The following is a 288,358-nucleotide window of genomic DNA, read 5'->3' on the forward strand; positions in this document are numbered from 1 at the left end:
CTTTTATAAAAGGCTTTTATAAATATTATAACCATTTATGGTAGGTAGTGAAGTTGGCTAATAAATCTGGCTATTTTTTTGGAGTGGTTTAGGTTTATCTGCTCCACTTTTATTTTTAATTGATAGTTATATGTATTTATGGGAACAATACAATATTTCTGTGTGCATGTTGTATAATGATCCAATCGGGGTAGTCTGCCTGTCCCCTTAAACATCTTGTTCTTGTGGTAAGATCATTGAAAATCCTTTCTTCTAGCTGTTGTAGCTTGTCACTTCGTTAATCTTAGCAACAATCCTACTACTGCACAGCAGAACCACAGAAACCACTCCCCTATGTGACTTTGGCACTGTTTTCCTATCTTTCCCACCTTCCCAGCCTTATATGCCCATGTAGAAATGAGATGATACTACCTTTGTGTTCCTGTGCCTGGCTTATTTCACTTAACAGAAGTCTTCTGGACTCATCTGTGTTGTCATAACTCCACACTCCTCTATATCAATAATACCCCACTTAAAGTCCCTCTTTTGCAAACATCTAAGTGCTTTCCATTTTTCTGATAGACTCAGATGGATACAAGAACCTTAATAAGCCAAGACAATAGGTGACAAGAAATGACCTCTTCTGCCCAGCAGTGATTGTACATGCCTTGTCTCCCAGCACTGGAGAGACAGAGGCAAGTAGTTCTCTGAGTTTGAGGCCAGCTTGGTCTACAGAGCAAGTCACAGGATAGCCAGGGTTACACAGAGAAACCCTGTCTCAAGAAACAAAACAAAAAGGAAGGCAGGAAGGCAGGCAGGCAGGCAGGCAGGCAGGCAGGCAGGCAGGAAGGAAGGAAGGAAGGTCCTCTTATAATAGGGAAAGCCTAGTCTGAAGGGTAGCAATCTCCCCTCAACCTGAAAAAGGGTTCCTGTCTTTAATGAGAGAAAATGCAGTGACTTTCCAATGGATCCCAGAGCAGGATATCTGGATTAGAAAGCTGGCCTGAGTGATCCCATGTATGTTCTTAATCTCTGTGTCTTGTGTCCTGGTGCAGCAAACGAAGTTAGTAACACCCCTTTATGGAATTGAGAGCATTAAATGACTTAGGATGGTACATGTATAATGCTTTAGCAAGTAGCCAGTGGATTCAGAGTGATACAGAATTGCTAGCTAGCTATTGTTATTTGTCTAAGGACTCCAGGCTGAAGCACAGAAGGTTGATGCCTCCCTGGGTCTCAGACATCAATAATCATCCCCATATTCGAATGATGGATTTCTCCTGACATTTCTTCTTTAAGGATCACAGCTTTAGAAGTTAGAGGAAGCATGGCCTGATTGACAGGGATGCTGCAAAGAGAAATAATATTCCAGGGGCCAGTGATGGTTACCATGGTTTCCAACTGGCAGAAACTCCAAGGTCAATTTCTGAAAATATTTCACTGCTGATAGGATCAGGGTGATTCCTCCACCTTTCTCATCTCTGGCCCTCACGGGGGTCGATTGTTATAATGCTAACCCCTGTTTGCAGACAGCAGATAAAAATGAAAATAAGAAAGAACCAGAGAACACAACCGTCTGGCTGACCACTGACCAGGGAGGCAAATAAGACTGATTTCCCAAGGGGACAGAAGAGCGATGCACCACTTAAGAAATGAAAATGCGATCATCTGGAAGGGAACAAAACGTTTTAATGTGAGACCTGGGTCTGCATTGATAAAGAGCACCGTGGACACGTTTACGCGACTTGAAATTTTAGCTTCGCTCTGAGGGATTCATTTTTACTTCCCTGAAAAGCAAGTCCCATTGGGAGTAATCAGAGTACCCGGAGCTTCGGGAGAACCACAGCCACAGCCTGCCAACAGTACAGCCAGCCTTCGAACCCCCACCAGTCTCAACTGTCCAGCCTTCAGAATTAAAGTCCTCCGACATCCTGAATGCAGTGTCGATAAAACAGTCTCCCCTGTTGAATGACTCAAGCAGTTTCCCGAAAGCCTTTTCTACAGGAAAGGGCATTACCCTCAAAAGCCTCCTCAGGGATATGGCCTTGCGTTCAGCAAGCCTGTGCCACCCCATTAGCCAGGCTCAAAGCCAGTGTTTTCATCCCAGACAGGCTGGGCAGTCATTTTGTAGAACCAGAATTTTACGAGTGTCTCTACTGTAGAAGACTGCCTAGCTACCTATGTGTCCTCTCCCAAATCACATGCCAGAATTCTAACCCACAACAGTAGTAGGCTAAAAGCATCTAGGTCAACTGTGAAGTATTTGGGATTAGAGACTTCAAGTCTGTGGGACCTCATGGTAGCATTAGTGGCTTTATAAGTAGAGGAAGAGAAACCTGGGTGGCTCCCAAATACGATGTCCTCCACCAATGCCAAGCAAATGCCTCCTCTCTGCTCTGACACTTCTCCTTCAGGACCACGACTCAAATAAACTTGTCTTTATACCAACTTGTGTTTCACCAACAGGAAGAGAACTAAGATGCCAGTAAAATACCCACCCCCCAAATGTAAACAAAAGAAAAAAATGCCTACAAGTTAATAACAATTCACCACTACAAAGTAGTCAAATACATCCATTTGGAAAGGATGTCTTCAGCAGGTGCTCAACTTTAATGCAGTGACTACGCCCAAAGTGTGGGATCTGCTTCCTGAGACTGAGGAAGGAATGGCACCTGGGACAGGTGCCTGAATAATGAATTGACTGGGTGTTACAAAAAGATGGACCTGGCATAGCGGTGCAGGCAGGCCTTTGATCCCAGGAGGCAGAGGCAGGCAGATCTCTGTGAATTTGAGGCTGGAGTGATCTACAGAGTGAGTTCCAGGACAGCCAGGGCTGCATAAAGAAACCCTGTCTCAGAAAAAAAAAAAAAAAAAATGGGTGGAGAGTTCCAGTTCAAGCAGTTTTGCAAATGCCCTATGGCAGAAGGAAGCAATTATGTGGTCGCTGTGTAAGAAGTTTATAAGAAAGCTGGGGTGGCCTGAGTAAGTCTTACAAAGTAAGGCACAAAAAGTTGGTATGGCTAGACAGTGTGAAGCCTTGTGAGTACACATGACTTTTGTCTCTAACTCAAGATATGGAGTAGATGCAGGGAAGAGAATAATTTATTATCCTGTTCATTTACGTACTTTCCTGTCATTTGAAAATAAGTATGCCTTGATTTGGGAGGGGGGCCAATAATTCTTTTCTCTGTTATTTTGATCATAGGACACAAATTTAAAATAGAATTTTAAAGTATGACTGTGTAGATGTCATAGTCATTATGACTTCACTTTTACTAACATTTTTTTTCCTCTTGAAAGGCCTCCTTGGTCCAAATGAAGGTGTTCTTGGGGGCATGTTTTTGTTTGGGGTTTTTTGTTTTAGTTTGGACTTTGGTTCTGGGGATCAAATCAGGGGTTTTTGCACATGCTAAATGAGTTTTCTAACATTTGAAAATAGCCTTTTCCTATGGAAGCCTAGAGAACCCAAACACATGTACTTTTCTACTTAGTTTTTTCACATTTGATGTAGGCACAACCCTGTCTGCATGTGTGTGGAGGCCAGAGGCTATCAAACTGCTGTCTCGCTCTATTGCTCTTCAATGTATGAAGTGGACAGAGTTTCTCTGTGAACCTTAATTCAGCTAGCCTAGCCAGCTACCTTTGCCCCAGGGACTCCAAAACTTGGCTTCCCAAGCACTGGGATTATAGTCAGTGCCACCCATTTTTTTTCAGTGGCTGTTGGAGACCAGAGCTCCATTCCTCATGTTTACACGGCAAGCACTTATCTCCCGAGCCCTCACCCTAGCTCTTGGTTTTCTACTTCTGCAGCAAATGCTATGTTCTCTAGTGAAGCTAAAGCTTACACACTTACAAAGCCACACTAGAAACTAGAATGAAAGTAGTTATTATGGTTGGCTTTGAGGCACTTCTTTAATGACTTCACACTCTTTGCTGCTGACCCTCTGGAGAGACAACATCTGTTTCTCTTGCTCAGGAACCAGGGGTGGGCTTGAGGATTCCTTTGGTGATGCGGTTATTTTGAAATGCATTTATGGGCCTTCTTTACATTGGCTTGGAGAGACCTAGAGTTCCTGCTGTCACTCTCCTGGAATATCTGCCCCACGTGAATGGGGACCTGGTCTGCTGGGAAGCCAGTGTGGGAGACAGCCGTACACCCCAGAAGACACCTGACAACAGCTAGTAATAGGCAGTTTGTGAGGCCACCTTAAGTCACCCAGGTCCTGTCAAACTACAATAGGATGCAGACATGAGGATGACCCAGGCTAATGCAAGAACTATAGACTTGAGCCTTGGAGAACCATGAACAAATTTGGCAGGCTATTTTGAAGCGCTAACTTTTGGAAAAGTTTGTTATACACCAATAGGTAACTTTGCTATCGCCAGATTCACTCATAGTTTAGTGTCTGATTTATCTGTGAAATCAAGAAAATGACATTTTCATAAAATGTACGCCTATATGCAGTACTAAATGGACTCACCTAGCAGTATTCATATATTGATACAATGTATGCATGTAACAATAAGTTTAAAAAAGAGAAAAGAGGGATGGGGAGGTGGGATAGACCTGAGAAGAGCTAGGGGAGGAATAGGGCAGGGGTGAATATAAAAATACATTGTGCAGAGCTGTGGTGGCGCACTCCTTTAGTTCCAGCACTCGGGAGGCAGAGGCAGGCAGATCTCTGTGAGTTCGAGACCAGCCTGGTCTACAAGAGCTAGTTCCAGGACAGCCTCCAAAGCCACAGAGAAACCCTGTCTCGAAAAAAAAAAAAAATACATTGTGCAGAGCTGTGGTGGCGCACTCCTTTAGTTCCAGCACTCGGGAGGCAGAGGCAGGCAGATCTCTGTGAGTTCGAGACCAGCCTGGTCTACAAGAGCTAGTTCCAGGACAGCCTCCAAAGCCACAGAGAAACCCTGTCTTAAAAAACCAAAAGATAAATAAATAAATAAAATACATTTTATGAAATTCTGGAAGAACTAGTAAAAATATTACATTAGAGAAGAATCATGTTTAATTTTTTTAAATGTCAGTCTGTGAAGTATTTGCTTACCAAATTTTATTGTGCTCATCTGAAATATCTACTTTTATTTTTGGCCTATCAGGCTTTTCTATGAAAATATCTGCAAAGGCAAGTTTGGTAGTGTGGACTGGCTATAATCCCAGCACACTGGAGGCTGGGGCATGCAGGGGCACTGTGAGTTCTAGACCAGCTTAGGCCACAGAGAAAGATGTCATTTCAAATGAAGAAAGCTGAGAAATGGTGAATTCCTTATGTCCCTAAAAGGGTAGATTCACCCATTCTTGGCTCAATCTAATGATCTGAGCAGAGGTACATATCTAAATTGTTTCCTCCTGCATTACAAAGCATTTATCTATTCCAAATAGAGGTGCTATGAATAGCCTCTAAGACTGGTATCTCAGACCTGAAAAAGAGGGGCTTTGTGTACCCTGGAATCTTAGGTCAACCACATACTATCAGTGTGGTCTAAGATCAGGGCGTTGGATGTGAACTAGGCAGGGACATTAGGACATGAACTCGGGGTGTTCAAAGGGCTGAAAACTGAGCAGTCAGCTCTGTGATGCAACAGGCAGGCGAGGGCTAGCCTGCTTTCTTTGTGGTCTGGGCTCTGTGCTTGTTATCATGCATAGCACCCAGGGAGTATTCCCCCCTCATTCCATGAGGAAGGATGCTATTAGGGCCACTTTCCTTAACTCTGATTAATACATGCTCTTACTACAGCCACATGACCACAGAGTGAGACTTGGTGTCAAAACACTGGAAAACAAACCATGACCGCATGTCAGTAAGAAACAGGCTGTTGTCACTGAGCCTTTCTGCTCAGGTATCTGAACCTAGGGTGGTGGGGAAGCTTGGAACTTGATAGCTTGATAACTGATGTCAGAGTGAGATATTTTACATGGCTTGTTGCCCTTCTTTTGCAATTAATTTTTATACCTTCCTTCTGTGTGGCAATTTAAATGGCTTCCCAGAAATCTGCCCTGACTAGTGTACTTCTTGAGAAAACAGGGCCAAAGTGGGAAGAGGATGAGACTTCCTTCTATCCTAAATGGTAGATAACATTTTTAAGCTATTTTTTTTTTTAGAGACTTCTAAGTCAGCTTTAACACACTGCATCCCTATGGTTCCGCAAAAGATCAATAAACTGACATGTGAACAGCCCCAGAGCCCAAGGTACATAGCTCAAAGAGGACCAAAGTCAAGGTTCAACCTCTTTATGGTCTGAACACTTCTAGTTCTTGAGGAGACACACAGGACTTCTCTCTACATCGTTATCCTGAGGGGAGGACTCCTCCCAGCCAGGCTCTGTGAGAGTGGCCCCCATTAGATTCACACTGGAAGCCTGAGGAGATGTGGCACAGCTGTAAAGAGAAGTGAGTAATTCAAACAGAAGCATCCCACAAATGTGAGTAACTGAAATGTGAATTGTGACGCCATAGGGGAGCTCTGTTTTAAATGTTCTCATAGCAGTTTCAATAAACAAACCCAGATTTCCCGTCCACCCACCCCACCCACCCCATCTTTCCCAACTCCACCTCATCCAACTCCACCCACCCCATCCCATCCTACCCAACCTACCTCACCCTACCTACCACACCCCATCCCAGCTCACCCACCCCACCCACCGTGGCCTGGAAGAAATCTCGGTACAAAGAGAACTGAGTCCCTGTGAGAGGCTGACTTTTAAAGATGGCAGTTGTGAAGCTGCCCCATGTCTGCTTTCTGATGCTGCCTGGTCCCTGCCTTTGCTCTGTTCTTTTGTGAGGAAGGAATATGAGCTTTGTGCTTGAGCACAGCAGTCACTCTGCGATCCAGAGCGAGATCCAGAATACGCTGTCTCTTGGCACTCACACATACATGCAGTGTAATAACCAAATGTCACAAAAGGCCTCTGAATCCTCAAAAGAGGTGGCTGTAATGCTAGGTGCCAGGAAGAATGAGTGTGCTGTTTGCCCAAACGATACTTGTCAAATGGAAGTCAAAATTAGAAGTAATTTTAGGGAGACATGTTAGGAAGCTGAAATCCATTTATTTCAGCATTAAGTAAACACCTTTTATATCCCAAACATTCAGCTGAATGCTCTGCAGAAATGTAACAAGTAGAGCAGATAGTCCCTCCTTAACATTTAGCGTTTAATTAAATCACATACTTGACTAAGTGGATGAAAGAAAGATAATTCGTGGATCTTGCTTTTCCAGTAGCTTGTGTTTTGGGGGCGGAAACGAAAGGTATGCGCTTGAGATATTTAAGACATAACGGAAGGCAGGAGGCACAAGTGCCAGAGTGGTTGGCACAGAGTCGAGACAATGTCCAGGCTGGTCTGCGGTGTATCCACTGAGCAGGAAGGACTTACCTGAAGAATCTGTTCACAGATCAGTTTCTGAGGAAACATGTCTCTTGTGAACCCACAAAGAAACTCAAGCAGTTTCAGCAATGATGTAAGATCAGTTAAGTGATTCTGGAAACATGTGATGTACCTGTGGTAGTTTGAATGTAATTGACCCCGTAATCTCATAGGAGTGGTGCTGTGAGGAGCTGTGGGTTTGCTGGAGTGGGTATACCCTTGTTGGAGGAAGTGTGTCGCTGTGGGGGTGGTGGGCTTTGAGGTCTCCTTTGCTCAGGATACCACCCAGTGTCTCCATCAACTTCCTGTTGCCAGAAAGATGTAGGACTCTCCGCTCCAGCACCACTTGGGCCTGCCCTCCACTGTTCTCCACATCATAATAGATTGGAGCTCTGAAACTGTAAGTGAGCCACCCAGTTAAATGGTTTCTTTATAAGAGTTGCTGTGGTCATGGTGTCTCTTCACAACGATGAAAACCCTAACTAAGAAAGTATCCATAAGCATATTAAAACTTAGAAGGCAGGGATGGTGGTACATGGCTGTAATCCCAACACTAGGGAAGTAGAGGCAGGAGGAGCTGAAGTTCAAGGTCTTCCTCAGCAATGTAGTTAGTTCAAGGCCAGTTTGTGACACATAAGATGCATAAGACCCTGTCTGGAGAAAAAAAAATATCTTTGAACAGGGTTACCATATGACCCAAAGATTCTGTTCATAGATCTTCAACCCTCCTAATGCATTCCTATGTCTGGATGAAAACTTGTCCATAAACACCCAGAGAGGTGTTACTCACAGGTGTTACCCAAAATAGAATCAAGCCAAGTTTCTTTGAGCTGATGAATGGATAAACAAGTTTATCCATTTATGTATTTGTATGATGGAGCTGTAGTTGGCAATAATAAAAAAAGAAAGGCACTGACTGCACTATGGCCCAATGGTGGAGCAAAGGGCTGGCGTGTGCAAAACTGTAGATTTGATCTTCATAGCAAAAAAAAAAAAAAAATGAGGTAGCCACAACTTATAATTGGGCTGAACCTTGAAAACATTATGCCCAGTGGGAAAAGACATATCATGTGAGTTTGATTACATAAACACAGAACTAGCCAGTCTTCTAACAGAAAGCAGATCAGTGTTCTCCTGGGACTGAGGGGGGAGGGAATAGGATGTGGCTTCTGAGATTCAGACAGAATATGGTGGGAGCAGTGGGAAAATGTTCTGAAGTTACCTAATCAGGATGGCTGCCCAACCTGGGGCAGGCGAATTGTATAGCATATAATTGTATCTGAACAAAACTGTTGTTATTAGCACTAGCAAAAAGGACAAGTCAAAAAAGGAATGCTCCCAAATTAAAAAAAACAAAACAAAACAAAACAACAACAACAACAAAAAAAAACAAAAAACAGAAAACACTAGATCCTGTCAGTGAAATTATAAAATAGATACCTCCGGAAAGATGACTAGTCATAAAAAAAATATAGAAAGATGATCCTCTCTAGAGCTTCTTGATCGAATTCTGTCTCTCTGGTTTTTTTGTTTGTTTGTTTTTTTCGAGACAGGGCTTCTCTGTGTAGCTTTGGAGCCTATCCTGGCACTTGCTCTAGAGACCAGGCTGGCTCGAACTCACAGAGATTCACCTGCCTCTGCCTCCCGAATGCTAGGATTAAAAGCGTGCACCACCACCGCCCGGCTTGTTTTTTCTTTTTTATGTTGTGTGTTTGCTTGTTTGTATACACTATGTAAACATGTGTGAATACAGGTGTATGCATGCCACAGTGCACATGTGGGAGCCAGAGGACAACCTCAGGCATCATCAGTCCTTACATTCCACCTTGTTTGGACAGGGTCTCTCAGTGTTCGCCGTGGCATGCACTAATCTAGCTTGCTCATGAGTTTTCAGGGACTCTCCTGTCTTCTTCCTATCTCTCAGCAGTGGGGAACTCTGGGATTACAGACACAGGTTCACACTTCCCGCCTGACTGGGGATCTAAACTCAGGTCTTCATGCTTACCAGGCAAGCATTTTACCCATGAGCTATCTCCTAGCCTGAACTTTGCCTTGCTTACAGGTGATTTGGAAGATAGCCAAAATGCCTGAATTAATTTCTCATCATTTCACATTGGTAACTGGTATGATTGCAGTTTTTCCCCTGTGACTAAAAGGCAATTCATGGTTACAAAAATAAAGACTTGTCAAAACTTCCCTCTCAATAGCAATTGCTTTAGGTACTTGAAGTCTGGCATGGTGGCAGGCACCTTTAATTCCAGCACTTGGTAGGTAGCAGCAGGTGGATCTCTTCGAGTATGAGACCAGCCTGTTCTATGTAGTGAATTCCAAGTCAGACCTGGTTTAAAAAAAAAAAAAAAAAAGGCAAATAAATACTGAGTACTCCTATTGGTCAGCCCAGGCTAGTATAACAAAATACTACAGGCTAGGTAATCTTATTTGCAAATGTTAACTTCTTGACAATCTAGAGATTCAACATCCAAGACAAAGATGTTGGCAAGGTCAATTTCTCCCAAGGTGTACAGATGGCCTCCTTCTGGCTGCATCCTTATATGGCCTTTTCTCTGTGTTTATTTTCTATATCTTTTCCTGTTTTAAGGACTTGGGTTTATCAGATAATTCTTCAACCTTATGAACCTATTTCAATTTAATTTCTTCCTTAAGGACTCTATTTCCCTATACAGTCACATCAGAGAGTGTGGTGGAGGGGAAGAAAAGATTCTGCCCTTGCACACACATTTATTTGCTATTAGTGCATGAAATGAATTCCCATTTTCCTTTCCAAGGGCTCAAATTTTGTTACTATTTTTAATTGTTTGGGAATTTATGCCATCTCAGTTCCAGCCAGCTCCCTCCAACCCAGGAAAACCTTCTGTCCTCAGGAAAAAAAAAAAAAAAACCCTTCGTGTTTTTTGAGCACTTCCTTGCACTCATTAACAATAAGACACTCCAGATTCTAATTAAATGTTATATATCACATTTGGATCTCCACAAATTCAATCAACTCTGAGTCTAAGATATTCAGAAAAAGTTGAATGTGTACTGAATATCATAGACTTTTTTCTTGTCACTCACAAAGCAATACAGTGTAATAGCTACTTACATTGGCAATAATGTTTACACTTTGTTAGATCCGCTGTTCTTAACCTGTGGGTTGCAACCACTTTGGAGATCACATATAAGATATCCTGCATGTCAGCTATCCTGTATATCAGATATTTACAATATGATTATAACATTAGCAAAATTACAGTTATATGAAGTAGCAATGAAATAATTTTATGATTGGGGTCATCACAACATGAGGAACTATATTAAAGGGTCTCAGCATTAGGAAGGGTGAGAACCCCTGTTCTGAAGTACATGAATGTTTTAAAGTACATGGGAGGGTATGCATAGGTTAAATGCAGATACCATACTACTTTTTAGTGTTTGTTTACTTGGGGATTGGGAGGTAAGCATGTATGTGGCACAGTATACATATGTGGGAGTTAGTTCTCTTTTTAGTGTGTGACTTCCAAGGATTAGATTTAGTTTATCAGGTTGGGCAGCAAGCATCTTTACCTTGTTGACCTCCATACCATATATAGATCTTGAAATCCAGTGAGCCCTGAGACCAATCCATTTAGGATACATAGAGATGACTCTCTCTCTGTGTGTGTGTCTGTGTGTGTCAGAGATAGAGGGAAGTGAGGGAGGGAGCACACATACAACTATCCATTATTGTGACAAATATCTGAACAACTTACTGTTGCCAGGAAACCTAGGGTTTGCTTTTTGGTCCTTTGTCTTATTAATAAAAGAGTTTAAAATGGACTCATAATAAAGCTTGAGAACAATTTTTTTAGAGTTTAAGAGAAAAACAATAGTACAGGCAGGCTGACAATCTCACCAACTGTCAGGAGAAGGGAGATAGAGAAGAAAGAGGAAGAAAGAAAGCAGCTATGCCATTTGTTACCAGCCACGTGGTGGAAGCAGTTTCATGGCAGAACGGGAAAGAATTATTTTAGCTCACAGATTTCAACACATGGTCACTCACCCTGTTATTAGGAACTGCTCACTGCATGGTGGTAGGGAAGAAAAAGAGGAGGAGGAGGAGGAGGAGGAGGAAGAGGAAGAGGGAGAGAGAGAGAGAGAGAGAGAGAGAGAGAGAGAGAGAGAGAGAGAGAGAGAGCAGCCAGGATTCTAGCATCAGGGACAAGGGACATACCCCCAATGATCTAACTTCTTTCCAGTAGGCCCTGTCTACTAGTGATTCACTCACTCTACAAAGTCTGCATTTGAAACCTGGGTCTTTGCATGACATTTTAGATAAAGTCATAGCAATATGGGTAGGTATCCAGGGTATGTGATAGGAATGTTCTTCTGTATATATGTTTGTCTTATCAGTTGATGAATAAAACACTGATTGGCCAGGCAGGAGACAAGGAGGATTCTGGGAAATGTAGGCAGAGAGTAGTAGTCATCATGTGACCCCAGGAAGTGATGTAGCTGGACAAAAACTGCCACTAGCTAACCATAGAGGTCTGGAGGTCTGTACAGACCTCCAGAATTGACAAAGCTAGGCAGAATCAGTATATAAGCAGGGACAAACAAGAAATCTCTCTTCTCTTCTCTGCAGAGACATTGAGCAGTCTCGATGCAGCAGGCAAAGGAGTTGCAGGTCTGGTAAGCCAAGATCATGTGGAAGTACATAGATTAGTGGTTATGGGTTAAGAATAAGACGCCCAAGTCACCAGCCAACATATTTATACTAATATAGTGTCCGTGTGTTTCTTTGGGGCAGAGAAGGGCCGCAGGACCTGCCGGACCAGAAAATTCACATTACAGGTATGGTACACCGAATACAGAGAGATACTTTTTAGAAATCACAACTCCAATTATGTGCCATTCCTCTTATATCCTTGCCTTCACCTTTCTGCATTTACAAATGTGTCCCCTCACAGTGAGAGCGCTGCTCTCAACCATATCAATTCATTCACCCATGTTTCTAGTTTCATAAAATCTACAAAACAGTTTCACAGCAATTCTGTCTATGCTGCTCCAGAAACAAACAATTAAAAGAGGTGAGTATTAATTCTCTCCATTCTCTGCACTACTCAAGTCCTGTCACAGCATAGTCTAATTCTTTCTCATAAATCCCTTGGTTCATATACTTTTCCCCCTTTCAGTGTTGATTATTCATTTGAAATACAGGTAAGTGTATTTTTTTAGCTTGGTTTTGAGTTTTTCTCCCTATGTTTGTTGTTTTAATATTTACATATATGGAGAATCAACAAGCTTTTGAACATCATTTTTCACAAAGCTGTACCAAAGGTGTTATCACAAAGCTGTACCAAAGGTGTTATCACAAAGCTGTACCAAAGGTGTTATCCCTTTCATATGGCCCACTTCCCACCTAGTCTATAAAGATCCACTTCATTATTTCTCAATAGAATTCTCCTGTATCTTTTCTTTATGTATTTATTCTTTTTATATATTCTGCATACATGCATATAAATGTATATTCACATTTCCCCTTTATTTCACAAAGGGTAGCATGCTATATGTACTCTTTTGCACTTTGTAAAAAGGAAGATTACTTTGAGCCTTGGGAACCAGGGTTCTTAACAGTCTGCATTTATTTAACCTGTGTCTCTTCCAAAGAGCCTACTAAATGAACCCTTGCCTACAACATTCTAGGTTCACAGCACCCTTCATCTCAGGCCATCTCTTAGCAGGACACTGTCCCCTGTGCCTTGTCCACCTCTGTAGAGTATGCAGAATCCTGTCTAACAATGCCTTTGATGAAGCTCGAGGACCCTCACCTCTAACTAATACCACAAGCTGGACAATGTCCTGATGTGCCAGGTCCCCTTCTGGAGAAACTGGCCAGAAACAGTCTTTTTCTCACCCTGGTCAGAGCTTTACACACACACACACACACACACACAGCACACACACAGCACACACACACACACACACACACACACACACACACACACACACACACACACACACACACACCACACACACACACACAGCACACACACACACACACACACACACACACACACACACACACACACACACACACACACACACACACACACACAACACACACACACACACACACACACACACACACACACACACACACCACACACACACACACACACACACACACACACACACACACACACACACACACACGCATGCCTCACACCTAAGTTGTCTTGCCTCTTCTTTTCCCTTCCCCACCCTCACCCTTACTTTGAGAGGCTTGGAGGCAGGTATCCTTCAGGGACAGTGATTCTTAGAAGGGAAAGATGTTTGAAATTGCTGCTGGCTGAGCAATTCATTAGCATGAGATATCAAAGCACACTCCTAATAGGGGGATAAGCTTGAGTTATTCACTTCTACCCTCTGACATCCTATTGTCCCGCTCTAGATGCCGTTGACATGAGAACCACAGCTTCTATCTTACAGTGAATAAGAGATATTGATTCTAGAGTCATTATAAGTAACCATAGCCTGGGAGCACAGATTTAGGGTACCCCAAATTCCATGTTCCAATGTGGTAACAGATTCATGAGGTTTTAAAGAGCAAAGAAGGTCATCAGTCAAGGCAAGTTTAAAATGCATTAGTGGGCACATCAGAGAGGTAGGTACAGCAAGACAGGATGCTGCCCAGCAGCCCAAGATGCTATCTGATGGCAGTCCTAGCTTTGGGTTGGTGGAAATTGATGGTCTGCTAAGTTAATAGGTTCAAAGCTTTCTATCTATTAGTTACAAGATGTGAGTTCAGAAACAGAAGTGGGCAAGGAATGGCTATTCCAGAGGATTAGAACTAGCCCCCGATAAGGTGGTTAGCTTGTTGACCTGCAACATCCCAATCTCTCCATGGTACTGAGATTCTAATCAATTAGTCTCTGAAGACATGGCTTCTTTCCAGGAATTCCTATTCACCATGCCTAGAGAAGGCTGACTCTCATGATCAGTAACTAGAGACCAGGTATGGTCGGTGGTCCGCCACACTAAGTGGGGTCCAGCAAGGTAAACAGAGGCAGTATGGAGATTTGAAACAATAACCACAGAGGCCTAGATGCTTGGCCAGGTAAGCAGGCAGCAATGAGCTGTCCATGTTTTGCCTTCACCCTGGACCATTCCCTTTAAACCTTAGTAACAGGTGCTGGAGAGATGGCTCAGAGATGAAGAGCACTGGCTGCTTTTGCAGAGGACCTGGGTTTGAGTCCCAGAAACCACATGGCAGCCCACAAACACCTGTAACTGCAGTTGGAGGGAATCCAATGCCCCCTTCTGGTCTCCACACCCAAGGAGCACATATGTGGTGCACATACATACATGCAGGTGAAACACTCATTGGTATAAATAAATAAATAAATGTATAAAACTTCAGTAATATCCAACATTGTACATCCTGTGTTTTTTCAAACTAACCCTTAAAGGGGGAGATATGGTGGGTGGCATCCTGAAGATGCCCGTTGTAGCTATTGTATCCATAGGGAAGCAAGGAAAGGGCAAGTCTCATGCAAAAAGGGCCTCACAGGGTTAACACTGCAAAGCTTGCACAAAGGATGGAAGAGGGCAAAGCAAAAATGAGAAAGAGGTTGCCCAGAGTGGAGGAGGGGGAACCTTGCATGGTCTCCTTGCATCAGGAGATACATTTCCATTTCAGAGCAAACCCTGCTACAAATGGCATAGCAAGGAGCATGTCCCTACTTAGGCAGCGGATGAAAGACCCTCCCAATGCCTTTGATGCATATTCGAGTACGTTTGAAACGTGCCCAGCCTGGGAACCCCAGCAGAGCCGGGCGGATTGTGGTTGGAGAGAAATCCTTGCCCGGAACAGCCCAGGCCTGAATTGGGCCACGGAGACGGTAGGAGGCAAAATCTGGATTGGATTTGGGAAGCGAAGCGGACGCTGCGACCGGGCTCTGCAATTCTGCTACTGGGTGCCTCCCGGAGGCAAGGGCTCTTTGCCAAAAGGTCCATTATTTGAGCACATCCCAGCCCCAGGGCTAGTCACTGGTGGGAACCTGGGAGGGGCTGAACATGCTGTTCAGAATAATTTAGGAGGCAGAATATTCTTCCTGCTTGGTAGTGTGAAATCACTTATTTATGGCTCCCATTCAGACCACGGTTTGTAGATAATCCCCCTTTCTAAGCAGTTGAACTCATGAATGTTGATCTTGCAAATCAAGCGGACACTAGCAGCTTTTGTCCACCAGGGCATACATCGAGGCCTACCTTCTCCCCAGCACGTTTCTCCCTCATCAGCATGCCTGTCCCAGCCTCTTGGATTCCCAAAAGGCTTGCTCCGCCCCAAACTGACCTGGGGTCTCCAGCAACAATCAATGGGCTTGTCTGCCAAGTGCTTGGGCCAACTTGGAACGTTCAGCTCTGGGTCCCCAGAGAAGCTGCGGGACAAATGGCACTCCCCACCCAACACACACACAGAAGGAGGTCACCCATTGAAGGGCCCCCTGGGAGCTGGAGACCTTCACCTTGGGTGTAGACTTCCATCCTTAAACACGCACAGCATAGCAAGCCAGGACGAAACCCAAGATCTGGAGAAAGGAATAAAACAATCCCATTTATATGACGGCAGGACCAAAGACAGAAAACACGATGCGAGCCAGGATGCATAGATCCGAAATAATGAGATCAGATGTGGATGCCAAAGACAGCCCAGGAGCCATCAATAATAAGACTTTGCTGAAAGCAAAGTAGATGATTGGTGTCCGGAGTGAATACAGTAGTAACTCTGGATTGTGGTGTGGTAAGATGCCTTTTTATTAATGCTAATGGACTAATGTTTATTAATTACTCCCCTCTCCAGAAGATAGCTGCAACGTCACAATAAATATTTTTGGAGTCTTCTTCGATAAATGTGACCCCTGAACATCTTTAGGATCAGAGTGGTTCACTATCAAGGTGGCGCTGTGGGAAAGGGCGTGGCTGCAAATACTTTATATTTTTTATTTATTTTTTTTAGAATGTGTGTACTTACATACGCTTGTGCCTCTATGCCCGAGCAAGTCAAAACAAGGAAATCATTGTATCCCTGGAGCTGGAGTTAGTCTTGAGCTCCCTATATGGGAATTGAACTCCTGTCCTTTGCAAGAACTGTGCATGTTCTTAACAGTGGAGCCATCTCTCTAGCCTCCTTTGATACTACATTGACTTCCGTGTGCAGCACGATGAAGCTAACCTGTAAATGACAAACATGGCCTCTGCTTCATCACTCAGCAAGCCGGAACACTGATCCTCAGCATGTCTTCACCAAATCTCAGTTCCTTCCTGTTTCTTTCATTGCCATAGAACTCACCAGAGAAGAGACTGCAATGAAAGGTTGAAGTCAGATTTTATGGATGAAGAAGGGATCAGAGGGACCACTTTAAGGCTGTCACACCTTACTTGAATAGGAAGATAGGTTGAAAAGGACAGTTTGGTTAGAATCTTCACTCTATATTACTGTTGACCATTTTCACATCAATTATGTTTCTAGTCCTGTTGTCATGGGTGGGCAGGGTTTTGCCTGTGTTTCTCACCTGGGTATTTTCTTGGATCTTAGCATCTTCTCTTCCCTCTGTTGGTTTTGACGATGTCCAACAAGCTGAGTTATGTCTAGTGTCTAGCCTCAGTCCTCAGTCTTCACCCCCTGCTTCCTCCACCAGTCTTAGAAAAACAGTCTCTCTCTCTCTCTCTCTCTCTCTCTCTCTCTCTCTCTCTCTCTCTCTCTCTCTCTCTCTCTGTTTTTTGAGACAGGGTTTCTCTGTATTGTTTTGGAGCCTGTCCTGGAACTCACACTCACAGAGATCTACCTGCCTCTGCCTCCCGAGTGCTGGGATTAAAGGTGTGTGTCACCAACACCCAAAAGAACAGTCTCTTGTCAGTTCCCTACGGTTCTGATGGGACAGGACCAATGGATGATCAATGAGGCATAATATCAGCGCAATCATATTGTCTCTTTTCCAGAATCTAGAATCTTTATGCATGCAAAACCAAAAAGTAGCTATTGTTTTATTAAATTACTATGTTAATATACAAACCATAGACTATGAGAAATCAGGAAACTTTTTTATTGTGAATTTTAACAGGATCCAGGAGATTCCATAGAAACTTATATTTTATATAAATTTAACACTGTGAGTATGATTACTACCTAGGTCAGGAAACTTGTGGTCAGAGATAAAATCAAGCTAGATAAGAACAAAAACATTGTGCTTATTTTGAGATTAATAGTATTTCTAACTAGAAACACCCAATTCAAGCAGCCTTGAGAATGTGCTCAGTGCTTATTCTGTATGTGGGGCATTGTCTCACTGGTTCCTCTCCTCTCCAATGAAAAGTTTGCAGAAGAGACTGGACATGTACCATGTCTCTGGTCAGCTTAGGGAAATGGAGTTGGTTTTACAAACTGGTCCAAAGGTAAGTGAATTTCAGTCTCAAGGTTGTTTTTGACAGACACAAAGTCCTAGAATAGATGTTACATTGATTTTTTGCTGTTTTTCCTCCTTCAATATTATCAGTATGGATGGGCATTCTCCTTACCCACTGGTTGCCCCTTCTTAATGATAGCAACAGCCTTGATCTCTGCTAGTTGCTCTCTTGACATTGGTGGTAATTGCTTCTTGATTTTCCTCTATTGGTCCATCATGTAGGAATTCACCCCTATAGATTATTGTTAGTTTCATCTATTTTAAACACACACACACACACACACACACACACATATATATATATATATATATATATATATATATATATATATAAAAAGTGTTTTTGTAAAATCTTTTTATTTAGCAGTATATTTATGAAAGTTACCCATGTTTTATTTGAAGAATATCAATCTTGTTGCTGGACTGTAGTCAACTTGCTACTGTGTCACAGTTTCTTGTTTGTGTTACCCCATGAGGATCTGCACTGTTTCTGTTGGGATTGTGGCAAGTGGCCTCCCTGACCCACAGGAGTGCATTTCTAAAGATCTCACTAGGAATACAACTGCAGGGTATGAAATTTAGGTAACTTCACCTTTGCCAGACAAGCCAAACTATTTTTTCCAAAGTGGTTTAATTGAGATGGTGTCTATTTAGTTAACATTCTATTGCTGTGAAGAGACACTATAACCGAAGCAACTTACAAAAGAATGAATTTAATTGGGGGCTTGCTTGCAATTTTATAAGATGAGTTCATGACCATCATGGAGGGAAGCAAGGGGCCAGGCAGGCAGGCAAGCAAGCAGGCAGGCAGGCAGGCTTGTATAGAGCTGGAGTGTTAACTGAGAGCTTACATCTTATCCACAAGCCAGAGACAGAGACAGACAGACAGACAGATAGACAGACACAGAGACAGAGTGACAGAGACTGAGCCTAGTGAGGGTTTTTGAAAGCTTGAAGCCCAATTCCACTGTTACACCTCTTCCAACAAGGCCACACCTAATCCATCCCAAAACAGTTCTAGCAATTAGGGAATCAAGCATTCAAACACATAAGCCTAGTGGGCCCTAGTGAACCGTTACGATTAAAACCACCACAGCCTCTTATTCTAGATCCTCTCTGTTTGGTATTTCCATCTTTTCAAACTTTTGCCCACCTGATGCCTTTGATTTTATTATAATTTCCAGACAATTATTGACCTATGTACTTTTTCTTATCTGAATTAAGATTTTGTTTCCCAAACTACTATTTTACACACACACACAAAAAAAAAAAAAAAAAATAGGCTAGATCTATGTTATACCAAATTTGTTTCTAGTCAACCATCAACTTCAAAGAAAATTGTTTCTGAAGGTTCCTACAGAATATATTTATTTAATCTTTATTCACCTCAAGGGACATTGCTGTTTTTAAATTAGGTTAGCTAAATAACAGAAATTCCTATTTGTAGAATTCATTTGTTGACTTTTCACTTGAAGATAATCCAACCCAAAACTTGGCATTAAGTCCTGTTCTTACTTTGTGCCTACTTCATGGACATTGTAGCCTTAGAAGCCAGCACTAAACAGCTATCCTAAAAGAGGCCTACAGTGAAATGAAACAATCTGGGACTATTTCATGTTATCTCAAAGTGGAATTTTGTAATAAAAATGGAATACCAGTCAGGAATAACCAAGTACAACTGCCTCAACTATATTCAACATTCAGTAACTTCCCCTCATTCTCTCTCGCCATCAGTTTGTCTCCTATGTCTTTTTCTCCAGGGTCTTTAGAGGGTAATGACAAAATATAAAGCATGATGACATTTAATGAGATGGCTTTGGGGTTCTAGTTTAGCACAAGTCCATCTAGTCCATTCACGTTATATTCAGGCAAATAAACTCTCTATGCCCATATCATGAAATTTTAAGAGACTAAACTCAAAGTAATGATGAGATTTCAAGATAGAACACCATTAAGGTTGCCATGTGGTTGCTGCTCACTATGTTAAGCCAAGTTTCTTCTGAGAGTTGAGAATACAGAGTAGGGAAGAATAATATGGAGAATGTCTAGTTTGTCAAGGAAAAGTCATGAATGCATTTGAAAGTGCAGACAACTAAATGCAGGCAAAGTGGCTGTAATTGTTATAGGAATCATTAAACACTAGGGAAGGTGCCTTGAGGGAAGAGTCTACCCGATGAAGGCTCCAGGGAGCAAAAATGAGATCTTATTTGAAAATCTTTCATTTAGGAAGGGAGCATGTGGGGCTGGAAAGATGGCTCAGCAATAAAAAGGACTAGCTGTTCTTCTAGAGTATCCGGTTCAATTCCCAGCACCCACAGGCAGCTCACAACTGTCTGTAACTCCAAGATCTGATACCCCCACACAGACATACATGCAGGCAAAACACCAATGTACATAAAATAAAACTATTTAAAAAAAAGAAGGGAGCCTTGATGCTTCTCTGATCTTTAGCTTTTAACCCCAATCTCTGTCTCTGGGTTTTTATTATTAGTACCAACTGGAAATAGTGCTCCACAGCTGGGATTCTACCTTGATTTACTCACATCTGCCTTTCAGAGTTTGATTTTAAGGTGTCATTTAACTGCCTGAGTTAAATTTATCAGTGACTTCTGTCCATTTATATGTGTATGTGTGACTGAGTGCGTGACTGAGTGTGTGTGTGTGTGTGTGTGACAGAGAGAGACAGAGAGAGAGAGAGAGAGAGAGAGAGAGAGAGTATTGAAATCCATTTCAAGGTGTCCAAAATGTTTTGTTACCATCCCTCTGAATGAACTTTCAACCCCCTTTGTAATTATGAAGTCCTTCTTGCATCCTAATAGACCAAACACTCGTTTTTTGATGTTGCCTCGAAGCTCCCATAAGCTCTCTCATCTCCCTTATTTTGTTTCTTCTTCTGTGGCTGTGTATTTTCAAATAGCCTGTCTTCAGACTCACTAATTCTTGCTTCTGTTTGATCTGTGCTACCACTGCGGCCTTCTGTTGCATTTTTAATTTCACCACATGCTACTTTCAGTTCAAGACCGTGTTTGATTTCTTATTAATTGCTTCCATCTCTTTGTTAGGTGTCTGTTTTGGGGTACCCCCCAACTCACTGAATCTCTTCAAACAGCTGTTTTAAATTCTTTGCTAGTGCTCCCATGCCGAGGGCTGTCTGGTCAGCTGCTGACACTTTGAGTACTAGATACACTCATGCCTTCTGAAAGCTCTGGATGTTTGTCAGTGTGAGACATCACCTGGGCTCTGAAGGAGCCCTATTTATTCCTGTGTCATGGCTTAAATATGAAATGTGGAATATTTGGTCCTCAGCTGGTGGTACTATTAGAAGAGGCACTAGGAACTTTAGGAGAGAGCCCAGATGGAAGAGTGGGCCCTTGGGAAATTCCTTTGAAGGTTAGATCTGGTCCCCATACTATTCTCCCTCGTGTTTCCTGGGTGCCTTAAACATTCTATTCTATGCTCTCATCATACCTGTCCAAAGTCTCTGAAGTTGTGAGCTAAAATAAGTCTTTAACTTCTTTAATTGTTTCCAGCTGACTTTTGTATTGTTTTTTACAGTAACACAAAGTCCCAACACATTTTATTCTTCTTCAACTGGCATTCCGTGTTGTTTGAGGCAGAGTCTAACTTTGTTGCTAAGGCTGGATTGGAACTCACTGTGTAACTCAGGCTGACCTTGAACACACAATCCTCCTGCCTCATCCTCCCAAGTGCTGCGATTCCAGGCAGGGACCATCAAAGCCACTCTAAGTAGCCTCTTCATTTTCTCTGAACCTATTGTCACTTCCACTAGATCAGCACTAGGTGGTGCCCAGGTCCAGATTTGCCAGGAGTATGCTGTCACTCCCTTTGTACTGAAGGGCAATCCAAACCCAAGGTTGTCCCAAATAGTCTGTTAGTAAATTGTTTGGGAGGCAGGGGCAATATCTAAGGAAGGCAGCGTGTCCCCAGAAGCCCTCTCCCTGATCCGGGATAATCCCAGATGGCTCATCAATAATCACAGACTGGTGGTCAGACAAGCCAGGGTTTTGTCTAGTTCTGGGTGGTCATCAAAAAGAGACCACCTTTATCTTTTATGTCACATCTGTGCTCAGCAAGGTCATAAAGCTCTGATCCCACAGCCCACAAAGATCAGCACAATAATAACAATAGAACCAAAGTCCACACCTCTATGAGCTGTTTGCTGCTTGGATGGACCAGAGGGTCCAAGGCCATTGAGATGGGTCATCTGTGACGGTGGCTGGAAGAGATGTGGATGAGAATTCTGGGGTCACTTGTCTTCCCCTGGCATTAGAATTGCTCCAGAGGCTCCACAGGGACTGGACCTGAGATTAACTTTCCTAGTTCCAGCTCTAAATCCCAGCATATAGTCAGTCTATGACTTCTAACCTGTCCTTCTTCCTGAAACAGGTCTCTCACCACACCATGCTGTCTGCAGTTGAGCTAGTCCTGGTAAAGGCAGACCCTGGACCACCTGGGCTGATGTTAAACTTGGCCGTGCCTATATTTCTCAGCTGCAAAGATCTGCACTATCTCAGGAGTGCACCAAGTCTTGCGGCGCAGTCAGCAATGATGCAGACTCAAACGTGAGTCTGTCCCACTGAGGCACAGGTGTGAGCACTGGCCTGATGACACTGCTAGGGTTCAGGGGATGGATAGTAAAGAGAACCGATGGGCCACCAAGGCCAACAATAAACTGGGTGACAGCTGAGTCTCTCTGCCTTCGGAGTCCTGGGAAGAGGGCAAATGTTCTCCAAGCCCCTTCCAGCACCTGGGTTAGTCCCACACACATACATGTCTCTCCTGATGCCAGAGATGGTCAAGAAGCTCTGTCTGCAAATGGGCCCTTTAGTTACTATTGTGTGCTTGGTCTCGCTATAGAGAGTATGACCCTGAACTCTGAGACAAAACCCTGTGGTAGCTTATGTACCCAGTTCCCCAGTAGGTAAAGTCTTGCATCCTGAGGCTGAAGGAAGGGGAGGCAGCTATCTCTTTGCACATGGCCAAATGCACTTGCAGTGGCTCAGTCTATAGGTTAGCTGTAGGATAAGGCTTTGGTCAATACTACTTTTTACTTACTGGGTACTGAGTACTGGGTACTGGGTTTCAAGTCTAGGACCTGGGCTGAATTCTCACATTCATAAGTGGGATCAATTAATCTATCTATCTATCTATCTATCTATCTATCTATCTATCTATCTATCTTCCTCCCTCTCACTCCTTCCCTCCCCCTCCCTCCCCTCCTCTTTCCCACTCTCTCTCTCTTCTCTCTCTCTCTCTCTGGACAAGGTAGCTTGAAGTTGAGATAAAGGTATAACATTTTGCTATTTACTCTCTTCAGCGCATTTTTTATTTTGTTTATACTAAAGGCAGGCACCATGGAATCACCCGATTTCCTGAGTTCTGGGGTTGGTATTCTGGTGCATAAGCAACTGTAGAACTTCCTTGACAAGCATAGGTAGCTGGCAATGTTTCTTAAACCTGGCTTTATTAATGCCCCACAATTATTTCTCCCAGCTCCTTTAAATGTATTTTTACTGAATAGTCTTACCCCACATGAAATTTTAATACAGTGGATATTCTGCAGACAGCCCTCAAGATCTGTGGGTTCCATATGTCTAATATGACAAGAAATTAGAAATATTTGAGAAAAATGCATTTGCATTAGACATGTATAGGCTCTTCTTGTCATTACACCCTAAACAAGACAATATAAGAATCATTCCATTTATAATGTATTAGGTATTATAAGTAATAGGATGATTTAAAATATATATGAGGATGTATGTAGTTTCATTGTAAATGCTGTGCCCCTTTGTGGGAGGGACTTGAGTGTCTGCATAATTTGGTATTATTGAGGGGTCCTTCAACCAATTTTCTACACATACTAAGGGACCACTGTATCTGTAGTTATGACCAGTGTGTAGATCTAATACACACACACACACACACACACACACACACACACACACATAAAGTTTTTGTTACTCTTCTCCTGCCTTCAACCTATTTAGATCACTGGGGGGACAATACTAGCCATAATGAGGTTATATAATTGAGAGACTAAGAAACAGATTTTTGAGAATTATTCATTGTGGGGTTCATTGTGATTTTCAATCTGACTAATTGAGAAGCAGGTAGGAGGTTAGTGTGTATCTGGTCTATAAAGCTATTGCCAGAGAGGAGTGAGACAGGGCAAAGGAGAAATCAGGCATTCCCTTTCTTCTTCCTGACCTCTGTCGGGGGAGGCACTCTGCTCCACCAGGAGCCAAAAATAAGTCCTCTTCCAAAGGATTTCGTTTGCCAGTTACTTTCCCACCTTGATGAGAAGTCTAACTTACAAATTTGGCAGCAGTGAGGTGGGGCCATTGCTATAACTACCTGGCTGTACAGATGAGAATACCGGGGAACTGGTTTGTGGGAGGAGTCTATAAAAGCTTGGAAATATGTGCTAGAGAGAGCTAAGAAGACTCCAGGAGGAGCCTAAAGCATGATTCTATTGAAAGCTCAGAAGACCAGAATGCTGGGGGCAATGTCAGCAATAAAGACTGTAGTTGTGGAGTTCCAGATAGAGCCAAGGGTACAACTGAGAATTAAACCACAGGCCATTTGTGTTCTGTTGTGTCAAAGAGTTTGTCCACATCGTGTCTATGCTCTGAGACTTTGAAGCTGAGTTTAAAGAAGATGGATCAATTAATATTATGAAACCATCCAAGGCCACCTGGTACTTAGGCTGCAGCACAGTGGTTGCTAGACACCTTAAGACATTTTACAAGGAAAACTAAGAATAAAGAGTAGAACAGAAAAGTTATTCTGTTTTCACTTTTCCATAAAAAGAAGTGTATGTACAGCTGGGGCTGGGGGAAGCATGGCTGCTGAAGAGGCCAGGGACATTAAAAGGAAACAAAATATTTTTCATTGGGACAATAGCAAAGATGTCCTCATGGAATCTTGGATCCATCTCATTGTAGGCCTAAGGGTGTAAAGATTTTTAACTCATTTGGAAGACCTTGATTTGATAAGAGAGCTCTGAGGTACACTGACAGACCAAGGATGTCATAGGTAATTTCTTTTTTAGTTTAGCCATACCCAGAAGCCACTATAGACACGGGTCTAAAGGAAACCCAGCTACTGTTCAAGCTGGTTGCATATCTTGATGTTATCTGTGCATTACTTGGTTTGTCAGGCATGCAGAATGCAATAATTATAGGGTTATTATAAAAGCATTTACCCAAGTTTTGAAGAGAGCATAGGAGACCAGACAATGTTTAGCAGGGTCAGAATCGCCATAGGTAGCTCCTGAGAAGGAGATACATGAAACTTGAGGAAGAAATCTAAACTGCAGTGACCCTAGGGTATCATTGATATCAGGAATGTGGAACATCTGATGAGGAAGGCTAGTATGCCTGCAGTTAGCAGAGCCCATTTAAGTGAGAGACCATATAGCTACAATTGGCAAAATCCATAGGCAGTTTTTCCCAAGTTATTTGGAGCTCATCACCATATATCCAGGTTGCCAGGCATGATCACACAGGGTTTAGCATTTGGCCTGCTGGCTTTCAGTCTTACTCTGGCCTGTTGCCTCTTCTTTTCCTATTTTTTCTCTTTTGAAATGGGAATGCCATTGTATGATTTAATTATCTAACTTCCCTTTGGATTTTACAAGGACTCATGGGTAAGAATTTAACATGAGTCTTAGAGAAGACTTTAAACTTGGACTTTTGAACAGTTTTGGAGCTGTTGAGACTATGGAGACTCTTGGAGATGAACACAACACACTTTGCACTAGGAAATGGACATGAGCCTTTAGAGGACCAAGAGTAGAATGTTATGTTGAAGGGGATAGGTTTGGGTGTCAGGTCTGAGAGAGATGGGCTCAACCTAGAAAATCTTGTCAATGGGGTTAAATTAAGAAGCACACAAAAGATTAGTAAGGTGAATTTCTGGGTGTTTCCATGGAGGATCAACTCAGGAAAGAAAGAAGAAATCCATCATAGGCTTCCTTTCTTTTTGCTTCCTGGGTACCATGAGGTGATCTGTTATGCTCTACCATACCTCTCCACTAAAATGGGTTGGAATCTTTGAACTGTGAGCCAAAATAAATCCTATCTTCCTTAACAGTTATAACAGTTACTATGTCATAGCAACAGGACTCTAGTTACAGCGATGGAAGTATTAAGGGGTACCATTTGAGAGGAGACAATGCTAATACTTTGAAGCAAGAAAAATGAGACTGTGAGTCTTTAACAAGGTAGATACAAAATTGTGCAGTGTAGCTACTGATCCACTGGGTCATGCTGTTAATGGTGTGTAGAGATAACTAAAGTTAAGGAATAAAGTTAAGTGAACAGAACATTAGTTAGTTCGGAGAAGTGGAATGTTTCGTTTACTATATGGGAAAAATGCTTCCCAGGTAAATAATTCACAATTCTTATGCAGTCATTATTTCTCTTTTCCATTATCAACAAATTCATATTTTGAATTATTTTCTTTATATATTTTTGTACCTTTTGGCGGGGTCCAATCACTGTATTATTTCTCCCTAATTTAATAAGAGGTTTGTCTTGAGTTTGAACTTTGAGGAAGGCATTCACTCATCTATAATGTACACTGGTCTTTATTGTTAAGTGTTCACACTTTTACTTTACAACTGGAAAAAGAATAGATATTTTATAAGGCATTTTGAATAAATACAAACATGAAGCTTTTTAATTGAGTGAGGAGTGGCAGAGTTCAACCCTGGAAATTCTCACTATTTTCTTGCAAATCCTTAAGTGTCCCCTCCACCCAGCCACTAGCTCCTCTGATACTCCTGCATTCACTTGTCCCGCCCTTTGGGCAAGTCACTTAATTCATCCATCCTTTAGCTGTACCTACATTTTCAGAATTGAGAAAGCTGCTGTACCGATGGCTGCAGGAAGGATAAATGTGCAAAGCTGGTTTGGAAAAGCAAACAGTACTGCACAAATGAAGTAAATGGTGGCCTCGGGCCATCAATGAGCACTTATTAGTCACCTTTGTTCCCTTTCTGCACTTTAACACACAGAGCCCCAAAAGGAATGAGACACTCATTTTGCCCTCATGAGATCACTTGCAGCTTTCCTGCCAACATGCCTTCCTGGTGGTTTTCACTGCATGTGGATTCCTGTCTCCCAAAAGAGAAGTGATGGCCTGTCTAGATAGGAGCCTGGGAAGCAGGGTTCAGGCCTCCTGGGACCTGTGCTTAGTGGGGAAAGGTGTTGTGGCTTAGAACCGTATGTTTCTGTGTTGTTTTTGAATCACCATCACCTCCTTATGAGGTGACATCTGATCACCCAGCTGCCTCATGATCTCAGTGTGGTCACAGTGGGACTCTGCACATCTGGGCACTGACACCATTTGATCAGCACTGGAGTGCCGCGCCTTCGACAGCAGGTTCTTGGGGGCTCCATGATTTCCCCTGCTTGCAAGTTCCAAGATTCCTGATTTAAATTACAAGCTGACTGTCAGAAAGAAGAATTGATGGAGAGGCGCTGGAGACAGTGAGTCAGGCTCTGGACTCAGCAGAGTCAGTCCTAATGTCTTTGTCATCAGTTACCAGCTACATCATAAACCTCCTTTGAAATGACCGGTACTCATTTTTCCCTTGGCTTTGTCTCCCATAAAATCTCACCGATATCCAGTGGGGAGCAAGGCTGGCCCTTTCCTATGATCCCCAAGTTTCTCTACTCTCCTTCCATCACTGCTTTCTTCTCTCACAAGCCCCAGTGCAGCACCTTTTAGGACTCTCACTTAGCAACACACAGAAACTAAAAGCAAGTGTTTAAACTGAACCTGCTGCCAGGGCATGTGGGCCTGAGAGTGCTGGAGGCTTCCCCATCTGTTTAGCATGGTCCACTGAGCAGATCCCATTACCAATAGCCAGCTCGACTGCAGAAGGGAGAAAATCTGGTCACTGCCCACTGGGGTCCTGAAGTCACAGGCTTGCCAATACCTCCGGGAACCTGAGAAAGCAAAGCCAGAGCCAGGGAAGGGTCTGGCTGAGAGTGTGGCTTAATAAAGAGCCACATAGGCCACCTTAGCCTTGGGGTAAAAGAAGTATGCTGGAGGAAGCTCCCCTGGCAGGCTCCCCCTGAAGCCTGCCAGTCTTAAAAAAAAAATTGCTTTCCTCTCCAGGCAATTAAAAAGCCACATCCTCATCACATTTGTGTGTACTGCCCTCATAAAACTGCAAGTAATGCACTTCTGCAAATAGATGTGGCTAGTCCCCCAATCTCGTGTCCATCTGGGCTGAAGCTTTCAAGTCTTTTGCTAATGAAGATGTGACATGGGCCAGCTGGTTAGAAGTGGAGCCTGGAGGCAATGGAGGCTCAGGTTGCTGATGGCCTGAGAGAAATGGCTTTACTCTAATGGTGAGTACTTCACTCTGTGCAGCCAGTTTGCTCCACTCAAGGAGCCCTTCAAAGTTCAACAGCTCTTAACTGGTCAAGAAAAAACGGTGTGAAGCTGGCCGTGGCATTGTGACATGTTCTTGATTTGATTTCATGTTCTTGAAAGAATTCAACAAGTTATGTAAAATCTGAGAAAAATACGCTGACCTTGCCGTTTCACGAGGCCCATAGACATCAGACAAGAAGGGCAAGTGGCCCAAGAGGCCCCACATTTCATCTTTTGGAGATCCCCTTTGTATCTGGCACTGTTCTGAAAAGCACAGCCTTTCCAGTCATCATAACCACATGTTTATAATATAAATAAATATGGTATCATCTTCACCATACTTGAGATGGTTCTTTACCTAGAACACTCTGGTAACTTTTTAAAGAGCCAGCCACTTCCTGGTACGGTTGTGCATGCCTATGGCAGATTCAGAAATGGTGGTGGTGCCTTAGCCTAGTCCTGTTTACAGTACAGTTGTTCCCTCCCTACTCTTGACAAAGAGGAACCTGTCCCCATTCACTTGCCTCTACTCTGGAACTTCCATCTCTCTTCCCATGGAGAATCAGGATGTTCACACATGGTTTGTCCAGTTCCTAAACCTATCTTTAATCACAGAGAAAGGCAAGAGAAGATTAACTGGCTGGTTTCAAAACGTTTTATATCCTCTAGCTACAAAAAATAATGATGTACCAAATAATTGTTGCCAAATGAAACCTGATTCCTCAGCCCTCCTGTCTTGGCTGCTTCCTGAGCCAGCCACTCTATCCTGAGCAACCTGCTTATGATGAGAGCTTTTTCTAACATCCTCAGAATTGGTTCACCAACCCTGTGGGACTTCTCTGTGAACACCACCATACTGGAGCCTTGAGGGAGGAGGTGAGCTCTTGAGCAGTTTCCCATCATTCCGAAGCACCAGTAAATGTTAACAAGACCCATACAAAAAAATTTCCATGGCCCAAAGGGTTTAGGAACTATCAAATTCCAAATGTTCCTTTTGGAAGTATTCATTGAAAATTATCATAGTAAAAACTTTATGAAATCCCATAATAAAGCTTTTAACCCAGAACTTTCCAAAGGCATTTGACCCTAGAATGCCTTCCACCTAGACAACCTCAACAAACACTTTAGAGGGATGGGCCACCCCTGGTTAAGCTGTTAATAACTGAACATGGATTTAAACTTATTATTAAATGAGGCTCAGTTATGGATTATTCAGGGGCATCCTGGTCTAGAACTCAGTGGAGCATAGTTAGTTCTGATTAAGTCCCGGTAAGCCAAGCCCTGTACTAATCCACTCATGCCTCCTTCATGTCAATCAATGCTCACCTCAGCTTCATGAGCAGGACCCTGTATACATCCAATTTTGTAACCATGATTTTCTGCCTTGCCACAGTCCCAATGTGAGTAAATCACCTACGAAGGTCATGTGATCTTGGTGAGTAAATATGAGTGTGAGAGTCCAGGTTGGCCTGACACCAGTCTGTGTCCTTAATCAGAGAGCCCTCTGCCTCCTGGTTGATGTCAGTCTTCAGTGAGTGTGAACAAGGGCTGATGTGGATCAGGAGTGCAGAAGTTGCTAACAGGGGACTCTGGAATTGAGAATGTGGACGCTTTGCTACATTGCCTCTATCCAGGATAGTTGCTACTGCAGCCACCGGAGTGGTGGGACTGACACAGTATCTCCTGTGAAGGATCCTAAGTTGGGAAGTCAGAGCTGCCAGTCTCGGGGCCAGTCATGGGCTTATTTTGTCTTTCCCATTCTGAGAAACTCTGGGTTAAGCCTCAAAATGAAGATGTATAACTGCTGAAGGCATGACCACATGTCATGGAACTGAGATAGCATCTAGGTCAGTGTGGTCCCCAGATCAGCATCATCAGTATCAACTGGATACTTGACATCATTCCAGACCTACTGAGTCAGAATCCCTGGCAGTGGAGCCCAGCAAATTATCTGAGGAGCTAGCCATTCAGATAATTCTTAGTTACTCTAAAATGTGAGATGCCCTGCTCTAATTAGTCCAAATATCTCATTTGATAGATGATAAAACTGTGTCCCAGAGATCACGTGACTTATCCATCGCTCTGGGGTGCGCAATCGGTAGAACTACACAGGCGCATTAGAGCTTTCACTTATCCATACCCCTGGTTTTTCTTTTGGTAACAGCACCCAGATTTTCCTTGTTACTGCTTCTTTCTCATTTTGTTTATGTGCTTTGCATGGGACTAACTCAATGTTCCAAGATTTAAGGGTAGCTTCATGATTCAGTCTGGCCAAATAGCCTAATTTATCACAACTCTAATGCCAGCCTGGCCATGGACGTATAACTAAGCCAGGGCAATGAAACTGGCTTATGGAAATTTTTGGAATCCTAAGAAAGAGGAGTGCTCTTTTATGAGGCTGATAGCTATCAGGATGCTTTGCATAGCATGGAGCCCACCCACAAAGAAGTCCTGTCCAGTCAGAGCGGTGCTTCTCGCCTTGTTTGCCCTCCTGTGAGATTGAGGATTTTGATTTGTACCGTCAGCTCAATCGTCCTGCGTTCAGACACACGGTTTATACACCCAAGGGGACTGTCAACTCGTCTTGTCATGGCATGCTTCCTGATCATGCATTTCCTTGTTCAGACTTGCGATTTATATGGAATTTACTAAACATGGCAATGGTCACTGAACACTAAAAGCCAAAATGTGAACTGGCACCAGAGTCATTAAGTCTTTCTTAAAGGATGCTGTGGTTCCAATCTTGTATCTAAAAGCTTAAGGTACTGGGAGAGGTAGAGATATTTGACGGAAGGCCCTGGCTGGGGGATTAAGTCATCTGGAGCCTGAATACCCTTGAAGGACTCATTGAGACCCTGGGCTCTTCCTCTCTCTCTCTCTCATTTCCTGGCATCATAAAATAAATGGTTGTGTTCTGCCACATGCTCCCTGCCATATTTTACTGCCAGTCCCAAAGCGATGGCCCAACCTCTAACGCTGTGGACCAATAAAATTCTCCTCCTTATAAGCCTATTATCTCTGGCATTTTGCCATAGCAACAGAAAACTAAAGCAAGTGGTGGTGATCCTTAACTAATAAGGCCAGAGCATTAGTGCCACTCTGGCCCCTCCCACTAAAGAGAAGCATGGATGTCAGACATTCTAGGATGCTCTCCAACCCCTCCAGAGAGGAAGCAATAGCTCAAGGCTTTCATGATAGTCCTGCAGTGCTCACACTGCATAACTTATCAAAATACTTCCAAGTGTCAAAATATTATCACTTTGAAATTAAAATCTTCAGTTCCATTCCTCCCTGATCAGTTCATAGTCAGGGGGAAAAAGCAGTCCACTGAGAAAGCAACCTCCAACCCTTGGCATCCAAGTGGAAGAGCACATTTGGTGAACAGGGTTTTCCAGGTACTGTGATGAACTTCAGTAAGCCTCATCTCCTAATCCTGGCCCTGTGAGGTGCTGGCTATGTTAACTAGCATTCTGTACATGCCTGCTGCAAACCAGGTACTGTTTCCAGTACTCACAGATATATTTAAGCACGTTATGCCCTTCCTTGTTATGACAAGGGTTCCATAATTATGAACCATCAAGCAGACACTTCTAATCCTAACTGTCGAGCATAGAGACTGTTCACTTAGGCGGTGCTGCCACAGCAGACAAAACCCACAAGATAAAGATATGACCCTCCTGCCTCCTTTTAGTAGTCAGTAAACTAAACGTGTTCAAGGTTGGAACCTTCACCTGTGAAAGCGGGAACTGAAATCAGTGACATCTAAGGTTCTTTTGCTTTTGACTCTATTCCCAAAACACTGTAGCTGTTTTCACTACCCACAAAGTAATGAGACCTCCTGAACTTTCTACACAGCAGGGTTTCAGAAATGGAAGCCGGCTGGGGATATGAAATTAGGAAACCTGATAGTTGATTGTGTGAGCCACATGCGGTAGGAATTTGGGGTTTGTGCTTATTTAGAACAGACCACGGAAGCCAAGGGTTGAGAGACAAAAGGGCCATGCACTGGGTTCCCAGAAACTTCCCTAGTTGTTTACACGCCCCCCACACATACTTCTTTCAAGAGGGTAGGAGGAGGGGGCATCTGCTGCTGTTGGAGAGCCTGCTTTAGGTGTGGCCTGGAGTTGAGGGAGGGATTCTGCTCCTCCTTAGTTGTAGAGGTTATACAGCCCTCCAGAGAAGAAGCCCAGGGAAGGCCGACAGTGAGTGTATACGTAGTAAAATACTCATGCTTCAGCCCTGGATTCAATCAGCTCTCCAAAGGCCATCTTAGCTTGTAGTGAGGTTCTGTATTTTATCCAGTAAAAACCTTTCTGTGCGAACCAAACAGTACACAAGAATGGGGAGGTGCTGGAGGAGAGATGGCTCAGTGTTTTAAGAGTACTTAGTGCTCTTCCAGAGGACCTAGGTTTAGTTTCCGTATCCAGTGATTCACTACTGTCTATTCTAATTCTAGCTCCCTCTGGCTTCTGCATGGGGTGCATATAAACTCACTCAGGTACACACAGAAATAAAAAATGAATAAAGACTGGGAAGTGCACGAGTCACCTCCCTGATGAGCCATCTCTCCAACCCTAATACTATTCTAAATAGGATAAGAAAAGCAGTTTCTTTTTCTGTTTTTTTTTAAAGATTTATTTATTTATTTATTTATTTATTTATTTATTTATTTATTACATATACAGTGTTCTACCTACAGGCCAGAAGATGGCACCAATCTCATTATATATGGCTGTGAGCCAACATGTGGTTGCTGGGAATTAAATTCGGGACCTCTGGAAGAGCAGCTAGTGCTCTTAACCTCTGAGCCATCTCTCAAGCCCCACAAAAAGTAGCTTCTTAAGATTTACTCCTTAACTGACCAAATATATAATGATATGTATTTGTTACATGCATGCTGTTATATTTTTAAATATCATGGGACAGCTAAATCAAGTAACAACATCTATTTCCTCACCGACCTATTTATCTTCATTTATTGTGAAGATATTTAAAAATCTACCCTTACCACTGTTTTCAGTCAGATACTATTTTTTAAAATTTATTATTATGTGTATATTTAGGGGTCCAGATACACTTGGGTATGTATGGTGCATGAGTGGAGGTCACAGGACAACTTTCAGGAGTCAGGTCTCTCCTTCTATGGTGGGTGATTGAACTCAAGCCATGAGGTTTGCGTGGCAAGCACTTTTACTCTGGGAGCCATCTTGTCAATCAATCCCAGCCTGTCATTAATATAATCATCATGTTTTACAATAGATATAAATGTATTCCTTTAGTCTAACTGCAGTTTTGTATCTTTTGACCAATGACCTTCTGATCCCTCTCTATTATGCCCAGTCCCTGGTCACCACCATTCCATTCTATTTCTGCAAATTCAACTTTATTTTTCTTGCATATAATTGACATCTTGTGGTATTTGTTTTTGATTCCCGAAATCTTTCATATAACATAAGATCATTCAGGAATTTTATCATCAAATAGTATTCTATTGTGAAGACCTACTTTTTTTTTCTTTTTTAGCTGCTCATCCACTGATGGGTGCTTTGCTTGATTCCACATCCTGGCTCTTGTGAATAAGATGTCAGTGAGCATAGGGACCCACACGTGCCTTTGATATATTGGTTTCATTTCCTTTCGATGTCACCCAGTACTTATACTTGGTAGTTGAACCGCTTGGTCGGGTGGCAGTTCTAGTTTGAGTTCTTTTGAGGAATTTCATATTGGTTTCCATAGCAATTCTACCACCTTACATTCCCACCATCAATGGACGTTCCCACCACCAAGGGACAAGGTTCCCTTTAGTGTACATATTCACCAATGCTTGCCATCTCCTTTTCCAGTAAGTATATATCAGCTGCCCTAAGAGGTGTGAGGTGACAGCTCACTGTAGTTTTGATTTCACTTAGATTCTAACTAGCAAGGGTGAGCTTTCTTTCATATCTCTTTTTCATATCTCATTTGCACATCTTCCTTTAAGAAATATATTTTCATGTCCTTTACCCATTTGTGATTATCTTGAATCAAGTTCTTTATATAGTGTGACTATATAGTGAGAGATATGGATATATAACAGTATATTTAGGGTGGTGATTTATTTATTTTGTTATACATAGGCTATTTAGTTTGGTGAAATTCCCATGAGGTTGTCTTTGAAACTGTGAACTGTCCCAGGTACATGACAGACAGACAAACAAGAGAAGTACAGGAGTGGAAATTCAGCTATCATTAAGATGGATAGCATTTACAGAGTTCAGTACAGAAAATGTTGGTTTGAAGGGTCAAGCTACTGGCCATCAGTGGGTCTTGTGACTTTCATAGGCTTCTCTAAGATGCAAAATTTAACTTGCCATATGCCCAGTGAAAAAGTGGCAGAAGGAAGATTACAGCTGTCTGAAGACTCTGAGCTACTGATATTTCCTTCAGGGATAATGAAAAGCTAATATCATCCTTCACTCTTGCATAACCTTCTTGGGTCTAGTTTGTATGCATGTAAGTAATAGTCATTCTACAGAGTCAGGGTGAAGTAGAAGCCATGGAGAAACTGGAATCTCACCAATGAGCTACAAGATACCACTGAGTGATGTGACTGACCCCCACAAAATACTTTATGATTAATATAATATATTCTAAATCTTAATCTAGATTAGCTTCATACCAACCTTCTAATATAAATCTACTCCAGCTATTCCTTCCTCCATTTCTCTAGCTATGGTTCTTAGGGCTTCTCCTGATCTCACTATCCCCCCTCCCATACCCTTTCCCCCTTACATACATCCAGACAAATCCCTCATGCTCACCTCCATTAAATCCCAATCTTTCAAGCTCCATCACTTTCTTTGTTCTAGTGTCTGAGGATTGCTTTTGCAGCCTTTTCCTTGCTTGGGTACAGTCCATAGGAGCCTGATGATTTGGCGCCCTCCAGGGGCACTTTTGTCAGCCCCATCCTACTTGGTGGTAAAGGGGGAATGAATACTTGGCCCAGAACAAACGACAGGCTTCCTAATGTGACCTAGGATTTTATTTATTTATTATTCTTAATTTACTTTTCCCTTCCCTTTCCTCCCTCCATCTCCTCTGTACCCCTCCCCACTCTCAAGTTGTTAGCCTCTTCTCCTGTGGTAATTACTATTATATGCGTGCGTGCATGCACAAATATATTTAAAAACAACCTACAGAGTCTGTTTTTGTTGTTTGTGTATATATGATTTCAGAGCTGACCAAGCTTCACTGGACAATAAATAAGGGCATTCATCCCTGGGAGAGGCTAATTCTCCTTTGCTCAGTAGTCATTAGTTGCCTGTAGTTCTTTGTCTAGGCATGAACCCCATAAAATTTCCCCCTTACCATGTTAATACATTTATTGATATTGTCATTGTTCCAGTCTTGTTCTGGGAGAGACTGTTTCATAGCTGACTTCTTGGTATTCTGGCTCTTACAAACTTTCCACCCCCTCTTCTGTAATGTTCTCTGAGTCATAGATGTAGGAGCTGTGATGTAGATATATCCACTGGGGCTAAGTTCCCCACAGACTGTTTACCTTTTGCATTGTGGTTGTGGTTTTCTGTGATGGTCTCCATTGGCTGTAAAGAGAAGCTTCTTTGATGCGTGGTGATAGCTACACTGCTTTGTGCTGCTTTGTCATCAGAAAGAGTCAGAAGGAGGAAAGGTGAAGCTCCTGGTAGCTCTTGGTATAACTGACAATATGAGACTTGAAATGCTGAGATATGATTAAAACCTAATTCTGTCGTCCCTTAATCCTTTGATGTCAGAGGAGAGCCTTAGGTTGTTTTCACCTGTAAAATGTGGTTGATAATATATAATTTGAACATGTGGTATAGAATGAAATTGGATGATGATTTAGAGATTAGTGTCAAAATGGCCCAGAGATGCTCATATTCTTGGTCCCCAAGTCTTTGGGGGTAAGTCCTTGGTATTTGGGGAAGTGAGGAGAGTGAAGACGAAGGCATTCCTACTCCTAGGAAGTCATTTCTTATCTTGGAAGATGGAACAAATCCAGAAAGATTGGTACATCTCAGAATAGGGACACGGATGCCTGGGTCTGATGGTCTGTGTGTATGAAGCAAAGGGCCTCCATGATATACCAGTCCCCAGTTCATGATGCCGACTGCCCAGCTTCTTCTCTAGAGAGAAAGTCATTTTCTGTGGGCCTTGAGCGTGTATGGTCCAGTCAGATAAGGATGAGAAGCTCTTGTTTGAGTTTTCCCTGTGGCTTTAGTCATCACAAAGTCATTGCCTTGGCAAAAAACCATGAACTTTATCACTGTTTCTTCTCTGAAAATCAGGTCATGTTGTTTTCAAAGGAAGTTGTTTGCAAAGGGAAAACTCCAAAACTTGCCAGCATTCTCATAGCAATACTATCAATCTTCCATGTCAGAGCTCCTAGAGAATGGTTTGTCCGCCTCCCATTCCTGCTATTTGCAGTGTGTCTTATGGAAGAGGATGGGTGGGCTCAGATAGAATTGACCTGTGTAATGAAGAGCCCAAACAGAGCTTCAGAGCTGTTAAGCCTCCCTTGGTGGAGTTAAATCATCACTAGGATTGGAGCCATCTGCAGAAAGATGAGCTGAGCCGTCTGCTCCTAGGCGTTGGTGCCTTCCATCATAAACATTGCAGACTATTAGAGTTAAAAAGAAACATGGAGCTTTTTGTAACTCCAGCCCCTTCACATGACACATGTGAAAACTCAGTACCAGACAGGTGGTGAGTTTCCCATGGTCACTGGAAAGTGAAAATATTAAGGCTTGAACCTGTAACTTCTGACTCCCATGAAGAAAACTGTTGTCTCATTGGCTGGATGTGCTGAGCCTTGTGGGATGAAGACATAAGGATGGCCTCTCCCATAATTACATGCCCAGAGATGGGGAGGAAGTGGGGGAGGGGTGAATGGAGGCCCCTTTACAGTCCAGGGCAGATGTTTTGGTACAATAGACTGTATCCCCTCTGGAACTCTAAGCAAAGATACACCCACCCCCTTCTCCTCCCAGTTGCCTGTGGACCTGGTATTTTGTCTCAGTGTTAGAAGAGAAACAATACAGAGGTAAGTTCATCTCAAGGAGGAAGGAAGTTCTGAGTGGAGAGGGACCATGAAGAGTACCATGTGTGTGTGTGTGTGGGGTCATGGCACAAGTATACTTCAACAGGACCTTAGCAACTAAGAAACACAGTAGATAAGAAAAGGCAGTGGAAGTGGGCAGGACATACATCACATACATGTCCACCCTAAGAGTTTTGAAGTTGGCCCTGGGAATCATGGTTAGCCACTGCAATGCTTTTAGCAGGAAATGCAGTGGCCAGCCTTGCTTTCAAAATGATCTTTCTCACTCTGTCTGGGAGATGAATTTGGGTGGGGAATGTGAGGTGTAAATGGAGAAATGGAGAGAACTAGTAAGAGGCTGGTGGAGTATAGATTAGGGTATTGGTAGCTGAGAAGGTAAGGTGACCTCAAGGGGAGAAACTCAAGAAGTAAATGGTGACATCATTAGGAACTAGTGCAGGAGCACAAAAGAGAGGAATGACAGCCACCAAGAAAGACTCCCAGTGATCCGTTGGCAAGGATGACCTGGAGATGATGTGTAGCTGTTGAAATTGATGAGTGTCCCTGGCCTATTCTGCTGTAGTTCTTTTGTGTATCAATTACTTTTCTTGTTGATGTCACCAAATGCCTTAGAGAAACAACAACAACATCAGGGCAGGGATTATTTATGTTGGCTCCTGGTTTCAGAGGTGTCAGTCAGTCTTCAAGGGGAGACAAAGAAGAGAAGTCTTTCCCTGGCTAGAAAGTAGAAAAAGAGAACACAAGGAGAAGCCAGGGCAAGATATCACTTTCAAGGACACAGCCCAGTGATCTGCTTCTACTGCAGCTCCCCCCACCCCCACCAGTAATGCCAGAAGTCTACAAATCCATCGAGGGATTAAACATTTGACTAGGCAGAGTTCTCCCTCCAGCCAGGTTGTTAATCAAGACTAACTCCCATCCCACATGGTTCTTTGGATCTGGGAACATAGTTCCTACATTTATTTATCAACTCATCACAGTTCCTTTAGGGAATTGCTTTCATTCTGCATAATTCTATCAAACAGATCAACAGGTAGAAGGATACAAGGTTTCAAAGTGAACTGTGTTTCATTTCTTTTCTGTAGGATGCCCTTAGCTCCCACATTTATATCATAAGCAAAACACTGTAGCTAATGGAATCCTTGGAAAGAGAGGAGTATGTAGAGTGATTTCTTTTGAGCTTTCATGGGGAAAGTAATGTCCTAGCAAGGTAAAGCGGGGGGAACAGAGTGGGGCCACCAGCCTGTGGGGGTGTGGAGAAAGGACAGCGATGATGAGAAAGGATAAGTGGTATAGCCAGTGTAACCTAGATGTCCCCAATTTCTACAGCACTTGCGGATATTGCTTCCCTTTTCATGCCAATTGGAATGAATCTGGAACTCCATCTCACCCTCAATTTCATATCCAAAGTATTTCTGGAACTTTCCTATAATTCATATCCTGGTCACCTGTCATCTCCAAGCCTGGGCTCCCTTTCAGGATTAATGCTATAAGTTCACAACTGTGAGCTTAACAGATGCTATCCCTGCTCTGGTATGTGGGGACAATGGCCACTGCCAGAGTATGAGTAGTCCACAGCTATGTAGGCCCACACAGCCTCCCTTCCCCAGGCCTGGGTAATGGCTCATTCTGAGAATAGTAAATTACAATATTTAAGAAAATTTAGCGGAGGCTTTGAAATCACAAGTATAAAGAAATTAGATACAGGATGTACTGTGTCCCAGATCTCATCGCAGGATTGTCTAGAGCTTGACTAGAGCTTGACTAGAGCTTGGCACACTGCCAATCACGGAGGCCATCCCACTTCCTTTCAACAGTGGATCCATCCTTAGACCTCTTCCAACCAGGGTCCAAGCCTCTCAGTGCTGCAGAGATGAGTGCCAACAAGGAAAGGGATTTCTAGTTTCTCATCTGGCATGTAAGGGATTTGTAAGGTCCCACTCTGTCCTAACCACAACTACAAAGTTGAACAAATAAATAATTAATATCCCATCTTTGTTTTTGTTTTTGTTTTTGTTTTTGTTTTTGTTTTTTGGTTTTTTGAGAAGGGTTTCTCTGTGTAGCTTTGGAGCCTATCCTGGCACTCGCTCTGGAGACCAGGCTGGCCTCGAACTCACAGAGATCTGCCTGCCTCTGCCTCCCGAGTGCTGGGATTAAAGGCGTGCGCCACCAATGCCCGGCACTAATATCCCATCTTATGTCTGACTTAGATATGAGGTTATAGAGAGAATGGCTACCTTTAGAATTGGAAAGAAAAGCCAAAAGGAGTTTCGTGGTGGTGGTGGTGGTGGGGATCAGAGAATCGTAGAATCAGTGAACGGAGACCTTCATCAGAACCAGTGCTGAGATAAGAAAACCTAAATGAGAATCCCTAAGCATCAAGGGCTCAGGGCAGACAAAATTTTAAAAACCCCAGGGGCACCCAATCACAAGAACTGCACCAGTTTTGTGAGTTCTACCTCTAGATGTTCACTCATATTATCAGAAAAAAAAATTTAAAAACCCTAATGAATGATGACGAAAAACATTTTGAAATATCCTACAGCAATTAATTGATGGTTCTTCTGGCCAGGATCAAAATACAAAGGAGTTTTCTAAAGTGTAAAGTAATAAGGACATGTTAAAACTTATGAGACCCGAGAGGGAAAGAAAACACCCAATTCCAGCCAGTAACAGCAACCTCTTCACATCTCCAAAGAGAAAGGAGGCTGGAACACACTGCTGAAGTTCACAGGAAGTACAAGTTCTATTAAAGAATCAGGCCTGCTCATAGGACCAGCAATGCTACAAGATGGTCTCACTCCCACACTTTGCCACCACACCAATAACGGCCTGTTGGCCATGGTCCACTTTGTTTAATACATCACATATGAATGTCAGAAAAAATAAAAGCATATTAATAAGCAAAAGAAAAAGTTTTATGAGAGAGCATCAGAATTAGGAAGTGGTGATGTTGGGATTGTCAGCCTGGGGAGTGAAAACAACTGTGTTTAATACGGGAAGGAATCTAATGAGGAAAGGAGATGGTGGGTGGGAACAGATGAATATGTAAACAGATGGAAACTGCAAACCAAGAGGAAATGCTAGGAATAAAGAGTACCAACAGAGATGAAGAATGTCTTTGTGGGCAGGGCATGGCTGAAGACTTGCATCTTAAGGATAGTTCAATGGACACTGGCAAAGCTGAAAAATGAGGGAAAATGATGGTGAGAATATCTAGAATGAATAAGAATTGGGAAACAATTACAAGAAAACTTTCACTATTGGGAATATCAGAAGGAAAAATAGGAAGAGGACAGAAGCAGGAGATGAAGCCACAGCAACAGAGAATTCCTGCAAATCAACCACAGACACCAGATCTCTCCCCACAGGCATATGAGCTTCAAAAGGTACACATTAAAATTTTAAGACCTTGAAAGAAGCCAGAAGACAAAGAGGTCCTATAGATGAACAGAGATAAAAGCTATAGCCAGCTTCTCTTCAAATACCATGTAAGCAAGGAGGGGCAAGGTACCAATTTAGAATCCGAACAAGTTGTTATGGCTTACATATGGTTTGCTATGGGCTTCCATGGGTTCATGTGCTAGAGATGTGGTACTTCCTGTGGCAATGTTAAGAGATGATGGGAGGAAGTGTGATGTCCACAGGTCACTGGAGACACGACCTTTCAATGATTGAAATTGTTCTCAAGAAACTCCTGAGTTTTACCCTTGTGAAAGAGCAGGCCTAGACACCTCCCCAACCCCTCTCCCATCCCCTAACCCCCACCTCTCTGGCTTCCATGGTCACTCCCTGTCATGCACACTGTTGGCTGTGATACCATAGGCCATGAGATCCTTATCAGAGCCAAGACAATATTACAGCCATGCCCTTCAAAGTTCAAGAACTGTGAGCTAAATGAAACTCTTTAATTTGGAGTCAGTCTTGGGTATTTCATTATAAAACAAACTAACAAACAAAACAAAACAGGCTAATAGACATGTTAAATTAACCTACAAAAAAAAGTGACTTTCTCAAATGAACAAAAATCAAGAGTTTGTTGCTGATAAACCAATCTAACAAGAAATAGTGAATTTTTTTAAGTTCTTTGAGAAAAGAAAAATCAAATAGGCCAGACACTCAGGTTTACATTAACAGAGGAGCGTGCTGGGATTATAGGCATGTGCCTCTGTGACTTATTTTTTGTGTGCTGGGGATTGCACCTAGGACTTTACACACGTAGGCAAGTATTCTACCAATGAACCATATCCTCAGCCTTCTTATTTATTTTTATTGCTTTGATACACAACATTTTGTTCAAAATTACAACCTCAATGAGTTCTATTCTTTATGTTTATACTTGTGCAGATGTTTACATGTGGATATTTCTGTATGTACCCGCATAAACTCATGGTCATGGCACAGAAACCAAAGATAAATTTAGGGCATTTGATTCTTTTTTAAGTCTTATGTGTATTGGTGTTTTACCTCCATATATGCCTGTGGAGGGTATCTGATTCCTGGAACAGGAGTTATAGACAGATGTAAGTTGCCATGTGGGTGCTAGGACTCAAACCTGGGTCCTCTGGAAGAGCAGCCAGGGGTCTTAACCACTGAATCATCTCTCCAGCCTAGAGTATTTGATTCTTATAAGAGACACTACCCATGAAGTAGTAAAGTGTTATCTGAATGTGATACTGAATTTATTAATGATGTATATTGCTATCTCTAGGACAACAACTGTGTGTGTGTGTGTGTGTGTGTGTGTGTGTGTGTGTGTGTGTTATTAAAAGAAGAAAAAATAATACAGTAAGACAAGGGGAAACAGTTGTTCAAAATGCTCAGTTACAAATATCAAAAAGCAGAAGGGCGGAAGATAGGAATTACCAGAAAGGCAGTTGATAGAAAATATTAACAAATATATAGATAACCATCCAAGTATATCAGTAAAAATCTTCAGTGGCAATGGTCTAGTTATAATAATTAAAAGGAATTCTTTTATGGAATGGAAACTTAAGATCCATTTATAAAAGAAATCCACTTAAAGATGAAACTGCATATGGATCCAAAGCAAATGGGCTGAGACCAGTTTGCCATGCTAATTCTGATTTTTAAAAGCAAAGCAGACTTCAGAGCAGGAACAAAGGGACGTCAGGGACAAAGATGGACATCATGTCACGATCAAAATGTTCATTTTTCAAAACAAAGATCATCCATAGTGTCTACTATGTCTCTATTCACCAAGAGAGTCAAATTATGTGAAGCAGGAGCTGGGGGACAGATGCATCCACCCGTGCTGTTGGAAACGGCAACACCCTATATCAGCCAAGGATGCACCCAGAAGACAGAAAATCAGTAAGGCCAGAGTTGAGCTCAACAGCATCATCCATCAGCTATGGAAACACCTTATTCAACACAACAGAGAACACGTTCTTTTCAACCCAGTAAGGAGCAATCATCCAGATAGATCGCATACAGGCCATCAATCACATTTTTAACAAATTTGAAAGAATGCTAATTCTTCAGTGTTTCCTCTCAGACCTCAATGCAGTTAAGCCAGAGATCAATTAACAAAAAGAAAGGAAAAGAATATCATAACATTTGGATGCTAAACATACTTCTAAGTAATCTATAAATGAAAGACTACATTTCAAGATAAATTTTAAAATTTGAAATTAAAGGGAAATAAAAACACAGTTTACTCAAAATTGGCCCAATGCACTGAAAACAGTGTATTGTTTTGAGCGTGTTTATTAGAGGAGAGAGGTGGAATTAGTAGTTAACTTCTGCCACGTACAACAAGAAAAGATGATCAAATTCCATCTGAAATAAATGTGGGGAAAATAAGTAACACTTGGAACAAAAATTAAAAAAAAAAAAAAGAAAATAGGAAGCTAATAGAGAAAATCAGCAAAAGTTGGTTATTTGAAAAGATCAATGAAATCAGATTATATGTGGTGGTTGCTCTTGATTATCAAATTAATTGGATTGAGAGATACCCTGGTGGGGGGATGGGAAAGTTTACTTCTGGTTCTATCTATAAAGGAGTTTCTAGAAATTATTATATCTCTCTCTGCTTCCTGGCTACCATGATGTGAACTGCTTGGCTCTGACACATCCTCCTTGCTATGATGCACGAAACCCTCTGAAACCATGAGCCAAATTTATTACAACAATAAAAACAATCAGACAAAATACCACCTAAGCTATGCAGTGTGGATGGAGGTAATAAAACCATTAGTGTCAGAAGTGAAACAACTTGACTACAAATGTCACCACCTTTGAACGGATCATTGAGAAATATCCCGGACGTGTGATAAATTAAAAGGAATCAACTAATTCCTTAAAAGATGCAATCAGCCATCCCCCCCCAGGAAGTTATAAATGACTTGAATAGCTCTATTCTACTTGAGAAATTTAATTCAAAAAATGAGACCTTTCCAAACCAGAAAGAATTATGCCCATATGACTCACAGGTAATCTCTCCCACAGACTGAAGGAAAACTATTAATTCTATATAATTTCTTTCAAACAAGAGAAGGAAAGGCACGCTTCCTAATTCATTCCAGGAGACTCCATTATACACAATCCCCCAACTAGGGAGAAATACAGGTTGAACATCCCTGACCCAAAAATCTCAAATATTCTGAAATCAGTGACATGTCCTTCAAAACGTGTGAGATTGTGGAGCAGTCTGGATTTGGGGGTTCTGGTTAAGAATGCTTTAAATCCACATAAATGTTCTATAATCTTATAAGCTCTAAAGTCTAAAAATAAATACCTAGTTGTTCAAAGTATAAAGGATATTCAGTCTATATTGAAAAAGAAAGCTACACCAGAGATCCCTTTCTCAGGAACACATGCAAGTGGCTCTACAAGAGCGTACACTGTGACTGACAGGATATGCAAGTTTAACATTTAAACTCAACGTAAAAATCTACTGTATCGCCGGGCGTTGGTGGCGCACGCCTTTAATCCCAGCACTCGGGAGGCAGAAGCTGGAGGATCTCTGTGAGCTATTATTATTTTTAATAAACAAGCAGCATTTGAGAGTAAGAGAAAATACTATTTGCACTGATGTTCCTGAAAGTGTAATATCTAGGAGTAAATCTAGCAAAATGTGTACACAGTCTTACATGCAGAAAATTCAAAACACGGAGTATTAAAGATCAAAACAAATGGAGAGAAGAGAACTCAATGTTCATAGATAAGATCTGACATTAATTAAGGGTCAGCTCTCCACTTGTGATCCCAGCAAAGAAGAGCAAGCAAACTCTTGGGTGGTTATAAACAATAAATTCTATAATTTTATACAGAAAGAAAAAAGACTCAAGGGATCCAAGACAGGAGAACAAAGTTAGAAAACAGATGCTATCTAATGTCAAGACAGTGCATAGCTGAAGTAATGAAGGTAGTGTGGTACCGGGGAAGTAGAGACAAATTGATTGATGGAGCCCAGCAGAAAGGTCAGAAATGTGTCATATAGATACAATCTACTGCAAAGAAGCAAATGCAGTGCAATGCAGAATCATCCCAACAAAGACACTAGGACAACTGCACAGCTGACCCACAACACCACACACTGTTCACTTAGACGAAGCACACAAGCACACACAACAAACAGTGCACAGACACATCACACAGAGATAGACATGTACTCTAGCCACATATCATACACAGAGAGAGAGAGAACACACAGACATACCACACACTACGTGCAATCATACAAACACACATCACATACATAGGCATAATACACAAATACACACAACAAACAAAATACAAATATACCTCTAACACATGTTATACATAAACACATACATCACACACATAGATATGACATACAGAAACATAGCAAAAAATATACAGACACACCATACATAAACATACCCATATTCGTGCAACCACACACACATCACATGAAGACATAACACACACAACATACCCAACTACACAAGCACAAAAGGAACAATACAGACATACTACAGTTATACATAACACCTACACCACACACAAACACACAAAGACACACAGAGACATATATCACACACAAATACACACACACTCCAGAGGAACCTAGAAAAAAGATCCCTCGCCCTTCACAAATGTAAGTGAGATGGCTTATAGAGTGGAGTGTAAAATACAAACCTGTCCCCAAAGATAACATCTCAACAAACATAGGTAACTTTGGGTCTCGTAGTGATTTTCTAGATATAACCAAGGCACAATTCTGGAAAGAAATAACAATAAAGTGGTTTTGGTTAAAAAGGAAAATATCTGCCCTGTAAAAGACACTGTCGAATGAATGAGAAGATGTCTCCGACAGAGAAAATATTGCCAAGACATGCCTGACAAGGACTACTGCCTACAACACACAGACAAGTCTTACATCACAACAGTAAGAAAACAATCTAGTTTAAAAATGGATCAAAGACCTGACAGAGATTAATCAAAGACTGTGCACAGATGGCACATAAGAAAGATGCTCTCTACCTGCTATGACCAGAGAAATGTAAATTGAAACTGAGCTGCTGCTGCCTTGGCCCAGTCCAGAACACTGTCACCAACAGCTGGGTAGCTGTGAGGCAGCAGGAAGCCTCCTCCTTGGCTGCTAGAAAGACAGTGTGCAAACAAACACTGTACAGTCCAGCAAGAGGGTTGCTGGCTACTCACCAGGGATGCTGCAAACATGTAACCCAGGCATGGTGACACTTGCCGAACATGACAGAGCATCTTAGCTTGATTTAGCATATATTCCCATGTCATATCCCATCTCTGATGCAAGTCAGGGCAGGAACCCAGAGTTAGAAACTGAAGCAGAGACCATGGAGGAGTGCTGCTTCCCGGCTTGGTCTTCATGGCATGCTCAGCTATCTTTCTTATGTGGCCTAGGACCAGCTGTCCCGGGTGGCACTGCGACCATACAATGAGATGGGTGTTTTCACATCAATCAGGAATATGTCCCCATAGTCTTACCTACAGGCCAATCTGATGGAGGCATTATCTCAAACAAGGTTCCCTCTTCCCAGAGGAGTCTGGTTCGTGTCAAGTTGACAAAAAAAAATAAAATAAAATAAAACCAAACCAAACAAAAAACAACCAGCACATTAAGTTTGAGCCAGCCTGAACTATAAGAAAGAAAGTAAAAATGGAAGAGAGGGAGGGAAGGAGGAAGGGAGGGAGGAGAGATATACATATAGAAACCTGCATGTGGATATTTGCAGCAGCTTTCTTTATAACTTCCAAACTTTGAAGGAGCCAACAAAGATGTCCTTTTGTAAGGAAATAGAAAAACAATGCTACAGACAATGGAATATTACTCATTGCCAAAAAGGAACAATTGAGCTATGGTCAGACATGGAGGAAACCAAATGCATATTACTAAGGAAAAGAAGCTAGCTTGAAAAGGCTATAACCTGTCACTCACTGGACATTGAGGGAAGGTCGTAAGTGTGGCAGGAATACAAAGTCAGTCGAGGAGCTCTTTGAAGATCAGAGTTGTCTGGCATGTTCCTGTATATACTGGCTAGAACCTTAAGCTGTGCACCACCCACGATGAACCTGAATGCAAACTGTGGGTTTGGGCAATAATGAGATGGAATGCAGGCTAGTAATTTGGAAGGGATGTACCCTCTGGGAGGTGTTGACAAGGAGGCAATTCAGGTGTGCAGGCAGCAGGCACATCTCAGTGTCTCTGAGCCTTCCTTTCAATTTAGCAGCCAGCCTAAAATTTTCCATTTTTTAAAATGTGGCCATGGAAGTGTATTTCAGAGTCACAACTCTGCCCACAGACAGAATTTTCTATTGTGATATCAGAGAACAGCTATTCTTGCCAGGTTCATACTGTGCGCTAAGCGTTCTTGCCTTGTAAGACTGAAAGGCCCACACAATGTGCCCAGCCCCTTCCATTCTCCCTCCAAAGTCAGCACAGGCCCTCAGAGGCGAACCCCAAACAGCTTCCGGGAAGAAAAAAAGCATGCCTGAAATTTGAAAAGGTTGTTTCTCTCCCATATCTACCTCGGGCCTGTTAGAAAACTATCAGGGTATCAACTCAGTTAGGGTGCTTTCTTCCCCAGCATGTGACCAGAGGTTACCAGGATTGCCATTGGATGTACAAAGGGGCACTATGCCCCTGCCTCCATAATCCTCGCAGGCCCCTCTGTTCTTAGCTGTTCGGGGATACTTCCAGCAGTTGGTGATTTAACAGAACAGCAGCATTAACCGAGGAACGTTGGCTCAGTAGTTCTGAACTCAGCTAGACTTTTAAGCACTAGAGTTTCCACATCTTGATCATTGCTTTAATTCATGCCTGACTCTCCTAGAATGCTGAGAGGGTGTGGATTCAGTGACCTGTATACCCTTGGCATAATGAAGCTGGCAGGATCCAAAGAGTTCACAGCACACAGAAGAAAGGAGACACCATGTAACCAGAGGCAAGGTTTATTCACAAACTACCCACCTAGGTGCATTTGCCCAACACATCACCCAACACAACCTACTGCACTCCTCGGCCATTCTTAGTTCTCAGATGCCTGGGAATTCTATCTAAGTGAATGGAAAGGCTAATATAAATGCTACCAAAGGCTCCTGTTTTAGATTTATTTTCCATTTTCCTCCAGATTAGAAGGCTTGCATTTGTCATCACTCATACAGTCAACAAATGCATCATTTTGTTCTCAGTTCCAAAGTGTAGGCCAGTTGCTAGGACAGAGTGCCAGGCAGCATAAACAAGGGTTAGCAAGCTGAAAGCCTGGAGAAGGTAGCCCTGACTAATCAAACTTTGAAAGAGAGACTATTTCTTGTGTGAGGAATCTTTTGACCAAGGGAAGGCAGGGTGGGGGTATATTTCTTCTGGGATCACAGCATGGTAGAGTGTCTCAGATCCTGTTACTGTCTACAATAGAAAGAATAAGTCCACGGTTGGTGGAGATGGACTTTCAGATGGGGTAGTTCTTAGCCTTTGGATTGAGACCTAATTTTGAATTGTGTTGTTATCCTGTAACTTGTAACATCTGTCTCTTGGTTTAATTGTTGAGTTCACATGTTTCACATAGTAGTGTTGGCTGTAGAGTATATAAATCATCAGTTCTCTGGCTCTTATAGTCGGTTCCATTCTTCAGTAGAGGAAAACAAACTTTTTCCTCATTGACTTCAGTCCCCCTGGCTATTTTTTTATTGTAAACACAAAGAGACTTTGTTGAATGTCTGGTCATTTCTACCCAGTGTTGCCTTGTCATTAATTGTGTGCTCAGGAGATGGATGGACTGTGTCACTCTCCTAATTCATGACACATTGTCACTAGCCTATAAATAATTAACAAAAGGGGATTTTTCCAGAGAAGCAAACTGCCATGTCCATTAGATTTAAGTCCTCTTTCAAATCCCTTCATATAGCTTTTTATTGAAATTTTTACTATGTAGAGTCAACTTTTGGTAAGGCAATAAAATGACACTAATTCAGATAGTAGGCACTTAGGAGTGAGAGGGTTAGTTAGAATAAACGAAAAGTAATGATTATGGGAGGGAGATTTAGCCCTGTGAAGAACTACCATGAATCTAAAGTCTACTGCCAAAACCTTTTCGGTAAAGTTTCTCTACTAAGAGGCTGTTTGGCTACCAACAGGGACTCTCTCCAGCCTAAGCTGAGGGACATCAGAGGCTCTTGGCGGCCTGCCTGGGACACTTCAGCATTTACTGATATGTACATTCTAAGGGCTTCATGACAGAGACCCACCTGGGTGCTGCCCCTGTCATATGAAGTCTACATTGGACAGATGTGTAGAAAGCTAAGAGTCCTTGCATAGGAACTTTGCTGGCACTGGAAGATGGGAGTTAGTGCATCACCAGCCTGGTGGGACAACTCAGGTCACTTTCTCTATCATCTCTACAGGTTCCCAGTGAGATGATTCTCCAGCAACTGGCAGCCATAACATCCTATATTACATTAGTTTTCTTTCCTTCCTTGATTCAATTTCTAATGCTTCTTGGGACCATCTTCTGAACCCAATTGAACTGAAATCATCATCTCGGGTTTATCTCTAGGAAAACTCACTAAGACTATATGAAAAGTAATGGGAGACTCCAAGAGATGACCTTCCTGACCACCTAAATTAAACACAGCTAAGTTGGGAGGGGGTTCTTGCATATGAGAGGCTTCATAGCCTCAAATTGCAAAGCTCAGAGAGCTAAGACTCCAGGTAAATTAACAGCCATTAAAGCCACCCCAAGCCTGTGGCATCTGGGTCCTCTGTCTTGTGAACTTGGAGAATGGATTTTATAGACAATGGAAGGGTAAGTTTAGAACCCAGAGTTATTATAGGGAAGTGGGTGGGAGCGCAAGAGAAAAAAGACAGAGCTCCTATATGACAGAATCAGGTCCCCAGTAATGGCTCACCACTGAGCTGCTTGACCTAGGGCCTTTGATAGGACTCATGGTAGAAAATGGGATGAGGCATGAAGGCAGGGGCTAATAAGTCTTGACTAAATGCAAGATGTCCACATGCCTCTCAGTTCAAGTGTTGTCTCCACATAGAGCTTCCAGGAAGCAGGGTTTATTTAAGGTGTGTAAAGTATAAAAAAAAAAAAAAAAAGGAACAATGGGCCTTTTTTGTCACTTCTGGGTACTGTCCAGAACAAATCCAAGGATGTTTCAGTCCAAGGACAAGAATCCAGATCCCTGTCTCTAAACTGCCCAACCAGCTTCAATCCTCTGCTCTCATCCTAAGGACCAGTATCAAATATATGTAGGTAGATAACAAAGTTAAGACATCTGTGGTAAGATGGAATGCTACCTTGGTCATCAGTGAGAAAAGGAAAAAGTCTCAACATGCTGATAGGTCCTTGGTGTTTTATCTGTAAGTACTGGAATGTTGTCTAGATGACTCTTTTAAACTTGCCAACCCATTCTTGCAGGCCTGCCCTAACCCCTGAGTATGAAGTTCTTCCTCTGCCTGAGCATCCCCAGGACCACTGTCTCTGCCAGTCACTTGGCCATGTGAGGATGGTCCCTGTGTTCTCGGGGCAGTGCCTGTCACACTCATAACTAAGTGTTATTTTAGATCACAATTCTGAGTTCGTTGATTTCCCCAAGTTACATGGGAACGTGGATTAGAAGATTATGAACTCATGAGTGTCTCCAAAATCTCTTTTCCCATCCTTTAACCTTTTATTCTCTTTTCCCTTTTTTTCTCCCCAAGATTGGGTTTCTCTGTGTAACAATCTTCAGTGTCTTGGAACTCACTTTGTAGACCAGGCTGACCTCAAACTCACAGAGATCCGCCTGCTGCTGCCTACAGAGTGCTGGAATTAAAAGCATGAACCACCACTTCCTGGCTAGACCTTTTCAAGAGCCTCTATCTACTCATTCTCTTACCTAACAATGTCTGCTTTATTGCTTTTTCTTGCTGTTCTGCCATTTATCCAAACACACTAATATCTAAACATGTTCCTCATGAATTTAGCTACAAAGGGGAAAGAGAGTCATCTCATTTAAGCTTGTATGTTAATCAAATTGACTCTCAAGAAAGATGCTCACCATCCCAGTATGGGTTGGCAGGGGTGATGGTAAGGGCAGGTCCAAGTTGAGAGGGATGGGCTTAATATTTATATAAAAATCTATGTAACAAATATTGAAATCATAGTATTTATTAACCAGAATGTCTGTTCCTATGAGTATATGATAATTCTAAAGTGATTAAGGTTATTTGCAAAGTGTTGACTATTTTTTTAATGTAGCCCTGGCTCTCCTGGAACTAGCTCTGTAGACCAGGCTGGCCTTGAACTCACAGAGATCCACCTGCCTCTGCCTCCCAAATGCTGGGATATAAGGCGTGAGCCACCCAATGCCCTGCTGCAAAGTGTTGTCTTTAATAGAAGAACCTTCTTCAGTTGCTTCATTGGTAAATATGTCCTGAATTGGGCCAAAAATAATATCAAGTTAGTAACATTTAATTTTACTTCCTTTACCATATTACCTATAATGATTTTCAAACATCTCTCTGGTTTGGGGACAGTTGTGTTTCCTATTCATATTTATACCCTACATGTTGCTGAGAGTGAAACCTGAGACACATTACCAAAATCCGTTTATCCAAGCACAGAATGATTCATATGCGAGGCTTCCACATAAGCCACACTGAAGAGAATTCCGTCAAGCCTTACTCAAATGGCCTACAGAGTGAGTTCCAGGACAGGCTCCAAAGCTACACAGAGAAACCCTGTCTCGAAAAAGTAGATAAAAGGCCTAAAAAAAAAAAAATAAGATATCACTGTCTAGAAGGCACAGGTTATCTTATTTTATGTGCTTGTATATCTCAAGGAGGTAATTTTTAAACTTGTAGAGAAAACACAACCCAGGAGATACTCAGAGAACTCTGCCCAGGACTTTTAGAGGCCACAAATAGAAAAAGAAGATAGGAATGGCCTGATTGGCTGCAACTGTATTGTTTCCTAATTTGGGTATGGTTTGATGGGTTGGTTTCCTATAATTGGCTAATGTTCAATTGTTTGTGATTAGTTGAAATCAAGCTGTTTCACACACACACACACACACACACACACACACACACACACACACACACACACACACACCATACTGTTAAGTTTTGATTTGTTTATTTACTTAGTTAGGTTGCAGTTTGTTACATAGAACTTCAAATATACAGACAGCCTCAGGCTGGTGGCCTCCTGCCTATTCAAACAAATGTGACTCTAGCTTGCTGCTTTTCCTGAAGGTCAAGAGTAGAAAACTTAAGTATGAGAAACTAGTATGCACAAACTGTTCTTTCCACATGTGTGCACACTGTCTTGGAAGATCATTATAAAACATTTTAGTGAATAGGAAAAAAATATTGCTTGCCATGATAGCTGACCTCAAACTCACAGAGATCCGCCTGCTGCTGCCTACAGAGTGCTGTTCATCCCAGCACTCAGGAGGCAGAGGCAGGTAGATCTCTGTGGGTTTGAGATCAGCCTGGCTTACATAGCCAATTCTAGGCTAACTAGGGCTACATAGTGACATAGTGAGACCTTCCCTCAAAAGAAAAAAAAAGAAGTATCGTTCATAAGGTTTACCACTTATAGATTGGGGTGAGGCTATAACAGGAGAAAGCTAACACTCACAGAGTGCCATCCATATGCCAGGAGCCTCACTTACTTCATTCACTTGACTCAGCCCAGAGTTATGTGATTCCAAATGCATCACGGTGCTCTCAGTCCTAAATGAAATGAACCCCTTGCCCATCTTTGGCCAGTGACCTAATGGAAGAAGGCAGGACCATGGGTGTGAGTCCATCTTTAGCCATGGTGATACAGATGTGGTGACTCCTTTTCTGTATATTATTTTTCACCTGTTTGAGTTTATTTCTTTTTGAGACAGTATCTCACTGTGTAAACTAGGTTAACCTTGAACTCACGGAAATCTGCCTGCCTCTGCCTCCCAAGAGCTGGGATTACAGGTGTGAGTCACTAACACCAGACTAGGCAAGTACTCTATTACTGAGATGGACCACTAGAATGTTTTTTGTTTTAAGACTAGGCCTCACTAAATTGCCCAAGCCAGCACTGTACTTGGGGCATCTTCTTGCCTAAGCTTCTTGAGTAGTTGGGATGATAGGCCTCTTTTACCAGGCCTAGCTTCTTTCTTTTCTATGTAGATGAACTCACCAGTATTCAGCTTCAATGTACTCAAAACTTTCAGCATCCCGTCTCCCCTTACTCACAACCCCCAATCCATATCCCTGGCTTTTCTTGCTGCAGAGGCCTTTTGGTGGATTGAATGGTCCCCAAAGGCTCCAGTACTTGAATGGTTAGTCATCATCAGGGAATGGCACTACGTGAGAAGCATTAGGAAGTGTGGAATTTGTGGAGCAGGTGTGGCCTCCTTGGATGAAGTGTGTCACTGGGGGGTGGGCTTTGAGGTTTCAAAAGTTAAAGCCAGGCCCAGTGTCATTTTCTCTTCTTGCTGCCTATGGATCTTAGCTACTTCTTCAGCACCATATCTGCCGTGGTGCCACCATGTTTCCTGCCATGATGATAATGAACTAAACCTCTGAAACTCTAAGGAAGCCCCAATTAAATGCTTTCATTTATAAGAGTTACCATAGTCACGGTGTCTCCACAGCAGTAGAACACTGATTAAGACAGGCCTTACACTTTTAGCTGGAATCACTGAGAATGCTAAACCTATTGTAAAACAATAACCCATTGTCTGAGGCCGCATGAACAGGAGCTTGGTCCCAGGGTTTGCTCTGGACCTTATGCTTCCTTTTGTCTTTGACTTCTTGACATTCCAGGGAACCAGAAAGACTATATTTTACTATAGCATCTCACTCTTTGGGACTCCTTCTTTTGTTCTCAAATTTCAGTGAAACAAGGTGACTATTAATTATTAATTATTAATTATTAATTATACCAGATTAATTTGGGATTTCTTATACCTGTAGGCTTGCTGCTTGGAAAACTGTTTTCAGTCCTGGTCATGATTCTATCTTTGCCCATGAATGTCACTGTGTACTATCTACTCTCATTGCCAATATACCATTGATAAGTAGAGTTGTGTAAGGGTGTTTATGTGGGAGGATACCTCCTATCCCTCCTACACACTCCTGGCCTATTTCATTCCATTTGTTGGTGCATGGTTAACATGCAAATATCCTCATTGGTGCTGAGTAGGTGTGAAACAAACAAGGAAGTATGCAAATTATGGCCATGCTCATTACCAACAGCTTTCCCTGAAATTACATTAAATGCCATTTCTTAGGGTCTAATGCATTTGACAAAATTTATCAGCATGTTCTCCTTCCCCCAACCCTTGCCTGTTAGGGACTAATGAAATGCCATTTATTTAATGACACATGCATCCCCTCTTTCCACTGCATTTGGGAACTTACTCATGCAATCATCTTCCTTTAATTATCTGACTCCAAAGAATATTTCAAAGTCTTTCCAAGACCTTCTGAAGTTATTATTTCACTTTTGAATAAGATTTACTCTTCCCCTCTAGACACATAATCTCTAATCATTTCCCTCAGAATCAGGTTGACACTTCATTTGTCTCCTAAGCAATAAGACACGACTACCTCTGTGCATAATGAAGAACTCCAAAGCCTCAATTTATTGTGAAGCACATAGCAAAACTAATTGCATGAACCACAGACGTCTAATCAGTATAAAAATTAGAATATAGACACTCATTTGAATGATAATACCAGAAAAGACTCGGAGATCATTTGTTATCAGTTCAGCTTACAGATGAGGAGAGTCAGGTCTAGAAAAACTAAGACACCTCTGAAGGTCACGGCCCAGCCCCTGACAAAAACTGCCTCCCACATTCTGCTCAGGGACTTCACATATCACTCATTTTTCTTCAGCTGGGTTATTTTCTCAGACATTTCCCATTTCACACAAGGATTGACACGATATCTTTTTTAATGTACTTGAAAAGAATTTTTAATCACTTGGAGAGCACTCATATTTTAAATTTTGTTGTATGACTAGATCAGATGCCATCCAGGTCTACCAGAAAGGATTCATGTTTTCTCTGAATTCTTATGTGGCATCTTCTCCTGCCAAGATAGGTATGTCTTCCTATCTTATACTGCACTCACCTATGTCCATAGCGTCACTTAGGCCAATAAACTCCTGAGGGACTAGTGTGAGGTCCATGTCAATGTGAACATGGGAATCTCACTGTTTCTTCTCACCCTTCCTGCACACACTTTAAAACTTCTCATATCAGATTCTGACATTCTCTCAAATAGCATTGTGGGGATACAGCTGTCTATTGATTTAACAAATAAAATGATAGTCACAGATGATCTCCAGGAATGTGTATCTGGATAATGCCACGGTATGTTTCAAGCCCAAGTGTAATAAAGCTTGAGTTTCAGCATAAGCTAGTGGGGTATTTTAAATAATTAAGGAGTTAACATTTATTTCTCTTCCTAAATGGCAGTTTTAAGGGAAATTTAATTAAAATTTATATTTTTTATTATTGTTGCTTCTAAAATTAGGAATAAAATCTTAGATTCCATTGCAGTCACCTAGGGGGGAGGAAAGGCAAAGATTGGATAATATTATTTATTTCACTCTAGCTGTGTTATGTCTTTGTCCACTCATTTGGCCAGAAGATAATACTGTGGGATGTTATAGCTTTGATGGAGAAGCTCTGGGTCACTGTGGGAACATACAGAGAAATATTTACCCTCCTTTACAGGGACAGGATACCAAAATCATGGGAGAGAGTGGCATCTCTGCTGAAGGCAGAGGGACAAGTGAAAGCCAGGCTGCAGTAGTAGCACTGAAAAGACTATTCCAGATGATAGAAGTGCATATGCAGAGCCTAGAGCAAGAGAGAACTTGATGTAGCTACCAAGAGAGTTGCAGGAGGCCCAGGACATAGAACGGCAGCTGAGTTTCAATGAGAGCTCCATGTTATAGATAAATAAGTAGCTCTATTAGTCTGACCAAGAGACAGAAAACAGAAAGTTTAGTTTCTGCTGTGTACTCCCAGGCAGATACAGCCTCAGTTTTCCAATAGAAGTGTCAAGTCTGGATTTTTAGGAGAAATCTCCATTTCTAAGTGCTTGTAACAATGTGTAATGCAAGAAAATATTATGCTGGCCGAATGTCACTAAAGACTAGTTTGCCATCTCTAGTCAGGAGCAGTTGTCCTCAAGATGTGGCCAAGAGGCCAGCTGAAGGTCACTGTTGACATCTCAGAGATGGGAATTCTTAGGCCTGGCCCGATGCCTTAAACAACAAAAACTCTATGATGGATGGAGCTTGGGGATCTGATTTCACAAGCCCTTCAGGTAATTCTGATGCAGCCGATACTTGCTTCCTGGCAGACATTTCTCACTGATTACTTGAAACTTGAGTATGCTCATGCCATTTTGCCAGTGGCATTTGGAAAGGGTTTTTTTTTTTTCATGGTCCAACCAGACTAAGATGCTAACAACAGTTTCACTTGCCTTGGATCTTTCTTCAGCTTTAAACCATGCTTCACATCCTCTATTTAACATCCAAATTCCTCTTCCCCAACCCCAAAACCTCCCAGCCCCCCTCTATACCTATAGCACTTGGCTATCATCCTGTTCATACCCAAATCTTTTGTTACCAGCAACAATAGACACAGACTAGAAGCAACCAGAATATCCCTATGTATTGAACAGATTTGGTAACTTCCAATGATGGAATGAAATAGTCACCAAGTGGGAAGTATGGTGTGCTCTTCATTGGCTGATGGTATTTTTCTCCAGAATGTGTGTGCTGCTGTATATGTAATAGGCTTGAAGAAAAAATATTGGATGGACTCTACAGCACCATCATTAGTAACCAAGATACTATCTGATCGCCAGTTGAGATTATGGCATCATAGATTGAAGAACATTAGCTCTTTTAAAGATGTAAGAAAATCCTGAGGGTTTAGTATGTATTGAATGCATTTGAATAAATATATAAGTGTGGGGTATCTTGTTATTATCACTTTCCTTGCCCTGACCCAGTGTGCCTCTCACTCTTGACCACATAACTGTGGACACCACTGTCCCTATTAAGCATACATTGTTTGCACGGCTTGCTCGCTGGTTTGGAAATCAACAGAAGGGAAACAACTTTGAAGTAAAACCAGGCTGAAATTTTCATCCACTGCTGAACCCAAAATAGATACTGGTTTTAACCCTTCCTCTGCCTTATCAGGCAAACCATGAGCTTAGCACCAACTGGTTGACAAGGTATATGGCTAGAGTCTTAACCTGGGTGGCTGCCATATCAGATCATCCATTGGCAATGTTTCTTGATCCAGGATAAGGAAAAGAATAGTGCCGTGTGCATTAAAGGAGGTCTTCATAACTTCAGAGGACACATGCATGAGTGCTGGGACTTGGTCTTTGTTCAACACTGAGCATAGGACATATTGTAAGAAGCCCTCAATGTGTGCTTTAAAGGAAGACCTTCAAAGGAGACACAAACTGCAAAAACACTTTGAAAAGTGGGCAGAGCATTTGGAAGCAGTGGAAGCTGATTCTAAGGAATCTCTCCTTATCCTCATGGTTTATTAAGGACTTTGACTCCTGTACATGTTCTCAGAAAACGTGGAGAGCCACCAGGGCTGATTCAAATGCCATTGATGCAAAGTGTCAGGAAACTGGACACCCTGAGCATAGTGAGCCTTCGAGGACTATGTGGTCCCTTTCTGACACTGTTTTCAAGTATCATGTCTTATGACGTTTATTGTGGATAGACTTTTCTAGAAGTGGCATTTATGTGCATAGGGAAGCCATGCTTGAATCTGTGTAGTACTGGGTACCACCCTGTCTTGGAGTTCTATTTCTTCAATTAAACACACACCCCCAAAAACCAAAACAAACCAACAAAAACATGCATTTATTTATAAGTTAAGAAATCTCTAGAAGTCCTTAAATGTGAATAATTATTGTCATAGGCTTTCTTCTCTAGGAGGACATTCAACTGCAAACACTGCACATTTTAAGCCCACTAAAGGGACAAATAGTGGTATTTCTATCAAACCACAGCAAACAAAGTTTGAACCTCATCACAAATGAGCTGGTGTCTCCTTGAAGGATCAGACTCCCCAAGAGCTGCTACTTCAAGAAAGTTTCTTGATAAGAACAAGGGAAGAGAGAAGCCTGTGCTGAGTTCCACCAGCCCCAGGGACTCAAGAAACTACACAGTCCCTGCTATTCCCAGCCCTGCCTTCCTGGGAGACCTAGGTTGCAAAGGCTGTGGACTATTCACTATGAAACACTACTCAGCAATAAAAAAAAAAAAAGCACAAAGTAGTGCAACATGAACCTCAAAAACATTAATAGAAAAAAAAAAAAAAAACACGAGACTTCACAATGTGTATCTTCTGCCCACCAGTTTCCAAATAACCACTCAGAAGCTTAATATTAGTTAAATGCTTGGCTGATAGCTCAGGCTTGTTGCTAGCTAACTCTTAAATTTTAAGTTAACCCATATTCCTTATTCACACTCTGCCACGTGGCGGTACCTTTATTAGCAAGACACCTTCACCTCCTGCTCCCTCTGCATCTGGCTGGTGACTCCTGACTCCACCCATCTCCTTCCCATCATCCTTAGTTTGGTTGCCTCACCTATACTTCCTGCCTGACTCCTGGCCAATTAGTATTTTATTAAGCCAATTCTAGTGTAGAAGAGGATTATTCCACAGCAAAGCTGTGATTCTCTTTGTATGTGAAGCCAGAAGAGGCAAAACTAGGATGAGAAAAAGTAGGTGAGTAGTTGCCTGAGGCTGATGGTCAGAGGGGGGGGCTGATGACAAATGGCCCTGAGAAAGCCTCTGTGGGTGAGGAAAGTGCTCTGAAGAGCTTCTGTTGTTTTGCTTTTTGAGACAGGACTTCCAAGTGGGCCTCAAACTAAGTAGCAGAGACAGGCCTTGAACAACTGATCTTCATGCCTCCCCTGAAATTACAGGCATGTGTCCTCATGTCCTGCTTTAAGACCCTGATTATAGAGGTGTTCACACTATGGTATATGACTCCAAAACGTTCCTGTTATAATGAGCAAATTTGTTGCCTGTTATAAACTAGTAAATCTGGGAGGAAGGTACTTAAACAACAGTAGGTGGAAAGAAAACAAATTCGAATTTACATTACAATTTCCCTTTTTCTCAGCAGGTAGTAACCCTCTTTATTCTGACGGCTTTTCTCTGATATTAAATCAGTGCCGGCTGGGAAGTCATCCTCTCCTCTTGTGTATCTTCATGTTTAGAACAAGTTTCTTGTGCATGGCCTTGTTTCTTGGTCCACTCTGATAGTCTCTGCCGTTTCAAATGGTATGTTTAGACCATTGCCATTCAAAGTGAGGGTTGCCATAGTTGAATTAATAATTAATTAATATTCCTATTTTATAGCCTTTTCTTTTCTTTATTGTCTTCCACACTTCCTGCCTCTGATATGTTAACTGTTTTTCATTCCTTAGCATACCACTTACGCTTTGATCTTAGCATCCAGACTGTCCACTCCAAGGTCTTAAGCATGTTAAAGCAAGCATTCTGCCACTCAACTATGTCTATGTCCCTTATACTTCTGAAAACTTTTTTAGTAGTTACCCCAGAGATGACAATACGTAACTACAGCCTTGTGGGCAGGTCTACTTTGGGACAGTGCCATACCCTTAGAGTAAGGCCTTCCCAGCATGCTCCTTCCAGATCTTGTCACAGTTTATCCGAATTGCATTTGTCCACATGCTGTGATCATCAGGTATGTTGATTTTTCTCTTTTGCACAGTTGTCTTGGTAGGTTAATTAGGGATATGAGAAGTTAAATATTTCATCCCCCTTCACACCTGCTTCTCTGGGTTCTTTGAACTTTTTTTTTGACTGGCATATGACAATCCTGAATATTTAAGGTGTAAAATGTAATGTTTTCATATGCTTCTGCCTTGTAAACCTAGGAACTAGGATATTATGGCCACATCTTGGGTTTTTATTTTTTTATTTTATTTTTTTTGAGATAAGACCATTTTGAACCATCTGTTTGAGCCATCTACTCTTCACTGTTAACCACAGCTGCCCTGATTATGTAACAGAATTGATAGAACTTAGTACTCATAGTGAAATTCAATCCTCGGCCCCTTCTCTCCCCTCAACCTCATAGCTCCACCCCCAACCCATCTCTCCCCTCCCCACACACCCCACCCCCTCCCTCTCTACCCTCCGCTTCTGGTAACTACTACTTCACTCTCGATTGTTACCAAATTCTTTAGATTCCACATACAAAAATCACACTCTTCAGCGAATGTAATGCTCACCAAGCTTAACACTGTTATGCTGTATGGCTTTGTAGTATTCCTAGTGGGTAGATACAGAATGGGTGGACCATGCAATATGTTCTTTATCTATTCACCTTGAACATACAGGTAGATTAGGTCTGGATGTTCTTAACCAGTGTGGATGTCTCTTCTGCAAATTGGTTTTATTTCTTTTGGCTACATACATACACACATGAAAACCATACATACATACATACATACATACATACATACATACATACAGTAATGATTTGAACTTTTGGAAGACCCTTACACTGTTTTCCATAATGGCTGTACTGACTGGGCTCCTGGCAATATTGTGTGTGTCCCTTTCTCCATTTCTGACCAAGCCTGAGCAGTCTTTAAAACAACTGTCCTAACTGGTGAGAGGCAGCTCACCGAGGTTTTATGTCTTTCCCTATTACATAAGTGATGTTAGACACTTCTTCATAGGCTGATTGGAAGCTTTCTCATCTTCTGAGAGATGTCTGCATAACAGATGGAGGGGGGCATGCAAGTGAGTATATCATATATTTTGGATCATAATCCCTTTCAGACACGTTTTACAAACACAATTCTGTCCTCTAGGCTCCCTCTGCAGAAACCTCCCAGTTTGCAAGGAACAGTCCCATTTGTTTCCTTTGCTTTTGTTACCATAGTGTGAGCCTCAGACTTGCTTTTTGTTCATTTCAAGGTCATGAACTCTTCGTTGTCTTCCAGTAAGCAGTTCATAGTTCCAGCATTTACAATTAAGTTTTAATCCATTTTGAATTGATCTTTGTATATGTGAGAGAGAGGCCTATTCTGTTCTTTTGCGTGTGGACAGCAGCATTTCTTTCTTTCTTCATTACACATTTTAAATTAGCTTACAAATAATAGGCTTCCATATAGGATTTCCATCCATACTTCTTTTGGCCTGACTCTCCGGTCTCTCCCTTCTCTGTCTCATCTTTCCCCCAGAGATCCTCCTTCCATTTTGTTCTCCTGTCTTCTCAGCCCCACCCCCCTAGTCTCTTTCTTCGAGTTTCTTGACCTTTACCCCCTCTTCTCCTTCTTGGATACACACATTTAACAGAGGCTGACATCTGTGTATGAGAGAGAGCATCCGGTTTGAGCCTGGGTTACCTCACTAAATGTTTTCCAGATTCATGCATTTTCCTGCAATTGTCATTGTTTCTCTGTACAGATGAATAAAACCCCATTGTATATATTTGCCACATTTCCCTTATCTATTCTTCAACTGATAGATATGTAGGTTGGCCTCATTTCTTGCCACTGTGAAAAATCCAGTGAAAAAGGTCATAGGATGCGGCATTCATTCTTTGGGTATATGCCCAGGAGTGCCAACAGTTGTTATTAAAGAGACTTTCTCCCACTGCAAGTTTTTGGCACCTTTGTCACATATCTGTTGACACTAAGTATGGAGTTGTTTTTTTTTTTTTTTAAAGACTTTCTTTTCAGTGTGATAGAACATGTGTTGTTTTCATGCCAGTGCTATACTATTTTGTTTATTATAGCTTTTTAGTGTATTTTGCAGCTAGGAAATTCTGCCTCCAACTTTTTTTGTTTTGTTATTTTTTGTAACTTCATATGAATCTTAAGATTTATTTATCAATGTACTGTAAAAATGTATTCGGTGGGGACTGGATCCAAGATAGCTTTGAGAATCTTTCTTCATACAGCTCAGTCTCTGTCTTTTATTTTCCTTTTCCCTGAAGGAAAAAAAAGATGGTCCCACTCATGATAAGAAAGAAAATCCCTTGCTTCTTATGAGTAACTACAGAACCTGAGAAACTATTAATATAATTAGTATACTTTATTCTTCCCTCTCTCCCTTTTTGAGATGGGGTCCTCACTACATAGCCCAGGCTAGCCTGGAACTCACACTCCTTCTGTTTAGGCTTCCAAATGTTTCCTCACTTTTGGGGAACAGTTTTCTTAGGTTTAGAATATTATGTTGCTAGGGGCTCTGTTTGGGTGAAGTTGTCTTACAATGCAGCCGCAGCTTGTGGTGGTGTGTCTTCTGCCTCTACCTCTCCAGTGCCAAGCCTCACACACTATATGACTGTATACTCAAACAAGTAAAAACCCATACTTTATCTTGAAGCTGCTCTAGCAAATTTCAAAGAAACAGCTTGGTTCTTCCCTCTAAGGTATCTGTGTAGCAGGACTGACTGTTCATATGAAATTCTCTTGGGGAAAAGAGGCTATATCCATAAGCAGAGACTACTGGTACCTTTCTGTTAAGCAAACCGAAGATATTTCCCCCAGAATGAGGCTGAACTCAGACGCAAATGAAGACTGTTGCCTGTCACTCACACAACGGGAAAGCTAGGTGAGACAGCAGATCCTTCCGCCTTTTCCTTTGTTCTCATGCACACTGACTCTCTCTACCCTGATAGCGTGCTGGGTATTCACACCGGAAACAGCAACAGCAATCAAGACGAATGCGGCTGCACACTGCTCCCCGGGAATGAATTAACAGAAATTTGCCTGCAATCTGATAGATTTAGATTTGTGGTTTCACACGCCAGCAAATGTGTGTTGGATTCCAGGGTGCACCAGGAGTTTCTGCTTGAGTGGGTCTCGGATGAGCCTGAATCCATGTCCCCAGGTGATGCTGATTATGCGGGTCGAGAGAACTGCACTCTGTGAAACATTAATCCTGAAACCATCAATACTTGATGAGCCTTCACAAGAGAGGTTCTCAAGCTGTGGGTTGCAACCCCTTTGGGGGTCCTGTATCAGATATCCTACATGTCAGATATTTACATTATGAATCATAACCAGTAGCAAAATTACAGTTACGAAGTAGCAATGAAAACATTTTATGGCTGGGGGTCACCACAACATGAGGAACTGTATTAAAGCGTCACAGCATTAGGAAGTTTGAGAACCACTGATTTACAAAGTACCTCTTAGCTCTGTTAATCTCTCTGGTATTCTTTAATGACATTTATAAGTTTTTTTTTTCCCTAAATAGTGGAAACCTTTAATAACAACGCTGTATGTGAACTATAAGGCTAGACTTAGAGACAATTCACTCCACATTTTGCGGAGGATACTGAAACTCAAGTATGTCTGGGGCAAAGCCAGGAACAACCCACACATTTGATTCTAAGTCAGGGTTATGATCTCGGTTTCATAACTAAAAAAGAAAAGTAAAGAAGAGAAAAAGCAGTTTGCAAATAGGAGGTCTTAAAAATGTTCTTAGCCATGCCTGCTGCAATGCAGCCACACACAGTGTAGTCATTTTTTCCCACATTCAACAGTGGTCTCATAGAAGCACCTCACAATGTTGTTTCCACTTATTCTCATAAACATGATCTGTAATACTCACATAGCAAGAACATCACATGACACTGTTTCCCTCAAAGCCCTGGGCTGTTGAAGGATATGTGGCTGTAGGTGGCACACATCAGTCCACCAGAATATCCCATTCCAAAGGGCATCCTATGAAAATCACCTCATTTGGGACCACGCACAGCCCCATGCTCTGAACTCAAATCTTCCCTTAACTCAGGTTGAGACAGCCAAGTCGTGTGCCAAGCCAGGAGCACAGAGGAGACTGAAACCAACTCTGAGGGACTTGTGGCAAGGCTCTCAGGATCTCCCTGGAAGGGTGGCTCCTGTGTTTATAGGGGGTAGGCGGGAAATGCTTAGGAATGTTTTCTACACAATGTGCACCTGGAGAACTTGACTGAAGCTATGTGGTAGCCATCCTTTCCCATAGGGACACATCCTAAGACCCCCTGAAACTACTGTCAGTTCTGATCTCAATATAAAGGGTCCACTTTAATGTAGGCAACAGTGGGTAAATTGGGAAGTTTCTCAGGTCATTGGCAGTAGGTCTATCCCTAGTCCCTAGTGCATGGACTGGCCTTTTGGAGCCCATTTCCTATGGAGAGAGATACCTTGCTCAGCCTAGACACAGTGGGGAGGGCCTTGGTCAGGCCTCATTGTGGTGATGCCTCAGGCTTTGACAGACTTCATTGACTACCTATGGGAGGCCATACCCTCTCTGAGGAGTGGATGGGGATGGGGTGAGGGGAAGGTAGAGGGAGAGGGATGAGGGGAGGGAGAACTGGGATTGATATCAAAAATTAAAAAATAAAATAAAGGAAAAAATTTAGAAAGAAAAAAAGGGGTCCACTTTACAAATGCATCTAAAGTCCAACTTATAAAGTAGTAGGAGGCAGGCTTAGCAATTACTAGTAGAACATAGTACAGTTAGGACATTATTTTGATGTAGTTTGGATCTTGACTATTCTCAAAAGCTCCTGGCTTAAAGCTTTGCATTTCCCCAGGAGATGCTTTTAGGAGGAAGCCACAGCTTGAGCATCTGGGGCCTAGCATGAGGTCTTGAGGTCACTGGTGACATGATTATAAAGGAGACGGTAAGACCTCGGTTCCACTCTCTTGCTCTCAGAGGCATTGGCTTTACTGTGAATATGCAGCCTTGGCCACAGCAATACGGTGAACTGACTGTAGAGACTGGAAGCTCAGGAAGTGTGAGCTGGCATCCCTTTCTCATTGTGAGTTCAGTATGTCAAGCATTTGCTGCAGCAATGGAAAGGTAACTCAAAAAATTATATTAATGCGGGGTTCCTCTTAAACATACCATATTATAATCACCCTTTTAGTGTAACCATGAGATAATGCAGTGCCTACAAAAGAAGCTAAAGTGGTGAATGATGGAGTTAGGGTACTGTTGATCTGTTGTTAGCTGAATAAGCACAGCAGCACCACATGGACACACTGGACAAAGGGATGCTCCATGATGACTGGCGGGTGGGTAGTAAATACAGCATGGACACACTGGACAAAGGGACGCTTCATGTACTGGGCAGGGTGAGCATGATGGTTCAGGGAGAACAGTTCAGCAAATGCAGCAGCAGTGGGGATGGAGTACATCCTTCACACAGAGAAGGTTTGAACCCCAAAACACAATGTTTTGGAGAGCTTTACCAGCTCTGAAGCCAAGAAAAGCACAGAAAATACAGACATGAGAGCAGAGGGGGAGAGGCACTGTTTTCTCTGCACTGATACTAAATCGTCTCAGAAAGGAAACTTAATATGGTTTCTTCTTTGAAGGCTCCGTAAATCCTACAAGCAAACCAAGAAAAGAAATACAATCTTCTGGAATGCTCAGGGTAACCGAAAAATCCAACAAGAGCTGACAAGAAGATGAGGTTTCTTAAGACCATGCTCTGATACAGCACTGGACATCTCACCAAGCATAACCTCAGGGACCCTCAACTGCTCCTTAGAAAAAATGTCCACCCACTTGTTAGCGGTACAGGAAACTTCCATTTGTCCCTGCCAGCAGTTCCCAGGGAAAGGACTTGCCAATCTCTGGGATGGTTTTTTGAGGACTTTAGAAAGACATCAAGACAAATGATTGAAAAAACAAATTTATGACAACTGGGAAATAAGATGGCTACTAGTCCATTAACTATTGGGAAACAGACATTAATCCCTTCTGCTGTGACATCGAACTGTGATCTCCTGTTCTCAGATTTGTGCTATGTGTGTGACACTGTTACTTACATCCTCACAGCTTATTAAAAAAGAGGGTGCAGAGCGCAAAATATTGCTAAATCTCAGTGGGAACGGTATACAGAATATGGGTATTCACTGAGCCGGTCTCCACATAAAAATGCTACCTTTATAGATTTTCTGACTAATGAATGAAATTTACACCATGAGACAAAGCTGACAAAGACAGTGCGGCTTGACTGGCAGCAGCCCCTCTTTTAGTTAGGAGGGCAATGGTCTCCTTGGCCTTTAACAGCATATCTAGGTCATTTCTAGAGACATCCCCTCTGGCCATGTGATCTGTGTAACAATAACCTCCTCCTCTCTCTGCAGGAAGCTGCCATGTCAAGCCCAAAGGTTTCAGTGCCCAGGGACTCATAAAAGAAAAAGCGACAGTGTCAAGGTAAGTTATCGGTTTATTAGGAAAGTACCAACACCACATCCTTCGAAATTACTGGAATTTTATTTGCCTCAGGCTTATGACTTGCAACCAAAGACATTGTGCAAAGAAAGCAAAGATTAAGTACACTTTAGGGAGAAGGAGACCATACCCATTGGTAACACAGGAGCTCAGGTGGACAAAAGAAGCCATCGGGACACTCTAGACACTGTAATAGTCAATAGCGTCAATAAAACAAGAGCCAAAGGGAAAAAAAAATTCCGCAATGTTTACAGTAGACATAAATCTTATACAAGTCAAAAAGCTTTTTTTTTGTTTGTTCTTCAGATCATAGAGCATAAAATGGAAAAATGTATATGTAGGTGATTTCTAACTACTGTACATCTGTCACCTAGTAAAGTTGCTTATATGTACCACAGTGTAAAAAACAAACAAACAAGAAAACAATACCGAACAAATGAAAATTTTGAAAATTGCCTGATGAAAAATAAAATAACCAGTGGCTTTTAATGGCTTCTCCCGGTCATCAGCGCTGTAGAAGATAAAAATCTCCTCATCAGGATAGATGATGGAAGCAAGCACATCAAACGGCTACCAAATTTGACCCACCTGTAGAAATATACTATCCACCCACGTCTTTTCCATCAAAAGCTTTTGTTTGTTTTTAATCTTTGAATCTTTGAGGCCCATTTGGTCACAATATGTTACAAATATTCGTGTGTGTGTGTGTGTGTGTGTGTGTGTGTGTGTGTGTAGATGCATGTTTTGTTTTTTTTACACCATGATATCATATGTTTGTCTGGCACTATCCTAAAGCTAGCTCTAGATGACAATGAGGACGGAGGAATAACCCAGTGCCCAAAGGGCAAATGAACTCACTGGGGGTGAAGGGAGAAAGGGGGAGAAAGTGTTCAGTTCTGCCACAGTCAGATCAAGTCCACACTGCTCACTCATCATCAGTCCCACTTGCCTCTGACTGTTCCTAAAAGAAAAACAGGAAAGAGTGAATGCACCCACATCTCCTGCAGTGGGAAGACGAGACACTTCTTTGAAGCCTGGGCACTCTATGCCGAGAAGGGGAGTGCTGGACTAACAATCCCTAGGCGAAGCCTGCCAGCCGCGCTTGCCGTCTGCCACTTGGGTTGCTGAGGTTTACAGCTAACCATTTCTATTTTTATCGGAGCTTTGGAAAAAAAACTGTCCCATACCAAGAAAAACATCATGCATTGAATGTCTGCTCATTGGTAAGCCACCTCAAGAAAAGGTGGTGTTTTAAATGTCACCAGAATATAGTAATTCTGATTCTAGAACTTTCCAGTCAGGCCAGAGTAGCAAAGTGTTGAAGGAAAAAAAAATCAAATTCAGGTATCTACTAAAATGGAGAAGTGTCTTTCCTGAATGAGAACTGTGTAGGCGCTGGGTGGCAGGGAAGCAGAGAGTTAATGCAGGGGACTGGCCAAGTTTCTGTCTGTTGTTCTCGCAGACCAACAGGGACAACAGTGCTAGACTGAGTGCTACATTTAAGAAGCTCCTCGACTCTGAATTCAGCCACTGCCATTCACTCCCTAGGGATCCGCAGAGTACCGGGGACCCAAGTCCCATCATAATACAATCATTAATTATTCTTCAGATGGGAAGGTGCCTGGTTTGAGGAAATGCTCCTTAAAATTTTTATGATTAAAAAAAAAAAAGCCTTCAGGTATTTAATCTCAGGGCAGCACAGCCAAAAACTCTGACATCACAAAGCCTTTTCCCTTCACCCCCCCCCCAACCATTATTTCATCTGATCAGCTATATACTCACAGCAAGCTGGGTGAGAGAGATATGAAATATTAACCAGCCATGAAGAAAACTGTATTTGCATGTACGTGCATGAGAAGATTGAAAAGGGGGAATGGAAACCAATGGAGGAGCTTTTCCCTGCAGTGACACACACAGCTTTAGACTCTTTGTTCTAAATTTCACAGCTCTGTTCCCATCCTCAGTGTGACCAGCTCCTCTGAGTCTAAGCGCGGAGGAGTGTGTACCCCAAGACAGTTTGGGAGCTGGAGACCAGGCATGCACACTCACGTTCTCATCCTGTTCCTCGTCACTGTCAAAATCGCTCACAACAGGTTTGGCTTTGCCTCGGTTTGGCCTTTTCTTGCCTTTCCCTGTGTCCCGGCCTTTCTCTTCTTTTTTATTGAGTTTGATTTTCACCTTCACAGATTTGGCTAGAGTAGAAACAAAAGAGACCACGGTGAGAGTTTAAAATCAGTAAAGCTATTATCCCACCCGCAGATAACAAGGTAGACTTCCCAAGAGCCTCACTGGCATGCCAGTCCACCCTGTCTAGTTATTCCCTGTTCCTAGTGCAAGCATGGTTCTCTTTGGAATATAAGTGATGTAGTCACTGGGAGAAAGACCTCAGAGCAGGGTTTGGAACCTTTCCCTGGTTCTTGATGGCTCAACGGGGTAGTGACCAAATTAAAAAAAAAAAAAACACATTAACTATTAACAAATCTTACAAAGGTTAAAAAAGGATGATTCCACTGTGTAAATTGCTCTATTTAGCTTAAAAATTCTAGTAGTTTGAGTAGCATTTTTAATGTAGAAAGAGAACAAAATGGAAATAAAAAATGTCAACATGCTTCCTTTACCTAGCTTTGTGGCTCTCTAGCGATTATCTCCAGAAAAAAAAAAAAAAGCATACTTAATAACCATAAATAAATTCTGTAGGCTATCATACCAAGAATCCAAGTAAGTATAGGTGTGTGTGTGCACACACACAGAGACACATTTGAAGTTTTATTTTGTTATTACATGGCTCTTCAGGCACACCCATTGTCCATGCCTTGCTCTTTCTTTACTTACACACAGGAGTTAGCAATATGTGTTAGCTCACACATATAGCTTAATTCTTTTCAACATCGGAAATATTCCCATGCATGATTTATTCTATGACTGATTTAACCAGTCCCCCAGTGATGGGCACTGCAACAAGCAAAGCCACTGTCAAGCCATGTTGGTAGCAGCCACACAGCACATTCTAAGGCTGCCAAATGCACTTTCAAGAAGACTTCAGCCAGATCGGAGGTTTACAGGCTACAGTGCTAAGGAGTGACAGGTGGCATGCACACCAGGGTTATGCCAACATCCAAAGGCAACGAGGGCAGAGTATTCTCAATGAACCTAGGCAGTCCTGAGCTCTGTGGCTGATGTGCTCAATTTCAACAGCGGAGAAAACTGGGCATGAGCGGGGCAAGTGTTCATGCCTTTAGTACCTGTGGAAATAGCCCGATAGGTGGAAGGGGCCAGATGCAGGGTCTTACCCTCTGACTCAGACTCCTCTTCATCATCTTCCTCCTCCTCTTCATTGCTTTCTTCCTCACTCTCCTCTTCTTTGGCGATTTTCTGCCGAGCACTCTTAAATACTGACTGTAGGACAATGGAGTCTTCATAGATCTAAACGGTCAAAGTGTCAACTGTTAACTATACCCCAAGGCCCGCAGACCCGCAATTGTTGTATGCACCTCCTTAGACAACACACACATACCACACACATGTACCCATGATGTTACTATTGCTTTCTCCCCCTATGTATACAGTGTGTTTGTTCCTATGTGGGTGGCCATGCATGTGGACGTCAGGAATCTTCCTCAGTCACTCTTTAGATTAGTCATGGAGGCAGGATATCTATCTGCTAGAATTACAGGCTAGCCCCTAAACCTACCCACATTCTGGAAATCTAAACTGGTCCTCATACTTAGGCGGCAAATGCTTTAAACATTGAGCACACGCTCCCCCTCTCCCTACCCCCCCCCACCCCGGCATAAAACAGAAAATCTAAATACAGGCACAAAGATACTCCAAGGAAGACCAAACACACTGAGCCAAACTCAAAAGAATGTGTTGGGACCTATGGGTGCAGAAGGCAGTATCTTTGACAACAAAATCAATATTTTAAATCACGCTTATTTAAGCGGTTCTCTTAAATACTGTGGCAAAGGAACCCTTTACAGGGTTGTTCCCTGTTGCCGAGCTTCATTGCAGCCAAAAGTCACCTAATACACTGTGCACCCTCCCCTGCTGAGAGGAAACACCACTGAAAGAAACAGGAAGTCTACCTAAACATAGTCCTTTCCCTCAAAAAATTAAGATAAAACCACCATCGCTTCTGGATATATATACCCAAAATAAGTAGAAACAGAGTCTTGAGGAAATAAATCTCCTCCACATGCCCATGTTCCGGAGAGGCACCGTAGCCAAGAATTCAGAGGGAACTCAAAGATCTGTAGACAGATCAGTGACTAAAGAAAACATGGCAGATGCAGTGACTAGGACTCAGCTTTTGGGAGGAAGTACCTCCTGTTACTTTCTACAACACAAAGGAACCCTAGGAAGCCAGTCACCAAAAGATGGACACCAAGCAATCCCACTCATGTCAAACTCACACAAAGTAGGTGGTTATAGGAACCGGGGTAGGGGAGAACTGCTAAAGGCTTAGGCCTTCGTCATTTCTAAGAGATGAAATACTACCAGAGACCTGTTAAGCACCCATGAGAGCAGCCTTACCACTACTGAACTCCACCCTTAAAAAACAGTTAAGGTGCCAGGGAGTGGTGGCGCAAGCCTTTAATCCCAGCACTCGGGAGGCAGAGGCAGGCAGATCTCTGTTAATTTGAGGCCAGCTTGGTCTCCAGATGGAGTTCCAGGACAGGCTCCAAAGCTACACAGAGAAACCCTGTCTCAAAAAAGAGAAAAAAAAAATGTTAAGGTGGTAAAGTTTATGTTGTCTTCTGACCACCATTCAAGGGCGATGAATAAATAAATGGGCCTTTGCCCTCTGGGATTAAATTCTTTTGCCATGGAGATGACCCACATCGTCAAGGAAGTGGCAGGTCAGCCTGAGGGAAATGGTGATGACAAGCAGGGAACAAGAAGGATAACACTGTGGAATGGGGGAAAAAAATCTGCCAGAGATCTGAGCTGACAAGTTAGGGTGAGGACAAGCTGGCTGCGGGGAGACAAGCATGCACAGGAGAAAGGTGAGAGGCCAAGGTGGAGAGATGGGTGGAGACATCACTGTCAATCCCCAGCTGTGAAAGTGGACTCTGCTAGACAACATGCTACATGCAGGATCTCTGTGTAACTTGACCTGTCCTGCTCCTTCTCTTTTACTGGATATGGGAGCATCAGGCCAGAAAGATAGATAGGGAAAAAAAAAATCAGTTCCCACCAAAGGTAAGTAGAATTGAGTTGTAATTAAAGTGGAAATGTCCTCCTCCTTATGCTCATAAATTCACTGTTATGTACAATGACTTCCTGACTGTGGAGAAGGGAATGTCAAGAATTTTTTTTAAAGTAACAATTAGAGGCACCCCCTATTCTGTTTTAAATCATTGTACTTTGAACTCTTCGTGTAAAGTTAAAGTTAGAAAAATGAAGCTGTCACTGCATACAGTCTCTGTAAGTACACAGATGGTACCCAGCCTTCTAGCATTACCTTCAATGGCTTTCTTGAACTCTTCCTCTAATGGGAAGATGAGCCTTGAAGGAAGTGTGAGAAGAAGCCCACCCAGATATCGCACAAAAAAACCTCCCTTTATTCACACTGACAGTAGAGAACAAGGCCTTTCGGTTTTCAGTGCTCTGCTGGGGTGGAGGCAATGGTTCCAAAAGTAGAAACGAAACGGAAATGCTCCACTTCCGAGAACCTCAGCATGGGTCAGGTTAGACACTTCTCAGACAACTTGACACATACCTGGGATCCCTCCAAGTTGAATGTCTGTGCATTGTGACAGAGAAGCATGACATCTTTCTCCAGGTCACCCAGGCTCCGGTACTTGTGATTACGAATTCTTTCCTGATGGGAATTTTGAACAAAACAGAAGAGAAATATGTAACTGTCCTTATTGTTGAAGAAGGCCCCGATGTCCCTTTGTCTTCACAGCACTCAGCCTTGCTGAGTGCGTGGGACTGCGAGACCCTCCCACCAGTGTTCCGAGGGCTGGGGAGGAAGGTGCACACAAGGGAGAGGCGGGTTCTCAACAACATGCAATGTATATAATCTGAGCTTTCGGTGATCAAATAACATGCATGGAAAGGATCAAGGTCAGCCCATCCCCACCTTTCCTGGGGCAAGCACTTGTGTAGGTCAGTGGTTAGCAACCAGGAGGCCACGACCCCAGCCCCAGCTAGCGTCACTCCCGAGCATCCATGCATCTCCTTTGTTTACTCGAAGAATAACAGTGAACACAGTATCTACCTTTATCTTTTTGAAATCCACTGGCTTCCTAATTAATTCATAGTATTCTGGTAACTCTTTCCTGGAAGGTAACTGAATGAAGACTTCACTGAGCTGTCGCCCTGAACTGCAGGATGGGGGAGACAAACAGAAACAAAGCAGATAAAGCACTCCTCAGGGAAAGGGTCGTTTCAGAGACTGTCAACAAAGCAAAGGAGGTCCCACGGATACAGGCATGGGGGCTCTGCACATGGAGGAAACGCCCACCACTGCATTGGAGGCTGATGCCCATTGGGAGGGCTTCAAATCACATGAACGCTCAGTTAGGTCCCCATTTCTGTCACAGGCACACGATGTGGCAAGGACTCTGTGGACTCCCCTGTCAGGAGGTAATCTCTTTTCATCATGACAGAAATATTTAAAATAACTTATTGAGCCCCAAGTCCCATTTTAAATGAATAACAGAGTTGGTTAAAAGAAAGCACACAGACATGACTCCCACGTTCCTTTGTCTTCAAACTCACTGTGTATTTAGAAAATATGTTAAAATATACAGAGCAATGCAAATGTGAAGCTGTTGTATGCTCTCTCCAGCCCTTCCTGTCTCATTCCTTTTACAGTGTTCTACAAGTCATGAGTCCCTTCTATTATCCCTTGCCCGAGGAGCCCCTTCACGTCCCCTAAATGCACTTATGTGTGTGGAGCAATTTGGCAATTCAGGCGAGAGAGAGAGAGAGAGAGAGAGAGAGAGAGAGAGAGAGAGAGAGAGAGAGAGACAATTGCTAATGCGTGCACGCTGCATGTTTATAGAGTCTGTGCTGTACCCTCCCCCCAAAGAATGGTGGGTTTATTGAAAGCAGGTTTAGGAGAGAAATGCTTTAGCGTTCTGTCACTCGGAAGAGCAGGCTGCAGAGCAACACGGTTTTCACATCACTTAAGGCTGGGAGCAGGCACAGTTAAAGCCACAAAGAAGGATAATTGAGGTTCAAGACCCCAGTGCCTGATTTGGCCTCTCTAAATCAATAACAGCTTATGATAGATGGTCTAGTCATTTTCCACAAAAAATCTCGCTGCCCTTTTGATGGCATCTCTGGTTCCTTTGTGACGCCAGAAACATCAAAAGATAATCATAAACCCCTGGCATGTAAATTTTGGAAGGTGACTGCACCAGTGTTCGGGAACGCTCAGAGGCAGTGGCAAGGCATGAGTGACAATATGCTGTTTTAATCCACAGTCCCAGTTGTATAATTAAAAAATAATCATAATGACAGTTATCATAAAAGAGGCATGCGCAGTAACTCAAGCGGTTGCCTAGCAACCAGTGGGGGAAAAGCTGAAGTGCAAAGGGGCCTGCATAAATTAACCGCCGATAGTCAAAGGATGGGCAAGTTTTTCGGCCATAGAGGGTCACTGTTTTGTTTTATTTTTAATGCATGGAGGGGCCTCATGAATACAACATTGGGGACAAACACAAGAGGTTTAAAAACAAGACTACTGAAGGCTAGGAAATTAGATTCTTGGATTACTGCGGTGAGAACCAAGGTGTTCTCTACCCTTCCATTCCCAGCAGGCTATAGCACAGTTTCTTATGTACAATCAATTCCAACATAGGTCCATATTTTCCTGCTATTTTGGAATGTATAAACTCATAACTCACATTTAACCTGTTTTAAAAAGAATATCTGAATGGCACCAAAAAAAGCCCCGCCCCACCCCACCCGATCCCCCCCACCCCACCCCATCTCTCTGTCTCTCTCTCTAATTCTGAGTGTTTTCTTTAAAATTAACATTCTTCAAAATCTGGCATCAGTCCACACACCAGACCTTCCTGTAGTCCTGGCTTTAATACCTGACCCTCAGTGACATCTTCAATGTCATTTTCTACATCTCCAACAGATGGTATCATTTTTCTATTGACAAATTACAAGCACATCTTTGCTCTGCACGCTGGTGATGGACAGACTCCTGATTTCACCTGTGCGCCTGGGAAGTAAGAATTAAACACCATGGACTAGACCCCAGAATACACTATAACTCTGAGAGCACAAAGCCACAAAGGTCACCTGTGCCTGCCTCCTCTGTCCTGTCAAACCTGCAGGCCCTAGGTCCACTAGGGAGACAAGTCCAGAGTCAGCCATGCTCATAAGAGAACTGAATGTCTCCAGAGTTGGTGTCGGAACTATAAAATGAGAATAAATTTATCTTTTTTTTTTTTTTTACTTAAAAAGTAAAGCCCCTTTGGAGTAGACTCCCCTTCCTGCTTTTTCTGTCCCCCTGCCCCAAAGAGAGAATGAAGCACAAGGATGAAGGGGAAGCCATCCAAGGAAGTTGTCTTCCAGCCACCGAGAGGCTTCTACCTTCCTATACACACCTTTGTCTGGTGACCAAGCCCTCCAGGGTGTGGCCAAATGCCCCAGTTGTTTTACTAACAGCTTCTCTGTCCAGCAGAACAGTCTCTTTCTCTTTGGGAAAATCCCTGTGTGTGTGTGTGTGTGTGTGTGTGTGTGTGTGTGTGAGAGAGAGAGAGAGAGAGAGAGAGAGAGAGAGAGAGAGAGAGAGAGAGAGAGAGGAGAGAGAGAGAGAGAGAGAGAGAGAGAGAGAGAGAGAGAGAGAGAGAGAGAGAGAGAAGAGAGAGAGAGAGAGAAGAGAGAGAGAGAGAGAGAGACTGGTTTCTTGTATCTGGTGCTAGAGGCGGTGAGATAGAATCCACTCCAAAGCCCGAGGACACCCAAACCCATGGCAGTCCTTCTGCCTAGGATTACAGGTATTGCTAGTTCTGGTTGAAATCCATCCCCCTTCAAACAGTTTATAACCCTCCCACAATCAAGACCCATTCTCCATGAAAGTGGAGTCCTGTCACCTGAATATTACTTGTGTTTAACTTTCCGAACCACCCTTCTCAGAATCCTCTCTCCTTCCCACAGGATTCCAGCATGCTCTATTGTTCAATCTTGCCCTGTCTTCCCTTCCAGGGCAATGGCTTGGTGGCAGCCCAGGAACGTGAGATCTAGGCTTGGGCAGCTGGGGTTTTCATGTGACCTGGAGAATGTTTAACACTTGAAGACCTATAAAATGCACTGGGATAACAGAACAGTTTTGGAAGGACTGCAACAGTTAACGGACCCCTACCCCCCAAAAAAAGTATAGGTTTAAACAAACAAAAAATAAAGTCACCTGAAAAATGAACTAATTATAGAATGGTTTGGAGAAGGTGGCCTGTTTCTGTTGAAGCCTTTATCCTACCCTAGGTAGTTTTCATTATGTTAATTTATGCAAATTAATGCCTAAGTATACATTATTGAGTACACTACTTCCTGTGGCAAAAGTGACACTCCTTCCCTGAGTCCACAGACAGCTTTTTGCACCCATTCTGCACATCGATCTACCTCACACTAAGATGTATGACTCAACAAGGATACAGGGCTGGAGCTGGAAGAGAAAGATCCCCCTGAACTCGGGGCTTACAGGAGCTGGTGGCAAGCACTTTACTGTCTACCCAGGTAAATGGACACGGGGATATGCTGGCTATGTCATATGTATGGACAGAAGCACCGTGCTCCACCCAGAAACGGGACTTGGAAACCCTGCATGCAAGGTGCACATGGGCACATTGCTGAGATTTAGTTTGTTATGTGTCATCGGGAAATTTACCTGTTAGGTACCACAGGACATATGCTTTAGACCAACTTGCTTAGAAATACCTTCCTTTTAAAAGAATGGCTGGCTGTCATGTCTTCCAATGATTCCTTTGAAGTCCAAAGCATTAAGTCTGACACTGGATAAAGCTGGGCATTTTCCCCTGTTTTTATGACCCTCCTCCACCCCTTTTCTTGAGACAGCCTCATATGTAGACAAAACTGGCCCAGTTTATTATGGAGCTGAGGTTAACCTTGAACTTCTGATCCTCTGAAGAGCAAGGATTAAACCTATATCTGGTTGGTTCTCGGGGTGCTGGGGATCAAATCTGGGGCTATGAGCATGCAAGGCAAATACCCTACCAGCTGAGCTACATCCCTAGCCTGTATTTCCATCTGACAAAGCTGATCAGTTGACTTAAATAGTAGTGGAAAAGAGAGAACCACCTGAAGCCAAAATAAGTCTTGTTTACTTTAAGCAACAAAAGAAAAACTATGGCTTACTTCATAAGAAAAATGAAGTCCTGTTGGCATTGGTGGCGCACGCCTTTAATCCCAGCACTCAGGAGGCAGAGGCAGGCGGATCTCTGTGAGTTTGAGGCCAGCCTGGTCTCCAGAGAGAGTGCCAGGATAGGCTCCAAAGCTACACAGAAAAATCCTGTCTCAAAAAACAACAACAACAACAACAACAACAAAAAAAACAAAAAAAGAAAGAAAAGAAAAGAAAGAAAGAAAGAAAGAAAGAAAGAAAGAAAGAAAGAAGAAAAATGAAGTTATGATTTAGGACACCCACTTGGGGTTGGAGGGATGGCATAGGGAAATTATTGCAGTTCTGAGGGTATCCTACATAGGAAGTAATTTGGGAAGAAAGCCTAGAAACTAGAATGACAGACCTATCATGGCAGGAGGTGAGAAATGTTGCTTTCTCCCCAGCTTCCTGGGGGAGCTTCATATACACTACTGATAAACTTCTCAAGATCACAGCTGTTCCCGGATTGAAGGGACCCCAGAATTTGGGCCAGGTATTAATCAGGAGCCATGAGCATACCACAGTCACTAGTGAGCTCTCTTGTCTGGGCCTCTTACTGAGCCGTGACTGGTGCCATACAATCAGTATGAGATGTTCTTTTGTTTCTAGTAGCTGGGTAGGGAGCTGTTAAAACTACCCTACATATCAAGGGAGAATACAGATATCTATACCACCTTCCTCACAAATGAGGCTGCTGTGTGAGGAAGCCAGGCCCTTGCTCAGCATCACCACCTGACTTCATCCAGTCCAGGAACAGTGGCACTCTGATGCTGTTCTAGTTATTATTGCCTCCATGGGGCCAAGATGGCTCGGCAGTACCCACACATACCACCAAGCCAAATGATGTTAGTTCCACATCCAGATCCAAATAGTAGAAGGAGAGAGCCAATTCCCATAAGTTGTCCTGTGACTTCCACATTCGTGCCACAGCATGTACACACAAAATATATGTAAATGAACATGAACATAGGTAAATGTAAAACAGATTAAGATGTTCAAGATGGTCATGGTAGGATAACTTAAAATAATTTAAGTCAAACAGCCCAGGATGTTTAATCATCACCGAAAGGTCAGTGATGGGATGCTAAGGAATCTAAGGCTGTGTGGTTTAAAAGAACCAGGGAAGGGTTTTGGTTATGGAATTAAAAACAAAACAAAACAAAAAAACACCCAGAGGCTATAAACTTCTCAGTGTAGTCTGTCCTATAAGTTTTGAAATAAGCCTAGAAGAAAGAGCTCGGAGAAGATATGGGACAATTTTGCACTCAGAGAAACATATTCTGCAACAGGATTTATAATCCAATGCAACTCTGAAGCAGGACACCCACAAAGTGGGTCTCAATGCTTTGCTGGCGCTACCTTGTCCAAAAGTGTGCTGGAGATCAAGAATCACATTTTATTTTCCCTAACAAAGTGACACTGTCACATGGGCAGCTTTGATTTCTATGAAATGAACAGCATACTGACTCCTTTAAATTTGACCAATAAAAAATATGAATAAACAGAATAATTACATGACAACTTTACCTGAGATACTGCAACCATAAGAATGGATTGCACTTAAGTATCTACCACTACCAAGGACACTTGGAAAAGGACATACAGTTGCAAATATTTTCTTTATTTTATATTTTTGATGGCCTTCAACTCTCAATCCTCCTGCATCAGCCTCCTGGGTACCAGAATTACAGGCATGGACCACCATGTCCAGCTTTTGTATTTTCTTGACAGGCATCTTGAGACATTTCTACTAGATTTACCACCTATCACTTGACTTTTAGAAATACTGACAGAGGCCATCTAGTTCCCTACACATTTTTTTCTCACTTGACATTTCATAATAACAAGAAAAGGTATGAATTCTCACCTCCCTCTGTCTGGCCTGACAGCTAAGTGGCCTGCCACCTCCCTGGCCTGTCATATCCCTAGCCTGCCAGTTCCTGTTGCTTTCACCATTTCCTCCTGGAAATCTGAGATGCCATCCTTTCAAAATACAAGGATGACTGACTCTCTGCCTTCTCAGTATTCTGCCCTTTGATCCTGTATAATGTCTTTACTTTTGTATGGTAAACATGCTTTAAAACTTTTGGTTGATTTGTGACACAAACCTTCTAGAAACAAACAAAATCTAATGTTTGTCTACCTGAGAAGCCCAAGGCTCAGATACTACTTGGTTTAAATGGGTGGATAGTAGCACGAGTCTGAGGGCCATTTTGGTAAACTCTGGAATGAGACACATCCGTCCAATGAACACATTCATGTACATAAAATCCATTCAATATCTGCTATCTTCAATATCAATCCATTTTCTAATGAAAATGTTCACGGAATTGAGTTTGAAGACAGTGTCATTTCTGTAAAAGGACACATTGTGCTATTTCCAATGGGGGTTCCTTCCTCTTCCTGAGGGGTCATTCATGTCGGTGTTGGCCTGGAGCCTTCTAGGAAGAAAAGGCCGGTAGGGCCAGAGTAATGATGGAAGCTGGGGGGGGCCTCTGTCTTCAATTTGCTTTCTGTTGCTGTGCTAGAACACCATGGCCAAAAGCAAGTTGGGAAGCAAAGGGTTTATTTCATCTTACACACACCTCTCAGGTTGCATTTCATCACTGAGGGCAGTTACTGAAACAGAGGTCATGGGGAAATACTTCTTACTAGCTTATTCAGCCTGATCCCCCCATCTCTCCCTGTTTTTTTTTTTTTTTTTTTTTTTTTTTTATTGAGACAGGGTTTCTCTGTGTCCTGGCTGTCCTAGAACTCACTCTATAGTCCAGGCTGGCCTCAAACTCAGAGATCTGCCTGTCTCTGGCTCCTGAGAGCTGGGATTAGAGGAGTATGCCACCATTGTCCAGATAATCCTGCTTTCTTATACACTCCAGGACTACCTGCCCAGGGGTGGCACAAGCCCCAGCAAGCTGGACACTCCCATGTTAATCATCAATCAAGAAAATGTCTCACAGGCTTACCTATATGCCAATTTTGTTTTGTTTTGTTGAGACTGGATTTCTCTGTGTAGTTTTGCAGCCTCTCCTGGCACTTGATCTGTAGACCAGGCTGGCCTCGAACTCACAGAGATCCGCCTCCGTGTCCCAATCAAAGGCATGTGCTACCACAGCCCGCTTGAAAGCCTATTTTATGGAGGCATTTTCTCAATCAAGGTACCCTCTTTTCAGACGACCCTAGCTTGTACCATGTTTACAAATAACAAAACAAAGCACAACCAGGAAACTTCTATACCTCCATAGAAAGCAAATAGAGCAAATGAGCTGTCTTCTGTATGTGGGTATAACTAGGTGAGCACTGTTAGGTATCACATCACCAGGAGTCACAGCAGCGTGCGCCAGCAACACTTGCGTCAGCGGTATTTGTGATGAGGGTGAAGAGAGACACCAGAACCCACATTTATCTGCACACCTTCTAAATGAAGTATCAGAGCTCTAACTCAGTATTGCTCAGAGTGTGCTGGAGCACACCAACTTATAGGGCCATTAACAGTGATTCCTAGAAGGAGAGTTCACTGAACACATGAGTCTGGGAAACACTGGGCTAAAGAGAATTAGACTGTTGACTTCACAGGTCACAGCGATACCTCCCACCCCAGTTCTGTAGCTGGACTGGGTATCTCTAAGAGAGCTGGGAGATGAGAGTTGGAAGTCCTGCTCTAGGAGACATTTTCACAGACTAAACATCAAGCTATGACCTCACTAGCCAGTCCCTGAGACAACTGGCAGCACTGTGTGGGGGCCAAAGGAGCTGGCAGGGAATGAGGAACTTCTCAGCACCTAGAACTTGAATTTTGCCTAAATGCATCCACCTAGTCATGGTGCTATTTCATGGTAATTCTTCTGGAATCTGACTGGAGCCTCTAAAAGCAAGGATGTCTGGGCACGGCAGCCATTCTAGCAGCCTTCCTCCTCCTCCATTTAAAGAAATGCAGAACGCCTAATGCCAAGGCTGCTAAAAATAGGTTTTGTCTAAAAGAATTTGTTGGCTGGTTCTGAAAGAGCAGTCAATACTAATGTTATAATCATGACATTAAGGGCTGTTAACAGCCATGGAGAGGACTTAAGTGTCCTGTTGTGGAGTCTGTGGGTCTGGGTTGCTACACACACACACACACACACACACACACACACACGTATGCAGAAGTGTGTATACATACTGCCACATGTATACCCCACTTTCCTTTCACCTACATTCCTAGAATCTTCATTCACCATGCAGGAAGCAGAACCAAGCGCTCCGAGGATCCCACCTCAGAGCACGTCTGCTGAAGTCTATCAGGCATTCTGAGAGTGTATTCTGCCATCGTCCTCCCCAGTACCACGCCTTATCAGAATGGTGTTCCCCCTTCACCTAGCAACACCCCTGTAACTCATTCTAACTTGACACCCCCTCCAACATGCCTCATTCACTCCACATCTCAGCATGATATCAGACTGCTGGCCCTAGCCCAGCATGAACATGCAACGTGGCCTATGATCCTCTCTTGACTCTCCTTTGTGTTACAGCATAGCCAGGTCCCTCTGTGGACAGCACCCATCCCTCCACCCACAGCACACACTGACCACTGCACCCTCTTTAGCAGGAGCCCAGCTGGCCCCATCTGGGTCCTCAACATGGGACACCCGACAATCAACTGCAATGATACAGACGCTGCCTTGGAGCTCTTCAGGACCACACTCAAGTCCTTCACTTTGGAGTTCACACATAGCCTTCCGGGTCTGTTCTGCTGCTTCCTACAGGGAAGTCTAGCTGCACAGGGACACATGGTCTCTAGAAGCAGTCTGCTTACCCACACCTCCTTCCCACAGCTGCTCATGCCCACACTACTGAGTACTTTGGTTTGTACACTGTAACCCCTCAGGCTCATTCCAACCCAATCCCAGTGCCACACACAAGCCAAGTGGAGGTATTCCTAGTCTCACTGTCCCTCCCCTCGTCACACTAGGAGTCTGTACGACTTGTTGGCATACCTGCTTCTAACAGTGCTGTAAGGCAATCTAGTTTACTCCCCCCCACACTTGCCCATTTTCAATACTTACACAAAGACTAACACGGAAAACCTTGGGCTTTTGAACGGAAAGGATTTTTGAGCAACTGCTCTAAAGAAGGGTTAGTTTATCACAGCACAACTCCAAATGCCACACAATTAGCTCAGGCTTAGGGGACAAGGACGCACAGGGGACAGTATGGGAGGACACCAACTCCAAAGATTCCCCCAACGGAAGCAAGCCAGCCAAGCCTCTTCTAACCTCTGGAAACGGCCATTTCAATGTGTAGTTACTGAAAATAGATTTATCTAGGTTCCCACTGCATAAGGTTATATTCTCTACCCTCAGAAAGCCCAGGCATGACATCAGGGGTTTGCAGTAGCCTTTAAAGTCATTAATCCACTTTTTCATGGTCATGTGACTGCTTTGATGAAGGAGAGGGGTAGGAGCAAAGGGAAAAGGAACTCAGACAGTTAACCCCCACTTTGCCCTTTCTAGGTACACTCAAGTAACCTTATTATGAAAACAGCCCACTCTTAGGGACACAGTGTGGGTTCAAGGCCTCCTGAGTCCTTCTTTTCTCCTGATGCTAGAAACAGAGCATAACTGGCGGTGCTCGCCAGGCACTGTGGCATGTGTGCTTTCTAGGATTGGACACTGCTTGCTGAGAACCAACAATTTGGCCCCAGGTTCGTCTCTACAGACACGTGTTTAAGTCCTTATTTTAAAAGGCCACAGATCAGGATCTGTTCATTCTGAAATACAGCAAAAGCACTACAGCAATAATCTGAACAAGTCAGCTTGACTGGAAGGAAGGAACATATCACACTAAATGTACTGATAACTCTTAACTGTGCATCACACCCATCCATCTCCCATCAACCAGCACCATCATACGCTAGCGTCTTTAGGGAAAGAGCACTTCCTATTTCCAGCCAGCTGAAGCAGAGGCACATGAAGTTAGAGAGACTGGCCGAGGAAGCTTAGGACTCACCATGAGGGGAGGCTCAAAGGTCACACTCTGAAATCCAGCCCAGCACACACTCAGGAGTAAATGCAAGAAGCACCTGCCCCTCCAACCCCCATGCCCACTGCAATCAAGTCCAGGATGCAGAGCGGTATGAACATGCACTCAACTTCATGCCACACACATCAGGTCTCCTCGAGTGCTTGGAGTGCTTGGCGTTAAGCTGCCACACCTAGGCAGCACAGAGTTACATGGTGCATCGGACACACACCAGGATGAGGGGCCGAAGGGGGGCAGAGGAGGCAGAGACCTACCTCTGAGGTGCTGCAGGCTGGGCAGGCTTCCAGATGATTCCTGCCACCTTTGTAAGACATGCATGTGCAGGTGGGCTCTTGCAGGGTGAGCACACCGCACTGCAACCTCAAAAGCATGGCAGGTGTTTAAGAGTATGTGTGCCTGCATCCTAGATCAATTTGTTTCCAAAGACCAAGTCTACGCATCCACTTGCTTTGTGTACCAAAGGATACCTGTGTTTAGAGACATGGGGATACAAGGCAGGTCCTGACCTGTTTCCTTCTATTTCCAACTGAGAATTACAGGGCACCTTCTCCACGTTACACCTGTGGCAGAGTAAAAAGAACACTAGAGTCAGAAGACCTGGGTCCTCCTCCCAGCCCAGCTCCTTCCTCTCGGGCTGGGCGACCTGGAGCAATTGATTTCACTGGGAGTCAGCCTGGTTGAGTAGACCACACAAGGTATCATGCTCCAATGACACACATTTCTCCAATGTGATGGGGGTTGGAGCATAGCTTCCTAACATTTTAGGGCCCTTTCTGCGTCTCCCTGCTCCCCTGTTCCATTTCCATCCACACACGGTGTCCCGTTCGTAGTTCCAAAAGCAGTGGAGAATGAGAAGCCATGCTCCGGGTGTGTTAGTCTTGTTTGGCCTCACATTTGTACAATAGGGATCATACTTACCAAGACAGCGCCTGACTATGAACTGGATAAGGTGGTTTTGGTCACAGCACCCACCACATGAATGGATTCCACGCAGCAGCCTGTATTCTGGTCACAACCTAGGCGCTTGTTTCCCGATCTCTTGTTTTCAACAGATCACTGAACAAGTGCTCTTGACAGCCAATGAAGTTGGGCCACTATCTGAGGGTTATCTGAGAATTTTGGACACTGACACATAGGCGACCTTCTGTGTGGTGGCGAAGGAGGAAGGGTAAACAGGTGGGTAACACCGGGGGAAGCCCTCCATCCCATCAGATTAGTCTCTAGATCAAACCAGCCGCCTCCTGTGGCAAACCCACGCTATCCCACTGCAGCATGGACACTGACTGCTTGCTTCACCCAGAGTAGGAGGTAACTGGACAGGGTCAGCATATACCACACAGTGGGGTATGAAAGTGCATGCAGAACTCCAAATACACATCATTAACTAGAATGACTAAAGTCCAAGTGAGAACAGAAAGGGCCACGCTAGAAAACAAAACAGAAAGGTTGCTAGGTTCAGAACATGGAAACCTACTTTCCCAAGGCCAGAAGTCTGGAAGCTCTTAGAGAACAGGAAGATGTGATTAGCTATATGCCTCAGGAAGAAGGCAAGACAGTAAGACACAAGAGGCTGACCTCCCACACAAAAGGCAGCTGTTCCAGACCAGGGGGTTCAGGGGCTCATGGAGACAGTGTGTGAAGAGGCAGGAGGACGCTTGCCTTGGAGACACTGTGTTTGGGAGAGAACTTTGTATCTGAGTGTTAGAACTGAGGTATGGAAGGGGAGACTTCTATTGTTTCATATTTGGGGCTTAGGGCTGATGATGTTGACACAGTGTAGGTAGTGATTAAACAAAGACAATTGTGATTGGGTTTAGAACATGCCATATCCTTTCAAAAGTGTTATGATGATGTAAAGAAATACTGCCTGGTGTTTCCTTTGTTTGTTTTCAGAAAATTGTCATTGTGATTACTGTTTTCCTCAAAAAAAAAAAAAAAAGAAAGAAAGAAAAAAAACCAAACCTCAGCGCACTCTGGTATAGTGGGACTCTCCTGACCCTGCCTTCTCTACTTTGCATCAGCAGCAAACACGGTCTTCCCTGCATGGGAAGGAGGCCAGAGAGGGACCTGGAATGAGGACCCTGTGGCTAGACTGAGCAGTCCATCCCTGGAACTGAAAACAGCCCAAGGAACATTTCCAGGATGGGTAGATGATTTCCCCGATGCCAAAAGCACTAAATTCAGATCAAGTGGAGCCTTGTACCATCAATCAATTTATCACTAAGGGCTTATTAAAACTGGAACGGTGAGGGGAACGCATGTCCGGGGAGGTAGGAGATACATAGCTGCCATTTCCTGCCTTGCCTCCTGAACTGTATGGTAGCACCATAGCCTCGGATCAGACTAGCCAAGCAGAACCTCCCACCTTTACCACTGCTTCATGCCACCTTCTGAGTTGGACTTGAGGTCCACACCCTATGCAGATGTCAGGTCTCATGGAATGTACCTTCAAGACATTCATCTTCAAATCACATATACAGTGAACAAGAAAGGCTTTTTTAAAAAGAATCAATGTATAAATGCACATTCTGCTTCTAGATTCTTAGAATTTTTTGGGGGGAGGGGTTTGCCCTTTAGTCACCATTATTGTTAGTTTTGTTTGTTTGAGAAAGGGTCTCATTATGTTGCCCAGCCTGGTCTCAAAGTGGATATCCTTGTGCCTCAGCCTCGCAGTTCTGGTTAACATGTGTGCACACCATACACCGTTGTTTCCAAATTCTTCAGGGATGAGAACACCGATTTGAAAAGCAAGGTGTAGTAAAAACAGCAAAAGCTTCTGATAGGAGAGTTGATTTTTTTTTTTCAAAGAACATATCAAGGTGCTTCAAAAGAGTTCAAGTGACCAGCTGCAAACTAATTACATCCTGAAAGAGTGTAGAATGCTTCTGCTAACAATACATAGGAAATCACAGACAGTGGGAATGGAGGCAGAGGTTGGAGAGCAGCAAATATCCCTGTTTTGAAATGAGAAATGAAACCCGAGACTGTAAGGCTTCACGTTGACCCTTGTTGAGAACCTACACTGAATTACTCAGAGGCCAGGGGGCTATTTAGCAAAGATAAATAACATCACTAAGTACTAGCAGGGGGTGTCTTTGAAAAAGCCATGGCAGGCAGGCTAACCTCATTTCACTTTTTCAGCAGGGTTTCTAGGTTGATAGATGGGAAAGGCTACCAACATGGTGTATTCGGTTTTAGTCTTTCTTGATAACCTTGAGAAGGGACAGATGAATGTGGGTGACATGAAAGCTCAGCCACATGAGTTCAACGGCACTTGACCAGCTTCAAAGATTACTGGTCAATATATTCACATCAACCTGCACTGCTGGCAAGGGCATGTCACAGAGCCCTGTCCTGGTTCCTTTACAAACATTTCAGCAATAGTTTATGTCATATCTATTTAAAAAACAACAACAACAACAACAACAACCCAACAAATAAAAATCCTCAGGAAGACAAGAAAATACTTGTTCAAAAAATTTAAAAAAGTAACATTAATGATGAGAACAAACACTTCAAGATGGAGATGCACTCAGTATATTATGGTTGGACTGTAACCCTTACTTAGCTCAAGGCTAACCTTAGCAGTTTTAGAGAAAAGACATGTATGGTGTGAGTGTCACCTGTCCCATATCAACTGGCTCTGTGATAAGAATGCTGAAAAAAAAAAAAAAATGTCACTCTGGAGTCACGTGTACAGAACGCTGGTGTCCAGAATAAGCAAGCAAGCTACCCCATCCTCTCAGAGCACAGCGGGAACTCTTGGGTGCATGTTTCAAACGTGTCTAAGGAGGGGTCTAAGTGTCACTCAGGAAATAAATGGGGGGTGTTTCTACCTGAAGGATGCAGACCTGGGGGGGGGGTAGGCCAGTTTATAACCACTCTAAAAGAACATCTCTTGAAAGGAGACCGGGTTCATCTCTGAAGACTTTGTAGAATAAATAACCAAAACTCAGTGGACAGGATTTTAACATGGGCAAGGAGCACCGTATTTAAGGCAGTTCTGCAGGGAGCGTCAAGAAGCTCCCCCACTCCAAACTGTGTCCCGTGTGTGATGTGTATCTGCAGGCTGGAGGACTTTCTATCACCAGTGCTGCTGCATCTGAGTCACTGGAAACCAGACCGGGCAGAGCCAAAGCCCAGAACGCCAAGGCTCATCCCTACGAACCTCTAACTGAAGGCTGTTTCCTGAGACTGGAAGAGCTCTACTAGATCAGTCATCACCTTATTCTCCATGGCATCTCTTGGTGCTGTTAAAAGGTACAGGTGCAATGGAGGAGGAATCCTTTCAGAAGAAACAGAGTGTTTTGGGTTAAATATTACAGAGGGTGAGATGGGAATTACAGGGCTCCAAAACAAGCAGAAGACAGAGTATGCTCACCAAGTCAAAACAAAGCCTTCAGTGCGACTTGAGAGAAAGGTTTTCTATTTGGGAGACATAACACGATAGGAACTATTAGCCACAGCCTTGCACTACCAAACAGTCATCCATTTGTGAACTGCACAAAGCTGATGGCTCTTCTGGGTCACATTTTCAAACTGTCATGCTTTAGAATACAAAGCAGTAAATAGACACCTAAATTATCTTAAGTCTTTACGGAAATATCAAGCTACATCTGTCCCAGAATCATGCAAGGACTTTTACACAATTGCTCTTGAGACCTAATTTATTCTTCTTCAGTATCTCTTAAATAGAGATGGAGGTCTCACTCAATTTCCTACCCAGCTACATGGCCATCGGAACCCTAACCCTGGATGGGGGCGTTAGACGGAGTTTAGTACAGGTGGCATTTCTCCTTGAGATGGGCTGAGTTACTTACTGTATTAGTAACTGACTCTAATGCTAGAGAAACCTCACCACAGTAAGGATGTACATTTTTTTTTCTTCCCAGTAGCGTTTTTTCTAAAAGGAACCAAAAATACGACACTGTATCTAATTAGGGCCCTCCTAATTTGAGCGCCTCCTACTTGAGAACCCAGTTTGGTAAGAGAAATACAAAATATAAATAGTGTCAGTTGCTTTTTCTAGAGGATCGCTAACATGAAATATACATGGGTCATGCAGCGGTGGGAAATGCAGCATGTGATCTACAGAAAGTACCTAAAAATGCAGGAGCTAGCACAATGAATCTTACCAGGGCACTTTTGAAGGAGAACCCAATAAGCAAATACATAAATTGAGCCAGGAAAAGAGGAAGGACCACAGAATATCCACATGCCTAAAAACATTTAGATACCCTTTGCCTACAGTACAGCTAAAGACATGCTCAATAGTCAGTTCCGGTGAAACTGCATTTTCTGTTTCTGGAACTAAAAACCATGGAAACCGCTATCAGCAAGGACACTTTCTTCACAGTGCTCGGAGGTCCCTTCACCTGCCTGATGAACTGAACACAGTCTGAAAGTTTGATTATTAATCGCTAAACTATTCAAGGAATCTGGGGTTATATTAACCTCCCAGGACAGCAATGCTACAGGCTGGGGAAGGAGGAATTGCTCTACTGTGTACACCGGGAAACTGAGGATCAGGGGAGGTAAAGCATCCCCCAGCTAAGTGACACCAGAGTCAAGATTTAAATGGAGGCAGCTGAGGCTCAAGGAGCTTGTGATGTGAGCCCTGGGCTCTGTTTTTCCCAGATATGAAGGAATTCTGTTCACAAAGGTCTGTATTTGGGAATGGGCTCTGGGGGCGGGGTTTGTTGTAGTCATGTGTACCAGGATGTCACAAATGCAGTTAGGCAATGTAAATGAGCTATGCAACCTGTCAACAACAGGAAACTCAGACTCCACATTGGTGGTAGGGATGGCGGCAGCTGAGACCACCTGTGACCACCAGGTGAAGAGAACAGCCATTTCTTCCCTTCTGCTGACACCCCTCCCAACACACCGCGCTCCCTGAAAGTTGGGCAGAATGCTGTCAGATTTTTAAGTTTTTCCAAATGTGTGTGGGGGGGTGTCAAGAAACAGAAGCTTCATAAATTTGCCTCCCCAACCATACAGAGCCAAACAAAACAATCTTCTGGATACATGAGGTGATGTCCCTATAGGTGATTAAAGCAGAAGGAACCAACAGCCACTATTCAAAGGCCCAGGAGCGTTTAAACCTTCACAGACTTTCTCAGCCCTTCTCAGTGATCCAGCAGACCCAGGCTCAATCAGCAAGCAATGTGATTGATACTGGAAGGCCTGCCAAAGGCTCAAGTACATCTGGTTGGAGAAACAGATGTTACACTCTCCTGACAGAACAGCAAAAAAAAGTGAGAGGTCTGTGCAGAGCAATATTCCCTACTTAGTTGCAATTTCCTCACAGCAGAAGTTGATATGAGATGCAAATGGGGGTGAACAGAAACTTCAGAGTTACTAACTCTTGGTTTGGACAAAATAAATAAATAAAAGAGAAATTCATGTTTACTCCAGGTCAAGAGTGGACTTGGGGTCAAATTTCCGTCCTGGATTGTCAATGAGCAGTTAATCCAAACTCAAGAAGATGGGGGATGCCCTTTGTGGCCACTTCAGAATATGTAAAAGGATGTACCCTTTTTCAAAAAGAAAATACTGAAACTAGCAAGTACAGGAGCTAGGGGGCTTGATGGGTTGAGAGGGACAAGAAATTCTGGCTCCTCAATAGACTTTTTTCCTCCTGTCCACATCACTGTTGGAAAATGCCACATGGGTCAGAAAGGCTGAAGAGCGAAAACTCCTGGTGGAAAGACTTCTACTTTTCATGCTACTTAATCTTTCTAGCCACTTCTTCCTGCCTGCCATGCAATACATCAAAGCTATGATGAAGACCCCAAATCACAATTTAGCTGAGTGGTGGGCCACTCAGCAGGTGAAGAGAACAACAGGCGTTCCTGGTGAAAACTGAAGGTCTCTAACAACTGACTTGTCTGATCAGGCAATTGAGAGAGCAGAAATGTCGGCTTCCCGTGGAAATCAGAGTCAGCTTTCAAAGGAACATACCACTGCTTGGAAGGAAATCAGAGCAAGTAACCAAAATCAACTAACTCCAATGAGGCCCAACTAGTTAACTAGTATAGGGTTGACTAATGTATGGAGTGTCTTTGCCTCAGTTTCCAAATAGTTAAATTCATTGTTTAAAGTGGTCTTGCCTGGCCCAGCACCGCCTTCTTATTGGTCCATGAAGAATGAGTGAATTTGCTGAACTACTCCTCTGAATACATACTGCGGTAATACAAGAGAGAAGATGGCTCACAGAAATGCAAGCATTAGGAGGAGAGAAATACAACAATTTTTCAGAGGTGTCTCTCTCTCTCTCTCTCTCTCTCTCTCTCTCTCTCTCTCTCTCTCTCTCTTTCTCTGGAAGCAGATCCTTTATTACCATAAAAGATTACCTTAAATGCATCTGCAATTCTTTTTTTTTTTCCTATGGTGTCAACTTCAAAAACAAATAAAACAAAAAAATTCATCTCATCATCGCTCATTCACCACCTCGCTCAACAGAGTTCCTGAAGAATCCTTTTTCGGTTTAGAGTCCTTTAACAAGTCCTCTAATCTCATTCCCCACCATCTTAAACCACACATGGTGAAACATCATACAAACACCATCAGTGGCCATTTCGAAGGGTGCAAGGCAACTCAACATCTTCCAGGACAAAAAGCCATAAAATGCAAATTAGAGAGAGAGTCCTATAAGCCAAGTGCAGGTCTTAATTCTTAGCACTCATGGGCTTGGTAGAAGGGAAGGAGCCACACACTCACCTATCTTTGTAGTTTATCACAGTATCGATGATGGCGTTCATCTGCTTGGTTAGTTTGGGGGGGTTTGGTGACAGTTTCTCAGCTGGAGGGCGGCCTCTTCTTTTCTTCGCCTTTTCCACATCCTCCTTCACAGGATCTTTCTCCACATTTCTTCGTCTTTTTCTCTTCTTGAGCCGTACTTCCTCCTCCATTTCTTCCAAATTGCCGTCTTCGATGGCCTGTAAACCAGGAACCAAGGAGGAAAAAAATTCAAGTGAAGAAAATAATAAACAAAACAAACATACCCATACCTTTATAGTAAGGGGTATAGATACATATATCTTGAATAATTAGAATAAAATAAAACTAACTAACAAAGTAAAACTAAAAGTTAACAGTCATCAATGGAGAAAAAAAAAAAAAAAGGAAAAGCCACTACCATGTTGGATAAAACACATCTTTAACCTAAGTTTATATTGTAAGGCCTAATTATTAGAGAGGCAGATATTAAAGCATCTATATATTCAAGTGCTTGAAAATGACTCAATTCACGTGAAATTTATCTCAATATAAGCAAAACATTCTAAAGGCGTCATCACTGATAAGGACAGTAACAATAAACAAAAACCAGGGTGAGTGAAGAAAACAAAATAATCCCCAAAGAATATATCTATGCAGTCACAAGAGCCCCGACCTTTAAGGTTTTACATCAATTGATTCATGATTCACAACATAAATCAACAATTCCATCCAGATTTTGGTTCTAATGCAGAAATCAGTAAACAAGGAAGCAGGAGGGAAGTATGAAGCCACATTCCCTGGTAGACGCAATGAAATCACCCGATAGAGAACACACACTCACAAACAGCAAAAACACTTTTCCCCCAATTACCTGCAAACGCTTGCTTTAAACCAGAGCCAGCAGCACTAATACAGAAAGATAATAAAATAGCTATAAAAACAGCCAGGTGTGAAGGGGACCTGTTCAGAAAAGGCTAAAAGATCCACGTGACAGGACCCACAAGTTCAAACTTTTCTTTTTTTTTTTTCCTGGTAAGTCTCGAAACTTATAAGAAAAATTAAGGGAACAAAAAGAAAAAAAAAAGGGAAAAAACAGACAAAAGAAAATCTGACCATGGAAAAGAAATTTTCTTTAAAAAAAAAAAAATCTTAAAATGACATTTTGAGATTGCTTTCTCACACAAATAACTGCTGCTGCTATTTGTTCCTCCGGCCCTCTCTATATTGCCTCCACTGTATAAATGCTAATCAATCCTCTGCTAGCTGAAAGAGCTCTAATCATAAGGCAATTACCTTCATTTCTCCACAGCACCAAACATGGCTAATATTTATGATCATGTGAGTATAACAATCAATATAAAGAGTGATTACAGCTCAGACGTAATTTCTTTCACTTATGTACAATGCCTCCTGAAAAAGAAAGGTTTTGTGAAGAAAACCTGGTACAGAACACAAAACAACCTGGCATGTTAAAAACGCCAGTGGGATCAAAAAAAAAAAAAAAATGTTTCAATGCACTCTCTCCAATGTGCTAATCCACAGAAGCAACATGCACACAGACAGAATCCTAAGGGACAACCTGAGCCCAGGCCTTAATAATCAAAAGACAATTTCCGTCACCATCCTACAGTGTTCAGATAACCACTATGAAGGAGGCGAGACCTGATGAGTTATGAAGAAAAAGGAGAAAGGAAAAAAAAAAAGCTCCCCATTATTTCATTAATATTCATTTGCCTAAAAGCAGGACACCCACTATACAGCTAAACACACTGCAGCTAAGCAAAGAGAAGAGAAAGAAATTGTCCCGAGTCTCTTGTAGGCTGAACATGCTAATCATAAATACAGCATGCAAGCCTGTCAACAGTTAATGGTACTGCTCTCCTCCAGCACCCAGTTGCACACAGAAATACGGAGAACACCGGCTTTTGATGTGTTACACACCTACACATGCCTGGGATGTAGTTTCTACTGAATCTTCAAGACGGCAACGAAAAAGGATATTTACCTTACCACTATCAGCAGGCCGGCTATCGGAAATCACAGTTAGTGGGGATAAAATTAACAAGCCAGCAAAGCAGCGAGCTGCTAGTCTCTTCATCAGCTGATCAGGAAAAAAAAGAGAGCTGGGAAAGGCTATGTTTTCATATACAAGTAATTTTATTTTACTGAAAATTTAATACTGGAAGGATTGTGGATACTCAAATCTGCTGTTTCATTCTACCTACGACCAGGCCCCAAGCCTTCTTCCTCCAGCCTGTTTTAATATTGACAACTACTTATCATATTGTTCCCCCCTTATTATTCCAGGCGGCAGAATTAGAGATTTTTAGCTCAGGTGGTTTCTGATTCTTGCTTGCATTTTAACAATTAAGCCAATAAGAAAACAAATGAATATTCAAATGTATTTTAAGAGATTAAAGCAAGATATGCTTTTTGTTGTATTTTTTGCTTCATCTTAGTCGTCTTTTTTTTTTTTTTTTTCAGAAAAGATATGCTGCATGGTTTTGGAGCAGTCTAAAAACGATTTTTAACACAGGAGAAAAACCATTCTCCCCCCACTAGATGCATGTAAGTAAAAGCATTGTGCATGTTCTCAGGTTCCTGTATTTTAATACAGTGTTATTTTTCTCTGTAAAGAAAAATCCCGAATAACTGTGACACTTCACTTTCGGTTTTCATACTGCAAAATTTTTCATTGTTTTTCTTTTCAGTGGGATCCATGAGGAGGGGGGAAGTTTGTGAAAAGAGTATTTCTGCCCTAACCAACCATCCCTCCCCCCTTAATTCTGGAAAAAGGGGAACAAAGCTTAAGCTTGTGATATTTGGAGTTTTAAATTTCTATGTCTTTGAGTACCTAAGAAGGGGAAAACAAATTAAATTACAAACAGAACTCGTCACACAAATTTTTATTACAATTGCTAATACTGCAGATTCTTATTAAATTTAGGTTCTGGAGTTACAGGAGATCACACAAAGTACTGACCATTATTCCCCTTAAATTAAGGCTTTTATGCAGGAATGCAGAGAGCTACAAAAATCTTCCCTCCTCCCCAAAGACCCGGAACACATCTAAATCAGGGATTCAGGTTCTGTGGTTTCTAAGGGGCTTTTTCTAATGGAAATCAATTCCCTCCATATTTCCCAATGCTTTTCGTACTTCAAGAGTTAGACTTAAGATTTCTCCTGCATGTAAGGGAAATTATGGGGGCTTCTCTGATTTAAAAAAAAATATTATTTAAGCTAGCTCAACGGACAACTTAGCTGGGCAGGGGGGTGGGTAAAAAAAAAAAAGAAGAAGAAGAAGAAAAGAAACCAAAACAAAACAAAAACAAAAAACTTGCTACACAATGCTAAAAGTATTACCCCCAGAAAGAATTCCCTTCCAAACCTTTTACCAGCACAATAATGAAATAAATCTCAGGAGCAAACCCCCAGTTTCCGACTGGTGACGTGTTGCGCAAGAGTGCGAGCCCTAATTCAACATACAGACGGCTCCCATGCTGAACTGCCTCTAGATTTAATGAAGTGAATAGGAAGGAAGTCGGGGGAAAAAAGTGTACAAATAAGAAATTAACGCTTTCCTTCCCTACCTAAATGGTGAGGCACAACTACGGGGAAGTTTGGTGAGGTACCTCTTTCCTTAAAGGCACACTGCACTCATTTGGCTCCGGATGTCACAAAGAACCCCATATGGTGCTAAAAGGGTCCAGCCAAGTTAAAAGAGTTAAGCATACTTTAGCCTGCGTGTGAGTGTGTGAGTGTGTGTGTGTGTGTGTGTGTGTGTGTGTGTGTGTGTGTGTGTGTGTGTGTGTGTAAGCTTGCTTTTTTTTTTTCCCCTGAATGAAGCTGGAAATTACTCCTTCCTCCACTGGATGGCAACCTTCTTTCCCCCACCCCCTTCCTTTCTCGCTCTCCTTTCTTTCTTTCAATTTTGCTCAAAAGAAAAATACGTTTTCACGAAACAGGATGTGCATGCACAAGCAAGGGAGGGACAGGCTTGCTCTCCAATGATTCTTAAGAAGCAGCGGTTCTGACGAGGACGGGCAGGAGGCGGCCATGCAGGAACAGCCGCCGCTCTGGAGCAGACACAGGAGGCTTGCGAGCACATGGCAGCCCCGGTAATCAGCCACACGTGCTGGCTTCCATCGTGGCCCTCTGTCATCCCGACACACGCCAACTACATCTTCCACTGAATGACGGAAGGTCTAGAAAGCAGGCATTAGGCTCCTTCTCAGCCGGGGGGCGGGGGGTAAGAGAGGCGGGGGTAGGGGGAGGGATGATGAGGTGGAGTTACACGTGACAAGCCCCCCCCACCCCCGCCCATCACAGTCAAGCGGCTGCGATTGTGAATAGGTAAACAGGGGCATGTGAACAAAAAGGCGCTCTGCCCATTGTTCCCACCCTTGCCTCTCCAAATGCACCAGGCAGTGTGGCTGGGCCCCCTCACCATGACCCAACCCGTCTCTAGATACATGGAAAGCAGCAGCAATTCTGGAGATCATTAGACTATAGATGGTAAATGGAAAGAAACAAAAACGAAACAAAAAGAGTGTTCTGATACTAGGTCTGATATTTGCTGTACCCCTTCCCTGATAGGGATTTCTTCCCCCCCCCTCTGGGTGTTGGTGGGGGAGGCTCCTTCTTTAGGGACTCTAGGAGAGAGAGGGAGGGGGGAGAGAGAGGAGGAGGACAGGGAGAGGGGGACAGAGACAGAGAGACCAGGCTCTGCATTAAAGAAAGGATGTGAAGAAAACCTATGAAAAAAAAAAAAAACACACAGCCGTGTTTTCTGGGGACAACTCATCTCCAAAACTGAGGATAAAATCCTGAAAGGCTAAGTCAGGCTCCTTCAGCCCCCAAGACCCTGAGCACTAAGAACACAGACACGATCCCCAAACCTGAAGAGTTATGCTAACAACCAAAATGTAGAATTTAAAGAGAGTTTACAGTTCCATTGTGAGGCATATTCTTAAAATAGGAATATGAAATACTAACAACAAAACTGCGGCCTTGCCTTTCCTCCACAGGGTGGTAAGAGCCGGTTGCAGAACTCTGGACCTAGGACTTGGACCAATGTCTAAGGTTTAAGACATAAGAAAGGTGTACATAAAACCAAATACCCTCCAGGGAAATCCTCCAGACACAAAGGGACAAATACTGCGAGCTGCCATTCCCAGGACAGTAGCTCGGTGGTCACCTGGGCTGCAGGGTCAGGGACCATAAAGGAGCCCTGGTGTCGACAGCTGCAGAAGATTTTGAAGGCACTTCATTTTACTGATGTGTGCACTTAAAATGATGGGAATCAAACATTCTATATATGTATCCCTGTTTTTAAAAGTGGTCATAAAGAAGCTGCATCCTCTACATATTGAGGAGAAATATCCCAGCCACTGCAGGTCCACACATGCTGCCACAGCCTCAGCACAAAACGCCTACTGCTGGGACATTTTGGCAGCTTTCCATTGGAACTCAAATCTTTCAGTATCCCAATAGGTGGCACGTTCAGTCTTGTCCTGCCCAATTGACCACGGACCCTCTCAAGAAAACCTACTTATCCCCTCCATCCATTGTTTTTGAGGAAATGCCCACTGGTGTAAGAAAATACCCACACACAGAGAGCATACCTGTTCTCAAATTGTTTGCTAACAGATGCCTCACATAGTCAAGAGATCGGCTCATCTGAAGCCTAAGGAGCTCACAAAATAGCATTCCTACCCACATGATGGTACAATGTACTGATGATGCATTCACTCAATATAGGCAGACCCCCATTTGAAGATGAAGGTAGACATGTAGCCCATGCTGGTCTTGAGCTAGCAATCCTCCTGCCTCAGGCTCCAGAGTGCTGGGATTAAAGGCATGCAATCATTCGCTTACTTCAGGCATTTATCGGCAGACGACTTGAAACTCAACTGAACTTGCCATTCTCCCTGAACTGGACTTAAATGTTCAATGCTGGCCCTAGACCTAGATGGGAAGCAAGCAGCCTTGGCTTGCCGAATTTCTGGTACAGTTGAGTTTTCTAGTTTCTGTTCGACAACCTCGGGTCACTATTAGAGCAAAGCAAACCAAGGTGTTTCCTTGGCTTCAGTGGTATTGGGGGCCATTTAAAGAGCTGGGGTAGGTGTGAGGTGGGAGCTGAGGTTATAAGAACATCATTTCAGTGTGGCATTTACAACAGGAAAATTAGTATATGGAGAAGCAAAGTTACTTTAATCCATGAAATCCACTAAGAAGCCATCCACATGCACAGTATGGTGATAACATACTTGTAATCTCAGAATCTGGGAGGCCGATCACAAATTCAAGGCCACCCTGTGCTACATACCATGACCCATTTCAAACACCCCTTCACCCCACTCTTAAGCAGGTTGGAGCTCAACACTCTACTAAGGAATAAATTTTCATAGATAGAAGTTTCCAAAACGCCTGGCCCCAGGACCCTACCAAACACTTAAGATCACTGAGACTGAATTATATAGCCAGGCACATGCAGCACTCCAACTTACATGGCAGAACAAAAGAATATGAGAGAATTTGTCACCCTGAGAGATCCCTAGCCAACAAGAAGAAATGCAGTTCAACTTTTGTATCCCACGGCCACTTGTAAAGCCACTACCAAGTCACACACTGCAGACACCTCTCTCTGCCCATTTTTCCCTTGAGCTCTCCAAGAAGGCCTAGGTCATTTCTCCTTCGAGGAAATACCAAGAGGGAGCAGCGGGTTATTTTGGTAGAAAGCCACTGCTTACTGGGGGCAATGTTAACAATATGAACACCGACAGGAAAACTGCAATGATTAAGATTGTAACCACACTTGGAGGTTACACAGGAAAGGTACTCCAAGACACCTTCATAAATGCAAGGCTCGAGCCAAACCACCTCTCCCAGGGTTCTCTGGGCTGGGCTGGGCAAGGCAGTCCATGAGTTCCTGAGCCTTGATCCAGGATCACATGTTACCACCACATGGCAAATTCTCTGGTCTCTGCACTCACTCATTGTGGATGAAAGCAATGAAGTAACAGACGAGCCTGGGCTAAGAATGCGGCACTTGTTCTACTTGCATCAGATGCAAAGGATGCTCATGAATGGCACAAGAAGGAGGCAGGAGAACACATACATAAAACAACATCAAAGTGTACTAGTTTGAGGCCTTCTGAGAAAGGAAAGCCCCAGCCTCAACCCCAATAAATCTTAAGATACACAGGGCCACTGAGGCTCTTTGTGTTTTTATTTTTGGACTTGTAGTAGTTCTTTGAGGAATTTATTCAGTGTGGTTTGATCATATTCACTCCCTTCTTAGAAGAGGTCCTTCTATAAGTAACCTTTATGTCATTACAGTTTTCCTTCTGTAAATCAACCAACTTCTCTACTTTTGCCTGAATACCAAATTTTCCAGGAATTATTACCATTGTGGTCTTCAATCTAAAATTGTGTGCTCAATTTCAGCCATAAGTAGCCTCCTGTTCCCAGTGCCATTTAAATGGAAAAAAAATAATGTTCAGATGTCTTTACTGTACTTTTATAGCAATGGGGTGTGTGGTACCTCCACACGGGCCCAGAACTCCTGTATGCTTCACTATGCTGTGGCCATTTCAAATCTCTTAACACAACCACTTTCGCTTTCTGAGTCACTTCTTGTTTCTTCACTCTGTACTTTCACCATTTAGTATCTAAACCTCTCTTTTGATGATCTATGTTGGTAAAATATCACACGCATTTATGACTGGGAGACGAGGAGGCAAAATACTTGTATGCCTCACCGTGTGCCAATGGCCATTTAGACAGAGACAAACCAGCTGCAGGATTTGAAAGGAGGAATGAGCCTCATCACCGAACCAGAGGCTTACCTCCTATTTGCTGCCAGAATTACACCTGAAAGGCTAGCAACATCTGTACTTTATACACAACAATTCATAACTGCTACACCCATGGTGTTATGGTCTAAAAATCCATCGATTGGGATCCTAATCCCCAATACCTCAGAATATGACTGCATTTGAAGATACGGCCTTTGGAGGGGCAATTAAAATAAAATGAGTAAAATGAAGTCGTGTTAGTGGGCTCTGATCCTATATGACTGTTGTACACAGGTACACATGGGACAGTCATGTGAAAAACAGAAGAGCATCTCCAAGACAGAGAGGGGCTCAGAAGAAACCAAAGATGTCACACCTTGATGTGACATGGTCTGTCCCCAGAGCTGAGAAAAGTTCCTATGGCAGTTTAAATTATAGGCTGTGTTATATTGTCACAGCTAACTAATACAATATGGCAACTGAAATGTATTGTTGGGAATTAGTGCTTAATTGTAGCACAGTGATGGAAATGCACACCTATTGGTCCAAAGCAAGTCACACGTGTGCATATCATTTTGATTAAGTGATGAAGGTCTTTGTCTTCCAGGGCATTCTTTAATCTAAAGGAAACTGTTCCATACCCCACACCTGCTGCCTGGACAGCCATGTCCTAAGTTGGGCAACTTCCCCCTGTCCTTGTCTTGCCTAACGATCTCTTGTTTTCAAGGTATCCTGGGGGGTTCTCAATGACATACATGAGAGAGATTGAATTGCTACAGGCATTAAAGAATATATCCGTGGGAGGAGAAGCTGAATGGGGTGGCACCTAGGCCAGAGAAGTCTTGAGTTGAAAACATGAAGTTGAAATAGCCCTCTATTTAGAGGGCTACTTGTTCAGAGCACATAGAGGAGCTGGTCCCAGGGGAACTGGGATTCCTTACATACAAGACGTGCATTTATTTAGGCTGTGACTAGATAAAAACATGTACACACACACACACACACACACACACACACACACACCACCACCACCACCACCACCACCACCACCACCACCACCACCCACCCCTATTCATATATTACTGGGGCACCAGGGCAAGGAAGACTATGAGGTCCCACACTTCCTACTTAGTACATTGAGATAATCAACTATTCATTAATTGAGAGAATATAAAAGCATGACTGTCTTAATAAAGCCATAAATTTTGGGTCCTGGAGAGCCATACATACATTGCAAACAAAACTTCCTCTCTAGTGAAGTTGAAAATCAGTCTATAATTCTGAAGTACAAAGAAGTAAGAGTCTGAATTAAATATGACTAGGTCTGGCTAAGACACACACACCCTTTGAGGAGCCTTGCATGGCCTCTTGTTGGTACTCTAACCTGGCAGGGCTGGTAGGTTTGCTCTGAATCTATAGCTGACATCAAGATGGGAAGAGTGAGATAGCAGATAAGATGCCCAAAGAAAATCAACTAAAGCACACTCAGAGAGTGGCAAAGACAGACAAACACAGGGACTGGCTCTAATGGTTGTGACATGTGTATAAAGAAAATGGCCCCTAAAACACATTTTAGAAATGGGGCATCTGGAGTTTTAGAAGGTGCACACCTGCCCTTTAGTAATTCTTTTTTTTTAACTGTTTTTTGTAATTTTTTTTATTAGTTCAAATTAGAAACAAGCTTGTTTCACATGTCAATCCCTTCTCCCTCTCCCTCCCGCCCATCAGTAATTCTGAAGGCAAGGGCCTGCAGCATTGACCTCTGAGGAGTGTGTCCCAGCAGAGATCGTCTTGCCAGAGTCTACCCGAATGTGCTGAGACCTGAACCTCGGAATTTCTTTTGGTGTCACATAAATTAATGAAATAAAATTGTGGAAAGCAGTAAGGTTCTTGGGCTGCCAAGATGGTAAAACTGTTTGCTTTGAAGTCTGATGACCTAAGGTCTACTCGGGATCCCTCATGAAGATAGGAGAGAACTAACTCAACAAAATTGTTGTCTGACCTCTGCACACATGTCATGGCACACATGCATCCCCCCCTTACATCATACATACATGTAACAGTAGTGAATAAAAAATTACAAGATTCTTATTTCTAAAAAGGTGAACACACATTCAGGATTCCAAAAGAGGTTTATTTCTTTAAAAGTAACGTGGGCATTAGATCAGGCGAGGCTTGACTGTTGGAATTTGGGAAGCATCTATACTCAGTATGCTTTGTTAGCATTGGTTGTCAGTTTCTCACTTTCCCTAAAAAAAGCGAAGCTGGGAATCCTAAGCAACACACATTACGGCTATTATTTCTGCAGGAAAGATTGCAGAGTGTTCTAGTCAGGAAACGGAAGGGGACCTCAGCTTCCCTCAGAACATGGCAATAGGATGCTCCTGAGTTTCTAACTTATGGCTCCATCTGTGACACCCTGCTGGGCCTCATTCATCTACCTTCTCTCACCTTCCTGGCCAGGTGCTTGCTCTGACCAGTAACCACTGGCTCTGACTGAGCAGTTATGGAGATCCCTTTGTTCTTTTAGGAATAAAGGGGTCACATTACCCTGCCTGCTCTTTGCGATTTTGTCCTTTTTGTCTTTTTGTAATGCTATCATAAGACTTAATACCTGGATGCCATGTCTGCTGAACCCCCAGGCTAAGGATTAAATTTAGGGCCTCACACTAAGTCCCTTACCACTGAGCTACATTCCCAGTCTGTTTTTTTGTTTTGTTTATTCCTTTTCTAAAAAAGGTATGGGACATATTCTATTTGCGAGGTCCTCAGTCATTTTCACCTTCTTCTGCCCTACTTCTTCCATTCCTCTCCTTTGGTCAGCTTAGCAAGTCCAAGCTCATGTGCCTCCAAGCCAATGTCATATGTCATCATTCCCTCCATGGCTTACATGGTACTGGTGATTGCATCCTCAGAATTCCTGTGTTGAAATACTATCCCTCAAGCCAATAGCACCAGCTTGTGTGAAAACTGGGAGGTTATTAGTTCCTGTAGGCAGAAACTCTGTGGCTAGGATTAGTGCCCTCAGAAAACAGACTCCAGTGGGCTCCCTGGCCCCTTCAACCCCAAGATGACGTCTATGAACACTAGGCAGAACCACCACACAGCATCTTCTGAGACTTTCCAAAGGTTCTTTTAGGCTGCAGAGTTATGAGGAATAGATTGCTATCGTTTATGACAAACACAGCTTGAGGTGTTTTGTTACAGGAGTCTGTAGTAAGATACCAGCAATGTGAATATTCTTCAAGCAACAGGAACTCAAAATCCAATGTCTTCCCATAGCAGCTGTATTTGCTCCCAACTATGAGATCCCCTCTCTCACCTGGGACGCCTGTCCTAACCCCCTGTACACGAGCACTTTGTATGCAGCGTAGTATTTGCTGTAGCTATTTCAAATGCTAAGCCAGAAACACAAGGTCTCCTTCTTCTCCCATACATTGCTGAGCTATTTACCATTATCACACTAATGAGCCCACTTTCTGAAGACACGGTGTATCCAGGAAGCCACAGACTTTTTTCCTTCAAACGTTCCCAATTCCCATACCTGTCTCCTCTAGTCTTTTCTTATTTTGCTCCCCCCACCATTACTGTTCTTTCACAACTTCCCATTCTGTACTGCCAGTCTTGGGTTTCCCTGCTTCATCTAACCATAGTTTTCTACCCTTATCTGCAAATTCTCCAACTTTTTCTCTGGCTCTCTTTCCCCCCATGGACTGTAAATGTTCAGGCATATGTGGTCAGTGGCTTAAAGACTGTGTAGTCCTTCATTAGTCTTCCGGGAGGCTCTTACTGACTCTCGGAGAGTTTGCTGTCAAAGAAGCGCACAAAGAAGGGCCCTAATGGAGTACAAACTATATGCGTCAACCTACTGGGAAGGCTATCAATCTGGCTGCTCCTGTATAGGAGGGCTCCCGAGTGGCTTGGTAATAAATCCATAATCTTCATGTCTTTTAAGAAGCCACTAACTAGAACTACTATTGGAGGGCATGTCTCCCAATTCCTCGGATGGATAGATAGACAGATAGATAGATAGATAGATAGATAGATAGATAGATAGATAGATACATAGATAGATTTATAGATACATAGGTAGCATGTCTTCTAATTATTAGGATGGATAGAAAGAAAGAAAGAAAGAAAGAAAGAAAGAAAGAAAGAAAGAAAGAAAGAAAGAGGGAAGGAAGGAAGGAAGGAAGGAAGGAAGGAAAAAAAAAGAAAGGAAAAGAAAAGAAAGAATAAATCTCCTGAGGAGTTCCAGTTTGCCCAAAATCTGTGTCACCTGTATTTCTTTTTGGAGCTACCAACTAAGATTTCTACATCCTATCCAGCACTTTTATCACTTTCCCATCAGCCAAGGCAAGTATTTGTCTCCGTGAATCTTTCTGACTCACCTATGAGAGCATCACACCCTCCCCTATCCAGCCTAGAGGTTTCTCTATCCTATCGGCCATCCTATAGGTCACTTCTGAAATGGCACACAGACCGTTTCTCTGTGGCATCTTTGCCCTGGAAGCGGGCCTCTGTTTCAAGTGAGTGGGTCATTCTCACTTCCCTCCTCTTAATAAATTCACTGACATTGCAAACAGTTCACCACCTTGCTGAAATAAAATAACTGTTTACTCCTCTGTTTTCTTGAAACAAGGACTTTCCAAGGAATGACATTTTAACACCAGGCTTCAGTGACTAATTCAAAGGCCTCACAATGCATTATGAACTAAAACAGGCCAGATAAACTGGGCAAGAGAGGACCCGGACGTTGTGAGATAATTTTTTTTGTACACTTTGAAGATGTGTCTAAGGCACCTTCTGATTGGTTTAATAAAGAGCTGAATAGCCAATCGCTAGGCAGGAGAGGACAGTTGGAACTTCCAGACAGAGAGAGGAACTCTGTGAAGAATCTAAGAGGTGGGGATTTTCCATATTAGATATCAAGGACAGGTAACGAGCCACATGGCAGAATGTAGATTAATATAAACTGGTTAGTTTAAGTGTTACAAACTAGTAGGCAACAAGCCTAAGCTGAGGCCAAGCTTTCATACTTAGTAAGAAGTCTCCACGTCATTATTCAGGACCTAGTATCCCAAAGAAAGACCTGTGTAGCAAGCTTTCTTGTCTGACTATCTTTTGACTGCCAGCCCACAAATAATGATGCAGAGACTTCTTATTAATTATGAAAGGTTGGCCTTAGCTTAGACTTTTCCCCAACCAGCTCTGATAACTTAATTAACCCATTTTTTTTTTAAATCTATGTTCTATCATGTGGCTTGGTTACCTCTTCTTAGTATAGAGCATCTGGCTTGCTCTGAGTCTACAGGTGAAATCACTCAACTAAATGCCTCCTCCCAGTTTCTTTCTCTGCCCAGAAGTCGCCTCTTCTGTCCTACCTCGCTATTGGCCATTTAGCTCTTTATTAAACCAATCAGAAGGTGCCTTAGGCAGAGACACATCTTTACAGTGTAAATAATATTTTGCAGCATATCTGTTACACCCATGGTTTTAGTTTACCCTGCTGCCACCTATCTTGCTTTATTCTGGTTATTTTAACAGGTACCCACACAATCTTCTGTCCTGTTTTAGCTTTAAGAGTTGAACAGCATGAAAAGAAAATCCAGACCAACAGGTAACGCTGCCATCTCTGAGCTGAGAAGTAATAAAGTCCTCAGTTCAAAGGCAGAGTAGTGTCTGTATCATGACTGAATGAGGCACAGTGGAGGGCAGGGAAGGGCTGAGCTTCCCACAAATGAAACAAAACCATGGTAGAGACACTGACCTACAAGGTATAAAAAGCCCAGAGTCCAGCTGCTTAGCAGAAAGAGATCCACAAAGCAGGCTCTCTGTAGTTTCGACCCAGCTAACAGTCGAAGAAGTCTCATATTCCCCCAGGAGGCTCTCTCAATTGATCTAGGCTGATCCCTCCAAGGTTTTCACACCCACATGTTTCCCACCTGCTTCAGGCTCTGCTTTTCCAACAGGAGGGTAGAACACATGGGCCAGGTGGTCATCAGCAGGGGTGGCAATCATTGATCTTTAACAAAACTTAGATGTTTTGCATCATCAAAATCAAAAAGGCAGCAGATTCAACATTGGACATTCACTCAGCAGATACACCTGTCATGAAGAAGATGGGAAATCCCAAACCCACTCCAGGTTTGTGAGCTATGGGAGAAATTATATCGATTCCAAGTCTCTTGGTGACTAAATGGTGGCATGGATTTATAGCATGTAACCTGTCACTGTTTCACACAGAGAAAGGCAGGAAGGAAAAGAACCCAGAGAATAGGCCTGGTTTGGCTCAAAAGCAGTCCTGTAAGCTAGAGGTATGGCTCAGCGATTGAGCATAAAAAAAAAAAAAAAAAAAAAAAAAAAAAAAAACACACACACACACACACCTTTAACCCCAGCACTCTGGAAGCAAAAGTGGGTGGATCTCTGAGCTGAAGGACAGCTTGGTCTACATAGGGAGCTCTTGGACAGCCAAGACTACATAGAGAGACCCCCCATCTCAACAACAACAACAAATAAAAAAACTACAAAAGTTAAAAATAAAACCTATGGGAATGAGTTTTAGTTAAGAATTTTGTCTTGGGGAGAAGAGGGTATGTTTTGCCCACTTTCTAATAATTAGAAACAGACTAGAATAAACTCACCAACTGTAAAACATAAGAGAGGCAAAAGGGATTTTGAAGGGAGGACAGACACCCTGTGAGACACAGAAGCCCTATTAATGGGCAGAAAGAAAAGTCATTTTCCAGCTTGGGATGGCATGCTGCTACACATCGGCCCTAAATACAAAAGGTAGTCTGCTGGCACCAAGTGCCTGTAAAACAGGCTTCCTCCTGGTAAATGCCACCAACAGGCTGAGGCTTGATGGGCATCTCGGGTGGAGCTGACCGGGTCTACTGCCAAGTGTGGAGCCTCACAAGAGGTTGAGAACCACCCTGGATGCAAAGCCACCCAAATGGCTTTTCAATAGGATTTTCCCTTGGCCCTTTCTCCAATATACACAAAGGTCAGTGAGAGTCTATTGTTTTTCTTCCACTCTTCTGTATTTTACTCCTTTTTGTTTTGTTTTTAAAGATGGGCCATGCTCAAGTCTCTTACATAAACAGCACAGTATACATACAAAACCTAGGCACACTCTCTCAGAGCCTAAAATCATCTCTAGCGTCAACTTACTCACTTAGATTCCCTAATATGATGCAAATACTATGTAAATGATTGTTGTGCTACATTGTTTAGTAGTACAATGAATAATGTACTACTATAATGACAAACATCTATGTTCAATATAGATACATTTTTTTAAAAAAGCAATTTTGATCTGTGACTGCTTGATTCTCAGGATGTGGAATCCATGAACCACATGGTTATCTATACCATGACACTGAAGTACTGTTTTTTTTTTTTTAAGCGAATGCAAATGGATTTGATCTTGATAAGTTAAGGAAAAACTCGATGTTTTCAATAAATACAATGAGATCTATTTAACATCTTTAACATCTGATATATACTCTACTACGCAGTGGTTGGCAAGGGATCGAAAAGGCAGCTAGGTAGGCTAGACAATCCTAGTTCTTGGTCTGTACGGAACTGATGAAGTTCCTAGTCCCTGTAAGAAGTTGTGCCTGTAGGCCTGTGGCAGCAGTTGCCCCTTCACCATGTTCTACAACACTGGCACCTTACCTATCATGGCCCACAGCCACACAGGACTGGCCTTAGTTCTTCAAATGCCATTCATAGCATAACCAGGATGTCCCTAAAGTCTACACAGGGATCAGTTACTAAGTCCACAGTCCCAACAGAACAGACTTGTCAACTCTACACAGTCAAGAAGAACAACCACAAAGAAAAACCTCTGAGTCCTAGTCCCTGACAACTGAGACTTACAGAATTGGAGATGGCCCAGGACAAGTCTGAATCAGCCCTCCGGTGGTCACCAAAGGCAATGCTGAAGAGTGACAAGGCAGGATGGAGGGGCTCTGTCTACCCCTGCTCCCATTTCATGACTCCACTGTGCAGACAGGGAAACCGAGTCACTGGGTGGTAATAAAGCTGTCTCAGTCACATTCTCCCACTATGCCATCAGAAGCCACAGCGGCATAGAGGAAGAGTCACACTGGCAGTCCCCACAGCTTCAATTTTTAAAACGTCTTTGTAAAACGATTCTACAAGGTTCAAATGCCAGGTAATTTTTTAAAGAATCATCATCACACACTTTAGGAAGGTGATTTCTGTGATGGGCTCTGAGCAGCACGGTGACCTCCAATATTACACTATAGCAGGAACAGCAGTACAAAAGCAAGGTGTTGTGATCCTGTCCACAGATTTCCTTCATTCTAACAATTCTTTCTCTCTAGTGGGAAAGCGGGAGGCAGCCACATAGACAGCATCCCGGTGATACATTTTCAATCTATATACTCATACCTGACACTCGCACAAAATGAAAAGAGGAGCATCCAGTTCCTTTAGTACTCAGTGTTTCTAATTTTAAGGTTGTTGAGACTAACCCGACTTTTACTGAGATGGAGTTCAGGTTAGAAGGCAGCCAGTGGAGAACCTAGCAAGATTTCTGGGAAGTAGCTAGGTGGAAGCAATGCTTGTACATTCCATGCATTTTTACATAGGTCCCATCCATGCTTTCTGAAAGAGTGCTGGCGCCTTCACAGTTTTGAAAAGTTCAAGGGCATATCCGGGTCCAAGTAACACACCATTAGGATTGTTTTGAGTAGGAAATCATTATGAAGGCGTGGATCACTAGGATCCCATTGGAGAGATGCTGGTAATGCCTATCTGCCTTGACTTGCATTAGCAGAAAGAAAAAAAAAATCACATCATTCTACTGGCTTTGCCAAAAGGATAAGGGCTGCAGCCAAACCTTCTCTCCTAGCTCTCCCTGCTGCCTGCACCATGTCCATTTATTCAAACACTTATTAAGTGCTGGCAATGACGGGGTTGCTGCTCCAGTTTCTGGGATACACCAGGCTGTCCCAGGAGTTCAGGGCTGGTGGGGGAGAACTGCCTTTAGGCAGAGGCAGTGCCATGAAAACAATGTACCCTATGAGACAATAACAAACACCATTCAGCAAGGGGGGACAGGAAGGGTCTCTGTGGAACTCATCCAGGGTGTAGAGTGCCAGAAAGACAGTCCTGTGGGCCAGCTTCTTAACAGTGAGGGAGTTGAAAGCCTTATAGATCACCTGCAAGTATTTGGGTTCCACTCCCCTATGGCTAGCTACAGTGGAGTGGAGGGAATGAAGGCAGGGCAATCAAGGTGATCAGAGTACACATTCTTTCCAAAAGGTTTCTTCGGAATCCTCTGGGCAACTTGAACAAAGATAGAGTCGCCCTCTAACATGCCAGGACTCTGAACATGTCACATGCTCCAACCTTCACTACTTTGCACTCAAGTTCCTGTTTCTTTTGTCAGGGAATGTGTGGGCTGTATTTCTCCTTCCCCCAAAGCCAAACAGAGCTGACAGGTAACAAACATCCAGCTGTTGCTGTTGGAAAGGCTGGAGTCTCACTTGCTGTGTGTACGCTTGGAGATCCACTCTTTACCAGCCCTTGCGGGTGGCTAACAGCAGCAGGAAGACAAACCCAGACCTCAGGGACAGCAGCCCTCTCCTCCTTTATCAGTCGGAAGGCGGGGCTACTTAGATACCATTCCCAGAGGGCTGACACTGCCATGGTAGCATTATGCAGAATATACGTTGTTTAAAGCCTGCTCATTTCCTGCACAGTTACAAACCCATCTTTTCGTCTCTGCTAATTCTCACTTGCTGTGTGTACGCTTGGAGATCCACTCTTTACCAGCCCTTGAGGGTGGCTAACTTGCAATGTCATTGCTAAGAGCACCTCTCAAGTCTGGCTTTTAATTGCATTAATAAATTTGGCCAGCTGTGAATGTGTGCAGAGTAACAACTTAATACACTGCCCACCTCCAAATACATCTACGGCTCAATGTTCGGTACATGATCATTAAATTGAATCTGTTCATGAGCACACGGGTGACAAAGCAGGAGGGGATCATTATTAAAAAAAAAAAAAAAAGTCACAACAAACAAAGCAACCACAGCTTCCTGTGACTTCGGAGGTTTCCTTTAGACAATGAATGGTAAAGCTCCGCACATCAAAGCTGCAGATGAGCCACACCTTAGTTTGAGGTAGAATAATCAAGTACCAGGGATGGGGCAGCCCAGGGACAGGTCACACTAATGTGATGGTGTGTAATCTGACAGCATAGAGGTTGGTGATAACTATTCGGGAACATGTTTCTGAGGGTGTTTCTGAAACAAGAAATAAGCTTTTCAATCGGTAAAGCCACCACTGTGACTCTCTCCCTGCCCTGAGGGCCAGGGAAGAAAAGGAAGAAGAGAAAATGAGAACTTTCTTTTCCAGCCACGCAGTTCATCTTTGTCCGGATTTCTGATTCTCAGGCCTCTGGAGTCCAGGACTTACACCAGCAATGTTCCTGCCCTGGGACTTCGATTGTCAGATATGGACTAAGCCACATTACTGGCTTTCCTGTGCCCTAGTAGAGAGCCAGCACCTCACGGGAGTCTCAGCTTCCACAATCTTAAGCAGGGGCCTACACTCAGTCGCTTTCTCAGTACTGATCCTGCTCCTTCCTTCCTTCCACAAAATAAAACCTTACAAACAACACGGTTCTGTGTGATTGAAGTCTGAGAACTGTCTGCAATACAGGGGGGTTCTGGCTCTTCTGCCTTTTCCTGCCAGCAGGAAACCAACTTTTTTTCTTGCCGTCCTCACACTTGGGAAAGGCCAGTCAAAGATCACTTGACATAGGTAGTAGCACACACTCTATGGCTGCCAGCCCCCATATTCTTTCTGTAAGCATGGGCTAAGGAGAAAACATTAGTAAAGACCATTGGCTGAGGGAGTCTAGGTTAGCAAGCAGTTGGGAGAAAACTAGATTGAGCCAGTGAACTGCTGGGGGAGTTTAGGTTAGCTGGCTTGAGTTGGATAAGCATATGGCCAGATGCTGTCGCACCTTCAGTGAGCAGACATGCAATTGCCATCCTGTTTCATCCCATCAGTGAGGAGTCCCTTACCTTTCTCCTGTCACCCTAAACTTTTTCTTCAAGACACACAGCAGAATTGTATTTCTTCTATTACCTGTTAGGGCTTTCTCTGAAACATATTTTTCTTAGAAGGGAACTCTTCTATTTTAGGATCCTGGTTCTGTATAATACAATACACATTGAAACAGAGAATACCTCCTCCTGGACCATGTTATTAAAAAAAAAAAAAAAGAACAAAGAAGGCGTCCAGAGGTTCAAAGGGTATCTGGGTCATGATGAGGAATTGACCCTTGGTAGATCTCATGCCTTATGTTCTCAGCTCCCAACAGAAAATGGCTTTAAGTGGCAGTTCATCCCATCCAGACACTTAGATAAGGAAAATGGAGTCACCCTACCCTGACTTATTCTCCCTTAACAGTGCAGGCCCCAACCCTTACCAAGGATGAAAGCTAGTTATTGGTTTGCTAAGGTTGAATGGGGTTTTGCTTGTTTGTTTTTTGTTTTGTTTTGTTTGAGACAGAGACTTACTATGCTGCCTTGACTGGCCTAGAACTTGCTATATAGATGAAGCTGGCCTCAAACTCAGAAATCTGCCCATCTCTAAAAAAAAAAAAAAAAAAAGACTTCAGTCATCTCACCTTATTGACTTTAAATAAATAAACAAGCCATCAAACAAATAAATGCCCTGTGAGATTAAACCCCAAATCTTAATTTGAAAAAAACAAAAAACGACACATTTCCATTTTTTCCATTCTCTACAGAAATAAATGATTTTTTTCTTCATCTCAAGAGAATATGAACTTACAGGGTCTCTTTTGTACCAATAGGGCCAGAGCAATTTTCCACTGTTATTTTTGATGACTGAGTTTGATTTGGGAGCCAAATCCTGATTTCTAACAATCAAATTCAAGACCAGAAATTCTAGACATTAAGGTCTGAAAACAGAAAAAGAAGTCAGTCATTCAGCACAGTGTCTTCAGCCTCCCAACCTTTACTCTTTATTTCAGGCGACCCTCTGAGGACTATTCCTTCTGTTGAATTTACTCTGCTGGATTCTAACAAAAGGGAACGTACTGGGGTCAAATGGCTGCTTAGAGCAATCCGGCCAGTGGATATAAAATAAAAGCGGTTGGAAGTTATTAAAATTACTTTACTGCTGTCAAATATTTCCTCCAAACAATTCATGGCCCTTAGCACCATTAATTAGTTCAGGACTTCCATCCTAAAGCAGAACCTGGAATGTGGGGAAGCCAAAATCTATTTTCTAGGGCCTTAGCTCTCCCTTGTGTATAAAAACGGAAATGCAGCTTGCTAGAAAATTCTGCCCCAGTAAATTGGATGACCTAATTTTAAAACTTAAATGCCATTAGAAAAGTAAAAGGTCACATCTTTTAAGTCTTGTGTCTTAAAAACAAAACAGAGATTACTTAAAATAACAAAAAAGTAGGGAATTATATTTGTGTTATATATGTTATGCTTTAGGTAAAGTATCCAAGAAATCTTACTGGCATAAGATAAAATATTTTTAGAGAAAAATTACATTTCCCAGAATCACAGATGTTCTCAGCCAAAATATAGTTGAGAGATTCCAGCCTGTCTCTGATTTGGGAAGGATCATACTTCATCCAGCCCAAACAGAGATGTTATCCTGTTTCAGATACTTCCAGAGAGAAGAGCCCAAAGCCTACCTCTTCATACCTTGGAGATCTTATTATTTCTGATGTATTTCAGCAGAATTACAAATATGTAATTAGAAACCTCCAGCCTCTTAGCTTTTTCTTGTATATGTTTTTCAAGACAGGGTTTCTCTCTGTAGCCCCGGCTGTCCTGGAACTTGCTCTGTAGACCAGGTTGGCCTTGAACTTAGAGTCCTTTCTGCCTCTGCCTCTGGAGTGCTGGGATTGAAGGCGTGCTTCACCATCCACCCTGCTTTGTGTATGTATTGGGGGGGGGCATTTTATGATTGAAATCATCAGTGATCCATCCACTGATTCTCCCTTCTAGAGTTTGGCACCTTGTGCTGGAGTGGCCAAGTCCGGGAATCTATTCTGTCTATATGTGCATGTTGACATCGCCCAGCTTTTAAAATGCCAAAGTAAATTCCATGGAGAGGTTTCCACCTGATTTACTGGTTATGCCCCACTGTTATCTCAAGAGTCCTTTGTTTTCTTTCATTTATATCAGGCCTTGGGAAAATAAAACTCTCAAAGTCCTCCTCATGGCCAGCAGATGTGATCTTAGGGACCCCATCAGGGTACAAACATCATAAGAAATCCATACTTTCATCTGATTCCAGATTTATCAAAGGAAAGATACGGGTGTGCCTTCTTTGCTCTCAGAGGTTCCTTTTGAAACTTTCTGCTTTCTGACAATACCCGTGATATTACTGCCTGGCCTTATCACATTTCAAAGTACTTACTGGGGTCTAACTGCTCAGGGCATCATTACAAAATGAAGGGCATTTTCCTTCAGTGCCGGGAACCTATGTAGACAACCTCATCCACAGTGTATATAAAGACGCGAAAGGAAACAGGAGACGCCCTGAGGAAGTGCACAGGGATACTTAGAAATTTAAGTGGGAGTTTTCTTTGGCTTCCCCGCCCATTTAACTTTTTATTGATTCTTTGTAGATTTCCCATCAAATTTTTGTGTCCTCCCCACAACATAACCCCACATCTCACCTCCAAGCTGAATACCAAACCCAAGCCCTTGCACTTGCTGGGCAAGTGCTCAGCCACTGAGCTAAACCCCAAACCCCTTAAATGGAACTCCTCCCCCCTCCCAGTCCTATCCCTTCCCCCACCATCTGTTCCCACACCCCAATCCACTCCTACTCTGTGTCTGGTTAGGAAAGGGCAGATCTCTCATGAGTATCAACAAAACATGGCGTATCAAGTTGCACTAAGACTAAGCACCTCTCCATGTATGAAGACTGGGCAAGGCGACCCCAGTATGAGGAGTAGGGTCCCAAAAGTCAGTGAAAGAGTTGAAGACAACCCCTGTTCCCACTGTTAGGAGTCCCACAAGAGGAACAAGTTACATAGCTGCAACATATATGTAGAATGCCTAGGTCAGTCCGGTGCAGGCTCCCTGGTTGTCAGTTCAGTGTCTGTGAGCCCCTATGAGGCCAGGTTAGCTGATTCTGTGAGGGTTTTTTTTTTTTTTTTTTTTTTTTTTTTTTTTCCATGTCCTTGACCCCTCTGGCTCCTACAACATTTTCTCTTGCTCTTCTGCAGGATTCCCTGAGCTTGCCTAATGTTTGGCTGTGGGTATGCATCTGTTCCATCAGTTGCTGGATGAAGCCTCTCTGATGACAATTGGGCTAAGCATCAATCTGGTCACAGGAGATGGTCAATTCAGGCTATGTGTCCACTATTGCTAGGAGTCTTAGCTGGGGTCATCCTTGTAGATTCCTGGGAGATTCCCTTATGCCAGGGCAGGTAGTGAAATGGATGGGGAGAGTATTGAAAGCCACTCCTGGAAAGGGGGGACATTTTGGCCTCAGGTAAAAGCGGGATTTTTCAAAACCCGTATTTTTCAAGACATCAGATCCGCTGTGTGACAAAGGTATGCTCTCCAAATTTGTTGTCTCCACCCAACTGTAATTACATATTACTCAGAGCACATAATCTACATCGCATTCCAATTATCTCCAAGTGCTGCAGGGCAAAAATCACTCAACTTGGCAATTAAACAAATTCCAGGTTATCACTAAGCGTTTTAAGGAAGGGAAGCGTTCTGAAGTTGGCAGGAAGACCAAAGGGACAGGAAGAGCAGAGAAAAGCCTTCCAGAAACCACCGTTAGCTCACCCTTTAGTTTTGCAGTAACCCCAACCCGACAAAGTCCCTGTCCTCAAGAACGATGCCTGCACTATAAGCTAGAAACCTGTCGGGCAGAGTACACAGGGCTGAAGTCAAATGAAAAGCCCTGGCCTACCCACTGCCTCAGTTTCTGCCAATATAATAAATGGAATGCCTGCAATCATGAGTAAGAGACATGTTTTTTTTTTTATTTTTCAAGAAATTATCAAGACTTCAATTATATCATGAGCACAAATAGACAAATGCAAGTTTATCATGTAATGTGGCACTGCTAACACCTTGAGTACACCCCCAAAGAAGTTACCAAATACACAGAATATTTTTAATATGCCTTTCCACACATTCTAGATAGACCATCCCTTGTGCAAGAAAAAGATCCATTGTCTTAAATAATGATGAGGATAAGGTCAGTGAAGAGAAACAAACAATGCCTTCACTTTGCGAACCAGCAGTAGGAGTCCAGCAGCAGACACTAATGTCAATCAGGCTTCTCCAGGTGAGGCAGACCCTTCCAAGGGCTGTGAAATAGCTAGTGGGAGCTGCTGGCCTTTTCAAAGACATGCCTTCAAAGCAGTATTGCTTTCTTACTTCTGCTAAGACAGATACTAATAGTAAATGTCCCCTATGTGGGGACATGATTTTGAACCCTTGGTCCACAGCTGATAGGGATTTGGAACCTTTGAGACATAGAGCCTCCTTGAATGAGGTAGGCTGCTAGAGTAGCAGGTTTCAAGGCTATCCCATCTCTGCTCTGCTGGAGTTCTCTGTTTCCGGACTGCCATGGGATGTATCCATGGATATATATGGATACGCATCCATATACATGCGTGCACATATACTCACACAAGCCCAAACACACATAAATAGATGTCTTTAGAAGACAACAAAATCCCTCAGGGTGCTGGAGGTAGAAAGGCATGTTCAGAATAACGTTCATTCACCAGGAAGCTAATGAGGCTTGGCCTTCAGCATCTTTTAGGACAGTCTCTCGCTGTATCTTTCATATGGTCATACACTTATCTGTAATGTCAGACATTCTATACCATTTTTTTTAAGTGCCTGAGTCTGCTTAACCATCAGATCCTAGAAATCGGAGGCTCGAAGGCCCTCGGAGGCAACTTGGCAACTGTTAAGGAAGGGGCCAGTTTCTATGTGTCCCACATATTCCAACACACTGTTCAAGAAGCAGCCAAGGTACGAAAGAGTCAAGAGTCCTTTGAGACTAAAGAAAGCAGAGGTGTAATGAAATATCCGAACAAAGAACAACTTCTGGCTAGAACTGGTGGTCTGGAACCCCAGACATCAGGAGTACCGGTCATCAAAGTCTCTAAGAGCATAAAAAGGGACCAGGTGTACATTAATACCTCCCGGGATAGCAGTAGCCCTTCAGCCTTCTACCAACTCTCACAGAGACTCACAGGTGGGAAGAACAAAGATGCATGACACCAAGATCATTCTTAAACAACAGCTTCTACATTAACCCAGACAGCATCTTGGGGAAGATGATATGATGGATGACCCCATTTGGCCCATTGGGTAAGTGGACATTATACTGACCGCTATCAAAGATGAAGTTAACCCAAGACTGGGAAACTACCTACCACTGAAAGCATTTAAGTTTCAATGGAAATGGGTTTTAAACCAAATTAAAATACTTTATTTTAAAAACAAAGGTGTGTTTGAAATTGTGATTCTCTTCATTTGAAACATTATGAATCAGGAAAAAAATGTTGTTTTTTTTTTTTTTTTTTTTAAATCCTCCAACTAAACAGACTCTCTCCAGGATTCTGTGGGAATTTTTGGCATATTCCAATTATAGAATAAAACCTGTGTGCGATGAAACTGTGTTTGTCAGGAAAGCAGCAGTACTGTTTACATTTATCCTGCATATGCTGAGGTGGAGACTGCTAGGTGTTCATGAAAACTTTGCTTGCTCTTCTTTGTCCTCTAGGCAACTGAGGTGGCCCCATAAAGGAGGCTCACACAGCGGGATATAAGTGGAGGTGTGTGGAACAGGTGAGACACAACCATGGGTTCCTATACCCGTGCATTATGCTGTTTCTCCATCTCACTGCTCATGTGGACAGGGGCTCCTCCAGCTTGGCTACTGATAGGGGATGTCCTTCTGTATATATGTTTTTTTTTATTGGTTGATAAATAAAACACTGTTTGGCCAATAGCCAAGAGAGGCAGGAAGATAGATGGGAGTAGGATGCAAGAAGAATTCTGGGAAAGGTAAGCAGAGAGGCGCCGGAAAAAGATGCCATGTAGGCTGCCAAAGGAGTAACAGGTCCAGGCATTCTCCGGTAAGATAAGACCATGTGGAAATACATAGATTAGTAGTTATGGGTTAATAATTAAGACAGAGCTAGCCAATAAGAAGCCCTAGCCATCAGCCAACAGTTTTATAATTAATATAGCATCCGTGTGTTTATTTGGGGCTGAAGCAGCAGCGCGACTAGGCAGGAAAGAAAACTCCACTGACAGGCTGCCTGAAGAATGCCATGGAGAACAAGGGCTCTCACCCAGAAACTGTCCGTCACCTTGGGCTTTTTAAATCTGAGAAGTAACTCTGATTTACGTTTTGGGCCTAGAACCTGTATCTACACTCTACCGTATAGTCTGTTTCACTGTGGCAGCCAGTGGTATGTAATAGCTGCATACACAAGTGTTAAATTCTAGACCCAGCTTTACCAACCAGCCGGGCAGGAAATCAGACAATGATGGAGGATGCTGGGAAGCTGGGGTGGTGCTGGGATGGAGGGCAAGCAAAAGAATGCAAAAGCACACTGGGATGTGCGTTTAGTATTTACCTTCTGAAGTAACCAATGAATTGAGCCTTGAAGGATGAGGAAAGTTCAGGGGAGGAGGGCTGGGAAGCTCGTGCCAGACTAAACCTGAGTTCTCTAACATTTTATCCATGCAGCTGTGATGTGAAGACAGAAAACACATTGTTCTGTTCTTTCCAGGGCATAGAATCAAGGCCAGGGAGGAACTAGAGGGAAAGAGAATTCTGTCCAAAGGGAGGAAGAACCAATCATCAAGGCTGACCTTGAACTTCAGGGGCACTGAAGACAACGGAAGACGGTGTGCTGCCTTTGGGGGACAGCCAGCGTCTTGGCATGGGCACGAGGGAGTGTGGGCTGAGCATGGATTGTCACAGCTTCACACAGCCGCCTTCCAACTCTGGGATTCTATGCATCTTCCAGGCCTTAGTCGAGTAGTCTTTATACAGTGTTGCCAGCAAAGGGAAGGGCTTCAGCTTTGCTGGTGCATAGCTTACTCGGTAGTACTTGCCAGTCTCCGTCTCAAGGCTACGCTGGCTGTACCCCACATGCCAATCGCCAGCAACCCAGAACATCTCTACACACCCAGGCCCCTAAATTTCATTTGATAACAGCAAATACTTACTAGCCTTATATTAAAGAGGATTGCTCCTGGGGTCAGTAACATCAAAGGACAGTTAAATGTCCACTTTTTTTTTTCCAGGTGCTTAGGTCAAGGGGTTAGGTATTTTTACTTAATAGCAAGTAGACCATACAGAATATGAAATACGTTTTCCAAAAGACTGCCAATAAGGTACATTCCACTAAAGCTGTATAGGAACAGGTTCATTCCTCTTGGATGACCTGACACACTGCCAGGCACCTTAGGAATCGAAGCCATAAATATCAGTTCCCATAGAGGAATTAGTTCTTTAGAACAGACTTGTTTTCGGTTCTGAAATGTACCTATGGTGGATAAAACAGGAGACCTACTGCACACACTCTAAGATGCTCTCCAAACACTACAGGGAAACCAGTTACTTTCACTTTTTTAAAGACTATAGTTCATTTCCACAAGCACTCACTAGGTCGCTTTACACGTGGAGTACTCAGGGATAGAGTAAATGACAAGGTGCTATCCTAACACAAAGGCTTCCCAAGATTCATGCTGTCACTCTTCTTAAGAGTAACTCGCTGGGCGTTGGTGGCGCACACCTTTAATCCCAGCACTCTGGAGGCAGAGCAGGCGGATCTCTGTGAGTTAGAGGCCAGCCTGGTCTCCAGAGCGAGTGCCAGGATAGGCTCCAAAGCTATACAGAGAAACCCTGTCTCGAAAAAAAAAAAAAAAAAAAAAAAAAAAAGAGTAACTCACTGTGATTATAAAACAAAAGATAAATTCGGCTAATCTACAGGGTTATTTCGCCTATCACATCTGGAGATTATTCCTATCGAAAAATCGATTTGAAAACATGGGCCTAGATTATTATTCTTTCATCTCCTGTAATAACACTCCAGGTGATTAATATATTGCTTAAATAACGAAAAAGGAAATCTGATTATTCCCAAGATCAGAAATGAATACTAAACAAAGCCTTACATTATAGAATGACTCTTAACTATACAACTTCAACCTTAACATCCAAACAAAGGGAATTCACAGAGCTGTGGCTCTTGACTGGGTCCACGTACAAGTTATATTTTATCTGCAGTTGTTCAAACATAAATATGAGTGATGCCTTCTTAGATTCACATTGCAAAATCCCACAGACACCATCTTTTCAAATTCAGGTCACATCCCTGCCAATACACAACACCATGAGAGAATCATCCCTCAAGTGGTACCAAGACCATCTGCCTTAGATATCCAATCTCACAACCCTTCCCAGTTCCTCTCTACCCACTCATGACCCAGGCCTTGAAATCCTTGGCTCACAAAGCTAGGGAATTATTTTCCCTTTGAGAAAATGGATGGTGCCCAAAACTGGCTTCTGTTCAGTTTGGTTTTTACCCAAATGCACATACTATTTCCAGAACTTGCTTGCTGGCCCTGTCTGGAAAGCATGTCCCAGGCTGTTCTGGCCCTGTCTTGGTACCAAGTCTGCTCAAAAGAATGGGAAACAACAGCTAAACCCTTGAATGAAAGAACCCCACTGACTGTAACATTCCCACACATGGCTGCTATGAGCATGCTGACATTTTTGGGGTCCCAAAGGAACAGTGTGTGATTTTAGTCCTTAGTCAAAATGAGAAATTACTACTTTCTGAAAGGGAAAAAAAATCCCCACACTTTAGAATAACATATTTTCTCCCAACCATCATTGATTCGAGCCCAGGTATCATTGATGTTTAAAACAGATAAGTCACACAGTCAATGCATGTCATGGCAGTCATTCATACACATCAGGTAGCCACTGAGTTTGTACTTCTATCCCAATTGTCACCCACACTCTCTGGCCTTCAATTTGTTCATCAAAACCAAATGCTACAAAGGACCTTCCATATCTAAATGTGCCAGAACCACGAAAACAATGCCGCCCCTGAACTCTCTGTGTGCAGGCCACGTAGAGTTAAATCCACAATTAAAGACCATGAAACAAGGGGGGACAATTAAAAAGATATCTAAGGCCCCCTCGTCCATTTTGAGAAAGTAAGGCATGGCCAGACAATTGACCGTAAAACATGAATGTGTCTCACAGCCCTAATAATACAATCCTTACTCCTTATGGCCAATTCTCCTCTAGCAACGAAAAAAAACCCTCCACTCTATTTTTTCCCCAAGCACGGTCTGGAAACACAGAATGACCACAGCACCACTAAGACGACCTTCAATGTTCAGGGGCCTAGGCCCTGCCACCAGCAACTCGGCCACCAGCAAAGAATTCCAGTCAAGTCATAGAAAACACTCCAGCCATCGAATGAGTGAGTTTAAAAAGCCACACCTACCCGGAGCCACTGCTTCTCGGTGAGGGCGTCGCTGTAGTCCACATCCCGGCGCTGGCGAGAACCCCTACCAAATATCTTCTCCTCCTCTTCTTCACAGGTAAGCCTTTCCACTTCCGCGTCATCCTTAATAATCCAGGAGGGCAGCTCATCTTCCTCCATCAGGCGAGGCTTGCGCTTTGGGTTTCTGGCATCCTCCCTCCTCCGGTCCATGTCCATGCGCTGGGGACAGGGATAACAGTGTCACCAGAGGGAAGAGGACTCTGTGGGACAGAACTTAAAATCTTCAGAAGTTGTCTTCACACCACAGGTGTATCCCTTTCTGCCCTTCTTCTTCTAGTTCACTTGCTCTAGTTCGTCCTTAAAGCACACTGTCCACCTGAACGACTTCCACATGTAAGATCTCTTTCTTCCTCTATACCCACCATTTGAATTTACTTTTGCATTAAAGAAAATACCCTCTTTAAGGACTCATCTTCTTAGCCTGTGTATATGCTTGCAAAAGTCCACCTCAAGTAACAGCGGGAAAATCCAAGAGGAGAATGCATTGTAGAACTGTGAGCCCTGGGCCTCTAAGATGCCTCAGTGAGTGAAGGTGCTTGCAGCCAAGCCTGACAAGACGAGTTCAGTCTCTGAGACATACAGGGTGGAAGGAAAGAATCAATTCCAGCAAGCCGTCCTTTGACCCCCACACATGTGCTATGACAAGCAAAATAGATGCATGGGGAATAAAAATGAAGGGTGAGCTTCCCCCCAAACAAGTAAATTCTTGGGGCATGTACAAAAAAGAAAGTCTACTAAGGATACGAACCTTGAGAAAGAGGGTTTGTGATTTCAATGGAACAGGGAGAAACATTTAGGGAGAGGGTATTAGGGACCTGGGTATCGCCCACTGTTACATGTGGAAGGGACGTACATGTTTATACTGGTCAGCATCAACTTATCAGTACACAGTGGGGGCGGGGGTAGGAAAGGAACATACTCCTCAATTCTTCACTTTTTATACGTTCAGCTCTTAGGAAAATATTACGATATCACAGATGTCACCTCCAAGTCAGTCTCTTCTCGACTGGCCAAGATACATGTGAAATGGCTTCGCTTTAAGGCCTTGGAAGCCTGTTCCTCCACCTCTCACTTTCTCCTTGAAAATTCTGTCTTAAGCCAAGTAAATGATGTGCCCCCCCAAAAAAAATGTAGCAGAAAAATCTGGTATAAAGAACAAAAGCACCACTTTCCCTCTCTTACTCTGGTTACATAGATACAGACCATCCCCACGATGAAGTAAGTCATTAATCGTTCATTATTTACCTGTTCTTCCTTCCTCTGGTTCTACCATACAGAAACAAGGAGTCAGTAAAACAGTTGTTTTTTGTTTGTTTGTTTGTTTTTTCCCTTAAAAGCTGAAACTGATAGAATGTGAAGGAAATATTTGCTACTTGGACCCAAATGTGACTTAAAAATTAAGGGTCAGCCAGGCCTTTGTGGTGCACGCCTTTAATCCCAGCACTCGGGAGGCAGAGGCAGGTGGATCTCTGTGAGTTCGAGGCCAGCCTGGTCTCCAGAACGAGTGCCAGGATAGACTCCAAAGCTATACAGAGAATCCCTGTCTCAAAAATCCAAATAAATAAATAAATAAATAGAAAAATTAAGGGTCAAAGTTCTTTAAACTATGCCTCACCATTTTTTGGAAATCATTCTGTCTGCAGGACGGGGTAAGCTTGGGGCATGGTGGCATCCCATTGGCGGATAAATGTGACTACCCTGTTCTCTCTTGCTATACTTAGCTTGTGATGCTAGACTTAATCCAGCCATCTAATGCCTGACTCAGAAACAGATCTAGCCATGGAAGCTTGGCAACGAGCAAGAGGTGGCTTTCTTTAAGGCAGGATCCAGACAGAGGTTGTATGAGGCAAACTCCTAATAGCGATCAGGTAACTAGCAAGAACAAAATCTCCCCATGAACTGCCCTGTGACAAAATGTTGCCACTTCAAGTTCTAGCTAGACAATTCCTGATTCCTAGACTAGAGCTTGTAAAATGACCACAGTAGACTGACAACTGGAGAGTAAGTCATCTTTTTTTATTTTACTAAAAAGTCACGTATGTGATTTTTTTAAGGTATTAAATAAGATAAGGTGCAAGTCCTAATGATTGTGTCTCTCTCTAGAGATTCTACTCCCACAATGCCTCTGTAGCATTTTAAGTCAGTATTGGATAAAAAGACTAACTGTTGATTGAATTACTATCTGGATACATTTGCCTTAAGGCCTTATTATAAACTTTAACATTTACAATTATTTTTAGCCTTTGAGGCAAATATGGCCTGTGGTTTGAATATTGGCTCAAGATACATTTCTGAAGCATGTTGTTATATCAAATAAAATGTTTAGGTAAAACTCACAGGTTATCAGTATAATAGGTGAGTTATTTAATGTCTTGGTTTTAGAAGGAGGAAGCAAGACCACTGTTTAAAAGACTGTTATTTTAAAGACACTATTTGTTTATAGCATCTATACATTAAAATAAGTCTTCAATATGAATGTGAGGCACAGAAATAACTCTTAAAAATAAAGAATTTAGATATCAGAGATCCAGAGCCTGGGCCAGCTCACATTGCATTGTTTCTCACTAAACTCTTTAATCATAGTAGCTGACATGGACTCAGATCCTATTTCCTGCCCCCTGGTGGAGGTGCTAATGAACAGCGAAGTGGCAAAAGCTAGAGAGCTAAGTTTTCAAAATTAAACCAAACAAAAACCTGTGTGGCTCCCTTTCCCCAAATAGATGCTAATACTTAAGAAACAGGCATGAGAACTCACAAAGCTAAGGTGTCTACAAAAGAAAATTTGTCCCTTAGCCAGTGTGGCCCGTTACAAGCCTGTTCTTCCTGGGACACGTACTCATTCCCTAGTCAGAGGAAGACCCGGCCTTGGCCACACTTGTCATTTTCATCTGAGGTTTTCAATTTCTACAAAAGTCCAGCCTCAAAGAAGGGAGGAGAGGCACCGTTTCTCCCTGATCTCAGTGTCACTAGGGACTGTCTATCTCTGAGCCAAATCTAATTTGGGAGTATCTGAGGCCAAGGCAGTGCTGGGTCACTGCCAGGGAAGCCTCTGCCTGAGGGTTCCCCAGTCACCTATATCTTAGTAAGTTCCTCTAAGATAGATGGTTATTCCTGATGTGTACCCTAGCCTCTCTATTTAAAAATTTAATCTGTAAATGCGGACAGTGAAAGCAGAACCCCATGCATCTGCCCTGTCTCTCTAAAATGGCTTCACCTGGGCAGGGAAGAAATCCATTTCCTCAGCTAGAAGTTATTGCCATGGCTGCCTGCATTTTTCTGAGAGTTAATGGTCTTTTATTGGGAGTCATTATGTATGGGCACAATCTGTGTTCTCTAGACAAAAGCCATCCAAACAAACAAACAAATAGCAGCCCCCCACCACACAAAAGTGACACAAGAATCCACTCCATCTCAGCTCTATTCTCCAGCCCTCCTAAGCTAAAAAGGCAGAGATTGCAAACCTATTGGGTCATATTTGGCTTAGTTCTGTTGTCTTTGGCCTGCAATGTTACAGAATAATATTAGTAAAAGTCCTGAATTTAGTTGCACACTTTAATGCTGAGGTTGAGTCTATCAATGTGGATTCCTAGCTTCTCTTCAAAACTTGTGATTTCTGGCTAAATGGGTCTCACATCTCCACCTTATAGACCCGGCACCAGTAATAGAATCTCTAACACACCCTTCCTCATTGTGTCTTACTCATGCAGGGTGCATTATCCAAGACCTCAGGGCTTCCCAACTGGTGCCTCTGATCAGGGTTCTCCAGTGTTCCTACAGCACAGCGACGAGGCATCCGTATTCCATTCCCTCCACAATCAGGCTACATGCCGGAGATGAAGAACAGAATAACTGCAAGTATTGGAGGGAGCCTTACACTTTACCATCTGGATCTGTCCTGCCATCCCAACAAAGCCTGAAACTGCAAAACTCACCACTCATTCAATGATCTATTATGTAACAACTGCATGCCCAGGACTGATCTGGCCATTTAAGACAGAGTGTAAGAGCCTGAAGAAGGCAGGACCCGCCATTCTGCAGCTGCTGAGCAGGCTCCCCCACAGTTGGGGCTTGTTCCTCAATCACTTCGGCATGGAAATCAAATTGATGATATATATCACGGAACTTCACCGTGAAAGTCAATGACAATAGATTCTAAAATACCAAGGTTCCTTAATGGGAAGCAGGTTTTGCTCTCTGAACCACAGCCATATCTTCCTATGCACATACCTCAAAGGCTGTACTCGCTTATGTATATTCCCTGGGACAGTTTTAAGGGCTGTTGCCTTTCACCTGCTCCTATTGGGAAGAAGCTGACTAGGGTACAGTTGCAAGCAGAATGGTCTGAGAACAGGGTGTTGTGCAGTCTGATGCTTGGCTGGGCTCAGAAGTGGGTCCCTGGGAACTGTGGACCACATAGTCTGTCCAGAGGGTGAAGCTGTGACTCAGCTCTGCCCCCTCTCATTTTCCTAAGGAAGCCAGAAATCAAGATTCTTTTCACTCTGGCAACAAATGCAAAATCTTAAGAACTGTTATGTGGGCCAAACACAATATGTCTGCAGGCTAAATCCAGCCAGTTTGCATGCAGACTCTGAATCAAAAGAAACACACAGGCTTCAGCACCAAGGTTCCACCGGCTGCAGGCATCCTGGATACCAGAAAAGAGGGAAAAGAGGAAAGCAGTTGTTTCCCATGATTCCTGCAACATTACCATAAAAAGATCAAACTCTTCTTCCCGGCGAGCAATCATCTGGTTCAGGGTCTCGTCGTCTGGTACTTCATCTTCTTCCTGGGTTAAACACAGAATGGTTGAACAGGCTTTAAGAACAGAGACGGGGAGAGAGAGAGAGAGAGAGAGAGAGAGAGAGAGAGAGAGAGAGAGAGAGAGAGTGTGTGTGTGTGTGTAGGGGGGCATTCGGTCCTGTTTCTCTAGACAGAAAGGGAAGGGAAGGAAAGTGCCCTTCAGTTTAGTACCTGCCATTCCTATGTTGCGAGCTTTTCAAACTCTTGAGGGCAGGAAATCTGTCTAGGGAGGGGACATCTGCTCTCTAAGAAACAGCAGCCCTCCTGGGTGTGGATCTTTCTGTAACTTTTAAAGCCAGCTACTTAATGTCTCCCCGCCTCCATGACCTCATCGGCAACATAGGCGTGACATCTACTTCACAGGAGGATGCCAGCCTTAACTGCAGAAATCCACTTAATGTTAATTCTACTAATTCCTGATGAACCTGCAAATGTGGATGTTTTCATATTCAAAGGTTTACCCAAAACAATGGGTTTTGTCACTAAGTACCAGGACAAGGGACAAAAAAAATCACACTTAGGTGACCAAATATAGAACCTTAGAGACATGTTGAATCAATGGTTTTCAGTAGGCGATATTATTGTTGGTGGTTAAAACTACAGTCAGGACACAATTAAAAGCTATCAATACAAAAATACCACAAAACTCTACCCAATTAAAACAATCTAATGAAGTACAAAAAGCAATTACATAAGGCCCAAAAGTTCCTAAATTTTATATTCAGTTAAACAAAGGCACATTATCTGTTAATTTCTCAGAAACCAACAGTTCTCAAGGTTTTAGGAACTAACCCTATGCCGTGGCTTCCATGGTTTTAAAAAATCCCAGCTGCTTAAGCTAGATGATATCAGCTCCCAAGACACCTTGCCCAATGCAGGGACTTAATAAATGAATACAACTCAATAAAGTATATGATTCAAGACAATAATTACTACTGAAAACCCTTCCAATTTAATTCAGCCCCAAGTTGATTAAAGTCAGTCTGTCTAAATATTACATTTCACATGATGAGGAGGCAGGCAGACTAGTTAGAGAGGGGGCTCAGCCCTTACAAGATCATGTCCCTGGCTAAAGCACTAGTGAACAGAGGTCTTCACTTGCCTTCACTGCCCCTAGAACCAGCTGTCTTGCCCCCTACACAACGAGGCCGTCGGTGTCCCCAGGCAAGATGCAGATTCTCCTAGAAATTGCCAAGACACCTGTTCCTAGAGCACAAATTGTCTGGGAAGTTTACAAGAACTCTTGCTGTGTTCTTTATACTCATACTTCGGGCCAGCTGTGATCATGGCACCCTGCGTTGCCCTGGACTGTTGGGACAGAAGCCATTCATTGCAGTCTGCAAAGGTCCCCTGTTGGCTTCACATCAGGGCATGGACCGCCAGAGCCTGGTAACAGTTGCCTGACATAGTCATAGTCAGGAAGGGATGTGGAGTTCCAGTAGGCTGCTAACATGGCAAGGGAACACCCCTGGAGGCCCTACATGATGATCTGCAGGCCTGAGCGAGATCAGCCTCTCCTGGTGGTTTAGAAAGTCTAGAAAACTCCAGGCTTCATCGCCACCATCTCCTCTGGTCAGGTAACATCTTTACAAGGTTTTTCAAAAAGTACACAAGAATGCAGTGGAGACTCCTGGCTGGGAACCAGCTCTACCCACATCATGCTTTGTCCCTGTGTATGTCATTTAACATAGTGGGTTGAATGGTTTTATTGTATTATTGTTTGAAATATATTTAATATTTATCACATTATTTACTCAGTATTTATTTATTATGGGAATCCATGTGCTATGGTGTGTGTGTGTGTGTGAGGACATCAAAAAGACAACTTGTGGGAGTGAGTTGTCTCCTTCCAATATGTGGGTCCTGAGGCCCAAACTCAGTCTGGCAAGCTTGGCGGCAAACACCTTTACCTGCTGAGCCATAATCTCACTAGCCCATGGTGTTTTAGGAAATGACCAAATGAATAAACAAAAACAAGAGGCACCTGACAATCTAACTCCTAAGTCTGTATCAAATCTTCAAATAATTATTTGAGATTTAAAAAGGCTTTCAATGTGTGAGAATGTTTGAGTGTATATGAACAATTTTATTTCTCATCATTTCCTGAAATTCAACAAGTAACTAATCTGAGATATAGATATCTCAGATAAATTAGGAGGTACAATAGCAAACACTCTTCACTTTGCAAAAAGATTCATTTCAGTATTCTTTTACATATCAGTCTCTACTTCATATGTAGGATCATTTCAGAAATGAAGACTGTATAAGAAAGATTTTTAAATCTTTGCCTCACGGGCCAACACCCAAGGCAGTCTCTTCCTAGAAAACTGCTGGCCACACTGGCCAGGGAACCAGGTAAATAGATAAGAGTTAGAAAAAAAATCATCCTCAGTGAAGTAACCCAGACCCCAAAAGACAAACATGTATTTACTTCTACGTGAATGTTAGCTTTTAAGCCTTTGATAGGCATGCCATAATCCACACAACCACAGATGGTAGGTACAGAACAAGGGACTAGTGGGGAGGGATGTGTCTTCCTAGGAAGGAGAAACAAAATTAATTATGGATCAATGGGGGCAGAGACAGGAACAGAGGGATCAGATGGATATGGAAAGAAAAAAGGGGTGAGGGAGGGAATATAGGGAGTGACATCTAAAACTAAGGGCCATTTGGGACATTATATGGAAACTCTAAAGCACATACATATATGAAGGTGATCTAAATGGAATCGCCAAGTAACAGGGGGAGAAGAAGTCCCTATGTGGACATCTCTCGTCACCAAATGAGGAGTCCAGTACTGGGAATGGGTTACATCTAATTGAGTTGTTGGCCAAAGGGGCCCTATGGGAACCTTCAAACACCCAGAATATTTCCAAGACTATCAGGTGCCCTCTCCAAACTGATATTGCTGAAGACAGTATCTACACAACTCAGTGAACATGGAGAAGTCAAGCTGAGGACACCTACCGAGAACCTTCTCCTTTACTGATGAGTGTTCAGGGTCCTGGAAGACACTCTGCATGCTATACTAAAGCAGAAAGGTAAACACAAACCCAGCTACAAACCCTTCCATCCACAATGGTGACATGTATGCAAGATGTCACAAAGTCTGTGGGACTAACTAATCAACATCTGACTGAATTTAAGGCCCACTCCATGAGATGGGACCTATCCCCAACACTGATTGGGTGGTCAAGAACCTGAGACTAACAGGCCAGGGAGCTTAGGGGAAAAGAAAACACTACTGCTCTGCTAAAAAAAAAAAAAAAAAAAAAAAGCAACAAAAGACTCCAAAGACATCCTGCTACACTCATAGACCAGTGTCTTGCTCAGCCATCATCAGAGAAGCTTATTCCTGCTATACAGACAGGAATATAGAGACCCACAGACAATGTGCAGAGAGTGAGAGATCTTGAAACACTGGGTCCTAAGTGGGATGTCTCCATCAATTCCCTTCCCTCAAGGTTCAGGGAACCCTGTAGAAGAGGAGCTTCTGTAGAAAGACTATGAGGCAGAGGGAATGGAGGACACCATGGAAACAAGGCCTTCTAAACATAGCAGGAATGGCACACATAGTGAACTCACAGAGAATACAGCAGCATGAGCAGGGCCTGTACAGGTCTGGGCCTGAGTAGATTCCAGTTCTGAGAGTCGAAGTAGACAAAGACCCACATCTCTAACACAGATAACCTGATAACTACTCACAAATAAGAGAGCAAGAGTCGATGTGAATTTGGGTGGGTGGGCAGCTGGGGACAATCTAGGGGGAACTGGAGGAGGGGGGGGACCATAATTAGAAAACATATAAATTATCTATTTTAATGAAAATAAAACAAAAAAGACCTTTAAAAGAATTTAATATTTAATTTATAGAGGACTTAAAAAACACAAAACCAAACTACATATATGTAATGAGAATAGTATTCTGTATAAGTATGTTAAGTAAACTTAATGCTCTAACTTTTGAGCACAGGTACACAAAAGCAAATGCATTCATCCCTAAATAGCTTCACGATAATAGACAATATATGTTCTTAGATGAACTTGAAGGTCATTTTAGGATGATAATCTGTGTCTCTGTGTGTATCTGTGTATAAAAGGGCCTCACACAAGCAAGAAGGTATTCTAGCACAAGAGCTGCACTTAGCTATAGTTAGCATAAAATGACTGAAACTGGTCATCTAAAAAGAACAAAACGACTCCATAAAAGACATATAATCAAAACATCATTTGCACAACTTTGGCAATTTTTGTAAATAGAGACTTCAGGACTCAGATGATTTATCTCCCCCCTCGGCTCAGTTCTTAAAAGATCCTTTTTGTGAAGGTTAAGGTCAAGCTTTCCAAGCTCATGAGCCAAATATGTTGTGAAGAACCGTCCTATAAGTGACCCTTCCCTGATTAAGAAAAGCAACAGAGTCAGGGGCTTTGGAGTAGGAGAGGAAGAAAAATAAAGAGGTAGGACCTAGACTGCAATCTGAGTTCTACAAAGTAAATTCCTGCAGTTCCACAGGCTACCTGTAGGAGGCAGAACTCACAATACAATAAAACATACTTGGTGCACCCAACCCCCAAGAGGACAGGGAAGTACATCCCATTAGCTAAGCTTAGAATCTTTTGGCAATAGTTCTTAAGACACTCCTATGAATAACTTTTAGAGGTTTTCTGTGTTTGGGGTATAAGATAGCAGCTAATTTAGTCATTTTAATTAACATCAGCCCCAAAAATTCTTTAAGGAACAAAGACGTTATTTTCAATCCCTTCGAGACAAAAGGTCACTGTTAGATTTCAGAAACTCAGGTCTCTGTAATACCTCATTCTCCTCTTCATGCTCCAATATGGCCTGCAGGAATGCTCTCCGCTCGTGGCTGGAGGACTTCTGATCAAACATGCCCGCCTGGATAACCTTCTGGTCCACATTCAGCTTGTACTTTGCAGCTGCGAGAATCTTTTCCTCCACACTGTTGACAGTGCAGAGCCTCAGAACCCGGACTTCATTCTGTTGGCCAATGCGGTGAGCTCGATCTTGGGCCTGCAGATCCTGTTTTTGAGAACAATATGCTATGAGGATCCAGGCATCTGGATTAACCCCACAAAAAGGGCTACCTAAGAGGAAAATGTGGGCAGGTTCCATAACCAGCCTTTACAAAGGCTAGATTTTTGCTTATATTTAAAAAACAACAACATCAACAACAAAAAAATACACAAAAAAACCCACCACCAACACACACATACACACACTCACACACACACTACTGTCTTTAAATTAACCATGTGAAATAATATCTCAGGATCTGAAACCTAGCTCTAGAAACAGTTTATCTACCTGTAGGTTTGCCATGACAATTAGTCCTTCACTGAAACAAAAACCAGTATAACTGATGCCAGAATTAAGATCTAGATTATGACCTTACAAAAAAATTTTCAAGGAGGAAGACACATAGTCTCTTCATTGCAATGTGTTAATGACACTATTACCTCGATGAACTGTATTTTCATGTATTGTATATACATACATATATACATGTACATCTTATTATACATACATACCTACATACATTCATCAATGCATTATACAGGTAGTGACTGACCAGCTACCCCATTCCTGGACCTAGCCCTATCACAGGGTCAGTAGGTCATCTCACATCCTAGTACATCCTAGTATATCTGGAAATGCAGGTGATTGCTAGTAGGATAATAAAGTGGAGAATTGGGGGAGGAGGGAGTGGGGGGGGAATTGGCACAGATGCCAAGATGTAAATATTGGGTATGGTTCTGCCTCAGGATTCATTTTTGGAAGTTTATCCTGAAGAAACTACCATGGGTATACATGAAAATGGGCTTTTTTTTTTTTTTTAAACAATACCTATTCTTTCTGTATTTTTTTCAAATGAGGAAGCAAACAATCAACTGTTCCAGATTACCGAAGACTGTAGTATGCACCAGCAGAGACACAGATTATCGTGAGACTCGGGGACACAGCTGTAGGTGGGGACTAGAAGTTGTGAACGAGCATGCACTTGTGTCCCAAGTGTGCCCATCTACCCGTGCCACTAAAACCGTGGCAGCATCAAACACTAGTATGCCACCAGTGTTCACACAGCCCACTAGAGGCTTTGATTTTAACAGTCTGCATTTTGTTTACACATATCTTAACAGTTTCTTCTACTTTAAACGTCTTAATCGTATCAGATGACAAAGGTTTTAATGAAATCTTTAAGTAAAAACTTTCATGAACTTCTGAAGCCGTCACCTAACTACAGCTACCCAAATCAAAAATGTTTTGGCGTGGCCCCTTTAATCACATGGTCCAGGCGAGGGACCGGGTCTGTCGCCCATCACTTGTTTACACACATGTCATTAGTCTGGGCATGTTTTTAGGACAAAGGTCTGATGAGATCAATCCATAGTCCATAAGGCTAAGATTTCTTTATTCAGATAAACACCAGCCCAAACGCAAGCCAGAGCGTGCCATGGGCAGCAAGGCAGCCAGGCCCGAGAGAGAATGGCCAGAAAGAAAGGCTATTCTCGTGTGCGTTATCCCTTAAGAATCGTTCCCACGTCACCTTAGACCTCTCCTGACCACGCCCTCATGGGCGTGTCCCGGCACACCTGTCCGGGCTACTAGGAGGCGGGGCTACAGTGTCCCCCTACAAAGGTCTATGCTCTGTTTCTTGCATTCCTAGCACTACACTTTGAACATGGCTAACCCTCAGCTATAAGCTTGTCTTTCCAACCAGCCCAGGTTCCTGCCATCTGTGCAACACAAGGGGGCAGTGGACGAAAGTGTGCCCAGGAGACTTGTTCATGCTGCAGGGACCTTTGAAACTGGGCAACTAATTAGGTAGAAGTTTGTCCTCAGAAGCTATGCGAACAAATTCATGTAAACATCTTGTGCTGGACCACGAGCACAGTGGGGATTAGATAATCAGATTATTGTCTAAAAAGGACAGTGTAAAATAGGTAATTAAAATTCTTTCCTGTGGAGGGCTTGAGCCAGTCACCACTTCCAACGCGTCTTCACTAGTACACTGAAACGACAGCCAATGACAGGCCCTGTGTCATCAACCTTTCCATTGGAACTAAGGTGAGCCAATCATTTCCGTCACAGGGATTCTTGTAGACACCTGGGCTATCTGAGCTGGAAGCAGAAACTGTTCTCTCTAAAGGGACTAGTTAGTCCCTTCACCCAACTGCCAGCTTCATATTTCTGCTCCAAACATGAAAACTAGTCTCCTCTTTCAGCTGGAAGCAGACCAGGCTTGCCCAGAAGGAGTACTCTTACACCAGGCTTGCCCAGAAGAGGTAATATTCTGCCCTCTGTGTAAAAGAGGCCAATAAAACCACAACACTAAAATGCAGGTGGCAGCAAATGACAGGGACAATAGAGAGACAGGGTGGAAAGTCCAAGAGTCCTTGGAACTTATTGAAACAGTTTTGGTGGCTGAGCCAGTGCTTTGGGTTTGTGTGTCTACATCACCTGTCTGTTTGGAAAGTAGCCACAGTTGGCATTTCTAATTTCTAGGATGAAGGTAAGTTCCTAAGTCAAAAATAAGTGCTGTAATTATTGGGTGGGTTAATTATTTCTGAGATTTCTCTATATATCTTTATTTTACTTTTGAGTTTTTATTGTTGTTAGTTCATTTGTTTGGGGCAGTGCTGGAGATTAAATCCCCACCCTCATACATAATATTTTAGGTGAACTATATTTCTATATTTTCAAGCCCTGTTTTTACATCCCACCACTCCCACCCCACTAGACAGGGTTTCTATCCTGGAATTATCTTTGTAGGCCAGGCTGGCCTCAAACTCAGAGATCCACCTCCCCCTGTCTCCAGAGTACTGGAATTAAAGGCTGGCAGCTTTCTCCCCCTATCCCCTACCCAGCTTGCTTTTACTTTTTGAGACAAAGTATCACTAAATTGTCCAGGCTGGCCCTGAAGTCAACCCATTACCTAAAACTGGATGAATTCCCATCTTCCTGCTTCTGCCTCCCTCACAGCTGACATTACAGACCTGTGCCACAAAGTCCTGTTTATATCTGAGTTTTCAATCTCAAACTTCATGGCCCTCATTTATGTGTGATGATGTGTGGTGGTCTGAATGAAAATGTCCCCCATTGGCTCATAGGGAGTGGCATTATTAGGAGCTGTGTCCTTGTTGGAGGAAATGAGTCACTGGGGGATGGTCTTGACATTTCAGAAGCACAAGCCAGGCCCAGGGTGGCTTGCTCTCCCTGCTGCTTTCAGATCTGGATGTAGAACTCTTAGCTTCCTCTCCAGCACCATGTCTGCTATGTGCGGCCATGCTTCCTGCCATGACGACAGTGGAATGAACCTCTAAACTGTAAGTGAGTCCCAATTAAGTGTTTTCCTTTATATGAATTGCTGTGGTCATGGTGTCTCTTCACATCAAAAGAACACTAAGACATGATACCTGAACTCAAGAGCAGAGCTAGGAAGAGGGCCCCTCTAGAGACTTTATGGTTGATCATTTTGTCATTTAGCCATGGGACTTGCAGTTAAAAATGGAAATCCAAACCCGTGTTTCTCATCAACAGTTTGAAGGGTCTGGTAAGTGCAGGATTTCATTGGTAATTCCAAATTTATGCATTCTTCCTTTACTTCCAGGTAGGTCAGACAGTGAAAGCAAAGAGGTAGGAAGAAAACCACAGATCTGTCACCCTGACAGGAACCCTGCCTGAACTGCAGAATGCAACCAGGGACACTGTAACAAATACATAAAAAGTGTTTCTGAACTTGAAGCAAGCAGAATAGGCTGGCAGCTCCCACCCTTAGTGCTGTTTCAATCTTGTCATCCACAGACAATGCCTGAGATCAAGTTCAATACAGAGGTATCCGGGCTCACTGAATGAGATACCTGGGGGTGGGGCAACAGCCAGTAGGAGGCAGGTCTGTGTTTCTTTAAGACTTGTCTTTGAATTCTAATGTACCCCTGTACTTGCTTCCAGACAGCAGCACTTTCTGGAAGTCCCTACCACTGGATCTCTCCAGTCACCAGGTGATGGGCATGTTATAGCTGAGGATGGCCAATTGCTGAGGAGCCTGGGTGAGAAGCACACGGTTCTTGTTCACATGTCAGAAGTGCAGTTCCCCCTTTTAGCAGCTGGAATCCAGGGTTGGTTACACCATGAATAAAATCATGTTGGCATCTACCCAGTATCTTATAGGCAAATGCCCCATGTCCTAGGGTTGTTAGGAAACCTGTGGCATAGAAGATCTAGCCAACTTATTGGCCAACAAATACTCTCAATAGGTTATTCTTTTCTTGTGGTTTAAAGTGGCATACAAGATAGAAGGTTAACTATCCTTTGCAAACTGTCCTTGAAGAAGTTATGTAACTCACCTGGAACTCAGTCTCCTTAATGGCAAAAATGTAAATAGTAACATTCATGCCCTTTCAGGGTGATTGTGAAAACTGGGTGAAACCAGGCACACTAGGAGGCTGGTGCCGAGAGAATGCTCAGTGGGGGCTAGCTGTTGTGTTCTTCAATTTGTTTCTACAATTACTGGTCCTGGAGGTTGACAGCAGAGCCTCATAAAAACTAAACCCATAGTCTGCCACTGAACTCCACCCCCAGCCCCTGGAACATTTTTGATTTATCCTTCACCAGATGCAATTTGCTCAATGGCAATCCCAAGAGATGGTATTAAGACAGAAGAAAGTTTGAGTTTTCCAACCCACTCTTGGGCTCTTGGCAGGCTTGGGTATAACACAGAAATAGCTATGCTCCAAGGGAGATAAGAAAACAGCCATAATAATTGGCTGGGCTATTTCTCCTTTGGAGAAATTGCCCGGTCATTTAGAAATGTGCTCTGTCCTATAAATGTGAGTGATGAAACTGATAATCTTTCCCTTCCTCTCCAGAGGGAAAGCCTTGGCGCCCAAGTAGATATGCACACCTGATGAGGATTCCAGTCGCTGTCAAAGATGACCACTGTGTCCGCAGCCTGAAGATTTAAGCCCAGGCCCCCAGCTCGTGTACTCAGCAAGAAAATGAAATACTGGGACCCAGGTTCATTGAATTTCTTCAGCAAAGCAGCCCGATCTTCAGACTTGGTGGTGCCTGAGGGGATAAGAAAAATAAATTTGCCAATTAACTTCTGTCCGGAAAAGGCAGAGACAAAAATGCCTGCTTTCTTGAAAGATACATCCACAGTCTTCTTAAGCACTGGTGAGGTAATTCTTGGGGTTTATATAGTTTTGGAAGGAAATTAAAGCATTTTGCAATTAGAAAAAAAAAAAAGGAAGGAAAGGAAGAGAGTGTTTATACATTTCTGACCAGAAACCTTTGCAACTTCACAAATTCTAGAAAATTCTTACTCTAAGATGTAATGAAAACATCCAAGTGAAGGACTGTTGCCATTCTGAAGGCTTGAAGCCACAATATCTAAAAGTGAACCTCCGTGCTGCTCAGGCTAAGTTGCTGCTCTTTGGGTTAAAAGATACTAAACCAGGGGGTTACCCTCTTCAAGGAGCAGATGGGAGGTAGGGCGGGAGCAATGGGGGTGGGGTGGGAGGAGAGGAGGGAGGGGGAATGCGTATTAGAATGTAAAAAATAAATATTTTCTTTTCTGACCTGGTAGACAATGAGTTTTTTTTAATTCTTTTTTATTTGAATTAGAAACAAGATTGTTTTACATGACAATCCCAGTTCCCTTCTCCCTCCCGTCCTCCCCTACCACCTCCCCAATGGCTCAGCCGTTAAAGGCTAGGCTCACAACCAAAAATATAAAAAATAAATATTTTTAAAAAAGATCCTAGCACTGCAAAAAATAAATATAAGACGACAAAAAAAAAAGATGCTAAACAAACACCAATGAACCAAGCAGACGGTTAGATTCCAGGGCGGTCATAGCAGGGAGTGTTGAAGAGTACAGGCTTCAGCAGAGATCACTGATCCCCAAGTGTGGTGCTCACTTGTGGACACACCTGTGAGCTCACTTGTGGAGCTCACTTATGCTCCACTCTAGCCATCTGGAACGTATTTATCCAGCCTCTTCATAAAATGCACCGTGGAAGGGACAGCGCTAAACTTCACCAGTATCCCACCTGAATGTATTTTGTTAGGGAAGCTGGATTCTGAACAGGCTGATGGGGAAAAGCTAAGCATGTTACATGATACTCCCTGGCTGGCCACTGGACAAATGTTGCCCCTCTGAGTTGTTCTTTTTTTAGGATGAAAATATACCACGATTTATGTCAGAGGATTAAAACATTTAACTGACGCCAGCCAAAGGAATCAAGTTACTCACTAGGGCCAAGTCCCAAACACGGAGGATCTGGTTTCTACATTTTGTAGAAATAATGAGCATTCTCGGGGGGGACGAGAATCAATCCCCCAAATATAGCAAGTGGAGATTAGGAGCGGGTGGGAGGGGTGGGGAGCTTTCCTCCTGTAACAAAGCAATGTTCTTCAGACTAGTCTTACTTTCTAAATTAGAATTTTTTATTTTGGTTTGGTGAGCTGCTCAAATCCTTCCAGAGGGAACTGAAGGAATCTGGACTTGGGGGAGGGGTGGCTTATTGAGTAGGGTCTGAAACTTGCAAATCTTTTTTTTTTGTTTTTGTTTTTTCTTTTTTCACAACCGGCTTGCTGATATTAGAGCAAACCATTTGTCCATGACAATAATGAAGGGAAGACATGTTTTGTTTTGCAGGCAACCTTCCCTATACTGACTTTCCAGTTACAGTCTTCCACACAGAAAGAAAATCTCTGATGCCCATCTCACAGTTTTAGGGGCCCCTGTCTATTATTAATTGGCAAGTTTATTATGTGCCCTTATAAAACAGCATCATGACCGAAGGGTGTATATGGCTACCTAGTGACTAGGACACAAAAAAGCCTAAGGGAGGGACTGGGGCCGAACACTTCCTTGAAAGCTGTGTCCCCAGGGACCCAGTGACTTCCCACTAGGCCCTACCCTTATAGGTTCAATCACATCCCAGTAAAGACATTTCTGGGGAACAAACATTTAACAAAAAGGAATGGGGGGGCTAAAAATCTAACTAGAGCTCTTATCCCCCCCCCATAAGTGAGAATTCTTTATGAAAACCACACCCACCCTTTAGCTAGGGAGGGATAGTGGGGATTGAACCTAGGACCTGTACATGTTAGGTAAGCACTCCATTTATAACCTACGACAAGTCCTGAAGAACTCCCTAACCCTATACTTGATCTCCTACACAGGGTTCAGTTTGAGCAGAGTTTAACATTGTAAGCTTGTTCCGGTATGTTGTATGTCTTGAAATATACTTGTATGTAGGTAATGCCAGTTGCAACATTAGATTACTTCCAAGGAATCATCACCAACATGTTTGTCCTCTGCCTTAACCGGAAAACAAACAAACAAACAAAATACTTCTAAAATGGGGAAGGGAGAAATAATGCCATGGGTTCCTTAGCAGCCAGGAACAGAAACTTGTGCTTGGATACTCTGAGGCTTCAACCTTCAACATTTTTAATCATTGAAAAATGATCTGGTCTTAAGATATGAATAGAACCACCTGGGAAACATGCCTACCTAGGATGAAATAACCTCCAGTGTAAAACAGAGCACCGAAAAATAGCAGTGTCAAAATGCTTTAGTCAAAGCAGTCCTTGGGCTCTCCACCAGAGAGCTCAGGCAAACAGACCAAGCATGTGTCTTCCAAGGGTTCCAAGGGCTTAAACTGCAAAAAACAGCTGGAGATTTGACAGATTATAAAAATAAATTAAAAAAACATTCAATCGCTTTCCATGTGAAGCCACAGTACTTCCTACGAGGAGACTCAGAATTTCCTGGCTTGTCACCTCCATCCGGAGACACCAGCACAAGGTCACTGCTGCTCACTTGCAACCTCTTCAGTATTGCTAGGGGAGTCTCAAACTGCCCTGCAAGGGGTCATCCAAAGACAAGTGCTCCTTGCCCACTGCAGGTGCTTGGGATTTAAAGTGCTCGTCGGCCCCAGCATCTATTTCAAGGTGTATGAGACATGACCCTTACAGGAACACAATTAACAGCAAGGGGCAACTGTGTTGACAACTACAGAATTTGCCGGAAGGAACACATTGCCAGGCTGTCATGCCTGCTAATTTCTCACTGCGTTTTGGCTGTCTTAGGAAAGTTCTGTCTTCTGGATGAAACTTCACCATTTGCACTCACAAAGGAAAAGAAAAATCATTTCCCATGACAACAAAACAATAGGACAGTAGCTAAACCTATCTGTGCAATCACAGTCTTTGAAGAAAAATATTTGCTTAGCTTTTAGAAAGAGATTTTTTTTCCTCCTGAAGCCAAAGTTGAGATGTCAAATTCAGTAATGATAATCTGAAGAGCTTTTATGACCTGGATGATAGGGCAGTGTGGGGAGCATCTGGAAGGGTAAATAATACCATAGCCATGTGTACAGCACTCTCCACTTCCACAATGAGGGGCTGCAGTTTGTAATGGGGAAAGCCTGTCTAGGCACCACGGCCCCTACATGACACTGTTGCACAACTCCATCTCTCCTGAAAGCAGAACAGCAAGCTGCCTAGGTGTCTTGTTTCCCTCGCTCTCAGCTGTGTGGCCAAGTTTAGAATCCTTAGGATGCTGCTGATGGACAAGCTAGCTGTCCTTCAAAGGTGGTGGTACTTCCCTGGACGTGCTCAAACCAAGCATTTTTGGAACTAGATAATCCACATTAGAAGTTGGTTTCACAGCTCAGCCTTGTGTTCGATTCTTCTAAATGGAGATTGTACTGACAGGCACAAAAGACAATTTGTTGAGAACATTAACAATGCCCATGAAGTGTTTTTCCTTTTGTTCTGCATGCAACCTTACATTAACTGTTAAGGTTATTAATATACATAACAATAAGAACAACCAAATAGTTGAATAGGTAAGCAAACAGGAGACTGGAAAATCACTATTTACCACTTTTAGATGTTTCTGTTGCTGTTAAATGTTGTATGTGTGCACTTTGCATACACACACACACACACACAAGTATATCTCACATTTGTGCAGTGCTCATGGAGGCCAGAAGAGGGCACTGGAATCCTTGGCACTAGAGTTACAGATGGTTGCAAACTGCTGTGTGGGTGCTGGGAACTCAACCCAGCAAGTGCTTATAATTGTTGAGCCATCTTTCTAGGCCTTCTTCAGTTGTATAGATTCAAACCTTCCCAGGGTAGGGTACTCACATGGAGATTCAAAAGGAAGTAGCAACAGCATTAGGCAGATACCTCAGGGTGGCTAGCAACTTAGAGCTGGGGGAGTGAGGGGGGATTAAACCTGTCTGCTTTACCTGAGCCATTACAGGAGACGCCCACAGTGGGAGAGAGGGCACCACTCCAAGAGGAAAAAAAATCCACTCAGATTTGATGAAAGAGAGATAGAGATAGATAATAAGAGTATCTAGAGACACACATTCATGCTGACTTAAGCATTCATCAGTTGGCAACTTTGGAGATGAAGGATAAAGGGGCTTTAGATTGAGTGTCTGATGACACAACTAACTTTAAATAAGACTAAAAAGTTTATGTTAACTTAGTAAGACCCCAAGAGGTAGGCCATACAGAAAATGAACCTAAAGACTCAAGTTAGAAAACATTTGCTAAGTGTGCTTTATTTATTTCTAATTAACCACGTATGTGTGTGTGTGGGGGGGGCATCAGAATTAAAATAGCCCAAAACCTTCTAAGGTTATATACATTTTAATTTCCTACTCGATTAACAATGACATTACACTGCATCAGATAAAAATGGTTATTAGGAGGCTGGGTTCTCTGCACCCAGAGTCACATGCCTCTTGCATATATACCTGCTCTAATCCCTACATACCACTTATTTTGTTTGTTTGTTTTGTGTTTTGCGTTTGTTTTTTTTTTTTTTTTCCAAGAAAGGGTTTCTCTGTGTAACAGCCCTAGCCTTCCTGGAACTCTCTTTGTAGCCCAGGGTGGCCTTGAACTTATAGAGACCCACCTGTCTCTGTCTCCTGAGTGCTGGGATTAAAGCTGTACACTACCAGGACCAGTCCAATTTCATCCTTGAATTTAGGTAACTTCTTTAAATAGCTTGTGTGCTTGTTACTTTATGTCGACTTGATACAAGCTAGAGGTTTTTGGGAAGAGAGAACCTCAATTGAGAAAATGCCAATTCCAGAATGGCCTGTGGTAAGCCTGTGAGGCATTTTCTTGGTTGATGAGTTATGGGCAGAGCCAACTTGAGTAAGTGATCCTGAGATGTACAAGAAAGCAAAGTTAGCAAGCCAGTCAGGAGTGTTCCTCCATGTGTGACCTGGAAGCTAGAAGATGAAATAAACCCAATCCTCTTCAAGTTGCTTTTTGTCAGAGGCAATTTGTCACAGCAATGGAAACCCTAATTAGGACAGTTTGCAGAATCCAGGTAGCTATGAAGTTTTATCTCTTAATAATGTGGCTTGTACCTATAGACTATTTAGAGACAGAGGCCTCAATGGCAAACTCAGAAATGAACCATTAGACTGTTACTGAATAGAGAAGACATACAGTGTATCCTTTAAAATATGTCAAAGGTTTGTCAGCATACTTCATGGCTCATACAGTTGGGACTAAGGAGTTAAGCTCTTCTGCTCTGTCCAATTGTACTTACACAGGGTTCTGACTCTGTGTTGGTGTCTATGAGAGATAAACAAGTGTGCAAATCATGTCATGATGTGAAGGGCATCAGAAGACATAAACTTTGCATCTAGCAGACCCACAACCAGCCCTCAGGCCCACTTCTTGGTGTTATTCCTCCTTTTTGGCTGAGACCATAGTTCAGGAGTCACGGCCTCTTCGCTTTCAATACTGTGATTTGAGTCTGACGCCTCCCGCACTTACCATCAAGGCGCAGGTAAAGGAAGTTCCGAAAAGCAAAGTAATCCTCCATGATGGTCATGAGAGACGTCATCTGGCAGAAAAGCAGCACGCGGTGGTTAGTTGCTCTCAATTTGGGCAGAATACGATCAAGTAGCTCAAACTTTCCTGAGGCCCGATACAGCTCAGCCCTGAACCCAAAAATGCAAAACAAGAAGGCAGTATTACTGCTGTCTTCTTGAGAGATCCAGAAGTGCTTAGCTTTGCAGATAGAGCCTTGCACATAGTAAACATTCAATAAGGAACTGTGGATGGAAGGGTGAATGAACAAACGGATACCAGGTCCAAAGCCATGCATGCATTTAGAGGGAAAAAAGTGCCACCCGTACAAAACCCATGAAGGGTATGGTGTGCATGATACATATGTGACATGTGCCAGGAAAAAAAAAGGGGGAACTTTCCATAGCTCTAAGATTATTCATGGTGTGCCATTAAGTTAATTTAAGACAGTCATGATTCATTTAAATACTTATTGAGTACCGCTGGGTACCAACACGATGTGGGCAGGCATGCAGTGATAAACTGTGTCACTATACATTGGGGTCAGGAATATAAAGACAATCAGCAAGTGACAACGAGATCACTCGGAGTGTGCAAAGCCCTGTCAGGTCCTTCCAGAAATGAAGTCTTAACAAAGAAAGCACAGCCAGGCCCATGCATTTCTGTTTGTCTGATTCCATCCTACACTAGCCATGTCAATAGGTACGGCAGACTTTACGGCTCACAAAGGTGAAAATATTTCCTATTATGCCTCTACCGATACAGCATGCCCAGCACTGACTTGGAGTATGTGAGGTCAGTGACTTCCCTGGAGAGAGAACACTTTAGCTAAACCCTGAAATAATGAGTGTAAAGATATCTAAGTGAGAAGTGAGGGCATGCACATAGAGAGGAGACTGTAGGGAAAGGAAGATGCATAGGCCCAGGGAGTACAGGAGCCTGGTATGCCTCACGAATCAGGACCAAGCAATGGTGAATGTAACGTAATGCATAAGTGACAAATGCACTTGAGGACAAATCTGGGAGGTGGGGAGACAGCAGGTACTGGGGAGTCCTTTGCAGACTCCTCTGGTTTTCAATGCAATGGGCAACGACTGATGTGTTGGAAACAGGAATATGACCCTGAGTAACCTGCTTCACAGGGTTGCCATGGGCATCTGTATGAGAGAGGACTCGGAAGAGGTCCTGGCTTACTGCAGGCGTGCCAGGCAAAATGTGATGGGGGAAGAGAGACGATGCTACGGAAAGTAGGAAGGCTGAAGTAGGACCTTCCTTCCTGATAAACCTTTTGTTTTGAAATCAACAGGACTGTGTTGTGTAATACTAAAATTTACTTTGAGGGTTGAAACTGTTTGAAGCAGTCACCCATGCACACCCAGTCAACAACACTGAAAATGTAACGCTAGGTGGCAGAATTTACGCCATGGTACATTTTGTTCCTAAAGGATCGGTCTTCACATTTATCTTCCTGTCTGCCCATCACTTATTCTGAGACCTGTCCCTTGAGAGTCATGTTCCCCTGTACCTCTGGCCATGCTGGCAGAAGCAGGAGTGGCCTCAAGACCCAGAGGACAATTGAAGTGCTAACTGGCCCTAATCCCAGTGGGATCCAGTTCCTATTGACCCTGCCTGACCCTGGGATTCAACAAGGACACACACACCCTAATAATTTATTTCTCATGGGGTGAGGCACAACACATTTTGTGTGGGGTGTGCTTCATTGTTTCTCTGCTGCAAGGTGTGTCTCTGTCCTATGTTCATGTTAACAACAAAAAAATCCATCTTAGATCATACTCCAGAAATTGACTTGAAACGGATCGTCTACTTATGGCAGATGAGGCATTTTCTTTCATGCATGTGAATGCTAACCATCCACAGTAAATTAGTAGGGGAAAAAAACCTCTCCAAGCCCAAGTTACATTTTAGGTTAGCGGTCACCCCGCACTCAGAGACTGGAACAATGTTTTTAGAATGTGAAAGCACTGGTAAGTCTCTTAAATGAGATCTATGTCCTTTGAGTAGACATTTGCTTAGGGCAACCTGAAACTGATGCTTGGAAACTACAAGGGAATGCTGCTCTCATTTTGCCTAGCAACTTCTGTCCCTCTGCAGGGGAGCAAGGAGGGCTAAGGAGGCTGGATGCTACAGAAAGAGGTTAGATAAGGCCAAAAGCAATGCATCTTGAAAGGGGGGGCGAAATAAAAAAGGATTTACCCATTGATGACCCCATTTGAATAGCCCAGGTGTTCAGCAAAGGATTCCTTGAAAAGAGAGAAGAATGTGACTTTAATATGCAATCGTTAACTTTTTGGTTTCTCTAGTATGTCTAAAGCTCAGTCAAAGCAAATCAAACGATCCCCAGAGAGCGAATCAGAAACTCAGGTCTCTGAGGTCCCTTTCTGTTCCATTGGAGAGTGCCTGAGCATGCCTTGGCTAGGAGCTGAACCTGGAGCTCTTTCTGGGGAATCCACCCACAAGTCCAAGTAAAAGACAGAGTTTAATGCAAGCCCATCACAACTATCGTGTAAGCGTAAACATAACACAGCAACAGCAAGCAATAGAAATAATAGCCATTATATAACATTCACTGACTCCCTCTCAGGCCTCCCTTTTCTCTTTACAAATAAAGCCCTAACCATACTAGACCAGTGGTTCTCAACCTTCCTAACACTGCAACCCTTTTAATACAGTTCCACACATAGGCTGGGAGTTTTAGACCAGTGTAGGCCACACAGAGAGACCCCTGCTCAAAATAAAACATGGTTTTCATTTCTCAGGTTTGAAGGTCCTAAGAGAGATAACTCCAGTCTCAAAACTGGGGGTTGTGGAATTATCTGGTATCTCTACCCGGTGTGTGGAACACAAAGCAGAAAATTGGCAAACATGCACAGCATCTTGAGCCTATAATAGCCAGAGTCTGTGGTAGTTTCAATGTAATTGGCCCCTATAATCTGGCACTGAAGGTGGAAAACAGAAAGCTGGTGAAGATGTAATTGAACAAGGGGGCCATGTTCCAGCCCCAGAACACAGCAGAACTTGGCAGCTCCAGCTATGTGGTTCTGGCTTTAGAGTTAAGGATAGAAGAAATGGGTTATGGAAATTGCCTCCATGCCTAAGGAATACCGCTGTGGACAGGCATGTGTCAGGGTGTCCCTGAATGGAGGCCTAGTAGAGAGGCCATGTGTGAAGTCGTGATGCTGAAGAGCTATGGAATACCTGCTGAGGAGAGCTGCTAAGAGGGAGTGGAACCAGCCCAAGAGAAAGAAGTGTGTTGCCATCAACAAAGCTGAACAGAGTTGGAGATCTGAATAGCTTCTTGACATCAGACATGGAGATGCAGACTTTGGAGTTTGCCCAGCTGGTTTTTGGTCTTGCTTTGGTCCAGTATTTCCTCACTATGTCCCCTTCCCTGAATTTTGAAATGGTAACGTATATCCTGTGCTATTATATATTGGAAGCATATGATCTGCTTTTTGATTTTTACAGGGGAGTTACAGTTAAGGGATTGCCATGCGTCTCAGAAGATACTTTGGACTTCAAAACAAGTTTGAGGCTGTTATAGACTATGGGGACTTTTGGAGTTGGACTGAATGCATTTTTTTGCATTATGATATAACTATAAGCCTTTAGGGGCCAGGGAGTGGAATGTGGTGGTTTGAAAGAAAATGACCCCCAAAGGGAATGACACTATGAGGAGGCATGGCCTTGTTGAAGGAAGTATGTCATTGTTGGGGTGTGCTTTGAGGTCTCTTTTGCTCAAGCTTCCCTCAGTGTGACAGTTGACTTCTTGTGAATTTCAGTCAAGATGTAGCCAGCACAACATCTGCCTGCATGCTGCCATGTTCCCATCATGATGATAATGGACTGAACCTCTGAATCTTTAAGCAAGCCCTTCCAATGAAATGTTTTCTATTCCTTTATAAGAGTTGCTGTGGTCATGGTGTCTCTTCACATTAATAAAACCCTAACTAAGACAGAGTCAGTGACAACTGCAGGCTCTGGTTTCTAGGACCGTCCTCGAAACTGTTGTATAAACAAGTACCCATGCAGTGTGTCTGTCTATTCACAGACAGCCATTTAAAGTGCAAACAAGCAGGCAATGGAGAACATCTGCCCAGAACCTCCCCACACTACTCTTCTTCTTGGAGCTCCAGATACCCAGAGAGATAAATTCCCCTTCCTTCCCAAATGGCCCTACATGAAGGAAGAATGACATGCTATTTCATAATTGCTAAGACACCACAGTTCTTTATAGGAAAGAATAATATCTCAAAACTGCTTTAGGAATAGGAGGGTAGGTGAAAAGTTAACCACAATGTAAGCATTGCACCATTAGAAATTGTTTCTTGCTGGGCGTTGGTGGCGCTTGCCTTTAATCCCAGCACCCGGGAGGCAGAGGCAGGTGGATCTCTGTGAGTTCGAGGCCAGCCTGGTCTCCAGAGCAAGTGCTAGGATAGGCTTCAAAGCTACACAGAGAAACCCTGTCTCGAAAAACCAAAAAAAAAAAAGAAAGAAAGAAAGAAAGAAAGAAAGAAATTATTTCTTATGCTGCCCTGCTCCCTATCCCAGTACACTACCTTCCATCTACTTAATGTGATTTTTTTAATGAGCTACTTCGTGTATTCTAACCTTTGTGTTGACTCAAAAGGTTGGAGAGAAGGCCCTCTCAGTTCAGAGTACTGGTTGCTCTTCCAGAGGACCCAGGTTCTATTCCCAGCACCCACTTGGCAGCTCACAAACATCTGTATCTCCAGTTCCAGGGGATCCAACACCCTCTTCTTGCTTCCAGGACCACCAGGCACATAAGTAATGCACAGACAGGCATGCAGGAAAAACACTCATATACATATTTTTTTTGGGGGGGGTTTGAGACAGGGTTTCTCTGTGGTTTTAGAGGCTGTCCTGGAACTAGCTCTTGTAGACCAGGATGGTCTTGAACTCACAGAGATCCGACTGCCTCTGCCTCCCAAGTGCTGGGATTAAAGGCGTGCAAAAAAAAATTAATTTTCAAAGTTGATCCACCCACCAGACCTAGAATCTCTTTCTCTCAGTACAAAGGCAGGAGACAGCTTAGAGGGTCAAGACTTGCCCCACCCAGTCACAGTGACAAAGCAGCCTGAGAGAGGATCTCACCATTGCAATAATGGATTGTCCTTCATCTGAATATCTAAACAGCTACAGCTTGTCAGTAGAACTTTTAAAAGTGTTCACAGAGTTCAAATTTTGTTCAGATCTATAAACACATCCCCTCCTTATCCTGGAGCTCTGTCTCAACTATGCTGTGTAACGCTTGATGGACATGGTCTCCTGTATCTAGACACCCTGCTATTGCATATGGACACTCTGTTATTTCTAGGGATATTGTCCCTTATGTCCATAAATACTCTCATCTGCATCCCCACATGTTCTCTGTCCTCTCTGTCACATACTCACCCCGGCATCCATGTCATAGCTAGAGTTAATATTGCTGTGATGAAACACCATGACCAATAGCAACTTGGGGAACAGAGAATTTATTTGGCTTACATATCCTGAATCACAATCCATTGAGGGAAGGCAAGACAAGAACTCGAACAGGGAAGGAACCTGGAGGCAGGAGTGCATACAGAAGCCATGGAGGGGTGATGCTTACTGGCCTGCTCTTCATGGCTTTATCAACCTGCTTTCTTATAGTAGTTGGGACCACCAGCCCAGGAATGTCTCCACACACAATACACTGGACCCTCTCCCATCAATCGTTAATTAGGAAAATGTACTACAGGCTTGCCTATAACCAGATATTCAAGAGGCATTTTTCTCAATGGAGGATCCTTCCTGTCAGATGACTACAGCTGTGACAAGTTGACATAAAACTAGCAACACAGTCTAAAAGTACTCTATCTAGCAAGCAGATACTCCCATGTCTATGGGTACTCTCTCTGAATGTATGGATATTCTCCCTTCTGTCATATCCCTCCTAAGGTCAACAGTTCCCTTATGTATGCTCTCCCTGTCTATGAATGCTATCCCTGTATCTCAGGATGTTACCCCTGGGATCATGGATGTACTCCTTACAAGTATGCATACCCTCCTCTGTCCTCGGATCTCTATCCATAGATATCTCTAACAACAGAAGTCCTCCTGGTATCTACAGAGGGTCTTCTATATATCAGAACTCTACCCCTGTGATCAAAGATGCTCTCCTAATGTTTTTGGATGTTCTCCTTTTGTTCACAGATGCTCTGTGTCTATGGACAGTTCCCTTTGTCCTTGGATGATCTCCTTGTGTCTATGGACACTCTCCCTCCATCCATAGATGTTCACCTATATGTGTGGATGATCTCACTCTGCCCATAGGAAGATGCTCTTCCTATGTCCTTGGACACTCTATATACAAAATGCTTTCTCATACATCCACAGACACTCTCTGATCCATGTAAGGATCTTCTTCCTTCCCTGTGGATTCTCCCTCTTATATCTACAGAAGCGCTTTCCTAAGGACTTGAAGACCATAGTGGTGCCAGGATGGGCCTGTAATATGGGGAGGGGTAGTAAGAAAGTTTCAACTGATCCAACATGCATGAATGCCAAAATAGGCTGGAATGGGGTGACAGGAATACTCAAAGCTAAGAATATTTCAGCTCATTTTGTCCTGCAAATCAGGACAGCTTTTATTGTCTGGAAGGTTCTGTCAATTGTTTAAATAGACTATAGCCCTACAGCGCTTTTCCTCTTGGCCTTTTCTCTTGTTTAGTTTATAGTAGGCAGTGGCCCTTGTGATATCAACTGTCTTAGGCCCATGTGGTTCTGCAGATGGTGAAGGTGGCTTCTTGATACTTCTGCTGAAGCCAACTGCTCCACTAGACTGAAACTTGTCAATGAAGGAATTTCATTCACATGGAGCAGAGAAAAAAATGTCCTATGATCTATAAACAGTGTTCTAGAGACCTTAGCATCAGAGCAAAGCAACAATCCACATCATCATGATAGAAAACAGGCAGGAAAAAAATATCAATCTATTCCATAGGCTAAAGCCAGCATCTCTCACAAGCATAATATTTCAAGAACATCATTCTCTTCAATATCTATAAACACATTATTTAAGTATTTCTCCCAGCACCCTTCAGAGGAAGCTGGCTGCATCTGTCATTATCTTCAATTTCAGAGCTCCAACAGTAACAAGGTAATTCACAGCATTTACCCAAATCCACATAATGAGCCGGCGCTCCCAACATTTCCTCACTACTTTAAACTCTTAGTTATAAAATTTCAGCTGCTCAGGCAGTCAGTGCCAAAGTGCATCCACACCTAGGAAACAGGTCTATTAATTCTACCAGAAAAGCTGAACCATGCCGGCTGGACAGCCCCACATATGTGGTACACATATTTGGGGGTTTGCCTTTCTAAATAAATACAAGATATAGACTCACCTCAATGTGCTGGAACATATATGGGTGGTTGCAAATTTTTCTCAGCTGCATGATAGTGTTCATAAGCGTCTTGGCACCTCCTTTCCCCTGAGCAAAAAGTACAATGAAAAGAATGGAATTAATTATTCATTGATCAAGTATTTTCAAGCTTTTAAAAACTAGGCTTCAAGACCAAGGCTGTAGCTCACTGGTAGAGCCTGTGCCCAGCTTATGAAAGGTCTGAGTACAAGTCTAGCATTGAAGAAAGAGAGAGGGGGTGGGGGAGGAAAGGACTGACAGACTGACTAACGTATAGAAAGAACACAGTGTCCTACCTCATTTTAGTACCTACACACCTTGAACCCAGAGTTCAGGGTGTCATTTAGACATCTCTGGATCAGACATAGTGTTGCCCTTGTGATTAACTTATCCTACAGAAAAGTAAATCTTACAAAATCAATTCAAGATGATGGCTTTGTGTCAGTACTGTCCATAGGTGTTGCAGAATATTTGTTAACACTATAAAGATGTGTCTCTGGCTAAGGTACTTCTGATTGGTTTAAGAAAGAGCTAAATGGCCAATAGCTAAGCAGGAGAGATAGGCGGGACTGCCAGGCAAAGAGGAACCCTGAAATACATTTAGGCAGAGGAGAGAAACCAGCCAGATGCAGAATGGGACAGAGTTTAACCATGCTGTAGAATGTAGATGAATAAAAATATGGACTAATTTAAGTTGTGAGAGCTAGTTGAAAACAAGCCTAGGTGAAAGAATTAATCATAAGTCTCTGTGTCACTATTTGGGAGCTTGGCTGGTGGGACAAAGAAAGACTCATAGGATTATACATAGGATTCTGGTAGACCATGCACAAAGGATGCTAAGGAGAGAAACTGGACTTTAAAATGTCCTAAAATACCACCCAACACTGGGCACCTTGAATTTTCTGCTGAGCTATCATGAGTGGTTAAGTCTTTGATAACAGAAACACTAGCGGGGCACAGACCCGCTTTTGTCCCACTCCAATGTAGTTAACAGGGTAATGATGGCACTGGCAGCTACTGCTGCCATCCCAAAGATCCAGTGCTTTCCAGGAACAAGCCACTGTTCACAGGAAGGCTTCCTGGAAATGCTCAAGGCTGCAGCCAGGAGAAGATGAGAAGACATTCTGCAATACTTGAGTCTCCCGGCCTTTGCAACATACCTTCTTATCTTTTTCAGAACCGTCAGTGAGGAGGATCCCCTTGGCCTGCATATGACGATACAGAATCTTCTGCAGAGCTGACATGTCGCACTTGATCACATACTCAACCTGGGGACAGAGCAGGATATGGATAAGCACAGGAAAGCAAGTGGCTGCTTGAAGAAGGCAGTGGAGAAGGGGCTGCTGGGGCCAGTCCTGGAAGCACATCTGATTCCCCTTCCAGGATTCAGGCAGAGCTAGGACAGGGCCACAGAGCAGACCAGAGTCCCCAGGGTCAAAAGAACCATGACAATGCTAAGTCCTTTATAAGGCTGCATGTAGAAAATGTAAGGTGCCGATTCCTAAAATTTCTTGATCTCATATTTGAGACAGGGAGTGGCTTGCCAACTGTGCTATATAAAAATGTTCCTTACAGTGAATTTTTAATATTACTCCTGCTTCTTGATCCTGTATACTTCCTTATGAGCTCAAGAGAAAACAAGTGACTGCCCCCAGATCCTATTTTTTTTTTTTTTTTTGGTAAAACATCTTTAACTGGCTACATGCCACCACACCAGCAGTCATCTGGTAGTAAGATTTATAACAGACCTAGGTTGACTGTCATTAACCTCTACTCTGGGGAAATGATAGGATATACCACTGTGAAGATAAGAGGTTAAGAAGAATTAACTCACAGCAGGACACAACTTCTACAACCTCATAGCTGTCTGAAGCAGGACAGGGTCCCCTGTGTGTTCAGTTTTGATAAAACAAAGTGCAACTTAAAAGGATTCACACGCCCACAGTCTATCACACACTTGCAAGCCTTTAGCATCCTCCGAGTGCAGACAACAAGATGTACTTCTATGGCCATTCTCCCTTAGTCACAGGAATATAAACACACACATTTCAAAGCAAATGCCAGATGACCACCTGGATATCTAAGAATGTGACTAAAGGAAATCGGCCAACTGCCTGGTGTCTAATCAGCTGTGTACAAATGTCTTCAGCTGTGAGGGCCAGAGAGAGAAGGTCACAGATGAAGAGAAGCTTAAAATTCACTCAGCTGTAACTTAAAAGGAGCCCAAGGCCTGGCAGGCACACCTGGGTGTCTCTTTACACTAGGCAACTACAGGAAGGAAGGCTTACTTTTTTGCATGAAAGTTAGCTAAATGGGGTAACCCATCAGGCCAGTTAATAACCTTTCAGGTAAGAGCGGAAACACAAATTTTTTAAATTTATCAAGTCAGTACACACCGAACGTAGGCTTTGTGCTTTGCCTATTTGCTCATGTCTTCTCTTTATTCTCCTTTTCTTTAAACATTTTCTTGTGCTGTGCAGTCTTCCTGAGGTATAACTGACACAGATTACACATATTTAACGGACATAGTGGGATCTTTTCCTCCACACATTCACTGCATAGGAATTACCACTACCCTATCTTTTCAAGAGCTCTCAACTTGCAACAAAAATTTGATTGTGGTGAAGAAAAAATGTTAAGTTCAGACTTTAAGTGGTTTAACAATGATGGCATCAAGGGCCAGTCTTGAGGTCTATGCCAAGTGCTTGATGTGCCTTTTCTCATTTAATCCCTACAAAGTCTGCATGGGGTGGTCACATTTAGTCTGCTCGTTTCACAGACAAAGAACCCAAGCATCCAGGAGGTTTGCTCCAAGCTCAAAATATGTCTGCTCTTTCAGACTCACGCTAAGCATGAGCAATGAGACTGGTTCACAGGCACGGCCTGGTGTTCGCGCTTGCCTGGTGCCACCTCTCCGCTGCCTCATTCACACTTTCCTGAGTAAAGAGGACACAGCTGGTGTTTTTTAAAGGTGTGCCAGGAGATGGAAGATCCAGAGTCAAGGACAGAACTTTCTACCTGTCAGTCAGCTGCCACTCAGGAAGAGGGAGGCAGCCTGCTGATACCATGGAGACAGGTTGCCAAGCATCCAAACAGAGAGAAGACCCTCTAGAGCAGTGGTTCTCAACTTCCCTAATGCTTCGACCCTTTAATACAGCTCTTCACGCTGGGGTGATTTTCACCCCAACCATAAAATTATTTCATTACTGCTTCCTGATTGTAATTTTGCTACTGTTAGTGGATAAGCAAGCAGGATATCTGATATGAGACTCCCAAAGGGCTTGTAACCCACACTTTTGAGAACCACTGCTCTAGAGGACTACCTAGCTACACGGGAAAGAAGACACCCAAGGCCTCCTCCCTTGCATCAAGAGGGTTAAGAAAAGCTAGTGAGATCCAAGGACCAAATCTCTTGTTACCCAAGATCTTCCCCCAAGACCAATGAGATGGCACAGAAGGGAAAGGTGCTTGCCTCCAAGTCTGATGATTTGAAGGCGGTCCCTGAGATCCACATTGTACAAGGAGAGAACCAACTCCTGAAAGTTATCTTTTGACCTCCACAGGCACCATGACATGTATGGATGAAGTTCCATCATATCATATGCACATGGGTGTGTACACACATGTACCAAATAAATAAATGTAATTTTTGAAAATATCCCCTAAGAGCCCTCTCAATCAAAAACAATTTCCTCCTCCATCATGTCCCTCAAAGAAAATGGCCCTGGACCTTGTTTGGTGACAAAACTCATCTTTGCAATATATGGCTGTAAATTTTGTTAAGAAGGATTATACACATGTACTAATATTAACATTTCAAGATAAGAGTTGAGGTCCATAGTGCAGTGGGACAAAGTTAAAGATCGATACTTTGCATCCTTATATAATGATGCCAGTATGATGATATCTAAAGTTTTTTTTTTTTTTTTTATCAGTTCCAACCTGATTACTCTACGAGCAGCTAATGGAAACCTGATGAAGAATACAGAAGAAACCTCATGGCTTTCTTCTCACTGCTCCGTACTCACACTATTCCACATTTCTACCTCGACTCCTTGGCAGATTCTTGTCAATCCTCTAGGGTCCACAGGTATTAGCCCAGTTAAAAATCAGACCAGGTTTGGAGATACAGCTCAGTTAGAGCAGGTGCCCAGCACGTGTGAGCTCCTGATTCTCAATCCCCAACACTTTGAAGCAAAAAAAAAAAAAAAAATCAGATCACACAAAGTCCACTGTTGCAGACAAAGGGAGACTCAGAAGCCATCACAACAGGCTTCTGAGCCTGAGCACACAGGCAAGTAAGAACGACCAGACACTGAGATGTTCTACTGGGAGGATCCAATCCACACCTCCTCTATGACCATCCAAGTCCAGGAGTGACCTTGTGGCAGGCATACATACTATCTGTTATCAGTGTCACTGTGCATACTGCAGATCTACAGAGCTTAATGTTTTTATTCTAAGAGAAACACAAATATACATAGCCACCCCAACATCATTCTACACTCCAGTGGCTTATAATTGAGCACCCTCTGCATACCCTGCTGCTACTCCCACATATGGGCACTGGAGACCCCTTCCTTAAAGCAACTGAAAGGCAGGGTCATTCACTTTGATAATTGGGTGAAGCTGCCTCCCATTGCAACACCAGTATTTGGTATGAACATATCTGATGTCAACCAATCATATCATATCTTCCATTTCTGAGGTTAAACATTTTATTTGTGCTGAGTGCAAGGAACTGTGCAGAGGAACCAACTGATAGCTACAGACAGAGAAAATGGACAAACTGAAGAATCCCAATAGTGGTGGCCATTTCAACTGGGTTGGGTCTGAGCTCACCCTCCCCAGATGCAACGGCACTCAAGTAAAGCAGTCTGTGAGAGTTCCTCTAAACACACAGGTCCAAAAAGTAAAGCTGGTGACTTCTGAAAAGGGATGTCCCTTGCCAAGAGATAGTCTGACAGCTACGGGAACTTTGATAATTCAAGTTCTAAGAACAACTGAGGCACTGACTTCAAGGAGTCTGTGTTAGTGAAGGGCCCAATGGGTTCCCACAAGTGAATCTACTGATTATGTTGTCTAAGGGCCCCCTGCCGTCCCTGCATTCTCCATTACAAGATGGCGCCTGCATCCGGCAGGCACCGAATGTAAACAAGATTATTGCGCAGGCGCTGGGTAAATTTCCATTCCTTGATCTCTGCCTATTCCGTGGCGTCATATGGCCGGATGAGCTGCAGCCAATCATGGGGTGACACGTCCGAGGCGCCGGTTGCCAGCCTTTATTAGGGGACGGGATTCTTGGCTCAGTGTCTCCGCTCTGGTAAGCTTATGCTCTCCTCTCAAGACGCATTAAAGCTTTCCTGCAGAAGGATCCGAGTGTCCCGTGTATGATTTCTTGCTGGCGAGAAATACAGAGAGCGCGCGGGACATATGGTGCCGAAACCCGGGAACATGTGAACATTTCCAGCACCTCGGAGACCCCTCTAACGAGGCGGATTCAGAACTGCAGGGTGGTAAATTCGGAGAGGTATGTTTTTTCTGGACTTTGGCTTGGGAATGTTGCTATTGTGGGAGGTTAATATAGAGGCTTCTATGCTTTTACTAGGAGCTATTTTGACTTTTCTCACTGTTGTAACAATCTTAAAGAAGTCCAGAATTACATGTCAGAAACCGAATGTGATGAGAGATGGGGCGCGCCTAACAATAAAATATAAGAAAAAAGGACCTCCCGGGATGTCTAGTGACAAGGGAGTGAATAATTTGTTAAGAGAAACAATAAATAAAAAAAAAGGACCTCCTGGGATGTCTACTGACAAGGGAGTGAATAATTTGTTAGATGATTCTGTAAATAAGTTTAAAGCTTTAAATCTTGATAGCTCTGATGACTCTAAAAGCTCAAGAGATAAAGTTTTAGAGGAAACAGCTCAGCTAGATGAAAAAGAAACAAAAATGGAGAAAGAGAAAATAGGGAATAACCGGTCACATCACGGTAAATTTAAGAGAAATAAAGACTCAAAACCTAGCCTCTGCCCTACAATGAAACTAGAGGCCTTGGAGCTAACAGCTCAGACTCTGAGATTTTAGACTCTAGCAAGGAAACAGAGCTAGAAAAAGAGGCAGCACGATACCACCCCAGTAGATATCGGCTGCCAAGAATAAAGACAAATATGAGGCCATCGCCTATTAATCCAGCGGGTGTGCTTCCATCAGCACCCCCATTATATGAGTTACAACAAAAATTTGGTACCGACTCCTTTTTACCATCAGAGGAGCAGAGAAAATTACAGATGGCTTTCCCAGTCTTTGATAGGGGAAAAGGCCATGCATGTTATTCAACACTACTTGGAGGCCTGGGATGCCTGGGAAAAGCCTCATATCCTAAAGTTGCTCAAGTAATTTATGTATGCTTGTTTTAAAATGTTCTATTTCCTGGTACGGCCATTTTGTAGCTGGTCACATGACTGACGGTAGCCATTTTGCTAAAGTTAAAAAAAGGATACTTAGACCGCCATCTTAACTAAAGGTTACCGCATGGAAATCAGAGGTACCATCTTAGAAACAAGTTTTTCAGTTAAGATTTAAAATGTTAATGCTTCTATATATTACAGAAAGACCTTAAGGAAATTTAAATTTCTTTTTAAAACCAGTTTTCAAATGTTTGATTTTATTAATGTTTATACTTAAAGAGCTTCAATTTAGAATTTTTAAGCAAAGCCTGACAATGTAAAGTTCTTGTTTTTATAAAAGATGCTAATCTATTATGTTGGTAGCACACACCTTTAAGCTCAGGGTGTTGGTGACACACGCCTTTAAGTTTTGGGCGTTGGCGGCATACGCCTTTAATCCCAGCACTCGGGAGTATCTTTATGAGTTCAAGGCCTGCCTGGTCTGGCAGATCAAATTCAAGGACAGGCTCCAAAGTCACAAAAAAAACCCTGCCTCAGAAAGAAGTTAAGCTACTGTTTAAGAAAGTTCAGCTGTATTACAAAAATAAGACTTTACCTAGCCACCTGTATGCTTCTTAAAAACAGATAATGGGCCGGCTTATACCTCTCAAAAGTTCCAACACTTCTACAGACAGATGGAAATTACCCATCTAACTGGCCTACCTTATACAAGGCATTGTGGAACGTGCCCATCGCACACTTAAGTCTTATTTAATCAAACAAAAGGAGGGAATGGGAGCATCCTTACCCTCGGTGCCAAGAGTTACAATATCCATGGCACTCTTTACCCTTAATTTTCTAAACACCGACGCTCAGGGCCATACAGCGGCCAAGCGTCATACCTCAGAGGAGATGGTAAAATGGAAAGATGTCTTAACTGGTCTTTGGAGAGGCCCGGATCCTATTCTCATAAGATCCAGGGGAGCGATATGTGTTTTTCCACAGGATGAAGAGAATCCCCTGTGGATCCCGGAAAGACTCACCCGAAGAGCCTCTTTGGACCCTCAAAAGTCGGAACTCCACCCTCTCCCCGGGAGTTGAGAGCCGCTATTATCCAGATTAACTCCTGTCCTTGACGGAGGGACTGTCATCATGGATTGCTTCAGCTGTCTCCTATTTTAAGGAAATGGGTGGAGGTGGGATTGTTTGGTGCAGCCGTTTGCTGCGGATTGATGTTGCTTCTCTGGCTGGTCTGTAAGCTCAGGGCTCAAACTAAGAGAGACAAGGTGGTTATCGCCCAAGCGCTTGTAGCTTTGGAACAAGGAAGCAATAGGCCGCTGGCCAGACAGCTCTTGCACACCCGGAGCCTGGGCTCATTGCACAGGGTAGAGTGCCTGGCTTGAGCAGCCCATGAGGGATGCTGAGCATAGGCATCGCACAGAGTTGCCTATTATACAGGCTTCTCTGGGAGGTACGTTGTCCTGCATAAGGGTTGCCTGCCCTAGTCTCCCTTTCCCAGAAAAACGGCAGAGGACAGGTCGAGAGTGCTTCGGGTCAAGCTAACAGCCTAGTTGCGACTCCCGTACACAGTCTTAATATTTGATTGGGAAGGTACAACCTCTGCCTCTATCCCTCAACATATGGGTGACCTATTTGCTTGTAAAAATATAAAGCCTTATCATTAATTAATAAAAAAAGGGGGATCTGTAGGGAGCCGTCCCTGCATTCTCCATTACAAGATGGCGCCTGCATCCGGCAGGCACCGAATGTAAACAAGATTATTGCGCAGGCGCTGGGTAAATTTCCATTCCTTGATCTCTGCCTATTCCGTGGCGTCATATGGCCGGATGAGCTACAGCCAATCATGGGGTGACACGTCCGAGGCGGCGGTTGCCAGCCTTTATTAGGGGACGGGATTCTTGGCTCAGTGTCTCCGCTCTGGTAAGCTTATGCTCTCCTCTCAAGACGCATTAAAGCTTTCCTGCAGAAGGATCCGAGTGTCCTGCGTATGATTTCTTGCTGGCGAGAAATACAGAGCGGGCGCGGGACAGGCCCCCAACACCTATTTTAATTCCTGCCCCCATTCAAGTCAGTAGAGCTCGAGCTTTCCTCAGAGCTCCTGCCTGTGGACTGCTCTTCACTCAAAATTTTCATTCCAAAAGGACAGACCATTAGAACAATGAACCTGGGCTGGTGTGAGACATAATGTGGTAAACTGAGAGTTTTCAACAAACAATTCAACTAATGAAGGTCTCAGGTCCTGGAATCCAAGACATGAGAGATGTCGTGATGATTAATTAATTCTATGAAGCATCCCCAGCTTCTATATAATGAATGCACAAGTTTTCCATTGACACAAAGCTTTTCCTATGCTCTACACAAATTATGTATTAAAAAAATTAAGATTGATGCTAGCTGGTCCAAGTTCTCTTATTAACTTCAGACACTGAACATGCACATGTGCACACCCAGAGATGCCACTGTACACACAGCCAACTGCATCACTAGTCTTAAGACTATGCATTCACAAAGAAAAAGAATCAGCACAGACAACATCAATGGGAGCTCAATAAAGAATTATGTTGTCATTTAGTTTAAGTAGCCTTACATAATTCCTATTCTTTGAACTGGCTCTTTCCTGAATATGAGAAGTGGCCTTTGCCATAGGCCAGGGGCACAGTGTATTCCCCTGCTCATTAGGTATTCCATTAGCCCATTATGAGAGCTGACTTTCCTCTGCAACAGAGTTGTCCTTATTTTTATTATTATTATTTTTAATTTTTTTGGTTTTTCGAGACAGGGTTTCTCTGTGTAGCTTTGGAGCCTGTCCTGGCACTCGCTCTGGAGACCAGGCTGGCCTCGAACTCACAGAGATCTGCCTGCCTCTGCCTCCCAAGTGCTGGGATTAAAGGCGTGCGCCACCAACGCCCAGCCGGAGTTGCCTTTAGTGTCCCCCAAGTGTGTATGCAAAGATACTCAACTCAACACTGTGTAATATCAAAGAAATGGAATTAAAGATACAACTTCATACCTACTGAAACATGAAAACCAACAGCAATGACAATAAAAACACATCTGGCAACACCAAGCACTGATGAGCATGAGGAAGAACTGGAATGCTTCCTCACGGTAGGACTACCAAGCACGAAAGGGACTGAGAACACATGGTTTTATAAGACCCTTATAAACCATTCATTAACCAAATAACCTAGTAATCATGCCTCTGGGTGCTTACTCAAGTGAAACAAAACTATGTCACACAAAAGCCTGAATGCAGATGTGTAAGCAGCTCGACTCAGATCATCAGGGGCTGGAGAGATGGCTCAGCAGTTAGAACATTTACTGCTCCCACAGAGGGGCACAGGTTTGTTCCCAGCACCCACACTGGGCAGCAGCTCACAAACACCAGTTCCAGAAAATCTGAACCACTCTTCTGGTCTTCCTAAGTACCTGTATCATGTGGTACATAGAAACTCATGTGGGGGCATTCACGCCCACCCACCCTCACCCACCCACACTAAGATAACAACTAACAAAAACAACCCACTGTGGGTTGACTTGGGTGACTTTCAAACCCAGCAGCAAGCAGTGACTCACTCTGCTTTCACTCAACTGGCATTCTTCAGGGTCAGAGAACATCTCAGGGGCCACATGAGGCTAAGCACAGGGAGGGAAGATAGTGAGCATGGCAGTACTGTACTCGGGGTACAAAACAATACTGGCATAGCTACGCAAAAGAGAGGAGGTTAGGTGAGGGAACAGTGGAGTAGTTTGGTTCTGAACACAGTGAAGTAGATGTTTGCTTAGACCACAGAACTGTAAAGTAAAAGGAGTACAGTTCTATATAGAAACTTTACTAGCTGTAAATGAAAATTAAGATTAAAATGCACTTCCCTGACCCTTCTTCATGAAAACGTTTGAGAATAAAACACTATAGATGGATTTAGCTTTTTTTCAGCTCAGGCCATGTAAGACATAACACACTCTGCTGTAATGAAAGCAAGAGGTAGTAGAAAAACTCCTCACCCCCAAGGAAGATGGTTAAAGTTCCAACTTTCCCCAGGTTTAAAAAAAAAAAAAAGGTACTAACAATGTAATGAAAGTAGAGAATAGGGATTGAACTGGGTCAACAACAGCCACGTAAATGCTCTAGGTGGTTCACAGGTAGAGATGAAAGAGGGCTATGGAAAACACAGTCAAGACAGAGAATGGTGAGGAAAGACTTCAGATGGGCAAGAGAGTTGAGCTTCCATCAACAACAGAAACCTGGAGAACAATAGACACTCAAGGACAAAACAAAAACAAAACACCAGGACAGCAGAAATTGTACCAGGTTTGTGCTCATGTGCTAGCACCTAGAGCTCACAGTAGTCCTGTGAGGCAGATGTTACATGTTTTCCTGGTCACTAATGAGACCAATGGGCCACCTGGCCTAAATGACTTGCCAACATTCACATCATAAGCAATGGAGAATGCAGGGGGTCCTGAATCCACTGATGGGCAGAGTCAACAGTTTCAACTCCACCAAGCAGCCTCCAGGACAAGGGAAAATGGTTGCCTTTAAAGACCTGGATACCTAGAAAGACATCCACGGATAGCAACACACACAGAGCATCTCTATTACCCAGAGGTCAAGACCACGGGAAGGTGAAGGGAATAATAATAGCACTTGATCCCCAAGATGCATTCACTAACAAAGTAAAAATACATGCTTAGACTTTTACTAAGATAAGCATAGTATAAGATCTCTATTTTTAATTTTTTATGACTATTAATGAATAAGGAATTAAGGTATAAAATTACATCATAGCAAAGTGATCAACTCTGCCCAGTCATTTGCCAACTCCTGCCTTACAAAAGACAGGATGCACCAATCTGTCCAGTATTTGTTACCCAAGAAAAATCCACAACCATAAAATAACAGGACATCTTAGATTTAACCCATCAAGAGAAATGCAAATAAAAGATGTCATACAAAAACAAACAGGCAAGCAAACAACAACAACACCCCAAACCAGTATCGAACCCCAAGCAAGCTACCTTTTAGAGGATGTAAGTTCAGGTGTAGGTTGTAGCAGAATAGGACCAGAGGTACAGTAATTGAAATCTAAGTCCAATACCAATCAAGGCCCAAAGAAACTCAACAGAACCAAAAACTATTTCCAAAGAGAAATGTGAAAACTACTTGCCTAGAAGTTCCCAGGCAAGTCAGTCTACAGGAACTTAGTTACACCACACAAATGCACATCCCAGTCTGCCCATCTAAAGCAACTCTCTATCAAAACAATAACATCACAAATATTGAACACTGGATGAAGGTTCAGGAAACCTGGCAGATGCTTACTGATCCCTTCAATTTCCCTTCAGTGATGACACAAGTACCAAATGCCAATCCGTATTTGCCTTAAAGCAGGACAGTTCTGAAGTGCCTCCAGGTGCAACTTCACAAGCTTAGTAACTTAAACAAAAAAGCTAAAGTCAAATTGTAATAGGACTCCATTAATTTCATTATTTTATTAAACCCACTCCAAAGTTATGGAAACCAGACTGAAAATGTGACCCTACCCCACCCAGCTCCATCAAACACAGAGAGTCCTCGAGTATGTTTTCCAGATATTTTGCATCTGCACTCTAGGCCTGTTACTTTAGACATGCAGCCTCAGAGGCGGGTGCTGAAAACGCATGCACAGGAATGGGAAAAACTGCAACTGACCTTTTCTGGAAGCTGGGATTCAACCTCTTTCTTCAGTCTCCTCAGTAAAAAGGGTCTCAACACCTTGTGCAGACGCCTGATGATCAAGATAGTTTCTTCTTCATTTAAGTCCACCTACAAAACAGCCTTAGATGAATTCGTGAAGGAAGTTTCACACAGAGAAACTTTGTATTTCAATATGCTACTGAGATTTCACATGCTATAAAGCCGGGTTTATGAGAGCCTTCTACACCTCTAAATCCTCTTCCCACCTGCCTACCCCTTGGGAATAGAATGACCTCCAAATAGGTGTCTTTGCCTTAGAGTCTAGTTCTGTGGGAATGGGCCCACATTAGTAATATGAACAGCCCCAAACATAGACTATGGACAACAATAAGGGCTAACTTAAGAGTGACAGATGGGAAAAGGTAGCAACAGTTTGTGTGCTCCTACATCAGTGGAAGCCCTTGAGGTTTGTTTGCCCAGTGCAGAAATATACAAAGGGATGGGTGCTTGAAAATGAAAATGGGAAGAACTAGAGCAAGTGCTCTTTAAGCTAGGAGGGCTCCTGGCTCCTCCATCATCGCTCCTTTCCCTTTCTTGGCCCAAGTCTTTGTTCACCTTCCTTTGTTAGCCTCTAGGGGGCAGAATTAATTGACATTGCTTTCTCTAAATGGGCAAGTGAGTTAATGAGCAGCAAATGTACCTACCTACAAGGTACCTCAAGACAAAGGATTAAGAGTTCAAACATAGTTTCTCTAAAGCATTTTCGTGTGGCTTTTCATTCCTATAATCAAGGAAACGTCAATCAAAAGGGCATGTGTCCCTTCCGGGGATTTTTTTCCTTGCAATAGCCCAAGCTTGCCTTTCATGGGCTCAAAGAGAAGATGGTTAAAGGAATAATAATAACAGCAACAATAATAAAGATGATAATGATAATAATAATAATAATACATTTGAGAATAGCTACTCCAGGATTTAAGGAGTATTTATGTACAGATAAAAATGGAGGCTTACACTAAAACCTGAAAAAAAAATGTGTGGAAAATTAATACATTACACTCAAACTCTATGTGGAAGTATGTCTAAGGAGAGTCTTGTGTTTATAACAAGGAAAGATTTCTGCGTTCATATTGGATTGGTTGAGTTGGTTTGGTTATACTGATCAAGTCATTCTCACCCTCCCTGTGGCATGCTGTGGTTGAACACTATCAGTCTGGAAAAAGCTGGCAAAAGGCAAAGAGGCTGGGATGCCCCATATGAATCTAGATTCAGAGGAGAAAACATAATCCCAAATGAGACCAGATCCCATCCACTGACCAAAAAACATTGTAAACCACCTGTGAGGTTTCTGTGGCTCTTATATTCCAAGTTTTATGCCCTCTGCTTTCATTTTACCACCACACAGTGGAAAATATACACAAACACATACACACACATAGACTTACAGTCTCTCTCTCTCTCCCCCTCTCTCTCTTTCTCCCACACACACAGTCTCTCTCTCTCTCTCTCTCTCTCACACACACACATACATAAACACACACACACTTACAGTCTCTCACACACACATACACATAGACTTACAGACTCCCTCCCTCTCTCTCTCTCTCTCTCTCTCTCACACACACACACACACACACAAACACACACACACAGTCTCTCACACACACATACACATAGACTTACAGACTCCCTCCCTCTCTCTCTCTCTCTCTCTCTCACACACACACACACACACACAAACACACACACACAGTCTCTCACACACACATACACATAGACTTACAGACTCCCTCTCTCTCTCTCTCTCTCACACACACACACACAAACACACACACACAGTCTCTCACACACACATACACATAGACTTACAGACTCCCTCCCCCCCTCTCTCTCTCTCTCTCTCTCTCACACACACACACACACATACACACAAACACACACACTTACAGTCTCTCACACACACATACACATAGACTTACAGACTCCCTCCCTCCCTCCCTCCCTCCCTCCTTCTCTCTCTTCTCTCTCTCTCTCTCTCTCTCTCTCTCTCTCTCTCTCTCTCTCTCTCTCTCACACACACACACACACACACACACACACACAGTTTGACCAGTACCCTTTCGCCAGTCATGGCAAATGGAGCATTAAACCACTGCTCAAATGTGCTGCAACTCTTGAAGATTGTAGGGAGAAGGAAGTTGAGGAGGGCCCAGAGTTCAGGGAGCTTATTCTGTAGCGGGGTCCCAGTCAAAAGGATCCTTCTGGGGGCGACATAGTGTGTGTTCAAGACCTGAGTCAGCTTGCAATGGTGATTCTTCATTCGGTGGCCTTCATCCACAATCATGTATTTCCACCGAATCTGAAACACAAGAGGAAGAACCAGTGTGTAGTTAGTAAACAGAAATATAGTGGCTTCCAAATGGCGGGGTATGTGTGTGGGAAAACAAAGAATCCAATTTAGCACATGGATACAGAATGATATCTTTAAGAGAAAGGAATCCCAACCAATGGAGCCTTGCCCACGCCTGGCAGAATGTTAAAACAACAATGCTCCTCTCAGGACAAGTGATTCCAGTTCACCTTTAGAAAGAAAAAACCAGGCCCAGAGTGCAATGGGCACTCCTAAGTCTAGGCCTGGCCCCTTTCCACCCAACTGTCTTCTTGTTTCTGTGTCAAGACAGATCTTCCAGACTTTTGTGATCATGATACCCCTGTACATGTACAGCATGAACTTAAAGCCTCTTGCAGCAGGCATTAGTAACTGGTTTCTGGAAGATTTGGGTGTTGATATCCTGGCATTATGCTGACCCAGCCCAGATAACTGGCAGGGCAAGTACATGGGCATTCAGGCAGATACTTAAACAGCTCACAGTACCATGCACTGCATGTCTATATTGTGTGCTATGTGGCTGCATAAGGACTCTATACATGTGCAAGTTTTCCCTTTTAAGCAAGCGCCTCCACCTATTCTCTCTTTTTCCATTTCTGCTCCCAGTCGGCCAACACCTACACCTCCCTTCGATCCCTTTCCCAATAAACTCCCCATAGGTTTTGTTGAGTTTTGTGGCTCCTGTTTCATTGTCTGTAGCTGCACCAAACAACAGCAGTGAGGGCACTATCTCCTAGGCCCTCTTGCCTTCCTGCCTTCTTTCCTAATAGACCAGTGGTCTGCTACCTCTAGAGATGGCTCGGTGTTGGGTTGCTAACACTGGAAAGCTGGAATATTACACACAAAAATCTACACATTTAGTTTCTTAAAAAAAAAAAAAAACAATCTGGGTGTTGGTGGCGCATGCCTTTAATCCCAGTACTCAGGAGGCAGAGGCAGGAGGACCTCTGTGAGTTCGAGGCCAGCCTGGTCTCCAGAGCAAGTGCCAGGATAGACTCCAAAGCTATACAGAGAAACCCTGTCTCAAAAAACAAAAAACAAAACAAAACAAAAAAAACTAACAGGCCTCCTCAGTTCATGCATGTCCCTCACCTGCCAAAATGATCAAAGTCTTATTGGTAGAAATGCAGTGCCAAACTACCATCTTCCCCCTGGGCCAAACTTTGAACTAAACACAGCAAACTCCTCAACACGACTAATATCTAAAAAGGCAAGAGTGAGCATGGAATGATATTCCCAGAGGTCCTTTCCTATCTCATACCCTACCTTTCAGCCTCTTCAAGTTTACTGCTCAAAGGGAGAACTAGGAAGGTCATACCACTAAGCCTAGCCTTTGTCTACACCAGTGGTTCTCAAGCTTCCAAATGCCACGGCCCTTTAATAACTCATGTTGTGGTGACCCCAACCATAAAATTATTTTCGTTGCTACCTTATAAGTGTAATTTTGCTATTGCTATGAACTGTAATGTAAATATCTGATACTTCAGATGGCCCCAGGTGACCGCTGTAACAGGGTCGTTCCCTGTGAAAGGGGTTATGAACCACAGATTGAGAATCCCTGACCTACACAAAGATGGCATTGGTTAAAAAATAAAAATGTCTGCTGCTCAGATGTCTCTGGTTCTGGAGTGAGAGTCAGAGGAAGGAGACAAGCAAGTATGACATAATTCTCACCTCCTCATTAGAAGGACCAGTGAAGCCAGGGAAAAGAAAAAACAACAATCAGCCAAGTTGGGATATCCAGATAAAAGAAATTAGCAGCATCCCCTGCCCTGTATCTCTACCACTGCCAAGTGTGTAACAATGACCAAAGTTCTACAGACAACTTACCAACAGCAGTGAAAAAGAGGTCTACAGATAAAAATGCATCTAAGTAGATATTCTAAATTGACTCTCTTCTTCAGTTGGGCTTATGAAGCAGCAAGGAACCAGAGACCTTTGATTCTGCCACTGAGTATGTACTAATTAGGTCTTCTGCCTAGAGAAATTACCACCCCTTTCTGGAAAGCCATTTCTCCAGTAACAAATAAAAGCACGGCTTCTCGTTACCAGGCATCTCCAATGACTTTTGAAATACATATGCACAAGACACTAGATGATTTTTTTTTAGGGATCTCAAAGGCAAAAACACATTCCCACAGTAATATTTGGAGACACGTCATTTTTGACACTGCCAAATTCATCTCTCGGAGCATGAAGAACTAACTGGAAGGCGGAATTGCTGTCAGTGTCATCTCAATTATTAAATCTCCCCTGGGCATGAGTTTCCTTTATGTTATTTCCTATGATACCATGAAGGGAACTCACAGCTCCCAGAACAAAGGTTTAATGCAGAGATGGAACAAACCCCAGAAATAGGACTTCTGCTGAATTCTGACCATAACTTAGTTTCAGATTAGAGGTTTCCAATACACTACAGGGCAAAGAAAATTACCATGGGGGCGGGGATTAAGTTTTCATGATTTGTTCCAGGAAAGATGGTACGTTCATCCTTCTGCACGATCATATTAGGAGACAACATGAGATAAATGGGAAGAAAACCTTCCCATTTGTGGCTAAAGGACAACTTGAAACATACAAATGAGGAGCCAGGTAGGTCACAGAAGCAACTCTTTCTCAGCACCAAATAAAAAGCCCCAGGAACAGCCCTGAGTAATTTAAACAATAATTGTCCGTTATTTTACCAGGAAAAAAAAAACTGAAAACAGATAAAGCACACCAGCTTCAGCTTGGATAAATGCTCAGATGGAGGACACCATCTGGAGGGGTGCCTGCTTGCCTTCGGAGAGAGAGGCACAAGAGGAATGAAGCTGTGCTGACAATAACCCAGGGCAACAAAAACAATTATTTCTTTCCAAACACATTCAGGGCTGCTGGAGAGAAAAATCGCAAAAGGAACCCAGGTGAATTTTCTTAATAGATGTGGAACTGGGGTTGGAGAGAAGGCTGCTTTTTTAGGGGACCCATTTCTAGCATTCACAGAGAGGCTCACATCCTTCTCTAAGTCCAGTCCCAGGGGATCTAATGCCCCCTTTTGGCCTCCAAGGGCACTGTGCACATGTGTGTTTTGGGTAAAACACTCATACACACAAAATAAAAATAAAGGAAATTAAAAAAGAAAGAATGTGAACTCACTACAAATGGGCAGGGAGGAGCCTAGGATCAATCGATCAATCAATCAATCAATCAATCAATCAATCAATCAATCAATCAATCAATCTCCTCTCTCTCTGTCTCTCTCTGTGCCTCTCTGTCTCTATCTCCCCTCTCCCTTCCTCTCTGTCTCTGTCTCCCTCTCCTCTCTCTTCTCTCTCATTCTGTCTCAGACACACACACAACATTATATAAAGTATTAAATCCCATGACCAAGATTTCAGGAAAAAAAAATGAAGAAACCAGCCATCTAATGATCAAATTATACTATTGAGTACAATTGAGGGATACTTTACACTCTGGTAAGATGATCCACAATTAGAGATAAAAGAAAAAATTTTTTTGAAAAAAAATCATACCTTTGCAAGAATGTGCTTGTCTTTTATAATGTATTCATAAGTAGTCAGGAGGACATTGAATTTGCCACTCCGTAGCTGGGGAACAAGGGAGCGTCGCATGGCAGGGGTACCCTGAATGGAAAGAAAAATACATTGATTACCCACTGGAAGTACATAGGTGCTATTTCTCACTGTTCAGAGCTTAATGGAACCTAGACAGGTGACATGCACATAAATGTATTACCATATACTGCTCTATTATCCCTGAAGAAAGTGGTAGCTAAACCACACATATCTTGACCCTTTCCAGATCCTTTCAGGAAGGCTTCCCACTTAAGGCCGAAAAAGGAGAAGAGAGAAGGAAATTGCAGCAAGCTTGCAGTAGCAGGGAACCCGTTGCTTGGCTGAAAAGCTCCCTTTCTGTGGGAGCGTGCAGCAGGCAGCCCCAGCGCCCCAGTAATTGCCTGACTTTGCAGGAACATTCGGCACAGTAGCAGCCCACAGTGAGGCAGTCAGTAGCACACAGAAAGTGCGGTATTTGTCATTTGTATTACTCTCATCAGAAACCTCGCAATATGATAATTAACAATTTTCTTCTGCATTTCACTATCTGAAAGTAATTATGGTTTATTACAGTAATCTTCTTGGGATGATTAACTCTCACTGTTTAGTACATGATGTACATGACAAAACTTTACAACCAAATACAGTTCACAGATGTGCATATAGAATGAAGAAAAGAGGGCCCAATTTTTTTTTTTGCTTTTCCACATTTATATATAAATATTAAAGCTCCAAACCTTGTAAGAAATTTTCACCACAGAAGGAGCCCATTTGTCAAATTCATATGTCCAGTTAGACAGAGTCCTACAAAACAACAACAAAAAACACAGTAAACACACACATACCCATGTATATAAATTCAGTTAATAGAAAACTGTTACTTATTTTTAGCCCTTGCCTTAAACTGGGCTAAAAAATACAAAATACCCCAGATACATATTTATGCTAAAGGTATGGAGATAGGAGGTAAGCTGGAAATGAAGTGCCACAAAATGTGTTAATTCTACATTTCAAAACTCATAAAAAAACAATTCAAAACTGGACAACTATGTGTGGTACAAAACACCAGAGTTTTCCTGTGCTTCTGAAAACCAACAATCACTGATGCTTTGGGTTTGTCACAACTAGCCACGTAAGCTCCAAGAACTTCATATGGGGAAGAGAAATTACAAAACCATAAGAAACAGTAAGTAGGTCTATCAAAAAGAAGCAAGAGATACTGAATGATTTTTTTTAAACCCCAAAAGTGTAACCAAAATATCCAAGTCAGACCATGCAAATATAGGTCTAATGCAAAGGGCATGTAAATATTATGGAGGCAGATAAGTCAGAGCCTTCTTTTGAAAAAAAAAAAAATGGAAGGAAATACAAAATCAACAGCCTTGTTCTTCCTGAAGGTCTGAGTTGTCTCAGGACTGCAATCCATGACAAGATCTCAGTGAGTAAAGTGTCACCCTGACACGCATGCATAGAAGCACTTCACTCCCAGGGAGGGTGGCTCAAAGATTGTTGGGTAAAGACCAGCCGGAGCCACCAGTGGGCGAGGACTTGGGGCTGTGCTAGAAACAGCAAAGACTGTCCTTCTGGAGCAACGAGCCATTGAAACGCCATGTGTACATACAAAGTTTACTTTGATGCAGAGATCACAGCAATGATTTTAAAGATACAATAAGGAAGGTGTACAAGTGTAAGTACATCAAGGAAAATAGCTCTAAAAATGCTCTCACTTTTCCCTTCAAAAAGCTACTTACTCGGACCCATTCTACATCAGCCGTTCTCAACCTCTGGGTCATGAGCCCTTTGGGCAATGGGGTCACATAATCAGATATCCAGCATATCACCACCATTCCTAATAGCAAAATTACAGTTCCAAAGTAGCAATGAAATAACTTTATGGTGTGGGGGGGTCACCACAGCATGAGGGTCTAAAGGGTATTAAAGGGTCTTAGCACGAGGAAGGTTGAGATTGCTCTACAGGGTGTAAAATGTTAATGGCCAATAAGAATGACTACATAGACGTACTTTACTAGCCAGCCAAAAGGCTGCAGTGGGATGGGTGGGCTTGGGTGGAAAATTAAAACCAATATTCAGATTATGTATTCCTGGTATTCCAAAACGATACTACTTTTCTATCTGAAATGGGAAACAAGGGCGAGCCACTGATAGGGCAATCTCCAACATAGAGAGTGATGACTGTGGAATAAATTACTGTACTTACGAGAGGGGAACAATGATGAGATAGGGGCCATTGAGTCTTTTGTGCTCCATCAGATATGTGATGAGTGCAATGGTCTGGATGGTCTTGCCTAGCCCCATTTCATCAGCTAAGATTCCATTCAAATTGTTATTATACAGGGAAACCATCCATTCCAGGCCCTGGAGCTGAAATGAAGAGTAATTGTTTCAATTATCCAAGATCTGCACAGGTAATTAATACTAATACAACTCAAGTGAGGCTGTGACTTCTTAACTTCTCCATGCTGTATGCTGAGTTTCCCACAGTAGCAAAGTGGGGGAGGCACCAACGCAAAAGGAATTTAAAAGATGAGCCTGTAATCGCCCCTGCTGCTTGGCAGGTGCTCGGTGTTAATCAGATTTAGAAAGGATGGGCTATAGCGCACTGGTGGGATTTGAAGCAGCTTTGTTGCTCATCCATACTTAACATTTCACAGTAGATGACATTCTAGAATTATTATAAATGAAGAAAACCCAAACCAAAATCTATTCCAACCACTCCAAGAACAAAAAAACCAATTCGAGGATTAAAGACAAACCAGAAGGCTGAGCTGGCACACAGACCACTGATCATCAGAAACCTCTTTCTGGATCATGAACAGCCTGCCCCAGGGTGCCATCCCTGATGCAGGAAGCCTGTGACCAGGGAGCCAAGGCCACTCGGCTGGCCTCCAGAAGGACATTTCTCTTCCTGGCAAAGAAAGGCCCCAGGCAGCACACAGAAACTCTGCACTGTGGGCACTTTGAGAAGGCAGCTCCCTGGAAGCTGGCTGCCTGGAAGATGGACAATGCATTTTCTAAGCATGGAAGCAGTGCACCCAAGTCCCAGCTTTAGATTCTCATTTAAGCACAAAAGAAGAATGAGGTGAGAACATGGATTATCACTATCATAATGCAATGCTGGGTTTAAATGACAGCATCAATCATATGTAACATAAGTATACATATGTGTATACACACACACATACACACGGTACAGTCAAGTTAACTTGCTAATTAAGTTATGCTGAGAAAACATTATGACCTTGCACTTAAAATGTTTAAACAACTCTTCTTCACACAGGATCATACAAGGAACTACAGCAGATGGATGCCAAGGTAGACTCACAGTCCCTTCAGAAGCTTGTGTCAGGGAGGAAGCAGTGAACACTCTCTGGATCAAGTAGCCCAATGTGATGGAGGGGCATACACTTGTACTGATGACAGTTTTCCTGAGGGAAGCACCATGACCGTCTGAAGATTCTCCTAAGACAAAGGGGACCTTGTGCAAGACCTAAGTCATCTTAAAAGTTTGTAGGACAGCAACACAAAGAGAGAAGAGAAACAGAAAAGCCCGGAGAGAGAAGGGGTAAACAGGGAGAAGGAGGAGACAAAAGGGCCAAGTGGGGGAAGAGATTCAACCACAACAAAGGAGGCCAGGTGATGGCCAAGGCCCAGCCCAGCACTTGGGAGCCAAGGCAAGAGAATCAGGAGTTCACAAGGTTATCCTTGACTATGGAGTAAGTTCTGTCTGACCTGGGCTATATGAGAACCTGTCTTAAAGCAAAGTGTGTACAAAGCTGCCATAATATAACCATGGCTCTGTAGGCTAAATCTAAAAACCAAGTTAAAAGAGAGAGAGGGGTAAAGGGGACAGGATGGAAACCACAATGGTAGGAAAGACGAGCTGTTTGCTATCTGACCACCAGCTTTGGGGAAGTCAGCTAAATGCCAGAAACATTGGTAAGAAGGGAGAGAGGGGGAGGGGGAGGGTAAAGGGACGAAGACAGGGAGAGAGGAAGGGGAAGGGAGGAAGAGGTAGAGGGAGAGAGGGGGAAAGGGAAGGGGAAAGGAGGGAGAGGGGAAGGAAGGAGGTGAGAAGGGGAAGAGATGGAGAGAAGAGAGGAGGAAAGAGAGAGGGGTAGGAGGAGGAGGGGGGATCTCAGATAAAAGAAAAGCAAAACCAGAGGCAGGGGAGGAGCTTAGAATCTCACAAAGCATGTGGAAAGACACTTGTGCTCTCCTGGGCTGTAGAATGTGGGAAGGAGATGAATCAGAGCAGGGTTCTCTAGAAGGCAGCAGGAAGGCTGTAGCTAGCTAGCTCTGGCTGCCAAGGTGAAACGTGTCAGGCAGGGAGTCACAGGAAGCTTGCCTGGGACCACCTATGAACTTGCTGTGAGAAACAGAAATCATAAAGCAGGCAGGATTGCTCAGACTGCAGGAGAGGAGTTTTCCTGTCAAAAGCCCAGAAGGAAAGGAAGGGTGCACTTCATCCCAAGGAGTGGACAGAGCCCAGCCAGGGGGTGGGGAGTGCACAGGAATTCACATCTGGAAGTAGGAGGGGCTAGATTTGATAGGGGGGCATGAAGACTGCTAACAAAGGTGAGGAATGGCAAGAGGAAAGCAGTATGGCATTTACATCTATTTATGAGGGCCATCTGGGCGCTTCCTGCCAAGACTGAATTCAGTTCCTGGAACCCACATGGTGAAAGGAGAGAAGCAACTTCTACAGGTTGCCCTCTGACCTCCATGAGCAGGATGTGACAGACAGACACACACGTGTACACACACACACACACACACACACACACACACACACAGTAGCAAAAGTGTATATATATATATATATATATATATATATATATATATATATATATAGAAATGGATCTGCCATACCAAATACAGCAAAAGGTCCACTGACGAGATATCAAGTAGGTCAAATGAGATTAAAAAGAATACCCTGACCTCATAAAAGGGGGGTGGTGTGGCCTTACAGGGCAGTGATTTTCAAGGTATGTTTCAAGAGCTCCAGGGAAAGACTTTCCCAAGACAATCCGAGAGATGAAAATGGTTTCAGTAATGCTACCCCGGCATTGCTTGTCATTCTTCCGCTTTTGCCATCAGTCCAGACAGGGCCCATGGAATGATGGGAGGCAGTGGCTGACCTCAGGGACTTTGAGATGATTGCTTCTACAAATGATATTAGTAAGGGGTAATATAAAAGGGAACCAGGCAGTGGTAGAGAAAGATCTTTGAGAACTTCGGATTCCAACCTTCCAACCGTGCTTAAAAAGTTACTTTTCTATAGGATGCTAATGTCCACAATGGAGAACATTTATCTCCCCTGTCCTCAATAAGAAGGTAGGTGCTGTGGATGGACAGAGAGGAGTCACTGCCGAGGTGATTTTGCAGCTGGCCTGAGACGGTCAACTAACCCTCACCAGCATCCACATTTGGGATACTAAATTACAATAGTTTAGTCCTAGCAAATGGTATCACCTGCATTTATCTGACCACGAAAGGTTACTATCTTATTTTAGCTTTTAATTTTTGAGGAAGTAACTCATGGAACAAATGTTTCAAGGAACACATTTCAGGTAACCAGGTAGAGAAGTTAGAGCGAGAAGACAAGACATGTCCTGGAATTGAACAGGTCAAAGGAAGCACCTGGCACATTTACAGCCTGGTTTTTAACCAAAGCAAGGAGGTGGGGGAGGTCAACAACTTAATTGTTCCTTAAGAAAGAGGTATATGTGTAGGAGATTGCACTCCGGACCCCTACCATCCCACTATCGCTACAACTAAAGCTGAAGTAATACTGCATTTACTTCAGGTTCCCTGCCTAATGGAATCAGGCTGCTTTTTTTCTCTTTTTGCAAAGAATCACAGTGAAACTGGTCCAAATGTTAAGCTAGCATTTCTTTCAAAATCCATGCCAGGGTGACAAAAACAAACCCAGTGTAGCTGCAATGTTGAGCACAGTGCTCTGAAGGAAGCCCTGTGAAGAGTCGGGGGTTGGGGGTGGCGGGGGATCCTTCCATATTATAAGGTATTCAACCCAGAATGTCTTCCTGTCTTTAGAACCTCTTCCTAAGCTGACTACAGCTCCTAAAGTGGAGCACACACATTTGGGGATGACAGGTATGCACAACCAAGGCTTGCTATGGGGCCACAAACACACCGGTTACCTGGTAATGCTTTAGGGTCCCATTAATGAGGAGGGCAGACTGCTTCTCTACCCTCTCGGAGATGGCATGGGCCACCGTGTAGTAGGACTGCGACCCTCTGGCACTGTACTGCATGCTGTATTCATCGTCCACATCCTGTTTCGCAGTCCTGAAGAAGACAAAGTAGAAAGTCCATGGAGCTATTTGAATCTGAGTTCTGTCACGAGAAATGACTTGAGAGCCTAAAAGTGCTGCTGTGGGTTATTACCTGCCCTGCAGTTAAAAACATTCTTTGTAAAGTTCACAGAAACTGAGAAGGGTCATCCTCATCGTATCAGCTCCACATCATACATGTGAAGAACTTGTAACTCACAGAGGTTACCTTGAGGGTCCCAAAAGGGGCCCTGACCTTCAGAAACCAACCTGCACAGCTGGAGATCAGCCCTTTGCCAATGAAGCTGTCCTGGGTGTCCTTTGGATGCAAAGATAAATCCCATCCATAGGAAACTAGGAAAGCTTGGAGGACAAGTAGGAGAGGACTGAAGAGGATATTGGAGGGGAAGGACAAGATAAAGGGTTTCCTTCTCCCACTATGCCTCGTGGGGGTCTTTTACCCAATGCACATGGAAGAGCCACTGCCCATTCTTTTTTTTTTAAATTTATTATGATTACAGCATTCTTAAGATTTACTTATTAGGTATACAGTGTTCTGCCAGAAAGAGGGTACCAGATTTCATTATTGTAAGCCACCATGTGGTTGCTGGGAATTGAACTCAGGACCTCTGGCAGAGCAGCTAGTGTTCTTAACCTCTGGCCACTGCCCATTCTTAAAAGTGTCACTGAAAAACCATGGGTTCAGTGGAAAGCAAAGGCTCCTAAAGTGGGGCAAAGAACCTGGGAAGAGAAAAACAGATCAGAACACCCATTTCTTCTTGTTGGAAAGTCTCATCATTTGAATGCCCTCTTTTGTCTCCTATTTCAGAACAATGCTCCAATAATAATAGCCACACAAGCAATGAGGTGTGTGGATCACTATCAGGGGATGGGCTGGAATGGGGCCAGATATGGTGCCTGGCACCCAGACAGCAGAAGCTGAAGATAAATTTGGACCTGGGCAGAGTGGACAGCTGATGAAGCTATGACAGCCAGAATGACAAAAGAATGGTATTCACCCTTGGTCTTTCTGGGTATGTTGATGGCTTTGAAGGAAGAAGGGAAGGCAAGCAATCCCCCCCACACACACACACACAGTGGGGGACTATGTAAGTTTGATTAGTCTAATCTGGAATAGAAGTACAAATGACAGGCATGAAGTCAAGAAAAGAACCTGAGCAGGAGATAGGATGCTGGAGTCAAGGGAGGGAGGGAGGGAGGGAGGGAGGAGGGAGGGAGGGAGGGAGGGACGGATGAAGGGGAGCAACACAAAGCCCTTGACCAGAGGAGTCCAGAGCTCAGAAATGTCCTGTGAGAAGCTGAGGGGACACTCTCGTTGGAGTGTGAGTATGAAGTCTGTTCCTGTCTTTAAACAGGACTTTTACACAGAAAACTCACACCGCATGAACCTCCAACACTGTACTTGTAATTAAAAACTCTGAGGGCCACATACTCAATGATCTGCTTGGCGTCCTTTTCGGAAACTTCTTCACTGTTTGGATCCAGCAGTATCTTCTCCTCCGTTTCCTGCCTACTGGACTCTTCTTCTTCATCCTGGAGGAAGAACAGAGATACAACAAGGCCTATATTTTAACAACAACGTTCCATGATTTCCGCGTTTTATAAAGAGAATAAATAGTATTTTACTTCACAAATGAAGCAAGTAAATCCAATTAAAGGAGGAAATAAATTTAACAACTGCTTAAACCAAGTAATTCACCATTTCATTGCTGAATGAGAGAGAACAGGAGATGCTCCTAAGACCCGTACTCCCAAGAAAAGTGTGTGAAAAATCATACCAGGAAGGCATGTAATTATTTGGTCAATCAAAGCAGATATACAGACCATAGCTCTGTTTTATAATTCAATATTCCTCTCTCCAAAAGCAGGTATCAAAGACTTGGCATCCTCCCCAGGATGCCCTTTTTAGTGATGATGAGGGACTCTGTGGTCCCCATGACTGTAGAGGATCTGACTTGCTAAGCGTGCTGCTTTCTGAGGCTGCTTCACACCACACAACCCTGAGTGTTCAGACAAAAGCATCATTCCCTTGGCAAAGAATGTCATCGCCTCCCTACCTGTTGGAAACATCACTAAATATTCATTATGTACTAACCTGACACTCAAAGCCAGTCTAAAGGTGAACATGTGTTTCCTAGCAATTGACTGAAAAATGGACACACATGACAAGTATCAATAGTGACACAAGTCAATGACACCAGATCACTAGGAAGTGCCTCCTAGAAATGAGGTGCTAAAAGTCACTCACTGGCTGGTGGCCTGGGGCTCTTGTCACTTGGTCAGCGGAGTGCATCTCTTCTCAGCTGTCAGAAGGTGTCTGCAGCTGTCAACATCTGGGCAGCAAGGGCTGCCTAAACTGCCCACTGTATCTTATCTTTATACTGCCAGGCTCTTCCTCAGAAAGAAAAACCTTCTAACAGATCATTTATGGACCTATTCACTCAAGTAAGAGAGAGAGACAGAGAGAGAGAGAGAGAGAGAGAGAGAGAGAGAGAGAGAGAGAGAGAGAGAGAGAGAGAGAGAATATCTAGGAGATATTATCATGCCACAAAAGTATTTGCTCTTTTTTTGTATTTGCTTTTTAATGGTTATGTTTTTTCAAATGGAATTTTTATTGTTTTCTAAAAGCAATAAATGTTCATGGTATATTAATTTAGAAAGCAAAGATTCAAACTACAGAAGGAAAATGACCATTGCCTTAAAACCCTCGCCAGTTATTAGGCAAGGCTGTGTCAGCAGCTGCCTGGCATCTATCTGTGGCATGCTGCACTAGTGTCCTAACCAGACTTAATGACTGTACCAGCCAGATTCAAGCAAAGGATATAAAATCACTTAATCTTTTTTATTTGTACTAATCAGTCATGCCAGAATTAACCTATCAAATACCCTTACTATTTCTTAATCTCTAGTGAAAGTATCCAAAATTCTCATTTCATTCTACACATGTTAAGTATTCCTTCCAAGAAACAGAAAAATATATTTCCTTTTGAGTATCCAGTATATCCAAGAATTCAAAATTAACAGTCACATTTAAAGGGAAGTCCAGATGAACATTAAAGTCTTTATGCTTGCCCATATTGCCTTTTCCATTTCAGGCACCAGACTCAAATCTTCTAATGAACTCCAAGGCTTGGAAGACTTCAGAAGTTCTTGGCCAGTTAGCTCTTATTCAGACCACTTGGGGATAAGGAACTGCCTTTCCCCAAGAAATCCATCTTCAAAATTCTGCCCCCAAAACCTTTGTACCATCTCTAGTCCAACAATAGCTGCTCTCCTTGGTTCTAAATGAATTTAGGATTTGTCAAGATGTCTCACCAGTCAGGGACTATCACTACAGTCACTAGGCACACACCACCAGAACCTATCCAGACACTTTGACCCAGTCATGACCTGAAAACAAACCCAGGGGGTAGGGAATGGAGGCTTTGGGGGCTGAGCCCACATTTGTGAAGAGACACTTCTTCGTCCTTAAGCTTTCAAGTCAGTGAACCCCCAAAAGAGATAGAAGTCCACATACCTCTTCCTCATAATCAGAGTCACTCTCTTCGCTGTCAGATCTGGGAGCAACTTCATACCTAGGGACAAGCAGAGGAGAGGAGGGGGCTGATCTTTGAGTTATAAACACAGGCATTCGTGACTTAACTGCAGCACCCTACTTATAAGAGACCAAAACAGATACAAAACTTCACCATTTCTTTGCAAATGCTACACAGGTTTTGTTTGGGAAGTTTGGGAATCTTATAAAGAATGCCACACCCACCCTTTGTCAAAGAAGCCCTAAGCACCCCCATGTTTCTACATCATACCCAGGATTCATCTCCAGCCAGGCATCCAACTGACTTGCTTTGGGTGCTTCAGGACCAAAGAGGACCTTGCCAGTTTCTGTGTGCGTCACTTTGACGGGCAGGTCACTCATCTGGCTGCTTTCATCAATGGGCTAGAAAGAGCAAAAAGAAGTCAAGTAAGCCGGGGATGTTAGGAGGCTCTCTCACGTCTGTGATGGGTATTTCTCAGGCTCTTGGTTGTTTAGTATCTGAAATGTCTTTCTGTGTTTCATCATTGTAGTGCCTAATGTGTCTTGGTGGGCAGAGAGAGATCACCACTCACTGGAAGCTAAGGTAGAAGGGTCACAAGTTAAAGGCCAGCCTAGGCTGCACGCTGAGACCCTGTCTCCAAAAGATCCCGGGCTTTGGCTGTGACTTAATAGTGCAGCACTTATCTAGCATGTGAATTTGATCTCAATGAAAATCTGAACACACTGGCCTCTCTGGTATCCAAGGCACAGGTACAACGCCTTGGCTTTTCTAATTGGCTGTATTTGTCAAGACTGAGTTAGAAGATACAGAAATTCAAGGAAACTAGGGTGCAGGCATACTGACAGAAGGCCAGTCAAGGAGGCAGCAATGCTAGTGGAATGGCATTGGCTGTGCCAAGCTCCTCCCTGCTCCAAATAGCAGCCACGTCTTTATTAGTCCAGTTGTACAGGATAATATAAAGTTAGGTTAGAGCACTATTATTCTCCAGGTAGCCCTTATCCTGTTACACACTGAACACTTCTAACCCCAAAACGCAAAATTTAAAACTTCCTGAGCGTGGACATGATGGCGTAAGTGAAAAATACTATAACTGGCACCGTGGGAAGGGCTATCCATAGTTAGTCAAAACACAAGCATACTAAAGTAATAAATAAAGTCCCCTTCAGACTATGCATTAAGGCCTACCTGAAAAAGAAAAGTAAGATATATATGAACCAAAGATGCAGTGTATGCTTAGACTTAGGTTCTATCCCCAAGGTATCTCATATATATCTAAGTACCCCATGGTCCAAGCCCCAAACCCACAACCTGAGACACTTCTAGCTGCAAGCATTTAGGCCAAGGGATACTTGCCCTGGAACAAAGTCTGTTCTCATTTCAGGCAAGCAAAGCTGATTCAGGTCATTTAAAACTAATAGTTCCCCAATCCTTCACCTACCACTCCCAGGGGAACAATTGCTGTAAGCTGTGGTTTTGGATAGAACAATGAAGTGTAGCCCATCTACCACCCAACAATGTTCTTTATCTGAAATCAACTCCCCGGAATGGTTCTAATTCAACCATTGGAATTGTGTGTATGATAAACAAACGAACCAGAAAAACAAAAACAACAACAACAAAAAACCCCTGCCTATCTGAAATCTGAAGAACCGACAAAGAAAAAGATGAAGTTCATTACCAGACTCTACAAAATAAAATGGCTTGCTCAGAAAATTAAGTTATGTGAAACTGCAGAGGTTATAGATAACGTGCCCCAGGGAATAAACTGTCTTAAAGGGGCTGGAAATGGAGCAACCCTATGCAAATGGATGCTTCTAATTGTAGGGTGACCGACTTCTAGGAGCAGGGCCCTGGGTAAGACATTTGGAAACGCTTCATTTGTGTGTGCATTCCACTATTTCCTGAAGAGTAGTGAAATGGACTATTTAGGCAATTCATTACTTCAAAGAATTTTCCCTAAATTACTCTTAATTAGTTTTGCAGTCAAATAGATACATGCAACACTATTGGTGCAATTAAGATTGTCATATAATTTATTCCAATTAAGCAAAAAATGATAAGGAAAAACAGTGGGTTGATGTTACTTTCTATATCTTAGAGAAAATACCCTCAAAGAAACCCAAACCCCAGTAGTTCTCTCCTTCTATTCCCTCAACAAAGCACCATCAGAATTAGAACAAATATCAGTGGCTATTCACAAAGATAACTTTAAAAGCAAAGGCTTGCCCCAGCCTGTCAGTTTTCTTCACTCCTACATTGGCTAAAGCAATCGTTCTGAGTAGCAGTGCTTTGCATAGCAACAGATTCTTCCTCATTAATGTAAAAGGTCATCTACACACTTGAGAGGAAAAGAAGGGAAATCCAGCATTTGCTACCATTTCCCTGGAAAAAAACCATATCTTGTTATCGTGGGCTATTATAATACAGTGTGCTTTATCGCTAATGTTGCACCTCAGAGAAAATTGGAAATCACTGTGAGTGGAATTAGAATCCTGGCAAAAGGACAGAATGAACCCAGAAGAGAAGAAAGAACATTATTTTAGAAAAACTAAGATGCCCATTTGCAAACTTCAGCCAGCAGAACTCACACATGTTAAAAAAAAGACATATGTCACAGGCCCAAGATCAGAATTTAATTTCCACACAAGATAAAGAGCTGAGAGGACAAGAAGGTGTTCAGTCACCCTGGGTACCTGGGAACTGCAGATGATGAGCAGCCTTCTCAGAGAAGGCTGGGGTCCTGTAAGCCGTTGTTGCTTCTAAGTGCTGTGACACAGCAGCCACCCTGGTAACATACTGTGAAGGATTTCTCACACAATAACTTTTACCCCGGTCTCTTCCTGCCCTGTGATGGCTTAGAGTTGCTAGGTCAACATTCAATTCTAAAAGGTTTCTGCATATCAGTAGTTTAACCTTTCTTCCTGCATCTGGCCAGAGAAACTCACATGGAACTCATGTGCCCAGTGATTCCAGAATGAAATGGGCAATCTCCCCATCACAGGATGCTCTAAGCAGTCTTATCAGTGTCCGCAAATGAAGGTTGTTCAAAACAAACTCTCTGGTCTGGTACTTCTTCATTGAATTACTGGACAGACACTTCAGAGCTCAGGAGAATATCAGAAATGCTAGGATATACAATTAAAGACAATGCCTGGGTAGCTCCACATACAATCTATATTATATGCCTACAGAAATACCCAAGAAAAATCCAGAATATATGAGCTTTTTGGCTTATGTATATTTGTGATTTCAAATTAGTAATAAACTAGGGATTGGCCTGCATTTTATGACTCTGTATTACTTACTTGCCACATATAATCACCAAATCCCTTTAGCCTTTACACCTTCGACACAGTCATGATATGTGTTTCTTTGTATATAAAATGGTATACAAGAGACTATCAGTTGATCAGGAATCTTGAGACAGTGTTATTCTAATTTTCTACCAAGTTAATGGCCAGTAGTTTGAAGGAAGATGCTCTTAATCTCTCTCAGTCTCTGCCTCCCTGTGTGTGTGTGTGTGTGTGTGTGTGTGTGTGTGTGTGTGTGTGTGTGTGTACATGCATGTGCTCATTCATGTGTATGAGTGCAGACATATGTGTGGAGGACAGATGACACTCTTGGGGGGGGTCAGATCTCTTCTGTCACTTTGCCTGAGAAAAGGCCTCATGTTGTTTGGCTCTAAGAGTTTGTGGCTAGCTGGTCCTCAAGCCTCCAGGGGTTCCCCTGCCTTTGCCTCCCACCTCACTGCAGATACACTATGGCTACAGACACATGCTGCCACATGCAGCTTTACATGGGTTCCATGAATTCTAACTTGTCCTCACACTTGCACAGCAAGAGCTCTACCCACCATGCCATCTCCGCAGCCACCGATGTACTGTTTCTACTTTTAGAGAATAAGTAAGGGGCTGGGAGATGCTTCAGTAGTTCAAAGCACTTGCTGCTCTTGCAAAAGACCCAAGTTTGTTTTCAGGCATCCAGAGGCTCACAATTGCCTATAACCCCAGATCCAGGGAAAAGACACCCTCCTCTAGCATCTATGAGCACTTCCCCAGCACCCCCCCCCCACATATACACATGCAAAAGGACAAATAGGCAGAGATACACATACATAGTCAAATACATGTGAATATAACTTTTTAATAAAAATGAGTGGCTCAGAGTAAATAAAGCTAGTGTACACAGAGAATGGTGCAACAGGGTATGTCTGACTCCCCTAGAAGAACATAAGAGCCAATGGGTGCCATGTCCCTTACCTCTCCATCGGGTCCCAGGGCAGACTCCCCTCCCTCTGCATTCTCTTCAGCCTTCTGCAAAACAACAATGTCAAGTGTTATGTATACATCAAGAATACAGGACAGCAATTTACAGCAACTATTTCATTACCATGGCCCATCCTCTCAAAAAGCACACATGTGAATGTCTTCCGTTTTTGTTTCTCTTTGTTGAGACAAAACAGGCACTGTATTAACAACTTGTAAAGTCATTTAAAGCCAGATGTGATTCAAGGCTGGCCCACTAGAGATCTGTTGATCATATCTTTAGAGACCTTTAGAGAGCCTAAGACATGGCACCATCAAGACAGAAGGCAGAATCAGAAACATTTTCTCATGTTTGGCACTGAAAGCAAATCCTGACATAATTAGTTCGACTTTCCTATTCCCTAAGCAAGTTTTCCTGAGCAATGAAGAGCAGCATTCTAAAAATGTCCATCAACAATAAGCAGCACAACTGCTCCTCAGTCATAAAAATGCAAAACAAAACAAAATTCTGTGAGTTCCCTGGGTGGTTTCCATTCTACCTAATTGGCTTTCATAATATATAGTATTTCCACAGTGTGAATATGGGGAAATCGATGTGTATCCACTGTGTTCTCATGAAAAATTCCATCATTTCCCATTGTTTAAATATTCCAGTGTCTTCGTCCACTAACCTCTATGTGCCTCAAAGACAAGGAAATGAGAAATTAGGATGATGTCACAGTACACACAGACCCAAGTCTCGTGTGATATACACAAAATGGTAAAAAAAATGTCTTCCATTTACAACACCAGACAAGTAAAATAGTTTATGTACAGATTCTCTATTTTAAAATTATTACTAATTCTACGTAATGAAATATGGGAGAGAAAAGCTGCAGCCATGTGCTTTACTAAGGATACTTAGTAAAAGTACACTTAGGAAAACAAGCTTTCTATTCTATGACTCTTTTAGTTAGTTGAAAAATATACGATAATGGGGAATTAAAATTAACTCTCCTAGCTTACTTAAGACACTCATTCTATGAAAATAATTAGTTTCTTAACAAAGCAACTTTACTGAAGATGTTTTTTCCACACTGAAGAAGACCCATAAATGTATGACTTTTTAAAATTCTTTTCAATATAATTTATAAATTTTTTACCAAGATACACTATCTGTGTCCTTCTCTCTCTGTCTCTCTCTCTGTCTCTGTCTGTCTGTCTGTCTGTCTGTCTGTCTGTCTGTCTCTCTCTCTCTCTCACACAGACAGACAGACAGACAGACAGAGACACACACACACACACACACACACACACACACACACACACACACACCCTGACAGAGAGAGAGAGAGATAGAGAACAGAGATAGACAGACAGCAGTGGGGCGATGATAAAGCATAAACAATGGAGTTACTACCAAAGATTAGGAAAAGAAAGACTTCCACATTAGGCTTGCCCAAGACTTGTCTTTTCAATTGTTTGGACTAGTGGAGGAAGTATGTGCAGGCTCAGAGGACTGATACCCAGAATCACACGTTTGGGCTCCCCAGCTATCCTGGCGAGGCACTCCAACAATGGCGGAAACCTTGTGTTCAGAAGAGAAACCAGCTTGCTACCAGCCACTAAAGGTTCCATTTTTGGAACTCTCAAGCACTATGCTCCAGAGATGGTTTTAATTAATGAGAGAAAGTCAATTAATCCCACCATTCTTTCCATACAAACCAGAAATAAGCTACAAATTTGGCCAACAAAGAAAATCAAATGAGACAATGAAAAAGCCAATTTGAAAGAGCTAGCGAGTGGAACTGGATCACCATTTCAATAAATAGCACATTAAAAAGCTTGAAGCACCAGAAATGAATAGAATCAAAACTATTCCACAGCATACTCTCTTATGAATATACTATGAGCTAGCCAGAGCTTTATCTAAAAACTGCCTCATAATCAGAGCCTTTTATTGCTTAAAGTTCTCCAAACTATCTATTTTTAATCAAGAATCAAAGTATTATTAGAAGGCCATCCATCCTGGGTTCTGGGATTGGATGAGTAGCCTGTCAATCACATTTCTGACCTTAGCTATGTAACCTAGAGCAAATAAACTTCTCTTTGCCATAGTTTTTGCTGTAATACCACTGTTTCATCCTGCTCATTCCAGAGGTCACCAGGTCCATGACAAAAACACTTCCATAGTGCAGGATCGTGAATGGTAGGTCAGAAGCCACTGTTATGCCTATAATTAAACTGACCATGGCACTGTCTGAAAATTGCTTCCTAAGGCTACAAGGTCAGGAGCTTCTGTTTGTTCAAGGAGGATTTGTGCCTACAGGGGTGCTTAGCACTTAGGAATCACTAAATGAGCATTTAGCAGACAAAAAAGTGAACCAATCACCATTGTGAGCAATGTGTTTCACTTAGGATCTATTCAATGAATAATATTATTCATAGTATTATTGTTTATTATTGTTGCTGTTGTTTTACTATTATTATTGCTAGCATTATTGCAATTGGGAGCCAAAATATTTTCCAAGTCATAAAATGGTTAAGAACACGATATAGATTCATCATTGAACTAGGGTCCTGTGTCAGCTCTCTCACTCCCACCCTGTCCTTAGACCCAATCCTGCCACATGATTTTAAGACATGGAAGCCAGGTGGCAGTGTACTCTACAAAGAGAGATGCCAGCCCCTCCCATCACATTCTGGGCTTTTAATGTCTAATTGGTGCACTTTCAGAAATTCATATCCTCAAACCAAACTCATGTTTTAAGGTCAACACAGACAACAAAACCAAAATTCCTTCCCCTTTTCACTAAATACACAGGAGGCTGTGACTTTTGCTTCTGTTGGAACTGACTTTGGACAGTCTCTGGGCCCAGGTGAGACAGCTTGATGCAAATGTGGCAGAGGTGACAGTACTGTCACTACCTGAGAAATTTTCTCATGCAGTGATCTGTGTCATGGAATCACAAACACATGCTAGTGCCTACACTTAACCCCACTGATTTAAACCAGAAACTATCTAGCCCGGTGGTGGTGGCACATGCCTTTAATCCCGGCAGGGACAGGCGGTGGAGGCAGAGGCAGGTGGATCTCAGTGAATTTGAGAGCAGCATGATTTACAGAGTGAGTTCCAGGACAGCCAAGGCAATACAAAGAAAGCCTGCCTCAAAACGCACCACCTCCCTCCCCCAATACACACACACAAACAAACCAAACTAAAACACTGCTGTCCATTCATTAATCAAGTCCCAAGAAACCCTGTACGGGCTTCTTACTATCTAACAAAACATTGCAAACTAATTATGCTTATGTGGGGATAGAAGCATAAACCTCCTCCTGGTCAGGGGATATGTGTGATGCAAATTACTCCTAACTAAAGACTACTCATTAGTAAAACTTACCACAACTCAAATGGATTTGGGTTCACAATTTCAAAAGCCAATGTCAGTTTACATTCTCCACTTTAGAACGCACAAACAAAGCAGAGGGAGCAGCTTTCATTTGGGAGGCATATAAATCACACAGTAGGGCTACTGGAGGAAAGCATCCAGAAATAGGAAAATCCTTGTTGGCTGAACTCAAGAAGTCAAACTTCAGTGGGGCAGACTGTTTAGATTACAACATGGAGGCTGCAAACAGCCTCGTTTTTTGTAAGGAAACAGTTTTCTGTGAAATATTTTACAGCCTGCATTATGAAAGAACCCATTTTCTCCCCCAGCAGGTATTGCCACAGTGTGTTGGAACAACAGCAAATGTGGGGGCACCTTAAGGGCTCATTCTGCTTTTCTGGAAATGAAGCTTTCAAGAACCACTTGTTTTATTTTTACTGTCACTTAAGTGGGCCTCTGTGCACCAGAAGACAGGTGCTCCGGCAATAAAAAATGCCCAGGAATATCAAATTAGCAGGCATTTGCACATTCCCTGGGTCGTGTCGTACAGAGAAAGCCAATTGGAACATTTGACTCCAGTAACTGGTCAAGCCAGTTAAACAGGACTTTGATTCAAACTGGTTTCACCCATTTTTGACACTGAACTGATCAAATGAAACTTATCGAGTTGGCAGTGTGCTCACTACTCGCCATAGGGCCTTCACACCCACACATGCAGGCCTGACTAAGCAGCTTTCCTCCACCTATGGAGCCTTGGAAGGAAAAGCTGCAATCAACCATAGGATCTTTGGGAAAACAGTAGAGATAAAATAGTCAGAAGAAGCTGGGAGTAACTTGAATATGCAGGGAACATCTCCACATTGTTTCACTGACAATCACACCAGCAGGCTTTGATGGTTGTGTTTAATAGCTAAAAAGGTGAAAAGTCACATTTCCACCAGGCAGTGGTAGTGCACGCCTTTAATCCCAGCATTTGGGAGGCAGAGGCAAGTGGATCTCTATGAGTTCAAGGTCAGCCTGGCCTACAGAGTGAGATCCATGACAGTCAAGGCTATACAGAGAAACCCTGTCTCGAAACACACTTCCCCCACAAAAAACAAAACAAAACAAAACAAAAATCACACTTCCAATTGCTGTATTGAGCAACATACCATGCCAAGAAAGTTCTCCCCTTCAATGTATAAGCCTTGAGCTGTACTTATAAAAGTGGATGGGATGTGGGTATCGGGTACAGAAGGATGAATAAAGGAACTTTAAAAATTGATAATATTGAAAACATGCAGAAAGATGAAATTTGCCATGTTTTCGCTCACACTGGGATTCTGCCTTTTAACATTAAAAAAGAAAAAGAAAGAAGATAATAAAATACAGGATGCGAGAGGAGGTCTAGGCTATGAAACTTACAGACCAAGAGAAGAGATCCAAAGGTGTTCAGGACAGGATACAGAGTACAAAGGAACAAACGTCACATAAAAACAGAAAGGAGGCTCTACAAGGGGCAGGCGGGCACAAGGAAGAGACGGGTGACAAGAGAACAGCAGGGGCCAGAGAACAATCTTTGTACACTGCAAATGTGTATTATTGTCATTGATTAATAAAGAGCTGACCGGCCTATAGCTGGGCAGGAAGAGATTGGGCAGGAAAGCCAGACTAGGCAAACTCTGGGAAGAAGAAGAAGAAAGGTAGAGTCTCAGGAGTTGGCAGCCAGATGCAGAGGAAGCAGGATGTGTAGAAAATGAGATAACAACCCATGAGCCACAAGAAGGAACTTAGATAAGAAGTATGGGTTAATTTAAGTTGTAAGAGCTAGTTAGGAACAAGCCTAAGCTATCAACCAAACACTTATAATTAGTAATAAGTCTCTGTGTGGTTATTTGGGGAGCCAGCTGTCAGGATGGAGCTGACTGGTGGGATTGAACACTCTGCTCCAACAACCTGGCAATGGTGTCCATGGGCTAAAGCACATGTCCATTAATTCATGGGTTTTCAAGACACATCAAAAACATATAACAAGGATGTTATTTCCACTGGTATACACCTCATGGAAGAGGTTGAAGGGAGAACTCTGTATTTAAGTTTTGCTAGGTGTCAAATAGTTCTAGAAGCTGCACCAAGGCAATTGAACTAAGCAGTCAGTGGGTTCCTCTGGCAAGAGCTCCCAGACATAGCTTATGCAAAAACTGTGCCTAAAGCACAGACAGCACTCCAAAGCAGAGGCCATACAAACAGAAAATCCTCTTCAAAGGAGCTGCTGGTGAGTCTTGTAGCAAGGAGGGTGTGCCAAAATAATAAATCCCCCACAGGCCCCAATAGCCAAAGTATCTGTCACTGTCTTAGAAGACATCCTCTACTTATATACAACTGATCCTCAATTAGAAAACAATTAGCTGGCCATGCTGGTCCCTGCCAGCAATCCTAGCACTTAGGAGTTAAAGGTCAAGGGCATCTTTGGTTATGTAACAGGTTCAAGATCAGCCTAGCTACATGTGACCTTGTCATTTAAAAAAATATAAACAAAAATAAAATAAAAATGAGTAATTTATTTCTCCAACATCACAAAATATGTAGTCTAAATGCAGGTAAAAAAAATGGTCTTTATTTTTTCATTTATTATATTAAAAAAAAACCGTGTGTGTGTGTGTGTGTGTGTGTGTGTGTGTGTGTGTGTGTGTCCATGTGCCACAGCACACACATACAGGCTGGAGGACAATGCAGGAATCAATTCTGCCCTTCCACCGTGTATCAGGTCAGTAGTCAGGCTTGGAGACAAATGCCTTAACCCTGCTGCACCGCCTCCCCAGACCAGGAAAACAGACACATGGAAAAACCAAGTGCATTTCAATACCATTCCATCCATTTGTCACAAAATTGCTTGACGTAGCAACCAATATTTGCTGTGTGCATTACTGTGTGCCAGCAAGTGCTCCAAATGCTTTAGATAAAGTTGCTGTGTAAGCCTCACAACAGAGCTAGCAGACAAAAAGTATTTCCATCCCCTTGTCCTGCTTAGCTTTTATTGTCTACTTGGCACAGCTGAGAAAAGGGAGTCTCCATTGAGGGACTGTCCAGTTCAGTCTGTGGCCACATCTGTGGGAGTCTTTCTTTATTGATGTGGGAATGCCCATCCACTATGGGCGGTACCATCCCTAAGTAGGTGGGACAGGGCTGTCTATAAGAAAGCTGGCTGAGCATAATCGAGTCAGTGTGTGTGAGCGAGCCAGTGAGTATGAGTGAGCCAGTGAGCAGTGTTCCTCCAGTCTGTATCTCCAGGTATTTGCTTTGAGTTTCTGCCTTGATTTCCCTCAGTGGTGGAGTGCCACCTGGATGTGTCAGCTGAAATAACCATTCCCTCCCCTACACTGCTTTTGGTCAAGGTGTTTGTCACAGCAACAGAAACCAAATTAGAACCGACCCTTTGGTGGGTAATAGACAGAGCACTCTATAATTCACCTTTTAATGATATATCCTACAAGGGACTAATAGCAAACTACTATGCAAATATCGTCTTATGCAGCTCTGAATTTTAAAGGCTACATGCTAGCATGATGTGGAGTGTGGCCCCATGTACAACCCTGTTTGTATATGCTTGGTGGTTTGACCTAGCCCCATCCTTTCACTTTCTTTTTCTTCCTTGTAGCCACCTGTAGATATTGGGAACACCGTGGGGAAGCAGAGCCCTCAGGGTTGTGCTTGACAGCAGCCTTCACCCCAAAACGCAGAGCTGGCTTTCACATAACACACTAGCTCCATATTAAAAATGTATTTCTCCTCTGACCCTCAAGTACAGACATAGAATTGACTTTTTTTCTCTTCCATTTCAAGGCCAATAAAGAAAGACAAGGCTGAGAATGAGAAGATTCTAAGTAATATATAAACATCCGGTGCATAGACATGCACCAGGTGGGGAAGAGAATTGAATTAACAAGGTCAAGACATGTTACAGGGAGCCAACCCTATTATTCACGAGCAACACTGAACAACAAATTCTCTAAGAACAGCAAAGGTTCTGTTTATGCTGGGTGATTAAAATAGAAAGGAAAAAGAAAACCCAACTACACATCAGTTTAACACTGAAAGGAGAAAGTAATCCTTATCCAATCAGACTTCAAGGCCAGCCATGCTCCTCTTCAATCCCAGGATCTTAGTTGCCTGCATCTTTACTGCAACCAGCTCTGGGCTATTATTTCACTGAGTAAAGCAGGTTTTCTTGAAATAAAAAGTGCACTGATGCCTTGTTTAATTTTCAAGATTGTAAACGGGGATAGCATATTGTTTGAAGCTTTGGGGAGACACTGAGGGGCAGAGTCTGCACCTTACAGTCGGGAGATGCTGGGGGGCCAGAGTCTGCAGCTTACAGTGGGAAGATACTGAGTGGGGGGTGGGCACAGCCCATAGCTAAAGCACGGATGTTCCCTCCACCACAGAGAAGTTGGAATGGGGACTCTCAATCCTTCACTCTGTCAAGGGAAAAACTACAGATAGCACTGAGGGTCAGGTAATCAGCTTTTAAAAACATTCCCTTCCTTTGTCGTCCAATAAAGAAACATCTGGAACTGTCTGCTTTACTCTGAGCAGTCTTAAAGCTTTCCAGTGAAGGAAACAGGGTCCAGGAAGGAATAGAAAGAGCCAGTTTCTTTCCATGCTTCCTCTCTTCCTTTCTCCGTTACAAATCCCACTTTCCCTGGAGAGACAGTCCAGGAAGGTAAGAGAGTCCTGCCTCCTCTTTAGTCCTGCTAAAGGCATAGGTCTGGGCCATCTTGGAAGCATACAAGAAGGTGGCTGGAAATAAACATCCTTCACACTGATCAGGTGGGACAATCATCAGGAGGTGCTGAGAGCTCTCAGTGGACAGCTGTCGCCTCGGTATCTATTCCTTCTTTTGCCAGGTAATTGGGCCTTACCTCCAATTTGACTTCCAGTTTTCCATAGCATCACAGGTAAAGGTATTAATTTTGGGTACATGCTTAATTAATGGCTGTACCACTTTTTTTTTTTTTTTTTGCACACTCCCTGGGTTCCTATCTAAGTGCTGGTAAATGAAAGCATAAAATAGTAAGGAGGACTATCTGCAAGGAGCACACCTGCTGATCTATAGATCTGATAGAATAAACAGAACCGTGAGAAAAACCACAACAGATCCCCCCCAGCTCTACACAAAACAATGTAAAAATATAAGCACAGTTGTCAATCCCTCAATCATTTCTTTCTTTGCCTGTGGTGATGTGACTATCTAATTCCACAGCAGGAATCTATTAATTATAAACTAGAAGCTCAAATCTGGGCCATTAGCTCTTAATCACAAGGAAATATAAAGAAGTTTCATGCTACAAACACTAACGGCGACAACCTTGGCAGAACAGGAAAAACTGGAACTGTCCTTGAATGGGGTCTGCTTACAGAATTTTCCAGCATCGTATCTGTTTGTCTCTGTGCCCTTTTACTGGCTCTGAATATTCTGGGACATCTATAAGGCTACCCTGACAAGAAAATTAGGAACTCCTCAGCGATACAATGTCTAAATCCAAGTGAGGAGTGATCCCTCCCCCATCCTCACAATAAGCTGAGCTATCACAGATGAAGAGAATCAGGTACAAGGAGGCACCTTCTCAATCATCTATTCCTCCTCCTTAATTACAAAACAGGCATGAGAATTCAGGAGCTATGAAATTAATTATTTTTTTGAAAAACATTCTGTTCAATTATTCAGTGTAGAGAGTAAATGATTAAATGCTACCAACCCTCCATTTTCACAGCTCTAATGAACATTTTCTGTTGGTGTGTGTACCTGACCTAATCAGAAGTTATTATGGAAACAAAATGCAGCTGTCTGTGCCTCAGTATCCACCAGGCAACGGTTCCCAGAGACCAAAGTCCGTGGAGACCAAAATCTGACGATGCACAAGTTTCTTGGGCAAATGTCACAGTGTTCCCATGTCACTTACCTCCCGCATACTTTAGTCATCCTGTGACTACTTATGTTACCAAAATGCCATGTAAGGCTGTCCAGGGAAGTGTCTGCACATTTTCAAAATAGAGGATATATTTTCCTTTTAGGATGCTGAGCCTGCTATCTGTAGGATGCTGATGGGACACTTCAACATCCAAGAAGATCTAGATTTTCTGGTCCTTACTCTGCAGCTTACTGAATTAAGAAGCAGAATCTGCAGAGCAGAGTACTACATTTTGTCCTTCACCTCTAATTAACAATTAGTCTATTTGACACAAGATTGTCCTTTTCTTTATAACTCATCAAACTGACATCAATACGCTTATCGTACTGTGACACCAGGACAGGAGAACTGAACTAAAACTTCCAATATTTTCATCTGTCCAAACAGACTGAAATGTGTATGTCCAGAGCATCCCAAAGATTTCCCATATGTTTTCCCTTGGCTTGCTACTATCTCTACATTTTCTTCTTAAATTTCACTCCATTCTCCCAACTTAGAAGTCCTTGCCACACTGGCATTAAAACTATACAATGCTCATTTGTGTCTAGATTCTTTCTTTCTCCTAATGACTGTGTATACTTGATTTGAAATGTTACACGGTATGAAACAGAAGGAATACAGACTATGAACTACTCCACTGCAATCCATCTTTTTAATACTCTTGTCTCTAATAGATCATCTACTTTTACACCATACTAATTTATGCAACTGACTGCAGGTCAGTAATCTAAACCTCCCATAAGGCAGAAGTGACTCTTATTAGAGAGCAATACTCACCTAAAACCAGCCTTAGACATATATCACAGACTAAACCTGTCTGAAAGAAGAGCTCACCTTTCTCCTCCTCCTCCTCTTCTTCTTCTCTTTGGCAGCTTGGGCCTGCTTGTGCTCCCAAACCAGGTTGGTCAGATTGGCCACATACTCATCGGTCTGCTGCAAAAGGTATGCTAAGCGTCTGTCTTTCTTTTGGTCAATGAGTTTCCTGTAGCCCTCCTCATCTTCAGCCTGTTCAGGAAGGAGAGAAGGATGACAGCATGACCTCCTGGACACTCACAGGTCCACTTCACACTCCTCTCTACTGTGCACAACCAGAATCTGGTGGTGCCTGGGGCCAACAGGATGAGCTAGGCTGCAAAAGCTACCAGTGGAATCTGCAAGTTGGTAAATTTAGAGCCCTGCAACACCTTGGGCCCATGACTCTAAAGTCAGTAGCATAATTATCACATAAAGCCCCACTGCGTGTGGGGTATGATCAAGCACTGTAAGTCAGCTCTTTCACGTTCTTCTGTGCTTCTTGAACTGCTCAAAATTAATGCAAAATCTGGTGCATTACAAGCCTAGGTGACTAGAGACAAGCCATTTAGCTCCATTAGGTTCTACTGAGTAACAAAACAAACCCCATAATTTCCACCTCCACCTCCCATTAGGTAACACGATGAGATCAAGTGGAAGAAAACTCTTGATGTCCTCTGAGCCATTTAGAGAGAAACCTCTTTTAGATGTCCCAGCTGAAAGAACATTCTAAAATATTTTTTCTATGGCACCTGAATAAAAGGAGAACACCATACAATCTCTAAGAGGTGGCTCTATCCCAATAGAGCTCAGGGACTCAGCTGTAGGGTATCACTCCAGCATGTGCAGGAGAGACAGCAGCTTCATCACTCAGTCTAGCTGCTGTCTGTCCTGTGAATGAGCATGAACTCCAATGCTATTATAACTCTAATTGCTTTTGGCTATGGTTGATCTCACTTGAAGAAAGAGTGATAAAAAAAAAAACCTTCAGTTTCTCTATTATCTGTATATCCCATCATTTAATTGCAAAAATTAATGATTTGCAAATGCTTAATCACTAGTGTCAAACCAATCTGTTGCTGGAGTTCTGATACAGTTTTCCTTCAGTTGAATCAGACAAATTTGCCTGTTGATTGGTCTGCTTACTATACAATAGTCTCCCTACCTAGAGCAAAGACTTCTGACAGCATTCTCCATCCCAGAAATGGGGGAAGGTGGTGAGATTTTAGAATGCCTCAAATGGTGCTTATTGTCAGGAGCCCCACCCCCAGATTAATAAAAACAAAACACCAACTGGGACCCCAGCAAGGAAGACAGTGTCTTAAGAACTCTTGGAACTGAATGCATGAGGTGAGGCTTATTCTGACCCACTAAGGAATTCTGTCCCACACACAGCTCTGGTCTCTTATCACCTGCACAGTTTTGTTACACTTCTAAGTTTCATGGTGTGATCTGTCCAAGTGCGGACACAAATGGTCAGTAACACCCAACCCTCAGGCCAATGATCTAAAGCTGTCTGTGTCTGTAAATCAATTCAAACATAACTGCAGAAGGAAAGATGCAAACTAACTTTGGGGACAAAAAGGGTGCCACAAAAAACCTTTGAAGTGAACTTAAAAGTCAGTTTGAGAATGACTTAGTAAATTTATATAATAAGTAAGGTTATGAATGCCAAGCAGGGGGATGGGAGAGAATGAATATGAATCTTGGATTCAAAGATAATACCCTTGTAAGCTGTTCATTCCAAAGAAATCTTAGTTGCTCATCTCAAAAATATCATACGTTTAAAGGGCCGCATTTGCCATTCCTCCTGATGTGACTGTCAAACTCCTGCACAACACAGCGCTTGCTTTTCTCTGAGAAGCTATGTAGGTGGATGATGATGGTACACAAAACTACTATGGCTCCTCAAGTGAAACCCTGGATTATTAGATGCACTGTGTAGAAAAGATGTACTCTACCCTCCAGAAGTGCAGGCACCTATCTGTCTGTGTGTGTGTGTGTGTGTGTGTGTGTGTGTGTGTGTGTGTGTGTGTGTCTATTGATACCTCATGCCACACTCTCAATGCAGACAGGCACAAGCAGAATACCTTCCCAGTCTCATATGGCCCTTACCATCAGCCTCCGCATTCTCTCCTTCTCGATCCGCTCTGTTTCCTTCTTTTGCTCCCTTTCAGTGTTAGCATGCCAAGTCGCCACTGCTTTGGACAGCTTCTGGATCTTCCCAGCCACAGACCGGTGATACTCCTTAAAATCTTTTGCATGTTGCAAAATACTGTTCAGGTATTCCTAAAGGACACACAGGAGGGGAAGGGATGCTTTGGGTACACTCCCCAGTGAAGTATCAGCTCAATGGAAGATGCAGCATGCACTGACTTCACTCAATGTCCGAAATCTGTTGATGATGGGGGCCTCCCTGGAGCCTCTGTAGTACAGGCTATGGGCCATGGGCTAGTGTGATTGTAAGCCTAGGAAAGAGTGGCTGCCTTCACTCACTCCAGGGTGTGGACATTCAAAAATGGGAAGAGCAAAGACTAGCTAGGCTATGGGCTGGTGGGAAGAAAGACTTCCTTCATCTGTATGTTGTAAGCCTAGGGAAGAGATGCTGCCTTCACCTCAAGGGTGTGGCCATCTGAAATGGAACAAGCAAGGACAAAGGCTGACCTATAAAACATCAATGAAGAGATTTACAACACATTGTTCCATCACCCTGAAATAAATATGAGGGTGCTGGGTATTTTCAGTGAAAACCACATTTCTTCTGTTCCAACTTAAATTTAGAACTGTGATGCAAAATAAGTTTATACAAAGCTGAAAGTAATAAGTAATAAGTAATCCTAATTTGCTTTTCAGAAGGAGGGGAAATATGTACCCTACTTACACTAAAATCTTTAACTTTTTTTTCATTTAAAATTTTTTTTTCATTTTACATACCAACCCCAATCCCCCCTTCCTCCCCACCCCCTCTTTCTCTTCCTTTCTTCCTTCTCTCCCCCCCCTTTTTTTTTTGCAAAGAAACTAAGTTAGGCACTAGATTAGGCACAATAACACAATCAGGGGACAAAAATCAAACCCTACATCAGTATTTCCAACCCCCTAGAAAGGAATGCTTTTGAAGATCTGCCCCTGTGAATCCTCTAACTGGGTCCTTCAAAGAAGCCAGAATACTATAGAAAAATAACTTCCTGCTACGTGTTGGAGAGATAGCTCAGCAATAAAGGGCACTTGTTCATCGTATAGAAGGTACAGGTTCGATTCCTGGGACCCACGCTGTTGCTCAAAACCATCCGTAACTCCAGTTTCAAGGGAATCCAGAGCTGCCTTCTGGCCTCTGTGGGTATCAGGCCATAAGGCACACAACCATATATGCAGGGAGGGAGAGGGCCAGTAAGCAGTGTTCCTCCGTGGTCTCTGCTTCAGTTCCGGCCTTCAGTTCCTACCTTGGCTTCCCTTAGTGAGGGACTGTAACCTGCAAGTCAAATAAACCCTTTCCTCAAGCAAAGCAGGGCATTCTCCCATCTCTAAAATGATGGCTCTGTATTATAGAAATTCCACATTACGTTTCTGTTCAATGACCCCCCACATCTCCCATCCCAACTTGGCAAACATCCTGACCCCGACCACTGACCCCATGGGACACCTCTGACCAGGAAGGGTATGCAAAGGCTTAAGGACCTGGTGCTTCTGCCTCCGTTTCCTCTCCTGTTCTATCTTCTGCTGCTTCTCCAGTTTCTCCGTCATGCGCGCCTCTCGAAGGGTCTGGCGCTTGCTCCGCTTGTATGCTTTGGAGTTGAGGGCCGTCTCCAGGGTGGTATCCCTCCGCATGCAGGCCACCACCTCCTGTCTCAGCTAGCAGGAGAAGGGCAGTTAGAGAACCCCCCCCCCCAACAGAAGCCAGGTCCTGGGCCCCGACCTCAACTCAATGGAACAGAAAGGTGACTCGGTGCACTTTTGTCAATCCAATTGCAGTGGGCTATCACTAAAAACAAGGGCTGCAATTGTGGCAAATTTCCATGGTAATTTTAAAGACATTAGAAATATTCTTTACTCATAATTCACATCAAAAACAATTTTAGTACTATAACACTAAAAAAAAAAAGATGAGGATGCTGTTCTGGGTTTGAAATAAAGCTATTCATTTCACTTAATTATATGTTACTTAGTTGATAAGCCTTTTAAACTTTTTTAAATGTCATAGTATCATTCTCCTGCTGATCTACAAGAACAAGAGGGTTACTGTCTATTCATTTTCCAAGTAACAGCAAGCAGTAACTCCAGTGATATAAATTCATAACTTTAAATAAATGATGGGACTTAACAGTCTGGGTTTCCTCCTTCTCCGACAATGAGGTTCTTTAGTATTAAATCTTATATTATGACATGGACTAGTTTTAGATTCTTGTCATAAACAATATAATCACATTACATATCATATGGCAGTAGGTGGGAACTTGGAGGTCTACATTACAGTAATGATTCAGTTGAACCTGAAATTGGCATCGGTCCCATCTACCCAGGAAACTTCATAGAAAACAGATTTTTCAGTAACATCAAACAAAAACTCGGGAGCAGCAGGGCTCCAGGACAGGGAATCACATCTCATACCAGACAACACACGCCTCTAATATGCATCTGACAAGTCTGTGTCAAACACTTTGTTCATTCCTATGATGAAGTTTCCTCTAATTAAGATGTAATGGAACCATTCTATTTCTTCTTGCTTTAAATTTAACCTGAAATCTGCTCTCTGGAAACCTCTAAACAAGCAGCATCTAGATACCAGATGTCCCTCCATCACATGCCACTCAGTAAGTAAAATGCGTCTTCAAGTTCATAGATGGCGGCCTTGTGATTTCAGTCAGACTTTTCAATGGACCAAATTCAACACATCCAGACTATGCTCACTCATTAACAATTCATTCTGCATGCCGCACACATTAGCACAACCATCTGACTGACAGAAGGTGCTCCTTGTCCCCTTTGGTTTAGACAGGCAATCTGGGGATGGGGACCAGTCCACTTTGACAAAACTCGGCCAAGGGAAAATTAGTTCTTCTTCATTCCACTACATGCCTACCAATTTAGAAATCAGAAAATAGATCATTATACCAGATCTCAATAGTGAGTTCTAGGAGACAGTATCTCACTAATTAGTCAACGTGTGAATGAGTCTGATGCGACCAAGTGCCCCCAAGTTAGGTTTTGATGAATAATTAAGTAAGGTACATGACACTGTTTTTTTTTGTGTGTGTGTTTCTACAAACATGGGCTGGTGATTAGGAAAGAGACTATTGTATCTTCTGTTTCTGGGGTCATGGCTTGCTTTGCACATTTGGGTTTACCAGGAGGAACACTATCTATTTACCGCCTCCTTGGTTTTCCTTGGAGCCATGAAGGCAAGTCACAGCTCTCCATAATCTGTTGTCATGGTTTTCATCCGAAGTACCAAAATGCAATAACTGATTTTGTACACTATAGTACAGAAGGAAAAATGTTTCTGACATACAGAAGGGGGGAAAGAATAATAAGTAGTTCATACTCATTACTTTCGGCTACGAGCTGTCAATCTAAAGACACGCTATTTTACTAAGTTCCTAGCTTCCTAACAATATTGAGCAGACTCGAGGAAGCTCGCAGATCACACTTTAGGAACAATTAAATTGATTTCCTACATCACGGACTCACTGGGGAAAAGGTATTACCTGACGCTGGAAATTGAGTAACCGAAGTGCTTTCAGTTCCACAGTTGCTTTGGTTCGTAAATCTGGTGGCAAAGAGCCAGGCAGACTTTCCAGTTCTTGTATCCTATGAGCTATGCGAGCCTGCAGTCTAGAAGGAAATAAGAAAGAGGGGGATGGGAGCGGGCAGAGATCTACATCATGATTTGAGTCTTCAATGATGGACAACAGCTTTAGGTTTAGGTTCACAAATTCCACACGATGACAGTCAATTTCTGACATCCAACTAGGTTTTCTTTTTTAAAAGAAAAAAAAAGTTTACATTTATTTACTTCCAGGGGTGCGCACGGGGGGGGGGGCCGCAGCCTGGCAGGGGACACACGTGCCACTGTGCATGTATAGACAGACATAAGAGGACAGCTTGTGAATGTCACTTCTCATGTACATTCTGGGAGTCAAGGCAATAGATGTCTTTATCTGCTCAGCCATCTTACTGGGGCCCCAACAGGATTTTCTAATGTTAACCACAAAAGAAGCTACTTTTGAATTCCTGAAGACAGACACTTCATATTCTCGACACTTTGAACTTCTGTGTAGCCTCTCTCTGAGGCCTGGAAAGGAACTTCACGCTACACTGAGGGGACAGGAGGTGATTAGGAATCCTTGCTTACTCTCAACAGAGAGAGAACACAGAGGCAGTCTGGCTAGCTGCCCAACTCCCAGCCTGCCATGGCATGCAAAGCTTCAGCCACAGTTCTTCCTTCTGTTCTGAGGTGACAGTGACGATAGTAGCCAAAGCAGGGTGGCAAGTGCTGCTTTAGGAGCCGAGACCGCAGAAACAAGCCAGCTAGAGACATTCCGAGAGAGCCCTGCCAACCACATCCACTTCCTGTGTGCAGTGCTTATTTGAGAAAAGACAGCAAACTGGGCATCTGCAAAAATTGGGGGCAGCAGTGAAGAACGTTTCCTGAAAAGGATGCTGGGGTTCTCATTTTAGACACGATCAAAAATATAATTGTAAGTACTTCCTCTTAATAAGGCAGACTAGAAAATAAAAGACATCTTCCTCTAGTCCCCGGCTGCTATGGCTCCGACTCATATAAGCTGGTTTCAAGGCTTACTTTTATAAATACATATCACTGAAATCTAGTTTTAGAATAAACTCCTGCCCCCAGCTTTGGGACAAAAGTGTTTGAGAATAGAATTGAAACGAAACAAATTATAAGAAAAGTTAGTAATGAGTTAACCCAGGAAATACTCACTTCACTAAGTGCATCTAAAGATTCCAAATACACAGGGGGGGGGGCACACGTAAATTCATGCTAGAAGGCCCCATTTTACTAATGAGAAAACTGAAGAAACATGTTGACAGCTGTACTGGCTGGCCTTGTGTGTCAACTAAACACAAGCTAGAGTCACCAGAGAGGAAGGAGCCTCAGCTGAGGAAATGCCTCAATGAGATCCAGCTGTAAGGCATTTTCTCATTTCGTGATCAATAGGGGGCCCCAGCTCATGATGGGGAGTAGCACCCCTAGGCAAGTGGTCCTGGGTTCTATAAGAAGGTAAGCTGAGCAGGCCAGGGGAAGCAAGCCATTAAGCAACACCCCTCCGTGGCCTCTTCCTTAGTTCCTGTCTCCAGGATCCTGCCCTGTCTGAGTTCTTGTACTTACTTCCTTCAGTGATGAACAGAAAGACTGGAGTGTAAGCCAAATAAACTCTTTCCTCCTCAACTTGCCTGTTGCTCATAGCAATAGATAACCTAACTAAGACAACACCCACCACAGAGCTAGAAATGGAGGAATCAAAAATCAAAACCTACTTTACATGAATTATTATCCAATTGGTTTTCCTCCATCCATCTATGGAGCTCCAAATGTCCAAATAGGCAAAAGAAGACTTACATACATGAAGAGAAAACACACACACACACACACACACACACACACACACGCGCGCGCGCGTGTGTGTGTGTGTGTGTGTGTGTGTGTGTGCACTCAAAGAAAAACAAGTAAAACTGAAAGAAGATTTTACCTTTAAACCCAGTTTGCTTTGTAATCTTATTATCAAGACCACACTAAAGGGGCTTAGCTATTACAGTGCTGGTAGATGGTGTCTCCCACAATTTCATCATGTTACATCCTTGGTTCTAGACATCATGTGTCTTTGTCTTATTTGGATATCCTAGAACCTAAACTCCCCCTGTGTATTTTGGTTCAGTATGACACAGAGAGTCAAGTACTAAACTCTAGGAATGGTAGCTTCTGATTCCACCTTCCAAAGGACAGGTTCTAGGATGATAAAAAAAAACATGACTATAGGACATCTGGGCTGACAGTGCTTGGACTAACCCACACTGAACTGGGTGGGAAGTTGGAGGAGAGAGAAGAGATTGAAGGGCAGAAGTGGGGCCGGTGGTCATGGGCTTTGGGTACCTGGGCCACTGAAGCAGGAAGGAGCCAAGGCTTCACTTCTCCCTGTCATGACTGCTTCTCCAAACAGAAGTGATTTCTTAGCCCATCCCAAGAGTTCCCAACACAGAACCTCTTTTTTTTTTTTTTTTTTTTTTTTTTTTTTTTTTTTATGGAAGAGAGGCAGAAAGTACAAAGTGCAAACTCAAGGAAAGAGAAGGAAGAGATTTTACAGGGAAATGATATGTACGCGATGTGGCACACGGGGTGGGTGGCAAAGTTATGGGATGGGGAAAGGAGGGCTGGGAAAGGGTTAACAGAAAACTCTATCCCTGTTGTTTTTGTGCTTAATAGAAATCTTCATTTTAAATAATGCTCCTCTCCAGACAATTTCATCTTCCCATCGATGGGATTCAGCAGGAAGTCCGATAAAGAGAGTCAGGATGGTAAACTTCCCAAAACAGCAGCAAGATGTAATCCTGCCTGACTGCGGGAGACTCATTTAGTGTCCTCACGAGCACAGAAAATTGAAGCAGAATTAGGTCACTCGGGTTTTTCATACAGTCTGAAGAGTAAATCAAGAGAGGTTACTGTTCTGGCAAGGCAAAGAGTTCCATTAAAGGCAACAGATATTTGTTCAGGTCCAGGGGAGAAGTTTATGATTCCTGTAGGAGAGTTATTTGAACAGAAAATGACACTGGTACATTTTGTTCCTTCAAGGAGCTGAGTGACACTTTAAAGAGCGGGGAAAGAGAGAAAGGGAACATGTATGACTTTGGTGACTCTTCTGGCAGAGTGGCTATCGGTAATTTTTGAGAAGGAATTTCCAGGGTTGTGATGGTGCCTAGGGCAAGACAAGGAATCATACACACACACACACACACACACACACACACACACACACACACACACACAGAGAGAGAGAGAGAGAGAGAGAGAGAGAGAGAGAGAGAGAGAGAGAGAGAGGTAAACTATACATACATGTCTCTTAGAACCGTTTCCACACTCAATTCTTGTTTGAGACCAGAGGTCTGATATAATTCAAAGATGACTTTCTCAAATAAACCCTTCTAAGTGTGAAATGCATCTTCCATGCAAGTATTTGTTTACATGGAACTAGTTTCCCTGTCAGCATGTAAGTTCCTGGAGTGCTCTTTGATTGAACATGGAAGAAAATGACTTGGGAATAGAAGAGTCAAGAACTGATACCCAAAGATGGGGGCTCCAGGGTGAGGGGTGACTGCAGCACACAAAGCTGATACCAGAGAAAGAATACATTTTTTTAAAAAAAAGGTGAGCCAAAAGGAGAGCACCCAATCTAAAATGGAGGTAAATGTTTTCAATCCGAGGGCTGAAGATCTGATGCTAGTGTGTACACAGGCAGAAACTGACTTCAGCTATAACCCCTCCTCCCAAAGACAGGTTGATGTGTTAAAATTCTGAGTTTATGACAAATCAGGGAGAACAGCCAACTGGCTTGAAGAAATATAACACCTGAGTAATTTCTTTCCATTTTTGTAGACAAGGACCGTAGTCAAAGAAATGAACATGTTACAAGATTCATGTTACATATTTTGTTCTGTCAAAGCCTATGAAATCCCAAAAGAGATCTGTTAGGACCTTACTCAAATCTTTGCCCAGGTGACAAAGGTGCACTAGCCAGGCAGAGTCTAGTGAGCAGGGGGATGTCTGCTGGCCTAGCCCATGGCAGGGAGTGGGCTAGCCCACCACAGTGGGCAGGAGAGAAATAAATCTAATACCTGTCCGGTATAAGTGTGTGAGAGACTTAATGAAACCCCTTCGATGATAAACTTAATCTCTGCGGTAGAACAATGTCTTTATAAAGCCAGCTATTGTTCCATGACTAAACAAGATAAGGCATGTCCCTGTTATGCTGCCAGCACAATCTCATTTTTCCCCAGATGGCCATAGGGACACTCAGGCCAATGGTCCCACCAGGCTTTTGGCAACCCCAACACCTTGCAGCTCCAGCTTTACAAAAGTGGATGTGCTTATCAAATAATAATGATATGAAAAATGACTATTCAATAACATTCTGAAATGCACATGATTTTTAATTGCTTTATTATTTATTTATTTAGAGATAGGGTTTCACTACATACCCTAGGCTGGCCTTGCTCTCATGATTCCCTTGCCAGAGCATTCCATGTACTGAGATTCTAGGCATGCAGCACCATGCACCACTGTTTAAAAGAAACTGGTAGATATAATTTTTATTAACATAGGAGAATGGGGTAGGTGAGATGATAGCTCAGATAGGGAAAGGCACTTGATCGTGAGCTTAATCTCCAGAAAACACATAGTGGAAAGGAAAAGAGCAAACTCTCACAGGACCATACTTGTGAAGTGGCACAGATGTGCCATAAATAAATAAATAAACAAATAAATAGTGAATAAATACAATAAAAATTTATTATAGGAAGATGATATAGGTTACAAACTTTTTAATACATTGAAATGGGCTTTAAAAAGAAAGTGCTACTTAATACTTTGGAAGATAATCCATTAAGCTCACACTTCTACAAATGGCTCTAAAATGAGATTGTAGGAAAGCCCTGTAATTAAAATTCTGGCAATAATGACAAAAAATTTAGGAGTCCACAAAGCATTTTCCATGCACACATATGGACATGTATGCACACATACACACACACACACACACACACACACACACACACACGAGACTAAGAGAAAAGCCAGATGTTACAAAAAATGTCTAAGTACAGAGAATGTCTTCTGAGGGTACCTGTCATGAGACAACAAAGTTCCCAGCATCTTTGCATCTTCTGGGCAAGGCAAAAGCATGGTAGATTTCAGGCAAGGTAGAGTTTCAGGGTAGCCACACAACTGACCATCCCCTAACAATTACCTATGACTTTCTTTACTCAACAACATAAAGAAGATATGGCATCTGAGGAGCTTATCTTCACTTTATGATACACAAACATTTACCCAACAGATTCTGCCTGGCCCCGATACTCAGGTGCAGGAGACAAGCTGGGAATGATAACAGAAATTCTCCCAATGATGACTAGTAACAGAAGTGAGAAAATAGACTCAAAGTCCCACTCCAAAAGGGGACCCACATCTAATACCTAGTCTCCAGGATGTCTCCAAAAGAAGTCTCCAAACCAGTTATATTTTATTTAATTTCATAACAGGCTATATTCCTTTTAATGAAGATAAAGGTAGTGCCCTTAAGGAGAACCCTAGCACTGCTTACTGGCTAATGTGCTATAATTTTTAACATCTAGTTTTATTTTAATCCAAGTAATTCTACAAAAACAACTGACACCAATATTACTGAAAGCTTCCAAAATATATTACCTTTTCTGACATGTTAAGTCACAGAAAAGTAATGTAACCTGACTAAAACAACAGAGATGTGTCTGACAGTGTGTGCTTCCAGGCAGGCTGCAGAACCCAAAATCTTAGCTTTGTTTCAGCTTAACACTTACTGGACTCAGTATTTCGTGGTTGTTAGCCATTTGCTTGAGTAGTCTTCTATATAAAGCCTGTGGGCCAAATCTTGTCTACAGTTGCTTTTCTAAATAAAGTTTTAATTGGAACAAAGCCAAGACACCACAGTCTATGGGTGTTTTCCCACAAAAAGGGCAGAGCTGACTATCTGTGTCTAAGACATATGGCCCTGCAAAACATTAGATGTTTTCCATCTGGTCCTTTTACAGGAAAAGTTTGCCAATCCCTAATTTAGATACAACTGTGTCAAATCAGGTGACAAGTGTCTGGATTAGGAGTTTAACTAAGGATCCCATTTGAAGACAGAGACCTAGGGCTAATCCCTAAAGCTGGGTCAACCTCTAGGCTAAAACGAGTAAATTAAAACATAGAACACATTATACCCATCTATACAGTATGCTTTTTACTACCATGAGCTGGGCCAGTATTCTGAGGGATGGACACAGGCAACATACTCAACATGACTGTCTTGGTCATCAATTGTTCAAGAACACACTGACCATCAAGGACAAGCTATTCCATGATTCAAGCCTGAGATTGCCCACCCTGAAATTAAGGAACTTAAGACTGGGCTTTTGATCTCTGCATTCCCAGCACCTGGCAAGTGGATGGGAAGGATAAAGGTTTCTGAGTGAATGAGAGAGAAGTCACAGTTTTGTCCTACTCAGCATCTCGTAAGGACCCACCCAACAACATGTGAACTTTCTCTACAACTGTTCTGAAGTCACTGTCACAGCATGAGTCCTCTCCGATCTCTCTTCAGCCCTCCTGGTGTCCAGTACTACTAAGACACTGCCCCATGGAGCAAGTCAGTCAGCCCCTGGCCCTGGTGATCCCATGGCTTGATCACCAGCAGTACCTGTACTCTCGCTCCTGCAGGATCTCCACGGGGTCGAGGCCTTGCGGTTTCTGGATTGGGCTGATACGGCTCTGCTTCTGTTGCAGCTGCAGGACCGGAGACGGCTGCCCTGGGGCAGGCTGCTGCACCGAGGGCCCGGGCACAGCTGTGGCGGTGGGCTGGGCAGCGGCTGGGGGTGCGGGCGACGGCCGGCCGCTGGGTGCCGGTGCTGACAGCTTCTGTGGGGTGCTTTGGCCACTCATCAGCATCTCTTGCCCAGGGCCTGTGAAACAAGAGGGACATGGACAGGACAGGACAGAAGGAAGGACACCTGTTAAGCATGCCCGGCTCCTCCACCCCTCAACCACTACCTAGGAATGGAGACCACCAATGTCTTAAACACCAGAGAGCTGACTAGTGGAGGGTACAAAGGAAGAAAAGGAATGAAGGGCAGAGGTGAAAGAGAAAAAGTAATCTAGCGTATACCCCACAGGCAAAGGGCACGCACTAATGAATATTGTCAAAAACATCCAAAAAAATGACCCCTGGTTATAACAAATCAAGAAAATGAGAAGCTGGTTCTTAATTCCACATTCTGCAGTGGGTTTTTTGTTTTTCAAGAACTACGGGTGAATTCAAACTTCAGAAAAGAGAGTTCCACAACAGTCAGATGCAATGGGTGTGGACCTAAAGTCTCACTTTGGAAACTGCTACTAAATCCCTGCAAGGCAGGCCTCTATCCCAACTGCTGGTGCTGGCTAGAGGATCCAATGCTGGTTATAGGATCATCCAGGATCTAGTGTTGGCTATGGAATCTAGTGCTGGCTGCGGGATCTGGTGCTGATTATGGGATCCAGTGACTAGGGCTATGGTGCTCACTAGGGCTATAGGAACTGAGAGACTCACTTTCCCTTAGTGGCTCTGAAAGCTTACTTCAGGCTTACTGATAGTGAATCCCAGGAACTAAATTTTACTTTAATTACAGAGTGTCAAAGTATTTCTAAAACTATTCAACATTTGGGGTAAAATATGCTCATTTCCCCTAATTAAAATGAGCAAATATTAAAGAAGGCCTTGTCTCCCCCCCCCCCCCCCCCCCCCCCCCCTCGTATTATAAGACAATAGCATTGCAATCTTTATCCTTTCTTGGAAGCTTGGTGTAGTGGCATAGACCTTTAATTCCAGAACTTGATGGGTAGAGGCAAGAGAACCAACAGTTGGTGGCCAACCTGGGTTACAGGAGAGCCTGTCGCAAAAAAAAAAAAAAAAAAAAAAACTTTAAGTATTATTGAATTCAGTTTCAGCTATTTCAGCTATTTCTGCATTAAGCAGAAACTTCAATTACCTGCTAGATACAAATCTAAACTAAGAAGAGCTACAACTCTCCTCCAGGTGAGTTCTCAGTTTCCTTACAATTAAATAAGATTGCTGAAGCTACGAGATGAGTTAGCAATTTTTTTAAAAAATTAGAAATAAATAAATAAATAAATAATAAATGAAGACTCTCAGTCAGCAGATGCTAAAACCACAAACAGGCATTCATCCAAGTATTTCCTATATCCTTCCTAAGGAAAAAAACAAAGCCATTAAACACAAAAATCAGTCTCAGACTTCAGAGAGGCACAACAATTAACCATTATGGAAAATGGAACACATTTCTTCAGTTTCTGACAAATGTCATTTAGAAAAGGACTTAAATGACAATTCAGAGAAAGCCATAAGCAAACATTGTGACATAAGGAATATGAAGAATTAGTTCAAACTTCTCAGAGAAGTGTCAGTGTGCATATATATGCCTGAGTGTGTGCTGTGTGCCGTGTGTGTGTGTGTGTGTGTGTGTGTGTGTACCGGTACCTCTATCCCAACAGCTGGTATAGGCTGTTTTTCTTCCCTCCCAACAATTAGGTAAAATTCCCCAAACAATAAAGAGCTAAATACATTTTTTTTCTTAAGCTAATTTGCAGTCTTGGTCTTCTTGGGGGTAGATTAAAAAGCAGTTCTGGGGTGAAATGTATGGCTCTTTATTTTTATGTCCAAGATGTACCATCATATAAAGTGTTTTTTTTTAAAAAAAAAAAAAACTAAATTCTTGAAGTTTTGTTTTCTGAATGGAAGATCTTTTACAAAATGCATATATCTTCATTACATGTTTTATTTAGAACTTTTTTTCATCCATGTTTAAGAAACTTATTTCTAAACTTCAAAGCCCAAGGTTATTAAGTACTGGAATGAGTTATGGGGGGGGGGATTGGAATACCTTTCCCTGGAGGACCCTAAATTATGGAATGATTTTCCTTTGCATTGTTTTATGTGTGACTAGTCAAATGACTGACACGTATCTTTACTTTTTGGTAACAATGATTTATTTATGGAGGGGGGACATGCATCTAACAGTGCACATGTGGAGGTCAGAAGACAACTTTCAGGAGCCTGTCCCCTCCATCCACCATGTGTGTTCTGAGAGTCAAACCAGTCTTCAGACTTGGTGGCAAGAGCTCTTACCCACTGTGCAAATAGAATTAAATCTATTAAAATCCAGGGTCTAGGTATACTAATGATGAGGTTACTACTTTTAGATTCTCAAAATACAATATTTTTCATGACAAGAGACTTTGGTTGTTATTGGCAAAATAGTATCACAATAATTACTTTAAAGTCCACTGTCAAAGTTTTTCCCCTCTTCTCTAAGTTCAAATAAATTGAAACGTCCAAAGGGCACAGCAACAGCCGACACTCACACCTTGTTCCAGTCCTCACCACCACCACTAAGCCCCTTCCACAACATGACTGCCTAGAAATTCAGAGGCACGATGCAGAGGTCTAAGTGACCTGGAAGTTCACCTCTCGACAAGGACAAATGACAGGTATTCTACTAAGGTATATCTCATAAACTAAATAGAAGCCTCCCAAAGGAAAGGGAAGTGTTTTGCTTTTATCTTCACAGGAAAACTCATCTTCAGAAGGCAAAAGACACTACATGGGTAGATACTTAAGAAGAAAAGGTAGCTATAACCATCAAATAGAAGGAATGTGCCATACGGTAAACTTTACAGCTGTCTCTCAAAAAACTCTATTTCTCTTTATTTCCTAGTCCCTATTCAATTAAACCAATGCTAGACTTAGAGGTGGATTTGGCTTTCCTCCTCTAAAATCCAAGCACATTATTTAACTAAGCTTTAGTGTTTCTGTATTATATCAAGAAGCCAATTGATGTAATACAGAATAAAAGAAGAATTTGGGGACTGTCTTTGTCTTTTCTTGGATCTTTCTCTCAAGATGTACACCCTTTCATAATTGTTATGCTCTCATGGTTACATTCCCTAGCATGTGTACATACACAAACAAACATTTCTCTGCTAACTGTTCATGTTTGAGTCCCACACAGCCAATAAAGACCTGCCTGACAGCAATCCCTGGACACCCTGGAAAGAAAATGGGCCACAGCTCCTCGACTGCACTGGATCCAACTTGCTCCATTTCAGCTGACACTCCGGCCAGAGGTTCGGGTACTGACTTCAATCAAGTTGAGGATTTCAAGCGAGATCTTCAATCAAGTGAATCCCATCTAACATGGACTGGATACTAACATTTTCTTTCTACAGGACCCCACATGACTATCATCGTCCCATTTCAGCAGGAAGTAACTTGGAAAATGCTACGCCCCCTTTCCCCATTGTTGTCACTTAGGATAGTGTATATACCTAGTTAGGAATAGCTTCCTATTGTTTATGACTTTAGGGTTTAGTTAAAATAGATAGTTATCTTCTTATATTTTACCTTTATACTGTTAAGTTTTAATCCTCTTTTAGACTAAAAGGGGAATTGTAGGGGAAGCTGTAGCCACGCCTTCTTAGGGGCTGGCTACAAGAGTACCTGAGGGCTTGTGAGGGCGTGGTCAGAGTGAGTAGGGGGACTGCGTTTTCAGTTTCGGTTTCTCTTTGCTTCTTGCTGTACAGACTACCACCGGCTGGCTGGTTCGCTCTGTAAGTAAGGCTTTTCCCTATTAAATACCCTTATATTTCTACCTGACTCCGTATTGGTAATTTCTTACTATAGGGCACAGCAACAGCCGACACTCACACCTTGTTCCAGTCCTCACCACCACCACTAAGCCCCTTCCACAACATGACTGCCTAGAAATTCAGAGGCACGATGCAGAGGTCTAAGTGACCTGGAAGTTCATTTGAGCCGCAGTTTTTAAAAGTGTATTTAATCCAAGAAAGGTGTTATCAGCTGGCCATTTTTAGTCTGTATATCTCTAAACAGGTCTGGTGAATACCTGGTCAGCCATATGCAATTACCACATGTAAAGACAATGTAATCTGTTGGATTCATCCTTAAGATTGGGAAACAGAAACCCAACCACGGACTTGTGTATCCCAGTGTCTAACAATGGCACTGGGAGGAGCTAGACAGCACTTGCTCCTGCAGAGCACCCAGGTTCAATTCGCAGCACACATGTGGCATCTCATAACTGTCTGTAACTCCAGTTCCAAGGGATCTGATACCTTTTCTGACCTCTTCAGGCACCAAGCATGTACACAATTAACATACACACAGGCCAAACACTCCTACACATAAAATAAAATAACTCTAAAAAATAACATAAAGTTGCCAAAAAAGAATATTGTCTTAGCTCTATCACCCACTGGCTGTGTGAAGCTGACCAAGTCACCAAGCCCTATGTCTGCTTCCTCATCTGCAGAATGGGAACAATAACAATAACCTCTATCTCATACAGTGGTCACGAGGACTCAGTGAGATTGCCTGACTATATGTTCAACTTTTCATCCTTACTGATCAAGGCCAGGGAGGGAAAAGTCTAACTTAATTACTGTATGCCACACAACAGAGAACCCCATGGTAAAAGAAAGCACTTCCAGAATTTGGGTGCCATATTAGCTGGAAACTTGCAGAGTATTCTTTTCTGGGCCAAATTTCAAAACATTTCTGTAGTTTCCTACAACTCAGCACAGATGCTCCCGAGGCCCGTGGACTTGTCATGTGCACCCTGCCAGCTGCTATCAGGGCCACTTACAAGCAAACCATTTTTTAGCTAAACAGAAATCTATCTACTGTGTGGTCTGCTTTCTCCTCTCTCTGACTGACTGTATAAATACTCTCATTGACAGAGAGCAGGAAACTCAGTGTAGCTTCGGGCACTTATACTCAGGATGTGAGCCCCCTCTAGCAGGTTCTGTGCCTGTTGGGCAGGAGATTTACAGACAGCACTGGACTCCGGCCTACTGTGCACCAGACAACCTGTGGTTGTCTACTTCAGGCCTTTCGCCACACTTTCAAACTGAACACAAATTGAATTTTTAGCTCATCTCTTCCCCTCTCTCTAGTATGGACAATTTAGGCTTATGGTCAGTATTCAAAATGCCTTCTGCCTCAGCCCTTACCTTAAGGAGTCAAAATGGTGGCTGTTCTGCCTGGCTCTCTAGAATGTGGTCCCAATAGTGCTGGGGGTGGGTAAATACATCCCATCCCATCACACCTGATATGAAGTAATAGGGCAACACACTCACTGAAATACCCACGGCTCACCTGCACAGCGTTTCCATGCCTTCTGAGGCCACTCAGCACACAGGATAATTATGCAAATCACCACTCTGCACTAAATAGTAATGTGATTTCTACAGGTTGGGAAAAAAAATAAATGAAGTAAAGAATATTTAAATGGAGCATATCAAAAAGTTTCAGATGCCAAGGTTGGTGGAGGGGCAAGCATTAAAGGTGGTGGTGGTGGGGGCGACCATTTTCTTCTTTTACCACCATAAGATCTGTCGTTCCCTCACTTCTCCAAACCACAACTTTCTCAGTTCTCCTTTTTATTCTGCTTTAATCCCTAAAAGGAAAAGAGAATCAAAACGAAAAGAGAAATGCGCCTTGGTCTGGAGTTCTGCCCACAAGAGCAAGGACAAGGCTCTGCTTGAGAAGTGGCCAACCCCCCCACCCCCACCCCCAAGCGGGAGCCTTCTCCAGCACACTTGCTCAGTGTCCAGGGCATCCTGCTAGGGAACAATGTCACTTCCTGTGAGTTCTGCTCTGGGGTAGATTTGGGGAAGACCAATCCAGCTCTGTAACACATTCTCTTCTCGAATTAAGTGCACTAGGAAATGGGGTGGAAACTTAAGACCTCCAGACGGAGTGCATGTACTGAAATGACTTTTCTTCCTGAAAGATTAACAGGGTGTTTATGAGAAAATGTGTTGTTTTTTTTTTAAAGAGGGGAGGGGTATAAAACATTAGTCAAATTTAATATTGACTTAAAATCCTTGTATTATTTAGGCTTATTGTAAATACCAATAAGCACAAATGCCTTCATCCAATAAGTTTGTCTGTCCTATATCAGTTTTCTGCATGAGTTTTGCAGGATGGACACTCCCAACAGTGACAGGGATATGTCATTCTATTGGGGAGAGAGCCTTCTTCCCCTTTCACCCATGGCCTTCTTGCCCACTTGGCCAGAAAACATCGACCCAACTGTTTCCAATTCTTACTAAGCATGGCAGCTGGAAAATGCAAAAGACATGAGCAGTAGGTAATAAAATCAAGTCCCTTTGTTGATAGGGATGTGACAAGACAGGCAGGGACAAGGAAATAGGTAATTAAGAAGGTACCCCTCCTCTGGAAATGGTCCAAAATGTATGCACAGTTGGGTTCAGTAGACGTGAAGTATTGTTATATGAATGTACTCATATAATAGAAACTTTACCCTCTAAATTTCACTACTTCATTGGTCCACATTATTAGACCTTTGGGTGGAAAGCCTTCTCAGATGAAGAATGCAGCATCCTACCTACCTACTGTGGAATGCTTTCCTGCTGAGTCGAGGTCATTGAAAAGCTACTAATGCCTTTGGAGGCCTATGACATGACAGGTGATACCCCAAGATAGGGCTTCATGCATCATGGATTATGTCCATATGATAAAATCCATAATGTTACCTCTTGGGAACTTCACTCTGTTCCCTCCTCTCTGCCCAGCTGCCAGCTATCTTGCTGTAAGCAGCCGGCCTCTGTGCTCAACGCGGTTGTTAAAACCACTCGTGCACTAAGATGTGGGAAACAAAGATGACCAATTCTGTTAAGAGTGTGTTCAGAGTAAAGAGTGAAAAGAAGTCATGACAGGTTACTGCGGTCTTCACTTTTCACGCACAAGAGTAAAAAGGTGAGGCGCCCACACTTTGCAGATGCTTTCCCTGGTCTTGAGAACTGGGGTCAAGAAGGCACCCTTTGGGACAAACAGTCAAGAACATGAGCTTGCAAGTCACAACTGCAAGGATCTGAACCTAGATGCCCTCCATGCAGCAGAGATGGCATGTGCCAAGGATGTTCCAGAGCATGGATATGCAAGCAGGTTCTCAGTGAGACTAAAACTACGTATGTATAAAGGCTTTCCTTCTGTTTGGCCGAATTCTCTAGAGAGTTTTACAGTTTAAAAGTCTATTGAGGGTTCAAACTGTCACATCCCTGCATGGAGTTTGGGGAGCCCTTACCAGTCATAGGGTCTGGTCCCATATTATCCTCCATCTATCAAAAGGTTCCCTGCTAGTCACACAGAAATATGGGTATGAAATAATATTTTTTTTCTTTAAAAACTCAACTGCTAAACAGATAGTGCTGCTGTATGTCTGTAACCCCAGATCTCAGAGAAAGAAAGACTGCTAAGGGTACCAAGGCCAGTCGGGGCTTCAAAGGAAGAAACTGTCTTAAATATAACACAAATACATACATACACAAATACATACAACAACAACAACAAAAACCCGCATTGCTATATGCTAAATGCTTGTGTCTCCCCAAAATTCCTATGCTAGAATCCAAATCCTCAAATACTTGGTATTAGGATGTGGAGGAAATTAAGCCATGAGGCAAAGCTCTCTTGAATGAGACCAGTGCCTGTGTGAGAGGCCACAGATAGCTCCCTCAACCTGTACACAGTGGGACGGTACAGCAAAGGTGCCTCCTAAGACCCAGAAAGCAGGGATGCTCCACATGCTAAATCTGCTGACACCTTAAGGCTGGAAGTCTCAGCCTTCAGAACTATGAGTCATAAATTTCTTCTGGTTTTGGTTTTGGTTTTGGTTTTGTGATAGGGTCTCATGCATCCCAAGCTGGGATTCAAACTCACTATATAACTGAGGATGACTGCAGCCTCCCAAGTGCTGAGATCACATAGGTATATGCCACAGCTGGCTTAAAACATGTGAAATATGTAAGTGAGTGTGTGTGTGTGTGTGTGTGTGTGTGTGTGTGTGTGTGTGTGTGTGTGTGTGTGTCAGGGCATGTGGAGGGATACATATCCTTCTCTATCATCCTCTGCCTCATTCCCCTGAGATCTCCAACTGAATACAGAGCTGGGCTGGCAGCTGACAACCTTCCGGTCTCCCTACCAATCCCTCCTCTACGGTACCCAGATTACAGGTGCACACAACCACAGCTGATCTTTACAGGGGTTCTAGGGACTTGAACTCGGGTTTTCCTGCTTGCACAGCAAGCACGCTTCCCCATTGAGCCACCTCCTCAGCCAAAAGACTCATTCCTAATGCTACATCTACAACTAACAGCAAGAGTTCATCTTCCTGGTATCTCTGTTTGAAACTAAATCTATCAGAAAAGAAACACAAACTCAAAAATTAGGACAAAATAAAACAAAACAAAACAAAAAACAAAACAAAACAAAACAAAAAGATACCAATCAGTTCCTTTCTCCTCACCCGAGTTCCTAAACCTAGGACAAATATCCCAAATTCATTGTTCTCACAGCAATTAGCTTGTCAGTTTGCCCCAACGACTAAAAGCTATTCATGGGAGATGGCATCAGTGTCAGGGAGCATTACACTCCCCACAATCCAAAGCGCTCAGAGCTAAACCATAGCTGTTTATCCAGCTCTTTCAAAAGATTTAATCAATTGATTGATTGGTGAGAGAAACGGGTCATGTATGCCAAAGCATGGGGGTCATGCATGTGCAGATCAAGGGACAATTTTATGGAGTCAGTTCTCTCCTACTACTTTTAAGTAGGGTCTGGGGATGGACTCGTGGTCCATCAGGCTTGCAGAGTAAGCACCTTTACCGAAAGCTATCTTGAGATGCATGCTAGAGATGCAACCTTCATAGAGGAGCAGTCTAAAGCCCCGTGTACCTCCGAGTTCTATCAACCTGAACAGGTCATGTCTCCAAAAGGTCATGCAAGGGACTACATCATCAACACCTGTTGTGTAATCATAGCTTCTCATTCTTACCCCCAGAGAGTCTAAGAAACAGGTCATGTGTATCTGTTGCCTTGCCATGAATAAATGTTGCTAATGCTTCTCTCGTGCAAAGCCTTTTACAATAATAACAACGAAAATACAATGATGGTCAGGTTTCCGTATCTGTGAGTCCCAACCCTGTGAATTCAACTGACCACAGAAAGAAAACACTTGGGGAAAAAAATGTAACTGTACTGAGGGAGCATAGACTTCTTTTTCTTGTCATTATTCCCTGAACAATACAGCGTATCAACTATTCAGACAGCATTCATGTTATAGTCAATATTTCTCATAAATAACCTGCAGATGATGAAGCACACCAAAGGATATGCATAGCTTAAATGCAAATGCTGCCGTGCATTTCATATGAGGGACTTGAACATAACAGATCTTGGTATCCGCTGGGGTCCTAGAAGCAATCTGCTTCAGACACAAGGAATGACTGTAATTTGAAGGATAATCACACCTGGGAGATCTACTCTATATTCTCATGCCAGAAACGGCTTTGTGTCCTCTGAGAAATTGGGAAGCAACTTCCTTCTGAATGGTGAGAATTAGATACATGACCCCATCTCCTGGTGGCTCTGTCAGAAAACTCAAGTCATCTTTGAAGCTCAGCCACAGCAACTGTTGGGGTGGGGGGCTCTTATGGGCTCCCCATCCCTGACCTGGATTCTTGCTCCTTTAAAAAAAAATGTTCCACGTTTCTGCTGCTTTATTTGATAATTTTTTTACAACAGGTCTCATCAAATGCACAAATGTTTTTTTTTCCCCAACAAAAAGGGTAAGAAATAAATAAATGAACAAATATTGAAAGACTCAGTTGGGGGCCAATTTGAGTGGGGAGTTCTACAGATGGATGCAGAGGAAACAGAGGTTCCTAACATGGAGTATATTGATGGGCTTCCAGGCAACCTTGTACCTCTTAAAAGAGAATGTAAGATCATGGGAGAATGTGCTTTTGTGCTTTCTCCCTAGATTCCCAGCTTGCAGGAGGGTCTCTGATTAAGAAACGCTGCTCTGGGATCCTTTATGTCAGGAACCAAGAATTACAGCCTATCTCAGCAGAACCAGAAGACGTATAGAAAAGGGTTGGGTCAACCGGGGCCTTCTACCAACCTAGTGCGTCTGTGTGCTAGAGGCTGCTTATCCAAGCTGGACTGCAGTGATACTCATTTGGTTGTGTATTAACCTACCAGATGGTCTGTTGTAGCTAACAAGGGCAGGCTGCTGCTGCTGCGGTTGTGGCTGCGCCTGCTGCTGAGGCTGCTGGGGCTGCTGCTGAGGCTGCTGGGGCTGCTGTTGCTGTTGCTGCTGCTGCTGCTGCTGCTGTTGCTGTTGCATGCCAGGCAAGGTCCTTTTCCCCTGGACTGCAAGCTGCAGGGTTTCAGGGAGGGGCTGGCCCCTGGCCAACATTTTGTAAGCTAAAATCTGAGCTCGAAGCTGATGCAGCTGGACAGGACTGAAAGGCGAAGGACCTCTGTTAGGCTGGTTCATGGCCTGCAGATCTCCTGGGATGAGTGGCCCTGGCTGGCTCGGTGGCATCTGGGGTGGGGTTGGGCCTCCTCCAGATATAGGGCTGGAGACGTGCTCTGGGGCTCCCAAAGGAGAAGGATGTGGTGACATATAACCTAAAAGAAAACACAAGATCACAGGCTGCAGCAGATGACTCTGAGAGAGACAGAGGCAGTCTCGAATACGCTAATAATTTACTAGTGTGACACTACATGAGAGAAATTTAAGGTATGGATAAGTTTATAATGACACATAGCTTAGAAGTTTAATCTAGAAAGGCCGGGTGCTGGTGGTGCAAGCCTTTAATCCCAGCACTTGGGAGGTTTAGGCAGGTGGATCTCTGTGAGTTCGAGGCCAGCCTGGTCTCCAGAGCGAGTGCCAGGACAGCCTCCAAAGCTACACAGAGAAACCCTGTCTCAAAAAACAAAAAAAGAAAAAAAAAAGAAGTTTAATCTATAATATAGCTTATCTATAATTTAAAATTAACTAGTAAGCACATTAAAAAGGTCAAAGAAACAGGTAATGGTAATTTCTTAACAGTTTAACACCCACAAGATTAGCACTTCAAAAAGAGCGAGAGTTTTGTATTCTTTTTTTTTTTTCATAATAGGTAGGTCTTTGAAACCCAGCATTTCATGCTCATAGAACATCTTGATTTCTCTAGCCTCATTTCAGATGATCAATAGCCACTTGCACCCCAGAAGGCACACTGTCTGTGGTGGTTGCACACCTGCAGGAACGAAGATGAAGGGCAGTATTCTACATCAGAGGTAGCTCCAAGCTACTCAGCAAAACATGAAGAGGCCTAAAGTGGCTTTGTGCAGAATAAACAGTGTCTTATGAAGAAATCAAATATTATTTGCTTGATGATCATGCAAGCTGTGACTAAAAGGCAATTACCAAGGCCCTAGCACTGCAGTTACTGTGCCATGACTGTACACAGCATCTCAACTGAGTTTCGTCCAGAAACAGGCTGAGCCAAGGACTGAATGCAGGTAATTTATATGGGAGGTGCAGGGACACTTGGAGGAGTATGGAGAGGTGATATACGGGAGGGAAGGTAGCCAATAAAAAATGCATTACCAAGCCAGCTGTTGCAGCAAGCCTGGAAGATGAATCCACTGCTGAAGCTTTGGGACACAAGATAAATAAACTACCTACCATTATTCTAGGGAAGGAATGAAGAAGCCGGGGTATTTAAACTCCTACAGTATCAGTCACTGGTTAAATCACTAGTTATCACTAATGCTCTGGGGGCCATCTGTGTTCAGAGGACTATTCCACTGTAGATAAGGCAGGTGTCACCAGGCAGAGGAGAATCAAGATGATGATACCAGCCAATGGACATGAGGCAGATGTAGGCACAGAAATGGCAGGAAGACCCAAAGCATATAAGGAAGAGCTTAGATTGTTATATCAATCTTCAGCACATCTGTCTGAAGGCAAATACTGTTACCTCAGATTCTAAGGTAAGGCTGCGAAGGCTCAGAGAGTGAGTTACTCAATGTCACAAAAGTAAATGCCCATAGCTCAGGTTTAAACCAAGCCTGTCTGGCTCTAATGCACACACTAAATAATAGAATCTACATTTTGTTATGTCAAAATAAGTCAAGCATTTAAAGTTTCAAAATCTCAAGGCATAACTCCTAGGATATCACATACAAATGGAAGCCACCAATTTGGGTTTAAAATACCAAACTGAGGAAATGAAGAATATTTTTCTTAAGGAAGAAAAATTAAAACACACAGACATTTTGGTGGGGGTTATTTAAGAAGGTGGCGTGAGTAGCTGAGCCAAACAATACCCACAACCTATGACTGGGTGTTGTTGGGAGGGAGATTCAAGATGGAGAAGGGAACCAAGGGGATACTGTAATCAAACAGCTGCCTCGAGTACAAACAGAGTACCAATTTTAATAAAGTAAAAGGAGTCCCCAGGCAGAACAGGACAAACATACATGAAAAGACTTGATCCTTCGATGAATGTGTGCATTTGGCAGTTATCATAAAGGTCACCACAGGCCTGGTTACAAGATAAAAGCCATGTGTTTGAATCCATGTCTGGTCTGAATAAAAGAGCTGCACAGCCACAAAGGTCCATAGGTGGGTGACCCTCACACACCATCACCCTTTTGAATCTCAGAGGAAATAAGTGATACAGTTACTTTTATCTGTGGTTTTGCCATTTGGAGAGTGATCAAATTTAACATGATCTCCCGATAAGAACTGGTGTTCTTCTATTGTTTGTAAAGAACTGGAATGCCACATGGGGAATTGCTACCATGGAGGAAGACTGCTAGGTCTCAATACCCAAATCCCTACATCATGGGGGAGCATACAACACCAGGACTGGGGTTCTAGTTAGTTGTAAGTGAGCCACAGAAATCTCCCTGAAGCCAGCCTGTTAGACTAACAGAAATATTCCAACATATCGCTATTTGTAACAAGAATAGGGAATCAGTAAGATTCTTAACTTTTGCTATTAATATCTTTCCTTGTTAAGGAAGCTGACATTCACCTCTTAAAGGTAAGCTGATACAAAATGGTTGTTGTTCACTACACACCTTTCTTTCCAACTCCAAGAAGGAAAACTTTACCTTTACAGAAACTTATTCTCATAGTAGGAAGGTATAACTCTGGGGGTTAAGATGAGTCTCTTGCTGCCCACCCAACCTTTCTGTTTCCTAAATTGTCGAGTATAATCTCATCCACAAGCCAAAGTATGCCTGATACAATGGACTAAAATCCTGGGCAAACCCATAGAAACTCAACTGCATAGTGTGGCTTATCAAACCACTCTTTTAAATCATGAATAAGGCTTTGCTATGAGGTTGAGTCAAGAGCAAGGCAATGATGCAAGGATGAGACAATTGCACTGAAGAGATGAACTCACAACTCAGAAAATAAAAGAACCTGCAACTGAGAGTTTGTATCTAGAATGTACTTCAAAGGCCTATATGTTGGATATAGTTTGGCCTTGACTTGGTACACCTGGGAAGTGGTAGAACTTTACAGAGGCAGTGTCTACTAAAAGGAAGTCAAGTGATTGGGGGTGTGCCACTGACAGGGATATCAGGACCCCAATTCTTTCTTGTCTCTGCCTCTGGAGTGCTCATATGAGGTAAGCAGGCTTCCTCTACCCCCGCCCCCTATCTTTTTATAATGTACTTTGCCACCTTAGGCCTAAGTTCACAGAGCCAGGGTGGACTGAAACATTTGTAATTGAGCCAAACTAAACTTTCCTCTCCTTCTAAGTGGATTGTCCCGAATATTTTGTGACAATAATGGAAAGCAGACTAAAATACCTGGCTGCCGAGAAATTAACACAGAAAAGTATTGATAAGTTTGACAAAAAGGAAACTGACAGAATAAAATTCATATTGTAGGATCAACCAATGCAGTAAGAAATTTTACCTCAAATTTGATAAAAAAGAAACTGGGGATGTAAAGAAATTATTTCCCAGAATTTACAGAAGATGTTAATAGAATCATTCTGTCACTGTGACATTAGAAAGTGACAGTGGCTCGGCTACAGAGAGGGATTTTTTTCTACACGAGTAGCATCCCATAAACTTGAGGAAGGACAGAATCTAAACAATGCACTGGCATAACATATTTTGTAATTATCCTTTGTGAGAAAATAGAGGGAAGAGATTGCCTCCAAGTAAAAATACATTTGCGTGAAGATGACACTATGAATGTGGATGTCATTCTTTTGGAAGTTTTATTTGATTTACTCATCCAAAAGTGTCACAAAAATGGCAGTTTTCTTTCACTAGTCTTCAAGAGTTACTATGCCTCCAGTTTCACCTTGTCTTAGAGAGAAGCAATAAGCTCTCTTCTATTAATAACCTCAAACTTTTTACATATCAACTTTATATGTACTATATATATGTATATATGTGTACACACACATAAATACATGCCTATAAAGGCCTTCTCAATCCACTGTGCTAAAAATAAACAATGTTATCACAGGGACCATCAGGTAGACAATTAAGCATTTACTGAGGGAAATGGTTATGCCTTCCAAGCAACACCCTAAAGTCGCTTAGTATGTCCTGGGCTGGTAAAAGCTGGCAGCCTTTTGATCAGTGCTGGACCTCTGTATACCTGTGGGTTTAGAAAAAAGTTTCCACAAGGGGATTTTTAAGATGCACACTAATACTAAGTCAAAATTCTTTTTACATCATTACTTAGAATAGAAATGCCTTATACCAATACTGCTTTATTTAAACACACACGCTCGCGCGCGCGCACACACATTCACACACACACACACACACACACACCTTTAAGTGATTTACTCCCCAGTCTACAGTGGACTTCACTATTTTATGGAATATTATTACATGCTAGCTCTAAACTCCCCTGACTGAAGGTCCTCCCAATAACTGATGTAACTGATATAAAAACTGATCTCCATTTAAAAGTGTTAGTTGTTGAGTGTATGCTTTGTTTCTGTGTCTAATGGAACAGTGTACTGAGTGTGCACTGGCTCTCCTGCCAAGCACTGGAAATCCAGAGGTAAATAAGATATTCTCAAGGGGAGAAAAGGAGCCATGCTACCAGAAAATGTTTAGGAGAGATACATGTGAAACCATTCCCAATTATGGCATTCAGATGTCTTCATTCGTTTGTTCGGGACCTTTCACACAGCATTACTTCTTGATGTAGGACAACACCAAAAGCAGAAAAAGCAGAAGCATCTGGCTATAGGAGCTTCTGCATGGAATTCATCTACACCTACAAGGGACTAAAACGGAGGTCTCACATGGTCCCTTAGAATTTAAACCATGAACCTAGAGGCATCATAACAATTCATTCTCAGCACTCATGAGTCAAACTTCTCCTTCCTGTCCTGTAAAAGGCCTCAGTCCTTCAGACGATTTTTCTACAAGGTACCACTTCAAGAGTTATCTGTGATTGCTGTGCTTGAGTGCCAATAAGATTCACATCAAACCTTGGGATGGTCAAGACTGCAAGTAATAGCACAGGGACACCTAATGTTGGCCTCCATGACCGTTTATTCACACTTCACAAAGAAAATAACCGTGAGCATGCTTTTCTAAATCCTTATAGCCAAGTCTTTTCCACAGTGTATCTGATTGTAAATGGAGGAAAACTTAAACACTTAATTACAAGGAAGTATGTATGACATATAAACCACAGGTTTCCAGGAAGAAAACCCACATACCAGTGTCAATTGACACTAGTTAATGCATGGCCTTCATGTGTAAAAGTGACCAAGTGATGATTCTGAAATTGGGCTATGGTATATTTCCATGGCTCAGAAGTATCTTAATATCCCTTCAATAGAGAAGGAAGGACACATGACATGAATGATATGAAGGAGAAAAGAAATTCACATATTGGTTAGCTAAGGTCAGGGGTTGAATTGTTTGTGACGCTCCCCCACAAAGAAATACACACTGACATCCTACCCCCTGTACCTGTGAATGCTACCTCATCTGGAAATAGTGTTGATGTGGATATCACCAAATTAAGATGAACTTAAACTAGATTAGGGTCCATCTTGACCCAAATATCATAGAGGAAGAGCTGGATACAGAGCCAGACATTGGAAATGCCTTGTGGTCATGAAGGTGGAGATTGGAGTGTTTCATGTATAAGTCTGTGGATGCCAAGATTCACTGGCAATCAGTAGGGCCAGGAGAGGATTCATCTCTGAGGTCTTAAGAGATAGCAACATTCCTGACACCTCGGCCATGAACTTTTAGCCCCTAGATCTATAAGAGTATAGATTTGTTATGGGCCACTAGGTTCACAGTTATTTGCTACAGAAAGCCTAGGAGACTCACTGAACAGGAATGGCATATGGTTTTGCTGACAGAAAACATCACCTTTGACCCAGTGTATAAGTGTCAACTCAAGGGACACAAGGGTTTGGTTCATCTTACTTTTATATCTATGCTGTTGTTGTCAGAGAGATCTAGATTCCTTTTTGTCCTTATCAATAATGGCTATGTATACTCAGAGAAATAAGGAAACTTCCTAAACTTTAGCTTCCATGAGTTGGGAGTGATATCATTTACCCTACAAGATCACAATGAAGATTCTCAATGAATGACATGAAGTTCCCTATAGCATACTTGGATGAACTGGGTTGATAAAATAACTAGGACTTTGGAAATAAATTACCCCAATGAATGATAATTTTTGTTGGGTGAAGAGGGTGGCTTTCTTTCTCCAGAAAGCTAACTAGATTTATCCATCTTTAGACACATAGGTTAAAGCTATAACTAAATTACCACCAGGAAAGACTGAAATAGTATGGTATGAAGACAAAATCCAATGTGCAGAGGACACAAACCTTGGCTGTGCTGATCCATTGGGCTCTGTGGAGGGCCCATTCCCGGGTGTGGTGGGCGCATGCTGGCGCCCTTCATGGATCCACAGTGGGCATCGTCTATAATTCCCTTGTCATGTATCCCGTCCATGGGCTGAAACATGTAAAGGGCATCCATTAGACACCTCTTTAAGGTAGAGTATTTCTAACAAGACTATGAAGAGTTATCTCCAGTGTTTAAAGATATGACACAAGCATTTACTATCTATTCCATAGTCCTATATTTATATACTTCATAAGTAAAAACAATAGTAAGAAAGATTACACCAATAGGATCAGCAAAACCATCTCTAACAAAAAATAAGGCTTTAAAAACTGTTGAATTTCATTCTTTGGCCAACGTTTACAATCTGCTTTTAACTTGCCAATTAAAAAAAGAAATAAAGTACCATTCCTAGGGTAGACAAATATTACTCTCTCATACCTCTGTAAATAGCCTTGAAACCCCTTACATATTGAACTTATTCTGGAGTCCAAATGAAGGCTATGTTAAACGTCTGAGGTGACCTATTTTCCTGGTAATTTTTCTTCACTGGATGAATGAACTAAGGAAAGTTAAAAAGTTGAACCAGAAGGTTCCATGGCAGTTGGGAAGGAGAAGAACATACAGGGCAGAGAAGCAAAGGGGGTGAGTACCAAACAGGAGGGAGTGAAAACAGAGAGAGTGGTGGGAAGATACGCTGTGGAGGGAGGGAAACAGAAAAGGCTAAAGGCACAAGCTGGAAATAAATAACAAACACTGGGGTTGGACACTGGACCTGAGGCCCAGAACATGATAGACATACAATAAATAGCTATTGAACTGATGTTAATCCAATCCAGAATCAGGCAACAGAGCATGTGTTTGGAAAAGGAAAAGTCTATTCTTCCCCAAACTGTAATAGCAATTTTCAAAACAGCCTGAAAGGAACATTTCCAAGAGTTTATAAAAACCAAATGACTTCAAGCAAGAAAGTATGAGTGTTTGCAGTTTTGGAGAAAAGAAAGTTAATTTCTGCAGAGTCAAAAGCATGCACTTGAAAAGAGGGAAATTTTTTACCATAAAGAGGATGCTCAGAAGAAAAATGGGAAGAATATGGTATAAAGAGTGTCACTGAGTCTGTTAAGTAGTGATAATAGAGAGGAAATCAAAGCCAGGCAGCAGATGTATTTAGACCACTTGTTTACTTATTTTCAGTGATGTTGAAAAGCAAAAAGCTGAAGCTCAGAGAGAGATGGAGGAGAAAGACAAGGAACACAGCCTCCTGAAAAAGAACTAGGAAAGTGAAGGCATCTGGCCAGCAGGTGTGAGCTCCATGGGTTCACTCAGGTCCTCACACAGAGAGCTATCTGAGGGGCGGCAAGGGAGGGAGAGCAGGATAGCAAAACTGCAAGGCTCAAAAGGAAAATCTGCAGAGCTCACAGGCAAGAGAAACACAAAACCAAAAAGTACCTAGAAGTGTAGAGAATACAAGAGAGAGAGAGTACAGATCATGGGATAAAACCATAGGCCAGAAGAGATGACAATTAATAAAACTGCCCACTAGAAAAGCAGGGCAGAACCAGTCCTCACCCACACATTTAATCTTTAAATGTTTCAATCACAAAGGTTAACTAAACATGTCCTCCACATTTTTTCCTTCATTTGAAAGGTGAGGCCTTCATCCTTAGGTCATGCCAAAGTTCTGTAACACAGGGACAGAGTCTACAAAGGCGGAGCAGATCTGGATTACATCTCAAAGTTAACATGAGATAATGCAATGACTTCAGTATGTCAAGATGTCACCCCAGAATATGCCATGGAAAATAAGAGACTTTAGTTCTTAGATATTTGACAAGAAAACATGGATTTTTTTTTTTTAAAAGGAGGGCAGCCAGGCATGGTGACACAGACTTGTAATCCCAGCAGGCCAGGGATGAAGGAGAATAGGAGTCCACGCCATTCTGGGTTACACAGTTATGTCAAGACCACCATGAGTTACATGAGACTCTATCACAAACAAACAAACAAACAAACAAAGGAAAAAGGGGTACACAAACATGGGGATCCTATAGAAATACATCCTTAATAAAAAGAGGATTGTTTTTGAGTAATAAATCGGGACAGTGTGGTTCTGTGATTAGGAAAAAAACCACACCTGTCTATGCTGATACTGTACTTTTACCGAATATGGAATGCATGTTCACCTGTTTCCTTGGATAACTAGCTCATTTATCTTGGTATTGTGTCACTTTTCACAATAAGCACATACTACTTTTCTGATTTGGAAATCATCAAATAACTTTTTTTTTTCAGTAGACTTTCCCTTTGGGGTTCAAATCCCTACCTGGAAAATGACCTGAAGTCCTATAAAGTGAGAGAAGACACACCCTTTTCCCTGAAGATTCTTTTGTTTCAAGTGAGTGTCTTCTAGCACTTGTCTACTGGGATGGTTAATTTTATGTACCACCTTGGCTAGATCACAGGTATCCAGATACTTGGTAGGCATATATAGGCATATATATGGGTGTGTCTTCAAGGGGCTTCTAGATGTAAACTGAAGAAAGCAGAGTATGCTGGCCTAGGCAGCAGTCATCATTCCAAATCTACTCAGAGTCAAAGATAACAAAGGGTGCAGGTGGGAGCCGGTCTGTTTGCTCCTGACCTAGGCTGGGAGTTGGTCTCCTGATCTTCCCCTGGGGCCTACAGGGTTGACCTTCTTGATTCCCACTGACCCCTCTGGGTCTCCAGCCTGTGGACTACAAACTGTGTGACCTCTCCAGAGGCCAATTCCTCAGGAGAAATCTCTTATAGGCCACTGGTTCTGTTTCTCCAGAGGACCTGGATGTATGCACTGCACATACAAGGGGAAGGCCCACATGTGACATCATCCACAGGGGTGTAAACCCTACACTTGTCTCATGAGGGAAGACCTTCATGTAACACATGAGACCCTTATTGATTTTCGTTGATTTGCTAACCTTCAAAGCAAATAGTCAAAGAGGAACTATCTTTCTCAAAAAGGCTGTCTTTAGCATCTCCAATAAGGGCTCAAGGCCAAACGGTACCAATGTGATCATCCTCACAGCAAACATCTCATAAAGAGAGGATCGCTAGAAACTACTGTAGAAATGAACAGACAGATCTTCTGAACGAGAGTAAGGCTGCTAAACAGGGACAGAGAATTCCCAAGACTCCCCATGCAATTCGCTCACCACACTGGAGAATGACCAGGACTACTGAGAGTCTGGGGCCAACCTGAGCTATCTCCGAATCTCAATAAACCAATAAAGGAAGAATTTCCTAGAAACTATTTAATTTTAATAAATTCTTTCGAAAATATACTTTCTTGTTTATTTGTGTGTGTGTGTGTGTGTGTGTGTGTATAATGTCAGTACTGACTGCAAGAACAGCAAGTAATCTTAACTGCTGATTCATCTCTCCAGGCACTGAAATATCTTTAGGGGCGGGGGGGGGGGGGGGACGGACTTTCACCTTTCATTCTTAAAGATTTAATTTTGTCAAATAAATTTCAACATTTTTAAGGAAGAATAATTTTCAATATATATTGACTTATAGGAGAGTTGGAGGTCTCATTAATTAATTAATGTACTTATTCACTAAGTCAAAATACTTTTAACCCACAAATGCCCAAACTTACTCACATTATATGCTAGACGTTTGTATTTTACAAAGACAACATCTTTATTACTGGGCCATCTGTAATAGTGAGAGTACAGCAAAGGCAGTGTGTTGTACATTAGCTTGAGGAGTGGTTGTTTTTGCTTCTTAAGACAGAATCTCCTTACATAGTCCAGGTTGGCCTCAGAATACATGATCCTATTGCTTCAATCTCTCAAGTACTGGGATTACAGGACTGTTTTTAACAACCTACAAATTAACACAGAATTCTAGCTAGATCCTCATGTTAACAACAAGAGAAAGAGTCATCAGGATGCAACCAAGCTATGCCTGGGAAGACCGGTCAAGTGGGAAAGAGTGCACAAAATCTTACCTTATGCATCTGGTGTATGGCTTCCTGTGGAAAGTCTGCAGAGCCCATTGTTGACATAGGATGTGAGACACTGGGCGGTCCAGGACTGGGCCCCATCATGCTGTGGACCGAACCTGGGGATGGTCCTGGTCCTGGACTGGGCCCCAGAATTGGTCCAGGAGAGGGTCCAGGCCCCGGGGAAGGCCCAGGATGGGGCATTGCAGCTGGGTCTGTGGGTGTGGACATCTACTTCTCCTGGCTCTGCCAGTCAGCAGAGTATCACTAAACTGGAGAAGGGAAAAAAAGAAAAGAAAGGAATGTTTTAAACATGATGTTAAGATCCAAATAAAACAGTTGTTAGAATTTGATGGTGCCATTTCTATAATTAACATCAAACAGAACTATCCTGTCTCTTCCAGATGTTTGAATGAATGTGATATATCCCTGGGCCCCAGTCTTTATGAAGACCACTTGCAAAAAAAAAAAAAAAAAAAAAAAAAAACATACTCTAAGTGATCCCCCGGAAACATAAATCATCCAGTGTAACAGAGAGACTCACTGGAGCAACTGAAATTTAACACATAAGCAGAATCTAAACAAGTCTGAAATATATGACTAAACACAGCAGACCCTCTCCATTAAAGACTGGATTAGACACCTTAAAAGCCACTGCAAACCACTGGAATAGAAAATCCGTAACAAATTTTCATAAGCCAACAGGCAATAAAAACTTTACAAAGAATTCTAAACAGTTAAAAGGGGCAGAAACACGAGTCCATCAATTAATAATAGGAAGAGAAGTCCCAATTATAGAAAAAGAAGAAAGGTAGCTGGTGGTGGTGGCACACCTTTAACCCCAATACTTGGGAGGGAAAGACAGGATGGTCTCTGTGAGTTTGAGGCCAGCCTCGTCTACAGAGCCAAGTTCCAGGACAGCCAGGACTACACAGAGAAACCCTGTCTTGAAAAACAAAACAAAAAGAAAAGAAAAGAAAAAGAAGAAAGTCATACAAGTGTGGGTTCAAATACACTCAGACACAATTACTAAGGTAAGTTCTTATCTTGAAACTTCTTGGAGTCAGATGAGATAGTACATGCAAAAAAAAAAAAAGAAAAAAGAAAAAGAAAAAGAGAAAAGAGAAAAAGAGAAAAAAGAAAAAAAAGCAACAACAACAGAATCCAAAACTACCACAGTCTGTATGCCTTGTCTGTCTACCCACCACATCTACTGACTGGACCAGAAGTAATCAAAATGGACAAAGACAACTTACTGTCCTCCCAGACAAGTAACAGAACCAAAACCACTTGGGCTAATATGGTTCATGATTTGTGCTAGGCTACTGGCCAAAGATGCCAGAGAGTAGTTGTTTTTAGGGATAGACATTTTGTTTCTCCAGACTTAGCTGAACACTACTCTGTCACCCAGCCTCCAAGCCATCCTGGCATTCCCCACTAGGAAATGAGTGACTGAGTCACCGCACCTTGGATAACTAACAGTCAAAATGACTACAGAAGATATTTTCCAAATTCCTGTAGAGGATCAAGGATTCTAGCAACACAGCTGAATGCCACCATGATAACACCTCTTCCATGTTCAGGAGTTATCCAGCAGGCAGACATGTACACGGGGAAAAAGATTTTTGTTGTCAACAGAAATGGCCTCACAAAACACAGAACGGCACTCCCAACCCAACCCATCCCACCCCGGAAGTGACTCCCTTACACACCACATAATGGCAGAGATGCAATTAGACCAACAGCCTAGTTATCCAGGTGAAGAAAAGTATGAAGAGCCGCATCAGCTCTATGCCTGTCCCCTTACTGACCCTCTAGAGAGCAAGGCCCATGAAGGCAGAGCCTTGCTCTCCAATCCTGTGTCCCTGGCACCTTCAACCTGCACACATTATGAGCTCAGAAAATACCTGGTAATAGTCAGGCATGGTAGTTCACACCTGCAATACCAGCACTTGGGATACTGAGAGTGGATCACTAAGAAATCTGGGCCAGCCTGGGCTACAGAGTGAGACCATGTCACAAAATAAACAGACAAAAAACTCGGTGAATGAACAGCAGGCAAAATTTCAAGGGCAAGTAGATTCAATTCATTTTGAACCCAAAAAGTAAAATGTAACCGGCATTTGAGGTGTGTAAACAAAGAATTTTTTTTGGTTTTTTGAGACAGGGTTTCTCTGTGGCTTTGGAGGCTGTCCTGGAACTAGCTCTTGTAGACCAGGCTGGTCTCGAACTCACAGAGATCCGCCTGCCTCTGCCTCCTAAGTGCTGGGATTAAAGGTGTGAGCCACCAATGCCTGGCTCAACAAAGAAAATTTTTAAGGAGCAGGCAGAAACATAAGCTACTCTAGCGAACAAATTGAGGTTAAAATGGGAACTCAATACAAGTGCTTCCTCAAACACGGAAGGATCTGGGATGAATTATAACCTTAAGTACCCTAAGAACTAAACGTTATTTATTTTTTTGTGATTAACAAAGCAGGTGGAAATAACTTTTGTGTTTGCTTTCCACCTACCTCTCACATAAACACAAACATGTTCGGTCAGCGTTTTAAACTTAGGAAGTTGACGTCAATTCACGGGCACTACAAGTTATAATGCTCTGCCATGTATATCAACAAACCGATACACCCCTTCATTTTTTAGTGAATTAAAGGAAATTACTTAGTTCCTGTTATGGTTTGTTGTGAAATCGACTTCAATAGGTATTTTGGTAATATAGCACAAGTTTGAACAATGAAGACACAAACACTCAAGTTAGCCTGATATTCCTACTGCTTATTATGTTTTATATCACATATATGTATACATATATATGTATGCATATATATGTATATATACATATATATATGACTGTATTCTTCAGGTATTATTACTTTCATCTGGAATCTCTGAGGTGTTGTAAAATACATACAACTCCAAACAAATCTCTCTCTCTCTCTCTTTTTTTTTTTTTTTTTTTTTTTTTTTTTTTTTTTTTTACAGAAACTAAAACTTCCTATGAGGAAAATATTTTTGGAGGGAAATGAGATGCTTTGGAGCACATAAATGGAATGTTAATATAGGAATATGTTCCATGGAAACTCCATAATTAGAGATTCTACAGATGGACGCAATGTGTAGAGGTCTACAAGAAGCAGTATAGTTTAACCTGGGTCATGTGACCAAGGAATGGTAAAGATCTAGACTCTCAGAGTTCGAAGGAGATGATGTCTGACCTGCACCTCAACAATGAATCCAGAGATCTGAGTTCTGTCTCAAGCCTACTACCCTGGAGTGCTGAAAAGGTACTTTCCCCCTGGGTTCCCTTGGCTCTCTCTAGGCTTACGATGGGAATATTGAAAATGACCCTTCCATCTACCTGTGACTCAGTGTCTACCATCATCCAGAGGAACACAAAGTCCACATCTGATCCTGTGCTCGATAGAGCTGATGAATGGGCTACTATGCCCCAAACCAGGACTGTCCACTCAAGTATGACAGGAAGAGACCTCACAAAGTTAAGGCCAGTAGTCCTAGGCTTATTCTTCCTCTACATTTCTGCTGGCAACTTTATTCTTTAGTTCAAATGCACAATGGCACAATCTTAAAATGACGTGTAGGGCTACAAGTTACAGAGGTACAAATCTCAAGGCAGAGAGCATTATTGTCACTGAGTCAGCAATGAGGGCTTCAAGTGTAGGCTGGCCAACCCGGCTTTCTCACTGTGTCCACTCAACTCCTTGCCTCTTTATCCTTCCTGGAAGCACTAGATGGTGGAGCTAAGGGAGTGGTCACAGGAGCACAGTGGGAGAAGAGCAGGGCTCAGTCTGGGTGACAATTTGACCAAGTGATGAAACTGACAATCCATTTTCATTTTCTGTTGGGGACAAAGTTTTGCATCGCCTCATAAGGGAACTAACCCATTCTACAACGATGTGGCTATTACACTGAAGGAAAGACGCCTGTGGGAAAGTACAGCTGCCACCCATACACAGGAGTGCAGCCCCCTCCCCTGTCATGTTACCCTCTGCCTCAGACTAGGACTCCCTGAGGGCCAGGCCACTGTGTTCTTGGCAAGGATTCCTCAGCGGTACACCCTGTCTTCTTCACCCAGACATTCTTGCCTTTACAACTGGGGAGTGTGTGCTTTTAAAAGGCCATGGCTGCACTTCCCACAATTCCAAATCCCACAGCCACTAGCCCAAGTCTCCCTCTCCTTTCCCCCCCCTCTCCCGTTGAAAGGCTGGGCACCTCCATCTGCATAGTAAAAGGAGTTCAACTTCATGGAATTTTAAGGGTCACCACTCCAACTAGGACAACCAAGACAAAACTTCACACTTCAGTCTAATTGCAGTCCAGGAAATTCCGAGGACCTGCATGTGGGTTCTAGGATTTAAACACACCTAATGTGCTTTATAGCCATTCTAATCCCTTGAATTAAGGAGGTGGGGTATTATCAGGCTCCCCCTGAAAAGGTGAAGGCGGGAAGCCAGGAAAGAAGAGCCTGGCTTGTCCAAAGTCACATGGGTCACAGGAGCAGAACTTCTTACAGAGCACTTTATCCTTTGACTGTCAGTGCACCAACCAAGCAGGGCATCTACCAGGACAAGCCTATCACCACCCAATCAAGGTTAGCTGAGCCCTCTACTTTCCTGCAGATTTAAGGAGCCAGAAAGCCACAAAGGAGTGAAGTTCTGAGTGAGTGTGCGTTGTTCACACAGGCATGGCCATGTCAAGTATGCCATAGCCTTTCTGGGGGGGGGCGGGGGGAGAGAGACTAGTGCAAACACTGACAGTGTGCAGAAATGTTCATCTTAGGTTCCCCACCACCACCACGCTGCCCCAGATGCTTCTAGCCTCAAGACTGCTTCCCTGCAGAGACTGCTTCTCCTAGTTTAACTGAACCTGTCTCCTTGATTCTGCTGTATACCTGTAAACCCTGCCTCCTTGTTTATCTGTATGCAGTGACCCTCACCTCATTGTCCAGCCATATTCAATAGCCTTGCCTCTCTGTGCAACTCTATATAATAAACATGCTTGCTGTCCTGGGTACCATGATTTCTCTAGAAGAGAGCCCAGTCCATTCCATCTCAGCTTACTGTCTATGTGTGTGTTTCTCATCTATTCGCTCGCTGCCCCAGTTGGGTCAAAATCCCAGGGAGCTGTACATGGATGCATCACCTGAAACCCTATGCCCACCACCACAACCATCATTTCCATCTTCTCCTCACTGCTTTGAGACAAAAGAAAGGGATGGGGATTCCTAAGGACACAACCAGGAGAAGCTCAGCTGGCCAATCACCAGTCTTGACCACACTGTTTTAGGGATAGCATGCCTCGGCTTGAGCCTGGTACCTCTGTAATGTGTTCCACTGCTGGGCCAGACAGGGTTAGAAAATTGGAGACAAAGAACAAAGATGGAAACAATGGCACAGGTGTTTTGTAAAGGCCAGGATTTGGCTGGGACAATATATTTATTTATCAAGGCATGAAGTAAGGAGAAGCCAAGCCCTAAAGAGATCCTGAGATGAAAACATCATTGCCCAGAAGGGTCCTGATGCTTAATCCAACACTAAAGCATGTGTTTTTTATGTATTTATTCTCAATTCTACTGAGTGTCTCAGATAGAGGGGAATTACAGGAGAACAACAGGGATGGGGGCACACATAAATACACACACACACCCTAACAGGAAACGTATGCATAAACAGCAACAAGAGAAAGAAAATAAAGATCTTCCAAAACAAGTATGGGCACAGCTAAATGTCTCCAAGGTAATAGGGCAGGAAGGAGGGATGATACTTAGAGAGGAGTAAAGGACTCAGGGAGGGGTTACCAGAGATATAAAAATAAATAAATAAATAAAACTTTCTAGAAACAAGAAGAGTTGGGGAGTGCTCACTAACTTGGACAATACCCCTAAACTGCCCTTCACCAAAGCTCCTGGGGAAGCTTGGAGATAGCCCAGGACTCCAGCCAAGCTTTCCCAAAGCTCACTGCATAGAAAGACTTGGAGGGCCAGACTAAAGGTAGACAATCACAAATAAGAACTTAGTCCAAAGCCTAAGAATAACTCAGCCTTTGCCAGCATTCTGGCAGTTACAGGAGAGCGATAAAGCTTAGGAGATAAGTCCAGATAGGAGTCCTTTTGTGTCTGTCTGCTGAGTCAGAAGTCTCTGGTAGGAAGGGCTGCTTGCCTTTCCCCCTTTCCCCTACATACCTTCTCTACAGATGAATTGAACTCCTTCACCAGATGTAGCCACTTGCCTAGAACTGGACAGAGCACACCATTAGTGTTGGTAGGTGGGCAGTGAGCAGGACAACAGTGAAGATACAGGAAATAAGTCTACCAGGAGGAGCCTCTTGTTCAGAAGACAAGCTTGTCTGCCTCAGAGTTAAACATCATGAAGGCCCATACTGCTGCTTGGCCTGAGAAGTGCAACTGTAAACAGTTCCCAGTATAAGTTGTGATGGTGATAAAAATCATACTGTGCCTAAAGCTAACGTAAGTTGTTCCACCCAAACCCTAGAAAAGCATTGAAAACACATTCTCATGGTTATTCATGTTGGCTTGCCATTCATTTCAAAGTCATATATGGTTTAAGAAGTGCTTGGATGAGAACTTTTCTGTTCACTGGGCTTCTGTGAACTTTCTTTCATCTTTCAATCACAGAAACAAATTTAGGACATGCCAGAGCTGCTGCCCTGCCTTTAAATAAACTGCCTTGGGACCATCCTTGCCCAGAGTCAGACCTGGCAAAGGCTGGGAAGAAGCTGGGTGCACAGGGAAGATAACAACAAACTCTGTTGCACTAATTAGTACACACACACACACACACTCTCTCTCTCTCTCTCTCTCTCTCTCTCTCTCTCTCTCTCTGAGGGTTCCAGCACTGCCTGGGCCTGGGCCTGGGCCTGGGCCTGGCTTCACCTTATCACCTCCATGGATACCTGAGTTGCCACCCTCCAGTAGTCATCCACCTGTGATGCACTGTACACCATGCTAGTGAGGACCAATGACATTCCCACACAGGAAAAAAAAAAAAAGTCTTATGAAGGGTGTTTATCAGAAAATCCAAACTGTAAGAGGTTCCTTCAGTACAGAAACAACACACCTCTCTAATCTTAGACTCAAGGAATAGGGACAAGCAAAGGTTAACTTACTTCTAAAATCCAAGTGAGCACACACTGCTAGGCTATTGGCCATAAAAGAAACCAGCAGATCAAACTGTCAAAATCTATCTTCAAAGTGGGTATCCTGAAGTGTAACCAAGCACTCGTACATGTTTTGGACATGCTTGCCCTTCCCAGACATGCATAGGCTATTCCCCACAGCAACCTCATTTTAGGGTGCTGACAACCATCAATGGTTGCCACTTCATTTTCTGCTAAGAAAATGTCACCTATACACTAAACACTTTTTTTAGAGTACGAAATGCAGGCACACTTTTACTTGGGAGCAAAACTGGACATTTAGGCTTACATGCGGAGTGAACCAGTGTTATATGTATAACATTCCCAGTGATGGCACTGGGAATTGAGCCCAGAAAATGAGCCTAACATGTATGAATTAGGCAATCCCCTCTATCACTAAAGGACACCCCTAGCCCAGATGATCTTTAATATGCTCAACATTTCTTGGCTGACTTAGTCACAATCAGAATTCAACAAGGAACCCTTCAAATACGTGGCAGTAAAAACCGACAGTAGCCATTGATGAATCTGACAGTCATCAACAGGTCCACTGAACCTCTTTGGATTTCAAGTTCCTTTCCTACCACGGAGGCACACTGGAAAGCCAGCAGCACATTTAGTTTCGAGAGACACTAAATAAAATATCAGGTGTGCAGACACTTTGTGAACTTATTGTAGACAAACACTCATTACTGCCAGGATCCTTTTAAGATCTTCAATTCTCACCGTGAACTTGAATATACAAGTTACCAGATGAGTCTAAAATACAGCTGTGCTCATGAATCAGTACCCTTGGCTCAAACTTTCTGACAGAGGCTGGAGAGATGGCCCAGTGGTTAAGAGCACTGGCTGCTCTTCCTGAGGAAGAACCACATGGGTGGCTGATGACTGTTTGCAACTTCTGGCCTCTATGAGTACCAGTCTTGCACACAGTACACAGACATACATGCAGACCAAACATATACACACAAAACAAATAACATAGAGATATTTGATTCTAAGAGACAAGTCTCCAACATACACTGGGTAAAAGGGTCATGCTCTAGTCTGTATGTCATGGCTTTCTATAACCTCCAACTTTATCTTTTAGGAACTCTCTCCTACTGGGACCTCTTGGTCCAGGCAAACTAGTCCAAACAGGTACACTGGGCTTCCAAAGGCTTGTTCAAGCTGAGTCCCTGTGACCTAGGGCTTTCTTTTGATCCCAGATGACCTGAACCACCAACCCCTATCTCTGCTCTGTTCTTCCCCCACCCTAACCCCTCCCTTAGATTTTTATCTGTCCTATCTTATCTAGAAGTCAAGAGAGCTGGTCCTGATCTCCCTCTGTCACGGGGCTCAGCAGGTCACTTGCTTCTCCTGTGTTTAGATACTCAGGTACATTCTGAAAACACATCACTTCTTACTGACCACTGATGTTTTGTTTTTTATTTTTTTAACAGAATTTTGGACTTTGTTTAATGGCATTTCAGAACAGAACAGCAAACCACAGAATAGCTGCAAATATTTGCCAAGCAATTATGTGTCCAGTTGTTAAAAAGCCTGGGGGCAGAGGAGGCTTTCCTCCCAGACAATAAATTTCCATAGGGATGGCTCATCTCCCAGTGGGATGGCAGAAACTGCAGTACCACATCCAACAGGCAAAGAAATGTACAAGCATCCCAAACAAGAAAAGTACAACTGGAATGCAAATCCACAGAGAATCCCCTCAAGTAACCTGGGTGCCAACACACTACTGTTCTCTGCTTGCTCTTTCTTTCTTTCTTTCTTTCATTCTGTTTTTCTTCTTTCTTCCTTTTTTCCTTTCTTTCTTTCTTTCTTTCTTTCTTTCTTTCTTCTCCTTTTACATATTTTTAACTCCTAAATGTCAAATCCAGTTTTTAAAAAGAAGAGGGATTTATAATTACACCTTAATGGTTTTTAAATTATGTTCTATTTCAGCCTCAACTTCTGAGGATTCCATTCATCAATTACAAACACCAGGACCACACTTAGATTAAATAACTTCTTTAAAGACTTTCTAGTACAGAAGTGTTTGCACAAATGTAGATCATATACTGGTGCTTACCCCCCATAAAAATGCAGTATTCTTAGATGCTTTAAATCGCCCAGAATTATAGCCTGAATATACCTGTCAGAATGTCCCACCAGCCTCATAGAACCAGGAAAATAACACAATTCACTCCAAGTTTCCCAGAAGTCCAGAAATAAACCATGAGCTAGGGCTGCTGCTCAGTTGGTAGAGTATTTGCCCAGCATGCACAGAGCCCTGGGTTCTACCCTTGGAACAGGGTGTGTTGATACATAGTTGTAATTCCAGCAGTTGGGATATCAGAGCAGGAAGACTGACAAATCAAAAAAAAAAAAAAAAAACCAGTCAAAATCTGTATCACTATCCAATTCATCATTCTAGATGATCATGTGAGAGAATGAATTAGGTGTTTCTAGTCAGTGTTCAAAAAATTCACCATTTAGCTACTGGACTTCATCAGATCCCTTATATGGTTTGCTGAGGTATAATTATTCAGGTATTTAAAACTACATTCAAAAAACCTTTAGTACTTGAAAGTGCTGCAATATTCTGAACACTTTCAAGGAAAAGTGCTAAATTAATGTGGACAAATAATAAAGTTATAACAAAACAGTAACAGAGACATGAAGTCTTTCAAAACCTGGTTGCAAGATCCCATTTAACTTGGTGATAAATATGCCCTTTCATAATAAGTATTTGAAAAGGCAAATAAATATGCTCTTCCATAAACTCTGGCAGGGCATAGTGTTAGACAATTTTTTGTATAGAGAAATAAACAAACAAACAACACCTATAACTTCCTAAACACTATACCAAATAAATTACCAGCATCTGTATTTTCTATACCCAACTACTATATAGTGACTCATCATCATCTTATTAACTGGCTAGATATTAAAAGTTCCACACACACAAAATTCTTTTTCTCATAGATGACAGGAAAAAAAAATCAAAAGTAACCTCCAAATATGGCTTTTCACCAAGGGCATTTTCTCATTTGTTCATTAGAAATAACACAGGAGGGAACTGTGTCCCACAGTTTTCTGAGGCTATTCATGCAAAGGGACAACTATCCACACCCTACAGCATCTAAAGCAGAAACAGTGTGAATCAAAACTTCTGGTAGTTCAGGCTTGCTGGCATGCCTTCACAATGCTGAGACAGGGAAATGGTCCTGAGCATGGTGCCTGAGATAAGTCAGGCGTCCTCGTGGCAGCATGTCAAAATGTCATAAATAGTGATTTATTATTTCTCTAGAGTAGCAAAAAGCTGCTGACCTAGGAGGGTTTGACAAAGGCCTTGTTTACAAAGGAAGACTTCTAAGGGAGGGAGAAAACTGGAAATGCTGCAGGACAGCGCCACTTTCATAATTTATGAAACTTCTCTGTTTACGGTCCTCCTCCAAAACACAATGAGCCCTTACAAAGAGACGTCAAAATATTAAGAGTATGTCAGAGTATCACAGCTGCCTTCTAGAAGAGAAAGTTGTGCTTTTACCCCCAACACACCTGCCTGCAGAATGGTTTATTTTAAACCTAATCAAAGAAACAGAGCTTTAAATAATTACCGGCAAAGGGGTTACTTTCTATCTAGGTATACTGTGTCAAGAATACTTACAAGGAAGAATTCAAGCACTAACCAGACAAGAAGCACACTTTTATTGCGGTCAATTCTAAGCCTCAGGTGTTGGCCAGAGTACTTTTCAAGAAACCTGATGAGAAATGCTCAAACAAACCACTCTACAAAAGAACAAAAGGAAAGATCTAAGATAGCTTTGAACAGGCTGTGTGGTAAATGTTTTCTGTGAGACACCACAGTGCAGCCAGAGCCAAAGTTAGGCTCTGAGTGATACAAATAAGTCCTGAGAGAGGTTGCATGAGGCCCCTCCCTGCCGTCCTTCCCTGCCAAAGGTTCTGACACCCCCAATCCTAACTCATTTAAAAACATTCTTTACCATTATGGCCACACTTTTCCAAGGCCAAACACAAACTAGATGGACCTCCACCTGTGGATAATTTACCCCCTCAACCTACTTTAATAATCACCTTATAAACATAAGGGTGTCTCTAAATCTCCTTTGTTTTTTTTTTTTTCAGTAGTAAACATTTAAGGCAAAAGGGAGCATTTTGTAGCCCTTTTGTTTTTTATATTCTGAAGTGTTTTTTTTTCCTTAAAAGTTTTCTTAATGTATATTAACTGTACAAAATAATGGGTTTCATTATGGCATTTTCATACAAGTTTATAGTTGTACTTTATCCCAATTACCCTCTCTTGTCCTTGGTCCCAAGCTGCCCCACCCCCACCCCACCCACACACTTTTGGGTCCCCCTCCTCTACTATCCAAAGGCAGCATTTTAAAAGCAAGTCAGCAAGCCTAGAGGAATAAAAGGGCAATTAGATTCTGAAAAGACAAAGTGTGTCTCTATTTGCATAATAATGCCACCTAAGCATCAACCCAGCCACACCCCCTAACCCTTCACCAGCTGTGCTTAGAAGTAGTCCTGACAAGTCCCTAGTGGGTAGCAACTAAAAGTAGGGCCTCAAAACTGGAGGGAAATGAATCCGAAAACACTGGAACGTGCTTTTTTAAGTGTTTGCATACATAGCATTAAACGTGGCTTTTATGTTAATTAGAGGAGTTCTCACTGTTTCCTGAGTCCAGGGTAGTTTGGATAGAACTTTTGTGCTACCAAACCCAACCACCTCTCAAACCAACGTAGGTGTTCCCACAAGCAAGATATACAACCCCCAAAAGTTTGAAAATTAACTGAAACCTTAAACATTACCACGCCGAGCAATAAACAAACGTGGGTCCTTAACATCTTCCTTATGCTCCATTGTTATGAATACAAAGGAATACGTGCCAACACGATGACTAGAAAGGACACAATGATGACACCTCTCCAAAACATTGCTAACTCGGGTCACTCTGTTTTTTCAAAAGCACCAGCCTCCCTCCATTGCACTGGGGAGGAGGGGGGGGGGGAAGGACACAGCCTGGCAAAACTCCCCAAAAGTTATATAAACAAAGGAGGGAGAAGCCCAATGTGGGCTTCGCACCCATGTGCTACTAAAATTACATAACACCCGGTGCAGACACTGAATGAGGAATGATTCTGCACTGCACCCCCGCTCTCTCCACTCCTGCACTTTCTTCCTTCGCTTTAAACACCCCAATGCCCCACGAGAGAGAGTGGACCGCTTGGGATGTTCCTTTTCTTAATGGAGTGAATCCTTGGAGAGTTGCAAGCTTGTTTAGGCCCCGAAGTTTGAACGTGCAACAGCCTCAGGGTTCCAAGACTCACTCTCTCCAGACCTGGAGCAGTGGACTGACAACGCCAGCCACCCGCGAGGCCTTCTTCTCCCCCGCGCGGTGCCTCCCGCTGGAAAGTTTTCCCTGCGATCGATTGCCTGCCTGACTTTGCAAGGAAGGCTAGCCAGAGACCGGAGGGGGCCCCCCGCATAGAAAGACCTAGAAAGCTCGGTGGGCGGTGGCGGCTGCAAGAGGCGCAGGCTCCTTACCTGGGCGACTCGGAATGGCCCCGGACTCAGGCGGGTGGCGCCTGGGGCAAGGAGGGAGCGGAGTGCACACCACTGCTTAGGCCGGTGCCCGGGGCCCTGCCCCCGCCGCCTCCTCTTCCTCCCTCGCGCGCGTCATGTCACGGCGATCAAACATGTCTGTGCGCTTCGCCGCGGTGACTTCCTGATTCTCCGCCGCTCGCTCGCGCGCGCCACGCACTCGCCCTCGCCGCCGCCGCACGCACCGCCACCGCCTCCCGCCCTCTCGCCGCCAGACCCGCTGGGTCTGCGTCCAGCTCCCGGGAGAGCTCGGGCCGGAGGCGCAGCCGGCACAGCCCGCCACGCACTGGTCCCTAGTGCACTGCACACTCCCGCTAGCCCGTCGACCCCTCCTGCCCCTCCACCCGACTTGTGGCCCTGCCAAACTTTTTTTTTTTCCGGGTTGATTGGTGTCCAACTTCCCTCCGCCCCCATCCCCAGGGAGGCCCCCCCCAACCCCGCGCTCACCACCATCCGCAGCGAACAGCAACCTGGATAAAAATAATAATGTAATCCAGGCGGCGGGGGCGAACGCAGACACCCGCACCGGGCGATCTCTCCCGGGTACCGGAAACCGGCGCGAGCGCCGGGACCGGAGAGCGAGTGTCTCCTGGAGTCTACACCGCTGCGCCCCGCCGGGTGTCACTGTGTCCAGGCTGCGCGGCCTGGTGCGGGGCACCCGGGGAACTGTGATGGTGTGCGCTTGGTGGCTGGAGGGCGCCCAGGGGCTAGCGCGCTGGACCGGTGATTTGGGGAAGTGCATCGCGACACCTTTGCAGATGGCGTGGCCCTGTTTAGCAACGCCAACCGGAGGGGAGGCATCCCGGCTTTGGGGGCAGACAGGGGAAGGGGTGAACTAGGTTGGGATGGGAATAAAGCAAACTCAAAGCAGGCAACGAGAAGGAAGGGGTGAGTGTCATAGCTGGGAGGAGGCTCCCACCGGCTCTCCCCGCCTCCCTCCTTCGCCACCTCCCCCCCCCCCCCCCCATTCCCTGCCTACTGCAGCCCTTTCCTTTCCCGGGCGAAAGCCACGACCGCTACCCGAGTGCGCGCGGGTCCTGTTGTGACAGTCAGGCAGAGAGGATTATCCGGATCATGGCCTCCCCAGCCCTCAGCCGCCGCGGCTCTCCCGGGTCCCTGTGCGCCCCTGACACCCAGACCATCCCAGGCGCCCCACAGCCGCGGCTTCCTCGGCGCAAGCCAAGGAAAGACACCAAGCAAAAGAAAACAAACCCAGAGAGGGGGGAGGGCAGGCTAACGGAGCCCTGCGGGCACCTCGGACTTCTTTCCTTGGGGCTTCCTTCCACCCCCCGCAGTGGGACCCTGGTTGGACACCCTGAACTTCAATACCCCAGCCCGCTCAGCCTCCAGGTACCAGACAAGGAGGTCCGTGGCGCCACGGTCACAGCCCCCGCAGCAAACCCTTCGCTTGAAGGCCTGTCACCAATCAACATCCCCTTCCCTGCCCGAGGGGACCCGAGGAGTGGAGGTGACACCTCCGAGCCCGCAGGCACCGACTCGGCCACCGCCTGCTCAGTATGCCAGCCCGAACTACTCCCGCCGTCACGGTCTGCTCGCGTCCCCGCTGCCGGAGCCCTTTAAACAAGTCTCTGGGAGACGAGTAGCAGCCGTGTTGGTTGGCGCCCTGCCGCCAGCCCGGGCTCTTCGCCCTCCTTTCTCGTTTCCTTCCAACTCTAATGGAGAGGATGGCTCGGGGTGAACTGTCGCGTTTCCTTCCAGCCTCCCCTCTCCGGTTCCTCCAGACTCTCTCCTTCTCTTGTCACCCCCCCCCCCCACACACACACACACACACACCCCTGCTTTTAAGGGGATGGGGGATGCAACCTGGCCGAGAGTGTGTTGAAACCCTGAGTTGGCAGCACATAGCTGTCAGCCCGCCTCGGGTCAAGGCTATAGCTTGTTGGGATTTCTTCCCCCTTACCCCCTTGAAGTAGTAATTATTATTGTTGTTATTATTAGAATGGCGAGGTTCGGTGGAAACTTTCTGGTTTCTTCTATCACCGCCCGGGAGCTGTCGTTAGAGCATTCCACCTGAGGCCCGCGAGGAAGAGGCGGGCTTTTTGTTGTAGCGGTTGGCCCGCCTGTTTGTTTTGGTCTTCGAGCATGCACAATAAATAATATGATTAGGATAAAGATGCATAATTCGGGGCGAAGGCGGTGCGGTGCCAGAGGGGTTCGGCTGCGAATGCAGCCGGGAGGCCGGAGCCGGGGAGAGAAGAGAAAGGAGTTGTAAGTTATATTTACCTTGCTCGCGAGCAGTGTGCTGGCTGAATCTTCCCTCTCTGAGTCACCCAGAGTACAGCAACAGAGGGAGCGAGGACTAGATTATGAATATGACTTCATTGATGACAGCCGTCCCCTCCTCTTCCTAAACTCGGGCTCCGCCCCGCGTCCCACCCTCGCCGCCTCCACGGGCGCCGGAAGACGCGCCGCAGTTGGCCCGGCGCGCCGCTCCTCCCTGCCCGGCCCGGTGCGGGTTGGCGGGACGCTCCTGTCACTCGCCCTGCTCAGCGACTCCGGGAGCGCGGGGGGAGCAGGGGGCGGTGTGCAAGAATGTGGATCGAGACAGCTCTACTGTATGCGTGGATCCGTGTGTGTCTGCGAGGCGCCGGCTCTCCGCTGTGTTTGTGCCTGGAGCAGAGAAACTGCGCAGGACTCGCAGCCAGCCCGCAGCCCTACTGGACTAGGGCGCCGCGTGTCCCTCGGCTGGCAGTAGTCTTCCGAGCTCCTCGGGGGAGGCTGGGGAAGCCCCCGAAGCGAAGGGGAGGACAGCCGTAGTAATAGAGCGTAGTAGTTCGGGGAATGTGGAGACCGTGCTGGAATTTAAGTGTGCCTGCGCCTGCCAGCTCGAGCCTGCAGAGAGAAAGGGAGGGGACGGCGGGGGCAGGGCTCCGAGTGGCACCAAAGCTGTTTGTGGCACAGTGTTGGCCCATGGGGGGAAAATGGGTATTATCATACCAGCTGAAACTTTTTCGACCCCCCCTTCCCCCAAGGCTGTCATAAATCTGCGTTCTTCTCACCCATCCCCAACCCCCAGTGAAAAGGGAGGCGGCACAAAGAACGAGTCTGCCAAATCTGTCTCATCCGTAAAGGACTGCAAGCTTCCAAATGCCAGCGACGAGAAACAGCTGAGAGGCTGGACGCCTAGTAAATAAATAAACCCAAACAAACCCGCCTAACCCCTGTGTTTACTTCTGAAAAGCACTAAGCACTGTCACCTCCCCTCACCTGTCATCTTCGAGCAAAATATACATGAAAATATGGGGGGACTACCCCCTGGGGGTGGGGCGGAAGAGTCATGGGGCAGCTGAACTATGGGTTCTGCTTTTGATTTAAATAGGGAAATAAATCGCATTCTCTACAGACCGGAGTCTCCTCTCTCTTTCACCCCACATTTAAGACCAATTAAGGCTACAAACTGCAATTTGCCTGCACGTAGTGGTTTCGAGAGCGAGTGCTTCAGTTTCCCTTGAAATACAGTATGTCAGCTGGACCCTAGGTCACTATTTGGTGAGGCAGTTTTATTTTTAGTTTTATGAAGTGTGAAAGAATGTTAGGAGATTTTAAATCAGGGGCCTATTATATTAGACTCAGATTAATGTAGGTGCTTGACTCTTAAAATTAAAACTGCTCCTATGTGGTCGTGTTATGAAAAGTATGATTTATCCCTTATTTTGCAATGCAATGGCTTAAATTAGTCATTCAAAGTGCACTGTGACTGTTGAGGATCCCTCCCACCCTAGAGAAAAATCCTATTTTAAGACGGTTTATAATTTTACAGAATTGACTGTGTGGGCAACAGGGTCTGAAGTGCCATTCTAAGGATGCTAAGCTCCGCTCCAATACTGGGTATGTTGATGACAAGGAACAATGGGAACAAATATCAGATTCGGTATGTGCTCATTATGTTTCAAGAAGGGTTTATATCACTGGTCCAGGCCCCAGGAGGAAACACTACCAAGTCTCCACTTTCGCCTAGTAAGGAGAGCGAATGATCACACACCCTATAGTTTTATAGTTTTCCAAAATGCTATTACTTGCTTGTTATATTAGTCTTCCTTGTTTTTTGTGTACCCCAAAGTGAACTTCTAAGCAAAACAAAACAAACAAAAAACACAGACACTAAGGGACTAGAATATAGTGTGCCTGGAAGGTTATAAGAAATTGCTTCTCTTCTGAGGATAGACTAATATAAGAGCAACTGGGAATATAGTCCAATACTAAACACAATTAATAGTTTAGTAAGTATATAATCTAAATACTAACTTCTAACTGCCTAATGTTTCATCCTTACAGAAATACAGCCAGAAACCTAATTGTGTATAATAAAAGGCTTTGACCTAATGACAATGCTTATCTTTATTCACTAACACGGATTAGGTTTTCAACTTTATGGGTCCACTTTGTTTCCTTCATATGTCAACTTTACAGCCCAAGGTTAACAATTTGAAGGCCAGGTGGTGGTGGTCCCTTTAATCCCAGCAGAGGCAGAGGCAGGCAGATCTTTGTGAATTCCACTCCAGTCTGATCTATAAAACAAGTTCCAGGACAGCCAGGGCTGTTACACAGATAAACCCTGTCTTGAAAAAGAAATTAAGAATTTGATGATGTCACACTGTGTGTGTGTGTGTGTGTGTGTGTGTGTGTGTGTGTGTATTTATCCCTATCCATTTTTCATTTGTCTCTGTATATATGTCTGACTTTGTCTGTCTGTCTGTCTTTCTGCCTGTCTCTCTCTCTCTCTCTCTCTCTCTCTCTCTCTCTCTCTGTGTGTGTGTGTGTGTGTGTGTGTGTGTGTGTGTGTGCTTTGCAGGGGCTAGCTATCCCAAAGTGTCCTGGCATTCACAGCCTCCTGACCCAGGTATACCACACCATGCCCAGCATGGCTTTACCTTTATTCCCTTGTAAATAAAATCTTACCTCCACTTGCCATGACAAACCTTAGAAAGAGCAGCCATCATCTTCTAGACACTAAAGCCAGCAGCCATTCCTCCTGGCATTTTGTCAGAGAGAAAGTAAGGAGAAAGTCTTCCCTTTGTTATATGTGTGTGTTCTCCAGGTTACATAAAATTTTGATGCAGTACTTGGAGGGGTTGCTACCCATACATTATATGCACAACTACAGGAATAAAAGAACACAATATGTAGTTGGGAGTACAGATTAAATATAGATACTTGGCTCTCTTTCCCCTCACATTGACCTAAGAATGCCTCACCTTCTCCCTTCAGGTTTCTCCTCTGAAGAATTGTCTTGTTTGTAGCTTGCACTGCCTCAAGTCAGAATTTTATCAAAGCATTCTTAAACTCATGAGAAATGAAAAGGCAGCAGCATTTGCTCCGTATGAAAAAGAGAGTGGATAGTATATAACACGAGCTTCTTCTCCGAGGTAAAGCAAAATATAACAATTGATGATGCTAAGGAAGAAAATGAGAGACGCTTTTGTTTGTAGAAAATCATAGGAAAGCAACTATGGTGAGAGGCTAAAGGACTCAGGGACGCTGCACAGGATGCTACATTCCCAGGAAGCTTTTCTTTGGGGACTTTGATGAGTCATAATATGTTCTCTGAAGTTGCTTTTCTCTTTCTAGCCTGGTATCAAGGGGTGGAAGTTGCTTTTTCATGTCTGCTTGGCCACATCTACTTGTTATGTAAGTCTGTTTTGGCAGATGAGAATGTCTCTATAGAGTAGATGCTGGGTTTAAAAACTGCTATCTGGTTGCAACACCCTCATGAAGAAAAACTGCATGCACAAAATTTGGAAACTTCTAGTCCCAACAGAGTATTACTGTGGACTGAAATGTTACATAGCTTCAGGCCAGAGCAGGTGAGGCCATTTAGGGAATGAGTCTTTCATCTGAAGTAATACAAACTAAACTTTGGCAAATTAAATCAGCTGACATTTAGTGAAGAGTTTAGAATTAGCAAGAAAACTGATTACAGAAATAAACACTCTTTTCTCCCACCCCCAATAAACAATCTATAAGAAAAATCTGGTCTTTCCCTATCATTTCTCCAAAATGCCACCCTAATTTTCTTGGTGAGCATACAACTCTCTACTTTAAAATCCATATGTATTCCCAATCCATCTTGGGAGAAACATCAAACTTCTTAGCATAGCATTCAAGGCCCCAAGGGACAGGTCTCTACCCTCCTTGTAGTCTTTCCCAAAGTGCTGACCTGTGGGAGATCTGGTCTAGCTGCCAGTTCCTATGGAGCTCTACTGTTCATATTTCCCTCTCTGATATTTGTGTCTTAACTCCAGATCCTCTAAGACTCACCTGTGACCCAACATCTTTCTAGTGGTCCTTGTGCCCTTGTTGATGGAAAAGCTGCTGGTCCTACTCTGCTTCCATAGCAACCGATGTGTACCTCCATTAGAGCACTTATCACTTGGATGCAATTATTTGTTTGGTATCCTCCACTAGTGCCTAGAGGGTATAGAGTAAGTTCAATTCATCGTGGAAATCCCAGCAATTAGCTAGATGCTTTGCTCAGTGTAGTTAAAAAACAAAACAAAACAAAACAAAACAAAAAACCCCACCACTTGGTTGAATGAAAGGATGAGAAATAGATAATAAATTTATTCAACATAGAGAATTCAGCAGGTCTTTGCCACAAGTAATTATCATATTAACGAACAAAATTATGTGATGTTCACAATCTTTATGATATTTTTCAAACTGAAAAGACTTGAAAATTTTGGGGTTTTATTGTATTTTGTTTGTGAGCTTCAAAAGTGAGAAGAAGCTGAGCTTTGAATAAAGAGTATTGACAAGTTTTGTTTATCTTTGGACCAATCCAAAAGGAATGGTGGCACAGACATGGCAGCTGTGCACACGAATAGAATCAGTCAGTCCTGACATCAGCTTTTGTTTATTTCTCCTTTACATCACATACCAGAAGTTGGGCCAAGATCTTCACATGTATCCTTTTATCCCTTTCACCAGATGAGAAATGTGACACCAACCCCATTTTCTAGTTGCCTAGGCTGAGACGGGGTAAGTAATGTTCTTAAATAGTGCTCTCCTAGGTGGAGAAAGCAAGGCAATTTATTGTAATATGAGAAGACTACCAGAAACTCTGTTTTTGCTTCGTGGCCTTAAAATATTTCTGTCACTACAAACCCCTCCAAAAGAGGGGGGGTATTGTAAATACTTATTTTATTCACTGACTGTAGAGTCTTCAGGTGCTTCCAAAGCAAACTAGTCTTAAGTCATGCACAACAACTGAAAAGGATTGCCATCGGCAGGAGTGATGCTGGCACCCTTCAGTTCTTTCTTTGGCATTGACAGTACCTCAGGTTAACAGGTTCTACCTTAAATGGATTCACAGATGACATTACTGTCTCTAATTTTAGCCAATCAGTCCTCTTATTTATGAATCAACTGACGTAAAAAGATTTCTGAAAAGAAATCAAAGCTTGAGATGGCAATAAGGCATGCACAGGTGAAAAATCAGGCTGCAAATTGCTACTTTAGCCCCTAAGAATTCTTTCCAGCCATGTTGAGAAGAAAAACAGTGAGGGTCTAATTAGATCGCACAAGAAATAGGTCAAAAATATCCACAATTACCCAAGACTGCTTGAGATATAGTTTGATATTAACTATCACTCATGATGAATTCTGACTTAAGCATTCAGTTTGTGTTGAGGCATTCATTACTGATAATATGATGTAATCATAATTAGCAAGATAATTAAAGTTTTCTCTCATCTTCATCTTATGCCTTCATCATTTCTGCTTTGTGCTTCATATTATACTTGATATATCATTAATACTGAACTGGAGTTTAATAAGGAAATATACATAAGTCATACTTTATCTTACTTTCTTTTTAGGTTGGAAGAAAATGTGATCGAACAACTTGGAGATGACTAAATGACGAAGTCAGAATTTTGACCTCAGGTTGGCAACTCTTCAGACTCAAGCAATGTGTGTTCATGTGTAAAATCTGTAAAAGGTTGTCATCAGCAAAAGGTTCTTGATCCATGCTGGAACACTGATGGGGGTATTATATAAATCATTTTCTGAGCATTTACTGTTCCAAATTTTGTGTTCATGATAACATGGATTTTGATTTTCATAGTATTAAATTAATTCTATGAGAATTTCTTACAATGTATTTTGATAATATTTACCCCCAACTCCTCACATCTTTATCGCTCTACTTTGAGTTCTGTTCCTTTCCTTTTTACTTTCCCATGGAGGCCATTTGTGCTGCCCAACTTCTCTTGGTAGGGGGGCCTTCCTGGAGTGTGTTTAACTTACTAGGGATGACATCATCTAAAAACTCTGACTCTTGTGAGGCTATCAAATCAAATGCCAGTAGCTCTTCAACTGGTGGTGAGATTTGGTGCTCATCTTCCCCCACCTGCTCCATACTGGGATTTGTCTGGCTTGAGCTTACAAGGGTCTGGTGTAACCTGGCACCATCAGTATATGCCCAACTGTTTTATTTTGTCTGCAAATACTGTTTCCTTGAGGTGATAAACCACCTATGATTTTTACAACATTTTGCTTCTTCTTCCACACAGATTCTGGAGCCTTTTGGGGGGAGAGGTGTGGTAGGTACATTATTAGGCTGAGCACTCCACAGTCTCTTTGTCTCTGCATGTTGACCAGTTAAGGGTCTTTGTGTTAGTTTCTGTCTACTCCAAGAAGTTTCTCAGTTGAGGGTTGAGAGATGAACTGTTCTGTGGGTATAGAAATAAGCCTACTTTGTCCTTTTAACAGAATACTAGTATTACACCTTCACCTAGGATCTATGACTTACCTAGCCACAGGTTCTTGGCAGCATTAACAGACCCAGGTAAGAGTTCTACTCGTGGAGGGGATGTTATTCCAATCAGAAACTGGTTGGTTATTCACATGTGTGCTACAGTTGCACCAACAGTGGGCACAGCTTGTCAAGCCAGTCATTATTATACCATATGGAGTTCAGTGCTGGGTGAAATTTATGACTATTTTTCTACTTTGGTAATGTGTATAGCACCTTTCGGCACTGTGAAAGCTAGCTAGTATGGTTGAAGCTTCCAGGCCAGTGCCAGCTTGATTTTTCCATGTTGTATGATTCAAGTGTATGGTATCTCCAGCAATAGGCTCTTATTGTCACGTTCTGGAGGGTAACCAAGAGTATTGGAAATAGCCTGTAATGCTTGTGGGTTTATGGGATCCCTGTGGCCCATAGACCCAAAAAGGGGCAACTCATTCCAAGAAGTAGGGTTTTATTTGCTAGCATATGCTGTCTAGTTGAGGTATTCTCCTCCCAATGTAGGCTAATTCCATTAAAACTCTATTATATATGCATATGTATGTATTTTAGGAAGCTCAATATGCATTTTCTTCAATGAATCTCTATGCTTCATTATGTCTCAAGGATCTCTTCCCTCAAGAAGATGGTACAAATTTCTAAGAAGCATCAGCAGCCTAAATGAACCATGAAGATTTTCTGATAAGAAATCAATCCTCCTCATGACTTTTACTAAACTGTGCACATTTTATGCATCCAACTCAAAAATAAGCCAGCAATATATAAACACAGAAATAATACTAAAATTATCATACACAACTGCATAAAGTCTATGAGATAAGTAATCTGTTTTGCATGTCTTTGGGGGTGGGGGAGTTTTGCTGCTCCCAGGTAGGACTAAAATACTGTTTTGCACAATATGTCTCCAGGGACAGACTTGACCCGGCAGCAAGGGAATGAAGAAAATACAGACACATGTGTAAAAGCTAGGGTTGGCTGGATTGGGTTCTCTGATGGAGAAACCACAGCATTCTAGAAGCTTAACAAGTTCATTATATACAGCTGAACAGAGAGGCAGGGCTGTTGCCTACAGCTGAACAAGGGAGGTGGGGTTATCTCAGACAGACAAACAAGGAGCCAGTGTTTATGGTATACAGCTGGATCAGGAGGCAGGTTTAGCTACTCTCCAAGAAGCAGTCTCTGTAGGGGAGCAGTCGTCAGATCATAAACATCCACTGGGAAGAAGATATTGTGGCTTTTTTTTTTTTTTTTCTGTACGTACTATCAACACAATCAATAGGGAGACTTGGAACCAAAGGAAGGCTTTGCCATTATTCCATAAGTAGGGCCCTTGCCTGGGCCAAACTCATGGTGACAACACACATTACCTTTGGACTTCACTAGGTCAGGGCTTCCTCTAGTCCTCACAAAAATACATTCCACAGCAATATGGCTTCATTTTAGCTTTCAGTACTGTTTTTAACTGAAGAGTGATGAGCAGAAAACAAGCATAAGATGTTTGGAATAGGTTTAAAAGCACTGGATTCTGCACTGGGTCAGAAACTTCTTTCTCCCTTTCAGAAAAACTTAGCTGAACAGACACTGACTTCATAAGTGTTGGACATAAAAAAAAAAAATCACATTTTGTGTGGCTGTGTCCATATTCAGCTACTTATCCCACCAGAAACATTGTGATTCGTGTTGGAGTTTTGTGATTATAAAGATTATTTAGGACTTTTGAGTAAAAGACTTTCCATGAATATATAGAGAAATGGGACTCCCTGATAAAAGAATATCATACTCAGGGCTCCAAGTTTCAAGATATGTCTAAATCTAAAGAAGTCAATATTTATATCCTGTCAATATTTCATTAAATTATGCTTAAAAATAAATCCCCTGCCAGGGATACTTTCTTATTTGTAACCTCTTTTTTTTTCATCTTTTTTTTTCCCCCCAGAGATGAGGACTGAACCCAGGGTCTTGCACTTGTTAGGCAAGGGCTCTATTACTGAAATAAATCCTCCCCACCTCAATTTTTTTTGTTGTTGTTGTGACAGTTTACTTGAGCTTATGGTTCTAGAGGGAGAGTCCATAGTGGCAGGGGAGGTGTATCAGCAGGTGGCTACAGAAAACAATGATCACATCTTTAACCAGATGTACAGAGCAGAGAGACCAAATAGGAAATCATGTGAAGCTATAACCCCTCAAGGCCCTCCCTTCGAGACTTGCTTCACCCAGCAAGGCCCCATTACTGTTCTATAACCTCCACCAAATGTTTTTTCCCACTTGAGAGCAAGCATTCAAATACCTGAGCCTATGGAGGACATTTCTCCTTCTAATAACATATAATTTAATTAGCTGACAAATGATTATTTATATTTCCAAATGAACTATTATTGTGAATATCCAGGCTATCACAGAGCATATATTAGAATCTTACTTTGAGTAGTAACACTTCAACTTCTTACAGCAGTCAGTGGCTTTAAAAAGTACATATCAGTTTTAGGACTTCTAGCTTCATGAATGAAATAAACACAATATCCAAGGACGCATGGTTGAATGGATTGCCCATAGTTACTACCAAGGTTAGATACAATCTTGGTTTGCTCGGTCTCCATCAGTATACCACGTTTGTACTCACATCACATTGTTCTTTGAAAGAAAGAGGAAAGAGAGGGAGAGAAGAAAGAGAGAGGAAGGAAGGAAGGAAGGAAGGAAGGAAGGAAAGAAAAACTTTAGTCTCCAGAATCATGTTCTGTAGCTCAGTGACAGCCATTGGTACTTGTCTAGGAGAATCTGAAACCACAGTGATTTTCAGAATAATGGTGGAGACATGACTGTTGGTAGAATGGCAGGGGCAAAGGGAGAAACAACATCTCTTTTCCTTACTTAAATTTTTACTTTATACAAACTTTTATATATTTAAGAATACCATGTACTGTTTTGATGCATATATACAGTGTGCAATGTTCAAATAAGGATAGACATATCTCCCCAAGTTGTCATTCTTTGCAGCAAAAGCATTCAAAAATCCTTATAATTATCTTTAGTCACTGCACTTCACACCAGAACTTACTTTCCTATCAAACTGAAACTTCATGCCTTGACCAGCCTTTCCCTACCATCTAATTTTTCCCAACCTTTAATAACTATTATTCTATTCTCAGCTTCAATGACACACACACACACACACACACACACACACACACACACACACACACACACACATTCCTTGTGTGAGTGAGAACAAGTAGCTCCCTCTGTCTTCTGCCTTCTTCCCACCTTCCTGTAGTCCTGTCTCTTCCTGTAGTCCTGTCTCTTCCTGTAGTCCTGTCAGCTTGACAAGGGCTGACTACAGTTGATGTAGGAACCTGGGAAGCACAGCTCAAGATGGCCAGCCTCCACTGGCTTTACAGAGCTGAGCTGTGAAATGAGGCTTACCTCTGAGAGATGTAGTAACTAAGCAGTTTCCTAAAACAGCACTTGCCATTCCTAAGTGCAATGCCCTATGACCCTCTGAAATTAGTATTTTCTGTTGTCTGTCTACCTATCTTCCTCCCTCCCTCCCTCCCTCCCTCCCTCCTCCTCCTCCCTCCTCCCTCCCTCCCCTCCCTCCCTCCCTCCCTCTCTCCCTCCTTTCCTTCCTTCCTTCTACTTTGGCCTCAATACATCTCACTATAACATCTCATAATTCACAGTGTTCATAATGAGTGGAAAAATAACAAAAGACACACATTTTAAGGACATTTTACCTTCAGCTAAATATTTTGTGTTTAGGATAGGTGTCTTAGTTACTTTCTCATTGCTATGATAAAATACTTTGACCAAAGAAACTTAAGGGAGAGTTTATTGTTTACTTACAGTTCCAAAGAGAAACAGTCCATCATAGTAGGAAGATACAGCAGCAGGCAAGGAAGGCATGATGACAGAACAGGAGGCTGCTGACCACAGTGCCTCCATGTAAAGAAAGCAGAGAGTGATGAATGCTTGTGCTTAGGTTATTTTCTTTTTCATATATACAGTCTAGGATCCTAGCCCAGGGAATGGTACCACCCATGGTAGACTAGGCTCTTCCACATGGATTAACCTAATCAAGGTCCCCCACAGGCATGCCCAGGGGCTCATTTCCTAGGTAGTTCTAGATCTCATTATGTTGGATATTGAGATTTACTATCAAAACATGTCATTAAAACGTGGATCTTGTGACTAGGAGTTTATGTATTATAGTGTATCAATCTATATACAATAGAAGTTTCCAAATAATCTCTCATTTTTTGACATATGGATTGTAAATGAATAGCAATGTCTGACAATATAATATAAAAATCAAACTTAACTCTTCTAGTGTATGGTATGCTTGAGTCTGTGTGTTCACAGACATGGAGCCTAGAGGTCAATGTTGCCAAGCCTCCCAAAGCTATAATTATAAGTGCATGCCACCTTACCTGGCTTTATATGATATGCGGATGCTAAGATCAAATTCATGTATTCATGCTTGTATGTCAAATACTTTACCAAGTGAGCTATCTCCCCAGCTCCCTTCATTACACTTTAGTGTAAGCATTATTTCATATATTATACTAATGGTAGAATATAAAATGCCACCACTATCCCCTGCATTGGTGAGAATTTAGAATAGTATTTGTAGGTAAACACTTTCAGGGCCAAGAGTTTAGTGGATTCATGATGGATTTATGATTGCTGGGCATGGTCAAGAATAGAAAGAAGATAGTATTCAGACACTTTCAAAAATGAGATAAAAATATCTGGAAAATGTTTCTATCTAAGAGTCCATTTAATAACACTATGAGAATTCTTCATCTGAGTTATGAATTTGTTAGCATTGACATACCTGCGTTGATGCTTCATAAAATCCAGTCTTTGGAATTTACTGGGGTTCACTCTTGGGGGTTTACTTTATATGGGCAATGGCATAGATCTACCACTACAGTATTAGAACCAAGTATTTTCACTGTCCTAACAACCTGTTGTATTCTGCCAGTTCATCCTTCTCCTGACTCCCAACACTGCCAACCAATCCCTCCCTGGCTTTTTCTGTCTTCATAATTTGCTGATCCTGGAATATTACACAATAGAACCACATACTATGTGACATTTCAAGATTGTCTTCTTTTACTTAGTAATATATAAACAGATCTGCTCTCTGTTGTCTCATGACTCCATAACCAAACAGTCCAGATGTATCATGGGTTATGCATCAAAGGCCAACCTAGTTCCTTCCAAGTTTGGGCAATTATGAATGACTATTATCAACATCTGTATTCAGGTTCTTATGTGATCGGGGGTTTTTAAGTCATTTGAGTAAGTACTAAGAATAATGACTCTTAGATCACTTGGTAAAAATATGTTTAGTTTTGTGAGAACACTCAAGATGCCTTCCAGAAGTAGATAAGCACTCTGGTTTCTCTCTATCCTCACAGCATTTGCCAGTGTCATTGCTCTTGATTTTGGCCAGAACTAGAGCCTCGCTACGTTAATGTGCATTCTCCCAATGACATATGAGGTAGGACACACTTTCACATGCTGCTTCCTTGTGAAGCCTCTGAAGGTCTTCGGCTCATGTTTAAATGAAGTATGCTACAGTGGAGGGTTGGCTATCAGCACTGTCAGGAGCTGTGAACTCTTTCAAAGGAGGGTGTGGTGAGTTCCTTAGGTCACAGAAGATACTGACCTTAGAGGGGAATACTGATCTCTTCCAGTGTGTTCTCCTGACAGTGTATTGTAAATACCTGAGCTTGTCCCCTGAATCTTCTTGCTTCCCCTTTGGCAATGTGATTTCTTTTCTCCATGCATGTTCCTACCACTGCCATCTTCCAAGATGTGAGATAGCTAAGAGGACCTTCATCAGAACTGAGCTGATACCCCTGGATCATGCTATCTGGGAGCTAAACGAACTTCTCTTTATAATTTATCCTGTCTTGGCTATTTCTTTATAGCAATGAACAACAGATTGACATGGGTTATTATTTTTTGTTTGTTTGAGGTTTTTTTTTTTTTTTTTTTTGAGACAGGATATCATTCTGTAGTCCTGACTGGCCTGAAACTTAGCATGTAGGTCACACCAGCTTTCACTCAGAACTTTTGCCCCAGTCTGCTTAGGAGATTACAGGCAAGAGCCACCATGCCTGACTGACTACAGGTTTTCCTTATTGTTGACATGTGAACTTTTGGCATACTTTGAGTAATAGTCCCTTTTTTTTCTGAGGTTGTAAGGCAGAGCCTCACTGTGTTGCTCTGGATGGCACAGAGCTCTCTATAGAGACCCAAGTTGAACTTGTACTGATTCTCCTGCCTCTGGAGACTACAGGCATATATCAAACATGCCTGGCAATTGAATAATTGCTCTTTTTAAAAGCCTTTCCTTCCTTCCTTCCTTCCTTCCTTCCTTCCTTCCTTCCTTCCTTCCTTCCTTCCTTCTTTCCTTTCTTCTTTGTGTGTGTACATGTCACAGCCTATGTGGAGGTCAGTGGGCAACTTTTGGGAGCTGGTTCTCTCCTTACCTCATGTGGGTTCCAGTGACCGAACTCAGGTCTAACTGAGTGAACTCTCCAGCTAAAATACTAGCTCTTCATCAAGCATGCTTTGCAGTTTGTTACTATCTTTTCATTCTCTTGACATTGTTCCTTTCTAAAAGAGACACTTTTAATTTAAATGAAACCTAGCTTACCAATAGCTTCTTTCATGGGTTGTGCCTTTCATGTTGTCTCTAAAAGGTCATGTTGTCTTGTAGGAATTTTATGGTTTTGTGTTTACATTTAGGTCTGTTACACATTTTGAGTTAATTTTTGCAGAGTAAATGTTTTATATTTACATCCCTCCCTCTCTCTGTTCATTCTTCTGTTTTCCTTCTTCCATGTTGCTATCCAATTGTCCCAGCATGATTTGTTGAAAACACTGTGTGTGTGTGTATGAGGGGGGATATTGTGTGTGTGCGTGAGTGCGTGCGTGCGTGTGTGTGTGTGTGTGTGTGTGTGTGTGTGTGTGTGTGTGTGGTGTGTGTGTGTGTGTGTGTGTGTGTGTGTCTATGTGTGAAGGTCAGAGGTCGATGATCTTGATGATCTTAGATATTCTCTGGAGCTGTCAGCTGTGTTTCTTTGCAAAAGAGTTTCTTACTGAGGCCTGGGGCTCATGGCTAGATTTGCTGGCTACTAGAGCCCTAGAGATCTTCTTGTCTGTGTCTCCCCAGTACTGAGGTTACAAGCATCTGCCTCCATTCCCACCTTTTCCATGGGTGATGGGCATCAAACTCAACTCTTTTTATGAACATAGCAAACACTTAATTGGCCTAGCTGTGGTGATATTTTGTCTATGATCTAACAAATAAAGCTTGCCCGAAAATCAGAGTGCAAAGCTAGCCACACTAGTTAACCACAGAGGCCAGGCAGTAGTGGCACACACCTTTAATCCCAGCACTGGGGAGGCAGAGGCAGGCAAGTATCTGTGAATTCAAGGCCCCCCCAGAGCTACACGAAATTGACCTAGCCTAAAAGAGAAACAGAGCTCATGCAAAGGTGATCTCAGCCCTTGCAATCCCACACCTTTAATCCCAGCACTAGAGAGGAACATAAGGTGGGAGGAGACAGGAACTCAGTGCAGAGACAAATGTAGTCTAGGCAGTCAGTCTGAGGACTGAGCATTCGTCTGAGCATTAGTAGAAGTAAAAACTCTCTATTGGCTGGCTGCTTTGCTTCTCTGATTTTTCAGCTCTAACCCCAATATCTGACTCCGGGTTATTTTAATTATTACTACCAAATAGAATTCATGCTACACCGAGCCATCCTTCCAGGTCCAAAACACTGTTTAAAAAAAGATATTGATATTATCTTTGCTCATTTTGTCAAAGGTCAGCTGACTTTGTGAGCCTTTCTTGCCTTTCTCTTCTGTTTCTTTGATTTCTATGCCTATATTTTGTGTTGCCAACACCACATTGTTTTCATTACTGTAGCTTTACAGTAAGTCTTCAGGGTCCTCTTTCACTTTTTATTGGCCATTTTAGGTCTTTTGCATCTCTATATAAACTTTAGTGTCTCTTTATTACTACCTACAAAATAATTTTCCTGAATCAAGGTTGGAATTACATTGAATTTATAGATCAAGTTGGAAGGACTGGTGTCTTGAAAATATGGAGTCTTCCTGTCTTGAACAGTTTCTCTATTTAGTTCTTAATTTCTTTCTGAGTTTTATAACTCCCCTTAAAAATCTTATTTGTATTTTATTAGATTTACACATACTCATTCACATTTTTTTTAGTAGTAACATAAATGATACCATGAGTTTAATGACAAATTCCACTTCTTTCCCTTTGTATATACAAAGGGGACTGACTTTTGTATATTAACCTTGTTTCCTGTGATCTTACTTAATTGTATAGATTCTACAGGTATTTTTGGCAATTATTTCTTGTTTTCTACATGGGATTATGTCATCTTTAAACTGTCTCAATCTGTACACCCTCTATTTCCTTTTATTATCTTACTGCATTGTGCAGGCTTTAAACTTGTAATCAGTGTTCTTCTAAATTGTCACAGTTTTTCCTTCTTTCCTGGACAATGTCTTCCATGCTCTCCTCCACTCTTGTGATAGTTACATCTCCAGGATTTAAAAAGCTGTGCTATGGGACTTGGGAGAGAGTTTAGACAACAATGCACTTGCCTTGAAAGCTTGAGAACCTGGGTTTGGTCCCTAGACTCCATGTAAAACGCTGGTCTTTGTGATGTTTACTTCAACCCAGTGCTAGGGGTGGGGCAGGGGCAGGTAAATCCTTGAAACTGGCTGGCCAACTAGCCCAGGCAACTTGGTGAGTCCTAAACTAATGAGAGACTGTGTTTCAAACAACATCAGCAAAAAGTGAACAGTGCTGAGGAACAAGACCAACATTGTTCTCCGACCTACACACACACACACACACACACACACACACACACACACACACACACAATGCTTTGCTGTATATCTCAGATAATACAATGCCACTAATTATGTAACAGGAAGAAACTTAGAAATGCAAAAGCAGAACAATTAGTGAATGATATAATCACCATTTGCACATTTAGTTAATTTATATTTTGAGTAAATATGGAGAAGTCCATTTCATATCAGTTTGAAAATCCTAATCCAAAGTCTTTGACAACCCTGATGATTGGCAGGAATTGACAAGATAGCAAGATGAACTTCCCATCACCAGAAGAGGATCTGGACACATCACCTCCCCCAAGCCCATCTCTGCTCTCTTCTGGTGTGGTTCTTCCCAGGAAAGACAAGTGATCTTGTTTAAGTCAAACCACCCAGGTGCCATTTAGTTTCACTTAAAAAGTCTTGGGCTAAATGATCTATAAGGTTCCTGCCATGTTAAATGCTGTCTCCTCATCTACAGATTGGTGACAATGTTCTAATGGCACCCAACACAAGACATCATGGTTTTACATAAAGGGATAGGTATAAGGCACACATCACAGCACTAATGCAGACAAAACAATCAATAAATGTATTCAACAAACCAACCAATTAACTTTTCAACTCTATAAGAAGTTAGAAGCGGAAATTTTCTATATCTCAGAATTCTACTACTTTGTAAATGCTAACTGTCATTGGCCCTTTCTCTTAATAAGTCATAACACTCCTTTTCATTTTTTTTTCAGACAAATTTTATTGTCTCATTCACAGACCTGGTCATGTCCCCTCTTGTGTATCTTCTGGGAGAAAACCTCAAGATTCAAGCCTTCTCTTATGAAGATTTGCTTTGATTTTATGTGGTGAGTGTTTTGCTTGTATATGTGTTTGTGGACCACATGCATGTATTGCCTGTGGAGGACAGAAGAGGTTATTGGATTCCCTGGAACTAGAGGGATAGACCACTGTTGAGTCACTAGGTAGGTGCTAGAACTTGAACCTCCGTCCTCTGCAAGAGCAGCAGGTGATCCTAACTGCTGAGCCATCTCTCCAGCCCCAGGATGGAGGCCTTCTTGCTTTGTGTACCCTTTCAGAATCCTTAGCCATTCCAGGGCTCACAATACATTCTGCAAAAGCTTTACTCCTCTCTAAAATGCCATGTCTCACAGCATGGGCAATAGCTCCAGAGCCAGACTATTCAAGTGGTTTGCTATCATTTGACCATATCTAGAGCATAATCCACCATTTTATCTAAAATTGATGGCTCCATCAAACATCTCATTTGCTGTCAATAGTTTTTATCATATGCACATCTCTTTTGTGCTGACAATCTATGACTGCATTACAAAAAGTCTGATTAGTGGGAAAAGTCACACATAATTCCACCAGCCCCACCCATTACTATGATTATTTGTTTTCTTTCCAACTTTTCTCACTACATGTGTTATGTACCAATGTAATCTATTTCCAATCTTAATTGGATCTTGCTTGTGGTCCTGACTAATCCATGAGGATTTTCCATGTGGGAAGCCTTCATAGCAGGTAATTGTGTTACCATTCTGTTTCCAGTAACTACCATCCAGTTCAGTTTGCACTCTAAGCTGACTTCAGTCATATTCTCAGCACTGACTTACACATCTTTCACAATGTTCCAGTCCTAGCACCTCCCTAGTGGCTTACAATGGTCTGTACCTCTAGTTCCAGGGGATCCAACACCCTCTTCTGTCCTCCGCAGGCAATATATGCACTGGGTGATTCTTCATGCACTGAAAATGAGGTCCAGACCTTCTTACTAAGCACCAGAGGCCATTTTCAAGCAGGAATCCATTCTTTCCCACCTCCTGTCTCTCAGAAACTTAGTTTATTTTGAGACAGAGTTTCTCTATGTAAGCTTTGGAGGCTGTCCTGGAACTAGCTCTGTAGACCAGACTGACCTTGAACTCAAAGAGATCCACCTACATCTGCTACCCTAGTACTGAGACTAAAGGTGTGTGCCACCAATGCCCAGCTCAGAAACTTTTTTTTTAGTGCAAAACATACTACTGATAACTCCCTGCACAGAAAATCAGGATGGCAATTTCCTAGCTATCTCTCTTCACAACAGTCTTACCTGCCTCTAATGCCCACTTTTCCTTCTACATGTTGTGGTTACTCTGCTCTCTCTCTCTCTCTCTCTCTCTCTCTCTCTCTCTCTCTCATATATATATATGTACATATATATATATATATGGATATATAATGCATATAAATATATGTGTGTAATTTATTTATTTGCATTTAAATCTTTAGTTCTCTTGTTATGGCATGCACATGCACACACACACACATCATATACTCTCTCCTCTCTCTCTCTCTCTCTCTCTCTCTCTCTCTCTCACACACACACACACACACACACACACACACACACACACACACGTAGAAACCAAAGGACAATTTTGCTGATTTTTCTCTTCTACTATATGGGTTCCAGGGATTGAACTTAGGTCATCAGCCTTGGCAGCAAGACTTTTTAACTATGGAGCCATCTCACAGGCCCTCGGGTATCTTTTTAATGATTTCCACTTGGAAGCACTTAACAACCTTCAGGGTCGCGTCTTGTACCTCAGGGCATCCTCAAAGCTCAACACAAAGGGTATCCTCAATACATACTTGTTAATGAAGATGACGAAATGATGAGGTCCACTGTCAACACAGCTGCACTCCCTTCTGTGACAAGCAGGAAGCAATATGAAAACATCAGGGAGAAAAGTCACTCGGGTCTCTTAAAGTGCAGTGGAAAGTCCCAGGAGATTTACGCATATTTTACTTGACAGGCACAGACATAGTCAATGGAAGCAAGGAGAAGGAGGAAGTGAGGTAGGGAGGATGGGGAAAAGCAAGGGAGAGAGAAAGGAGGAGAAGGAGGGGAAGAAAAAGAGAATGGAGAAAGTAAATAAAAGAAGCACTACTCACCGCGCATCCGCACACACTGTATTTCACCTTACTACAGAAGAGATAAATTGCGAAGCATTCTAAAGCTAGAAGATCTCTGTCACATGATGGCTTTAGGCCTCAGCTCCTAAAAGGAAAAAGGTCCAAAAATACAACCCTAGGCTTTTCCAGTGCACTTTAGTGTCTCAGAAACCCAAAGCATGAAGAAGACCCAAAGCTTGGGCTCCCAACTGCTGTTGCCTGGGATGCAACTTTACTCTTGGAAGAACTGCTTGCTTGACCAACTCTTCTATGCTTTATTTTTTCCTGCTCTGAAAGAGTGACAGTCTCAGGAATCTTAGAACATAATTAACAAGCAGCTTTCTTCCTCACAATCTCTGATTTGTAGTGTAAGTGTTTCTGTTTGTTTGGTTTTGAGAGAAGGTCTCACTGTGTAGCCTTGGCTGGCCTTGGACTCACTGGGTAAAAGCAGCTGATAGAGATCTTCCTGCCCCTTCTTCCCAAGTGCTGGAACTAAAGGTGTGTGCCACCAAGCCTGCCTTGTAGCATATGTTCATTCCTATGATGTAAGTATTCCTAGAATAACTGATTTCAAACTCCACCAGGCTCACAAAATGCCTGGAAAGCTAGCAGTTGGCTTCTACAGGTACCTCACTAACAGGGCTGTTGTGAAGGTGAAATCAATCAATGCATACGAAACACCTAGAACTCACTCTGGCATACCATGCACTTGGTTTGATGAATATTAGCTATTTTGGGCTTACCATTTAGTGTGCCCTCTTCTATGGAAATGGGGGATTGAAATAGTATACTGAAAAAAACCAGTTGCCTTGAATTTAGTTCGTGCCAGCCTCCTCTTAATCGCATGCTTTATGTTCACGACTGCCAAGCAGCCCCATTGACTTACTTGATTTCCTTTCCTTGTCTTTAATTCATCTTTTTGGAGCATTCTAAGAATCAGAAGACTGGCTTACAGCCACATACCAGGAAAGAAAAGGGTTTATAAAAAATATGGATAATCCCAAATGAATAATTTTTCCTGAATAACCATTTTAAGAAATGCTTAAGTACTAACTCAACTAGCTGCAGAAGTTTCTTTGGGTACGATAATGCATTGCCCATTTTGAAAGGAAATATGAATTGTATTCCACCAAGTCTTATTTCAAAATAATTTTACTCCCTGATATTCTTCCTGACACAAAATAAATAAGAATTTTTATTAAAAAGAATCCCCAAATATATTACTGCGAGCAGTATGACTTTCTGCCTTTTGATTCCTATGGGTATTTCCATGACTCCACCAATAAAATATCTGCTTAGGAATATCATTTACTGGCTGCTGCATCCAAACTAATAGTTATGCAATAAATATTTGCAACCTGTAGAAAACATGGCAGTTTTTGATCTTTAAGCCCAAACTTGGCCAGCTGACAGCTCTATTCATCACGTGAGAACCCAACACTCGGTCATTTTTCTACGGAATGCATTGCCCTTTCTTCCTTACCTGTTTTGTGCGGCCTTCCTCCTACACCTTTCCAAGTCCTTCTTGGCTTCTCCCACTCATATATGGGTCATCATTTTGCTTTTGTGATTTTTAGTCTCTTCTCAGCCACTTCCTGAGTTGTCCCTTTCCTCCTGTTCCTATGACATAATTTGTTACTTCTCTACAGAATACTGTATTTCACTGTCATCCTCAGATGTCAGGGAAATGTCAGATTATGAACTTTACTGTTGACAAGATGCGGGAGGCGGTGAGAAACCAAGGCTGCCATCAAATGAAAGTGTCTTTCGAATTCTCTCCATTTAGAGAATGTAGAAATGTCTCCCCATAATTTGCCTGTTGTTGCCACCCATTGCCCAGGATCCCAGGGACCATCCTTCTGCTTTCTGATTCAGTGAATTTCACTGTCCTAGATGTAAATGGAACCATACAGTGTGTATTTGTGACTGGCTTGTTGCTGTTAGCATGATGACTTGATGTTTCTTGCATGTTGTACATTGGATAGATGTCCTTCCCTTTGATGGCTGAATTCTATAGTATTGGCTGAACACATCATCTTATTTATTCATTTATCCATCAGTTTACAAAGAAGACTTCCACTTTGGCTACCGTAGATGATGTTGTGTGGTGATATGTTTATGATTTAATAAAGCCACTGTAGATCAAAACACAAAGCTAGCCACAGCCATAGAGCCAGGCAGTGGTGGCACACACCTTTAATTCCAGTGGGAGACAGAGGTAAATGGATCTCTGTGAGTTCAAGGCCACACTGAGCTACACAAAATCAATCCAGTCTAAAAGAGAAACAGCTTATGCAAAGGTGATCTCAGCACTTGGGATCACACACCTTTAATCCCAACACTAGAAAGGCAGAGATAGGGGTGACATGGCTGGGCAGAGAGAAGAGTGGAAGGTGGAAGGTGGAAGGAGCCAGGAACTCAGAGGATTGCAGTCTGAAGTTTGGGGGAAAGCATTGTACTCTAAGGATTCCTGGAGACAGGATCACCCATTTTGGTCTGAGGTAGCAGTAACAGCTAGCTACACTTCTCTGATGTTTCATCCTGAACCCCAATATCTGTCACTGGGTTTATATTATTCATTTTACAATGCTATGAAGGGCGTGTGCGTACAGATCTCTGCTCTAACTCTCACTTTCAGTCCTTTGGGAAGATAGTACAGTAAATTTATTTTAAAATCTTTTATAATTTTAAGTTTTGCGTTTATTGATTTGTATGTTTGCATGTATGTATGTATGTATGTGCGTGGGGGGTGTTGTATATGTGAAAGTAAAAGAACAATTCACAGGATTTAGTTCTCCCCTTCTACCATGTGGGTCTCAGGGATGGGACTCATGTCATTAGGCTTGGAGGAAAGGGCCTTTACCCACTAAACCATCTCTCTAGTCCTCTATTGCTAATGTTTAAGGAACCACCATAATATTCTCCACAATGGCAGTGCCGCTTTACATTCCCATCAGCAGGCGCAAGGACTTTTGATAGAATCTCTGTTGGAGTACTGTAACAAGCATTGTTTCTAATTTCTCCACATTCTCACCAGCACCACTGTTTCTCCTTTCTTTCTCTCTTTCTCCCACCTTCCCCTCCCTCCCTCCCTCCCTCCCTCCCTCCCTCCCTCCCTCCCTCTCTCCCTTCCCTGTCTTTTTCTTCCTCCCTCCCTCCCTCTCTCTTTCTTTCATTCATTCTTCCTTTTCTTTCTTTCTCTCCTTCCTTCCCTCCCTTTCCTTCTTTTCTTTTTTCCTTTCTCTACCCTTTCTTTCTTCCTTTCCCTTTCTTCCTTCTTTTCTTTCTTTTTTCCCTCCCCTTCCTTTCTTTTAAAAATAGAATTCAGTTGTCTGAATTTGCTTTTCTGTTGCTGTGAAAAAACACTGATGAAATCAACTTGGGGAAGAGAAGAGTTCATTTGGCTTATCTTTGAGAATCAGAGTCCATTATTGAGGAAAGTACATTATTCCATTATTGAGTCCATTATTAAGGCAAGAGTTCAAGGCAGGAACAAACCTGGAGCAGAAACTGAAGCAGAATCCCTGGAGGAATGCTGCTCACTGACCTGCTCCCCAAGGCTTACTCAGTTTGCCTTTTTATACAACCAAGGCCATCTGCCTTAGGGTGGCACCATCTACAGTTGGATGTGTCCTTCTACTTCAATTTAACAATCAAGAATCACTTTAGGTTTCCCACATATGACCTTGACTTCTTTCAAGGTGACAAAAACTAACCATCACACCATCCTAATGGAAATGCTGTACTAACACTCATTACTGTTTGTGACAGTGCTTTGTACACAGTTAAACAAAAATCTAAGAGTATTTCATTTCTACCATGTGCCAACTCAATTCTATCTTCATATTTTTCATAGTCTCTTGACATATGGATTATCACCAACTCATTTTTTTTTGTTCTTCAAAAGTACAAGCACATGTTTTGTTTTCCAAGACCAGTCTAGAGACTACAGAATCTATTTAAATTCTTTGATATGCTTGCTAGTAATGATTTACATTTTTTACCCTTGGTAAAAGTCATTCTGCCTGACCATCTAGGTCTGAGAAACAGCTGTCTGCAGCCAAAAAGCAACGGGTGACTTCTCTTTGCACTACAATTAACCTGCTGACCTTTTGGCTTCCTTTTCATCAGTTCTATTTTGTGTAATTTTATGACTTCAATGTAAAATATAGTGAGTTGAACAAATCTGCCTTCTAGTGAAATAATTAGTACAACTATGACATCGAACACGTTAAGAGGCCCCAATCTGAACTCTATGTTAACTCAATAAAACCCTAGGTTGTGTACATTATTGTTAACAGTCACACGAACTACTACTCATAGGTTATTAACTATACCATCTCACATTTTTATGCATACTACCTAAAATTTAGCTTAGTTTATTATTGGTAGAGCATTCTTTTGAAGATAAAAAGGAGACAGGAGGCTTGAGAGATGGCTTAGTAGATGAAGTGCCTGCCTGAGGACCGGAGTTCGGATCCTCAAACACCCACATAAAACCCAGGCTTAATCCCAGTCTTGGGGAAGACAAAACAAGTGGATCCCTGGAGCTTATTAGTGAGCTTGTCTAGCCCATCAGTGAGCTCCAGGTTCAGTGAGATACCATCTTTCTAAAAAATATGGTAGAAACGTATCGAGGAAGATGTCTTTTGGCCTTTGACACCACACCCATATGTATAACTGTACACTATACGAGTGCACCTACACTAACACATGCAGCACCCCTGAGAACATCTACCCACCCCAAAGAAACCATTCACATGGAGAAGGATTATTTGGAGAGGCATTGATAGGAGAGGAAAGAGTAGATGTATACTAAATGTCCATACTTGGGAGTAACACTAGGATGTTGTGATGATTGGTTTTAAAGGTCAGTGTGACACAATCCAGAATTATTTGGGAAGGGAGTCTTGGTGAGAGACTGCATAAATCTTGGTGGTTTTCTTCATCTGCTTAATTGAAGTAGGAAGATCCACCTTGAATGTATGTGGCACCATTTCATGGGTGAAGCCCCAACTGAACGAAAAGAAGAGGAAGCTGCCCCTAAAATGCATGTGTTGCTTGGTCTGCCTACCCGATTGTAGACCTGATGTGCCCAGCTCCCTCAGGTCCCTTCTGTCTTACTATTTGCCATCTACACAAATACCACTGTTTCGAAAGTTAGCCTCACACTGTGATTAGGCTTCATATAGTTTGTCAGTTTTCCTTTAATTTAATGTTTTAATTAGAAGTCCTCTAACTTGGTTTGAAATGTGTATTTCAAGGTTTCTGTCCTAAATATCTCAGTTCCTATACAATTTAGTTCCATCTTGACATCTCTGAAACTTCATTGTTGGGAACTAACCCAATACTAAAATAATGTCTTCTGTAGAGTCCTTTCAGATGACTGGATCATCTGAACAACAATGGACAGTTTTCCCTAAAATCCTAGTAGTTCTTTCCATCTAATAGGCTCCCAATAATATTTAAGATTATAAAATATTAGAACTAAAAAATTAAACACCCATCAGCAATAAATAAGCTGAACCTCATCAAAGTTAAAACTGTTATGCTTCGACGGACTTTATCAAGAAAATGAAAAACCATTCCAAAGACTGGGAGAAAGTATTTGTGAACCACCCGTCTGACAGTGGCTCAGCACACAGAAGATACAAAGACCCCTTACAACCCCTTCTTGCTTCTAGATAGCAAGAAGACAGACGACCCAATTAAAAATAAGAAAGGATCTGAATAGACATTTCTTTAGAGAGGTATATAAATGGCCATCAATTACATGAAGAGAAATTTAACATCGTTAATAAATGTAGAAGTGCAGAGTCAAGCCACAATAAGATATGGCTTCAAACTTTCTAGTATGACTAAAATAATAGATTTTTAAAACAGAAAATTGCAAGTGTTGGCAAAGGTTTAAAGAAGCATTAGAACCAAAAACCCCCAAAAAATAAACAAACAAAAAAAGAAGCATTAGAACCCATAGATTGTTGGTGGGAACACAAATAGTACAACCACTGAGAAAAACAGGATGATGGTAGTTTCTTATTCAGCTAAGAATAGAGTCACCCAGAATTCTATTTCTAGGTATAGTCCAAAATGAATTGAAAATGCTCAAAAAGAAATTTGTATGCAAACATTCAATATTCATAGTGGCTCAAAGTGGGAGCAACTTAAATATCCAACAACAGACGAATGAAAAAGTTAAATGGAACATATAGCCATCTAATGATAAAGTATTTGGCCCTTACAAAGGAGTACAAGTTCATGCTATGATGTTTTCAAATCTTGCAAATGTTATATAAAAGAAAGAAGCGAGACACATGGACCACTCATCTTTTTAAAAAATTTAATTATTTTTTAAAAATTTCATTTCATATTCCAACCATAGTTCTCCCTCCCACCCCTCCCCCCCCCTTGCCTCCCCCCACCCCCCACTCCTGCCAATGGGTAAGGGCTCCTCCCATGAGAAGTCAGCAAAGTCTGCAAAGGCCACTCAAATCTTTAGGTTTCATTTATACAAAATATCTAGCATAAGGAAATCCATAAATACTCAGTGAAAATCATTTGTCGAGAGAGAAGACTGGGGGTGACTGCTTAATAAGGATGGGGTGGTTTCCTTTGAAGGTGATGAAAATGTTTTTAGACTAGGTAGCTACTAATGAATGTACACTGTTCTTGACGTAATGCCAATGAATTACAGTTAAAGTGGTAAATTTCATGTTAAATGACTTTTACTTGAATTTTACCTGAAAATCTTATAGAATATTAGTCGCTGTCTATGTGTCAGACACAGCGGGTGTGAAATTGATTGAGATATTACTGCTTTCCCTAGGCGCTATGGTTCTCAAGAAACTGACAACTCAAATAGTGCAGAGTGCTGGGATGTTCCAGAACATTCATACAGCTGCTAGGGGAACATGCCATCTTGGGTGATAGTGTGATAATGACATCACAGCCTTCCAAAGGAGGAAACTGAGCAAGATTCTAGGAGGATAGATTGGGGAAGCAGTTTATTCTGCATGTTCAGAGAGCTCCTTTTGTGGGACAGGTTCTGGGCTCAGTCAGGAACCCAATGATGGACAAGCACGGAGGCTATCTATCCATTACTCATGGGACTTCCTTGTGGGATGACAACACACATTAATCAAGTTATCAACTACCCACACTCTGAGGCGAATGTCAGGAAGAAAAACATACTACTCTGTGATAGTGTAAACGTAAACCACCTGTGAACTTGGGCTGGGAGACTCCTCCTTGCTGGTGTCCGCAGGTGCTGTGAGGTTGCTAGGCAGAACTGTCATCTACTGTCTTACACGATATAAACTACTGGAAAATCTGGCTTAGAAACCCTTTATTCAGAAAACCTTAGTTGAGTATGTGAATTTATCGTTTTCATTTGAATATACTAATTGTATAAGCAATGAGTTCTACTGTGCCATTTTCTATTTTTTAAAACCGTTATGTATTTGTGAATATCTGTCTGTGATGTACATGCATATGTCTGTGGGCACACACATGCTCTGGCATGCATGTGGAGGTCAGAGAACAACTTCTGATGTCTGCCCTGACTTCCATCTTGTTTGAGCCAGGGTTTCTTGTTTGCCACTCTGTTTGCTAGGCAAGCTTGCCCCCAGGATGCAGGGGCTATGTCTTTGCTTCTCATCTCATTGTAAGGATCACAGATTGGTGCCCTATTGTCTGGCTTTTACATGAGTTCTGGGGATGCAAACTCAGGCATGTATACTTATGCAGCAAGCGTTTTATTCACGGAGCCACATTTCCACCCTCAACATATTTTCATACAAGCACATGAAATTTCAACTACATCCACCACTATCACATTATCCCTAATTATAAGGCCACAGTCCCTGGGCTGTAAGAATTCCTGCATACCGTGTTATCGGAAGAGATGGACACACATTACCACTGTTTGAAGCTAACTGAGAATAACTAAATCTGAGAAGGCAATCAGAGAAAAAGTTTATTGGATGTGTAAAATATAAATAGTCTGTAAATGTTTGTGAAATCTATACATATCTTAGATGGCTTTGTCTGCTAATCCTGATTTTAAAAATTAGAGAAAGGTCATATATATAGTATATATATTATACATATTATATATTTTAATATATATATATAAAACAGATTTCAGAATTTGTACACTCCATTTTTTGTTTGTTTTTTTCAAACAGGGTTTCTCCATGTGGCTCTGGCTGTCCTGGAATTCACTCTGTAGACCAGGCTGTCCTTGAACTCACAGAGATCTGCCTGCCTCTGCCTCCCAAGTGCTGGGATTAACAGTGTGTGCCATCATCACCTGCCCAGAATTTATACACTAAACAAATTATGTACTAGCCTCTTCTTATGGAAAGTACTGCAGAGCTGAGGGATTATAAATTCCCTCTGTGTCAGGCTACTTTGAAACTAGCTGACCTTCCAGTTGCTAGTGTAGTAGACAAGAGTGAGAGCCCATGATGGGATAAGTAACAAGGGAAGTCTGAGAGGGAAAGCTAAGCCAGGTGCCTAGGGTAGCAGGAACATCAGGGAGCTTAAATTCTCCCTCTGTTCCTTTGCATCCTCTGCTCTTCTGGCTATTACACATGCTTCTGCTATTTTCAGGGATTTGGCACTTTAGGTCTTATTTCAAAAAGCATTCTTCTGGTTACATGTTGTAAGCAGGAACACAATAGCTTTAGAGCCACGTACCGTGGCATTCTTGGCTAATAGGGCTGCATTCAAAAAAGCTGGATGAACTTGGGTGCTAAGATGTAGTTAATAGTGAGGCATTAGACAATATTGAGCTTAATGTGATCCTCCAACTGTTTTCTTTGCTTGGATTTCTTCTTTTAGAAGCACCTGCTATCCCCTACCCTTAAATAGTTTATATTTATGTATGATTATAGTTTGGTGTGCATACATAGGGTGGGTATGTGGAAGCTGGATGATAACTGAGGGATTTGGTTCTCTCCCTCCATCATGTACATTCTGTTCTCAGGACTGAACTCTCGGCATCAGGCGTCTGGCTGGTTGAGTCACCTCTCTGACCCATGTTCTTTGTCTTTTCTTATTGATGCAGTCAATTTCAGTGAACCCCAAGTATTTTTTGGGCTCCTGTGATTCCATTTTCCCAACACCACCCCCCCCCCATGTTCACTGGGAAAAATCCCTACATAACCGAGGATCGCCTCATACATCTGATCCTTCTACCTGTACCTCCAGCATGTTGGGGGTACAGGCATGCACCCCCATGGCCAATTTATGGGCAGATCAAAACCAAGCACTCTACCAAGATAATGCCATCCCTAGCACCCTCATCTTTTTTACTTTTCTTGGAATAAAAGTAGAGCCTCCCTGGGTTTAAAAAAAACTGCTTTTCTGGTTAATGAGGACCATACAGTTTTATTTCTAATTATGGTAGTCCCTTTGATAATGTCATGTTTCTGGAAGAGATTGGAAAGTTTGCATCCTTAAGTGCCACGCCAGCAAAACAGTTGCAGCATATATTAAACTCTGAGTAATTATAATATTCTATCAAATTCGTTAGGAGCAGGAGAGAGGCTTTGGCATGAACTACCTTCAGATTCTCAGAGAGCAGCACAGGAGAGCATTTCCATGCAATGTTTAGGAGACAGGGCTGGGTAGAGAAAGCTGTGGTTTAGAGCTTGTATATTAAAAGGAACCCTGAGACGAGCCTAGGAGATGCCTTTCTCGGCTCTGCCTGCTTGAGGATTTATTTATCTCTCTTTCTTAAAGAATAAGGTGACCTTTCCTCACTTCTTTGGTAAACATGAAGAATCAAAAACCCACTGGTTTAGAAGGCCCTGCTTTGGATCATAAGCCTCTGCTGTAGCCTGTGTATACGGAGTTTCTGTGGACTTTTCAAAACACATTCCCCAGGATCTCTCCTCTGCAGATTTTGAATCGTCTCTGGGAGATCCTATGCCTTTACTGGTATCTTCCTAGTTGGTCCCCCTTTATTTTCATTTCACTCTGTATTTAACCTTACCCTGATAAACAGAAGATGGTTTGGCAACCATCTTCCCCCTTTGAAACCCAGGATGAGCAGTACCTGCCTTATCATCAGTGGGGATTACAAACCAAGCTAAGAAGGTGCCCTTTACATGTGGAAGCACTGGCTGTGCTAATTCAGGTTAGGCTTACTTCTAGGAAGAGGCCAGTGTGGTAGGACAGAATCCAGATGGCTGGCCTGCATAGCCACACATGACCTTTGAACTCAGCGTCAACATCTTGCAAATGAGATGTGAGGAGCAACTCTCTATCTGAGGCAGGCTGAGCTTAGCGCCAAGGGAGTGATTCCTAGGCTAGAACTGCATTCACAGCAAGGCAGTGAAGAGCCTACTTAGGAAAGAAAAAAAGTCAACAGATACTTCAGGATTACTAATACAGTTTAAAGTGTTCACGTGAGCAATTGGGAAAGAATAGAGAAAATTCGAACTATGAAACTTGTTTCACGTAGGGAACCTTTGCCCTTTCAGGCAAGAGGCAGTAGAAACATCCAGCACAAGGGACATGTGATTGAGCAAGAGATTACCAGTTGCTTACTCAGTATCAGGGAAAACATCAGGTTGGGATCTCGACAGATGCTCCTTAAGAAACAGAGAGTTGAGCAAGACCCTGTGTTCAATCTTTAACACTGAAGAGAGAGGGAGAGGTGGGGGAAGGATAGCTAATACAAACAGATCAGACTCACAACAAGTTTGGGGAGTTAGAGAAATGGCTCAGAGGGTAAAGTGCTTGCTGAGCAAGCACGAAGACATGAGTTTGGATATCCCTTACCTCCAAGTTAATGCTGAGTATGGAGGCACATCTCTGTCATCTCTAGGTGGCTCACCCCTTGGGGCTCATGATATCTCACCCCACTGGCCATGAAGCTTCAAGTTCAATGAAAGACCCTGTTTCAAAAAAATAAGGTGGAGAGTAGAAGAAGGCCCTGGACACCAGCCTGGCCTCCATACATGCCTGCATATACATGGGCACACATATACACCATACACAGATATGCTCACTCAGTAAAAAATAAGTATGCATCATATCTTTCTAAGAGAATCCACACAAGGTAACCGTATAATGGAGAGAACACTGGGTTTTGTTTGTTGTTTGTTTGCTGCAGAGCTCAAATTGACCACAAATCTACAAGCTTCCTGACTCTGCTTCTCTTGTACTGAGATTACAGAGCTCCAGAAACTACTTCTGATGTTTCCTCAATCTGAATAGCAATATCTACTCAGAGACCCTGGGTGGGAGCAACAAAAGCACAGAGAAGTTACTTTTGTCACAAATATTTGTAAGATCTGATACAAGACCATGGCTCTGACCTGTAAGTTAAGAATGTTTATTGGGCCCTCACTGTGCTGACAACATGACACCAGATGTAATTCCTTTCCTAAGGAAAACCCTACTCTCCACAGGGTTTTGTGGCCCATGGCTGTTCTGCCTACTCATTGGCAAGGTAGGCTTTGAAGTTCTGAGAAGAACTTATGGAGGATTAGGAGTTTCTTTCTAATAAGATCTGGACTAACAATGACAGCAAAAGGGAAAGCTCCCAAGGATTCTTTACCCAAATGCCACCTCACTATATCATCCAATCTCAGATTCTCCCACCACGCACAGACCTTGTTACCCCCTATCATCACTCTTGCTCATTTCTACATTAATACTGTCACTACATCAGACAGTTGGCCTATTTTGTGATCACCTGTCTTATACACTTAGACACATTCTCATGAACTGAGATCTTTATCTTCTACCCTTCTGCAGTGTCCCAACAACTGGATTGACATCTGGACACGGAAGATGCTCAGTAAGTGTTTTTAGGAAGGAATAAATAAACAGTGAAGGGTTATAGCAGATAAAGGCTTAGCAACATTTCCTCAGATAGAAAAGAAAGTGACTAACACTTGGGAGGCTGAGGCAGGAAGATGGCTGCAAAATTGAGCATAGCCTGGTCTAGACAGTGAGACATTTGTATCTCAAAATCAATAAAACAAACAACACCTCCCCCCTAAAAAAAGTGAAGAGAGACTGAGAAAGAAGACCTACCTGTCTCATCCTGTGGAGGCTATGCCTGGGTATGTGTAGGCCTCATCTAATATCTCAGTTAGGTCCTTCTCCTTAGACAGATAGCTTTGTTACTAATTTACTAATGTACCTAATATAACACACTGCCCGGGATCTACAGAGTTTAGCTGAGGGGTGAACACGAACAGGACACATTTCTTCTGGAGCCTTCCAAAGACAGGTGCTCATGGAACATGGAGACAGAATTACCTACTTTAGAACATCCACCGAACACAAAGTAACTGCTGCAGATTGGATGCACATTTTGTCCTCAGGAACCACAGGAACAGAAGGGAAAATAGCTTATTTCTTGCAGAAGAAACTTCTGAAGGACCCCAATGTGCCTCCCACTAGCATTCCATACAGCATCTCCAAAAGCAGGAAGAGTGGTGGGTAATGTACATCTATCTCGGTTTCCCAGGATCCTGCCAGCTGGTTCCCAATTGTGTTCCTATTGAGACCCTGCTTTCCTCCTACCTTGGGATGCCTTCAAGTAAGGGTCAGTTTAACTCCAGGATCACTGAGAAAGCTACTGATGTAGGCTTGGTTCACTATCTTAACCCTTTAAGGGTGTCACTGATGGTGTCTAACAGGGTAGAGTGTCATAATGACCTGACCTTGGAAATGGTTTGGTGAGAGCCGAGCTCGTGACTCCTATTCTCACTCTTCATGCAGTTTGAAGATTTAGCCCAATTTCCAGACCATCTCCTACCCAGGCTTGAAAATGGCTTTATTTCACACTTTGCGGCAGGAGGTAAGTGGGTTTCTATGTGAAAGTGATGGTGCCAAAGACATTTATGAACATTAAAAAATGTCTGAACATGGCTTAGAGCCACTCAGCCTATTTCTCATCCCGCGCCATGCCTTGTGGGGCACATGTGAGTTCAGAGCTCTCTTTGAAATCAGTGGCAGTTATGAGCTTGGAGCAACTCTGTGGGACACTGAGCAATATAATAAATGAGCCCCTTTGAAGCCCAGCCATTGTAGCTGGCCTCTTTCTATGCTGTATGCCACTGATTTCTCGGGGGTGTTCTGTGGGATGGGAGTGGCTCACCAACACAATGCCCTCTGGGTTTCAACTTTGGTCTTGAAAGTTGGGAAGGGCCTAGGAAAATAAGTCTTTCCATTTCCTTAAAAGAATTGGCCTAAAGCCTTTGCTATCCTTTTGATAGCAACAACTGTGATAAGCCATCCAATGTCCACACATCTTCAGTTAAAACCAAACCAAACAAAAGCAGCCTTTCCCCTACCTGTTCTTATAGACCTATGCAGCAGCAAAAGCAGGAACAGTTACACACGAAAGAACCCCAAACTAAAGCTCAGCTATCATCTCTTAGGAGATAAAGCAGCTTTATTTGCATATAGGGAATTTTTTTCCAGATCCTTAATTTAATTAAGACCAGGGAATATAAACAGATAGTTTTTACGTTTCTCTGAGACATTGAAGGCCAAACTGATGTTCTGAAAACAAGAGATTTTTTAAGGAATGATATCTTTTAAAAACATTATTTTCTGTGTGTGTGTGTGTGTGTGTGTGTGTGTGTGTGTGTGTGTGTGCATTCTACAGTACATGTGTGGAAATTAGAGGACAATTATAGGAGCCTATTCTTTTTTCCACCATGTAACTTCTAGGAACAGAACTTAGGTCATCAGGTTTAACTGCAAGTGTCTTTACCTGCAGAGCCGTCATCTTACCAGCTGAAGTATGGTACTCTTAAAGCAGTACTAAAACTTTTAGTTTTTACTTTTGGATAAATATTTTCCAAGTGGATGATATCATTATTTCCACTAAGTAAGTTCAACGAGGTAAGTATACCCAGGCTGGTCACCTCTCACTATCATTTAGAAGGCAGAATTATTTGGCCCAATTTCTCAAGTCCACGTTTGAATGATTGTCTGCTGTCTCGAGTATAGGATGCAGAGCCAGATAATATTTGCTGAAGCTCTTCTCTGCTTCTCATAGCTTTCTTGACTTCTAGCCAGCATGCGAGCCCTACTTAGCACGGAGACCAGAGAGTCCCAGAGTAGAGCTGGTGTGTAAACTGAGGCCAAGTGACCCCAATTGCAGACCACATCCCATTGCAAAAGTTTAGTCTTTTCTTGAGCCTATAGTCTACCCCACCCTGCAATTATAGTGTGGTATTTATCTACAATGCAAAATAGGGAAGCAAATGTTGACTCAAAGCTAAGCTGAAGCATCTAGGAAGCAGGCACTATCATGTTTGCTATTGTATAGGTGAAAAAATGGAAACCCAGACAAGTTAACAGGGTCAAGGTTAAGTTGCTAATGATGGATGTATGGGTACATTATGACCTAGAGGCTGTGTTTTTGCCATCTCTATCTCTGTACCAAGGAAACACATATACTCGCTGGTATTGCTTATGAGCAACCAATTGTGTCCTGGCATTTAGGTCTAAGAGGAATTCTCTTGGGGCCCTCATGAGAGGAACACAGATGGCACAGAGTTGAATGTGTCTTTTTGAACACCCTTATGAGATGCTAAAGGAACTAAGACATCCAGGACTGTTTGTTGCTTAGTGGGTTCCCCAGTGTAAGCCAAGGCCCAACGCCAACACACAATTTAGTAAAAGTGAGTAACAGTTAAAAAGATCAAAATAGAATGGCTCAGGCATTTAGTTTGGATGGCTTACCTTGATCTTGAGATGTAATCTAAAGTATCTGAAGAGATGGATGGACTTCATGTCCTTCAGCAATCCTCTGTGGACTCTCCTTAGCTGTAAACATTCCACAAGCACTGCTCTGCTGGGGAAAAAAAAAGAAAAATCACAACCATGCAGACTGGAGACCATAAATCTGGATTGAAACTAATCTCAGCTGTGCCTTTAATGTTACTCGCCAGCCCTATTACACGTTCCTCTCCCATGTCCCTCAGCTACTACTCCAAGCCTTTCGTTCTCGTCAGAGTGCTCAATCTTCTGTCCTCAGGATGACCTTGATTTGAATTGAGGGACTTGTGGCATTCAGGAGTGGCTTCTTTCATTTCACCATTCATTTGCCCCAAACCCATCATTACCTGCTCTATTCTCCTCTTATAATCATCTCTAGCAACTCCACCCATGGGGCTAAGGACATTGTTCCCACCATATGGATATCCTCAGGGAATTTGCTTCATCAGCGTTCTTTTAATGCAATATTCCTTTAGTTATTCTTAATCCTCAAGGAGGTTCCTTTTTAAGGGAAGCAAAGAACAAGCAGATGCAAACGCTACACTGATTTTAGTCTTCTCTCTCTCAAATAATAACCATTTAGGAAATGCTACCTGAACTTGCCATCTGTGATTCCACATCATCTGTTCACCATTTGACCCACTCCACTTTTGTTCTACCCATTTCATTGCACAGGCTGCCTTGCCTTCTTTACCTCTGAAGCCAACACCCTGTGTATCGTTACTCTTCTGTCCTTAGAACGTTGGCTTCTATGCTGCCCATCTCTTCACTGTCTCCCACTCTACTTCTTCACGGGGTGTGCCTTGTTGGTTTCTTTCCTCTGCTATTCCCTAAAGTCAGTGTCCTCACTCATATTATTCACCTTTGAGAAATGTCCTTGTCAATGCTTCACATCTAAATTTATCTTGAGTCTCTTAATCTCTAAGGTTTTTCTAAATCATTCCATGAAGATGTTCTATGGGCCATGGAAACTCAGGTAGTACAGAGATTGCATGCTGTTTATCTGTGCTTTGGTGCCATAAAACCTATTCTTTCTCCTATTTATATTAGTGAAAGTCTGGGGCCTTCCTTCCCTTTCCCAAGCTGTAGACTGGAGAGACTTTTGCTCCTGTCTCTTATCTAAACAACACACTCCATTTATTATTTTCCTTGCATAGTGAAATGGTTATGATTAAGCTCACATACTCCCTTAGTTCCTATAGTATAGTCCTCGATCTTTACCTGATCTCCAGGAATTACCACCTCTAATCTCCCTTTCCTTGGCCTTGGTGTTAAAATACTAAAACTTGATCATGTTTTTTCCTTACTGGCTGAGGTATGGCTTTTTCTCTATGAAAATAATGTAACATGTCCCACTCCACCACCATCTTAGAGTAGATACTATTTTGCCCAGGTAACCATGACAACGAATTGTGCAATACTATTCAGACATAGCTTTGTGTATGGTAATAGTAATGGATCTGTTGATAGTTCCTAGTAGATGGATGAAGGGATGAATCTTTACTGGTAGTCCAGCCATTACTTTGGCCTGGAAGTGAATGGCTAACTTAAGGGGGCACTCCGTGATGGAGCTTCCATGAGATTCTCATGATGAGTGGGACTTTATTGTGATGCAACTGCCTGGGCATCATCCCCACTCCTGTAAATGTATAAGTGCCCATGTCTGTAGTAAGCCAACCTCATTGGTTCTTCAAGATGGCCTTTGGTGGAATGTTACTTGGTCTGTCTTTATTGCTCTACCTGGGTGGCTAGACGCTTGTTCACATCTCCCTAGGAAAAGCTGACACAAGAGTATCCCATGACTGATAGCATATAGTTTAAAATCTTCTGTCTGCCCAGGGACTACCTATTCAGTCATGTTTCTTCTACCTCTGTGAGGATTTCTGGGACAGATTAGATGCATTATTCTAATCTGTCACTCAGCTTTGGGCATCATTCAATTTAGTATATCTCATTGTTTTGCCTGTTTGCAAGTCTGATCCTTCACTTGTTTAAACACCTTGACAGCACACCCTTGCCTTCCTTTGAGTAGAGTGGTAGCTACTCAATAAACATTGAGTGAATGAAGGTGTGTGTGTGTGTGTGTGTGTGTGTGTGTGTGTGTGTGTGTGTGTGTGTTTGTTTGTGTGTGTGTGTGTGTGTTTAAAGTATAAAATAATGGTAAGTAGGAAAACATTTATCCAGGGAATCAAAAAGCATTATCCTGCTAAAATTAAAGTCAGCAGTGTCTTCTTGATTATATACATAACCCCTGAGACACACTTAGGGATATATCCTGACCATAATTTGTGCTGCAGTCAGAATGTGTTTTGCGAATCACTTTCGGGACATGCATTTGTTTGTAGAGTTCTATATCATGGTGATGATTGTGCTTAATGCCCTTGACCAGGAGAGTCCAGCTTTTGCAATAAATTAGCTGAAGTGGATGCTGGGAAAGGGATGAGGTAAGGAGGCACACAACCTGTTTTGCCGAGACACTTTCCTTTGTGGAGATGGCTTTTGGAATTTCTTCCAGCAGTTCCCTTAGCTCCTATCAGATACATTTCAAACATTAATCTGAGCCCCACCAGATGCCAAGGTCAAAGATTCAAGGCCTCTCTCTGGGATGGCATTGCTTTTCACTCAGTCTCCATGTGCAGTGATGGGGAAGACCTGCAGAGTTTTGTTTTCAATGTAATGTTTTTTTCACTTTCTAATTCTGTGAACTTTCTCTTTGATTCCTATCACCCCAACAAGAGACCAGTATTCAATTACTTCTTAGTGGCTCTCTCTCCCTCCCAAAGGAGGTATCTATGTAGACTTTCAAGATCATATACTGAGTTATGAAAAGTGATAAGATTTACCAGGAAGCAGAGATAAAAAATAATGAATAGTTCCCCATTGCTTCAGGAACAAACACCTTGGAGGCAAGTGGCTTGTTATGGACACCCATTTTACAACCAGATATCTGGGGTAAACTTCTTACATTCATAATTTGGGCTCTGCCTCCTGCTTGACTCTAATATGTTTATCATAGGGAAAATGAAACTCTAATATAATCTGCCTAATATAGACTGCCTAGTCTAGTCTCTTTGGGTTTTCAATCCCCACATCACTTGTTACTTCAGTCAATATACAACTAGCAAACTATTAGAAGTGTATTGGCTGACATCTTCATCTTTGCAACAATATTAACTTGATTTACTGGTGGATGAAGCTGAGCCTAGAGCATGCTTCATTCACTGGAATTTTGACCCGGCCTAGAGTTTCATTAAAATTTGAATTTTAATGGTCAACCTGTATTTTAATTATTAAATTCATTTAACTTCCATTTTAAACCTTAACACCAAGTTACTAATTTTGAATCAAGATAAACATTTAAAACATGGAAGTTAGAGTCAGTAAGATGGTTCAGTAGTGGAAAAGCACTTGAAAAAAGCCTGATGTCCTGAGTTGGAACCCTTAGAAGCCACCTAAAGAAGGAAGGAGAGAATGGACTTCACAAAGTTGTCCTATGACCTCTACCTACATGCTCTGGTTCAAGTGTGTGCACATGTAAGGCATGAGCATGCACACACACACACACACACACACACACACACACACACACACACAAATAACAGATGAATAAAAATTTAAATGAAAAATAGAGCATAGAAGAAGTCAAATTGCAAGAAAAGATGGAAAAGGCTGATTGCCAATATCATTTCAGGTGAGAAATGTATACTAAAGCAAGTGGTACTAGTTGGTCAAGACCAAAAGCACCTAAACATTTTAAATGCTCACCTTCTGGCTAAGAAGTACCATTAAGAGTCAGAAAACACCAGGCTAGGCTAATCATGTCACTTACTCTTATCTGCTTAGCAAGGTTAGCCTAAGGATGAAGTGTGGTACCAATGTGATTGCTTTTTTGCCAGTTATGAAGCTCTTCCTAGGGCTTGGAGAGGTGACTCCACTTGGGCTCCAGGATGAAAACCTGAGTTAGGTTCTCAATACTATGTAAGAAGCTGCACATGGTAGCAGGCATGATGTAACATCAAGTGCTTGGGAGATGGGAGGAAGGATCCTTGAGCTTTCTGGCTGCCAACCTAGGTCCAGGTTCACTGAGAGACCTTGAATCAAGGGAATAAGGCAGACAGTGACAAGGTAGGACATCTGATGTCTTCCTCTGTCTTTCACATGTGCAGGAGCACAGCCACCCACATAGGCACACCATATACACCCCCACTGCCACTATCTTCAAAATGTGTAATATTGCCAGAACACCTATTTCTTAGAAGGTTAGATTTGGGGTCACTAATTTCTACTGTGGCTCCATGGGCTGTCATGCAATAGGTTTCAGGAAACCTCAGGTTTTGATGGGCACTGAATAGGTTGTCCCCATAAGAATACCAAAATTATACCACCTGCAGAGATTTTATTTGCTTTAAAGGCCAAGGATCTTTCCTGATTTTCAACATGCAAAAGACTTTCTGTTTTTGAAACAATAAGTGGCACTGACATCTCTCAAGACTGAAAGCACTATTGTCTCATTTGAAGTACCACCTTATTATTAGGTGAGGATGCTGTTGCAGGAATGAATAATTAGATAACTCTTTGTGGGCACATTTGATTCAGGTCCCAGGGGGAATATACAATTGTAACATCTCCTTGGATTATTTCACAAACATATGGCAAATGAAGCACCTGAGCCAGATGTACAAGCATATTCCAGTATGTCTGTTTTAACTTAAAACTGTGAAATACATCAGAAGGCGAAGCTATTTTGGTCTTGAACATCCATCATTGGAAATAGTATGGCAGCATCTCTCCTTTGTTGTCTGGTTTACCTGGACTGGAAATAATTAAGAACAAAATAGTTGGGGAGTCATCACTCCCAGCATAGGGTTCCAGGCAGAGTTCAAGACCTAACGAAGTATATGGTGTGGATTTACATGGGCCTCTGCTGTCTTCATATCGTTTATTCATGTCTAGTCCCCCTGTTCACTGCTGGCAGGCCTGGAATCTCAACTTACCCATGATTATTTTCATTCTCTTTCCTTATCGTGTGCACTCACTCCCCTGGAGATGCATATGTGTAATTTAATATGGAATTTTTTAATAATGAGAAGTATTCTGTACTGATTCAGTAGGGAGTTTCTGTTGTTGCTTTTTTTGGTGAAAGCCTATTTTATTATTACAACACCGGTGGATTATTTTTACTAAAGAATTTTTATCTGATAGTGACTTCTTGAAATCACACTGATCAAAAAAGAAATACCTTTCTCATTTGCTAGTGGAAATGTTGTATTTCAGCAAGAGTGGCACGATTTTTAATCTGACTTTCCTATGTCCCAGAATTAAAAGATGCCAAGGGGGCTCTTGAGTGTATGTATAATACCACTCTTGATCTAAGAAAATGGAGAAAACACAGGCATTGACAACTGTATTTTCCCTTTTGTACATGTGTGTAAATTCCATCAGCATTAATGGGCACTCTGCCCCTGTTTGGAAGAGAATGTGAATCAAGCCAGGACAGAATCTACCACCCTATTGAACCTAAGAGGCAGGGACTGTGTCATCCTCTTACACTCAAAGCAAGAACAGGAAATACATATTGTAGGCACCTACTGGGGGAAGGGTACTTACTTTTACAGCCAGTGTAGCATAGAGTGGAGATTTGGAGGAGGAGTGACTATGGCTGGTGAATGTTGAAGCTGACAAAGGAGGTCTACAGAACCTCAGAGATTCTGGTTTTTATGTTGCATCAAAATAAGGAATTAAAATATTTATGAGCTTGATTCTGCCTCTCCGTTCTTCCCTCCTTTACAGTGGCAGTTCCCTGCATGACAACAGGTATAGCTGTGCAGTTCAGATGTGTTTCCAGTCTACTAGGAGCCAAATATGTTGTGCACCTGTGTTTGCTCGGTCACCCTGCTGTTGCTGGGGTATCTTAAAGCCTTTGCTCCAAAATAAATAAGAGGCAGGGGATGGAGGGTGGGAGAGGACAGCAAGACTGCGGTTTTCCCCTGCTTCCCCCACCCCCTTTTTAAAAATTTCTTCTCATTTGGAAAGCCTTAGAACATAGGTTTGATTTCAGGTGGAGGTGTTAGGATTATCCACGCAGAGATACCGTGAATGCCAAGGTGGAGCTGCAGCAGCCCCGTAACCCTCGTACTCTACCTGTCTCCCGGGGATGCGGCTGTATTTCTAAGACATACATCTAATATTGCAGAGCTGCTGAGGTCAGGGCACTGTCAGCGAACGGTATCAGCAAACAACCACACAAACCTACGCCACACAGAAGAACCTCCTTTGTAAAACCACTAATCCACCAACTCTTCCCTGGACCTGCGGGACCACCAGTGTGTTCATGACCCTGGACCTCAGCCAGCGTAGCTCTCGGATGAGTCTGAGAAATGGACTTTTAGCATTGGGAGAGATCACAGAAAGCGAGACAAAATGACTAGCAACTAAGGCCAAAACACATCATAGAAGCATGGACTCTGCCCTCACCGCCACAGCCCCTCTGAAGATTTAAACTTCTGATAGTAAAAGCAATAATGCTCTGACCTTAAAGGCCAGAGGTTCTGTTGCCAGGAGTCATTTAAAGAATCATTCCCTAGCAGCCCTAGTAACACCAGCCTGGCGACTGCCGCAGCAATGGCGGTGGCAACCACGGGAACTGGAGTTCAGTCATATTGGCACAGGATTCTGAAAAGGGGTGGGCAGGCGGGAGGGAGTCTATTGGCCTAAAAAGCTGAAACATCTGCTGGAGTTATTAACAGCTTTTTGGCTGAGTTCAGCAGCAGGGCACCTTGTGGTTGATAGATTCTTCTCTCAGCAATTCAAAACAATGCAGTTAAAGCAAATTTCTCATTTTTCAGAACACAGCTTAATGAGGCATACAGTATTTTAAAAATAGTCCCACTTAAAATGGTCAATAGCAGTGAGTGCAGTCGGTGGTACCTTCAGTTCTCTGTTTCCTTGTTAACTTTGTCAGGGTGATTACAGAACACGGGCTTTTCTGAAGACCATGTAGCTTATAGTTAACTCACAGTGTGGGGATTTAAAATTTTTGTGACATTTATATAGATTATCCTAGAGTATAAATATTGGCAAACTTGATGAAACCACTGGAGACTCCATGTTCTCCCTTCCCCAAAGTGAGCATTGAGCCACGTTAGGATCAGAAGTCCAATACCAGGAAAGGTTGGAAGGGTCCATATTTTGCATGTGAAATGAAACCAAACATGCAGACAGCCTGATCTGGAAAAAGCACCAGGATAGAAGTCAGGGGCAAGGGTTCTAGCCCTCATTCTAATATTAACTGGCTGTGAGAGTCCTTGGAGGGAGTTATTTAATCTTTTTGCATCCATTTTTTTTTCCTGTGAAAAATAATGAGGCCAATTAAGGAGTATGTCTCCAAATGTTGCCAGCCAGCTCTGCCATCCTGGGACCAGCAGGATTCAATTCCAACTTTAATCTTCCTTATGAAATCCATGAATTCTAACCAAGCTGAGCCTGTGCTCATCAATGCATGACAGTATGTGTGATGTGTGGGTGGGGGCATCAGACAATCACTTGTCGAGTGAGACAGTTCTGCCTCCCCCATCCCCTTTCCACCACGAAAGGCACCATATGCTGGAACAGACCGTGGGCAAAGTACAGCCAAACCCGGCTGGATTTATTAGCCTGTTGGGTTATCTGGCAGATGACAGTGTCCAGCCCAAGGAATGGTCAGGCATAGCTCTGTGCCCTACTGGTCCCACACGTCAACTCGGACAGAAGGCAAGGGAAAGAGAGGGCAGACTCAACATCTGTGATGGAGTGCCAGTCAGCCCCATTCCTCTTGTATAGCTTGCCCCTGTGCCCAGCACATGGAAAGAGAGGATAGAGAAGTTTGCCAAGTCATTGTGTCCCTCAAGCAAGTGGATGATCTGCTCCTTCTCTGCAGAGGGACCAAAATGATTATTCCCCTTCCCCGCCCCCACTTTGATCCAGGAATCTTTGAGAACAGATACGGCTTTCTTGTCCATCCCAAAATTATTCTGGTTGATTTTAAGATAGATTTGTGCCCTAGTAAGAAAGGGTCCACAGAACACAGGGGTGCTTCCTGCTTCACTAACAAAGTCATCTCTGTCTTTACGGTTAAGGGCCTGTGGTTCAAGGTCAAATGCATATGTTTGGTTGTCTTCTTCAGTAAGATTCTCAGGTTTCATTCAAAACTGCTAGGTATACTGAAAAAAAAGTGAGCAAAAGCAGGGCATGGTCCTTTCCTTGGTTTGTGAACCACTTTAAAGGGAAAACTGTGCCCTATCCAGAGCCCTGTGTTTGGCAGATGAGGGGGAGGGTGCCTTTAAATTGCCTGCTGCAGATTGCATTTGGGTGGTACAGGCCCATGTCAGATGGAACAGTGAATTTGGAAAAGGAAACTACATGTGGCCAAGAGGCTGGGAGATGCTCCTGAGGGCAGTGGGGGCCTTTGCTGTAATTGAAAAGACAACTCCTGTCCTGACTTGTCCTGCAAGAAGACTAGCCAATAGGAGGGTTGCTGTTGTCACAGTCTCACCCATTACTGAGCAGTGACATCCCAAGATCATGTGTAATCCAATCCAAGGCTTGCAGAGAGCTGGAGTTTGGGTGGCTCTCAATTGCAGGACTGACCTGTCTCTCACAATCATCGTAGGTGGACCTGTGGTTTTGTGACACAGGAGATCCTCTGTGTTCTAGAGCAAGAGTACCAGGGCCATCAATGGATGTGAGGTTGGGGGTAGGCAGAGACCAGCAGTCTTACTCAGCAGAGTGTAGCCACCATGGACTCCAGTGGGAAGCCACATCTCAACTCTTCTACGGAGATACAGGTGAGATGGGAAAGGGTCACCCAACCTCTAAGGAGAACAGTGAGACTTGAGTCTCCAGTGGTTTGGGAAGATAGACTACCCAATCTTCTTATTCATTACAACTTAGCTTGGGGGCTATAGACTTGTCTGAAGGCCTGCATAGCCTATGATGCTTGTTCAGCATTTTGTACTGAAGTTTGGGGAAGGTCTGTAGCAACCAGGCTGCAAGACACTGCACAGACATAGATAGCCACAGTCATTGTAAGAGTCACTTTAAGTTGACTTTCCAGTGGTTCCTAAAACAAACACTGAAATGAAGTTGATGGGGAAAAAATACCAATGTGGAATCACATGCACACCCTCAACAAATCTGTCAGAAGTCAAGTACAGACCTGTCTTCACATCTTGTGTCACCCAGACCACTGCTCATGATTTACTAGGTGCGTATGCATGCACACATGTGTGTGTATGTATGTGTGCATGTGTATATGTGTGCATATTAACATATGTGTGTCTCAAACAACAAATCACCCTTCGAATCAGGGCATGAATGAGATCTAATAGCAAATATTTTATGTATTAGTGAACAAAAAGTGGCAGCCCTCTATTTAAACTTTGCCATAGTCACCAGCTGCCCTATTAAAATATAAGTCTAAAGCCTCAAAGGGCACATGCAGCAATTAGTAATAGCAAGCAACAGAAACTCATGGGCTATCTTTGGTTCTTTAATAAGATAATAGTTCATTTTGAATATAGTTAATCAATCTCTGTATTGTGACACACTTTTTTTCCAAAGTAAAGAAATAGTAAACCTTACCATCCACTAGTAAAATATAGGTCCTCATACCTTTTCAGAAGTACCACACACATTTTAGAGTTTGATAATAATTCAATTTATAGCTTGACACCTGACAATAGGGACAGTTAGTTTTCTACAACTTGAAATAAAGCTTTTATCAATTTGTTACTTAGTGGGGGACTGTTTCTTAGCACTGCTACATCCACAAAAGATAAAAAAAAAGAATTGAGACCATTCCAGCTTGCTATTGTGCAGCAAAGCAAGTATTTTCTTGTCACCTTCCAAGGGACAACACGGGTCATCTGGGCTCATCTTACTGTTAAATGAAGAGACAGATTGAGAGAAGCTAAGCCACTTATCCATGGTTGCACAGTGAGGTTTCTTTGCAATGGATTTAGTTTAGCTTTAATGAAAACAACACTCTAACAAGACATTTCAGAGGGTGGGCAAGATGACTCAGCAGGTAAAGGTCACTGCTTTGCAAGCTCATTGACCTGAGTACTATCCCTGGAAACCACGTAAAAGTAGAAGAGAACCCACCCTGGGAAGTTTTTCTGTGATTCTATATGGGTGCTATATTCTGTATTAGCACATGCATAATAATAATAATAATAATAATAATAATAATAATAATAAACTTACATACAAGACATGTTATCAGAGACTTAACAAGTAGATAGGACTAATGACATCATCTTACCAGGACAAGCTGATGCTAGATTAGTCCAGGTTTTACTCAAATGGGTAAGGATCATGTTTCATTGGAGAAGTGGGACAAGCAAAGCTTGAAAATTTGATGGGCAGCTGTGATGAGGAAGGGCATTTTACATTGAGGGAGTAAATTCTAGCAGGGCATGCAGAGTAAAGATAAGTGAGGCATGTTGGCTAAAAGCAAAGACTCCTTTGTGAATGTCTTGAAGTACAGGCAGTCACTTGGACTCTTGAGAGCTGGGTTCTAGAATAAAGGATTCAGCAAGTCCCCAGGGCAACAGCAGCCTGCACAAGTTTCTTGGATGTAAGGCAGAGCTCCAACAAAAGGAGACAGTGAGAGTAAGTCGGCTCTCAATATGATGTAGTGAGCATGATGTGGTCCCGGTGACACTGGTGACACAATACAGGAATGTAAGGAACTCCCAGGGGAATGTAAGGAACTCCCAGGGTAAAGAAATGTTTCCTTAGAAGGCTTGGTGGTCAGCAGCAGGTGGGTGGAAGGACCTGGAAAAGGAAGTCATGCTTAAGCACACTTGTTGAGAACACACTTGGTTACCACACTTCATAGACCTGGTGCTGCTCTAGTCCTCACAGAGGCAGCAGTGACCCAGCCAGCCTCCCTCTGTGCTGCTAGGGAGGACCTGGGCATTGGGGCCTCCACAGATAGGGATAGGGCACTAGAAGAAATAGTCTTGTCCAGAAGACAGTGATTTGGAGAGAACACCAGGTGACCCAGGTAAAAATGTAGGTTAGGCAGGTTGCTAAGAACACTGTCTTGGTGGAGATTGGTGCTGGGAAGGGAAATTAAAATTTCTTCTGCTGTGGGAGATGTAAATCAGGTATCAAATCTCCCCTCTCCCCCATCCCCACTTATGTGGCCTCCAGGCTCTCTTTCTCATTAGGGTTATCCCATCACCTGAACTCTCATTTCTTTTTCTCAAACCGACATTCTTCAGTTGTGCCTTCTGGTTACTAAATGTTGCTTATTCCAGGAAACAATATTTGAATAATTTTATTTTTTTCTACTAGGGAAGATACCAAACTATGTGTGACTGCCTCAGGAGAGCTGTGAAATATTTCCATCCTAAAATTTCAGAGGGGCTGTGCTGCTCAAGTTGAATAGGCTTGCAGACTGTAGGAGGCCAGGTGAAACACAACTTCTGAGTCAGTGTCTCTTCTAATTTGACTTGTCTGGGACCTACTAAATCAATATGAACTCCACCTTTCTTCCAGGACTACTGCTGCTTCTGCTGCCTAGGACCTAACTTTGAGTGTTTTGGGGCATGATATTATTAAGTCCCCCAAGGCCTTCTGCCACTGCTGAGTTTTAAACTTAGGCATGGCATGATGAAATATAAACTCAGTGGCAAGATGGACATGGTATATAGCCAAGTAAGGACTCAATGAAGAGCAAACATTGCATGGGATGTGACTTCCCTGCTTGGTGGTGTGAGCAAGCATCACACAAAAAGGATCAGAATCATAGGGGACAAAGAAAGACAGAAAAGTGAAGATTGAGCAATCGTATTAGTGGCCCCTTACTTGGATTATCCTACTTTAAGAACGTATTTGACATATTTTTATTGCAAACCCCCTTTTATTACATGGTCTTTCGAAAATAAGTGTATCTTTGTTGTTTCCTTTTGATTATGTGTAAGCCTTAGGTTAACATCACATCTCAAGGAAAAAATGTATTCAAGTAGATGGGATTTCATTCATAAAGTTTGAGAAGTATTTGAGGAGATACAGAGATCTTGCCAATGTCAAAATCTTCATGTTGCCTGTCTATGCTTATCATAGCCACTATGCTTCTCAGTACAAGTTTACAATTTACTGGAAGTACTTCTCCTATATGTGTGTATACATATAAATACACACATATTTGCCCCTGTGTAAATATATTACATGTGTGTATATATTTCAGTGCTTCCCATTTATAGATAGTTATCTTCCTATATCTAGAATTATCTTGGCTTTGGGGAAAAACACTCATTTGTTAGGAATTGTCTATTATATCCCAAAGCGTCATAACTACTATTCTGTCTCAGTTAATTTTCGAATCAATTTTAATATTTGTGCATATGTATGCTAGTGGCATTCATATGTATTTAGGTGGGCATGTACACATGTATATGATAGTTCACATGCATGTGTACATGTATGCACATTTATATATGGAGGCCCAGAGGTCAATAATGCCAATATGAGTGTCTTCTTTGCCATTCTACACCTTTGAAAAATAATTTAAATTACATTTTCCACCATGTATGTATGTATGTATGTATGTATGCATGCATGTATTTGTGTGTGTGTGTGTGTGTGTGTGTGTGCATACATGTGCCAGTGCCCTCTTATGGAGGCCAGAGGAGAGCTTTGAGAGTCAGCTCTTTCCTTCTACCATGAGGGTCCCAAGTGTTGAAATTAGATTGTCAGTCCTGGTAGCAGGAAACTTTACCCAATGAGAAATTTTGTGGGACTCAAAGGCTCTATTTGAGATATTGTTTTTTATTTTTCCACTCAATATAGAAATCACTCTCTTCAGAAAGGCTGGCTGGCCAGTGGCTTCAGGGATCCTCCTGTCACAGATTTCCAAGACTAGGATTAGAAGTGTGCACTAACATGGCCCGTTTCTTACCTGGATGCTAGGTTCTCATGCCTGGAAGCAAGGACTTTAATGACTGAGCTCGCCATGTCAGGAACGGTAGAGGGGCAAATGGATGCACAGCTCAGGTAAGGGCGGGTGGTTTCTCACAGGTGAAGCATAGGGCACAGAGGTACCCACTACAGACGAGAGGGCCTCTGGGAGGACTAATCTGAGTTAAATAAGGAAGCTAAGAAGCATCACTAGGGGGCGTTGTGCTTGGCTTTCCTACTGATCACAGGGAATATGGGGGCAAAGAGCTGAGGAGCTTGCCAGAAAGATGGGGTTGGACAGAAGAAATGGATCAAGGACAAACATGGTCACGTTTGGGGGGTGAACTGAGAAGGGTTGTAAGACATACAGAGGTAGGGTGAGATGGAGGAGCCCAGAAGAGTGGGAAACAAGGCAGAAGGGCCAAGGGAAATGGATTTGTAGAGAAAAGTGGTAAATTTAGTTTTGGACATTGATTGACCAATTCAAGAAGCTGTGTAAGAGGGAGTCATAACAGGAGTCTGGAAGTTGGGAGAGCCTGTGTGTGTGTGTGTGTGTGTGTGTGTGTGTGTGTGTGTGTGTGTGTGTGTGTGGTGCCATGCCATGCATGTGGAGGTCAAAGAATGAACAACTCGTGGGAGTCTGTTTTTGTCGTTGTTGTTGTTTGTTTGTTTTCCTTTCATCATGTAGGTTCTGGGTATTGAACTAGGGTCATTGGAGTTGGCAGCAAAATGCTTTCAAACATGAACCATCCATAAAATCAGTGTTTTACTACTATATCAAGGACTCAGGACTTTTTACCCTACTATCCTCAGCATATGAGCTCAGCTCCCTTCATTGCCAAGAACTGACTACCATTACACTCGTCATTACACATACTCATCAGAGGCATAAAAGGAAACAGGCCATATCCTTTATTACTCCCTCCCTCCCTTCCTCCTTTCTGTCCTTTCCTTCCTTTCTTCCTGTCTTTCTTTCTTCCTTTCTTCTCCCCTCCCTCCCTGTCTCCCTTCCTTCTTCTCTGTTTCCCTTTTCCCTCCCTTTCTCCCTCCTTCCCTTCTTTCTTTCTTTCTTTCTTTCTTTCTTTCTTTCTTTCTTTCTTTTTCTTTCTTTCTTTCTCCCTTTATTTCTTTCTTCCCCGCCCTTCCTCTCTTTCTTTCCCTCTTCCCTCCCTCCTATCTTTTCTTTTCATTCTTTCTTTCTTCTCCCCTCCCTCCCTCTCTCCTTCCCTCCCTTCCTTCCTTCCTCCCTTCCTTCCATCCTCTCTCTCTTTCTTTGTAATCAGTGAAAAGACTTTCTCAGAAGCCCCCAGGAGCTTTTCCCCCTTAAGTGCAGTATTAAATTGTGGTGATGAGTTGTGGGCTTTGAAGCTGTGCTGTCTGGGTTTATATTCTGACTCTACCTACTTCCTTGAGCAAACATTTCAGTCTCTCTAAATCTCAGTGCCCTCTGCTATGGAGTTTGGAAGCCACTGAGCCCACATTCCAGGATAAGCAGCAGCTTATCCAAGAGCTTGGGGGGAAGTTCCTGGAATATGCACTAAGTGTTCAGTAAATGTTTTTCACCACTATCCTTGTAGTATAGTAGTTCTAATTGAATACATACCCATGTCTTAATCAGTCACTAGTGAAGAGAATGACTTTACTATGATTGGATTGAATAATCAATATTTATCAATGAATTAATGCACAGAGAGGATGATCTGAGGACTAGAGAGATGGCTGTGTAGTTAAAAGCACTTGCCATTCTAGCAGTGTACCATGGTTTGGTCTCCAGCATCCACATAATGCTTTACAAACACCCCTAACTCCAGTTTTAAGGGGTCTGAAGCCCTTTTCTGAACTCCAGGAACAACAGACATGTACATAGTACATGTGTATTCTTGCAGGAAAAACACTCTTACACATAAAATACATCTTTAAAAAGAAGGTTTTATATATAACTATGTATATATGAATAAAACTTTGGCGCTGCTAATGAGGAAAGAAGAATGTAGCCATGGCCTTGGAAGATGTCACTATGTAGAAACTGATTTTGACTTCACTGAGTTTATTATCAGCTTTCAGAGTGATACTGGGAGAAGAAATGATACATAGAATATTAGGCTTGCTGTACTATTGACACATTGATGATATGCGTATATTCAGACAATTCATACTTGGATCCTATTAAGCAAACCACGAAAGCACATTTAAAACACCTAACCATCAATTCCAGTGTTCTCTCAGACATCACTTTACAACATCTTCTCTTTCTACATCAATTTGCAAAGCTTTTCCTGCCTACCTTTTCTCTCGGAGCTCTTCCCACAGGTGATGTATGAAGGAGAGGTGCTATTACCATGCTCAAGGGGATGAAATTGAGGCTTTTAGAAATCTCATTAGAATCTTGGATAAGGAAGGAAGAGGTTGCAGAATTCAGGCTCAAAAATCAAGCCACCCATTTCTTAGTAAGATGTTACTTATATCATAGTGCCTTCCCTACAAAATAATATCCATCACCAGACACAGTCCCCTACACTCCTACAGCCAAGATTAGCTATAGTGTACCAACTGTATACCAGTATCACCAGTGTGACACTTTTAGCCAAGGTCATTCATGGAGAAGTGATCATGTCCATGCCTTTACATGTCCACCTTCTAGGGCTACTTAGAGTGTTGGCAATACGATCGTCCATCAAGTATCCAGTGTTAACTGTAATATTTAATCATTTATTCATCTATGGACAAGGTTTAACTACATAGCACAGGCTGGTCTCCAACTCACATTCCTGCGCATTCCTGTGTCCAAGTCTAACCCCCACTTACACACTGCAGTGGACTTTGAAGCAATGTGATTGGAGAGAGACTCCAGAGAACCATGAGGAATTGCCAGTGACTTACATTTCTTCCTCAACCTCTTTCTTTATGTTTGTATTGAACTGAATAGCTGGTAGCCTTTTAAAAACTCCAATTAGCATTTCATAGGAAGTCTTTGGCACATTCCGCAAGGTTGCTATAATCATCACTGTTTACATCAAGGCACACTCTGTGTTTCTGCAAAAGGCCCAGCTGGGGCCCTGGCCTTGTGGACATCTGCTTTAAATGTCTCTACAACAGCCCCCTCCCTCACCATCCAAGGTCCAAGGCTAGTGACAGCCCTGCCTCTCTAAGTATTTTGGAGCTCATATGTTTATGCTTTTCTTTTCCTCTGTATTCCAGGACTGTGTTGTGATACTCAGGGTCTTCTTCAAATACAACAAGCAAAACCCCTAATATAAATATCAAAGCTCAGGCTGGAGGATAACTCACTTGGTAAAGTGTTGGCCTCACAAGCATGTAGATCAGAGTTTGATCCCCAGAACCCACATACAAATGCCAGGCATGCCTGTGATCCCAGTGATGGGAAGGTGGAGATGAGAAAATCCCTGGGGCTCTTTATCTTTAGCCAGTGCCCAGCTGATGAGCTCCAGGCTAGTGAAAGACCCTGTTTCAAAGGTGATGGACAATATTCCTGTGGATGACACACCAAGTTGTTCCCTGGCCTCCAATGGATGCACATGTACATCCTCGCACATGTATGCCATTCCAACCTCCGAATATCACCACAACCACTAAAGCAAAAGTCACTGCAAACGTGTAATATAAATAATGCTATGGAGGCCTGGTAAGTTCACGAGTAGAATCATAGTGAGATTTCTGTTTGTATTTTCAATTTCGAGTGGAATAAAAGGAACATTGCTCTATCTCTACCTAAGACAATGTATCTCTAAATGTGAGGTCCCAGCATCTTACTTCCCTCCCATCCACTTTCAAGGGCATATTTTCTCAAGAATATCCCATCGGTAGCAGGCAGTCTGCTGTCAACTCCTAGTATCAAATAGCAAGTTCTCCTTTTCTCTCTCTGATCTACTTACCTATCATGTATACGTGCGTGTAGCCGAATGAAGAAAATTTATGCACACCACCGGCCAGAAGAGGGTATGTGATCCCCTGGAACTTAGTTCCAGGTAGTTGTAAACTACCCCACCAGTACTGCAAGAGCAGTACATAGTTCTAACCACTGAACTATCCTAGCCCTTGTTGTTTTGAGATGGTCTGAAGTCTAAGTAGCCCTGGCCACCTAGGAACTCAAGAACTCCAGGCTCCAGCCTCTGAGTATTAGTTATTATGGGCATGTACTGCTATGCCCAGAATGTTCCAATGTCTTCCCATTTGAAAGTTACCTTATCTGAACTCAGGTGAACCACAGTGAAGTATAAGTATAAATAAAAGATATCATTAAGAGTTTACTGTGAAGCTGGGCCATGGTGCTGTGTCCCGACCTTCAGGACATCCACTTGGGGCAAGAGAGTCAGGGATAGGGAATGGGAACAAGAGACGCAGAAAGAACGACCACAAGACAGGATTCTGATCAAGTGGCAAACTTTATTTTTCTCAGGCTAGCGTATATAGCAGTAGATCAGGGTATGAGGTGGGGTAGAATGGGTTGTTTGTGCACCAGGCGTTAGTGTAGGCAGGATATTAGGAAGACACAGAGAGGATGTTTGGCAGGGTAAAGCGTTTATGAGTAAGAGGTCCAGGAAGGGTTGCCTCGGTGACTGAGCCTGTGGGTGGAGGACTGGGTCAAGTTGTTTCTTTTCTCGAGCTGAGGTTCTAAGGAGCTGCTATGTAAAGGTTAACTATGGCCAAGCCCTGAAATCTTTGGCTCCCAACAGTGGCGCACAACCTTAATCCCAGCCCTAGGGAGGCAGAGGCAGGTAGGTCTCTGTGAGCTTGAGACCAGCAGCCTGGTCTGC

General features: G+C 42.8%; 1 protein-coding gene and 1 long non-coding RNA gene across 9 annotated transcripts; one reads left to right on the forward strand and one right to left on the reverse strand.

Annotated features, from left to right (window-relative positions):
• Positions 1 to 26,779: 26,779 nt before the first annotated feature.
• Positions 26,780 to 65,995, forward strand: LOC113831528. The gene is made up of 3 exons (XR_004769010.1): positions 26,780 to 27,397; positions 27,943 to 28,178; positions 65,926 to 65,995. It is a non-coding gene; the product is annotated as an uncharacterized LOC113831528 (long non-coding RNA).
• On the reverse strand, positions 65,991 to 237,651 carry LOC100770307 (probable global transcription activator SNF2L2). Of its 8 annotated transcripts, XM_027406473.2 has the most exons (35): positions 237,509 to 237,621; positions 228,680 to 228,732; positions 222,487 to 222,752; positions 218,477 to 218,606; positions 211,824 to 212,258; positions 201,387 to 201,648; positions 194,643 to 194,769; positions 192,616 to 192,789; positions 191,056 to 191,229; positions 188,983 to 189,153; positions 178,821 to 178,874; positions 174,832 to 174,962; positions 174,543 to 174,600; positions 172,458 to 172,558; positions 170,873 to 171,020; positions 166,909 to 167,072; positions 165,428 to 165,494; positions 164,649 to 164,759; positions 160,864 to 161,106; positions 158,766 to 158,879; positions 147,824 to 147,931; positions 146,646 to 146,732; positions 141,451 to 141,497; positions 139,201 to 139,367; positions 133,277 to 133,440; positions 128,167 to 128,394; positions 123,262 to 123,339; positions 118,494 to 118,712; positions 90,123 to 90,340; positions 82,868 to 82,960; positions 72,240 to 72,345; positions 71,736 to 71,837; positions 69,256 to 69,436; positions 68,063 to 68,205; positions 65,991 to 66,974 (listed from the first exon to the last, which is right to left on the reverse strand). In XM_027406473.2, the coding sequence occupies exons 3-35, from the start codon at positions 222,709 to 222,711 to the stop codon at positions 66,939 to 66,941; spliced, it is 4,866 nt and encodes a 1,621-aa protein (XP_027262274.1). In that variant the 5' UTR covers positions 222,712 to 222,752; positions 228,680 to 228,732; positions 237,509 to 237,621; the 3' UTR covers positions 65,991 to 66,938. The 8 variants fall into 8 exon arrangements, with proteins under 8 accessions (XP_027262274.1, XP_027262278.1, XP_027262276.1 ...); XM_027406477.2 differs by lacking the exon at positions 228,680 to 228,732 and having other exon boundaries at positions 69,304 to 69,436; positions 82,907 to 82,960; positions 237,509 to 237,651; XM_027406475.2 differs by lacking the exon at positions 228,680 to 228,732 and having other exon boundaries at positions 82,907 to 82,960; positions 237,509 to 237,651.
• Positions 237,652 to 288,358: the final 50,707 nt, after the last annotated feature.

This window comes from Cricetulus griseus, chromosome 3, assembly GCF_003668045.3.
Source record: "Cricetulus griseus strain 17A/GY chromosome 3, alternate assembly CriGri-PICRH-1.0, whole genome shotgun sequence".
Classification (NCBI taxonomy): Eukaryota; Metazoa; Chordata; class Mammalia; order Rodentia; family Cricetidae; genus Cricetulus; species Cricetulus griseus.

Coding starts and splice junctions, on each gene's coding strand:
- LOC100770307 (XM_027406472.2), bottom strand. CDS start 222,711: ATGTCCACACCCACAGACCCAGCTGCAATGCCCCATCCTGGGCCTTCC. Junction 194,770..201,386: donor CTGCAGGAGCGAGAGTACAG/GTACTGCTGGTG, acceptor ATTTCCTTCTAG/ACTGCAGGCTCGCATAGCTC. Junction 66,975..68,062: donor ACGAGGAACAGGATGAGAAC/GTGAGTGTGCAT, acceptor TTTTTCTTTTAG/GAACAGTCAGAGGCAAGTGG.